At 42.9% G+C, this 235,973-nt stretch overlaps 1 protein-coding gene across 2 annotated transcripts; it reads left to right on the top strand.

The window, feature by feature from the left end:
- Positions 1–81,630: 81,630 nt before the first annotated feature.
- LOC134353396 (transmembrane protein 164) lies at positions 81,631–235,135 on the top strand. Of its 2 annotated transcripts, XM_063061421.1 has the most exons (6): positions 81,631–82,441; positions 130,390–130,439; positions 144,556–144,622; positions 167,838–167,916; positions 204,324–204,424; positions 230,869–235,135. In XM_063061421.1, exons 1-6 carry the CDS (start codon positions 82,094–82,096, stop codon positions 231,073–231,075), a joined length of 852 nt encoding a protein of 283 aa, XP_062917491.1. In that variant the 5' UTR covers positions 81,631–82,093; the 3' UTR covers positions 231,076–235,135. The 2 variants fall into 2 exon arrangements, with proteins under 2 accessions (XP_062917491.1, XP_062917492.1); XM_063061422.1 differs by lacking the exons at positions 81,631–82,441; positions 130,390–130,439 and adding an exon at positions 133,309–133,462.
- The last annotated feature ends 838 nt before the right edge of the window (positions 235,136–235,973 follow it).

The raw sequence follows: 235,973 nt of genomic DNA, 5'->3' as shown, positions 1-235,973 counted from the left end.
AGTTTTTGTGCTGCCTTTACGGAGTTTTTGAATTCCACATTAAATGTAACTCCAGGGCGCATCGAGGAGTTCAGGACATACAGTAAGTTAACACACTAAGGAGCTGGAGGAACTCGGCAGGTCACGCGTTGTCCAGCCTCTGTCCGGGCAGTCGATGTCCATTGAAAAAGTTTTCCTTCTCACTTCAACGGCAGATCTGTGAGATCCTCTCTCACTGTTTCCCCTTTGTGATCTCTGTTCCCCTCCATCTCTTTGACCACCTACTCACCAGTCAGATGAAGGGCCTTGACCCGAAACATTGACTGTTCTTTCTTCTACACAGATGCTGCTCATAAGTTAACTCTTTATTGAGGACTAGTAACTAACTGTCATGCCTGCTTATGCCATATAATATATTTGTATGTCATTTACATAAAACAAAACAACAAAGGCATGTGGCCAAGTGGTTAAGGCGTTCGTCTAGTGATCTGAAGGTCACTAGTTCGAGCCTCAGCTGTATCAGCATGTTTGTGTTCTTGAGCAAGGCATTTAAACACACATTGTTCCAGTGTCTGTGCGAGGAGGGGCGCCCCACACAGACTTCCAATCTGTGCCTTGTAAGGCATGAAAATGCCCGACGCAGGCCTCTCATGGTCTGAGTCGATGTTCCCTCCCCTACATAAAACTATATCACATTTTTTTTGTCTGAACCAAGGACATGAATTGAATTGACTTTACTACTTACATCCTTCATATACATGAGGAGTAAAAATCTTTACGTTACATCTCCATCTAAATGTGCAGTTTATACTAATTTACAATAAATAGTATGTACAACAATATTACATAGAAATATAGTTGTGTCAGCGTGAATTAATCAGTCTGTTAGCCTAGTGGAAGAAGCTGTCCCAGAGCCTGATGGTCCTGACTTTTATGCTGCGGTACCGCTTCCCGGATGGTAGCAGTTGGAACAGTTTGTGTTTGGGGTGACTCAGGTCCCCAATGATCCTTCAGACCCTTTTTACACACCTGTCTTTGTAAATGTCCTGAATAGTGGGAAGTTCACATCAACAGATGCGCTGGGCTGTCCACACCATTTTCTGCAGAGTCCTGCGATTGAGGGAAGTACAGTTCCCATACCAGGCAGTGATGCAGCCAGTCAAGATGCTCTCAACTGTGCTCCTGTAGAAAGTTCTTAGGATTTTAGGGCCCATACCAAACCTCTTGAAACGTCTGAGGTGAAAGAGGAGCTGCTGTGCCTTTTTCACTACACGGCCGGTTTGTACAGACCACACGAGGTCCTCGGTGATGTTTATGCTGAGGAATTTAAAGTTGTTCGCCCTCTCAACCCCAGATCCATCGATGTCAATAGGAGTTAGCTTGTCTCCATTCCTCCTGTAGTCCACAACCAGCTCCTTTGTTTTTGTGACGTTGAGGGAGAGGTTGTTTTCTTGACACCACTGTGTCAGGGTGATGTCTTCTTCTCTGTAGGTTGCCTCGTTATTATTTGAAATTAGGCCAATCAGTGTAGTGTCATCAGCAAATTTAATTAGCAGATTGGAGCTGTGGGCAACACAGTCATGGGTATACAGAGAGTAAAGGAGGGGGCTTAGGACTCAGCCCTGAGGGGCTACTGTGTTATATATGAAAATATATAAAGGGGAGAAGGGGAGGTTCTGATATTCCACCGTACACAAGACCAGAGATGTCATGTTTGGTAAAATGGACCTTTCCAACATGATCTGCTGCCGTTAGGAAAGATCCCAGAGGTGTGATGAGAGTGTGAACTCTGTCTGGTTGGGTGAGAGAGAGGATTTGTATTAGGAAGGATAATAGGCAATGTTCGCCTCTAAGGTGTGCACATGCATGCACACGTATCTTTTCCTACTCGCGCACAAAGGAATTTAAACTGCACACAAAAGGGTCTTACCCTCTGCCTCGTTGGCATATTAAGTATATTTCATGATTGTACACAAACACATTTCCTTTTCTGGTCTCTGATGCAGATAGTGTTAATAGTGTGGAGTTTGTGATGATTTGTTTGCATATTTTAGAACTGGCTTATTTATACTGTTTTTATTGAAGAAATTATTCAGTGAGCACATATCATTGCCACTGGGCAAAAAAATTGCGCAGTACAAGATTTTTGCACACACTGGTCATTACAAATGAGAGGGAACATTGATAATAAGGTAGTTTGTTCAGGAGATATTTGAGGGTTCAGGACAGACAGGTGATGGGCGAGTTCCAAGCAGATGATTGGGGGAGAAGTCCAGTTGGGTGGAAGATGGGAAGCAAGGTGGAAAATTGCTGGCAGTTGCTTGTGGAATGGGGTCATTTAGGTACAAGTGGTGAGGGCAAATCTGTGCAAGGCTTCTGGGCTTTTGGGATTGAGGTTGGGTAAATGGAGTTAAAGTTCAGGGAAATTGTGCATTTATGCATGTGTTTTGTTGGAGGGAACAGGTAATCCTTATTGATCAACACTGAGGCAGGCCAGAACCCTTTGGCTAACACAAGCTTCAATGTCCTTGCTGGCTTTGTGTGCATGATAGGATTCTGCACGAGCTGACGTCAATTTTCTTCCATGACCTATAACTCCAGAAAATTAGAATGATCATTTGAGAACAGCTGAAACTTATCAGAAGTCAGCAATAAAAAATTATAGTTATCTTTATTTATATCCTGACTATCATCTTTGCTCCTCGCCATTTTTTATTGTTTAGCAGAGGGGAGGAATTTTGATTTTTTTTCCCACAGTTTTTGCCTTACCATATGTTTCTTTAATAGTTTTTCCCAACACAAGCACAAAAAGTATCTTCTAGTATTTGCCCAATAAACATTCCAAATTTGACTTTATTCACTTTAGGACATTATTTTCTCTTGTGTAGAAGACAGGAGCCCACAGGAGTTTATATTAACAGTCCTACATAGAGCTTCCTGATTTCCTGCTCATTTATATCAAATGATGTTAAGTTGATCAACTATCACCTGATTTTGTCCCATGATGAGAATTAATGAGGACAACAAACTATCCTGACCCAGGCGATATGAGACCCAGGTGATATTCCAGCCTTTATATACATGCCTCCATAAATTAACAGTTGGCCAATAAGCAGGTGAAGATTGTCACAAGCAAGTGCAGACTGCCACCAGCCAGAGGCACTGATTGGTCAAGGGAAAGGAACTACATTTACATAAGTTGCAGAGTGAGACATTGTCAAGGGTCATTGGATGCTGAGATTTGGCAAATTCTGTAACAAATTGATGTACCATAGTCTGTTGAAAGCAAACTAGGATATTTGACATTAAGTTAGATTTGTAAACAGATTCATAATTAGAATAGGGGCTGCAATTTGAAAGAAAGTGAGGAAGTTTTGCTAAGGACATACAGAGTAGGCCTTCAGAATTGAGAAAAAAAAGGAGATTTATTGTGGTAGGTTACTGGGTGCTGTTGAATGGAGCTCCTAACAGCAAATCATGATATATATGCAGATATTGATGGGATTGGCTGTGGGTTGTTATTCTATGACAAATCATTTACCTTTTTTTATATTGCCAAAAATTAAGTGTTTGAATACAATATTGCTTATTTTCTTTCAAATGTGTATATAATTAGGTGGAATAAACAGAAGAGATAATTTGGAGCCAAGCAAGCTTCTGCTTTCTAAATGTCAAGCTGGGTCATGTCCATGAGTATTCTCTGAAGCTCGAAGTGCTCAGTATAAATATTATTAACCAAGTCATGTTAATGGAAATATTTACTTAGAAATATTAACCAAGAAAACATTCCTTCAACTTGTGGAGGGGTTGCAGAGAGTTTAAAAAAACTTGACTGGAAACGGGGATACTGTGGTGGAAAGGCAAAGTCAAAAATCTACAGTATATCTCAGGATAGACTGTGAGGAATATTTTTTTTTATTAAGTGCAATCGTGAACAATAGCCAGATCAGAAATGCTGATCAAGTCAACTAGTTCCCAAAGAGAACTCTGATAGGCCAATCAGATGGTTCACTGCTGCTCAGCGACAGAACACAAAACAGGCACAAGGGTCGCTAGCCCCTGTACCCCAGAAACACACCTGAGCTGAGCAGTGCGGCGGAGATATGTGCTAAGCATGACCTAATCTGAAAGCAACATGTTGACTCATAACAGATCGTGTTCACGGTGGAACAGCTTAGTCGAGGATGGGGAGATCAGCACAGATGGACAAACTATACTTCCACTACCCCAGAGAATGCTGCTTTTGACTAGATTAAATGCTTATAATTGGGAGCTGAGAAAGACATAGATAAGGACCCCTCAGATGATAATGTGAAGCTCTTCTACAACAGAGGGAGGTAAACATTCCTACATTCATATACAATACTTCCCAGTGCTTTGCACAAAACTAAAATAGTTAAGCAATCATTTCTTATATTAATGAATGATGAGGAAGGAATAACTCTTATCTGAGATACAAGAAGTACAAATATTTCTTGGAATACAGCTAATCTTTTAATGCGGTACTGTTGGAGCCCAGAAGTCCTTTGTCAAAACACTTGATTTTATCCTGTAGCATGTTCATGTGCTGGCAGCAATTTGTTCCATTTAATAATGGCTATATTCTTTGGAATGTGTTTGTGTATTTCAATGTTCAGTGTCATAGCAAATTACAATAGCTGATTACTTTCCAGAATCTGGTTGAAATACACTGGAGTAAATAATCAGCATGAATTGTCGAACAGATTTGATGAATAATGATTTAGAGGAAATGTAAAAGCTCCATTTTGTGCCATAGCTCATCAATCCCAGGATTTGGAAAAAAAATCCTCTGGGAAGTCTACATGATAACATTTCCCATAATTTCCAGCGACCTCTTAGATATTTACTTATTCTTATAACTGGGCACTGGTGTTTAGCTTGGTAATTCTCCAGAAAGGATATGGAAAAGTATGGGGATCATTGGTGCATTTCCATTAATTACTAAGGACAAAGGATCAGGAAATTTCAAGTTTAAGGGCTGGAATTTAGGTTTTCCAGCTGTTGGAGCATTTACTTTCATAGCCTCAGTTCTACATATTCTTATTTATATCACACACACACACACACACACACACACACACACACACACACACACACACACACACACACACACAGTGGCATGCAAAAGTTTGGGCACCCCTGGTCAAAATTTCTGTTACTGTGAATAGCTAAGCGAGTACAAGATGAACTGATTTCCAAAAGGCATAAAGTTAAAGATGACACACTACTTTAATATTTTAAGCAAGAAAATTTATTTATTTCCATCTTTTACAGTTTCAAAATAACAAAAAAGGAAAAGGGCCCAAAGCAAAAGTTTGGGCACCCTGCATGGTCAGTACTTAGTAACACCCCCTTTGGCAAGTATTCCAGCTTGGGAATGCTTTCTGTAGCCAGCTAAGAGTCTTTCAATCGCAAACAACAGGAATTCTGCAGATGCTGGAAATTCAAGCAACACACATCAAAGTTGCTGGTGAACACAGCAGGCCAGGCAGCATCTCTAGGAAGAGGTACAGTCGACGTTTCAGGCCGAGACCCTTCGTCAGGACTAACTGAAGGAAGAGTTAGTAAGAGATTTGAAAGTGGGAGGGGGAGATCCAAAATGATAGGAGAAGACAGGAGGGGGAGGGATGGAGCCAAGAGCTGGACAGGTGATTGGCAAAGGGGATATGAGAGGATCATGGGACAGGAGACCCAGGGAGAAAGACGGGGGGGGGGGAACCCAGAGGATGGGCAAGGGGTATAGTCAGAGGGACAGAGGGAGAAAAAGGAGAGTGAGAGAAAGAATGTGTGTATAAAAATAAATAACGGATGGGGTACGAGGGGGAGGTGGGGCATTAGTGGAAGTTAGAGAAGTCAATATTCATGTCATCAGGTTGGAGGCTACCCAGACGGAATATAAGGTGTTGTTCCTCCAACCTGAGTGTGGCTTCATCTTTACAGTAGAGGAGGCCGTGGATAGACATGTCAGAATGGGAATGGGATGTGGAATTAAAATGTGTGGCCACTGGGAGATCCTGCTTTCTCTGGCGGACAGAGCATAGGTGTTCAGCAAAGCGTTCTCCCAGTCTGCGTCGGGTCTCGCCAATCTATAGAAGGCCACATCGGGAGCACCGGACGCAGTATATCACCCCAGCCGACTGACAGGTGAAGTGTCGCCTCACCTGGAAGGACTGTCTGGGGCCCTGAATGGTGGTAAGGGAGGAAGTGTAAGGGCATGTGTAGCACTTGTTCCGCTTACAAGGGTAAGTGCCAGGAGGGAGATCAGTGGGGAGGGATGGGGGGGACGAATGGACAAGGGAGTCACGTAGGGAGCGATCCCTGCGGAAAGCGGGGGGGGGGAGGGAAAGATGTGCTTAGTGGTGGGATCCCGTTGGAGGTGGCGGAAGTTACGGAGAATAATATGTTGGACCCGGAGGCTGGTGGGGTGGTAGGTGAGGACCAGGGGAACCCTATTCCTAGTGGGGTGTTGGAAGATGGAGTAAGAGCAGATGTGCTGATGAAGACAGGAGGGTATGGAACTGAGAGGGGTGTATCTGGGACGCCAGGTAGCACCGTTGAGCCCTCTGGAGACATCATGGGCTTATCAACGAAACGTCAAAGAAAGATGGTGCCCACCTGATGACCCCGATGAGGTACCTACCCCCCTTGTCACCACTCCAAGCCCACTGCCAACATCGGGAGTGCCGACTTATCATAGGGATTGAAACATCAAGTCCCATTAGCTCTACTCTACTATAGTTGGCAGATCTATGTGATTTTTGGGACACATGGCCTATTGAGTGGTTTGTACTCCAGTCGCCTGCTTTCTGATTTAGAAAAGGATCTAATGTGCCATTTCATCGGGCACGCCCTCAGCTCTCAGCAGGAGGACTGGTGGCTGGCCTCAGTTATTCACAAAGTCTATTCCCACAAGGGCAGCTGCAAGGGAATCTGAGACATCCACCCTGTTCTAGGCAGCCTCAGCAATTCACTGTAATCATCCTCCTGACTCTTTCCTGACTCCTCCTCGGACATCTTTTTGTATAGCTCCATGTACCTGTCCAGGAGACTCTTAAAAGACCCTATCATATTCGCCTCCACCACCGTTAAAAAAAAATTACCCCTGACATCTCCTCTGTACCTACTTCCAAGCACCTTAAAACTGTCCTCTCGTGCTAGCCATTCTGGCCCTGGGAAAAAGCCTCTGACTATCCACACGATCAACGCCTCTCATCATCTTATACACCTCTATCAGGTCACCTCTCATCCTCCACTGCTCCAAGGAGAAAAGGCCGAGTTCACTCAACCTGTTCTCATAAGGCATGCTCCCCAATCCAGGCAACATCCTTGTAAATCTCCTCTGCACCCTTTCTATAGTTTCCACATCCTTCCTGTAGTGAGGCGAGCACAGTACTCCAAGTGCGGTCTGACCAGGGTCCTATATAGCTGCAACATTACCCCTCGGCTCTTAAACTCAATCCCACGGTTGATGATACATTTGACTGTTGTGTATTAGAGCATCATCTTCAGCTCCTGATAATACACTACAACATTTTTAAACTAGTTTTCAACCTGAATCAATCAAGTATTCTTGAGGTGCCATCTGTTGTATAGAAAAATGGCACCTAGTTTTCACACCTCAAACTCACATAATCAGCAAGTACCATTCTGGCTTGGATATTGCAGCTGATGCACCAGCAATTATGTATGGTTTTACAAACATTTCCCCCCCAGACTACTAAAGTTAACATTAACCACCCCTGATATATTTTGAGAATGCTTTTGGTGTTGGACTGCTCATGAACTCTGTTGGAACATGAACTTTTAGAGATTACGAGCACCTAGGCTGGGGAGATCAGTCAAGCGTCTAGTGTCAGGTTCAACTTAGAATATTTCATTCATCTGAATGGGAAGAAATTACTTCAGAAGAACTAAGTCAGTCTAATTAATCATCATATTTTGAGTAGCTTGGGTTTATATAAAGTTGTTCTTTGTTTCCAAGTCAATTTTAAATTTCTAACTTTCTAAAAGTAGGTGATATAATTTTCATCGTTCAAGTATTTTTAATACAATTAATAGACATATTGACTATTTCTAAACATAGAACAGTACATTACAGCACAGGCCCTTCAGCCCACATGTTGTGCCGACCTGTAAACCTGCTCCAAATTCAGAAACAATTACGTATCATACCTCCAGGTTCAGTACCAGTTATTACCCCTCAACCATCAGGCTCTTGAACAAAAGGGGATAACTTCACTTGCCCCATCATTGGAATGTTCCCACAACCCATGGACTCACTTTCAAGGGTTATTCATCTCATGTTCTTGATATTTATTGCTTGTTTATTTATTATTATTATTTCTTTCTTTTTGTCTTTGCACAGCTTGTTGTCTTTTGCACACTGGTTGGACACCCAAGTTGGAGCTGTCTTTCATTGATTCTATAATACTTATTATTCTTTTATGGATTTATTGTGTATGCCCACAAGAAAATGAATCTCTGGGTTGTAGATGGTAACATATATATACTTTGATAATAAATTTACTTTGAACTTTGAAGACTTCTAAGAATCCAGCTATGAATTTCTGAAATGCTTAGAAGCATCCACATTGGTCAGATATTTTGATACGTGTCAAAGTCTGAGGATGCAACTTAGCTGGCTGCCAAAGAAATTTTATTTTAGGGTTTCAGTGAGTGAGACTTACTCTATCCCTTCCCGGGCATTTTGTTTAGTGATTGAACCAATTTGTGTCATGCTGGGCCTCACTTTGAGAATCATATCACATTGGGATCACAAGTCAACTCTGAGTGATCTGTGCAAGTTGAGTCTGGTCTTTCTCTATAAGTGTACCATTGACCTAGACTCAAAATTCAGGCCAGAGCTTTACTGAATTAGTGGTTAGTCCTCTCCCTTTGAGTCAGAACATTATGGTTTGAAAACAGAAACACTCGACAAATTTGGCAGTATTTGTAAGAAGGGAATCAAGATAAGCATTTAAAATTGAAGACTTTTCATTAGAATTGGGAAAGAGAAAAATGAGTAGGTTTTATGCTGCAGAGATGAAGGCGGGGTGATGGTGGTGAAGGGGGTGGAAGTGGATTTAGCTTTTAGAAATGATCGGGACAAAGATGATGACAGTAAAGCCAGACCACATAGATGAATGTAGGGAATTAGATAGACATTTCTTTACTTCTTCTTCTTTTTGTTTTATGGCGGTTGGCGACCAGTTTTCAGTGCATTACCGCCACCTGCTAGACTTCTTGTGTTTCAACCAAATATGTCCTGGAGTTCTCTACTTTAGACAATCTAGTTCAGCCTGCAGTTCTCTATTAGCATTACTCTGTAGTTGCAATTCCTCGTGAATGCTTAATGTGCTCATTAGATAATGCCGCAAACTGCTATTCTTCCCTAATTTTGTCACGTTTTCGTGTGGTTGCATTACTTCAATTACATTGATTTCATCTACATCACTTGTAAGACTCAAATTGTCTTGTTAAAGAACAGTAATTATCGCACGTTATACTTTTATAATTGCTGTTTTTCCAAGTCTATCTGCTTTTTCAGGTTTTCCTTTTCTTGGATCATAGTCTGCAGTTGTTCACTGAGACCTCGGAGTTCCTCTTCATTTGCTTCCATGTTTTCATTTTATAATCTGAATGTAGATAATTCACTTTGCCACAAATTCCTTTTCCTTTTGTATCCTTGTAATAATTTCCTCCATTTTCCAATCTCTTTCCAACTCACTGTTGTTCTTGTCAGGTACTTCTATTTGTTGTTGGAGTTCTGCACATTTACCCCGGGCTTCAACCATAAAATCTGAGGATTTTCCTTAAATTCTGAAACATTTCTTAAATTCTTGACCATTTGCGATAAATATACTGCCATTAAGATTCCATCTCCCCTGCCTGTGAACTGTTGGATCCTCCATTCAGCGTTTGCCATAGCTGGATGCATCAGCAAGGGAGATGAGGCTGAGTACAGGGCTATGGTAGGAAACTTTGTCACATGGTGTGAGCAGAATTATCTGCAGCTTAATGTGAAAAAGACTAAGGAGCTGGTGGTAGACCTGAGGAGAGCTAAGGTACCGGTAACCCCTGTTTCCATCCAGGGGGTCAGTGTGGACATGGTGGAGGATTACAAATACCTGGGAATACGAATTGACAATAAACTGGACTGGTCAAAGAACACTGAGGCTGTCTACAAGAAGGGTCAGAGCCATCTCTATCTCCTGAGGAGACTGAGGTCCTTTAACATCTGCCGGACAAGGCTGAGGATGTTCTACGAGTCTGTGGTGGCCAGTGCTATCGTGTTTGCTGTTGTGTGCTGAGGCAGCAGGCTGAAGGTAGCAGACACCAACAGAATCAACAAACTCATTCGTAAGGCCAGTGATGTTGTGAGGATGGAACTAGACTCTCTCACGGTGGTGTCTGAAAAGAGGATGCTGTCTAAGTTGCATGCCATCTTGGACAATGTCTCCCATCCACTACATAATGTACTGGGTGGGCACAGGAGTACATTCAGCCAGAGACTCATTCCACCAAGATGCAGCACAGAGCGTCATAGGAAGTCATTCCTGCCTGTGGCCATCAAACTTTACAACTCCTCCCTTGGAGGGTCAGACACCTTGAGCCAATAGGCTGGTCCTGGACTTATTTCATAATTTACTGGCATAATTTACATATTACTATTTAACTATTTATGGTTCTATTATTATTTATGGTGCAACTGTAACGAAAACCAATTTCCCCCGGGATCAATAAAGTATGACTATGACTATGAATATGACTATTCTTTGACTTCTTCCCACTTAATCCCTTTAATACCAAGATACTTTTCTGCAGACTTGACGATAATTTTAATTTTCTCAGTTCTTTTGCTTGTTTGTTCTGAACAATTAATTGCATCCACCATAAAAAGCATGAAATCCTTTCTACTCATTAATAGTGTATCCTCATTTTTCATATTACAGCTCTCACAATTCTCCAGTTTATTATTCCCTGTATTTGTTTGCTTGACAGCATTTTTTCCATCAAATTCTTTCACTGCCTCTGCATAACTGATTCCTTGAGTTACTTTTACATATTGTATCTCAGCTGCCTTCTTGCTATAAATGCACCCTCGATAAGCTGCGCTGTGTTCCTCGCCACAATTGCAGCATTTCAGCCTAGCTCCAGCTTCACATTTCCCATATTCATGTTCTCCAGCACACCTCTCACATCTTTGTTTTCCTCTGCAGACCGCCACAATGTGTCCGAATTTCTGAGATTTATAGCATCTTAAAGGCGGTGGTATATATATTCTAACCGCATAACACATATACCCTAAGTAAACGTTAGTTGGCAATCTCTCTTCATCAAAGTTAATCATTACCGATAAACTATCACACTTTTTCCCGTTTCTTGTAACTTTCAAACATTTGGCCTCAATAATTTTTGCTCCTTTTATGTTCTGTTTAATCTCATCCATAGTAACTTTTGCTGGTAGTCCCGAAATAACTCCTCAGGTCCACTTTCTATTGTTGGGTATTGAGCATTATACTTCTTTGCTGTTTATTTTATATAACCTTATCACTTTACCTTGCTGAGCACTATCCCAACAAATCACTGATAGCGATCCATTTGGTAAAATCTTTGCTCCTTTAATCTCGCCTATAATTTTGTTGAGCATCTTCGTCAAACGAATCGGGTTCCAATCACCAAAAGACGCCCCGTCCTCACTTAGTTTTATAATTGCTTTAATCTCATCCTCTTTCCATTGTTTTGCTGTCCTGTTTTGCTCATCTGCCGACTCCTCAGAGTTTGATATCCTGTAGCTCTGCTTTCTTTTCTCCCTCTTTCCGTTCTGTTCCTCTTTCCCGCCGACCTCCATCTCTAGTTCACTTCCACTCTCGCCAAAAACTTCCTTCAACACCTTGGCTCTTTCCTTGATGTTCTCTCTCTCCGCCATTTTCCAGTCACAACTCGACTCCTGGATCAGCCTGTCTCTCCAAACCCCATTTCTTTATCCCTGTTAAATTTTGCAAATAGTCAAGCCAAGTTTATTCCCATTTAACTATATACATGTATATAACGTATAGAAATGTGACAACGTTTCTTTGAACCAGCACAGTAGTACACATAACACACATAGCATACGGTAACTTAAGGATAAAATCTACAGATGAATCATGCATAAATGACAAACTGAAGTGCATCAATTTTAAATAATGAAAGTTACAGAACAGATTAACCAGAGACATTTTGAATACAATGCAGCAGGGAGTTCAGAAGCCTAATGGCCTGGGGGAAGAAACTGTTTCTCATTCTGACTGTTCTTGTTTTTATGCAGCGTAGTTTCCTGCCTGATGATAAAAAGTCAAAAAGGAGGCTGGATGGTTAATAATACTAAGGGTCCTGTGTACGCAACTCTCCTGATAAATGGCCCTGATGCATGGTAGGGAGATCCCACACTGTTCTCACAGTCCTTTGTAGGGACTTTGGGTCCAATGCTCGAGTACTCCCACACCAAATGGAGATGCAACTTGTCACGATGCTCTCAATGGTGCTTCTGTAAAATGCAGTTAAGATGGGGGGTGGGAGCCATGCTTGGATGTCTTCAGGGATGTCTGACTTGCCTAGCAGGACATTCAGTACTATTTAACAATATCCATAGTGGACAGCTAGTGGCAGAAATGGCCCAACAGAGAAAACAAGTTACCTCAAGGTGGCTAAAAAATTAACACTGATGTGCTTAGATGGAAGATATTTGTTTCTCAGACTTGCATTGAGCCTCATTGAATAGTGCAGAAGGCCAAAAGTTGGCCAGAGACCAGAAGGCCATGAGGTATAAGAGCAGAATTAGGCCATTCAGCCCATCGAGTCTGCTCCACCATTCAATCATAGCTGATTTATTTTCGCTCTTAACACCATTGTCCTGCCTTTACCCATACATTCTTACTAATTATGTACTTATCAGAATCAGGTTTAATATCACTGGCATATGTCATGAAATTTGTGACAGCAGTACGGTGCAATACATAATAAAAATACTATAAATTATATCATAAATTAAATTAGCACAAAAAGAGAGAGTGGAAAAATAGGGAGATAGTGTAAATTCAGAAATCCGATGGCAGAGGGGAAGAAGCTGTTCCTAAAGTGTTGAGTGTGTGTCTTCACGCTCCTGTGCCTCTTCCTTGATGGCAGCAATGAGAAGAAGATGTCCTGGTTGATGGGGTTCCTTAATGATGGATGCCAACTTTTTGAGGCATCGCCTTTTGAGGATGGGGAGGCTACTGGAGCTGGCTGATTTTGGAATTTTCTGCAGTGGGCTTCTTTTCTGATCCTGTGCAATGGTCACTCCATTCCAGACGGTGATGCAACCAGTTAGAATGCTCTCCACATACATTTGCCAGTCTTTGGTGATATACTGAATCTCCTCAAACCCCTAATGAAGTAGCTGTCATGCCTTTTTTGTAATTGCATTAACATGTTGAGTCTAGGATAGATCTTCAGAGATGTTGACACCCAGGAACTTGAAACTGCTCACTTTTTCCACTTCTGGTGACGACTGGTGTGGGTTCCCTTGACTTCCCCTTCCTGAAATTCACGGTCAGTTCCTTAATCTTACCGACATTGAGTACAAGGCTGTTATTGGTGACACCACTCAGCCTAGCTGATCTATCGTACTCCTCATCACCATCTGAAATTCTGCCAACAATACTTGAGTCATTGGCAATGATGCAATGACTTGGTCTCCACAGCTGTCCGTGGCAATAAATTCCACAGTTTCACCATCTGCTGGCTAAAAGAAAATCCTCCTCATAACTTTTGTAAAGGGATGTTATTCTATTCTGAGGCAGTGTTCTTTGCTCCTAGGGTCTTCCACTATTGGACACATCCCCTTGACTTCCACTTTATCCAGGCCTTTTAGTATTCCGTAGGTTTCAATGAGATTTCCCCGCATTCTTCTGAACTCCATCAAATGCTCCTCATACATTAAGTTTCATTCCTGAGATTATTCTTGTGAACCTCGGCCGGACCCTCTCCAATGAGCACATCCTTTGTTAGATTTGGACTCAGAATCAGAATCAGGTTTAATATCACTGGCAAATGTTGTGAAATTTGTTAACTTAGCGGCAGCTGTACAATGAAATAGACTATAAACATAGAGAAAAAAATCAATGAATGACAGTAAGTATATACACTGCCTATAGAAAGCATTCACACCACCCCCACCCCCAGAAGTTTTCATGTTTTATTGTTTTACAGCATTGAATCACAGTGGATTTGATTTGTCTTTTTTGACACTGATCAACTTTCTGTCAAATTTCGTGTCAAAATTAATTTCTACAAATTGGTCTAAATTTATTACAATTATGAAACACAAAATAATTGATTGCGTAAGTATTCACACCCTTTCAGTATTTAGTAGATGCACCGTTGGCAGAAATTACAGCCTTGAGTCTGTGTGGATAGCTGTCTAACAGTTTGCACAACTGCAGTTATTTCCAGTTCTTCTTTACAAAATTGCTCAAGCTCTGTCAGATTGCATGGGGATTGTGACTGAACAGCCCTTTTCAAGTTCAGCCACAAATTCTCAATTGGATTGAGGACTGGACTCTGACTTGGCCACTCCAGGACATAAACTTTCTTGTTTTTAAGCCATTCCTGTGTAGCTTTGGCTTTATGCCTAGGGTCACATCAAGTCCTTGGAGCGCTTCCACATAAGCTGCCTCCAGCGCATCCTGGGAATTACCTGGAGTGCCTCACACTGAAATACTTGTAAAGACCAACTGCAGGAGTGTTGAGGCCATGATCACCCAGCGTCAGCTGCAGTGGTTGGGGCACGTGATAAGGATGCCCCCATGTCGGCTACCCCGCAGAGTGTTATACGGCCAGCTACATCATGGTCGACGCTCAGCTGGAAGGCCGAAGAAGCGCTGCAAGGATCAGATGAAGAATGCTTTAAGGAAGTGCAAGATCAGACCCAAGGACCTGGAGGATGTTGCTGCTGACCGTACCACTTGGTGACAGCTGCATAGGGATGGGGTTAGTATTTTGGAGATGGAAAGAACAACCAGAAGACAGCAGAAGAGAGCCAGGAGAAATGCAGCCATGGTTGCCACCACTACCACATATACATGTCCCACCTGCAATAGAGCTTGTGGGTCCAGGATAGAACTGTATAGTCATCAAAGATCTCACCGTTAAAGGAGCGGACGTCGTTATTGGATTTCGATGGACAACCGAAGAGAGAGAGAAGATGCTTAGGGTCATTGTCTTGCTGAAAAACAAATCCTCTCCCAAGTTGCAGTTCTCTTGCAGACGGCATCAGAATTTCCCTGTATTTTGCTGTATTCATTTTACCCTGTACCTTCACAAGCTTTCCAGGGCCTGCTGCAGTGAAGCATCCCACAGCATGATGCAGCCACAACCATGCTTCACAGTAGGGATGGTGTGTTTTTGATGATGTGCGGTGTTTGGCTTACATCAAACATAGCATTTAGTCTGATGGCCAAAAAGCTCAATTTTGGTTTCATCAGACCATAGAACCTTCTTCCAGTTGACTTCAGGGTCTCCCACGTGCCTCCTGGCCAACTCTAGCCGAGATTACATGTGAGTTTTTTTCAATATTGGCTTTCTCTGTCTCACTCTTCCATAAAGCTGCAACTGGTGAAGCACTGGGACAATAGTTGTTGTATGCTCAGTCTCTCCCATCTGTCACAGGTCTCCAAAAACAAATCTCCATTTAACTAATTATGTGACTTCTAAAACTGACTGGCTGCACCAGTGATGATTTGGTGTGTCATTTTAAAGGGGGTAAATATGTATGCAATCAATTATTTTGAGTTTAATATTCGTAATTAATTTAGATCTCTTTGTAGAGATCAGTTTTCACTTTGACACGTAAGTCTTTTTCTGCTGATCAGTGTCAAAAAAGCCGATTTAAATATATTGTGATTTAATGTTGTAAAACAACAATAAAACATGAAAACTTCCTGGGGGGGGGGTGAATATTTTTTTAAAGGCACTGTATATGCATATTAAATAGTTAAACTAAAAATAATGCAAATACAGGAATAATTAAAAAAGTGAGGTAGTGTTCATGGACTCGAGGTCCATTTAAAAATCGTACAGCAGAGGAGGTGAAGCTGTTTCTCAATTGCTGAGTGTGTATCTTCAGACTTCTGTAGCTCCTTCCTGACAGTAACAAAAAGGAGAGGGCATGTCCTGGGTGATGGGAACTCTAAATGCCCAGAGAAAGTGGAATGGTGATTTTAAGTGGCATAGGCAGCAGAAAACTCCAAACTCTGAACTTGACTGCTCTACCGAGCAATCACCTAACCAGTGTCTGCTGTCTCCAGTGATGAGGAGAGCACATTGTGAACATCCACTGCAGCTGTGTTTTCAAATCCCATTCGAGCAAAGAACAAAGTCAGATAAACATTCTAATGCAAAGTAGACGGAATAGGGTTGCAGCTGGAGGTGATTCATGAAGCATTAATATTTAATATTTCACAAAGAATGGTGCAATGCAGATAATATCATGTGAGTTGTGAGTTGGCACATTGGCCGTCCACATACTGTAATCAGTCCTTTCATGCATTATCAAAAGAATGCATGATAAGGAAGTTAAGCTAATTCTTCAAACACTGAGTACTTTCTTCTTCAGGTTGGAGGAACAACATCTTATATTCCGTCTGGGTAGCCTCCAACCTGACGGCATGAACATCGACTTCTCTAACTTCCGCTAATGCCCCACCTCCCCCTCGTACCCCATCTGTTACTTATTTTTATACACACATTCTTTCTCTCACTCTCCTTTTTCCTCCCTCTGTCCCTCTGAATATACCCCTTGCCCATCCTTTGGGTTCCCCCCCCACCTCCTTGTCTTTCTTCCCGGACCTCCTGTCCCATGATCCTCTCGTATCCCTTTTGCCAATCACCTGATCAGCTCTTGGCTCCATCCCTCCCCCTCCTGTCTTCTCCTATCATTTTGGATCTCCCCCTCCCCCTCCAGCTTTCAAATCCCTTACTCACTCTTCCTTCAGTTAGTCCTGACGAAGGGTCTCGGCCTGAAACGTCGACTGCACCTCTTCCTAGAGATGCTGCCTGGCCTGCTGCGTTCACCAGCAACTTTTATGTGTGTTGCTTGAATTTCCAGCATCTGCAGAATTCCTGTTGTTTGTACTTTCTTCTTCAATATGTTCACACACTGCTGATTATGATGACAACGTTCAGTTGGATTATGTCTTAGGATCTTTAAATATGTTTACAATTTATGGTCATCGTTGTGCCTGTGCACAACTACACATCAATTAAGTAAAAGCTCGCATGTGCGAGATGGCTTTCACTGGTGTATTTGTATTCACATTGCACTGAGAGAGAGAGACCAATGCACATGCATAGACAACAGATCCATATGGAGTTCTAAAGGGAGGGGGGTGGTCATTGCTCTAAAAGAAATAGATCCATACATTACACTTCCTCCCCCTTTCTAAAAATGAAACATAAAACTGTATATGTACAAAGCATTACATTTCCTTTTCACAACCCATATCCCAAATAGACATGGTTTCACAATAACAGTCTATAACTAACTTCATAGTTCTAAAGTTTCAGTCTTTTGGGTGGCACTATGTTTCTTTCAGGATAGCTCCTTTGGACTTCTCGTATGGCATCAGGTTTGGCAGGTATCTTGTTAACGATAATGTTCTCATTGTGCCGCTGAACCTGTGAAGCACCATCAGGTTTGGTGGGTGTCTTGTCTAAGACCATGTTCTTGGTTTTCCGCGTCATGTTGCTGTCAGTGACATCATCACCAAGAGGCAAGTCCAATGACTGTAGTGTGTCGGTCTGTTTGGATGTGGTCGACTCAGGTGTGTCCTTCAGCTGAGCATCCAGTATCTGGTCCATGTGACATCTCCATGTCTGATCTCCAAAATCCACTGTGTACATCAGTGGTCCAGTTCTTGTAGCTATCCTATTGGGTGTCCATTTGTCTTCTCGGTAATCACACACTAGGACTTTCTGTCCAATCTCAAGGCTCTTTGCTGCTCACTTGGCAACTGGCTTGACTATTTATTCTGCACTTTCCTCCGTAGATCTGGTTTCAGGAGGTCCATGTGAGATCTCAGATTCCTGCTCATGAACAGTGTTGCAGGTGTTTGATTTATTGTCACATGAACAGAGTTCTGATACACAAAGAGGAAGTTGTCCACCTTGTGCTGTAGAGAAATGTCCTTCTTGTTCATCGCTTTACTAGACTTCTTGAGGATTTGGATAAACCTTTCAGTTAACCCATTCGTTGCTGGGTGATGAGGAGCTGACTTGAAATGTCTGATGCCATTTTCCTTCATGAACAGTCAGAATTCTTCTTACACGTATTGTGGTCCATTGTCACTCACAATTTGTTCTGGTAAGCCATTTCTGGCAAAGATGGTCCTCAGAGTGGAGACAGTGGTTGACTTCATTGGTGTAACCTCTGGCCACTTTAAATGAGCATCGATAGCAATCAGAAACGTGGAGTTTTTGCCATGGTGATGCCAGTCACTCCCACGGGTGCAATATTGCTTATGGCGGTGCATTTTGAACTTCTTGGTATCTCAAACAGCATTTGGCCAAGCTTTCAATCTGTTTATCTATTCCTGGCCACTGCACATAGTTCCAGTGAGCCTCTTCATCTTGACTGTACCCAGGTTTCCTTCATGCAGATTCTCTAACATTCTGCTGCACAGTTTAGAGGGAAACACAACACGAGATCCACACATCAGCGTTCTTTGATAGACTGACAGTTGGTCTCATCTCGCTGAGAACTCTGGAAACATAGGGCTACCATGAGCTGGCCATCCTTGCATGGTGATGTCATAGACTTTTGACAATATCAGGTCATTCCTTGTTTCTCTTTGTATTTCAGAATTTGTTACTGGCAACTGGTCCACCAATGCAGTGTGGAACATATCTGCTGGGTCACAGTGTGAAGACTTTTCTTCTTCAGTTGCCAGCAGTGGAAGACGTAACAAGCCATCAGCATTGCTGTGTTGTTTGGTGCCCTTGAACTCTATGTCATAAGAGTGGGCTCCTAGGAAATTGTGCCCAACGTTGTAACCGGGTAGCAGTCATCACTGGAATTCTCTTCCTGGGATTGAAAATAGACACGAGGGGCTGGTGATGTGTCACTAGTGTAAATTTTTCTCCATAGAGGTAATGTAGGTGGAACTTCTTTACTCCCCATACTGGACTTAGGGCTTCTTCAGTCGATCTGTGCGTAGTTGCGTTCTGAACTCGTCAGTGATCTTGAAGCAAAAGCATTTGGGCATTCAGACCCATCTTTCACAGTGTGTGACAAAATGGCTCCAATGCCATAAAGGGGCGCATTGGATGCCAGTCTGATGGGCAGAGATCGGTCATAATGGGTTATCAGTTCATCGGATGTTATTTGTCTCTGTTTCCTTGAAAGCTCTTTCTCATTGCTCTGACCATTCCCACTTTGCTCACGTCTATACCAATGCGTTCAATGGTCCACCACACATCAAACAGCTGAGTGAGATAATAATTTATCTTATAAAAATATTCACAATGGAATTCTCCAGATATCTTTCCCAACTTTCCCTTAAAGTGAAGAGTCAATAAAACAAAAACAGTTCAAGTTGTTATATTGCAAATGATGAGTGTCTCCAGGACCCTACACAACAAGAAAGATGTGCTTTCATTGGAGAGGGAATTAAACTTAAAGGGTCTAAAATTATGAGTGGCTTAAAGAGAATGAATAGGCACAACTTAATGATCTTGTCAGAGGGGTCAAAAACCAGGGACCATAGATTTGAAATAATTGGAGAAGTATTAGAGAAAAATGAAGACAATTTATTTTCGCTTGAAAATTTCTAGGGAGCTGAATCTCACTGCTTGAAAGGGTGTTGAAAGCCCAACCTTATTGTGTTCAAAGCACACTTGAAGAGCTGTAACCAAGGCCACAGATAATGTGGAAAGGTAGGTTTCATCACAATGGGCTGATTAACCTCCGTTGTGCCAGGTGTTTCAATGAACTGCTCAAATGTTTACCCAAATTTTTCTTTTATGCTACGTGAACAGATCTTCTGTATTTGCTGGTGACTTCTACTTTACTACTCCTGGCACAAACTCTATTCATATTACAATGAGCTATTTGCCACAAAATATTGGTGTACTATGTGAGCATTGATAGTTTCACACTGCAGCAGTAAAACACTTTGCAAGTTTTGGTTCAGATATATCCCGAGACCAGAGAACATTTAGAAATTAGCACAGAAATGTTGAAAGGGAAATTTCCAGGTGCAGTGAAAACAGTTATGAGCATTCATTAACCCAGATTTCATCAGTTTGCATGAAAAAATAGTTGATTCTGTGGGATGAATGAGGAAAATGTTAGGTTGAATCGGAGGTCCAGAAGTCGCGGCCCACTAGGTGGAGGCGAGTGTTTGGTTTGCTGTTGTTGTTCTGTTGCTTGTTGTGTTCTGTGTTCTGTCGAGTATTACGGGCATCGTGGATTTCTCCTTCTGGAGCCATGAATATCGATATCTGCTTCTGGCAAACAAATTTAACCACTCCCCTCCTCCTCTATTCTCCCCTCAGACTTTTTACCTCTTCTCACCGGCCTATTACTCCTCCCTGGGTCCCCTCCACCTTCCCTTTCTCCCATGGTCCACTCTCCTCTCCTATCAGTTTCCTTCTTCTCCAGCCATTGACCTTTCCTCCCCACCTGGTTTCATGCATCACCTTCCATCTAGGCTCCTTCCCCCACCCCCGCCCCCGCCATTTTTATTTTGGTATCTCCTCCTTCATTCTTAGTCCTGAAGAAGTCGACTATCTATTCATTTCCTTCATTTCCATAGATGCTGCCTGACCTGCTGATTTGCTCCAGCACTCTGTGTGTGTGTGTGTGTGTGTGTGTGTGTGTGTGTGTGTGTGTTGCTTTAGATTTCCAGCTTCTGCAGACTTTCTCATGTTTTGGCATCAGAATGTGAGGCAATACTTGCAGGTTGCCCCCAGCACAACCTCGGGTGTGTTGGTTGTTAATGCAAACAATGCTTTTCACCATATGTTTTGATGCATGCATAAAATATAAACGTGAATCTTGAAAGGCTTGTTGCATTTTGGCCTAGTGAAAGGTGAATGAAAGTAATTAAACTGGCCAAGCACAAAAACAAAATAGATCAGCAAGACATCTGCAACTTGTTATAATTGGAGCTTTCCACTTGGAGGGAATGCGTGCTAAGAAAATCAGTACTTAAATTATTTAAAGAAAGTTGCCAGTTGGTCAACACCTGCTTTCAATATGCTTTTTATCTTGTTCCCTCAGTGCTCTTAGATAGTTAAGTGACCATTGAATACCACCTTGTGCAGCCCTCTCTGTTTTTATTAAATTCCTAAATCTGTTGTTAATCATCTGTATATTCTTCAGTGAGACTTTTAATTAGCAACAGCAGTTATCCTGGCTTTTTCCAGCAGAAATGATTCAATTGCAATCAGTGATCTGCATTAGGGCTTCAGGGAGAGAAGGTGATACAGAGCACTATTTATTAGACGTTAAGAGCACACAACATATGAACAAAATTAGGCCATTCAGTCTACCATTCCACCTACTCTGCCATTCCATCATGGCTGATTTATTATCCTTCTCAACCCATTCTCCTGCTTTCCCCCTGTAACATCTGATGCTTTTACTTATCAGGAACCTATCAACCTGCATTTTAAATATACCCAGTCACTTGGCCTCCACAGTGTCTCTGACAATGAATCCCACAGATTCACCATTCTATCACTATAAGAATTCCTCTTCATCTTCTATCTCTCATAGAGGGAATGTCCTTGTATTCTGAGGCTGTGCCTTCTGGTCCTGGACTCCCCGACTATAGGAAACATCCTCTCTATGCCCACTCTATCTAGGCCTTTCCATATTCACCCTCATCATTCCCCCTCATTCTTCTAAACTCAAGCAAGTACAGGCCCAGAGCCATCAAATGCTGTTCATATTTTAACTTCCATTGCCGGGACCATTCTCGTGAACCTCCTCTCCAATGACTGCACATCCTTTCTTAGATAAATGGCCCAAGACTGCACACAATACTCCAAGTGCGGTCTGACCAATGCCTTTTAAAGCCTCAGCTTAACCTTTGATTTTATATTCTAGTCCTCTCGAAAAGAATATCATCATTGCATAGAAACATAGAAAACCTACAGCACAATACAGGCCCTTTGGCCCACAAAGCTGTGCCGAACATGTACTTTAGAAATTACCTAGGGTTACCCATAGCTCTCTATTTTTCTAAGCTCCATGTACCTAATCAGGAGTCTCTTAAAAGACCCTATCATATCCGCCTTCACCACCGTCACCAGCAGCCCATTCCACGCACTCACCACTCTCTGTGTAAAAAAACCCAACTTACCCTGACATCTCCTCTGTACCTACTTCCAAGCACCTTAAAACTGTGCCCTCTTGTGTTAGCCATTTCAGCCCTGGGAAAAAGCCTCTGACTATCCACACAATCAATGCCTCTCATCATCTTATACACCTAATTGCATTTGCCTTGCTCACCACTGCCTTCACCTGCAAACTAACCTTCAAGGAATCCTGTACGAAGACTCCCAAGACACTTTGCACTTCTAATTTCTGAATTTTCTCTCTGTTTAGAAAATAATGTATGCCTTTATTCTTTGTATCAAAGATCATGACTATACAGTTCCTGACACGGTATTCCATTGCATATCCTTTGCCCATTCTCCTCATCTGTCTAAGTCCTTCTGCTGACTCTCTGTTTCCTCAACACCACCTTTCCTTCCACCTATCTTAATATCATCAGCAAACTTGTCTAAAAAGCTATCCATTCTGTCATCTAAATCATTGACATTTAACAGGAAAAGAAGTGGTCCCTAGACCAACCCCTGTGGAACACCACTAGTCACCAGCAGCTGATCAGAAAAGGCTCCCTTTATTCCCACTCTTTGGCTTCTGCCAATCAGCCAGTCTTCTATCCATGCTAGTATCTTTCCTGTAATATCATGAGCACTTACTTGTAAAGCAGCCTCTTGTATAGCATCTTGTCAAAGGCCTTCTGAGATTTCTAAGGATGGTACATCCACTGATTCTCTTTTGTCTATCCTACATGTTATTTCCTCAAAGAATTCCAACAGATTTGTCAGTCAAGACTTTCCCTTAAGGAAACCATGCTGACCTCTGCCTATATTATCATGTACCTCCAAAAACCCTGAAACTTCACTGTTAATACTGGACTCCAACATCTTGCCAGCCACTGAAGTCAGGCTAACTTAAGTCTATACTGGCCTTTCTGTCTTTTGTCTCCCAACCATTCTTAAAAAGTGGACTGACATTTGCAGTTTTCCAATCTTCCAGAATCTAATGGTTCTTGAAAGACCGCTGGTAATGCTTCCACAATCTCTTTAGCTACCTCTTTTAGAATCCTGATCTTTAGTTCATCTGGTCCAAGTGACCTTTCAGCTTCCCATGTACCTTCTCCTTAATAACAGCAACCACACTCACTAAAGCCCGCTGGCATTCTGGTATTATAAGATTATACTTGTAGATATGGGACTGAGCTAAGCTATCAGGTGTACATGGATTCTCATCACATGCAGCGTGTAGGATTAATCAGGTTGTGGCCATCAAGGTATGTATCCATTGCAGAAGCAGATCTAAAGAGTAGCATTGACCTACCTGAAATAATAATACTCATTGTTTCAACAGGGCTATCACAGGGGAGCCATTCTGAGGTCTGCCATTGAAGAGCCGTGGCCTGACATTATTCAGATTCAAAATGTATTCAGCTGGTAGTTATTGCATTAACCAGTTGACCTGTTTTGGTTAAAACAAGTCAGTGAAGTATTCCGCTACATCACTGAATCAATCCAGAGCAATTGATTCCAAGCAACTTGGAGTGATAAATCATAAACAAGAAAATACCTGCAAATGCTGGAAATCCAAGCAACACACATAAAGTGCTGGAGGAGCTCAGAAGGCCAGGCAGCATGTATGGAAAAGAGTAAACAGTGAGAGAGGGAAATAGGAATGGGAAATGGTGAAGGGAGAGGGGCATTACCAGAAAAAGCAGCATCTCCTGGTGGTCACCTATTTTAATTCCACTTCCCATTACCATTCCGACATGTCAGTCCACGGCCTCCTCTACTGCCACGATGAGGCCACACTCAGGCTGGAGGAGCAGCACCTTGTATTCCGTCTGGGTAGCCTCTAACCTGATAGCATGAACATCGATTTCTCGAACTTTCAGTAATGCCCCTCCTCTTCACCATTCTCCATTCCCATTTCCCTCTCTCACATGCCCATCACCTTCTGATGCTCCTCCCCCTTTCCTTTCCTCCATGGCTTCTGCCCTCTCCAATCAAATTCCCCCTTCCCCAGCCCTTTATCTTTCTCACCAATCGACTTACCAGCTCTTTATTTCACTGCCCCCCACCACCTCCCAGTTTCACTTACTCCTACTACCTTGTATTTCTTCCTCCCCTCCCCCCACTTGCTTGCTCTGACTACTTATCTTTTTTTTCCTCCAGTCCTTATGAAGGGGCTCGGCCCAAAATATGGTCTGTTTACTCTTTTCCATAGATGCCGCCTGGCCTGCCGAGTTCTTCCAGCATTTTGTCAGTGTGATAAGTGATATTTATTTTTTAAAATCTGGCATCTTTCATTCTCATAGAAAGGTTTTCATTCCCTAGCCTGGAAATACTGACAGTCAGATTCTATGCTGTGGTGGCAATGTACTTGGTGGGTCAATGGACTCATGATTCACCTGCTTTGTTGAAACACCAATGTTGTACATCAAGATTTATGGAGCAAAGATAAGGAAACAAAGGGTTTATTGAAAAGCAAAGTTGTATTCATAACATTTACAGCATTGTGCCAACCTGTTAGATGGGTATCTGCCCTATGCCTGATCATATTTGCAACGGGCTAGAACCAAACAGCTGCTGGCTGTTCAAGATCTAATCCAGGGATTTAAGAAATGACAACAAATAGAATTTTTATTCTCTGATGATCCACCTTTACCTGAAATAAGAGGGTACAATAGTTTAACCTAATGTCTGACACAACAACCTCCCATACCCTGTCTCTCTTTCTGTCATGTTTGACCCCACATTTCGTAGATTCTTTGATGGTTAATCCAACAATCCAGAGACTAGCAGCTTCTGCAGCTCACCTTTATGATAAATCTGTCAAAGTCTTCTGTTCACTGAGCAGATCACTCTCTCCTGATGAGAATGTCTCCATGCCATGAAGCCATCCTGTTAAGGCCATAATCATCAGATTTCCCTTTGATCTCTGAATAAAGTTTTGGCTACGCAACTGCTCTTGTGTCTTTTCATGCTCTCAATCCTGCATGATACTTCACCAGTGTGTAGGAACTCATCTCACATGTAATTCATCTATGTCTATCTTGTGTCAGTCTTGCATTGCCTTGGTGCGATTTTAGTAGATCGCTGCTTTGCAATTTGATTCCACACCAGGTAAGAAAATCCATCAGGTGAATCTACATATCTGACTTTACTCATCCATTCTCTCTCCATTATCACATCATTGTTAATGAATGAACTAACCTGTTCATTGTCATGAAGGAACTCCCATTCTGTTGGATCATTGACTGCTGTCACCCCAAGGAGACTTCATGAGAATTATTATTTTTCTTAAGAGTTTATGAATGGTACTTACCCCAGTAACAATCAAAGGTTCAAAAAGATTCAAAGTAAATTTATTGTCAAAATACATATACAAGAAAGGACCTTATACTTTCCCGGTGTTAATGACGAATAAACTCTTCTTGGGCTTCCAGCCGGGTACAGATATCAATTATAACTGATGTTTCGATGATAAAATACGTATATGTCACCATATACGACCCTGAGATTCATTTCCTTTCAGGCATTCACGGTAAATGCAAAGAAACACAACAGAATCAATGAAAAACTGCACGCAAGGATGGACAAAGAACCATTGTGCAAAATACAACAAATTGTACAAATACAAAGAAGAAAGAAAAAAAAGCAGAATAATAAATAAATAAATACATACATACATACATACATACATATTGAGAACATAAGCTGTACAGCCCAAGAAAGTGAGTCCATAGGTTGTAGAATCGTTTCATTGTTGGGACGAGCAAAGTTTTCCCCTCAGATTCAAGAATTTAAGCATTCATATTTTCAGAAGCACTGGGGAATGAACGCAGACCTGTTGGAGTGAATATTGTTATTTTTCAGTGAACTTAAGAGTCGTGTGAACAGCCAAGCCATAGGGTGTATGGAAGAAATCACTTAGTTAAACTTCATTAAATATGTGTCGGCCTTTCTTGTTTCTTCTTCAGCTCGCTGTTCTTTAGAAGATCATTACAGAGACCCATGGGTCTTCACAGCATGTTGGGTCTTAAATTTAGTCTGCTTGTGCATGCTATATATGGCCAACAACGTTGCATTTACCATACAGTTGTCAGGACCCTTTTCTTTGGATACTATCATATTTCCTATAGGCTTGGCTACAAATCCATGATTGAAGTTACAGGTACTGTAGTTTCGAAAAGCTAAATATGGGGCTCTTTACTGTCAGGAATATTGAATGTCTGAATTCGATTTCTTGCAATGCTGTGCTTTTTTTTTGTGCCTGGAATGAAAACGATTTTGGATCTAGTGACAGAGATGTTGTTTTCAATGAAAACATTTATTTCTCCTTTTAACTGACATCATTGATTTGCATAAAGAATTTGATGCTTAGGCATGGACAGCTGAAGACAAGGCTGCTAATTTTATCAGGGAAGAACAACAGACCAGAATTCAAATTGATATCCACACTCCTGGAATAGCTTCTTCCCCAACATCATCCGATTGCTGAATGGTCCAAGAACCCATGAACACTACCTCATAATTTCTTTTTTGCACTATTTATTTAGTTTTCCAACTTTGTAACTTAGCTTTTTTTGGCTTGTACTGTACTACTGCCGCAAAACAACAAACTTCATGTCATATAAGACACTGATAATAAATTTGATTCTGATTCTAAAATAAGAATATTGAGCTAAGTCCCAATATAAATAAGGCTTGTTTGAGTTTGAACATTAGCAGTAAATGTTTGGATGAGTTCAAATTGATTGATAGTCAATATGTAGTGCAGCCAAAAGAGTATTGAGAAATTTGAGACTGGTGCTAACATGGCTGAGGATTTCAACCTAATGTTACATTCTTCATTCCTTTCATACCATAAATTGAGACCAGGTTTCCATGTTTTGTGTCTCAACCAACTCAAAAGGAAAACCATGGTGTTTGATGTAACTAAAACTAAGAAGAAAGATGCAAAATTCCCCTTCTCCCAATAAAACCTTGGCTAAAGACTTTTTTTCCTGAATTTGGAACCGTTACCCAGACTAAGAAGAAAACTTTTCAAGCTCTGTCACAGAGTGCCTTTGATTGTACGAGGAGATTAATAATATCATAACAGACACACAATCATTCTGGCTTTCTAATGAAATTCAAAGTTCAGAATTCAAAATTGGCAAATGTAATGAGTAATCTGGTGAAAGTGAGTTCAAATCCCAATGTGGTTGTTTGAATAATTGAATAAGTTTTGTTTTTAAAATCTGGAAATGCAAAGCTGATATTAATAAAGGTGACTACAATGCTGCCAGATATGGAGAGTTATTTCCTTAAATGTTTAAGTGAAGGAAACCTGTTGTTCCTGATCTGGCCCAGATGTGACACAAGTCTCTTACTAGAATTATTGTCTTGACGTCATCCATTATAATGAAAAGTCATCTTCCTGAAACATTAACTGTATATTTCCACAGACCCAGTGTCACCTGTGAATATTTCTTACTTTTAAAAAAATGCAGATTTTTGCTTTGTGATTAAATTTCAACTTCCTGCTAAAGAGGCCTGATCCATCACCTTGTTATTTCGGACTCTAAAGGAAAGATGTACCACCATCTTCTCAAAAACAATGAGGAAGGAGCAATAAATACTGAACATGCAAGAGACACCCACATCCTAAGCATTTTGTATTTTTAAAGAGGAAATGTGTGTTTCCTCATTAGCTCCAAGAATAAATCGTCTTTTGCAAGTTCTGCATGATCACCATGCATAACATATGGAATGTATTCCTATACTCTACAAGTTATATTTTGGCAATACATCTTAGATTATACTTAACAACAAGATGTGGTTACTGCTGTTGGCAGCATCCTTTATTTTCTTTGTTAATGTAGTAATAAAGGCATTTAATATTTTAATTTAGAGATACAATACGGTAACAGGCCCTTCCGGCCCAACAAGCCTATTCTGCCCTAATACACCCATGTGGCCAATTAAACTATTAACCCGTACATCTTTGAAATGTGAGAGGAAACTGAAGCACTGGAGGAAACCCGACAATCATTGGGAGAACGTACAGACTCCTTATAGACAGCGGCAGAATTGAACCAAGTTCACTGAAGCTGTAAGTGAAAGGACTTAACTTAAGGAGTTAATATGTTTCATCACCAGCCTCTCAAAATAGTGGACGTAAGTGCTACTGGATGATCATTATTGATGCAAGTTAGCACATTCTTCTCAGGCAGCTGTATAATTGAAGGCTGTTTGAAGCAGTCTACCTCAGACTACCTCAGGAGTGAAAAGTCAAAGGTATCGGTGAACACAGGGGTGTAGTGCTCAGCCAGGTACGCCATTTGGACTGGATGCTTTCCGTGGGTTCACCCTCCTGAACGATGCTCTCACATTGGTCTCAGAGATGGAAATCACAGGGTCATCAGGGACTGTGGGAGTTTGTGACGGTTCCTCCATACTTTGACATTCAAAGCAAGAAAAGAAGGCATTGAGCACATCTGGATGAGCTTGATTCAACTTTGTAAGGAGGTGATAGGATTCAAGCCCTGCCACAGCCTTCGAGCATCCTTCGGTGGTGCAAGTTTAGTCTGGAAATGCCACTTCGCCCATGAGCTGGCTCTCCAGAGATTGTAACCAGACTTGTAACTTACTTGGTCACCAGACCTTGAAAGCCACTGTCAGCAGATTGCAGATTTCATGGGCCATGTAGCATTTCTAACTGGGAGAGACTGAATTATTTTGTGGTGACGCACTCATCTGTAACTATATTTATAACCTCCATGACAACCACGGTATTTTCATTCAAATCCTCAAAGTCCTTGAGCTCGGCCCAGTCCACCGACTCAAAGCAATCCCAAAGCCGCACCTCTGCCTTACGTGGCCATGTCTTTGTTACCCTAATTATAAAGAGCCTTTCTCTTTAGCCTCTGCCTGTATGCAGCTGGAGAAGGATAGAGAAGTGATCAGTTTTCCCGAAATACAGTTTGCGCATGGAACAGTAGGCATTCCTTTTCGTAGTAGAGCAGTGGCCTAGCATGTTGGGACGTCTGGTGCAACAGCTTATATGCTGATGGTAACAGGGCAGAGATTTCTTCAAATAAGCCTGATTGTAGTCCCCAACTATGATCTGAAATGCATCAGGGTGCACTGTCTCTTGTTTGATGATGGTAGCCCACAGAATCTCAAGAGCCTGATTACAGTTGGCCGATGATGGTATGCAAACTGCAGTTGGGATCACGGGGAGAATTTTCTTGGTAAATAGAATGGTCGGTACTTAATTGTTAGGTGTTCTGTGTTGGGGGAACATGAGTACGATGAAACTGTCACATTGGAGCACCACAGAGCGTTTATCATGAAACACACACCTCCACTTTTTGCCTTTACCAAATCAGCAGACAGGTCCATCCTGAGTATTGAGAAGCCTTTGGGCCTAATCGCCAAATCTGGTGCGTTTGGAGTAAGCCATGTCTTGGTAAAACACAGACTACAACAATTCCTCATTTCCCTCCAAAACATCAAACTTGCCCTGAGGTCTTCAAGAGAAAATCTGCAGATGCTGGAAATCCAAGCAACATACACTAAATACTAGAGGAACTCAGTAGGCCAGGTAGCATCTACGGAAAAAGGTACAGTTGATGTTTCAGGCGGAGACACTTTGACAGGCCTGCTGAGTTCCTCCAGCATTTTGTGTGTGTTCCTTACGTCCTCACTCTTGTTCTCCAGCGACTGCACATTTGCTAACAAGATACTGGGTAGAAGGGATCGCATTCCTCTGTGTTTCAGCTTGGCTTGGAGTCCCCCCTCCTGCCTCATTTCTACTGATTAGCCCAATAAACTACAGGTTTTTCCTTATGTGCTGATCCATTCCTAGCTGCAGAGATTGCCGCATCTGCTTCCGCTTGTTTCAGCTGTATATCCAGTAATTCTACTCTCTCTCTCTCTCTCTAAGACGTTGTTTGCCAAAACCAAGCCCATGTAAATTCTGTTTGTAGAGGGAAGAATACATTCAATATTTACAAGTGTTTCTTCTGAACAACAAATACTTTTAATGGGTGTGCCACAGCACTGACAATCAGCTTCCCAACTTTTTCCTACCTTTATATTACATTATAGATTATAAAGTGCAGTGCATTATGAATTGAGAAATTCCAGAGAAACATTTTGGTCGACAGGACACTCCTGTGTGATTTGATTTCACTGTTGGGTTAAAAACAGTATTTTGGCTGGTTAGAGGTTTGGCTATGTCTTCCTCACTGCAGTCAGGCTGTCTTCAATGCCCATAGCCTTTACCATGTTCGGTGATAATTAACCTTTTATTGACATCATGTGGAATGCATATCTCTTGCACAAAGAAGCTTGAAAGGTTTGTTCCAAACTGTAAAAGGCCTAATATATATTAGCATGATTGTAACATGTTAAATAAGGCTTCAGGTTATCACCTAACTGGTTACAGGCATAATCTCATTTGAAGTGTTCTAACAATTTTCTTGCATTCTAATTTCTGTGCTTGCAATTACATATTCATCTTGCAAGATCTTGGGTCTGTTTTGCCTCTCCTTTTTAATTAATAGCTGTTTTTCAAGCTGCCTCCTTCTGTTTAGGCAGTCCCCTGGGACCAAGGATGACATGTTTCTACTCAAGTATAGTGATCTTAAAAAGATGGATGAGGTCAATGTGGAAACTTCAGACTCTCCCACAGATGGGGCAGGGAGATGGGCACTTTATGAGGTGGTGTACTTTTTCTGCTGTTTACTTCGGGCTTCTGTGTGCTCTGAATGAATAAATGACTGAATGATGTCAAGGTTCACAATATTATTTTAAATCCTCCTCCATTTTGAGCATTCTTGGGCAAGCTATTCCAAAGGGTCAGCAAAGATATTGCAATTTTTCAGGAAGATTTTGAGTACATTCTCTAGCCACCTGGTAATTACTTCCTGTGACATAGTTTGGACTATAGTGTAATTATACACTAATTATAATATATAATTACCTTCTGAGTACTACTGTTCAATGTAGAAGAAGCAAATAGAACCTGATCATAGCAATTCACATGACTCTTGACAGGGGATTGATGATGGTTTATTACTGTTGCATGTACTAAGATACATTGAAAAGCTTTTGTTTGCATGGCATCCAGGCAGATTGTTTTGAACCTAAATTCATTGATTAGATTAGATTAGATTATGAGGACACGTAGTCCTCTTTTATTGTCATTTAGTAATGCATGCATTAAGAAATGATACAATATTCCTCCGGTGTGATATCACAGAAACAGAGGACAGACCAAGACTGAAAAAACTAACAAAAACCACATAATTATAACATATAGTTACAACAGTGCAACAATACCATAACTTGATGAAGAACAGGCCATGGGCACAGTAAAAAAGTTCAAAGTCTCTCGAAAGTCCCACATCTCACGCAGACGGGAGAAGGAAGAAAGCTCTCCCTGCCATGCCTGACCACAGTCCGACTCTGAGTCATCCGAAAACTTCGAGCTCTGATCAGCCCTCCGACACCGAGTACCGAGCACTATTTCTGTCAGACGCTTCGACCTCAGCCTCGGTCGCCAGCAGCAGGCAAAGCCAGGGATTTTGGGGCCTTCCCTCCGGAGATTCTCGATCGCACAGTAGCAGCAGCAGTGAACCGGGCACTTCAGAAATTTCTCCAGATGTTCCTCTGCTTCTCACATCTGTCTCCATCAAATCAGAATTGTACATGGCATCCTACTTACAAATACGGTATCATTTCACCGGAGAGCTGCACGCACTGCGTCGTGCCGCCATCTTCTCCTCCCACATATAAAGAACAGATTGGAGAATTTACAGAAAATGTGCGGTGGCGTTGGACCAATAAAGTGCAGGGGCCAGGACGAGGTAGACTTAGAGATCAAGAATTTACCTTTATTGTATAAATGGTCTGCTCAAGAGTCTTATAACAGCAGATAGAAAGGGTCTATGAGCCTGATGGTTTGTGTTCTCAAATTTTTGTGATATCCCCTCCCCCACCCCCACTCCCCAATGGCAGAGGGAAGAAGGGAGAAATACCAGGATGGGAAGGGGTCCTTGATAATATTGAGTGCTTTCCCGAGGAAGCTGGAAGTGTAGACAGAATCAATGGACAGAAGGCTGGCTTTTGTCATAAACAAAATGTACTGACAGAGATCAAGTGCTGATGAAAAGTACGCAACTTAACATAACTTAGGACAAATCAAAATGTTACAAATATTGATAAACTTAAAGAAAAATGCTCTGTTTGTTTCAGTTTTTTATTGCCAGATAATGTGCAGGGAAAGGAAGTTAAAATAGATGGTGAAGGGATGTATGAATAACTAAAGGTCAAGTGGAGGAAATTAAAAAGTGGAACAATTATACGAAATTATAAACTAAGATTAAATTTATTTGTCACATCTATATTGAAACATCAAAACATTTAGTGCAGTGCATCATCTTATGTCAACAACCTATACAGTTCTGATGATTGTGCTGGGGTAGCCCACAAGCGCTGTTCCATCTAAGTTGCACGTATGTGTGGCTGCGCAGTAACTGAAATGCTCCTGCACGCATAACCTGTTTTGCCATGCATCTAGAACTTTCTTTTATATTATGTTTCTATAATTTGGAAATTATGCAAATTATAGGGTACTTCACAATTATATTAACACAGATTTCAAAGTATATTTTTGAAATCTGTGTTAATAATTGTGAAGTACCCTGTAATTAATTGTATATTAAAGAATGTAATCCATAAACCTCCTAAATAATAAATGTACCACAGCCTTTACTTTGAAACATTTTACAGCTTCAACATATTTACATTGACAGTGTTTCAAATTACAACATTGTTACACATTGTAACAAAAAACACAGAATAAAAGTCGGTAGCTCATTGTTCATAAACTGCCAGCCTGCTGAATGCCAATGCCATCTAGTCAAAACATTTTACTTTTGTCATTGTGCCTCAGTTGTTTTGTCAACCTGATACTGTTTACTTGTTTTGCGAGTTGTGGTTTGTGTTTGTTTATGTGCATATTACAAAACAGCTCTCACCTGTGGCTCCCCGTAGCTGTTTGCATGCGACAGCAGCCACACCCCGGGCTGGCTAAACCAGGTGAGGGTAGCCGACGGGTCTCAAACCCTCGGTGAGATAGGGAGTTGTCTATCCCAGCATGTGAAGACAGACTCCGGCGGATTGAGCGGACAAGACCAATGGAAGGTCCAACGGTCAAGAAGGCTGTATCTGCAAGCGTCGTGGAACGTGTAGAGCAGGACAAGACACAGAAGACGTCCTGGTCATCCACTGCACCTAATCCCATCTCCAGCCGTCTGGACTCTGTCTTGCCACTGGATCCAGATGGGAATTGGGAAGAGAGAGTGAGGCTGACGCTGCGCAACTCTCCCTCACTTAAGTCCAAATCACGCGCTAGTCTCGACACCATCATTATGGTGTCGAGGTCCTCATCGACGTCAACGATGGACGAACAACAACATTACAAAACAAAACATTTAAAGTGTTGCATAGTTTTCATGTCATGTAAAAATTTCCTGCTCAGAGCAATGGTTGGTCTGCGCAGCTGTAAAAAAAATAGAGTAAAATTATCATCATGCACTTGGTACCAATATGCTGGATTCCAGGTTTTTTTAGAGCAGCTCATGGTTGAGCTCACTAGAGCATCAACTATTCTGGATTGGGTGTTGTGCAAAGAACTAGAATTGATTAGAGACCTTAAGGTAAAAGAACCATTAGGGGAAAGTAATCATAATATGATTGAATTCACTCTGACATTTGAGAAGAAGCAGCTAAAGTCAGATGTATCAGTATTACAGTGGGATAAAGGGAGATACAGAGGCATGAGAGAAGAATCAGCCAGAGTTGATTGGAAAAGAACACTGGCAGGGATGATGGCAGGGCATCAATGGCTGGAATTTCTGGAAGCAATTTGGAAAGCACAGGATATATACATCCCAAAGAAGACAAAGTATTCTAAAGAAAAGATGACACAACCGTGGCTAACTTCAACCACTTTAGAGAATTCAAAGCCAACATAAAAGACAAAGAGAGGGCAGATAATAGAGCAAAAATTAGTGGGAAGTTAGAAGATTGGGAAGCTTTTAAAAACCAACAGAAGGCAACTAAAAAAGTCATTAAGGAGGTAAAAATGGAATATGTAAGTAAGCTAGCCAATAATATTAAAGAGGATACCAGAAGTTCTTTCAGGTACCTAAAGTGTAAAAGAGAGGCAAAAGTGCATATCAGACCAATGGAAAACAATGCTGAAGAGGTAGTAATGGGGGACAAGCAAATGGACTGAATAAGTATTTTGCATCAATCTTCTTTGTGGAAGACACTAGAAGCAGGTTTCACTGGCCATGAAGTGTGTGACGTTACCATACCTAGAGAGAAGGTTCTTAAGAAACTGAAAGGTCTAAAGGTAAATAAGTCACACACATCAAAGTTGCTGGTGAACGCAGCAGGCCAGGCAGCATCTGTAGGAAGAGATGCAGTCGATGTTTCAGGCCGAGACCCTTCGTCAGGACGAAGGGTCTCGGCCTGAAACATCAACTGCACCTCTTCCTACAGATGCTGCCTGGCCTGCTGCGTTCACCAGCAACTTTGATGTGTGTTGCTTGAATTTCCAGCATCTGCAGAATTCCTGTTGTTTGAAGGTAAATAAGTCAACAGGATCAGATGATGTAGGATCAGAGTTCTGAAAGAGGTGGCTGAGGTGATTGTGGAGGCATTAGGAATGACCTTTCAAGAATCACTAGATTCTAGAATGGTTCTGGAAGACTGGAAAATTGCAAATGTCACCCCACTCTTCAAGAAGAGAGAGAGGCAGAAGAAAGGAAACTATAGGCCAATTAGTCTGACCTCAGTGATTGGGAAGATATTGGTGTTGCTTATTAAGGATAAGGTCTCAGGGTACTGGAAGGCTCATGATAAAATAGACCATAGTCAGCATGGTTTCCTCAAGGAAAGATCTTGCCTGACAAATCTGTTGGAATTCTTTGGAGAAATAACAAGCAGGATAGACAAAGGAGAATTGGTTGAAGTTATGTATTTCGATTTTTCAGAAGGCCTTTGAAAAGGTGCTACACATGAGGCTGCATACCAAGCTACGAGCCCTTGGTATTACAGGAAAGATCCAATCATGGATAAAGTAGTGGCTGATTGGTAAGAGGCAAAGAGAGGGAAAAAGGGAACCTTTTCTGGTTGGCTGCCGGGGACTAGTGATGTTACACACAGGTCTATGTTGGGACTGACTCTTTTTACGTTATATGTCAACGATTTGGATGATGGAATTGATGGCTTTCTTGCAAAGTTTGCAGATGACAGGAAGATAGGTGGAGGGGCAGGTAGTTTAGAGGAAGTAGATAGGCTACAGAAGGACTTAGACAGATTAGGAGAATGGGCACAGAAGTAGTAGATGGAATAGTGTTGGGAAGTGTATGGTCATGCACTTTGGTAGAAGGAATGAAACGATTGATTATTTTCCAAATGGAGAGTTAATACAAAAATCTGAGGCGCAAAAGGATATGGGAACCCTTGTGCAGGATTCTCTGAAGGTTGATTTGCAGGTTGAGTCTGTGGTGAAGAAGGGTGTTATGCTGAGATTTTATAAAGCACTGGTGAAGCCTCATTTGGAGTATTGTGAGCAGGTTTAGGCCCCTTATCTTAGAAAGGATATGCAGAAACTAGGGAGGGTTTAAAGGCGGTTCACAAAAATGATTTCAGGATTAAACAGCTTTTGATATGAAGAGTGTTTCATGGCTCTGGGCCTGTATTCACCAGAATTCAGAAGAATGGCCTCATTGAAACCTATCAAATGGTGAAAGGCCCTCATAGACAGTGGATGTGGAGAGGATGTTTCCTACGGTGGGAGTGTCTAAGACCAGAGGACACAGCCTCAGAATAGAGGGGCGTTCTTTTAGAATGGAGATGGGGAGGAATCTCTTTAGCCAGAGAGTGGCGAATCTGTGTAGTTCTTTGCCACAGGCAGCTGTGGAGGCCAAGTCTTTATGTATATTTAAGGCAGAGGTTGATAGATTCTTGATTGGTCAAGGCATGAAGGGATACGGGGAGGGGATTGGTGGAAGGCAGCAGATTAGAGCTGAGATTAAAATGGATCAGCCATGATGAAATGGTGGGGCAGACTGGATGGGCCAAATGGCCTAATTCTGCTCCTAGATCTTATGGTTTTATGGAAAGAATGTGGGAAATGGAATGAACGCAGCTGGAGGGAGAAATTGGTGAGATAAAAGATTGGAAGCACTTACTTGAAAGATGGTGGCAACAGAACAAATATGACAGAGACAGAGAAATTAAAAGAATGAAATCACAATGGAAGGAGGTAACTATAGGATTCTGTGTTTGTAATGGTCACTGGCCCATTTCTTGAAATGGAGCTAAAAAAAATTAAAGGAGGGGAAACAGAGTTGGGGTGTGCCCTGAGACAATGCAATCTGGGGAGAAAATGTCAGTAAAGGCAATGAAATTTTCTAACTCAGTGCAAGAGCTGGATGTGCAGTCATAACACAGCAGGAACGGAGGAGATGAGTGGAATGATTTGCATATTTCAGAAAGAAAACGATGTACCTGCAGACAGTAGGTGTTTCCATAGCTACAAGTTCATAGGTTGGAACTAAAGGAGAATTTGCTAGATACGAAAACAAATGCAGCCGAGCATTTGCATATGGGGATGGGTGTGAGTGCAAGTTTGTGTGTGTGTGTGTGTGTGTGCCTGCACTTAGCAGAAGCTAATAATCCACTAGCTTTTTTGTTCATTTTTCATCAGAAACTTCCACTTTTTGAGAAACTTTACCAGTTCAGTACTTTTGAAATTTGTAGTGATTACTTGGAAACAAAGCAAAACCACTGAGTACGGGAGCTAGTACTGTATCGCACACGTCCAGAATAACTAAGTTCCAAGATGAACGATCTTATAGTGATATTATAAATAAGCTAAATAATGAAATTAAGGGTGAACAAAAAAAATTAACCCTGGCTCATCCTCTCTCAATTAGACTAAACTGAATTAACCAAGATAAAGCAAGAATACATAACCATACTTATTTGCTTCTACCACACCCCAACCCTCATGACAAATTACCATAACAAACACGTAACACAAAATACAATACAGTCAGACAGAAAATAGACACATGGCTCCTACATAATTATTTGCTTGCCTATCTCAACCCCATGAATTCCTAATGTTCAGCTGCTTCATCGTTCCTAAGGTGAATTGGCCTTCATTTGAATTTTGCCTGTTGAAGAAGACAGTTTATTTAAGAATTTTAAAAAGTATTCAGATGATGGAAACGTAAAATAAAAACTGAAAATGCAAGAAATGCACTGTAGGCTGGCAAGAGAAATAGAGTTGATATTTTAGATAGAAGGCCCTCTATCAGAAATGGGAATGAGATAAAGAAGCTTGTGATGTTGCAGGAAGGATGGGTAAGGCTGGCTTGACCATGAAGATAAGCTGTAAAGGAGTTTATCTTGATGGTTGGTGAATGGGAGCAGCTGGCGAGTGACAACAGAGAGAAAAGAATGTAGAAGTTACAGAATGTAAATTGCGAAGACATGCCCCGCAGGCCAGGCTGGTCACGTCCTCCAATTTCAGTGGAAAATAAAGACAGGATAACAAACAATCTGAGCCAGTATCACAGGTTAATCGCTGGCACAGACAGAGAAATCCAGTTACTGATTAAAACCAGTTATACTGTAGTATTCAATGCTAAGGCCAGCTAGTTTACTTTAGTAGTAGGCACATGCCCATTGCCATTGCTTTTTGTTCTTGCCGCTCTGACTTAGAAAGTTTATAGGTATGGTTTTGGTGACAGAGAGGCGGTTGGGGGGTAGTGGTCAGGTTAGGGTTTAGAGACAGGGATGAGAGGGAGTTAGAGGTTGGGCTGGAGTCTAGGCCTCCACTCTGCACTCCATGTTTGATGACCAGCAATGTGGATGTAGGATAGATAGATATTTTATTGATCCCAAAGTGTCACAGTAGTATTACAAATGCACAGATATACAAATATTAGAAAAGAAGTAACAAAGAATAAAAAAATAAGTTACCTCAATCTGTCTAACGGGGTGGGGGGGGGGCGGTCATCACTTCCCTGGCTATAGGCTGACTTATAGAGCCTAATGGCCGAGGGTAAGAATGACCTCATATAGCGCTCTTTATGAAGGACATCCGTGGTCAAATGTCGCGCCAGCAGATCAGCAAAGTTAAGGTCTAGTGGCTCCCCACCTATCCCGCCTCCCCACGCCAGTGAGTCGTTGGTGGGCCCTAGGATTGGAGTTTCATGCGGGCAGGAGGCACGAGGGCTGGTGGCCCCGAGGTATGTGAGTCGGTGAGACTGGAGTTCGAGGCCTGTAGCCCAGGGTCCTTACCCAGGATCATCATTCATCGTCCTGGGTTGTCACTGAACATAGAAACCAAAGGTCACTCGAAAGTCCGGATGTCAAGGTATAAAGGCCAAAGCTTGTGTCTGCAAGTCTCTGCGAGTCCTTGTGATTCTGTGTCTGTTGGAGGCTGGAGGCCCAGGAGTGGTCTGTCCTGAGGTAGGGGTGTGTGTGTGTGTGTGTGTGTGTGTGTGTGTGAGAGAGACTGACTGAGAGACAGGGAATTAAGGAGATTGCTTTCTGCTATTTTGTTCCTTTTGCCATCGTTGTTGTCACTTGTGTGTGCTACAAGCATTATGGGTGTGCTATGTTGGCATCGAAATGTATGGCGATGTCAGCACAAACAATGCATGTCATTGTACGCTTTGATGTACATATTTGATAAATAAATGAATGAATCAGAATCTAGATCTTAGTGAGGACACGGTTTCATTTCACTAATGGTGATCTATTGACATGAAAGTCATTGGTATTAGTGTTATCTTTGAAAAATATAAATTGGATTCTAGATAACTGCTTAAAATAGAAAGGTCGTTGGGTTGCATAAGCCTCAGGTAATGTATTAGACATTCGATCAGAAGATATTGGATAATTAGGTTTGATAATTATAAGGCTTTGTATTATGGGGGGGGGGTGGAATCCAGCAGAGGTGGGACAAAATAGAGATGTTATGACTGTGTAATCATGCATGAATTATAGACTCAGTGGGTTTAGATGGACTGTATGACTATTCCTCACTTCTTTATACTGTATCTATGCTTTATCTATGTGCTAACTTGCAGCTGCACCTTATGCTACACTGCAGACTAGTGGTTGCTTCAGGAGAATGTACAGCATTAATTCTTCATCGAATATATCTTCCACAATAGGTCTACAGTGCATGCAATCTCACTAGCTCTCCTGTCAGCCATGGAGCACCGCAACAACAGCAATACCTACACCTTCTTCTTCTTGTGACCTGGTGGACTGGGGCTCCATCATGACCAGCTTTGCCCCAGTTTGGTGTGCTCATCGTGCGGCGTGTCTTGGGCATCTGAAACCTGGCGGAGCCCATCCCTCTCCAGGTTTGACCACAGCTGATTTCCCCCAACTAGGTGGCTCGCCTTGGTCGTGAACACGTGGCCGTTATAGTTCATCTGAGAACCTTCCCGCCCCGGCCGGTGACTTCATCATGGAAGTCTTTCGCCCAGTGGTGCTGTGTTAACACCAGCCCCTCACGTGGCTTAGCCCGCCAGCTGAAGCGGTTTACCGGGGTATGGCGCTTGGTGCCAACACCTACGTCAGCTGCTGCTTATTCATTACAACGCAGAGTTCAACACCATCATCCCCTCAGTACTAATCAGCAAGCTTCAAAACATGGGCCTCTGGACCTCCCTCTGCACCAGGATTCCTGCCTTCCTCATCAGAAGAGCATAGCCAGGATAGATCAGTAATAACATCTCCTCCTCGTTGACAATCATCACAGGCACATTTCAGGATGTGTGCTTAGCCTATTGCTCTACTCACTCTACATTGATGCCCTCTTCTCATTACTACCATCAGATAGGAGGTACAGGAGCCAGAAGACACAAACTCAACATTTTAGGAACAGCTTCTTCACTTCCACCATCAGAGTTCTGAATGGTCTATGAACCCATGAACACTACCTCACCACTTGCTCTCTTCTTACATTATTTATTCATTTGTTATATTTCTTATTGTAACTTACAGTATTTTTATGTGTGTACTGTACTGCTGCCTCAAATCAACAAATTTCAGGACATACGTCAGTGATAACAACCCTGCTTGTGATCCCTTCCTGTCGACATCTGTAACACATAGACGAGAATCAGACTGAGTCATTAAGAACAAAACATCTTGTGACAATTCTCTGCAACTGTGCTTCATTGCTACAAGGTGGAAGATGTAGCAGTGGAGAGATTTCTTTATCTGACAATGACTCAGCGTTGAGACCTACTTCCCTGGTCCCTTCCATCTCTTAACACCACTGATTGCACGCTGTAAAAACTGCCTCTTTAACTCAGTCTTTAGGTCGATTGTAACATCATCTGATGAGACCTGCAAAATATCTGAGAACAGTTTGCTTAGATCCTGTTCTGTGATCCCATGCTGATCAGCTGGCGGGGGTGTTTCAGACAATCTTAAGCACATTCTACTTCAGTCTGAGGTCTCAACTTGCTTTAAGAAGACCACTATCATCCTGGAACCTAAGAAAAACAAGGACATGCCTTAATGACTCAATATTGCTTAATATTTTACTGATATAAGTGAGTCTGAGTTAAGAGTCTTGATGAAGAAAGCTTAATTTTTCCTGGAGAAAGAATAACTACAACTTATTAAACAAATATCTATGATGTATACTAAGAGATCTTTTGGATAATAATGCAATTCCAGCACAGAACAGCATTGTTGATCATTTGGATACTAATACAATTCCTGCACATTGTTGCACGAACAGTATAACACTAGGCATCCATCTTACCTAGAGGAAAGACATCTGAAATGTGTTTAAAATGCAGTGTTATGAATTGGGGATGAGGATGACGTTATAAACTAAGAATGTGTGATTATAGAGATGGTCATAATAAGGAGGAACATGAGGAGCGGAGTTAACGACATTATTGAACGTGTCTGATACAAGCTGTTGGTCTAGCCCTGTTTGGCCTTTTTTTGGGTTTTTTTTTTCTCTTTTTCTTTTGAGGTTTTTTCTGTTTATATATTTTTTTTCTTTTTATTTCTTTGTTAATGTTTATTCTCATTATGAGTTTGGAAGTCTTTTATTTCTATGTTACTTAAAATTCATTTTATATATGCTGATGAACAGTTTTCCATTCTCTTTGTACCAACTTTGTTATTGAGTTTATAATTTTGAAAATTAATAAAAAGATTTAAAAAGAAAGAATAAAGGGGAACAAGGTTGTATTGCACAGAAACAGGCCTTTGGCTCAGCTTATTTATGCTGATCAAGCTGGTTTCCTTACCTTGTCCTGTTTAGCCCATATCTCTCTCAACCTTTCTTATCCATATACTTGTCTAAATATCTTTTAAACATTGTGTACATGTACCCAGCTCTTCCAATTCCTCCGACAGCTCGTTCCATGTACCCACCCTTTGAGTGAAAAACTTAACCCTCAGATCCACTGTAAATCTTTCTCCTTTGAGCTTAAAACTATGGCTTCTAGTTTTAACCTTATCCTAGGAAAATACTGTGACCATTCACCTTATCATTGTTAAAGTCGAATCTGAATAAAACTGAGGGGAGGAGAAGATGGCGGTGCGACACAGCGCACGGCCGCTCCGAAATGATATCGTATTTGTTAAGTAGAGGCCGTGCACAATCCTGATTTGATGGAGACAGACATGAGAAGCACTGAGGAACATCTGGAGAAACTTCTGAAATGCCTGCTTCGCTGCCGCTGCTACTGTGTGATCAAGAATCTCTGGAGAAGGCCCCGAATCCTCGGCTTTGCCTATTGCCTGTTGCTGGGGCCGGGGTCGAAGCACTCGGCAGGGATGGTACTTGGTGCTCAGTGTCGTAGGGCTGGTCGGAGGCTCGAAGTTTTCGGATGGACTCAAAAGTCAGCTGTGGTCGGGTGCTTCCAGGGCGCTGCATTGGCAAGTTTGCAGCACTGGAAGTTCATGGCAGGGAGAGTTTTTTTCTTCCTTCTACCGTCTGCGTGACATGATGGGAGTTTCAAGAGACTTTCAAACTTTTTTTTACCGTGCCCAGGGTCTGTTCTTTATCAAATTACAGTATTGCTTTGCACTGTTGTAACTATATGTTATAATTATGTGGTTTTTGTCAGTTTTTCAGTCTTGATTTGTCTTGTGTTTCTGTGATATCATTCTGGAGGAACATTGTATCATTTCTTAATGCACGCATTACTAAATGACAATAAAAAAAGGACTGTGTGTCCTCATAATCTAAAAAAAAACTCGGGAGACCAGCTTCTTATAGTTACAACAGTTTATTGAGCACCCTCCTGCAGGAGTTTGAGACCCAGTTGTCAAAGGTAAGAACTGCCACCATTTGACAAGTGGGCCCGCTCCCTCAGGTTACAGCCGTATATTTATACATAGTAAGCCCCATACATTATTGTTGCAAGATGTTATTTGAACTGGTACGCCCACCAAGTCTGTTGGTGGAAACTTAGTTACAGATAAGAGAGTCTGCTAGATCAAGGCTTAATTACAGATGGATATGTTGTCCAGTTCTTATCAGTCATCCTCTTTGCTAGGCCCTGACTTAATTGCAGATGGATGTTCCTTCCTGTCCTTAATGGTGAGCCCTCCTCCCCCTACTCAAATGAGGGTATAATGTACAAACTCTCAATGTCTCTCCGCAAACTGGGGAGAACTGGTACAAGCCTGTTTTAGCTGACGACTTCAGTTCAAAAATTCCTATTCAGTCCCAATTATTCTTTTAGCCAGAGGTTACATAGGTTCAGAATGATTTTTTTATATCCTCAATTCCTCATCATAACCATCATGATTTTATATACCTCTATGAGGTCACTTCCCCCCGGCCACCAATGCTCTAGGAAAGGGAAAAGATAATGGGCCTTTGCCTGTTCCTATGTCTCATAGTTCAAAGTACATTTATTATCAAAGTAAGCATACATTGTACAACCTTGAGATTCATCTCCTCACAGGAGCCACAAAACAAAGAAACCCAAAAGAACCCATAAAAATGTCGACCATCAAACACCCAGCATGCAGAGGAAAGAGAAACAGATCGTGCAAACATTAAAAGTCAGCAAAAGGGATCCAGAATGCAAGTGAGTCCACAGACATGAACAAATGTGCACAGCACATTCACACGGGAATCGGGACAGTTTGCTTTCCATTTGTAACTCCTCTGAGAAACCAAGGTGTTCGAGTTATGGAAATATAGAATCTTTAAAATAAAATTCAGATAAACAGGAAGAATATTTTTTAAAAATTAATAAAATCATTTCATGATTTTTTCTCTCTGCATGTGGTAAAGAGCTATTTGAGGAAATGATTTTATCATAGCAGAGCTCAGCTCTCAGCAAAAGATAATAAAACTGAAGGAAACACATTGTTCAGATATGAGTGATATAAAGCTATTTTGATTGATACCAAGATATGCAAAGGAACATTAACCGTTATGCCATTCCCTACGGACTGTATTTATTCCTTTCTTGATGTTGCTACTTTTACTAACAAATGATGTTTGAGCCTTAATATGCAAAGTGTTTGCCTTTTCATTTGCGTTCACTTTCTTTAGTTCTGTATATTATACAACAGACTATAGTTCAAACTAACACACACAAAATGCCAGAGGAAATCAGCGGGTCAGGCAGCATCTATGGAAGAGAGTAAACAGTTGACGTTTCAGGCTGACACCCTTCATCGGGACTCTGAAGAATTGTTCAAACTGCCCGTCATTCTAATATATTGAGGATTTGGGACTTAAGCTACAATTATTTCCCAATTCTATTGTGTATTGAACAAATCATAAGATGTAAAATCATTAAGTGGATAGAAAGATTTTCTGGCTGAGGTAACTCTTACACTAACAACCTCCTGATAATAATGATCTTGACATTTCATCCAGGGCATCCTTCATTATGTCGGGATCTACAATGAAAATAGGGATTGTACTTTATTTAATTGAAACAACTAGGTGCAGGTCATCCTCAGCCCTTCCAATACTTTAATCCTAAGGTGACTTTCACCAGATGGGCATTGACCTACATCAGAACCCAGAGATATCAAATGCAGATTTAATAGGGAAATTTTCAATGCTTTTGTCTGAGGTCCAAAGGTTTAAAAAGTTTAAATGTTCATTTATTATCAAAATATACAACTCTGAAATTCTTCTTTGCCAGATAGCCTCGAAACCAAGAAAGAAAAGAATGCAGCCCAATCATCAGCCCCCAAATCCCTCCTCCCTACCCAAAAAATGGAACAAACGCATCAACCCCGAAGCCCTCTCCACCGCACACAAAAAAATTAGAAAAATCAAGCAGAAAATACAGAATATAAAAAGCTATAAGTCTGAAAAAAAAGTCCACAGTCCAAGTCCATATCCAAAACACAGAAAACCTAGGGAACATTCTCCAGACACAGAGGCAGGCCTTTCTCTCCCCCAGCGATCAAAAGGCAGTCTCCCTCTCCGTAGCAGAGTGATCCCACCAGCGATCAAAAGGCAGTTTCCCCTCTCTGGCAGCAGAGCGATCCCACCAGCGATCAAAAGGCAAACAGCCAGCGCTCACCTTCTGCATTCACCTCAATTTTTCAGTTGCCCTCGTCGCTTTAATCAGCGAACGATGGAAACTTTAATTGGCAAAATGAAGTTGAACATCGGCTCACAGCCTTCTCACCACAATGTTCTCACATGTTGCCTCTGCTGCCCAGAATCCTCTCGGAGACTGCAGAGCACTGGAACACCCAAACAATCTGCAGACTCTCAATAAGGGTCAGATCCTCAATGACATTTTAGGGACAGGACTTTGTGCAGGATCCTGGTTTTCCATTTTCCTCCCAGCTTTTGCAATGAGTGAATCCCAACTTTTGTTGATTAATTTTGCCCATCTTCTTCTGAAACCTTTATTTATTGCTTTACTACTTCCACACTTGACAATTTCCATGGTTTCCTCACTGGCATTGCAACCTCCGCCCTTTGTAAAGTTCAGTTCTAACTTCATCCACCCAAATACTACTTTGCATACTCTCGCTAATCTGGTGCTGCTGTCACGTTGCCTGGCACAGATGCCTGTTACCTCATTCCTCAAGTTTAAAACATGTTGAAGTTGTATCATAGCCTTGCCTTGGGCTAACTCTGGAACATTATCCAGCCCTCCAAGTAAAGGAAAACCTTTGGTCCATCAACACTGACCTTTCACCCTGCAGGCACGGTCACATAGCGGTTAACATAGTTGTTTTACATCGCCAGCTGTAAGATGAGAGTTCAATTCCTGCTGCTGTCTGTAAGGAGTTTGTACACTCACCCTGTGACCGTGTGGGTTTCCACCGGCTGCTCCTGTTTCCTCTCACTTCCCAAAGACGAATGGTTTAGTAAGTTGCGGGCTGCCTAGCACAATACTGACCGACTTGATATGAGGCCAACTATTGCATTTCACTGTAAGTTTCAATTTCCTGTTAAAAATAAAGCTAATCTTTAAATCCTGGTCTTTTTGGCACGACACTTCAACATCCTCTCCCTAAACTTATTCGCCACCTTCTTTTCGGAACTGCTTATTATCCATCAATTAGACCAATCCATTTGTAAGTCTCTTGATATATATTAGCTCATGATTTTATTGCTGGGTTTCTCAGCAGCACCATCATTTTGCTGCAAAACTGGAAGTCACTGGTGCTTGATCACTTTACAGTAAATCACTTTGTACTAAAATGGATTTCTTTTTGTTCTAATTGTGCCCTTTATTGCAAAAATTGAGTATAGAGTCATAGAGTACTACAGCACAGAAACAGGCCCTTTAAGCAATCTGGTCCATGCTGACCCGGTTTTCTGCCTAGTTCCATCTACTTGCACCCAAACCATAGCCCTCCATTCCCCTCTCATCCACGTACCTATCCAAGCTTCTCTTAAATGTTACAACTGAACCCACACCTAGCGCCTTTGTTAGCAATGTGTTATACACACACACACACACCCTTCAGAGTGAAGAAGTTCCCTCTCAGATTCCCCTTAAATATTTCACCTTTCAACCGAAACCAATGACCTCTAGTTCTAGTCTCACCCAACCGGAGGGGAAAAAGCCCATATGCATTCCCCTTTCATAATTGTCTGTATAATTTATGTCTAATTAGTATTTGTTCTTGTGAATGCTGCAAGTCAATTTCTTACTGAACCTGTGCATACATGTATTTGTGTACATATTCCATATTCCATACCTGTATCTTAACCTCAAAATTTATTTTTATATAGTTCTTTATTCTTTCCAATTGTTGAATGGTGTTGGTTTTTGTTGTATGCTGTGCTCCAACCATTGTACCACAACAGATTCCAAATATACGTTAATATATATATGAATTAGTTGATCTTTGATCCTCGATATGACAATAAACTCAGCTTTGTTACTATTTATATAGTCATACTATAGCAGTAAGTCTGTTCAACACCTTTATCCACTGTGCCCCCAACTTAATCATTTTATTATTTCCCTTCAGTCACCTCATGCAATGCCCAGTGTCACTTTATGGACTTAGAATCAATCTATGTATAGAAGCTATCTTATGTATTTATATTTATTGTGTTTTCAGAATCAGTTTAAATATCACTGGCAAATGTCATGAAATTTGTTAACATTGCGGCAGCGGTACAATGCAATACATGATAAATATATTTCAAAAACCGAAGTACAGTAATAATAAATATGTATCTTAAATAGTTAAGTTAAAATAAGTAATGCAAAAACCAGAAATAAATTTTAAAAAGTAGTGAGGTAGTGTTCATGAGTTCAATGCCCATTCAGAAATCGGTTGCCAGAGGGGAAGAAGCTGTTCCTGAATCGCTGAGGGCGTGTCTTCAGGCTTCTCATTACTGTCTTTTTCACTATTTGTTCTTTATCTTTTTTGGATTTTTTTTTCTGCTTTATCGGGTCCAGAGTAACAATTATTTTGTTCGCCTTTATGCTTGTTTACAGGAAAAGACATTAAGCAATCTTGAGTCTTGACCATGAATAATTTAACATGAGTTTCCTCACCTCAGCCACTGGGTGGCATTGCTTTTGCAGAAAAGTGGTAAGAGATGGTTGGATTGAAATCCTTTATCAAATGTTTTTGCTCCATTTGTTCATCAACATTCACTTGCCAAAATTTAAGCACAGTTCCTTTTGCTGTGGATATAAGAGAGACAATATCAGGTTGAAGGAGCAGTTAAGTCCAGGCAATGGTGGCTGTATATTTTTATTTAATATCTTTAACTTTCTTCCCTGACTTCACCTTTTACAGATATTCTTCTTCTCACACGTATGATTACCTCAACTCTTCATTCCTTGTGTGTGTTTATTAATAAGATCACATTGGAGAAATAAATAAATACTTTTCCCTTTCCTCGCCATCCATATTCTCTTAGATTTTTATCCTAGAGATCCACATTCTTTTGGAAACATGGATTTTCTAGTCGGGATACCTAACCAGTTCACCAGTCGAGAAGCTTCCCGTGATTTTCCAAATATCTTCAGTTTTTCACTCCCTACTCCTTTAACTGACACCTCCAATTGTGCCTCCAGTGTCACCAATCTCTTTCCCTGAAAAGCAATCACCATATCCCATTACCACCCTTTTAGCTAACATTCCTTCCATTTTCCAGAGAAAATGATCCCAAATACCAACTTCTCAAACCTCTGCTGGTCCCTTCCCCCTCCCACTTTCAAATCTCTTACTAACCCTTCCTTCAGTTAGGCCTGACGAAGGGTCTCGGCCTGAAACGTTGACTGTACCTCTTCCTAGAGATGCTGCCTGGCCTGCTGCGTTCACCAGCAACTTTGATGTGTGTTGCTGGTCCCTTCTTAGCCGGATCTTGATTTGGAACTATAACTATGATCACTTGTCATTCCTGGGTCTAAATCCTGAACCTTCCTATCCAAGAGCATTGTGGAGCACCTTCACCAAAGGACAGCTGCATTCAGAAAACTCCTCACCTCCATTGATTCAGGTTGGGCAGTTACAGTTGGCCTTGGTAGCATTACTCAGATTTGGGAATATGATTGCTCAGTGTGAACAAATACCAACACATTAATTCAAATGGAGAGGTGAGATTGAATCTGGAACCTGGGACTGTGAAGCAGCAACATTATCTGTCCCATCAGAACGCCACTCTCGCCTAAAGAGATAGAGAACTAAATATTTGCATCAGGAAATGGGTGAAGCAGTGAGTGATTATGTTGTTCAATAAAAGGCCTATCAAAACAAGTCTGGAGGGCTTTTCAGCTAAGCACTGACAAACAGATATATGTGTTTTCTAAAATACAAAAGAACGCATTAGGTGCAAAGGAATCTGTATTTGATTGGCTGCCTTGATGAAATTCTGTATTGTGTGTAAATATATCTGCCTGTTCCTATCCTGTTTCTTAACCTAAGATTTACACTATGCAGTTAAAGTCATCGAGTGGATAAAGGCTCTTCAGCTCAATGCCAACTAAGATTCTCATTTCAGCTGGTCCCATTTTCTTGCTGATGTAATGAACTCTTCAGGCCCGTATGGGGCACTGGAGAACATTGAACCCCAAGGTTTTTACAGCACCTGAGTTGGTTAATTGTTGTTCAATAAGAGTCGTTAATTGTTTTGAGTTCCTTGTGTCTTTCTTGAGCAACTCGCTCTTTGTAAAGTAGTCTCCTAGTGCTTCCTGTTAAACTTGTTAAGATTATTTTGATAGGCTTGTGGATTCCATGCTACTGGTATTATTTAAACGTACAGCCAATTGGCACTAATCCTCGGGTCCTAGTTTTGAGAGTGTTATGTCTTGTGGTGTCGCTCAGCCAAGGCGTCGATGTTCTGTTGAGATTCTTATAACTAAATTCTGGTCGCCATCCCTACATTTGAGTCTGTCTTTCCTTCACACTTGTGTTCTGATATTGCCAACGGTCATCATGACAGCATATTGCTCTAAACCTTTCCTATCCATGTGCCAGTCCAAGTACCTTATAAATATTGATAATGTACCTGCCTCAACTATTTAAATGTGTTCTACAGATACGGAATTAGATATAATTCCGCCTTGAAATAGTGCCTTTCATCCTGTCATGTCTCTGCTGATGTTATTGCCCAGCTACACTGATCCCCTTTGTCTGTATTAGGCTGGGATTCTCCCACACCTTGCCTATTGAAGTGTCTGAATAAATACCTCTTAAACATTGTGATTACATACGATTCCACCACCTCATCTGGCAGTGCATTCCAGTTACCAACAACACTCTGAATTAAAAACTTAACCCCCAGATTCCCTTTAATACTCACTCCTCTCACCTTAAACTATGTCATCTTGTTTTTGATACTGCTACCATGGAAGAAAAATATTTTGGCTATCTACCCAATGTATAGTGCTTATAATATATTCTTCTGTCAGGTCAAGTAAATGGGCATCATTCTGGCAAAAGGGATATAATTTAGAATAATGTACAATTGCCCATTTTGGCAGGCAGAATGAAAAAGGGCTTATTGTCTGAATGGTGAGAAACTGTAGCGTTCTGAGGTGTAGAGAGTCCTCAGTCTGTGTTGGTTGTGACTGGAAGAGATACACTTCATCGTATGTTTTGATGTGCACGTGGTAAACATAATCGGATCAGAGTCTGAATCTGAGAGCCCTACTGCATGATTCACAAATGGATTGCATGCAGATACTGGTGAGTAATTTGAAAATCTATGTCTTATTGCAAGAGGAATTGCATACAACATTGAATACTTGACATTACAGTTATACCGGGTGTTGGTAAAACTTCATATGGGGTTCTATCCACAAAATTGGTCTCCTTTTTTATGGGAGGAAGTTAATGCATTAGAAGTGATTCCGAGGAACAGCACTAAACTAATGCCTGGAGTGGGTGGGTTATCCAATGAGGAAGGGTCGGATTGACTAAATTTGTAACTACTTAGAAGAGGAAAAGGAGTTGATGAAAAACAAATATGATCCTGAAGGGTCTTGATGTGGAAAGAATGTTGTTTCTAGGACTATCTAGATTTATTTGAAGATACAGTGTGCAACAGCAACACAGCAACCCACTTATTCAAGCTAACCTAACCATATGACAATATACAATGATCAATTAACCGACTAACTGGAACGTCTTTGGACTGTGGGAGGAAACCAGAGCATCTGGAGGAAACCCACATGGTTCAGAGGGAGAACATACAAACTCCTTACAAACGGCACCAGAATTAAGCACCAAACTCTGAAATTCTCCAAAATTAATAGCATTCCACAGTGTGAAGAAGGGGTCATTGTTTAAGAATATGGGTCACCCATTTATGGTAGTGAGGAGGCAACATTTATTCTCTCAGAGTGTCACATACTCTGTGACGGGAATAAAGAACCCAGCAGAAATAGAAACCACTGTGGAGTCTAGTATTGCTAATAACTAATAATATTTATTAATAACTATGCAATACAGTAAACTAAGTGAAGATAAATCAGGTTAGCAAGAATTATATATATAAGTAAGTAAAGCAGTAAGTGTGGAAAAATATGTATGAAAACCAAGCTTCTTTAAGTCTAGGGGTAAAAAGATACAGTCTTACGATGTTGAGCAAAGTTCAGTTCAGTTCAGTTCGTGGTATGTAGTTGAATGGTGGTGGAGAGAGAGAATGAGTTGAGTCTTCAGGTGAGCTGTCGCCGTCGATTTCCCCGTCGCCCTCCAAAATCCTTCACAACTCACCGACTGTGACTTTAACAACAAAGGGGACCGTATTTCGGTGTGGTTGAGCTGTCTACCCAGGCCAGGGTTGGACACATGGACAACTCCCCACCAGTCGTGCCTTTGAATTTTCACTGGCAGAGCACTTAGATCAATCCGCCTGATCGATCCTCCAAAACCCACTTTCTCTGCGGGCACAACAATGCTCATTCAGTGTCCCGATCATGTGTCTGAGGTCCGTATCATCTGACCTCCTATTTATTTCCCTGTGCTGAGCATCACCTGTCATTCAAAGAGTCCCTCCTTCCTTTGTCTGTAAAGGATTGCGAGCAGGCAACAAGTCCTTGGAAGTAACATCAATAATGTCCTGTTGGTCACCATAGCAACCTTCAAGCTGCTCAGTTTTTATCTCCAAAGTAAAACTTCAAAGTTACCTCCCATGACAGTCCAACCGTCAATCTTCGTCTATCTCTCTTTTCCAAATAAACCATCAATGATAAATGACTCTCTCTGTCTCTCTTCAAACAGTTAATAGGGGCACTCCTGGATCCCCTCACACTCCCCTTCCTCAGGGAAAAAAAATTGTCGAAGATGTTTTTTTTTTGTCTAAGTATACATCACAGAGTTTTAAACAATACAGGAAAAACATCAAGTGACAAAGCAAAAATGGTTACAGTTTCCAACTTAACATCGGGATAAGCAGTCAGCTATGATGTTATCAGTACCTTTTACGTGTTTGATTACCAAATCAAATTCCTGCAATATTAGACTCCAATTTAACAGCCTCCTATTTTTATCCTTCATTTTACTTAAAAACACCAGCGGATTGTGATCTGTGTAAATCACAAGAGGTCTTTGAGCAGGACAAGTATAAACCTCAAAATGTTGTAAGGCCAGAATAAGTGCCAATAACTCTTTCTCAACGGTCGAATAATTTTTCTGGTTCACATTAAATTTCTTTGAGAAATAAGCTACTGGGTGTTCAATATCATCCACACCCTTCTGTAACAGTACTGCCCCAGCAGCTTCGTCACTAGCGTCTGTGGCGATCGAGAATGGTTTTGAGAAATCCAGTGCTTTGAGCACAGGATGATAACACAGGGTGGTTTTCAAACTTTTAAATGCCTCCTGGCAAAGGTCATTCCATGCAAACCTTTCACTCTTCCCTAGGAGCTTTGTTAGGGGGACAGCGATGTCAGCAAAGTTCTTACAAAATTTTCTATAGTACCCAACCATCCCTAAAAATCTTCTTAAAGCTTTCTTGCTAGTTGGAACAGGAACTTCAGCAATCGCTTGAACCTTGGCCTGTACAGGAGCCAGTTGGCCTTGGCCCACCACATAACCCAGATACGTGACTGTGGCACGGCCAAATTCACTTTTAGCAAGGTTCACCGTAAGATTGGCCTTAGAAAGTCAGTCAAACAGTTTCTCTACCGCTGCAATATGTCCTTCTCATGTGTCACTCCAGACCACTAGATCATCAATATAGGCCTCTGTGTTTTCTAACCCTCTAATCACCGAATTTATCATTCTTTGAAATGTCCCTGGTGCATTTTTCATCCCGAAGGGCAAAACATTGTATTCATATAAACGTTGAGATCTCTCTGGCCCTGTCAGTCAATGGAACACACCAGTATCCTTTCAACAGATCAATCTTCGTGAGGTACTTAGCCTTTCCCACTTTATCAACACAGTCACCCACTCTGGGGATCGGATAAGCATCCGTCTTGGATATGGCATTAATTTTCTGGTAGTTGGTACAGAATCTCATGGTACCGTCTGGTTTAGGCACAAAGATGCATGGTGATGCCCAGTCAGGTAGATGGCCTAATAATACTGGTTGCTAGCATGTACCCGATCTCTTTTTCAACTTCTTTATTTTTCTCGAAGTTCATTCTGTAAGGATGCTGTTTACTGGGCTGGGCTGAATTTATAATGACATCATGCACCGCCCCGGTGCACCATCTTGATGTGTCAGGAAATAAATCTTTGTGCTTCCTAGCTAGTTCCTGCAATTGCTCTCTTTGTGCAGGCCCCAGATGACAAACCTTATTAGTAAGGTCCTTTAAGATAAGGGAATTCGTAAGTCTCGTGGACACAATACTCAGTTTAGTGAAATGATTTTTTTCCTCATTATCAAATTCCTCAGCCTCCCTTGTTTTCGTGGTCATACCCACTGGTACCACCTCAGAATCATGATACGGTTTCAACATATTAATGTGCACCCCAGCTGCGTAGCCTTCCTCCTGTCAGGAGTTTCAATGACATAATTCAAAGAATCAATTTTCTTCATTATGTGGTAGGGCCCATGGAAATTTGCTTGGAGGGGGTTGGTCACAAGAGGGAACAGCACCAGTACTTTGTTTCCCACTTCAAATACCTGCTCCCTTGCTCCCTTATCAAACCAATGTTTCATTTTAATTTGGGAGTGCTGCAGATTCTTCCTGGCAAGGTCACAGGCCTTGTTAAGCCTTTCTTGGAATTTTAAAATATAGTCTAACACGCTGACACACACTTCTGGGTTAGACCATTGCTCCCTGAGCAGGGTCAAAGGTCCTTTGGGCCTCTGGCTGAAAATGAGCTCGAACGGGCTGAACCCCAGGGATTCTTGAATAGTGTCCCTCACAGCAAAAAGTAGTAAGGGTATCCCCTCATCCCAATCCTTGTCATTCTCATGGCAGTAGGTCTTAATCATGGTTTTTAAAGTGGAATGAAACCTCTCCAGAGCCCCTTGAGGCTCCGAGTGGTAGGCAGATGATACAATCTGTTGAGCTCCCAGCTCAGACACTACTTGCTGGAACATTTTTGAAGTGAAGCTGCTACCCTGGTCAGACTGAATTTCTTTAGGTAAACCTACCAGTGCGAAAAACTTGCTGAGTGCTTTTACCACAGTCTTGGCCTGGATGTTTCTGAGAAGCATGGCTTCAGGGAACCTAGATGCAGCACACATTATTGTTAACAAATACTGATGACCAGCTGCAGTCTTTGGCAAAGGACCTACACAATCCACTATGACCCTGGAAAAAGGTTCACCAAGAGCAGGTATTGGCCAAAGTGGTGCTTTTGGAATGGCCTGGTTAGGTTTTCCCACCACCTGACACGTATGACATCCTCTACAGTAATTGACAATATCTCTCCTCACGTTAGGCCAATAAAACTCCCTCATGATCCTGTGCACTGTCTTTTTTACTCCAAAATGTCCCCCTAAAGGCATCTTATGGGCCAGGTTTAAAATTTCAACCCTATAAACCTTTGGAACCACCACCTGGTGCACAATAGCCCAATCCTCACTCGCAGGCACGGTGGCTGGTTTCCACTTCCTCATCAACACCCCATCTTTAAGATAATACCCCACTGTATCTTTCTGAATTTCCTCCTCAGAGAGAGCTGTGTCTTTTAAAGCCACAATTTCCGGATCTTTATTTTGCTCCTCTATAAACTTCTTTCTTGACAAGGACAGGTCCTTCCTCTCCTCTTTGCTCTCCTCAGCCTTACTACCCCCTAAATCCTGTTGGTATAGGGACGGTAGGAAAGTCTCAGACAAATCAATATTAGCAGCAGCAGCCTTTCTGGACATGCTTCGTGTCACTGCACATGCAGGATACAGATCAGCATCTATGGGCGCGTCCTCAGCAGCAGCAGGCTTACTTGTGAGCTGAACTGTTGGGTAAACATCCCCAACTGCAAGGTCATTACTGAGTAAGACATCAACATGGTCTATCGGTAGCTCAGATTGGACCACTATTATGACTGGTTTCGATACCAAGTCACATTTCAAGATTATCTTATGCAAAGGCACGGCCTCTGTTCCCTTTCCAATGCCCTTAATGATGTTTACTTCCCCAATCTCCGTCTCAGCGCCGAATTCCAAAACATTCTTTAATATCAGTGACTGGAAAGCTCCTGTATCTCTCCAGATTCTTACTGGGACTGGGTTTGACCCCTCCTTCACAGACATAAACCCTTCTGAAATAACTCTTTCGAGTCCCTCCTGAACACGGTTCGACCTCCCCCCCCCCCACCACCCCACTTCTTCGGCGGTATTTTAGCCATCTGAATGCAGCCAGTTGGGGGTTTTCTCTTTCTCCTTTCCTTTTCCCCTTTTCATAGCAAAACAATTTGATGCCATGTGGCCAGGTTTTCCACAAGAGTAACACTTAAAACTGGGAAATTTTCCCCCCAATTGTTTCCCTTCCTCCTTACTTTTATCACTAATCCCTGGTTTACTCTCTGGTTTAGCCAGTGGATTATCTCTACTCCCTTGTGGGTTACTCTTAGTGGGGAAAAACTTAACTTTATGAGTTAGGGCATATTCACCTGCTAACTTAGCAGATTCTGACAGTGTGGCCGCCCCTTTTCCATCTAAGTGCGTCCTTATCTCAGCCGAGACGCAGTTTTTTAAACTCTTCAATCAATATTAACTCTTTCAAGTTGCCAATATTCTCATTCGCCTCTTTTGAAGCACACCACCGATCAAAGTATACCTGTTTCTCATGGGCAAACTCCACATACGTTTGGTTCCAGGACTTTCTCAAACCTCGAAACCTTTGTCTATACGCCTCCGGGACTAACTCATAAGCCTTAAACACAGCATCTTTCACTTTATCATAATCCTTTGTGTCTTCGAGAGACAGGGCTGCATATGCTTGCTCTTTCACTACAGGAAATCTCCTTAACTCCCCCTCTTCAAATGTCTGTATAGAGACAGAATATTCAGCTATTTTCCTTTGAATTTCTGCTTTCGTCGTACCTCTCTTTACCTCAACATTCACTTCTTGAGCAATATCCCGCAACTCATTTCTTCTAGCCTTCTTCAAGGACACGGGGTCTGGCGATTCCAGACATCCTGCAACATCCATTTCTGCTGTTTTTTCACACAACCAAATCAAAAGGGGTTTTCCCCAATCAATTCAAACCAGCCTCCTGACCATTTTGTTCATATCCCGGATGAGCCCCCAGTTTTGTCACGTACCCCGTGACGGGAATAAAGAAACCAGCAGAAATAGAAACCACTTTGGAGTCTAGTATTGCTAATAACTAATAATATTTATTAATAACTATGCAATACAGTAAACTAAGTGAAGATAAATCAAACAGCTTAGCAAGAATTATATATATAAGTAAGTAAAGCAGTAAGTGTGGAAAAATATGTATGAAAACCAAGCTTTAAGTTTAGGGGTAAAAAAATACAGTCTTACGATGTTGAGCAAAGTTCAGTTCAGTTCAGTTCGTGGTATGTAGTTGAATGGCGGTGGAGAGAGAGTGAGTTGAGTCTTCAGGTGAGCTGTCACCGTCGATTTCCCCGTCGTCCTCCGAAATCCTTTACAAGTCACCGACTGTGACTTTAACAACAAAAGGGACCGTACTTCAGTGTGGTTGAGCTGTCTACCCAGGCCAGGGTCAGACATATGGACAACTCCCCACCGGTCTTGCCTTTGAATTTTCACTGGCAGAGCACTTGGATCAATCCACCTGATCAATCCTCCAAAACTCACTTTCTCTGTGGGCACAACAATGCTCATTCAGTGTCCCGGTCATGTGTCTGAGGTCTGTATCATCTGACCTCCTATTTATTTCCCTGTGCTGAGCATCACCTGTCATTCAAAGAGTCCCTCCTTCCTTTGTCTGTAAAGGAATGCAAGCAGGCAACAAGTCCTTGGAAGTAACATCAATAATGACCTGTTTGTCACCAGAGCAACCTTCGAACTGCTTAGTTTTTATCTCCAAAGTAAAACTCCAAAGTTACGTCCCGTAACAGTCCAACCATCAATCTTCGTCTCTCTCTCTTTTCCAAACAAACCATCAATGACAAATGACTCACTCTGTCTCTCTTCAAACAGTTAATAGCGGCACTCCTGGATCCCCTCACAAGAGGAATATGAATCTTTGAAATTCTCTTCCTCAAATTGCAGTCAAAGTCTGAACATTTTAAAGGTAGAGGTAAATAGATAATTGTCAAGCAAGGGTTGAATGTATACTGTAGGTAGATGGGAGGGAATACCATCCTATTTAATTACAGAGCTGACTTGAGAAGTTGAGTGGTCTACTCCTGTTTCTAATTTGTAGGTAAGTATATTCATCCTAAGGTGGCAGGGTGGAGATATGTATCTACCAAAGGACGTCCTTCCCTCCACCAGCCTGCAGGTCACCCTTGAGCAAGGTGTAGGTTCAATAGGTCCAACAGCACCTGCTTAGTCCTGTAAAGCCATAGGAGCAGGTGGTCCTTTGAACTGCTAGTACATATCACAAGTCCTGCTTATGCAACCACTGATGCCAGGCAGATCATCTCTGAAGAGTGTTGATATTGGCTGAGGTATCCCATCTTGTGAAGACACTGCCTAGAAGAAAGCAATAGCAAAACACTTCTGTAGAAGAATTTGCCAAGAACAATCGCAGTTATGGAAAGACCATGATCGTCCATGCCATATGATACAGCACATAACAAACTAACAAATATTCATTCTAATCCCACTTTCTAGTAATTAATCCATGGCCCTTCAGGACATGGTTCTCCATTACAACTCCAGGCAAAGTTGAATTGTGGTGACGGTTCTGCCTTCACCACAGTGCCAGGCAGTGAGTTCCAGGCTCTAATCTCCCTTTGAGAAAATGTTTACCCTTGTCCTGCATCTGATCCTCTACCAATTATTTTTAATCTATCCCCTCTTGCTTCTGTCGCCCATGCTAAGAAAAATAAACTCCTCATAATTTTACATGCCTCCCTCAGCTTGCTCTGTTCCAAAGAACACAAGTCCAGCCCATTTCAAGACTGTTTCATAGCTAAAGTCTTCCAGTACTGTAATATCATAGAACAGTACATCAAAAGAACAAGCCCTTCAATCCATGAGGTCTGCGTGAACATAATACTGAATTAAACTAAATCTCTTCAGCCTGTACATGATCCATATCCCTCAGTTCCCTGCATAAACATGTGTCTAACAGCCTACTGTATGTATATCTTTGTGAATCTCCTCTGCGCTGTCTTCAGTGAATTGTATGGATTACCCAAAATATGGGCCATTGGAAATGATGGGAGATTTCAGGTCAGCATATTGTGTTTCAATGAGTAAAAACTCATGGATCATTCAGATAGTTATTAGTGGCCTCCAGTAAACATCCCTGCTGAAAGATGGCACTTTCACCATCCACTGATGCATAAAAAGACAATGTAGTACAAGACTGGGGCCTAACACCACACATCCAGACTCAGAAACCAGACAAAAAGGTGATGCTTCAAAAAGGCGGCATTTATCGTTAAGGATCCCTGTCACCTAAGACATGCACTCTTCTTATTACTACCATCAGGTAAGAGATACAGACAATGAACCAACCCATGAATACTATCTCACTATTTTTACTCTCATTTTGCACTACTTAATTAATTTATTTTTTGATCTATATTTGTGATGGTAATTTATAGTATTTTATGGTTTGCACTGCACTGTTGCCAGAAAGCAACAAAGTTCATGACATACTGTATGATAGTGATGTTAGTCTGAATGCTCAATACCGTTCTTATCTTCCCCACTACTTTTTAATGGTTGGGCTTGTTTCAAATTCTGCAGGGCCAAACAAGGAAATATTGCAATGGAGAGTGAATAAGTCATAACATAATGCTTGAAAATTAATACTTGGAATGAACAAATGATTTAAATGCTATTTTTTTACTCTCTGTATACCCTAGGGCATAGATCCAGAGGACCAGTTTTTTGTCCCAAGGGCCATTCCATGAGCTTGATTTGGCACTGGCCATCAACTTGCTGTTAATCTTTGGTGTGCTTTGAGCCCATTGCATCATCATATGACTGGCCACACCTCAAACATGACCTCATTCAATGCTGAAACAGGCTCAGAGAATTACATGGCCTAGTTTGTCTCCTCGGTTCCTGTGACCCGTTAACAGAATATTCCGGATTTGACTGACCGATATAGAGTCCGGTGGAAAGGGAGCCATGACTGGATTTAGTGCCATAGGGATGAAGAAGTAAAAGTCACAATCTAGGGAACTGATTGATCATCTGGCATGAAGGTGCAGTAACTTCGAAGCAATACAACACTGGGGGCTGTAAGTCAGAGCACATGGAGAATTATAGCTTGAGTGAGATACAGGAGAATTACCAGTGTCCAGGGACTACTCCTACTAGCTGCCACATTTTGAGGATAGAAGCATATTATTCCTTCATATCATAAGCTCCATGAAAATGGTATTCAGTGCAAGGCAACGTTACTTACAGTAAGCATGTGACATTTAATGATTACGACTTGCGTCAGACAGAAACCATGGTTCTATAGTTATGAGTTGGAATGTGGCAGTCTTTTATATTATGAAATTTATTGCCAACTGCACGATTTCTCATCCTTTACCAACTTTCTATCCAAAAACAGCAATTTTTTTGGATAGGTTTCAAAGGGGCATGAATGGTTTAACCCTGTAATAATTGACTTATGTGCATAAGTGAAGATGATCTTGTATATAAATGCAAACTGAAGTGTCATTTGATCTTTATTCATTTCTGGTGTATAGATCGGCCAACCGATATTATTCTGTGTTGTGGGGAACTGATAAACAATGTGATCTAACAGAACTCATTTTAGCTCAAGCAACAAACAATCTGCTGGAGGAACTCAGTAGGTCGAGCAGCGTCTGTGGAGACAAAAGGAGTTTGTACGTCCTCCCCACGGAACATGTGAGTTTCCTCAGGGATCCAGTTTCCTCCCACAGTCCAAAGGCGTTTGGTTAGTAGGCTAATTGGTCATTGTAAGTTGTCCTGTGATTAGGCTAGGGTTACATCAGTGGGGTGCTGGTGGTGCATCTCAAAAGGCTGTAAAGACCTGTCCACACTGTATATTAAATAAATTAAGAAATTAATGAACAGGTGTACAGGAGTACTAATAAAGTGGCCATTGAGAGTATACCTAAGTGACAAATTAATCTTGTGGCCCGAGAACAATTGTGTATTCCTTCTGATTTTTTTTCTATGTCTTTGAATCCGCATATCTGAGCAATAGTGGGAGTGCAGAGAGTGAAATCGTAGGGCTTTGTTCCTTGTTCTGTGTGCAGATTCTTGCAAGGGTAGACTTTTTTTCTACATTGCAAGTGACAGGCAATGAACTGAAGTTGAACTCTGACTGTGAGAAAGACAAGAACATTAATCTTTTCTCCATCTCCCCTTCCCCAGCACCACTGATTTACTGATAGTGTTCTGTAGAACTGTAGGCACTGGTCCACTCATTGGCTGAGGCACAGTCTAAAACACTGGTTCCCAAAGTGGGTGATTTGGCCCTGGGGACTGTGGGAGTTTCCAACAGGGTGATAACGATCAAGGGGGCGGGGGGGATGTTGCTCAGTAGCAAAGGAGGGCAGCTGAGGGTTTACAGGCTTAATTTATGAAATAAATTACTTATTATAAGCATTTGATCCTCAATGCCTCATAACTGACTACAATGATCATGTGTTCACCTAATCTAGTGCTAATGCACCATTCTCTTAGACATTGCTCGAAACGTGTTATAGCTGTTGAAGAGCAATGTAACACTTCTATATTTCGAATATTCTGGGAAATCTGGACTGAAGAAATCAAGTTATTTCTAGGCTTGCTCTGCATGTTATTGCCGCATACTACCGCAGTACAGTGTTAGCTGGTTCGATTTCCATACGCTAATCACGGAGTGACACAATTCCTGTGAGTTAGGGTATGGCATTCAATGGGGTGACGTTCAGAATCTGCACTTTTGAATGGTCTTGACTGCACTTCCCAAGGCCTTGGCCCCCAACTGAGACATTGTGGTTCCACTTTATGTGCCTTCAGGCAGAGAGTCAGATTTTGCCTGAGCTATAATGATAGCATAATTTCCTGTTTATTGATTGCAGCACTCGAAGTTGAACTTAAATAACAGGCAATTGACTGTGATCTTTAATCCACAATGAAAATGGCAGAAGTACACCAAACAAAAAAGAGGTGTAGACAGTATATTGAAGAGTATTTGAAATACAGTATCAATTTATATCAGCACCAAGCAACCAACAGCTGCCAATGTGTCTGTTGTGTGAAAAAGATTTTTTTCAAATGAAGCAATGAAACCATCCTGGCTCATTGAACATTTGAAGGGAACACACTATGATAAAGCAAACAGGAGCTTGGATTATTTTCAGTCACTTTGTGAAAACTTTAAGAAAAGAAAAGCACATCAAAACATGCTTGCCATCACTTCACAACAAAGCAGTGATGGTTTGTGTGCTTCAGACAACATTCCATGGCTCATTGCTAAATCTGGAAAGCCCCATGCAATTGGAGAACAACCAATTCTGCTAGCAGGAAGAGAGGTTTTGTGTAGTTTTGTATAAGTCACCAGATTCTGCTCATGACAGAGGACCGATTGAAAATGATGCTGGGGAAATTATAATGGGTAACAAAGAGATGGGAGAGGAACTAAATGAGTATTTTGCATCAGTCTTCACAGTGGAAGACATTAGCAACAGACCTGATAGTCAGAGGTCTCAGGGAATAGAATTAGGTACGGTCAAGATTACTAGAAAGTGCTTGGGAAGCTAAATGGACTAAGAATAGATAAGTCTCCTGGACCAGATGAGGTGCACCCATGGGTTCTGAAGGAGGTAACTTTGGAGATTGTGGAGGCATTCTTCCAGGAATCAATAGACTCTGGCATGGCTCCGGAGGACTAGAAGGTCGCAAATGTAGTTCTGCTGTTTAAGAAAGGAGGGAGGAAGCAAAAAGAAAATTACAGACCTATTAGTCTGACATTGGTAGTTGGAAAGTTATTGGAGTTGATCTTCAAGGACGAGGTTATGAAATACCTCGAGGTGCATGACAAGATAGGCCCAAGCCAGCATGGTTTCATGAAGGGAAGATCCTGCCTCACCAACCTATTTGAATTTTTTGAGGTAATCTCAAATAGGATTGACAAGGAAGAGGCTGTGGATGCTGTGTATTTGGATTTTCAAAAGGCCTTCGATAAGGTGCAGCATAAGAGGCTGCTTAATAAGATGAGAGCCCATGGAATTACAGGAAAGATATTGGAATGGGTGGAGCATTGGCTGATAGGCAGAAAGCAAAGGGTGGGAATAAAGGGATCCTGTTCTGATTGGTTGCCGGTTACTAGTGGTGTTCCACAGGAGTCGGTGTTGGGGCGGCTTCTTCTTACAATGTATATCGATGATTTGGATTATGGATTAAATGGTTTTGTGGTTAAATTTGTGGATGACACCAAGATAGGTGGAGGAGCAGGAAGTGTTGAAGAAACAGAAAGGTTGCAGAGAGACTTGGTCAGTTTAGGAGAGTGGGCAAAGAAGTGGCAGACGAGATACAATGTTGAGAAATGTACGGTTGTACATTTTAGAAGAAGAAATAATCGGGCAGATTATTATTTAGATGGGGAGAAAATTCAAAATTCGGAAGTGCAAATGGACTTGGGGGTCCTCATGCAGGATACCCTAAAGGTTAACCACCAGGTTGGATGGGCAGTAAGGAGAGCGAATACTAAGTTGGCATTCATTTCAAGAGGAATAGTGTATAAGAGTAAGGAGGTGTTGATGAGGCTCTATGGGGCACTGGTAAGACCTCGTTTGGAATACTGTGTGCAAGTTTTAGGCCCCCTATCTTAGAAGGGATTTACTGATGTTGGAGAGAGTTCAGAGAAGATTTACGAGGATGATTCCTGGGATGCAGGGGCTAACATATGAGGAGCGTTTGTCGGCTCTTGGACTGCATCCATTAGAGTATAGAAGAATGAGAGGGGATCTCATAGAAACGTTTCGAATGTTGAAAGGGTTGGACAGAGTAGATGTGGAAAGGTTGTTTTCTTTGGTGGGTAAGCCCAGGTCAAGAGGCCACAGTCTTAGAATTAGAGAGTACCCATTTAAAACAGAGCTGAGGAGAAATTTTTTTAGCCAGAGGGTCATGGCTTTATGGAATTCATTGCCACATACAGCTGTGGAGGCCCGATCATTGAGGGTGTTTAAGGAGGAGATTGATAGGTATCTAATTAGTCAGGGTATCAAGGGATATATGGAAAAAGCATGAAATTGGAACCAGAGGGGAGAATAGTTTAGCTCATGGTGGAGTGGCGGAGCAGACTTGATGGGCCGAATGGCCTACTTCTGCTCCTTTGTCTTGTCTTGTGATGACAACTCTGTTCAAAAATGAATAGATGAAATACCTGAGATTGTGGAAGACACATTGTGTAACATACTAGGATAACAGAATTTGCCCTGCAGTTGGATGAGTCGACTTTGCCAGGCAATAAATCTTTGCTTCTTAGTTATGCTTGGTTCTTAAAAAATGAAAACATGGTTCAACAGTACATATCAAAGTACATATATATCACCATATACAACCCAGAGGTTCATTTTCTTGCAGGGATACTCAATAAATCTATAATAGAATAATAACCATAATATAATCAATGAAAGATCGCACTGACTTGGGTGTTCAACCAATGTGCAAAAGATGACAAACTGTGCAAATACAAAAAGAAAGAAATAATAATAATAAATAAATAAGGAACAAACATTGAGAATATGAGATGAAGTGTCCTTGAAAGTGCATCCTCCTCTTGAAAGTCAATAATTAGCTCCTTGGTCTTGCTGACATTGGGTAAGAGGTTGGTGTTGTGGCACCACTCAGCCAGAGTTTCAACCTCCCTCCTACATGCTGATTCATCACCACATTTGATTCAGCCTACAACAGTGGTGTTATCAGCAAACTTGAATATGGCATTGGAGCTGTGCCTAGCCACAGAGTCATGAGCGTAAATCAAGTAGAGAAAGGGACTAAGCACACAGCCTTATGGTGCACCTGTGCTGATAGAGATCATGAAGGAGATGTTGTTGCCAATCCGAACTGACTGAGGTCTACAAGTTAGGAAATTGAGGATCCAATTGCACAGAAAGGTGTTGAGGCCAAGGTCTCGAAGTCTATTGATTAGTTTTGAGGGAATGATGGTATTGAGTGTTGAGCTGTAGTCAATAAAGAGCACCTTGATGTATGTATCTTTGCTGTCCAGATGTTCCAGGGTTCAGTGAAGAGTCAATGTGATGGCATCTGCTGTGGACCTGTTGCTCTGGTAGACCAATTAGAATGGATCTAAGTCGCTTCTCAGGCAGGAATTTATATGCTTCATCACCAAACTCTCGGAACACTTCATCACTGTGGAAGTAAGTGCTACTGGATGATAGTCATTGAGGCAGGTCACCCCATTGGGCTGAATGCTTTATGTGGGTTCACCTTCCTGAAGGCTGTTTGCACATCGGCTTCAGAGACTGAAATCACAGGACCATTGGGGGCCGTGGGAGTTTGTGATGGTTCCTCCATGTTTTGATGGTAGAAGTGAGCATAGAGGGCACTGAGCTCATCTGGAAGCTACGTTGCTCAATTTAACTTCATAAGAAGTGATAGCATTCAAGCCCCGTCACAACTGCTGAGCATCACTCATTGATTCAAGTTTAGACTGGAATTGCCACCTCACTCGTGAGATTGCCTTCCGGAGATTGTACCCGGATCTCTTTTAACTTTCTCGGTCACCAGACCTGAATGCTTCTGATTCAGCCCTCAGCAGATTGTAGATCTCATCATTCATCCAGGGCTTCTGGTTAGGGAAGATCGAATGATTTTGAGGGGACACACTCATCTACAACTGTTTTAATACAGTCTGTGACAACCGTGATGTATTCATTCAGATCCACAGATGAGTCCTTGAACATGGACCCAGACCACTGACTTGAAACAATCCCGTAGCCGCCCCTCTGCCTGCCGTGACTACCTCCTTGTTGTCCTAATGTCTGGAGCTTTGTTCTTTAGCCTCTGCCTGTTGTCAGGTAGGAGAACAACAGCCAAGAGATCAGATTTACTGAAATGCGGTCTGGGCATGGAATGGTAGGCATTCCTTATCTTAGTAGAACAGTGGTCTAGTGCGTTCGGACCTCTGGTGGTAGAGGTCATATGCTGATGGCAATTGGGCAGGGTTGTCTTCAAACAGGGTTGTCCCTGCCTATGATTTGAAATGCGTAAGGGTGGGCTGTTACTTGTCTGGAGAAAGCATCATGCAGTTTCTCAAGCACATGATTATAGTCAGCTGCTTGTAGTGAGTAAACTATGGTTAGGATTATGGAGGAAAATTCTCTATGTAAATAGAATGGATGGCATTTGACTATTAGGTGTTTAAGATTGGGGAACACAAGTTCAACAAAACCGGCACATCGCAGTACCACCAAGAGCTTATCATGAAACACATACCTCCACCTTTTGCCTTTTCCGAATTAGCAGTTCAGTCCATTCTGTGAATCATGAAGCCCTTGGGTCTGATCGCTGTATCTGGTGTGCTGGAAGTAAGCCATGTTTCATTCAAACATAAAAGGTAACAATTTCTCATTTCCCTCCAATACAGATATCTTGCCCTCAGGTCCTCAATTTTGTTGTCCGGCGACTTGCATATTTGCTAACAAGATGCTGGGTAGAGGGGACCTCTTCTTTCTGCATTTCAGCCTGGCTTGGAATCCACCACCACCCCCCCTCCCGATGTCTTAATTCTGGCCATGGCGATAAACCTGCATCCGCTTAAAGGTGCTGTACCTGTTTGCTTGAGAGTTAAGTCCACTGAGTCCTTCAAAAGATGGTGAAATCTGTTGATTATTAGGTTGATTTAAAGTACATTGTTTAAATGGAAATTATGTGCTGCAAATTGCAGTGAGAATAATTCAGAAGAGATATATTTTTAAGTATTCTATGTAGCCTGCAGAACTTTGCTGGTGTTTACAGTCAGCATCTGCACCGTATGTGTGTGTGTGTGTGTGTGTGTGTGTGTGTGTATTCAATGGGACTAGAAACAGATATGAAGGGGGAAGAATACATTTTGGGTTGTTGAGCAATTTTTCCAAGAGAAGGACATTCCACTCACCAACATGGTTGCTGATGCAACAGGTGGGACACCATCAATGACAGAATGCCACTGCGGGGTTATTACTTTCTTGAAAAAAGCTGTACCTAACATATTTACCATTCACTGTGTAAACCACAGACAACATCTTGAAGCAAAGAAGCTAAATTATTACACTGTTATCACAGCAGTAAATAAAATCTAGACCCATGCTCTTAATTCTCAACAATTTTGAGAGCTTTGTATTGAGAATGATCAACAGTCTAAATGCTTTCTGCTGCACATAGAAATCAGAGGGCTCTCAAAAGGAAAGTGCCTGAGATGCTTTTTTGCACTTTCTGAAACTGATAAAGTTCTTTTAGGACCCAAATGCTTCATTTAGTAATTAACTCAAGAATATTAGGCATGGCATTAGTTACTTGCCAGAATTATTTGCAAAGTTTAATGAAACCATTCTTCAATTGTAAGAATATGATGTGAATCTCAACAAAGTCAAATCAATCATCTCCGCACTTCTGTCCATTTAAGTGCAACATCAGCTGACACCACCTTATCCAATCTTTGTGCCTCTCTGAATTGGAAGAGAAAGAAAGAAAGCCAAATGATGATCTTCACATGTCTCTGCCCACCTGGGTGAGCTGCATAAAGACATGTCAGAAAGATTTCATTCTAAATTCCAGATTGGGTAATAAATCCATTCATGAACACTTGTAATGGGGAATTAACAGGAAGCATGGAGGAAGTACTGATCTCACTAAAAAGTGAGTTTGAACTGAAGCCGAGGATCAAAAAATCATATCCAGACTTTTGGCTGCAGAAAGAAATCTCTGAACACTATCTTGCACTGTGGAAAAAAGTCAAGATGTTCTTTATAGCCTTTCCAGCACCATATTTAGTGCAGTGCAATTTCAGTGCAGTCGTCCAATTTGTTTCAAAGCAACAGAACAGACAGCAAGTTACTGAACGTGAGGATCTGAGATTCCTCCTGAGTGACATTCAGTCTGATGTTGAGAAGCTGATATCACTGCACCAAGCCCAAGAACTCTCATTTAAAGGTGAAAAAGCAATGAAGCAGTGAATAATTGGTCTACTAATGTTCGCTCTAAAATTTTGACGAACATTGATTTTTACTATAATTAAATAAATATTTTTATTTACAGTGTTAAGTAGATTTGAATAGTTTTTGCAATTATTTGTCACTGCTTTGAATTTGCAGTTCCTATATTCTTTCATTGTGCATCATAAATCAAAACTCTATAGCTTTTATGAAATGGTTAGAAAGGGAGATGGAGGCACTGTGGTTGTGGTCTTAGAGCCAAGGGGGTAGTAAACCAAAAAGTTTGAGAACCACTGGTCTCTAACAATCAGAGCAACAATAAAAAAAACATGCTGTGCTGCCTTATCAAGTTTCTAAGTCCATTGTCTTTTGACTGCCGATGGCTTGAGGTAGCATGGATCTTCATTTGATTGTTGATATTGGGTAAGTTGCAAAAATATAAATTGCAAGCATTTTCAGAAATGTATTTCAATCCCACCCCAAACCCTGAGAAGTCTCCAATTTATAAGAGTCAGGAGTCTTCAGGTTTACATAGCTGCCTTTTTATAGTATTGGTCTGTCTAGCACTGAGCTAGATACTGATCCTCAGATTACTGGATGTTTTTGGTCTATGTATAGCCATACTTCTCACTGTTCTTGCTTAACTCATACTTTATATTATTTCTTACAAAATAGAATGTGGTAATTCAGCCCATCGTGTTGGCTTGCAGAATAATCCTATCAATCCTATTCCACTACTTCTTTCCCTGTAACCCATTTTCTCTCACATGATCATCAACTCACCTCTAATCCTTCCATGACTAGGGGTAATCTACCAATCCACATACATGTCTTCGAAATATGGGAGGAAGCTGAAGAAAACCCACATGGTCATGGGAAAACATACAAATTCCTCACAGGTAGAACCAAAGGTCAAGATTGACCCGAGGTTACTGGAGGCATCAGCACTAGATGGAGGGTCTTTAACCAAAATGTCAACTGTCCATTTCCCTCCACAGATGCTGCCTGACCCACTGAAATCCTCCAACGCTTCATGTGTTGCACGTTGTTTGTGTGACATTATTCAAGCACGAATCGCTAATTATTTTCAACTTCAATTTGAGGACCATACTTCATGGATTCTTATGAGCATTTCCACTCCGTCCACCACAAGCAGATCTGCAAGGTGGACAAACATTATAACTCCAATTCCCATTCCCATTCTGACATGTTGATCCTCTTTTGCCAAGATAAGGCCATTCTCGGGATGGAGGAGCAATACCTTATATTCTGCCTGGGTAGCCTCCAACCTGATGGCATGAATATTGATTTCTCCCTTTGGTAAAAAAAATTCTTCCCTCCTTCCACTATTCCCCACTGACCTTTTCCCTCTTCTCACCTGCCTATCACTTCCCCCGAGATCCCCTCCTCCTTCCCTTTCTCCTGTGGTCCACTGTCCTCTCCTATCAGATTCCTTCTTTTCCAGCCTTTGACCTTTCCCACCCACCTGGCTTCACCTATCGCCTTCCAGCTAGTGTCCTTCCCCTTCCCCCACATTTTTATTCTGGCATCATCCCCCCTTCCTTCTCAGTCCTGAAGAAGAGTCTTGGCCCAAAATGGCAATTGTTTATTCATGTCCACAGAGGCTGCCGAGTTCCTGCGGTATTTTATGTGGATTGCTTGATATTTCTGATGATTGGAACGGGCATTCATTCTGTAAAGCTAGCCTCATAATGAGAATGAGAGCAGAATATTACTAAAGGTGTCTCCTTTGCTTGCATCTTCAGAAACAGCTCTACTTCCATCTCTAATATCTCTATTTTTTCCTTTCATGGTTCTTTTGAAGACCCGGACCTGGAGTTACACACTGACTTTGGTTCTTTGCAGGAATGGGACCTGCTCTCGGGGTCTCATGACTGGCTGCTATTCGATATACCAAGGACTCAGCCTAGAAGACTAGCGTGCCTTCAGGGTTTCGAGATTTTGTGGCTCTGGAGGCAGGCGGAATCGAGGTTGGTGCTGCCGTCTGTTGTGTCGTGGCAGTACACAGAAGATCGAAAGCAGCAGGCTGGCTGCTGGCTGTGTGCCCAGAGACCCGAGTTCTTTGGGTACAGAGATCGGAAAAAGCCATGCAACAGGCTTTTAACATTGTAAATCAGCAAGTTGTCTGTTATGTCTCCCCTCTCGCTGTGAAATGGGGGCACCTCTTTTTCCCTTATTAAGGAGAGAGGGAACCTGTGGTATGTTGAATTACTGGGTGAACGAGTAGTTCTTTATACTTTATACTTTATTGTCGCCAAACAATTGATCCTAGAACGTACAATCATCACAGCAATATTTTGATTCTGCGCTTCCAGCTCCCTGGATTACAAATCGATAGTAAATATTAAAAATTTAAATTATAAATCATAAATAGAAAATAGAAAAATGGGAAGTAAGGTAGTGCAAAAAAAAAACCGAGAGGCAGGTCCGGATATTTGGAGGGTATGGCCCAGATCCGGGTCAGGATCCGTTCAGCAGTCTTATCACAGTTAGAAAGAAGCTGTTCCCAAATCTGGTTGTACGAGTCTTCAAGCTCCTGAGCCTTCTCCTGGAGGGAAGAGGGATGAAAAGTGTATTGGCTGGGTGGGTCGTGTCCTTGATTATCCTGGCAGCACTGCTCCAACAGCGTGTGGTGTAAAGTGAGTCCAAGGACGGAAGATTGGTTTTTGTGATGTGCTGCGCCGTGTTCATGATCTTCTGCAGCTTCTTCCGGTCTTGGACAGGGCAACTTCCATACCAGGTTGTGATACACCCTAGAAGAATGCTTTCTATGGTGCATCTATAAAAATTAGTGAGGGTTTTAGGGGACAGGCCAAATTTCTTTAGTTTTCTCAGGAAGTAAAGGCGCTGGTGGGCCTTCTTGGCAGTGGACTCTGCTTGGTTGGACCAAGTCAGGTCACTTGTGATATTTGGGGTACTGCAACTCTGTGTCTTAATCGATGCTTTGCTGCACGCTTGAGTGCTCGGTGAGGGGCGCCGATGCTTTTTTCGCTGGTGGGGTCGTTGCTTTGCTGCTGCTTATGCGTGGGAGGGAGGAGCTGGGGGGTGCTTTGGGGTTCTAACATTTAACCGTCATTCATTCTTTGGGACACTCCTCTGTTTTCATGGATATTTGCGAAGAAAAAGAATTTCAGGATGTATATTGTATACATTTCTCTGACATTAAATGTACCTTTGAAGCCTTTGAAAGTTTGAAAGGCTTAGCATACAAGTCTGAGCATTAGCTAATGCATGGTAACTGCATGGATGGACTGTTCCAATCATTATGGACGTTCTGGAGTCATTTCCTGCATCGTTATTCCTTTCTGCATCTTGTGGCGCACCGAGTGGCAACCTTGCCATTGCTTTAGCACCTTGTCTGGTTTTTACGAGGCCGAGTGGCTAGCTCGATGCTCAAACCAGCACAGATGGAAAGTGTGCAAGGAGCCAGCCAGATTCGAACTTCGGACCACTTGCCTCAAAGTCCAGTGCTGATGCCACTACACTACTGGCGGGCAAAACACATCATTATGGGTCTTCTTGTTACCATGTCGTAACCACACATGGTATTTCCCCTGTAGCACTATGATGTACTTATAGTTCATTAGTTATTTTTTTCTGTTCTCTGGAACAGAAATACATATCCAAAGCTATTGGTTAACTCATTTGCAATTCAAATATTCTACAACAATGATCTGTTTTGAGAGTTGCTTTTCTCTTTTATTTTACATTTGCAATGAATGTAATCAGCACTTTGAACAACATGGGGATAAGATGATTACACATGAGCTGATTTGTAGCTCACGTTTACCTAAACGCCGCAGATTTCTCTATTGTAGTAAAGGAGATTTCAAAATGGACATCTAGAAAATTATACACTTTTCCTTCTCTACTGCTCCCCCTGCCTCACACCTCTGTCCCCCTTCATTCTCCGCTAATGCCTGGACTCTATTCCTTCCTGGTTTCACTCAGCCAAAGGCCTCTCACTATTCATCTGCCAAACAATTTGAGCAGAATTGAGACCACCTGAAGTGCAGGTTGCTTGCCAGGAGATCCCAAGCTCTCCATAACACAACAAGGGAACATGTTTGGTGTCGGGGAAGAGTGATATAGCCATTGGCATGGTAATCTGAGGATAAACCCTCCTAACCTGAAGACCTGTGTGTGTGGACTCCGTCGGTCGTGGTCGACCATGGGTACTGCACCACTGGTAGTTACTGGTTTGTCGAGCAGCGTCGACTGTGGCTATTGAAGCTGATCCTGGAACAGCAGGCTCTGCCACAGTTGCTGCATGTGTGGGGCATCGTGGAATTGTCCGCTGTTCGCTGTGCTCTCCGTTTAGCTCTCCGCTCCTTAAACTGACTCAGGATCACTCGTTCGCCTTGCTCTAGGTGTTGTTGAAGAGTACCTCGCCATTTGTTGTGGTCATCTGCTGTATCCTCCCAGCACTCTGCGTTGATCTTTAAGGCTTTCATGTCGCGCTTGCAGAGGTCCTTGAAACGAAGCTGGGGTCTACCAACGTTCCTCTTGCCTATTGCTAGTTCTTCGTAGAGGATGTCCTTTGGCAGTCTACCATCCTTCATACGACGGACGTGGCTCAGCCAGCGCAGTCTGCGTTGTCTTAAAAGCGTGAACATTGTGGGAAGTCCAGCGCGGGAGAGGACCTCAGAGTTTGGGACTTTGTCTCTCCAGGTGATGCTGAGGGTGCGGCGAAGGCTGTGCAGGTGAAAACTTTTGAGTTTCCTCTCCTGCTTGAAGTAGATGGTCAAAGTCTCGCTCCAAGAACAGTTATTGATAAGCTTTAGTACCCGTAACTTGGGTAACTGATTGGACAATCCAGCTCATTGTTAATTCAAGCCCGTGCCAATTAGAGGGTCAACTGCAAATGCTAGAGAAGGCCCAGAAAATTCCAGGGTGGTGCAGTGGGGGCAAAGTTATATAAAGTGGATTCTGCCTTGTGCTACTTTGCTGACCTGGAGAATACTCATCATCTGCAGAGCTTAATTTGAAACATCTTCGTTAATTAATGTGTATTGACTTTTGTAACCCACCGCAAGTTCTAAAATCTCATTGTGCATAACATAATCTGTGAAGTATTTTTAACACAATGTGGAGATAATATCAAGAGTTAGAACAAGGAGTTCACTGCATATTCCATGATATGCAGTGCCTTAGCGCAATGTTTTCTCAGAATGATTATCAAGCAACAATTTACCTTAAGCCATAGGAGGATATATCAAAAACACAAGAGATTGCGGATGCTGAAATCCAGAGCAAAACACAGAAGATGCTGGAGGAACTCAGCAGGTCAGACAGCACCTATGGAGAGGAATAGACAGCCAATGTTTTGGTCTGAGACCCTTCATCAGGATTCATCATATCAAAGCTATTTTCCAAAAGGTAGGTACAAAGAAACATCTTAAAAGTGGAAACACGAGAAAATCTGCAGATGCTGGGAATTCAAGCAACACACACAAAATGCTGGTGAACGCAGCGGGCCAGGCAGCATCTATAGGAAGAAGTACAGTTGACATTTCGGGCCAAGACCCTTCGTCAGGACTAACTGAAAGAAGAGATAGTAAGAGATTTGAAAGTGGGAGGGGGAGGGGGAGATCCGAAATGATAGGAAAAGACAGGAGGGGGAGGGATGGAGCTAAGAGCTGGAAAGTTGATTGGCAAAAGGGATACAAGGCTGGAGAAGGGAGAGGATCATGGGACGGGAGGCCTGGGGAGAAAGAAAAGGGGAGGGGAGCCCAAAATAAGATGGAGAGCAGGCAAGGAGTGATTGTGAGAGGGACAGAGAGAGAAGAAAAAAAAAGGTGGGGGAAATAAAAATAAATAAGGGATGGGGTAAGAAGGGGAGGTGGGGCATTAATGGAAATTAGAGAAATCAATGTTCTTGCCATCAGGTTAGAGGCTACCCAGACGGAATATAAGGTGTTATTCCTCCAACCTGAATGTGGCTTCATCTTGACAGTAGAAGAGGCCGTGGATAGACATGTCAGAATGGGAATGGGATGTGGAATTAAAATGGGAGTCTTGACAGTAGAGGAGGCCATGGATTGACATATCAGAAAGGGAATGGAACGTGGAATTGAAATGGGTGTCTTGACAGTAGAGGAGGCCATGGATTGACATATCAGAAAGGGAATGGGATGTGGAGTTAAAATGGGAGTTTTGACAGTAGAGGAGGCCATGGATTGATATCCTTCCAGGTGAGACAGTCCTTCCAGGTGAGGTGACACTTTACCTGTGAGTCGGCTGGTGTAATATCCTCATCCGGTGCTCCTGGTGTGGCCTCCTATATATTGGTGAGACCCAACGCAGACTGGGAGACTGTTTCACTGAACACCTACGCTCTGTCCGCCAGAGAAAGCAGGATCTCCCAGTGGCCACCCATTTTAATTCCACGTCCCATTCCCTTTCTGATATGTCTATCCACGGCCTCCTCTACTGTCAAGATGAAGCCACACTCAGTTTGGAGGAACAACACTTTATATTCCGTCTGGGTAGCCTCCAACCTGATGGCATGAACATTGAATTCTCTAATTTCTGTTAATGCCCCTCCTCCCCTTCTTACCCCATCCCTTATTTATTTTTATTCCCCCACCTTTTTTTTCTTTCTTCTCTCTCTGTCCCTCTCACAATCACTTCTTGCCTGCTCTCCATCTTACTCTGGGCTCCCCTCCCCTTTTCTTTCTCTCTGGGCCTCCTGTGCCATGATCCTCTCCCTTCTCCAGCCTTGTACCCCTTTTGCCAATCACCTGTCCAGCTCTTGGCTCCATCCCTCCCCCTCCTGTCTTCTCCTATCATTTTGGATCTCCCCCTCCCCCTTCCACTTTCAAATCTCTTACTATCTCTTCTTTCAGTTAGTCCTGACGCAGGGTCTCGGCCCGAAACGTCGACTGTACCTCTTCCTAGAGATGCTGCCTGGCCTGCTGCGTTCACCAGCAATTTTGTGTGTTTCTTAAAAGTGGAAAGTTGACAGCCAGAGATGTTTAGGGAGGGAAATGCAAATTTAAGTGTCTTGGCAATTGAAGCCCCAAAAGTCAAAGCCGGAAAGATTAAATCCTGGAATGATCAAAATGATAGAATTGTTAAACACAAGAGATTCTGCAGATGCTGGAAATCCTGAGCCATTTCAGTTCGAATCCCATCCAGAGGAGGCGGAAGAGCATTTTGTGGCTGTGATAGATGCTGCTTTGAGTGGGTCAGGAAATATTTCCTGTAGCAAGGAAGATGCAATGCCAGATAAGAAGCCTTGCTGCGACATTACAGGGTTTTAGTGAAACCACAACTTCTGTACTGGTTACAACTTCCCTTACTGACAGAAGGATGGACTTATCGTGGAGGTAATCTAGTGAAGGATCTCTGGGTACATGAAGTTCTTTTTTAAACTGCAGATACCGGAAATCTGGAGTAAAGGTGGAAATTGGGAATACTCAGCAGGTCTGGTCACATCTCTGGGAAGAGAAAGAGAGCTAATGCTTCAGTTCAAAAAACCCTATATCAGAGTTCTGCCTTCACTGGATCTCAAATTCATTCTCAAGCTAAAGGAAGCAACTTTACCAACGTTGTGTTGACTGTGGAAGGTGAAGTTGAAACTGATCTCAGAGCTGATCAGAAGGGTGCAGATTTGAAACAAGCCATGAATGCAAACACAGTGGCAAATACTGCCCAGGTATCCAATTCCCTTACGGGGGCCTGTAATCATTATTGCAGACTTCATATGATTCCAGTTCAGGTGAAGTCTAAGAAGAGTAACAAGACGGTACTTTCCTGGATCAAGGAAGTACCACAGGGTTCTGCAGAGACAACCTCAACCTGACAGGAAAAGGAACACAGGCTCTCTTACACACCATGTTGTGAGTAGCCACGTCACAATGCAGAAGAAGGCTATAGTTTTGTACTTGTAGTGCGAATTTTACTTGCCACTTACAGTATCTTATCTTATCTATCCTGAGCAGTGCCCTTAAGTTAATGGCTGTAAGCAATATCAATCGATATGCAAAAAGGAACTGAACATAGAGCATTCAACACAGTATAGGCCCTTTGGCCCATAATGTTGTACCAACCTTTTAACCTACTTTGAGATCAATCTAACCCTACTCTCCTACATAACCCTCCATTTTTCTATCATCCAAGTGTGTATCTAGTAGTTGTCCATCATGTCCAAAGATGACAGGAAACCTCATCACACACCGGGATCTCCTTTATTGCAGTGGATGTCTTCTTGCCTTGTCAAGTCCTTCACTCTCCATGGAGTATTGCAGTACCACATTCCTGGCTGGCAGTTGGATCTCACTGTAGATCTCATCCGCCCAGTCCGCCAGAGCTGACTTCAGATGCTAGCACAGGCATGTCCCTATCTCACCGGGGTCTGCGGCCGCCGGCTACCCTCGCTTGTTTAGCCTGCCTGTCGAAGTGGTGTACCAGGGTGTGGCCGCTGTCGCATGCAAACAGCTACTTGGAGCCGCAGGTGAGAGCTGAGTGTGTGTTTGGGACCAAAGGTGAGTGAGCTGCCCTGGAATGGACACAACAAGCCCCTTCACAGATGTGCTGCCCCTCTCTGGATATTCCATACACCCAGGGCCGGATTTAGTGGGGCCTGGGCCCCCGGGCTGGAGGCCCTGATGGGCCCCTGCTGACACCGTAAAATGCTGCTGTACCAAGCAAAAAAAGGCGAAAACAAGATCAAAGGACGTACTGGTCTAAATATCAAAGCTGTGGACCAAGACAATGGTTTAGTACAATACGTAGGCTATAAACTAACAGGCCTTAAGAGGGAGGACAGAAAGTAATGCAGATTCTTAGTTTGAAGGACAGCATCTAAAGCACTCAAAAATTGACCTAGGCTTAGTTGGATTAGTAAAGTTATGAGGGAGACGAAGTATGAGGTACCCAATCGTAAATCTTTATTTAGCTATTGCTGCATATACCATAGGCCTCATTTCTCAAACAATGCCAAAGCATTTTTATCTAGGTATTTTTCTCAACCGTGTGTTCTGAGAAAGTAAAATGGAAATGAGAGACAAAAAGGCCAAGAGAGATGACACTGTGGCAAAATAGGAAACTTGACAATACTCCAACAATCTTTTTGAAAAACGAGATCTAGCACATACTGACCTATTGCTGTGATGTGTGGCTTGCAGAGTAAAGACCACTTATTACTTACTAAGTTTGTAAACAGTCAACTATTAGCCTATTGCCACAAAAACAGGAACAGCACTAACAGACAAGCCTAGATATTTACAAAGTCAGATGCTCGTTTTTCAAAATTAAAGCCTAGTTCTTCTGGATTTCTTCGCAGCAAAGTCCTTGATCAGATCACTAAAATCCAGTTTCCGAACAAGATCACTTTCAAGTGACATCAGAGTAAGATGACTCAGCCAGTCCTGTCCCATTGTGGATCTGAAACTATGTAGTTGCCATCATCAGGACTACCAAATATGTCACTGGAGCCTCGGATAGCCAGTCCCCTCTCAACCAGAAACTTCACAACCACCAACATTCTTCTCAATACATCGGTCTAGTAGACACACTCTGACTCGAACTGTTCTTGCAGTTCTGTATCTATTCTTCCGCTGTCAGACGCTACGTAACGTAGGTCAGTATCGTTTTCCAGTGGTGTTCGCTATTTTCATGCTCTCCTATGTGCTCAGTGGCATGTTTCCAGTCGCTAAAGCCAGTTTCGAAGATGGACTGACAGTTACCATCACTGAAGATGCGGCATGCAAAACAAAACACACAGCCGGTGGAAGGGGAATATAAGAGCCATTGCCTTGATATGTACTCACCATTTATGAGCTTGTGTTTGAAATGAAATTTGGAGAAAAAACCTCTCTACTGTTTGTATACTCATTCCAAAGCTTTGATATCCACATCCTTATTCTGGCAAGACTCCGGCCCTTTCTGAGCCCAGTATGCTCGGACTGAATCATCTATCGTTTCCTTTCCCCAGCGAGCAGGATCAGTGCTGTAAGGATCCTCAGTAGCGGTAGCGTTAACATTAATGGCGGCTCAACTTGGTTGTTCGGAGGCCTCTGTGGTCGGGAATCCCACAGTCATGCTCTCTGCCTCTTCAACGTTAGCTGCTGACTGTGGGAAGGATGGTGGTTCTGTGCTAACGCTGGTGCGAGCTGTTGAACAAGTCTCCATTTGTCCACCGGTCTCAAACTGTGACAAGAGCAATGGTACTGCTGCATCGTCGAGAACAGGTTTAAAAATTTCTGTCAATTTCAATGTTTTTTTTAACGCTTCTTTCTCATGGTCCTCTTTCTCTTGTTTCTTTTTTCTTTTCTGTGCTCCACTCTCATTTTTTTTTGTCTGCCATGATGATAGCTACCTATTTTGGGCCCCTCTGCAGCTTGGGCCCCTGGGGGGCAGCCCAGCCTAGCCCTGCCTAAAGTCCGGCCCTGCATACACCCCGAGTGTGTCTATCTAAGAGTTTTTTAAATGCCCTTATGTACCTGCCTCTACCACCACTCCTGGCTGTGTAAAGAACTTGCACAGATATAGGAACCGAATCTTCCTGTGCAGTGGGAAAACCGAAAGAATACTAAATAATCATTTTATTTTATATCCTCTTCTTTTCACTTTCTTTATGTTATTAGCACTCTTACTTGTTCATGAATTGCCTATTAAACAAGTTCATTGAAGCCCAGTGGAAGTTTGAGAATGTTATCTTGTTTGGCTAGTTCTAACCCATTAGCTTTAATAATGGCATTTATAAGCTTGTTTTAACTTCAGCCACAGTTTCTGGCAGGAGAGGCCTACAGAGAAAGGAATGAATTAGTTCCTCTGGGGTGCAGAGGGGCTGTTCTCAGTCAGCACAGCAAGTTGGTGCACCACTTTACAACCACTGTACAACTTACACCCATCAGGCTCCTGAACCGATGTCGATAACTTCATTCACCTCAACACTGAAGTGATTCCACAACCTACAGACTCACGTTCAAGGACTCTACAACTCATGTTCTCAGGATGATATATACACAGTTGATTCTAGTTAATTGCACCATCAGTTAATTGGGGCAGCCGCTTATTTGGGGCAACTCTTAAAGCAAAAAAATTGTCCAGAAAATAGATTTCGAGGATGCAATTGGCAAAGGCGTTGTATGAAGGCAGTCGATTATCTGAACTAGATGTCTAGGTGTTCCTCAGTTGTCAGTAATGGCACAATACTTTTCACATTGTTTGCAAATACTCTAGATAGTGGGATTGATGGCTTTGTGGCAAAGTTTGTGGATGATACAAAGATAGGTGGAGGGGTAGGTAGTGCTGAGGAAGCAACGTGATGCAACAGGACTTAGACAAATTGGAAGAAGGGGCAAAAAAGTGGTAGATGGAATACAGTGTTGGGACATGTATGATAATGCATTTTGGTAAAAGGAACAATAGTGCGGACTATTATCTAAATGGGGAGAAGGTTCAAACATCAGAGGTGCAAAGGGACTTAGGAGACCTTCTGCAAGACTCCGAGAAGTTTACTTTACAGTTTGAATCTGTGGTTTAAAAAAAAGGCAAATGCAACGTTGGCATTTATTTCAAGGGGAATATAAGAGCAAGTAGATAATGTTGAGCCTTTATAAGACACTAGTCAGGCTGCACTTGGAGAATTGTCACCAGTTTTGGGCTCCATATCTCAGAAAGGATATGATGTGATTGTCAGGGGAGATTCACGAGGATGATTCCGGGGATGAAGGGGTTAACATATGAGGGGTGTTTGGCAGCTTTAGGCCTGTACTCACTGGAATTCAGAAGGATGCAAGGGGATCTTATTGAAACCCTCCAAATGTTGAAAAGACTAGATAAGGTGGATGTGGAGAGGATGTATACTATGGTGGGCATATCCAGAACTAGAGGATGCAGCCTCAAAATTGAGGGGTGACCCTTTAGAACAGAAGTAAGGAGGAATTTTTTTAGCCAGAGAGTAGTAAGTCTGTGGAATGCTCTGCCACAGACTGCGGTGGAGGCCAAGTCCGTGCGTATATTTAGGGCAGAAATTGATGGTTTCCTGATCGGTCAGGGCATCAAGATGTATGGTGAGAAGGCAGGTGTATGTGGTTGAGTGGCATCCGGGAACAGCCAGGATGGAGTGGCAGAGCAGATTCGATGGGTTGAATGGCCTAATTCTGCTCCTGTGTCTTATGGTCTGCACTGGTTTTGTTCACTTACAGTCAACCAAAGGGGCACGGCAGTGTACTCTGGATGACTTCATTTGTCGATGACTATTAGAAACTATAAACACATACAAAATGCCGGAGGAACTCAGCAGGCCCGACAGCATCTATGGAAAAGAGTGCAGTTGAAATTTCGAGCCGAGGCCCTTCTGCAGGACTGGAGAAAAAAAAGATGTGGTGTAGATTTAAAAGGTGGTGGGGGGGGGGAGTGAGAAACACAAGGTGATAGGTGAAACCGGGAGGGGGAGAGATGAAGAGCTGGGAAGTTCATACAGGGCTAGAGAAGGGGGAGTCTGATATGAGAGGACAGAAGGGGGGAGGAGCACCAGAGGGAGGTGATGGGCAGGCAAGGAGATAAGGTGAGAGAGGGAAAAGGGGATGGGAAATAGTGAAGTGGGGGGTGGGGGCCATTACCAGAAGAAACTGATACATAGTTTTATAGTACTGTATGGGTAGTATTTCAATTTGTTCTGTATTTCATTTAAATACATAATTTGCTACTCAGTTAAACAGTAGTTACCCTTTTTGTACCTTTCAAACTATGTATTTCTATGAAACTTTAGCTAACTGGGGCAGTCGCTTAATTGGGCCAAAATGAACTGGTCCTGATATGTCCCAATTAACTGCAAGTGTGAGTGTGTGTGTGTGTGTGTGTGTGTGTGTGTGTGTGTGTACGTCCTAACGAAGGGTCCCGGCCTGAAACGTCGACTGTACCTCTTCCTAGAGATGCTGCCTGGCCTGCTGTGTTCACCAGCAACTCTGATGTGTGTTGCTGGTGTTGTCTGTGTACGTACACAATGTCATCTTTTCCACAGTAGTTATAAGTCTTCCTTTATATACACTGCAGCTTTTTTTCCACAGACGCTACTGAATTTTTTCATTGTTTCTGAGAATGCCTGCAAGAAAATGAATCTCATGGTAGTAAATGATAGCATGTACGTCCTTCAATAATAAATTAACTTTGACACTTCCTACACTTTTCACGAACTTCCATTTTCATTCTAGTGTTGTTGCATCCTCATTACAAGTTTTCCAGTTTTGCATTTCAGAGCAATATTACTGTCTTCACCCCCCACTGGCTACACATTCTGTCTTTGTCGTCCAGCTCAGCTCTGATTCAGGAGACTTTAAGATCATCACCACCCCCTAGACACTCGAACACATAATGCTGACTAATATCTTATTAACAGTTCTGGGGGTGGGGAGGGCTGTCAAAAGTACTAGATTTCGGATGAGACTTCATTTCATTTCAAGTGATGGTATAAGACCCCGTTGCACTATCTGACGAACAGAATTCTCCCCGGTACCCCCGGCTAGTATTTCGCCAGGTGACAAGATCTAAGCAGATGCAGCGAAAAAACAAATCTACTGTTTGGAAACCTGCTCCCTGCGTTTCCAGATCTCGAACCGCGGAACATCTTGTGGGGAAGAAGTGTTAGATAAAGTTCCTGCTGACACATTCGGCTTTCTCAAAAAAAAATCAGTGAATAAGGCTAGCCATTTAACCTTACACGGCTACGATGCACTTTGCAAAACGCCGAACATATTCATCAGTGTACGTGTGCGCGCACGTGTGCGTGTGCCCAGTCCCTTCTTCATACTTCCCCTTTTCTGTATTCCCTACAGTCGTAATTCAAAGATAAGCACCCTACACGTCTACTCGCCTGTCCTTTCCAGGGTGCTGACTGACCTGTTGAATCTCCCCAGCATTTTACAAGATCCTTGCGCTGTGTTTATCCGGGACTTTTGATGGATTACTACACGTTTTCCCTCTTACCTGAAACGTTTCCCTGTGATAAATCGCGCATATATATTAAAGATAAACGAAAACAATGGAATAGGTTCCAGACCGTTTGCTTCCTCTATATAAATTTCCACAAAATTATATGCAATTTCAGAAAAAAATCCCTGGAGGAGTCCTCCCTCCCCGTGTAACAATCCAGGGTGGAAACGGACTAATCGTCTTTAATCAGAAAAATTGGAAAATTGATTTAAACAAAATCAGACGATGAAATTTAATTATCCGGCCTAGGTAAAATATATTTACAACAGCTTTGAACCTTAGAATCCATACCCGAAATTAAATAATAGGTGGAATAAAGATTCTGAAGGGTGTGGGTGGCTGAGTATTCGGCAAATAGAAACAGGTCCAGGTTCTGGTGAAGTGAGTTGTTCGGTTATATTTGGTCCGAGAGGAAATGAGCACATTTGACGAAAGAATCTCATCACAGGGTCTTCTGATACGCCCGCTTCGCCTTTCCCTCTTTGTAACATACTGCAAGTTTAAAAATAAAGCATAAACAGTATCTCCCCACACAGACAGGCGACACTTCTCGCCAGTAATATGCAAGATTTTATTGCCTTCTCTTCCATGGCCTCTTCGGGCTAGCGGAGGGGACCGAGCAAACGAACCCTTTCGGGGGAGGGGGGTAAGCATACGCGACAGAGTTGCCCTTTTAAACGTTGGAGGCTGAGGACCATCTGTCAACGTCTAAAGTGGGTGGGAAACGAGTCTGTTTCAGCCAATCCTCTTTCGGATCAGTATAGCCGCTAGTGCTTTCTGTGCCGCGAAATTGCTCCTGCAAGTTTCTGATGAAGCAGCCAGTGCATACTGTGGCTAGGCGGGATGCTTTTACACTCACTACACACACGTGTACAGGAGGGTAAACAAGCAGGAGAAGTAGACAGAGGGGAGGAAGCGCTTTGAAATACCTCATCAATTCGGGATTTCAAACGCAGCAGCGGATTAGTCCACACCGTGGACCTGAGAGGAGAAAGGCCTTTCTGCAAAGTTCATGTTTCTACGACGAAACGTTGTCGTGTAGCCTGAGCACAGCCCTGTGCCTCTGAATAAGGAGGGCAGAGGATCATGCCTCGGTACAATGTGTGCACCTTGCTGGACTGGGCTTACGGGGGCGTGGACCCCCAGTTCGAGGGGAACGGGGGAGCGGAGTGCGCCGCTTTTCTGCCCCTGAGGCAGCGCTGGGTGGAGAGTATTGTCTTCGTGACTATCTCCCTGCTGGAGATGGCTGTGGCTATTCGCAAGATCAGGCGGCAGGAGCTGAGTGTAGAATTCCAGCAGAAAAACGACAGCCTGGGCAAGAACCTGCTCTTGGTCGCCCTGTGCCTGACCTTTGGCGTTGAAGTCGGTTTTAAATTCGCCACCAAGACCTTAATTTATCTGCTGAATCCGTGTCATGTTGTCACCATGTTACAGGTAGGTCACCTGCAGCGATTAGATAGATACTTTATTGATCCCAGAGGAAACTACAGTGTCACAGTAGCACTAAAAGTGCACAGATAGGAGTAGAAAGAATATAAAATAAGTTACCTCGAACAGTTTAACAGGAGGGGATCATAACTTCCCGGGCTGTAGATTGACTCATTATAGAGCCTAATGGCTGAGGATAAGAATGAACTCATTTAGTGCTCTTTCAGCAGCGCAGTTGTCTTTGTCTGTTACTAAGAGTGTTCTCTGTTGCAGAGGGTGAGAAATATTGTCCAGAATTGTCAAGATTTTCTATAGAATCCTTTGTTCTACCAGTTTCCAGTGTGTCCAGTTTACTTCCTATAACAGAGCCAGCCTTTCTAAACAGTTTGTCCAGCCTGTTGGCATCACCTGTGTTGATGCCATTGCCCCAGCACACCACTGCATAGAAGATTGTACTGGTGACAACAGACTGGTAGAATATGTGAAGGAGAGGCCTGCAAACTCTGAAGGACCTCAGTCTCTTTAGGAAGTAGAGGAGACTCCGGCCCTTCTTGTACACAGACTCTCTGTTGGTGTTCCACTTAAGTCCATCTTCCAGGTGCACCTCCAGGTTACTTGTAGATCCTCACCACGTCCACGTCCTCACCATCAGTAGTAATGGGGAGCAATGAAGGCTTAGTCTTCCTAAAGTCGGTCACTATCTTCTTTGTCTCACTGATGTTCAGCAGTAGATGATTCATCTTGCACCATTTGGCAAAGTCCTCCAACAGGGCCCTGTATTCTTTTTATCCTCTCTTTATACATCCAACTCTTGCTGAGTCATCAGAGAATTTCGGCAGATGACATAGTGTTGTATCTAAAATCCGAAGTATACAGGGCAAACAGGAAGGGAGCCAATACAGCCCCCTGTGGGGACACAGTGCTGCTTAGAGCCATGTCTGACACACAGCTCTGAAGCTGCACAAACCTGAAGACTGTGCATGTGGATTCAGTGGAAGTTAAAATGTGACGACAGAACTACAATGGTCCCATAAATGCAACTTAAATTTGCTAAATGTAATTGAATAGAATAGATTTTGCATTCAAAGTAGGGGACTCTTTACACTCTTAAGTTGGGCCTCTAGAAAGGAAAGTGAAAAGAGCGATGTCATAGAAACGAGAGGAATTACAGGGAATAGTTAACAGGTCAGGAAGCATCTGTGGAAGCAGAAAGTGAGTTAATGTTTCAGGTAGAAAATTCTTTGTCAGAACTGGGAAAGATTAGCTTTAAATTGCAGGGTGGATAGAACGCCCTGATGGGGTGCATCTCTGTAAGCAATATGACCGTTACAAGTTGCACCTATACTTCTTCCCTGCCCACCATCCAGTGACCCAAAGAAACTTTCCCAGTGAAGCCAATGTCCACTTGCAGTTCTCCAGACCCAGTGTGCTGCAATTTGTGCTCCTCTACACAGAAGGGGCCAGGGAAGACTGAATGACTGCTTTGCAGAGAATGTGCCTTTACTCCAAAATGGGAGGGGGGGGCTCCTAAACATTTTTTATGCCGATAGACCCCTACCATTAACCAAGGGGTTTGTGGAGCCCGGGTTGGGAACACCTGGTCTAAACTTTTTGTTGCCAGCCATTTTAACTCTCTATCTAGTTCCAACTCTGTCCTGTCCGTGACCTGGCTTCACTTTATAACAGAACCCAGTATAACATTGCGCAAAATGCTGGAGGAAGTCAGCAGGTCAGGCAGCATCTACAGAGAGGAATAGAGCTAATGTTTCAGCCTGAGACCCTTCATCAGGACCGGAAAGAGGGAAGAAGCCAGAATAAGAAGGTTTGGGGGGGGGGGGAACTGGCAGGTATAGTAAAGCAAGGTCAGGGGAAGGTGGGTGGGGAGGGGAGAAATGAAATGTGAAGCTGGGTGGTGATAGGTGGACTGAAGAAAAGTGAATATGGGAGTGGACCATGGGAGAAAGGGAGGGAGGAGGGCACCAGAAGAAGGTGATAGGCAGGTGCGAAGAAAAGGGCTGATGGAAGAGCCCGAATGAGGAATGGGAAAAGAGAGGAGGAGGAGTGGGGAGAAATAGGAGAAATCAGTGTTCATGCTGTCATGTGGAGGCTATCTGGATGGAACATGGGGTGTTGCTCCTCCAACCTGAGAGTGGCTTCGTTGTGACAGTGGAGGAAGCCATGGATCAGAAAGGTTTTGGGCTGAGGAATTAAAATGATTGGCCACCAGAAAGTCCTGTCTGCTGAAGATGGAATGAATGTGCTGAACTCAGTGTAAGTTTACAGCATAACAGATGAAGGGACTTGACCCAAAACACCAACAGTCAACCCAGATGCAACATTGACGGTCCATTTTCCTCTGCAGTTTCTGCCTACCCTGTTTGATGTCTCCATGATTTTCTGCTTTTATTTTAGGTTGCCAACATCTGCAACTTCAGATTTTTCTTTTATCATTCATAAATGCAAGTCTGCCTTTCTGTTTTTTAAAAAAATAGAAATCCACTAAAAATTAGATCTTGAGGCCGAAAGATAGTTGAAGTTCAGGGGCCAGTGTGCCTGTTTTTCATGTTAGTGCAGGATGAGTCTGTCAATTGATTTTAAATAAGTTTTTTCAACAGCCTTGGATGTCCCCCTGTGCTTTACAGACAACAGTGATATGAATAAGTTTAGACTTCAGGTCAATTCACATTTTAACTCCATCTACCTGCCTTGTTCCCATAACTATTACTTAAATTCTATTCAACACAGTTTTAAAATGTTTAATTGAACACGTGCTTCAAAAACTCCTCCGCTGAGAGTTTTCCAGACTTGCACTTTAGCTGCCATCACTTATGTCAGTTTAACACCTGATTGTAAGGTTATTCCTTTCTAACCATTTCTCAGTAAAAAACATCTTCTGTCTTTACCCTGTTAGCACCTTCAAGCTTGTTCTCTCAGTTTTCATTATCGAAGGGCATACAAGCTTACTCGGTTTCCTGGCTTCTTGCGTTAACTCTTTTGGACTTGTATCATATGTCAAACCTGCTCACCTTAGAGGATGATATTCTTCCTGAGTTCAGTACAGACCTAGCTCTGTACGCCTTGAAAGTAACTTGCATTCTTTTACATTGTAGCCCTTGAGAAAGGGGCCAATGTTCTCAGCTCCATCACTTGTTTTGTACACATCCATATGTCTCTAACATTTAGTGCTCTGCAGTCACATAAAGGCAAGATTGGGTGAGGACAATAGATTTTATGTCCATGGACGCCATTTGTAAGACTACTTAAAGTCCATAATTATTTAACTACTTGCATTTCCCTTGGTAGGATTTAAATTCATGCCTCAAGTCCAAATATTGTCTGATAGCCTAGCAACTTAACCACTCTACGAGACTACTATAGAGTTATTAACATGGAATATAAATATTTGCTAACGACCTTACATGGCACAATATTCCTTCCTGTTGCATCAATGCATCCTGTTTGACCAGAATTAGAGCTGCAAATTAGATCTCTAAAGCTTTGCTTGACCAGAGGTTCATATCTGTCATCAGTGTTGAAATATGGTGCTTGACCGGAGTTCCATTTCTGAGTGTTGAAATGTGGCAGCAATTTACAGAGCAAATAATCTCTTCATTTTTTGGCAGAGGAACGAACAGTGGCTGGGATTTCTCTGCTTTTCGAAGTGGTGCTATAAAATTGTATTTGTTAATTTGAAAGGGCCGATTAGAGTCTCCGTTTAATGTTAGTATGCAAATGTGTTCACTATTTGAATTGTTCACAACTGAACACCCTTAGGTTCTAATCATGATAAAAATAAGCATTGCAATAGCAATTGATTTGTTGATGATATTTAAGTTCCCAAACACCTAGTCTAGAGGAGTGAAGGAGGAAGAAGTGTCCTCCTGTTAGGTGACGGAAGATGAAGTGTACATGGCCATTAATGGGCCTAAATAATAATGAGGACTTTGAAATTATTGTGTGAGGGAAGGATTGTATTCAGTGATGGTATAGGTAATGACAGGGTACAATGTAGTATGAGATCAGTGGGGTTGGTCTGGATGACAGAGAATCTGGTTGATGTAATTTGGCAATTGGTAAAGAGAGCACATTGAAATAAAGAAATAAAGTGCTAAGTGGGGGATATCTTGGCAAGGTGAACCAGTTAATACTTCAGGTCAGAAATAGAACATAGAATAGTACAGCACAATACAGGCCCTTTGGCCCACAATGTTGTGCTGACCCTCAAACCCTGCCTCCCATATAACCCCCCACCTTAAATTCCTCCATATACCTGTCTAGTAGTTTCTTACACTTCACTAGTGTATCTGCCTCCACCACTGACTCAGGCAGTGTATTCCACGCGCCAACCACTCTGAGTAAAAAAACCTTCCTCTAATATCCCCTTGAACTTCCCACCCCTTACCTTAAAGCCATATCCTCTTGTACTGAGCAGTGGTGCCCTGGGGAAGAGGCACTGGCTGTCCACTCTATCTGTTCCTCTTAATATCTTGTATACCTCTATCATGTCTCCTCTCATCCTCCTCCTCACCAGAGAGTAAAACCCTAGCTCTCTTAATCTCTGATCATAATGCATACTCCCTAAACCAGGCAGCATCCTGGTAAATCTCCTTTGTACCCTTTCCAATGCTTCCACATCCTTCCTATAGTGAGGCGACCAGATCTGGACACAGTACTCCAAGTGTGGCCTAACCGGCGTTTTACAGAGCTGCATCATTACCCCTCGACTCTTAAACTCTATCCCTCGACTTATGAAAGCTAACACTACATAAGCTTTCTTAACTACCCTATCTACCTGTGAGGCAACTTTCAGGGATCTGTGGACATGTACCCCCAGATCCCTCTGCTCCTCCACACTACCAAGTATCCTGCCATTTACTTTGTACTCTGCCTTGGAGTTTGTCCTTCCAAAGTGTGCCACCTCAAATTTCTCTGGGTTGAACTCCATCTGCCACTTCTCAGCCCACTTCTGCATCCTATCGATGTCTCTCTGCAATCTTCGACAATCTTCTACACTATCCACAACACCACCAACCTTTGTGTCGTCTGCAAACTTGCCAACCCACCCTTCTACCCCCACATCCAGGCTGTTAATAAAAATCACGAAAAGTAGAAGTCCCAGAACCGATCCTTGTGGGACACCACTAGTCACAACCCTCCAATCCGAATGTACTCCCTCCACCACGACCCTCTGCTTTCTGCAGGCAAGCGAATTCTGAATCCACCTGGCCAAACTTCCCTGGGTCCCATGACTTCTGACTTTCTGAATAAGCCTACCGGGTGGAACCTTGTCAAATGCCTTACTAAAATCCATATAGATCACATCCACTGCACTACCCTCATCTATATGCCTGGTCACCTCCCCAAAGAACTCTATCAGGCTTGTTAGACAAGATCTGTCCTTCACAAAGCCATGCTGACTGTCCCTGATCAGACCATGATTCTCTGAATGCCCATAGATCCTATCTCTAAGAATCTTTTCCAACTGCTTTCCCACCACAGACGTAAGGCTCACTGGTCTATAATGACCTGGACTATCCCTACTCCCTTTTTTGAACAAGAGGACAACATTTGCCTCCTTCCAATCCTCCGGTACCATTGCCGTGGACAATGAGGACATAAAGATCCTAGCCAGAGGCTCAGCAATCTCTTCCCTCGCCTCGTGGAGCAGCCTGGGGAATATTCCGTCAGGCCCTGGGGACTTATCTGTCCTAATGTATTTTAACAACTCCAACATCTCCTCTCCCTTAATATCAACATGCTCCAGAACATCAACCTCATTCATATTGTCCTCACCATCATCAAGTTCCCTCTCGTTGGTGAATACTGAAGAGAAGTATTCATTGAGGACCTTGCTCATTTCCACAAATGCTTTGGAGGAAAACACCATTACTCTGCCTGAATTAATCCAGGAACTCTGCTTGCACTTTCAAGAAGTTCCTCTTTTTAACTGGAGGTTTTCAGCATGTGCAATAGTTCTTTGCACTGTTCCCTCTAAGCAGCATGGGTGTACGGCTTCACTGTAACTGAAATATTCCCATGCACGTAGCCTTTGTTGCATCACAGCAAGAATTTTCTTGTATATAATAATATAATTTTAAAATTATGTTAATGTAATTGTGGAATACCCTGCAATCAGTTGTGGTAATGAATATAATCCATAGATTTTCTAAATAACATACCACAACCTTTAATTTGAGACATTTTAGAGCTTCAATGTATTTACATTGTCAGTGTTTCAAGTTACAACACTGTTACAAATTGTAACAATATACACAGAATGGAAGTCTGTAGCTCATTGTTAATAAATCTCTGGCCTGCTGAACTCTGATGCTGTAACCTGCATATTACAAAAAAAAACATTTAAACTGCTGTGCTTAAAAATCCTGCTTGGAGCAATGGTTAGTCCGCGCAGCTGTAAAACAAAAATAGAGGGAATGTTGGTTCATTATCACCTCCAAGATCAAGTTTGGAAGAGGGTTTAATTGATTGAAAGACTATTGGTGGATGAAAATAAATATAATGGTTGGAAAATGGTATTTGCAGCTCTAAAAATGGTCAAACAGATGCATTTGATGTAATAGTCAGTTGCTGAAAGTAATATTGTGTCACATATGTTAACATATGTTTATATTCCGTGTTAATAACTATAGTAGTAGTTTAGTAAAGTGATTAAGTTACTGGACAATATTCTGGACTTGGGAAATGAATTTGAATGCCACCATGGGAAACTTGAGCAATTAAATAACTGGAGTTTAAGTAGTCTCATTAATGATAATCATAGATATAAAATATCCTGCCCTCACCCAATCTTGCAACCTTGACTGACTCTCAGTATGAGGATGGTCAATAATATTTTGCTTTGCCAACACTGGCTACATCTTGTGAATAAATATATAAATAAAGTGACGGCAGGTGCGACACAGTATCAAATCCAGAATAGCAATGGCGAAAGAAACTTTCTAAAAAATGAAGACCATATTAACAGACAAAGATGAGCAGGTATGCTAAAAACAGAATACTGCAGTGCTACATTTAATGTATCCTGACTTATGGAAGTGAATGCTGGACAATTTCCCCAGTAATGGAAAAGAGACTAGAAGCAGCGGAATTATGGTTCTACAGGGGAATGTTAAAAATATCATGGACCACACACACACACATCAAATGAAGAAGTTCTCAGAAGAGCCCAAGCAGTTCGATCACTCATACCAACAATAAGAGAAAGACAACTCAGATTCCTAGGACACATCATGCAGAAAGATGAACTAGAAAAACTCGTACTCTCTGGAAAGATCGAGGGGAGCAAACCTAGAGGAAGACCTCGGCTTATGTACATCAAAAACATAGCCAGGTGGCTACACATCGAGGAAATGGAAGCCATCCAAAGAGCGAGGGATAGATCTATATGAAAAACCACGGTCACCAATGTCCGCTCTGATATGGTACCTAGACAGTCAGACAGAAAGACTATAACATAAAGATGACCTGCAAATGCTGTCCCCGTACTGTCTCCACTTTAATTTTATCTTTAATCACCATCACCTATTACTGTGTTGTGTACCATTCCTTGTTCCTTGGCTTAATTTGGTATTCGTGGATCTTTTGTCGGACTGCGGATTGCTTTTACGACAAGGAAGAACCTGCACATATCCTTTGTGGTCTCTTCAGTCACTAGTTTGGATCAGAATCTGTTTTATCGTCACTAAAATTAGTCTTGACTACGATTTTGTTTTGTGGTGACAGAACAGCGCAGGCATAACATAGTATAATAAGTTGTAATTAAATAACTAGTGATAGCGAGGTATAGCAAGATAGTGTTTCTGGGCTATTCATAAATCTGGTGGCAAAGGGGCAGAAGATCTTCCAGAACTAGTGAGTTTGGGTCTTCAGGCTCCTGTGCCTCCTCCCTGGTAGTAGTGAAAAGAAGGCATGTCCCAGATGGTGAGGTCTTGAATGATGGATGCCACTGCCTTGAGGCTCTGCCTTTTGAAGATGACCTTGATAGTGGGGAGGCTTATGACCATGATGGCGCTGGCTGAGTCGACAACACTCTGAAGCCTTTTACAATGTCATGCATTGGTGCCTCTATACCAGATGATGATGCAACCAATTAGAATGCTCTCCAGGGTACATCTGTAGAAATTTGCTGGAGTCTTTCGTGACTGCATTGAAACCAGGCAGGATAGGTGAATGCTCCTCTTTCAGGATGTGGGAAGGCAGGGAGACCTCCAGTCTCCCTGACGACTACAACTGTGAGAAGGTGAACTGGCAATCCACGTTAAGGAGCTGGAGCTGGAACTGGATGAACTTCAAATCATTCAGGAGGCTGAGGAGATGATAGATAGGACATATTGAGAGATGGTTACACCCAAGGTGTAAGACACAGGAGACTGAGTGACAGTCAGGAAGGGGAAAGGGGTGACGGAGCCAGTGCAGAGTACTCCTGTGGATATCCCCCTCAACAACAGGAATATCACTTTGGATACTGTCGGAGTGGGGGAGAGGGGTGGTGGAGGGGTTGACCTGGCAGAGAAAAGTCACAGTGGTCTGGTCTCTGGCACTAAGTCTGGCTCTGCAACTTGGAAGGGAAGGGGAGAGAAGAGGCACACTGTGATGATAGGGGAATCATTAGTTAGAGATCTGACAGGAGGTTTTGTGGGCGAGAACGAGATTCCCGGATGATGTATTGCCTCCCAGGAACCAGGGTCCAGGTTATCTCAGGATCAAGTCCTCAGTATTCTTGAGTGGGAGGGTGAACAGCCAGAAGCTGAAGTCCACGTAGGTACCAATGATATGGGAAGGATAAGTGATGAGATTCTGCATTGGGAATTCAGGGAGTTGGGTGCTAAGTGAAAGGGCAGTACCTCCAGGGTTCTGATCCCAGGATTGCTCCCCATGCCACATGCTAGTGGGGCCAGAACTAGGAAGATTATAGTTTAATATGCAGCTAAGGAGTTGATGTGGGAGGGAGGGCATAAGAGTTTTGGATCATTGGGCTCTCTTCAGGGAAGGTGGGACCTGTACAGGTGGGACAGTTTGCACCTGAACTGGAGGGGGGCTAATAAAGATTCAAAGATTCAAGATTCAAAAAACTTTATTGTCATTCTAACCGTACATCAGCTCTGCAGGACAGAATGAGACAGCGTTTCTCAGGAGTAGTGCAATCATAACATAACAAACGCAACACTAAATAATAAACATAACAATAAATAGTAAAACACAACAGCCACATGTCAGTTAAAATCAAGTTATTAGTGTCCAGTGCAAGTTAAAAGCGTCCAAAGCAGAGTCAGGTAGAGCAGCTATTTAGCAGTCTGACTGCCTGTGGGAGGAAGCTGTTTAGTAGCCTTGTGGTTTTAGTGTTGATGCTCCTGTAACATTTGCCTGATGGCAGAAGAACAAACAGTTCATGGAGAGGGTGTGAGGGGTCTTTAATGATGTACCGTGTCTTCTGGAGGCATCGACTCTGAAAGAGGTCTTGAACAGAAGATAGGGAGACCCCAATAACCTCCTCTGCTCCCCTAACCACCCTCTGCAAGGCTTTTTTGTCGACAGCACTGCAGCTGGAGTACCAGGTTGTGATGCAAAAGGTCAGCACCCTCTCAACCCTGCCTCTGTAGAATGTAGTTAAGATGTTAGTGGGGAGTGATGCTTGTTTAAGCTTCCTCAGAAAGTGCAATCTCTGCTGGGCCCGTTTCACAATCCCAGTGGTGTTCCTGGACCAGGTGAGATTGTCCGAGATCTGCACCCCAAGGAACTTGATGTTTTCCCACTCTCTCCACTGTGGAGCCGCTGATGCTGAGGGGAGTGTGCTCAGGCTGAGACCGTCTGAAATCGACGATCATCTCCTTGGTTTTGGTGACATTAAGCATCAAGTTGTTATCCCTGCACCAGCTCTCTAGGTATTTGACCTCTTCCCTGTACATTGTTTGATCATTTTTGCTGATGAGCCCCACCATATATATATATGTGTGTGTGTGTATATATATCAGTAAGTATGGAAATATGTATTTGAAAAACCAAGCTTCTTTAAGTCTAGGGGTAAAAAGATACAGTCTTACGATGTTGAGTAAAGTTCAGTTCAGTTCAGTTCGTGGTATTTAGTTGAGTAGCGATGGAGAGAGTGAGTTGAATCTTCAGGTGAGCTGTTGCCGTCGATCTTCTCGTTGTCCTCCGAAATCCTTCGCAAGTCACCGACTGTGACTTAACAACAAAGGGACCGTACTTCGGTGTGGTGGAGCTATCTACCCAGGCCAGGGTCAGACACATGGACAACTCCCCACCGGTCTTGCCTTTGAATTTTCACTGGAAGAGCAATTGGATCAATCGGCCTGATCAATCCTCCAAAACCCACTTTCTCTGCGGGCACAACAATGCTCATTCAGTGTCCAGATCATGTGCCTGAGGTCTGTATCATCTGACCTCCTATTTATTTCCCTGTGCTGAGCATCACCTGTCATTCAAAGAGTCCCTCCTTCCTTCGTCTGTGAGGACATGCAAGCAGGCAACAAGTCCTTGAAAGTAACATCAATAATGTGCTTTCGGTCACCATAGCAACCTTCGAGCTGCTCGGTGTTATCTCCAAAGTAAAAATCCAAAGTTACCTCCCATGCCCTGACGTGACAGTCCAACCGTCAATCTTCGTCTCTCTCTCTCTTTTCAAAACAAACCATCGATGATAAATAACTCTCTTTCTCTCTCTCCAGACAGTTAATAGGGGCACTCCTGAATCCCCTCACATTACTGTGTACTGTACCAGCAGCTTATGGTCGAAATGACAATAAACTTGACTTGACTTGACTTGACACTAGTAGTATACCAGAAGTTCAAGAACGTCGGGGGCAGAAGTGTGTGAAATTGTCATACCAGGGTGACGGTTCTTGGGGGAAACTGAAAGGTCTAGAGGAAGGTAGGTCACCCGGACCAGATGGCTGAAGAGATGTAGAAGCATTAATAATGATCTTTCAATAGTCAATTGAGTCTGGTATGGTTCCAGACAATGGAAAATTTTGCATATTGCAGTCCCCCATGACTATTGTAACTTTGCCTTTTGACGTGCATTTTCTACCTCTCATTGTAATTTGTAGACCACATCTTTACTACTCTTCTTACCCTTGCAGTTCCTTAGCTCTACCCACAATGATTCAACACCTTCTGGTCCTATGTCACCTCTTTCTAATAGCTTGATTTCATTTTTACTATCCGAGCCACACCGCGTCCCTCTCCCTATCTACCTGTCCTTTCGACAGGCAGATGTGTAATTCTGGTATACTACTAGTGTCAAGTCAAGTCAAGTTTATTGTCATTTCGACCATAAGCTGCTGGTACAGTACACAGTAAAAATGAAACAACGTTCCTCCAGATCCCTGGTGCTACATGAAACAACATAAAACTACACTAGACTATGTGAGACAGCACAAGGCTACACTAATGTGGAACTTATGTGTAATAAGTTCCCAGCTATCATCTTTCATAAAAATATCCCGCTTGGTAGTAGAAACTACTATTAACATTTTATTTTGAGGCTTGTCCTGTTTTTGTTAACACAAGCTTCATGTCAACCTGTATTGTATAGTTCAAGCAATGAGGAAGGCAATCAGGTGGAAGTTCAGCTTGTTGCAAAATGGTTGTGACCTCAGAATAAGGAAGTTCTGCTGCAGCTGTGTGGAGGGAAGTAGGTGTGAGCACACCAGGAGAACTGTCTACTCCTTTGTTCTCCTTGCCTAAGAAACGATGTGTTAGTCTGGACGGAATGTACTGGATGTTCACTGGAGTGATTCAGTGGTTCAGAATAGAACTTCACCCAATGTGAGGCTTGGTTTCTTGGGTTCAGATTGGGCATGTCCAGATTGAATTTAACTTTGTACCTGATCATATCGCTACGAAGAAGAGTGAGTCAAGTGTTCAGATACAAATTAAAGCTTGACCTAGCCATGGCCAATGTGAACCTGCGTAAGCCAGAGGACTAGTACTTCAAGACCATGACGTAGGAGCAGAATTAGGCCAGTCGGCCCATCATGTATTTTCTACCATTCAATCATAGCTGATTTATTTTTCCTCTCAATGCCATTCTCCAGCCTTTTTTCCATAACCTTACTAATTAAGTACCTATCAACCTCTGCTTTAAATATGTCCAATGATTTGGCCCCCACATCTGTCTCTGGTAATTAATTCCATAAATTCATACCCTCTGACTATAGAAAATCTTCCTTACCTCTGTTCTTAAGGGACATCATTTTATTCTGAGTGTATCCCCTCTGTTCCTAGACTGTCCCACTATTGAAAACATCATCCGCTGCAAATCTGCTCTATCTAGGCCTTTTCAGTATTCAGTAAGTTTCAATGAGAAATCCACTCATTCTTTACTGCAGGAAGTACAGTCCCTGAGCCAACAAACATTACTGATTCACAGAGTCATAGAAGAGTACAGCACAGAAATGGGTCCTTCGGCCTATCTAGTCCATGTTGAAACATTTAAATTGCTTACTCCCATCGACCTAAACCAGGACCATAGCCTTCCATATCCCTGCCATCCATGTACCTATCCAAACTTCTCTTAAACATTGAAATTGAGTTCACATGCACCAATTGTGCTGACAGCTCGTTCCTTACACTCATGACCCTCTGAGTGAGGAAGTTTCCCTCATGTTCTTCTTAAACTTTTCACCTTCCGCCCTTAACCCATGACCTCTGGTTATAATCCCTGCCAACCTCAGTGGAAAAAGCCTGCTTGCATTTACCCTTCTTATACCCCTCATAATTTTGTATGCTTCTATCAGATCTCCTCTTAGTCTCCTATGTTCAAGGAAATTGAGTCTATTCAATCTTTCCATATAACTCAGGTCCTCCAGACCTGGCAACATCCTTGTAAATTTTCCCTGTGCTCTTCCAACCTTATTTACATCTTTCTTGTAGGATGGTGACCAGAAATGCACACAATACTTCAAATTAGGCCTCACCAACATCTCATACAACTTCAACATAACATCCCATCTCCTGCACTCAGTACTTTGATTTATGAAGGGGAATGTGCCAAAGGCTTTCTTTACGATCATATCTATCTGTGACACCACTTTCAATGAATTATGGACCTGTATTCCCAAATCCCTTTGTTCTAACCCACTCCTCAGTTCCCTACTGTTCATTGTGTATGACCTACCCTGGTTGGTCCTACTGAAGTACGAAACCTTCCACATGTCTGCATTGAATTCCATCTGCTATTTTTAGCCCATTTTTCCAGCGGGTCCAGATCCTACTGCAAGCTCTGATAGTCTTCCTCACTGTCCACTGCGCCCCCAATCTTGGTGTCATCTGAAAATTTGCTGATCCAGTTAACCACATTATCATCCAGATCCTTGATATAGATGGCAAACAACAATGGGTGACGAAGAAATAACCGATTCCTGCGGCACTCCACTAGTCATCAGCGTCCTCTCAGAGAGGCAACCATCTATTACCACTCTCTGGCTTCTCCCACAAAGCCAATATCTAATCCAATTTACTATCTTTGCTTGAAAACCAAGCGACTGAACCTTCTTCACCAGCCTCCCTTGCGGTACCTTGTTAAATGCCTTGCTAAAGTCGGTGTAGACAACATCCACTGCCTTGCCTTCATCCTGGTAACTTCCTTGAAAAACTTTATAAGATTGGTGATCATGACCTACCACGCACAAAGCCATGCCGATTGTCCTTAATTAGTGCATGACTATCCAAATACTTGTATATCTGGTCCCTTTGAGCACCTTTCAATAACATTACCACTACCGATGTCAGACTCACCGGCCTATAACTTCCCGGAACAACATTAGCTATCCTCCAATCCTCTGGTTCCTCACCTGTCACTAAGGATGATTTAAGTATCTCTGCTACGGCCCCTGCAATTTCTGCACTTGCCTCCCGTAGAGTCTGACGGAACACCTCGTCAGGCCTTGGGGATCTATCCACCATAATTTGCCTCAGTACAGTAAGCACCTCCTCCTCCAATCTTTATAGGTCCATGAAGTTGATGTCACTTTGCCTCACTTCTATTGAACCTGTATCTTTCTCCTGGGTAAATACAGATGCAAAAAAACTCATTGAAGATCTCCCCCATCTCTTTTGACCACACGTGTAATGCTCTGGTTTATATTTTCACTGTTATATGGTATGTATTTCATTGTGGCAGTTCTGTAAGAGCAGTGTGTTTTCAGCTTGCTTGGGTTATTGTTGAAGATGAGAGATGAGGAGAAATGTGTGCCATCCAATTAGGATGGTGGAATTAAGGGGAGGCTTCTCTGGTGAAGGACACTAAGGGTGGCCTTGGGGCGGGAGATGAAGAGAGAAGATGCTGGAGAGAACCGGTCGTAGCATATGATCCGGTGGGAGACCCGTTTGTTTGAGCTGGATTGCGAGCGACCTTCGGAAGTTGGTGTGGGTGTTCACGCAGACCGAGAGCCCAGTGCATGAGCGACAGAGAAGTTTAAACTGAGCTTCAACTTGTGCACATTTGACTGTTTAATTAGAATGGGTCCTTTTTGTTGTTCTTTACTAACCCTTTAGTTAAGATTCATAACTATAATTACTTTAATCGTATACAGTGTACTTTTGGTTATTTTGTGACACTAATTTGTAACAGGGTATCAAATTACACAGCGCCCACACAAACCTGCATTTGTGGTGGGATCGAGCCGTCTTAGTCTGACAAGTTTGGCGGGACTTGAGAGTGTCTTCCCTAGACTTGCACAGCCAAGGAAACCAGGGTGTTTCACATGGATTACCATTCTGATCTTCCAGAGGATCAATTTTGTACCTTGCAATCGTTTTGCTCTTAACACATGTAGAATCCCCAGGGACTCTCCTTCACCTTGTCTGTAAGGGCAACTTCATGCCTTCATTTAGCTCTCCTGATTTATTTGTTAACCCTTTGACTCCCAGGACCATTCTCGAAACCTCTGGATCCTCTGCAATGCCAGCACATACTTTTTTAAAAATATGGGCCCCAAAATGAGTCAGAAAACGTGATCTGATCAAGGCATTATAAAGCCTCAGTATTTTCTTCTTGAGCAACCAAACCTGGATGCATTTGCAGGATTTTGTGCCTGCTTACTGATACTGAATCAGACTTGACAACCATTCTTGAAAAGGCCTCTGAGCCTAGGTGAAGTACCTTTCTCACCACGCAAAGCGTGGGCATCGCTGCTTGATCAGGCCACTGAGGAAGATGCCAGAAGGAAGAAATGGAGAAGAGGGGTTAGGAGGGTAGCTGAAAGGTCATAGGTTCAACCAGGTGGATAGGAAAGGTAAAGTGCTGGAGATGAAGGAATCTGATAGGAGAGGAATGGACCGTAGGAGAAATGAAAGGAAGAGGGGACCCAGGGGAGGTGGTAGGCAGGTGAAAAGAAATATAAGGCTAGAGTGGGGAATAGAAAACGAGGGGAGGGGAAGGAATATTTTTACCGAAAGGAGAAATTGATATTCATGCCATCAGGTTGGAGGCTACCCGTATGGAATATAAGGTGTTACTGGTCCACCATGACGGTGGCCCCATCTTGGCACAAGAGGAGGCCATGGACTGACATGTTGGAAAGGGAATTGGAATTAAAATGTTTGGACATTGGCTATATCTGCTTTTGGTGGATGGATGGAGTTGCTGTACGAAGTGATTCCCCCAATTTACGATGGGTCTCACCAATGCAGAGGAGGCTGCATTGGGAGCACTGGACACAATAGATGACACCAGTAGATTCACAGTCAATGTATTGCTTCATCTGGAAGGACTGTCTGGGGCTCTGAATGGAGGTGAGGGAGGAAGTGGATGGGCGCTTTGGCTGCTTACAGGGATAAGTGCCGGGAAGGACATTAAATTTGAGGTGTTCACCGTGCAGTGCCAGAGATAACAATTACAATGTCACAAAAACGATAGTGCAAAATGTGAATCAATGGTTCATGAACCATTCAGAAATCTGATGGCAGAGGGGAAGAAGTGGTCGTAAAATGTTGAGTACGGATCTTCAGGCTCTTGTTCCACCTGCTCAAAAGTGGTAACATAAAGAGGGCGTTTCCCAGATGGTGCGGGTCTTTAATGATGGATGCTGCCTCTTGAAGATGTCCTTGATGGTGGGGAGGGTTGTGCCCATGATGGAAAGCTGGAAGAGCCTCCATACCAGGCTGTGTATTGCTGTCCTCCATGCATGCACAGAAATTTGATTAGAAATATAGAAACTCTATGGAGCCTTTGACATACCAAATCTCTTCAAGCAATCGACCAGAGCTGCTGGGATGCTGCCTTCATGGTTGCATCAGTGTGTTGGGCCGAGGATAGATTCTGTCAGATGCTGATGTCCAGGAACCTGAAGCTGCTCACCATGTCCACCGCTGACCCCTCAAAGTGGTGTGGGTTCTCCTGACTTCCCCTTCCTGAAGTCCACAATCAGCCTGACTGGAATGTAAGATGAAAATGCGCTGCCCTGGAAAGGCCCAGAGGTCAGGCACATCTGTGCAGAGAGGAGCAGAATTAATGTTTCTAATCAGTGACTGTCCACATATGACCTAAACCTGTCTAAGTCAGCAGAACCTGGGCAGGACCTATCCTGATGCTGACACGTATACTGTAGTCAGAATTCAGCTTTGGTAGGCAGACTCCAACTAGGTTTGTGTTCCAAGGTTCAGAGGGAATAGAGGCAATTGCATCAAAACCTCCAGCTGGAAAATGTTAACTTAAGAGTTGGTTTTGGGATAAAATGGTAGTCTTTTAGGACTGCGGTGAGAAGTTATTTCTTCAGCAGGGTTGAGGAGTGAGTTTGACATCAGTGGTGGGTAAATTGATGGAAAATATTCTTAGAGATGGTATATATAATTATCTGGATAGACAGGGTCTGATTAGGAACAGTCAACATGGATTTGTGCATGGAAGGTCATGTTTGACAAATCTTATTGAATTTTTTGAAGTGGTTACTAGGAAAGTTGACGAGGGTAAAGTGGTGGATGTTGTCTATATGGGCTTCAGTAAGGCCTTTGACAAGGTTCCACAGGGAATGTTGGTTAGGAAGGTTCAATCGTTAGGTATTAATATTGAAGTAGTAAAATGGATTCAGCAGTGGCTAGATGGGAGATGCCAGAGAGTGGTGGTGGATAACTGTTTGTCAGATTGGAGGCCGGTGACTAGTGGTGTGTCTCAGGGATCTGTACTGGGTCCAATGTTGTCTGTCATATACATTAATGATCTGGGGTGGTAAGTTGGATGAGTAAGTATACAGATGATACTAAGGTAGGTGGAGTGGTGGAAAATGAAGTAGGTTTTCAAAGCTTGCAGAGAGATTTAGGCCAGTTAGAAGAGCGGGCTGAAAGTTGGCAGTTGGAGTTTAATGCTGATAAATGTGAGGTGCTACATTTTGGTAGGACTGATCAAATAGGATATACATGGTAAATGGTAGGGCATTGAAGAATGCAGTAGAACAGAGGGATCTAGGAATAATGGTGCATAGTTCCCTGAAGGTGGAATCTCAGGTGGCTAGGGTGGTGAAGAAAGCTTTTGGTATGCTGGCCTTCATAAATCAGAGCATTGAGAATAGGAGTTGAGATGTAATGTCGAAATTGTACAAGGCATTGGTGAGGCCAAATTTGAAGTATTGTGTACAGTTTTGGTCACCGAATTATAGGAAAGATGCCAACAAAATAGAGAGAGTACAGAGAAGATTTACTAGAATGTTACCTGGGTTTCATCACCTAAGTTACAGAGAAAGGTTGAACAAGTTGGGTCTTTATTCTTTGAATCGTAGAAGGTTGAGGGGGGATAGAGGTATTTAAAATTGAGGGGGATAGATAGACTTGACATGGATAGGCTTTTTCCATTGAGAGTGGGGGAGATTCAAACAAGAGGACGTGAGTTGAGAGTTAAAGGGCAAAAGTTTAGGGGTAACATGAGGGGAAACTTCTTTACTCAGAGAGTGGTAGCTGTGTGGAACGAGCTTCCAGCAGAAGTGGTTGAAGCAGGTTCGATGTTGTCATTTAAAGTTAAATTGGACAGCTATATGGGCAGGAAAAGAATGGAGGGTTATGGGCTGAGTGCAGCTCAATGGGATTAAGTAAGAGTAAGAGTTCGGCACAGCCTAGAAGGGTCGAGATGGCCTGTTTCCGTGCTGTAATTGTTATATGGTTACCTCAAAGGTCTTTGAATTTGATATAGGCATTGATCATATTACTTACTAAGTTATGAGCAGGTTTGAGAAGTTTTATGGTCTCTTCATCTGTTCTTCTGAATCTGTACAGCTGAATATTAACCCAAGCAGTGCCATAATAATCAGATTTACATGGTGTGTGCTATGCTAGCTTTTGTGCTGAAGGCTGCCATAGTTCACAGTTCAAAGTAAATTTATTATTAAAGTACATACATGTCATCATATACAAACCGAGATTCATTTTATTGTTGGCATACTCAATAAATCCGTAATAGAAAGTAACCATAACAGAATCAAAGAAAGACTACATCAACTTGGGCGTTCAACTTGTGTGCAAATACAAAATAAATAAATTAATAATAAATACGCAATAAATATCGAGAACAGAGATTATGGCTTCAAAGAAATGTTGGTCCATCTAAATGAGAAAACAGTGCTTTGTTTATGGACATATTCATCAGGGTTGTTACACTGGAGACTTTACACCAGCCCTCTTTCTCTTCCCCCTCCCCCACCTCCACCAATACAGCAAATAAATATAATTTGAGGGAATTTACCATAATCCTTTAAAATTCTGAGGGAAATTTCACTCACTGCCAATAGAGGAGACATGATCCATGTGTTTCAAGGGATTGGGGGGGGGCCTGTTATACTTAAAATATATATATAATTAAAAATTTAAAATTATCCTGATAAAGAATCTCCATCTAAAACATAAACTGTTTATTCCCCTCCATAAATGCTACTGACCTGCTGAGTTCCTCCAGCATTTTGTGTGTTGCTCTGGATTTCTAGCAACTGCAAAATCTCTTGTGTTTTAAATTGAAATTTGCACAAAATATTTGATTTTTCTGAAGCTTTTCACATTTTCAAGAATGAAGTATACACCTGTTAACAAAACGAAATGTCAGACATTCAAGATCAAATTGATTGTAAAATATTGCTGTGAAATTGCCAGTGTACACTAAAATCTGACGGTATGTTGATTCTGTTTGGCCAGATTGGGCCCTGAGCTGAGTTTACCGCCAAATAATGATTGATGTGTAGTGCGCGGAAAAACCTGGTATCAGGACTGTGCTTGATATACAGCAAGTGTAATGATCCCAGCTGTTGGGTTGGCTGTGGTGCGCTTTCCCTACAGAATAAGACAATGGAAGGAACATCAGTATTTTTAATTTCTATCCTGTTAGCAGAATCTAGTAAATCGAAAATGAAGCTTGCCCTGAGAAATGGTTTTGATGTTTGTTTTACCTGGTCTGATTCCTGGCCTTACTTCCCTGTAAATGTCACAGCCTGGGTCATCCATTATTAAATATGTGCATTAATAAATACATTATTTATAGTGTATGTAGAATTCCTTTTTATTTCCAGCCCTCCTTGATAGTTATTGAAGTGAGCATTCTTCTCCAATAAATATTAATGATCATGGTGGCATGGTGGCTATTTTTAAAAAATTACAAAGAAGGATTAGCTTTATTTATTCCATTGAAAGAGGCAGTGAAATGAATTGTTTTGCATCAATGACCAACACAGTTTGACATGTGCAGGGGCAGCCCGCAAGTGTTGCCTTGCTTCCAGTGCCAACATAGTATGCTCACAGCTTGCTAACCAAAACCTATAGGCTTTTGGAATATGGGAGAAAACAGAAGCACAGAGAGGAAACCTGCGCAGTCAAGGGGCGAACACAAGCCAATATGATATCGATGCAAGTCGTTGTTCCCCCCTCTCCATGCAGATGATGAATCCAAAGGACCGGCAGAGACCAGTTTGGCACCAGCGGCATTGCAGGAGTTACCAGGCAGCGTTGAAATCGATGTAGGACTGCCTTCTGGACTCCAGATTTTTCCTCCAGACTTACTCCCAGAGCCTTCCCCCCCCAAGTGGGTATAGCCGAAAGGCAGTGGCGGTTTGAGGTCAGGGTTTTCCTTCTCCTGAATGAGATGGCAACCACAGCCTATGGCTGATGAGCTCTATCTGCCTGAAGCAATTGGTTTTAAGGCACCAGTAACTTGTCTTTGCCAATTTTCCTGTCAATAGAAACGGTTCTGTTGGGCTTCGTAGCTACGCCACACGTGAAAGCCAGGAGCTGGACTTAGGTGTAAGAGGCTATTTGAGACTCACACCACTGGGAGCATTCAATAGGTGGTGGGAGCTGTTCCTCACTACCCCCCTCAACCCCAGCTATAACAACATCAAGGAACCAGAGACCTGATAGAGATTTACAAATGATGTGAGACCTGGAGTAGCAAACTGGTATCTTTTTCCTGGGTTGAGATGTCTAATACTGGAGGAGATGCATTTAAAGTGACTATTGTCTTTTTACACAGCGTCGTAGACACCTAGAATGCATTATCAAGATGGTGATGGAGTCATTGAAGAGACCCTTTTTGGCACATGAGTATGTAGAGAATGGAAGGATATGGGCCACGTGCAGGCAGAAGGGATTATTCTGATTAGGTATCATTGACTTAATTAGGTGAACACAACATTGTGAGCTGGAGAACCTGTTCCTGTACTGTACTGTTTGAGGTCCTGTGGTGGATTTAATTCCAAATTTGTCCTTGCCCGACATCCACATGCGGAGTGATTCAGATGTGGCGGTTTGATTGTGTAGGTCTGAAATGTGTCCACATCCCCAGTGTGGCTCTTCTAAAGCAGATTATGCCACACAGACTCAGTGATTGAGGTCAGTTTGTTTTATACGGATCAGGGATTAAACTTTAGTGTTCTCAGTCTCTGATCTCTAGGCTGTTCCACAGTTTGAGTGCTTCAGAATAAATACAGTGCATTCTGTTTAAATGGGCTGTCAGTTCATCAGGACAGCCTCTTATTTGGGACAACTGTTAAAGAATAAAAACTAATTGAGAAAGTCGCTGGGTTTCCCATCATTTATTTGGGACACTATGCCACTTAATTAGGACAAAAGACTGTTGCTGAACAGTTTCTATCTAGCGTCATTCACAGCAGATCGTGTGACCGTTAGACAATACAGTATGCTTAGAGTGAACAGTTTTTAAATGGCATCAGTTGTGTGTGTTTGTGTTCAAAAAGCAGTGATTGCTATCACTGATTGTTGGCAAGAAATAAGCAGTAAGACAATTCTGAACTGTGGTTTCAAGCATTGGAGTTGCCAGAAATGGCCATGAGTGAACTGAAATGATTTCACCAGTTAAACAAGTTAGAAACTGCAAAGAATTTGAAGGTATCGACAATCATCTTGAATACTACAATGAAGGTTTAGAGGATGCAATTGTCAAAAACATTATATAAAGGCAGTCTATTATTTGCAGTAGGTGGCCGCACTGATTTTGTTCATTTACAGTCAATCTAAAGAACACAGCAGCGAACACTATATGAATTCCTAGTCAGTAACTATTAGGAACAAATACGCAGTTTTATAGTACTGTAATAGTATTGATGGTGCTCTAATTTGTTCTGAATTTCATTTAAATACATAACTTGTTACTCAGTTAAATGGTAGTTTGTCTTTTTTTATACCTTTCTAACTATTTCCAAGAAACTTCAGCTAATTTGGGCAGCCACTTAATTGGGCCAAAATGTATTGAACCGATTTGTTTCAATTAACCAGAATTCAATACATATATTAAAAATGCTTGCAAATATTACTATTTTTATATTAATGTATAAAACAAAGCAGTTTTAAATCAATATTAGGACCAGACACAAAATGACTTGGCATTCAGTTATGTAAAAATATGGATAGGGAAAGTAATTAATAATTATGGTTTGTTCTGTACATGTACATTAGTTGCATTCTCTTGGATATTGACTTCTTCGTTGTAAGGCTTGATCTTTCCCATGTAGTACCACAATATATAGTTATTTCCATCAAGTAAGGAGGCAATGTTTCCCTTGAGCAGGTGGGAAGGAGCCTTCGTTCTTGATGGAGGAGGATCTGGATTAATGAGTATCTTCCACTTTGAGACAGTTTGAAGACAACAAATGATCGAGTGGCCAGTGGGGATTACCAGCAGCAATAACAATGAAGGCTAACACACACCAAGTGTCAGGCAGCATCTATAGAGAGAGAAGAATAATGAGCTGACATTTCAGGCTGACACCCACACAAAATGCTGAAGGAACTCAGCAGGTCAGGCAGAATCCATGGAGAGGAATAAACAGCTGATGATGAAAGATCTCAGCCTGAAACATCTGCAGTCTATTTCTCTCCATAGGTACTGCCTGGCCTACTGAGTTCCTCTGGCATTTTGTGTGTGTTAACTTTAGATTTCCAGCACTTGTGTTAACAATTGAGGCAACCAGGCAACGTAGATTTGCAAAGATTACTTGCAGGTACAGATACCAATGGTGGCTGTTAGGTGTGGGTGTAAACAAGGAGGTTGCATTGTGCATTGCAACATCCATTAATAACACTAACACCTTAAATTGCATTGTTTACATTTACTGGTGAAGGAGTAAAGAGATGTAAGACCATTGCATTTTAGGAGTTCTTACAAAGATATAAAGCATCTAAAAATGGGTTATAATGGGTTGGTTTAGTTATAATATTCAGATGTTAGCTTAGGATTTCCAACACTATGAAGCAATCTTCCTTTAAGAAGTTTGAGACGGAAGTGATAAAGCGGAGCGAAATGTGCACTAGTGAAGCTTCTCTTAAAAATTCATGAAAAGTCTCTTTTCTGAGAGATTTGTTAAGTCTGTAACCTTTGGAAGCATTTGTGACATTGCCAGTCAGGTAAACATTTGCCGCTGAAGCATACTAAGTCATGACAATTTACAATGACCAGTTGGCCTACCAACTGGTACATCTTTGGACGGTGAGAGAAAAACTGGAACACTCAGTGGAAACTTGCACGCGGTTGAAGAACATACAGACTTGCTTACAGCGGATGCCGGATTTGAACTCTGAACTCTGACACCTCGATCTGTAATAGCGTTGCGCTAACCGCTATGCTACTGCCGTGTCTTTAAAAGTTTGTGGAGAATGCCCAGGTGTGATTCAAGGTGTAAAATTTGGATGCTTCATTTCCCCAAAAATTCCCAAATGTGTTGGAACATGAACTGATAAGCCTTTCTATTGCAGTGAGCTCTCACATACCACGGTGTTTTCATTTGTCGTATGTACAGGACATGTGGGTACACATGATAGAGATCTGATGGGAATGATTAATTCCAGCGTATTTGTTCTGTCTACTCTTCATGCAGTCAATTTGTATCAGCTTATCTCATCTCACCCGTGAGATTTTCTAATGGGGGAATTTGCCTAACTGCTCCAAGCCCTGCTTTAATTCTGAATCTCTGTCATTTTCCATCATTTTTCAAATTAACACACTTTAGAAAAGCTATAGCAACACCTACAAAATGGTGGAGGAACTCAGCAGGACAGGCAGCATCTATGGAGAGGAATAAGCATTTGAAGGTTTTGGGCTGAGACCCTTCATCAGGACTGGAAAGGAATGGTGAAGAAGTGAGCATAAGAAGGTGGGGGCAGGGGAAGGAGTACAGGCTGGCAGGTGACGGGTGAAACCAGGTGAGAGGCGAGTGGGTGGGGGAGGGGGAAATGAAGATTCCAATCATATCTGGAAATGTCTCCCTTCCCCCTTCTCTCTCTTTCCATTCCCTGTTCTAGCTCCTCTCTTACCCCTTCTCTTTTCCTCAACTTCCCATCACCTGCTCCTCCTCCTTTCCTTTCTCCCATGGTCCTCTGTCCTCTCTTGTCAGACTCCTTCATCCCTTTACCTCTTCCACCTATCACCTCCCAGCTTCTTGCTTCAACCCCCCACCTACCCAGCTCACCTGGTCCCACTTCTACTGCCTCCCAACCCGCCAACCTTTTTATTCTGGCCTCTATAATGGTTTTCTCAATTGTTCTACATTGTGACATGTTACCTATGCTTTTATGTGCTGCTTTGATGACCATCTAAAATTTTGAATTTGGGTTGAAAATACTGGGTGTGAAGGCCAATACTTTACAATGTACTGTGCTCATAAACAAGAGTACAAAAGGGAGATGTAATGAATGCTCTGAAATATAATGTGTGTTTTACAGAAATATTTGAGATATTAAATAAATAGTTTGTTTTCCCTTAAGTGGGCAGTTGACAGCTGGCTTATCAATGTGTAATAGCAGTACTGATTGTTCTTTTAAAGCTAGAGAACAGATGTTATCTCAAGCTACTTGTTATGCAGAATGAAGCGGTGCAGAACAATGAGCGATCCATAGCAACACAGAGAAAACACTGGAGGAACTCAGCAGGCCAGGCAGCATCTATGGAGAAGAGTAAACAGTTGACATTTCAGGTGGAGACCCTTCTTCAGTACTGAGACGGAAGAGGGAAAATGCCTGAATTAAAAGGAGTGGGGAGGGGAAGGAGGCCAGCTGAAAGGTGATAGTGGAAGCCAGGTGGGTGGGAAAGGTCAAGGGCTGGAGAAGAAAGCATCTGCTGGGAGAAGATAGTGGACAGGGAAGGAGGAGGCGGACCCACCTTTTTATTCAGGCATCTCCGTCCTTCACAGCAATGAGGAGGACTCTTCGCCTGAAACGTTGACTGTTCACTCTTCTCCATAGATGCTGCCTGGCCTGCTGAGATCCTTCAGCATTTTGTGGGTGTTGCTTTGGATTTCCAGCATTTCCAGATTATCTCATGTTTGCAATGAGTGATCCTGTTTTTAATTACTTGTAGCGTCAAATAGCACCAGAGCTATCGAGCTGAGGTTATAACTTCAGCATGGAAATTCCACATGCAAGCTGGCAGTTCTGTTCAGAATGACCAGGTTTACCCATGTTGCTCTGCAGATAATTGTTGGTGCTAACTAAATTTGGGAGTCTGGAATGTCCACTCTCACGGCAGGTAGGGAGAGTGAACTTCCACAACTTTCTCAGCTGCTGTCCCACAGAAAAATTGGGTTGTGTTGCAGGAAATCCTCTAGTCTGATGTCTTATCAAAGCAGTTATAAACCAATATTTTACACGTGTTCTCTTGTTATATGTAACAATTAAGAGGGTTTTGATTGGGCCAGCTGCTCTTAAAAACCCCAGTACTCTGGGAGTGCCAGTGGTTCTGGGATATTACTGCATGAATGTTCATGTGTCCATTGGGCAAAGACCTGAACTCGCCATACAGCAGAATAGGGATTTAAAAAATCAAACAGTATCAAGAAATAGCAGAAATTAAAATGCTATGATTCTTGCTAGATTATAATCCTTTCAATTTAATGTAACTTTTATCAAAAAAAATTAAGGAATTTATATAGGAATTGGAAATCTATATATCAGATATTGTGAAGTAGTCTATTTCATTTTCAGGATTTAAAGATAACATTTAAATGGTGAATAAACTCTTCCCGGGCTTCCAACCAGGTACAGATATCAATTATAATCAACGTTTCGATGACAATCTCTGCCATTTTCATTGGGGATGATGCCTAGGCACGTCTAGTCCAGTGGTATATATATACCCTTGATGTCCATCCCTGATTGGTTAGTCCTTATCCAGTCAGGTTTCTGCTGTCCCACCTGAAGAAATACTGGGTTAATACCATCCACAAACCCATAAAGAAGCTCAAATTGCAACCTGTGCGGGTTAAGGCTGACCTGGGACTCAGGACGGCTGGCGTTTACAGGATTCCCTCTGAATACAGAGCAGCTTATATCAGCCAGGCAGAGCGTACGGTGGAAACCCGCGTCAAGGAGCACGGGAGGTACATCCATTTGGGTTACCCAGAGAAATAGGTGCACTCGCAATGGCCATAGGATTGACTTTGACAGCACCAAACCGATGTGCCACGCCAATCGGTTTTGAGGCTGTCTAGTGAAGGAAACCATTGAAATAAAACTAAAGAGAAAGAGCTGTCACAAAGACAAAGGTCTCACTCTAAGTAAGAACTGGAATTTGATTGTAAACAAAGTGGGACAGCAGAAACCTGATTGGATGAGGACTAACCAATCAAGAGGGATGCGCAACAGGGGTATAAATACTACTGGACTAGACATGCCTAAGCATCATTGCAGATGGTGGCAGAGTTTGTCATCGAAACATCAGTTAAAATTGATACTCGTACCCAGCTGGAAGCCCAAGAAGAGTTTATTCGTCATATACGCCGGTATAGCATTACATCCGTTTTCAACATTTAAGTGGGTTTTAACTCCTTTGCTGAACAATGATTATAATTCACCTTTTGAAATTTTTTTTTGGGGGGGGTGGAATTTCCTCACTGTATTTAACGAAACTGTAAAGTATCCTTTCACTGGTGGATGAAGACAGAATTTTTGATCAGATTCAGAGGGTAGTATGGTAGCGTAGTGGTCAGCGTTTTACTATTACAGCGTCAGGAATCGGTGATCGAGGTTCAATCTCTCCACTGTCTGTCTCCCCACGATCCATTGGGTTATTACTGGGTGTTCCGATTTCCTTCTACGTTCCAGAGAGGAACCGCTTGAGATTAGTGAGTGGTGGGCGTGCTGTGTTGGCAGCAGAAGCATGGTGACTATTGCGGGTTGCTCAGCTCAATCCTTGCAGATTTAACTTTGTACAAACGACACATTTCACTGTAATTTTTGATATTTTGATATACATGTGACAATAAAGCTAATCTTTATCTTTAAAGTAGTCTGAGTTTGTGCAGCCAATCTGGTGTTTGAAATGTGTGAGTTAAGGTTGTGTTGTATGGGCACTGTACTTCAGATGTTATTGAACTGGATTTCTACACAACAGATGAAAATGCGTCACAAGGTGTTGCAGTCAGATGGGTTAGAGTGCCAGTGGCTTGGGTCTAGATCGGTTTGGGAAGCAGCTGGATGGGCGGCGGGTTTGATTGTCCAGGGTGAAGCTGAAGTGGGGAGAATGGGTTCAGCAACAGTTTTCAACAGGATCTGTGGAAATGGCATGGGGCTGGCATTGGCTGATTGATGCTGACCTCAGGGTTGGCCAAAGATACAGCAGATGTCATTGCGATGGGGAGGTGGAATGGAGATGGACTTGAATTGCAAAAGGTTGGTTTGCAGATGCAACAGGTTATTAAAAAGGCATATGGGATGTTGACTTCATTGCTAGAGGAATTGAATTTAAGAGCAGGCACGTTACGCTGGTGAGGCTGCACCTGGAGTACTGTGTGAGTTCTTGTCTCCTTACTTGAGAAAATACGTAGTGTCACAAGCACGAAGTCTGCAGGTGCTGGAAATCCAAAGCAACGCACACAAAATGCTGCAGGAACTCAACAGGTCTGACAAATCTATGGAAAAGAGTAAGCAGTCGATGTTTCGGGCTGAGACGACTAGGCCCAAAATGTTGACTGTGTGCACTTTTCCATTGATGCTGCCTGGCCTGCTGAGTTCCTCCAGCATTTTGTGTGTGTGTGTGTGTCGCTGAGAAATGATGTACTGGTTTTGGAGGTGGCACAGAGGAGATTCAACAGGTTAATTCCTGAGATGAGGGTTTAGCAATATGAGAGATTGAATTGCCTGGGATGATACCTGCCGAAATTCAGAAGAATAACCGGGGGTCTTGTAGAAAAATATAAAATTATAAAAATGATAGATAAAATAGAGGCAGGGAAGTTGTTTTCACTAAAGGGTGAAAACTGGGGGACAAAGCCCTAAAATTCAGGAGATTAGATTTAAGATGGAGTTGAGGGAGAACTGCTATTCCCAGTGTAGTGAATCTGTGGGATTCATTGCTCAAAGAAGCAGCAGATGCTACCTCATTAAAAATATTTGAGACAGTTAGATAGATTTATACATAATAGGGAAAATAAGGGTTGTGGGGGGGGGGGTAAGTCAAGCAAGTGGGGCTGAGTCAGCTGGGCCAGATCATCCATGATTTTATTGAGTGGTGGAGCAGGCTGGATGGGCCAGACGGCCTATTTCTTATTTATGTTATGATACCATGGATGGTTAACCTGTTACGTTATACTTGAGGCTCTGTGGGAGAACGTTGTTGGAAATAAAGAAGATATAATGCAACATCGTCCTATACTGATCTCTGGCCATTTGAGAAACAGCAGAATTTATCTCCTGTGGGCTAAATGAAACACACATGCACTTGATCTAACTGACAGCCGCTTATTCGTTTCAACAGTTAAATAGCCCTGTTCAGTATTGCAAATATTCAGAAACTGTACAAAGGCAAGTATCAGTTATCAAATTTCATGAATGAAATATTCTGACCACATTTCATTAGAGCTTGCCCCTTGACTGAGTTACCAGGTACTTTATATGGGATGTGCTCGTTGCTGCTTCAAGTATTCCGAGGGATGTTAGAACATATTCAAGTTCTTGCCCTCTTTGTCCACTTCACTGATTAAAGTCTTTTTTAAAAAAAAAATGCATTCATGTTGATACCCCAGATGGTGAAACCTGGGAAGGATCTTTGCCCAAGTACCCCCACCCCCCACCCCAGCTTGTGTTTCTGTGGTTTACTTGCTGTTTCACCCACCCAAGAGAAAGACCAGGAAATGTGGTTATTAGCAGCTTGCAGCTCTCACCACCGCTGTGTTCCATGACATTGTACTGAATAGTGTGAATTCCATGTCTTAGACCAGCTGATTGAAGAGACAAGTATTAAAGAGGGCTGGGGAGGGGAGCAGCTTTGTTGCTTGAAAGGGTTTGAGTGGTTGTGTGCTGAGGTGTGTGGAGAGAGAAAACATTTCTACAGAGCAGGAATTGAAAGGGTAAATTGTCTGTATAGAAGAGGGTAGGTTTGGAAAAGGAGATTTGTCTCTGAAACAACTTGTTTTTTTTAATCAACAAGATTGTCTCCAAGTTGTGATGAGACGTGTTAAAACATCTCTAAGTGAAATAGGAGAGGAGAGTGCTTCAATCAAATGGAAGAACTTGAAGACAAGCAGTGTGATGAATTGTGGGAGATTGCACTCTTTAACTCAGTCCTTCATGAAAGTATTTTTGAAGTGTAGTTGATTTAAAGGGTTGGTGTCTCCACCAATCTGGAGGCTGGAAGAGCAGAGGTTCTTGGTTTGGGGGATTTTGTTGGAGGGAGTTTCTGCACTTGGATGTAGTGTTGAGGGAAAATTGAGTGCTACGTATAATATATGGATCTATTTCTTTTAGAGCAATGACCTACGCCCTGAGCACTACATATTGATCCATTGTCTGTGCATGCACTGTTGTCTACACATGCACATTGTTCGTTCTGTCTCTCTCTGTCTCTCACACCAGTTAAAACCATCTCCCACGTGAGTGCTTTTATTTAATCGATATGTAGTTGTGCCCAGACACAACAAATTGCCGACAAGTACAAACATGAATGTCAGAGGATATCACCAACTGCACTGACATTTACGGGACAAAGCAGCAGGTGTTAAGCAGCATGAGAAGGCCATCAGAGATGCTAACAAAGGTGTGAGTACAGTGCATAGTAACAGTGAAAGACGCACTGAATTTAAAGTGAAAATTAGGTTCACTCTCCTCTCCTAATCAGATTCCTTCTCCTTCAGCCTTTGACCTTTCTCATCCACCCTGTTTCACCCATCACCTTCCAGCTGGCCTCCTTCCCCTCCCCCAACTGTTTTATTCTGGCATCTTCCCCCTTCCTTCTCAGTTCTGAAGAAGGGCCAGAAACAGCAACTGTTTATTCATTTCCATGGATGCTGCCTGAATTACTGAGTTCCTCTAGCATTGTCTGTTCCTTTGGATTTCCAACATCTTCAGGCTTTCTTGTGTTTACATGAGGAAGACTGTTCGTGATCAAGTTGAAATTATGCATAATGCAAAGGAAATATTTCTGTGCAGACTGCCTCCCCCTTCCACTTCCTCCTTTTCCTGTACCCTGCTCTACTTCCCTCATCTGGTTACAGCAGATCACAGGCATCCTCAAATCCTGAGGCCTACTTGGGCAAGGATTGTAGAATTCCTATGAAGAATAAAAAGATTGCATCAGAACAAAGAAACAAAATCATAAAAGTTTCAGGAACATCCTTTCTACAGAGTCAACAGCAAGGTTTTGCTAATACCTCCCAGCTCCAAAAGGACCATATTGCCACATGTGAACATTTATGCATCTGACTTTGAAGCTGGGAGTTGTTTCTGTAACAATCTCCCGAGAGAAACCCAAGCACCAGCTTTTGTCTGAGGACGAAGTAGGAAAATGTCTCCCTCAGAAAAACTTGAGTTCAAGTCAAAGTCCAATTTATTGTCACAAGTACATGCACGCAGAGGTTCAATCAGTACAAAAATGGAACACCATCACAGGCAGGTAGCATCGCATGAGCAGAGTTCACAAGAAAAACATAAACTGTTTTTTAAAAAAAAGACCAAAAAAAATCCATTTAATGTATAGTGATTATAGTGCTGCTAAGTTGTAGTGATTAGGGTTTTGCCATCAGGTTCAAGAACCGAATGGTTCAAGGGAAATAGTTTTCTTGAACCTGGTGGTGTGAGGCTTCAGGCTTCTGTACCTCCTCCCTGATGGCAGCTGCAGACGGTGAAAAGACTGGTTCCCACCAAGCCTTTCTCCATTTCCTCTTCCCTCTCCTAAACTTTGCCCTACGCTGCATGACGTCGGTTCAGATTCTGGTTGAGTGCAGTGCCTGCTGAGACACCTGGTTATGCACGTGCCCAGGTCAGTCCTATAAGAGGTTTAAATGACCATTGGAAGAACCAGAAACTTGGAGAATTCTAGAAACAGCTAGAAAAACTACCATCTAGTAACTAGATTGCAAGTTTAAACAGTTCTGTGTGGAAGTATATTTCTCGCTGCTGAATGGCTATTTAGCTGGGACACCCTAGGAGGGGGATTTTGCTGGAGGGTGCAACTGCAAACTTTAAGTACTAGCGTTGATATGGTCTCTGCAGACCACCAGGGGACATGAGGCTTCTGTGCTCTAACCTCTGAGCTTTAACACAATTAATGGATTTGTGGCTAAATTTGCTGATGATACAAAGATAGGTGGAGGAGCGGGTAGTGTTGAGGAAACAGAGAGCCTGCAGAGAGACTTAGATAGTTCAGGGGAATGGGCAAAGAAGTGACAAATGAAATACATTGTTGACAAACGTATGGTCATGCACTTTGGTGGATGAAATAAATAGGTGGTCTATTATTTAGATGGGGAGAGAATTCAAAATGCAGAGATGCAAAGGGACCTGGGATCTAAACGTTAACCTCCAGGTTGAGTCGGTTGTGAAGAAGGCAAATGCAATGTTGGCATTCATTTCTAGAGGTATAGAATATAAGAGCAGGGATGTGATGTTGAGGCTCTAAAAGGCACTCATAAGACCACACTTTCTTGTGTGTAGTATTGGGCTCCTTATTGTAGAAAGGATATACTGACATTGGAGAGGGTTCAGAGAAGATTCACGAAAATGATTCTAGGAATGAAAGGGTTACTGTATGAGGAACGTCTGGCAGCTCTTGGGCTATATTCACTGAAGTACATTATGGTTCCAAAGTGGACAGTGGACCATAGGAAAAAGGGAAGGAGTAGAAAGTGGTAGGTAGGTGAGAAGAGGTAAAACGGGGGGGGGGGGGGGGCGGGGAGAGATAGTTTTACCAGAAGGAGAAATCTATGTTCATGCCATCAGGTTGGAGGCTACCCAGACGGAATATAAGGTGTGGCTCCTCCTGGCACAAGACGAGGTCATGAACCAACATGTCAGAACAGGAATGTGAATCAGTATTAAATTGTTTGGTCACCGGGAAGTTCCGCTTTTGGCAGATGGAGTGGAGGTCTCGATGAAGCAATACCCCAATTTATGACAGGTCTCACCAATGTAGACGAAGCCACATCAGGAGCACCGGACACAATAGACGACCGCAGTAGATTCACAGGTGGAGTGTTGCCTCATCTGGAAGGACTGCCTGTCATTCTTGCATCTTCCTTGGCACCATTAGCCCTGAATAACAGCCAATACAAAATATTCCAAACAAAAATAATTAACTCTTTATTGCATGTAAAATGTAAACATTGCTGCAGTGCTTGCCTTCTGTATTTGCCTCCTCCTGTCTCAGGGCTGAGATATTATCCATAAGATCATAAGAAATCGGAGCAGGAGTAAGCTACTTGGCCCTTTAGCTGCTCTGCCATTCAGTAAGATCATGACTGATCTGGCAGTGGACCTACCTGCCCTTTCACCACAGAACTGCTATGCAAAAATCTATCTAACTGTCCTTAAAAATATTTAATGAAATGTATTTAATTAAATAATTAAACTTCTGCTTTAAGATTATATCAAACGCATGTGACAGCACACTGCTAGTTCAAAGGCAAGTCATTCAGTTAAAAACATTACCAATAACACCTTTCTGCAGTAAATTGTGGTACACTATCACCACAAACAATGAAGAAACGAGCAGAGACGAAGCGAATTCGGGAGATGAGCCATGTAGGTACGTTGCAAAATTGACAGAGATGGAGTGAGCCATTCGGAGAGGAGAGGTCGAGGCAGAGGAGTTCTGATGCTTGGATAACTGGCTCGGGCGCGAGGTTGGATCGCTGTGGTCGCCAAGCCAATTTGGAGATGTCGAGAGCGGCTTCGGGGTGGGCAGTGAAATCTAAGCCCAGAGCGAGGTGCTGGGTGATGTGTTCTAGGCCTGGAGCCTGTAGCAGTGCCCAGGTCCTAGTGCGAGGTATTATGATACGCTGTTCAGACTATTTAGACGCCAGCCGAGGTAGACTGGAAAGGCAGGATGTCGGGATTGGAGGTGAGAGCTGATTTTGCTCACTGTCCTGCGATGTTCACCCCTTTCTCCAAGGTGCTGAGGCTGTGAAGACTGACCCTGGCTGCTGTGCTGTATGCCCACTAATATAATGGACTGATACTGAGGCTTCGTGTTTTCGTTGCTTTCTCTGCACATTGGGTGTTGGTCTTTCATTTTTTTAAAATTGGGTTCTTTTGGGTTTCTTGAGTTGTGGCTGCCTGTAAGGTTGTATAATTTATGCATTCTTTCATAATAAGTGTACTTTGAAATCTTAATGAGGTAGTCTCTACTGCTTCCCTGGGCAGAGAAATTCACAGGTTCATCAGCTACTACACTGTGCTGGATGCATTGGCGTGCATGGTGGAAAGGAGGGAAAATCTCCATTCAAAACCCTGTGCCAAGCTGCAATTGTTCATTGAATGTCAAGAATTATTCCGCTGCTTGGTAGACTCTCCATTGTATTTCATTCTTTGGTGAATCCCCAAAAGCCTTGGTTTGTAGCCTAGCTGACGATGTCACCATCTGAAACCTTTACAGACCTCTCTATTTCAGTTTTCCCAGACTTCTCCTCTAAATTACTCGGTGATAACTAATAGTTCTGTGTGTGAAATTGAGTGGCTGCACCATTGTCGCAATTATTTTGCTGGCCAGGTTGTTTTTCATAGATATCTGTTGTAACAACGATATGTCTTGTCATTTTGTAATGTAAAAGAGGGGAAGTACAATTCTGCGCTGCATCAGTTTATGGATTAGAAGATAAAGTGGGGCCCTGAGAAGGTGATTTGAGAGCCAAGAACAGTGATGCCTTTCCTCATCTCATTGGGCTTGAAAGTGAGAGTGAATTTCTAGCATGTTGTACTTTGGGGTAGTTTAGTTTGAATGGTTATGTTTGCGCAGACACTGATATGGAGGTGTGAGGCTTGTGGCAGTGACAGAAGTTCCCTTGAACATCTCCTCCCAAAACACACCCAGTGCTGGTGTGGAAAATTCTGTTAGCCTGAAGTAGAACAATTTTGCACAGGTTTCTGACTGTTCTCGTGACCATGAGGGGACAGCAATTGTTGAGCAAAGCTCCACAGCAATAATGTCTGATAATATTGCAAAATAATTTTTACGACAGTGTTAATAGTCCTTAGACAAATCTCACAACCAATAAAACGATGGAAGTATTTTAAAGCCAATATTTAGAATCTGAAGCTGAGCTAGTACACTGTAATTTTACCCTGGTGATACTATTCAATATTTCAGATTTAAAAAAAATGATCTCAATGGTTCAATTGTTCCATTTAATGTCAGAGAATACATACAACCTGAAATTCTCACTCTCCACAAATGTCCTCAAAACAGAAGAAACCCCCCAAAAATGAATGACAAAAAACGTAAGTGTGTGCACTCCAAAGCCCCATGCTCCCCTCCCATGCAATGTATAAATTTGCCAATCAGCTGATTTCATATTTACCTTTCTCGCCAGACCTGCAGAAAGATGCATTTATCTCCAAAAGAAAGTAACAATTGAAGTGGTCTGGCAGATGCAGTGACCTTCACACACTAAATATGCAAACTTCACGTACTACCGTGTCCTGGGGAAGCAAGGGAAAGGCTTCATGAATCCCCTTTCATTCACACAATTCAGCAGAGATCTGGATCACTCTGAAGTCGCACCCCACCCCTGCATAGATGATACTTTTTAGGACTGGATTGGAATGATTGTCATGGTTATTTTAGGGATGTGGAGTTGTGAGCAGAATAACTCTTATCTAATTGATAAACACAAAATACTGGAGGAACTCAGCAGGTTAGGCAGCAGCTATGGGGGAAAAAAGTATAGTTGCTGGTACCCCATCCTCCCGCCACCCTACCAGGACAAGGTTCTCCTTTTCTTCACCTACCACCCCACCAGCCTCCACGTCCAGAACATAATTCAACGAAACTTCCACCACCTCCAACGGGATCCCACCACCAAGTATATAGTTCCCTCCCCACCCTTTGTGTTTTCCATAGGGATCGCTCCCTACGCCACTCCCTTGCCCATTTGTCCCTCCCCACTGATCTCCTTCCTGGCACATCCCTGCAAGCAGAACAAGTGCTCCTATATCTCTTCTCTCACTACCATTCAGGGCCCTAAACAGTCCTTCCAGGTGAGGTGACACTTCACATGTGAGCCTGTTGGGGTCACTTACTGTGTTTGGTGCTCTCAGTGTGGCCTCCTGTACATTGGTGAGACCTGGCATAGATTGGGAGACTGCTTTGCCGAGCATCTATGCTCCATCTGCCAGAACAAGCAGGATCTCCCAGTGGCCACCCATTTTAATTCCACTTCCCATTCCCATTCCGGTATGTCCATCCATGGCTTCCTCCACTGTCATGATGAGGCCACACATGAGTTGGAGGAACAACACCTTGTATTTCGTCTGGGTAGCCTCCATTCTCATGGCATGAACATCGATTTCTCAGTCTTCGGGTAATGCCCCCCAACCCCCTTCACTATTTCCCATCCTCTCTTCCGTCTCTCACCTCATCTCCTTGCCCCCCCATCGCCTCCCTCTGGTGCTCCTCTCCCCTTTTCTTTCTTCCATGGCCTTTCGTCTATCTCACCAACTAACTTCGCAGCTCTTTGCTTCATCCCGATTTCACCTATCACCTTGTATTTCTCTCTCCTCTCCCCCTACCTTGTAAATCTACTCCTCAGCTTTTTTCTCCAGTCCTGCCAAAGGGTTTTGGCTCGAATTGTCGACTGTACTTTTCCATCGATGCTGCCTGTCCTGCGGAGTTCCTCCAGCATTTTGTGTGTGTTGCTCGGATTTCCAGCTTCTGCAAATTTTCTCATTTGTTTCTTGTCTAATTGAGCAGTGGAGCAGGCTTGTGGACTGGGGGCTGAGTACCTCATCATTCACATGAGATGGCACGTACTCTGTTACTTAAAGCAGTCGACACCAAGAATGCTAATCATTCCAACACTATAAAAGGAGCCCTTGATGGCCAGTTCCTATACAACAAGAGGATGGAAGGTGTAGAATTTACCCAATTTGTACCTCACTCACTTGCTTCGGAGGCTCCCAGGTATTGAATACAGTAAAGATGATGCCCTCCCAACAAATCTTTATCTCTTTTCCCCCCCCCCCCCCCACTTTCTGCAGGGATTGCTCCCTCTGTGATTCCTTTGTCCATTTGTCCTTCCCTCCGGGCACTTATCCCTGCAGGCGGCCAAAGTACTACACTTGCCCATTCACCACCTCCCTCGCTTCCGTTCAGGGCTGCAAACAGTCTTTCCAGATGAGAGAACACTTCACCTGCGAATCTGCTGGGGTCTCTATTGTGTCAGGTGCTCCCGATATGGCCTCCTCTACATTGGTGAGACCATTCGTAAATTGGGGGACCGCTTCATTAAGCACCTTCACTCCATCCATCAAAATTGAAATCCTGGTGGCCAAACATTTTAATTCCGATTCCCAATCCGGTTTTTAAGAAATTCCACTCCTCTATTCCCCACTCTCTCTTCTTCTCTTTATCTCTTCTCACCAGTCTATCACCTCCCTCAGGGTCCCCTGTTCCTTTCCTTTCTCAGATTCTTTCCTCTCTACCCCTTTGCCTTTCCCAGCAACCATCGTCAGGGACCTCTGTTATCCAGGACATGCCTCTTCACACTGCTGCCATCAGGAAGCAGGTACAGGAGCCTCAGGACTCACCACCAGGTTCAGGAACAGTTATTACTCCTCGACATCAGGCTCTTGAACCAGTGGGGATAACTTCACTTGCCCCATCATTGAAATGTTCCCACAATCTACGGACTCACTTTCAAGGACTCTTCATCTCTACTTATTGCTTATTTATTTATTATTATTATTTCTTTCTTTTTGTATTCGCACAGTTTGTTGTCTTTTGCAAAATGAATGCTCAAGTTGGTGTAGTCTTTCATTGATTCGATTACGCTAATTATTATTAGGATTTATTGAGCATGCCTGCAGAAAATGATTCTGTGTTGTAAAGAGTGACATTTGCAGAATGTACTTTAATAACAAATTTACCTTGAACTTTGAATACTTAAGTGAGGAAGCATTTTAACTATGTGGACATGAAGTGTAGTGCTCTGCCCCTCTTTTCTGAATTGAATTGACTTTATGTCTTACGCATGAGGAGTGAAAATCTTTACATTGCATCTCCATCTAAATGTGCAATGTGTAATTTATAGTAATTTATAATAAATAGTATGTACAACAGAACAGTCAATGTAACATAGAAATACAGTTATATCAGTGTAAATTAATCAGTCTGATGGCCTGGTGGAAGAAGCTGTCCCGGAGCCTGCTGGTCCTGGCTTTTATGCTGCGATACAGTTTCTTGGATGGTAGCAGTTGGAACAGTTTGTGGTTGGGGTGACTTGGGTCCCCAGTGATCCTTCAGTCCCTTTTTACACACCTGTCTTTGCAAATGTCCTGAATAGTGGGAAGTTCATAGCTACAGATGCGCTGGGCTGTCCGCACCACTTTCTGCAGAGTCCTGCATTTGGGTGAAGTACAGTTCCCATACCAGGCAATGATGCTACTAGTCAGGATGCTTTCAATTGTGCCCCTGTAGAAAGTTCTTAGAATTTGGGGGCCCATACCAAACTTCTTCAACTGTCTGAGGTAAAAGAGGCGCTGTTGTGGCTTTTTCACCACACAGCTGGTGTGTACCGGCCGCGTGAGATCCTCAGTGATGTTTATGCTGAGGAACTTTAAGCTGTTCACCCTCTCAACCCCAGATCCATTGATTTCAATAGGGGTTAGCCCATCTCCATTCCTCCTGTAGTCCACAACCAGCTCCTTCGTTTTTGCGACATTGAGGGAGAGGCTATTTTCTTGACGCCACTGTGTCAGGGTGATGACTTCTTCTCTGTAGGCTGCCTCATTATTATTTGAGATTAGGCCAATCAATGTAGTAATGTCAGTGAATTTAATTAGCAGATTAGAGCTGTGGGTGGTGACACAGTCATGGGTATACTGAGAGTAAAGGAGGGGGCTTAGGACACAGCCCTGAGGGTCACTTGTGTTGTGTCTGAGTCCATACTGTTTTAGATGCCCTATGCCTAATTACCGAATGACTGACTTCATTGTGTTGTGTGAGAGAGTTTATGACTCAACCCATACCGAGGATTGTAGAACAAGTGCTGTAACAGGGCTGCTCCTTCCTCCTCCTTATTTTGGTTTTGAATTAGCGTGCTGAATCCAGTGACCATTGACACAGATGTCACTATTTGCTTTTACTTTCCTGGAACTGTTTTGCTGACCTGTTCCTCATGGAACAGCGGAAACAGGACGTAAAAACGTTTCCTGGAAAGTGAATGCAAGCAGGGACATCTGCGTCACTCATCCATTCCATTATCCTTACCCTGTGACAATTATTAGAGCAGCATTAGATTCCCATCGTGCCTGATGAGTTTTTTTTTGTTTGTGTTGGGCGACAGGACTCCAGGGACATGGAGTTAACAGCATGGAACCATCGTGGAAGAGTGCAGCTTTTGTGATATTGTGTTTGTGACATCCTGGTGTGTCTTAGCAGTGGAGTCATGGTGATGCATCTGGCATTGCAGTTTATTTGCATACAGAGATCTGATTTATAGGCTCATGGTCTGTTTTTGGACATGTAGATTGCGAGGGAAATATTGGACAGGGCATTGGGGCTAATATTACTATTTAACTATTTATGGTTTTATTACTATTTAATTATTTATGGTGCAACTGTAACGATAACCAATTTCCTCCCAGGATCAATAAAGTATGACTATGACAAGGAGGTGCTAGAAGAAGGCTTGGTGTAAAGTTACACCTGAAGTACACTATCCCAACAGTGCAGAATTTGCTTTGACCTGGTGCACACTGTCTAAGCCCTCCCCAGTTTGCAGTGTCCGCCATCCACCCACCCGGCCCACGGCACAAATCTTTCCTTGATTCTTCAGATGGCTTCAAGTACGTTTGCACAACCATACAAAGCATGTCAAAAACAGGCAGAACATCAGTGGAAATGGTTAATCAATGCTCGACGATGCTCACTTCTTCACTCATGTTACACATAAATAACAAACTAAAATGCATTAATTTTAAATATTGTAAGGTATGGAACAGATTAACCAGTGATACTTTGAATACAGTGCGGCCAGGAGTTCAGAAGACTAATAGCCTGGGGAGAGAAACTATTTCTCATCCTGACTATTCTTGGCTTTATGCATCGTAGACTCCTGCCTGATGGTAGAATGTCAAAGAGGATGCTGGTGGATGGGTGGGATCCTTAATAAAACCAAGGGCCTTGCGTACGCAGTGTTCCTGATAAATGTCCCTGCATTAGGGAGACTCCCATGACCCTCTCAGCTGTTCTCACAGTCCCTTGTAGGGACTTCAGTTTCTTATGCTCGACTGCTCCCATACCAGACGGAGACGTAACTTAAACAACAGGAATTCTGCAGATGCCGGAAATTCAAGCAACACACATCAAAGTTGCTGGTGAACGCAGCAGGCCAGGCAGCATCTGTAGGAAGAGGTGCAGTCGACGTTTCAGGCTGAGACCCTTCGTCAGGACTAACTGAAGGAAGAGCTAGTAAGGGATTTGAAAGTTGGAGGGGGAGGGGGATATCCAAAATGATAGGAGAAGACAGGAGGGGGAGGGATGGAGCCAAGAGCTGGACAGGTGATGAGCAAAAGGGATACGAGAGGATCATGGGACAGGAGGTCGGGGAAGAAAGACAGTGGGGGGGGACCCAGAGGATGGGCAAGAGGTATATATTCAGAGGGACAGAGGGAGAAAAAGGAGAGTGAGAGAAAGAATGTGTGCATAAAAATAAGTAACAGATGGGGTACGAGGGGGAGGTGGGGCCTTAGCGGAAGTTAGAGAAGTCGATGTTCATGCCATCAGGTTGGCGGCTACCCAGATGGAATATGAGGTGTTGTTCCTCCAACCTGAGTGTGGCTTCATCTTTACAGTAGAGGAGGCCGTGGATAGACATGTCACAACGCTCTGTCCGCCAGAGAAAGCAGGATCTCCCAGTGGCCACACATTTTAATTCCACATCCCATTCCCATTCTGACATGTCTATCCACGGCCTCCTCTACTGTAAAGATGAAGCCACACTCAGGTTGGAGGAACAACACCTTATACCCCGTCTGGGTAGCCTCCAACCTGATGGCATGAACATCGACTTCTCTAACTTCCGCTAAGGCCCCACCTCCCCCTCGTACCCTATCTGTTACTTATTTTTATGCACACATTCTTTCTCTCACTCTCCTTTTTCTCCCTCTGTCCCTCTCACTATACCCCTTGCCCATCCTCTGGGTCCCCCCGCCCCCTTTCCTTCTCCCTGGGCCTCCTGTCCCATGATCCTCTCGTATCCCTTTTGCCTATCACCTGTCCAGCTCTTGGCTCCATCCCTCCCCCTCCTGTCTTCTCCTATCATTTTGGATCTCCCCCTCCCCCTCCAACTTTCAAATCCCTTACTCACTCTTCCTTCAGTTAGTCCTGACGAAGGGTCTCGGCCTGAAACGTCGACTGCACCTCTGCCTAGAGATGCTGCCTGGCCTGCTGCGTTCACCAGCAACTTTGATGTGTGTTGCCTGGCGATGTAACCTGTCAGGATGCTCTGGATGGTGTCGCTAGGGTGGGGAGTGGGAGCTGTGCTTGCCTCAACCTTCTTGGGTAGTGATGGCGCTTCTATGCTGCCTTGTTCAGGGAGGTGATATTGAGGGACCAGGTGGGGTCATCCGTGATGTGGACTCCCAGGAACTTGGTGCACTTAACTCTCTCTCTGGAGTAGCCGTGTATTTGCAGAGGGGGATGTTTTGCCTGCACTTTCCTGAAGCCCACAGTGACCTCCTTTGTCTTCATGTTCAGGTTTAGGTTGTTCTTCTCACACCAATCCACCTGCTCCTCCACTTCCTCTCTATACTCCATCTCATCATCATTCTTGATAAGGCCACCACCACTACTGTGTCATCCGCAACGTTGATGACAGTTTGAGCTGGATCCTGTGACGCAGTCGTGCGTCAGCAGTGTGAAGAACAGCAGGCTGAGCACACAGCCCTGGGGAGTGCCAGTGCTCATCGCAATGGGACGAGAGGCATTGCTGCCCACGCAGATTGTCTGCTGCCTTACTGTTAAATCCAGTGTCCAGTTGCAGAGGGAGGTGTTAAGACCCCCGTGAGGACGGTTTCCCCACCAATTTCTGGGGTATGATGGTGTTTGGTACCAAACAGAAGTCTATAAACAGCAGCCTGACATATGAGACCCCATTTTCCAGGTGGAATGGGACAGGACAGAGTGGAGGGCAGAGGCTATTGCAAGGCCAATGGATCGATATAAGCAAATTGGAAAGGGTCCAATATAGTCGGGAGAAAGGCTTTATTGTGCTCCATAACCTACTGCTCAAAGCATTTCATTATGGTAAATGTGAATGCCATCGATCGATAGTCATTTAGGCAGGTTACTGTCGTCTTCTTTGGCACTATAATGATGGATGCCACCTTGAAAACTGAGGGGACAATGTATTGTTCCAGAGAGATGTTCAATTTATCCGTTAGCACCTCTGTCAGCTGGGCTGCAGTGTCTCAGAACCTGACCTAGTACATTATTGGGCCCCACAGCTTTGCATGGGTTGACTCGGGCCAGGATCTTCCTCATCTCATCCTCAACCAGACAGGGTGCCTGCTCCCCTGGGGGGAGGGGTGCCTTCCTCGCCAGCACTTTGTTCTGCGCATCAAACTGGGCAGAGTAGGCATTCAGCCTCTCAGGGAATGAAGCATCCTGGTCACTGACATGCAGGGTAGACTTGTAGTCTGTAATCCTCTGAATTCCCCGCCACATGCGTCTCGAGTCTCTGGTATCGCAGAAGTGACTGTAAATTCTCTGAGGATGTCCCCATTTCACCTTCCTGATGGAGCGGGAAAGCACAGTTCTTGCTTCCCTGAGAGCCGTCACATCCCCCGATCTAAAAGCAGCGTTATGATCCCTCAGCCTGGTACAGACCTCTGCAGTAGGCCGTGGTTTCTGGTTTGCCCTCACCTGGATGTGTTTAGTGATGGTAACATCCTTGGTACACTTCTCTATGTAGCTGGTCACAGAATCCACATATTCCTCCATGTTAACATCCCATCCAGCTGACATCTATGGATATAATTTACCGTTTTAAAGATTCAAGGACCAAATATTTACAATCCACTAACGTCAACTTGAAAGGTCAACCCTTTCTCCACAGATACTGTCTGAGCTGCTGAGTATTTTCAGCAACATAAGCACAAGATTCTGCAGATGCTGGAAATCCAGGGCAACAAGCACAAGATGCTGGAAAAACTCAGCAGATCAGGCAGCGTCTATAGAGGGGAATAAGCAGTCAATGTTTTGGGCTGAGACCCTTCCTTTAGCATTCTGTTTATTTTTCAATTTCTTGTCTTTGTAATTGTTTCACTTTTGATCAAATATTTTAGTTGGATGTTATGAAATTGAAGTGAAATAGGACATAAATGGGTCCATGTGGACCACGTCATACTTGGGTTTGATTCTTTGCGCAGGTCATTGCATATGGCTGTGCATAAGAGAAGGCTAATCTGGAACGTGCTAATAAATACATGTTCAGTGGATAGGATAGAGTGGGCAATGGGGAAGGAGATCTGTGGGTTGGTCAAGATGGATTGAAGCAGAATATTGGTTGGGAGGTGGGGTTGGTTGACATCACTGTGGAGATCAGTGGTCAGAAGTAGATGGGAGCTCAGCAGTTTTTGGGCTGATGATATTGAGGTTGTGTAAATTGTGGGTGGGGAATGATCAGAGAGCCAGATATTAGCACAGATAAGTATGTTATTTAGCAAGGGCTGACCTTGGGTGGTTTCTCAGTGCCGGATATCATGAGCTAAGATCCAGTTTGGCTGGTTCCATTTAAGTGCTGCTGAAGCAGGTCTTGAACATTGCAAAAGTATATTTCTGTATGAGGGATCCTGGTATCTGTCTTGGGCTGTTGGTCATCACTGTGTGTGTATATATAGGCTATTCATTGTTAGAAAATGAGCATAGAAATCCTGGAAGGAAAATCTCAGTCTGTTTTTTTTTCATTTAAGGAAATGGCTAACTAAAACCTGATAGTGTCCTCCAGTTTCCGTGGATAATCACTGAAGCCTCCACCAAACTAAACTCTTTTCCTCAATAATATTTTAGTGTAGGTGGGAATTTGTCTGCCAGTAGATTTCCAGACTGATCCCTCCGTGACTTCGCAGTGAAAGGATACCTGGCTGTGGTAGTGGGTCTGGATAAGCATATCGCGAAGAGTTGGAGGGAAGCAGAAATCACAACGAGGAAGGGTTTCACTGAACTCCTGTCGAGGGGAAGATATGACTGCCTGATTTATTCTCCAATTTCCACCAACACCCACTCTCTTTCTCATAGCACAATACTTTTTGCCTCTCAGGTGAAAAAATAGTGGTTGTACTACTGCCAGCTTAGACTTCTGCACTTGGAGCTCATGGTGTAGTCTCCTTTGCAGACTGGGTGACCTTTTTGCAGAATACTGCCATCATTCTGCAGGGATGATCCTGACCTTCCAGTCTTCCAGTTATCTGTGGCTTTAATTCTCCATTCTACCTTGGGCTTCCTTAACCTGTTCCAAAAAAAGCCCAAAATAAACTTGAGCAATGACATTATCTTCTGAGTTGACATATTAGAGATCTCAGAACTTAATATTCTTGTCCCCATTTTCAGATAACCCGTCTTTTCAGTTTATATATAAATTGGCCATCTCTGAGGAAAAGTTGTCAGCCTGTAAGGTTAACTCAGTTTCTTTTTCCTAATCTGACAGGCTGTGTCTTTTCTGAATTTATTCTATTTTTAGATGTATTGTTTCGTATCTTGAGACTTCAAAGTTTTGTTTTCCTCTTCTGCTTTCAAAAGTCTCCTCCAGAGATCAGATGTGATTACCTAACCTTCACCACCATCTCACCTTTTTGTGTTCATTCGTCTTGATCTTCGACCTTTCATGGACGTTTCTTCTGTCCTCTCCATTCCCTGCCCGCCTCACTGCCATCTTTCACTGCCATTTGTTTAATTTCTAACTTCAATTCCGTTAAAAGCTTATTGACCTGATATGTTAACTATTTATCTCTGTTGGACAATCAACATCTGTACAAAGTATATATAGATATTCCTGTTTTTTGTTTTGGATTTTCAGAACTGCAAGTTTTCATTTCAGAACTAGTTTGATAAAATCATGATTCAGCAATCCTCTTTTCCTTTTCTGAGACTTTTCTGATGGCTTAATTAGTTGACACTTTCAACATCTGTAAGTCTTTTGACTGTTCTGTTGTTGGCTGGAGTGGCAGATGATTGGTGGAAAGTCAGAAGTTTGTGTTCTCTGGTTGGGAGTCTAATCCTGATTCCAGTTATTGAGGGATTGCTGGAGGGAAAGGAGCAGTGACTTTGAATTATGAGTGTATTTTTTAAAAAAGTATTTAATTCCAAAGAGTTTGAAATGTTTCCTTCCATCTATTTTTGAACAACTTGTTGGCATGTGGATAGGACAGCAGAAAAGCGGGAGGATAGAACTAAAGATCATAATTGCTTAGGGAAGCCTCTTCTGCTGGTTGCGACATTATTGCCTGCTCCTTGTGCTTAGACTTCCTATTTCTTTCAACAACTTGCTGCGTAGTTGCCTGGCAACACAATCAGCTGGAATGGGAAATATTTCATTTTCTGTTTTCTAAATTTCCTAGCTTATAAGAAATATTGAATGCAATAGAACTTGAGTTATTCCTGTGACATCCCGAACGTATACATCTTCTTCTGTTCTTTCTGCACTTGGTCTGTCTCTGAAAGGCATAATTTTTTATGAAAGAGGGGAAGATTGGATCTGATTCTCAAATCCCTAATAGCTGAATATTCTTCTGAGTCTTGTTATTCAGCCTCTTGTATAATCATTGCTAGGGGGAAATGATGGGAAGGGTCAGGGGAGGAGGATTTGGAACAGGGAAATCCCTTCCAGGAGGTTGTCTATCCTATTGGAAAGCAGTTTCTGAAATGTGCAGGGCCCATAGTAATCTAATCTCTACCAACTAAATATTTATCAATAGTAACAACACAGATTTCATTTTGGAAGTTAAATTATAGTAATATTCTACCTCAGTAAAATCGGGTATTGCAGTACTCCATTACACTTTTAATTTAGCTGGACATGTAGATGGTTGCTTCTCTGAGTGGAAGCCTGTGATTAGTGATATATGGCAGTGATCGGTGCTGGGTCCATTGTTGTTTGTCATCTATATCAACGATCTGGATGATATTGTGGTAAACTGCATCAGCGGATTTGTGGATGACACCAAGATTTGGGGCGTAGTGGTCATTAAGGAAGAATACCAAAGCTTGGCATGGGATCTGTACCAGCTGGAAACATGGGCTGAAAATTGGCAAATGGAAATTAATGCAGACACGTGTGAGATGGTGCACTTTAGGAGGACCTGGGACTGTGAGTGGTAGGCACTGTGACGTGTGATAGAACAGAGGAATCTGGGATTACAGCTTGGTAGGGTCATAAAGAGAGCTTTTGGCATATGGTTGAAGCTGTATAAGATGTTGGTGAGGCTTAATTTGGAGTACTGTGTGCAGGTCTGGTCACTTACATTACGTACAGGAATGATAAGTCATTAAGATTGAAAGCGTGCAGAGCAAATTTACAAGAATGGTGCTGGGACTTGAAGATCTGAGTTATAGGGGAAGGTTGAATAGGTTTGGACTTTATTCTCCAGAACATAGGAGAATGAGAGGAGTTCGACAGAGGTATACCCAATTATGAGGGGTGTGGATAGGGTAAATGCACGTAGGTTTTTTCCACTGAGGCTGGATGAGACTAGAACTAGAGGTCTTGGTTTAAGTGTGAAAAGTGAAATGTTTTAAGAGGAACGTGGGGGGAGCCTCTCTACTCAGAGGGTGATGAGTGTGGAACAAGCTGCCAGTTGAAGTTGTGGATGTGAGTTTCATTTCAACATTCAAAGAGAAATTTGGATAGATACATGGATGGGAAGAGTTGAAGAACTATGGTATGGGTGCAGGTCGATGGGACTAGGCAGAATAATAGTTTGGTTTGGTCGAGGGGCCTGTTGCTGTGCTGTAGTGTTCTATGATGATATGCCATATTTCATTGGAGAGAAGGAGGATGAGAGGAGACATGATAGTGATGTACAAGATACTGTATTAAGAGGAATAGATAGTGGATAACCAGCGCCTCTTCCCCATGGCACCACTGCTCAATACAAGAGGACATGGCTTTAAGGTAAGGGGTGGGAAGTTCAAGGGGGATATTAGAGGAAGGTTTTTTACTTGGAGAGTGGTTGGTACGTGGAATGCACTGCCTGAGTCAGTGGTGGAGGCAGATACACTAGTGAAGTTTAAGAGACTACTAGACAGGTATATGGAGGAATTTAAGGTGGGGGCTTATATGGGAGGCGGGGTTTGAGGGTCGGCACAACATTGTGGGCCGAAGGGCCTGTACTGTGCTGTACTATTCTATGTTCTATACTGTAGTGTTCTATGATATGCCATATCTCATACTGTAGTGTTCTATGATGATATGCCATATCTCATACTGTAGACTTATGTGATGGGTCAACACACTCAAACATTGGCAATGTGAAAGCCATTATCTTCAGCTCCAAATCCTTGTTACACACTCATTTTCTCTCGTGACATTATCTCTAACTGACCCAGGTTATTAATAAGCTTGACATTTTATTTCCGTCCAGGCTGTTTAAGGCTCCTGCATAATAATAGCAGTAGGAAGTTGCATACTGTATTTCAAGATTAGATTGCACCCATCATGATAATAATAAAATGCATAGACCAGCAAACAAGGTGGGAAAATTGAGGATGCAAAGTTTAAGTTACACAAGTTAAAAAAAGTACTAGTGTAAATACCAAGAATGGGCTGTTGCGGAGAATTAATGAAGTCTGAAGTAGATTGACAGCAGTCATCCTCTGTGATGATTTACAAGAAGCTGAATATGTTCAGAAAGTGATTAAAATCTGTCCTTATTCGGGTTGTTGACAGCCCCATATTTAAATAGGGATATTGACTGCCCTGTGTGATACTAATATAGGTGCTTTTGTCCAGTATAATAGTCACAAACCAGACATCTGATCTGTGAAGAAAAGAACCGTGAGTTGGTGTGGAGCTGATGACTTTGGGACAACCCTTGACCACTGAGACGCCCAGCAGACACAGTGACCACGACAATACCATTAACAGCAATGACACCAGAGTTATATTAGCCCTGTTTTCAGGGGGCAGAGTGAGGCCTTCCCCCTGAAAGACTGACTGATAGATAAGCTGTGCTCCTGACCTCCAGGCTATCATTACTGTATAATCCTGCTGTTCGCCTGGTGCCGCAAGAGGGAAGGAGGAGAGGGACAGGGATAGCAGAGGTCAGAGCTACCCATTTCATTTTTGAAATATGTTGTTGATGACCCTGGTCACTCATGCCAGCAAGGCTGGCACAGTATTCAGGAGACTGATTTGCTGTGTTAAATCAGTGCTAAAAATTTTGTATATCAGAACATTGAGTGAAATGTGTCATATTGTGTCAACTGCCCGAGGATTGTGCTAAGGCACAGTCGGCGCCAACGTAGCATGCGCCCAGCTCACTAACCCTAACCCGTACATCTCCGGAAGGTGGGGGGAAACCGGAGCACCCGTTGTAAACCCACACAGTCACGGGTGGGACGTGCAAGCTCCTTATAGCAGTGGAATCACACTCCAACTGGAGATTGCTGGAGTTGTAAAGCTATTGTGCTAACTGTGCTGCCCCCTTAGCCACTGTTACAAGGACATGGAAACAAGTCAGAGTCTCCGACTCCTAGCAGGCACTGCACTGGTTGGAAGAGAATTTAGCAAATAATATTCAAACTTTTCCAATAGCCGCTCTAGCCTTTGTATCTTTCCCACTAGTTTGTGACAGGGATCGGGTCACAGAACCTCTAAAGTTAGAATTGGCTCGTTCAATGTGTGCTGTCTAGATTCACTTTGCACAGGATCTGCTGAATTAATGTCAATCCCCTAGGAACTGTTTGAATAAAATTATTTCCATCGAGGAGTATAAAAGGATTGCTATAATGAATGCACGTTCAAGTTTTAAGAATCGCAGGAACATTAATCACTTTGTTTCAATTACAGATCTTCCTCCTTGCATGTCCTCCCTGTAGAATTGCCCTAATTGTTTTCAGGTAAGAAACGTGCTTTACATATTCATTTCGAGCTCTTGCAGCCCTGAGTACAGTTTCAGGTGTGAAATGTGACACACGCAGATAAATCTGGAATTAGTCGAGGTAAAATTTCGAAGGTGTTCAAACATAGCAGAGCCGAATCAACCAAATAGAGTCCAACAAATAATCGGTGCCATTCAAAATATTGTGAACACTCCTGATCAAGTTGCAGCAATGTGAACTCTTGCTTGTGTTCATATGAGCATTGTTGCTTGTTTGGAAATCAGCTGGAGACTTCTTCTGTAGGGATTTGGAATGTCTGCTTCTGTAGTTATGATAACTCATTCTATGCCTCTGACTGTAGAAACATGCTGTAAATTTTTAAAGGAGGAATTTCTTGTGAAATCTAAATTGATGAATGAGATTGCCTTTTATTTTGGCTTTAACTTGCCATTTGTTAACCCTAACTTTCTTCTAGCTTGAGTGTTGTGTGATAGTTTGTTCAGCATGACCTACGCGCATTGCTTGTATCTAGTTTCAGGAATAGGCTACAGTGCTGAAATCCCTGTTACTGAATGCAAGTGTTGGATCAGACTATTAAATTGTTAATTTCTTTGCAGCTTAATGATTAATTACCTGCTTGTACTTCATATAACTGCTTGTATGCATGTAGCTGTTCAGTATGTTTCCTAGTGGCCACAGTTTGTACGTAAACACGAGGAATTCTGCAGATGCTGGAAATTCAAGCAACACACATTAAAGTTGCTGGTGAACGCAGCAGGCCAGGCAGCATCTCTAGGAAGACGTTTCGGGCCGAGACCCTTTGTCAGGACTAACTGAAGGAAGAGTTAGTAAGAGATTTGAGAGGGGGAGGGGGAGATCCAAAATGATAGGAGAAGACAGGAGGGGGAGGGATGGAACCAAGAGCTGGACAGGTGATTGGCAAAAAGGATATGAGAGGATCATGGGACAGGAGGCCCAGGGAGAAGGAAAGGGGAAGGGGGGGGAACCCAGAGGATGGGTAAGGGGTATAGTCAGAGGGACAGAGGGAGAAAAAGGAGAGGGAGAGAAAGAATGAATGTGTGTACCGTTATTTATTTATATACACACATTCTTTCTCTCTCTCTCTCTCTCTCTCTCTCTCCTCTTTGACCCTTCTTGTAGACAGCCTCAGTGTTGTTTGACCAGTCCAGTTTATTGTCAATTCGTATCCCCAAGTATTTGTAATCCTCCACCATGTCCACACTGACCTCATTAGCTATCTTAGGATTGACACCATAATTAAATAGACAGTGTTCTTTCCACATGACCATCTTAATTACTTTCAAGTCAAAGTGGCTCCTTCTGTGAAGATAGTTAGTTACATTCATTGAAGCCAAATTTTACTTGGTACCATCCATAGCCTGTGATCAAAGGTTTTATTGAATGCAGCAATTCTTACACCTTTGTGTTTCAACAAAATTATTTCCACGTAGTAAACCCTGGTCGAATTCAGAGCCATATCCTGGAGTGTGCTTTTGCATTCACCCTGACGGCCTACCACCATTTTCAATCAGATGTAACAAGAATTAATAAATTATGAATAATTTTCTGCAAACCTAGATTGTCAAAAACTGAAACATATTTATGCCATAGTCGATTATCATAAATGTTACCAAATTTATTAGACGTAGACGTAGACATACTTTATTGATCACGAGGGAAATTGAGTTTCGTTGCAGCTGCACCAATCAAGAATAGAGCATAAACATAGCAATACAAAAACCACAACCACTCAAACAACAATATGCAAACTATGCCAGGTGGAAATAAGTCCAGGGCCCGCCTATTGGCTCAGGGTGTCTGACCCTCCACGGGCTCCACGGGATTAATCAAAGTGCATTGAATTTATACTTACTTTATTGTCGCCAAACAATTGGTACTAGAACATACAATCATCACAGCGATATTTGATTCTGTGCTTCACACTCCCAGGATTACAAATATTAAATAGTAAAGATATTAAAAATAGTAAAAATTAGTAAATATTAAAAATTTAAATTATAAATCATAAATAGACAATAGAAAAATGGAACGTAGGGTAGCGCAAAAAAACCGAGAGGCAGGTCCGGATATTTGGAGGGTAAGGCCCAGATCCGGGTCAACTTTTGTATGGATTATTTGTATATAGTCATGTCCATAAGTTATGCAGTCAAGTGACGTGACATCATCACGTACCTTTATGACGTAAGTAGTACACTTAGGCACTTCTTTGTAGCTAGAGTTGGAATAATTATCATTATCAAGAGGTTCTGCGTCGTCTGGGTGGCACGATGGCACGGCAGATTGTGTAACACTATTACAGTACCAGCACCTGGTTAAAGTTCCCTCTGCTGTCTGTCAGGAGATTGTACGTTCTCCCTGTGACTACATGGGCTTCCTCCAGGAGCTTCAGTTTCCTCCCACACTCCAATGACATATAGGTTAGTTGGACAGAAGGGTGTAATTGTGCAGCGTGTGTTCGGTCAGAAGTGTTAGATACTGTGCTGTATCGCTAACTAATAAATAAATATTATCGGGAGGAGAAGATGGCGACGCGACGCAGCTCGCAGCGGCCACTCCGGTGAATGATACCTGTTATCTGTTAAGTAGGGTGCCGTGCACAATCCTGATTTGATTGAGACAGACATGAGAGCACGGAGGAACATCTGGTGAAACTTCTGAAATGCCTGTTTCGCTGCGGCTGCTATTGTGTGATCCAGAATCTCTGGAGGGGAAGGCCCCGAGTCCTCGGCTTTGCTTATTGCTCAGCGGCCGGGGCGGGGTTGAAGCGCTCGGCAGAGATGGTGCTCGGTGTCTGAGGGCTGGCCGGAGGCTCAACGTTTTCAGACGGACTCAGAGTCGGCTGCGGTCGGGTGCTTCCAATGCATCGGCAAGTTTGCGGTGCTTGGAGGTTCATGGCGGGGAGAGTCTCTCCCTTCTACCATCTTTGTGAGATGATGAGGCTGTCGGGACTTGAGACTTTTTTTTTACCGTGCCCAGGGTCTGCTCTTTATCAAATTACGGTATTGCTTTGCACTGTTGTAACTATACGTTATAATTATGTGGTTTTGTCAGTTTTAGTCTTGGTTTGTGCTGTGTTTCTGTGATATCTTTCTGGAGGAACATTGTATCATTTTTTAATGCATGCATTTCTAAATGACAATAAATGAAGACTGAGTGTCCTCATAATCTAAAAAACTACCATAGATTTACCAGAATTCTAGCGGTGTGCAAATGCACCTTTGCAGTTTGTCTTGGGAACTGAAAATATTCTTAAAAAGAAAAGCAAATTCGTACTTTTTTTTCAAAAAAATGATACATTTACCTTGCGGACTGTAGCTGTCGTGTCTCTGAAGGTTCAGCCTCCTGATCACATCCTAGTACATGCACATGTGTGGGTGAAATCAAAGGCTGACATTGAAAATTCCAAGCAGTGGCGTGTGTTTGTTAGACTCGGCACTCGACTTTAATGTCTCAGTAATTATTTGTAAAGTCGAATGAAGGAAAGGCAGGCTGTGTGGTTTACAAACAGTGGCGAAAGATTAGAACAGTGCGTCACTGGCAAAGGGGAAAAGAAATGGCTGCTGAAGCCCAAGCAGTAATAAACAAGAGATCCTGCAGATGCAGAAATCCAGAGTAATAATGCTGGAGGAACTCAGCAGGTCAGGCAGCATCTATGGAGAGAAATAAATCAATGACATTTTGGGCCAAGATCCTTCATCAGGGCTGGAAAGGATGGGGGAAGAAACTAGAATAAGGCCGGGGAGGAGAAGGGGTATGAGGTGGAAGGGGACAGGTGAAGACAGGTGAGGGGGTAGGTTTATGGGTGGGGGATGAACTGAAGCTCAAACAGGAGAATGATAGAGGGTGTGGACCACTCATGTTCTCTGTGGAAAGCTGCAAATGTTTCTTGTGGCCTATAATGTTGTTGATATGGAAATTACATGATTTCAGCACAAGCTCCAGTGAGGGACTGGCTGGAGAGTATTTATTTACATATATTAGCTCTGAGGTACGGTACTGCACTACGCTACTCTACAGAAAGCTGCCAGTAGCCCATATGTAGGAGTCATCATAAGGCTGGAAGAACTCTTCAAAGCACTGTTGTTTGAATCCATAGGCAGCTGTAAATTCAGACCAAAAACTAGGGGAATAAACTGACTGGTTACAATATTGCACTTAACAAGGATTCAGAGGTTTTTTTTTAAGAGTTTATGGATTTGCACACCTGGGGACCAGTGTGTGAATCTTGCATTTATTCTGGCATTTAGAATTGTCATTTGCATAGATGTGGCAGCCAAGAATGCCAGGGGATTTCCATCGTTACTCAGCCACAAATGCTGTGGTAGATTACAAAGTAGAACTGCCACAGCTCTGGCACAGATAAGAATGGTATTATGTGTCTGCAATTGGCTTAGTCACTGTTGTGGATGTACCCATGGTTATTCCCCAGAACTCATGCTGTTAGGAGCACTTGTATTCTTTAAAATAATAGTATTTAAAAGAACAATTAGTTTCTCTTGAAAGTCACCAATAAAGTCACATTTATTGCAGCATGTTTCAACTGAGACTCTTTTGTTATCGGAAAGGTACCGCAAGGCTCAGTGCTGGGACCCCAGTTGTTTACAATATATATTAATGACTTGGATGAGGGAATTAAATGCAGCATCTCCAAGTTTGCGGATGACACGAAGCTGGGTGGCAGTGTTAGCAGTGAGGAGGATGCTAAGAGGATGCAGGGTGACTTGGATAGGTTGGGTGAGTGGGCAAACTCATGGCAGATGCAATTTAATGTGGATAAATGTGAAGTTATCCACTTTGGTGGCAAAAATAGGAAAACAGATTATTATCTGAATGGTGGCCGATTAGGAAAAGGGGAGGTGCAACGAGACCTGGGTGTCATTATACACCAGTCATTGAAAATGGGCATGCAGGTACAGCAGGCGGTGAAAAAGGCGAATGGTATGCTGGCATTTATAGCGAGAGGATTCGAGTACAGGAGCAGGGAGGTACTACTGCAGTTGTACAAGGCCTTGGTGAGACCACACCTGGAGTATTGTGTGCAGTTTTGGTCCCCTAATCTGAGGAAAGACATCTTTGCCATAGAGGGAGTACAAAGAAGGTTCACCAGATTGATTCCTGGGATGGCAGGACTTTCATATGAAGAAAGACTGGATGAACTGGGCTTGTACTCGTTGGAATTTAGAAGATTGAGGGGGGATCTGATTGAAACGTATAAGATCCTAAAGGGATTGGACAGGCTAGATGCAGGAAGATTGTTCCCGATGTTGGGGAAGTCCAGAACGAGGGGTCACAGTTTGAGGATAGAGGGGAAGCCTTTTAGGACCGAGATTAGGAAAAACTTCTTCACACAGAGAGTGGTGAATCTGTGGAATTCTCTGCCACAGCAAACTGTTGAGGCCAGTTCATTGGCTATGTTTAAGAGGGAGTTAGATATGGCCCTTGTGGCTACGGGGGTCAGGGGGTATGGAGGGAAGGCTGGGGCGGGGTTCTGAGTTGGATGATCAGCCATGATCATAATAAATGGCGGTGCAGGCTCGAAGGGCTGAATGGCCTACTCCTGCACCTATTTTCTATGTCTATGTTTCTATGAAAGTTACTGGAGGGAATTATGAGGGACGAGATCTACCATCACCTGGTTGGCAAAGGCCTGATCAGGAATGGTCAACATGGTTTTGTGCATGGGAGGCCATGTCTCATGAATCTTCTAGAGTTTTTTTTTTGAAGAGGTGACAGAGGGTAACAGATGACGGTGGAACAATGGATTTTGTCTCTGACTGGGACCTGCGTGGCAGGGTGATCTGGAAGATTAGATCAAGTAGGATTTAGGGAGAGGTTGCGAGATGGATGCGGAATTGGCTTGATGATAGGAAGCAGAGGATGATGGTTGAAGGGCAGTTCTCCGACTGGAAGCCTGTGACTGGTGGGTCAGTGATGAGACCTCAGTTATTCATTATTTATGTAAGTAATGTCAGTATGAATGTCCTTGGCACTATTAACAAGTTTGCTGATGACACTAAATTTGGGAGTCTCATTGATGGTGAAGCAGGTTGGAATGAATTATAAAAAGTTCATAATCTGTTAAGGAGATGGGCCGAGGAAACCAAATGGATTTCCCCTTGGATCAGTGTATGGTGTATTTTGGACAGTCAAACCAGGATAGAACTATACATCGAATGGCAAGATATCAACAAGTGTTATGGAACAGAGAGACCTTGGTGTAGAATTGCACAGTTCGCTGAAAGTGGCTGTACAAGTAAGAGGGTGTTGAAGAAGGTGTTTAGCATGCTAACCATCATCAGTCAGGGCATCAAATTTAGGATTGGGTATATTATTCTGCAAGTCACTGGTGAAGCTGCACTTGGAGTATAGTGTACAGTTTTGGTCAGCCTATTATAAGAAAAAGGCATTACCAAGCTGGTGAGGGTGCAGAAGAGGTTTACAAGGGCTGCCTGAGGCAAAGGGCTTGAATTATAGGGAGAGGTTAGTCATGCTGGATATTTATTCCCTGGTGTGTGCAAGAGGATGAGGGGTCAACTGCTTAGAAGTTTATACATTCAGTGGCCACTCTATTAGGTACCTCCTGTTCCCAACATTTATTGTTTTTTTATTATTTTTTCCTCCTTTGGTATTGTCACAGTTTGTTGCCTTTAGCACACTGGTTGTTTGTCCATCCTGCTGAATGCGGTCTTTCATTGTGTTTCTTGGATTTGCTGTGTATGCCTGCAAGAGAACGAATCTTGGGGTTGTATAAGGTGACATACATATACTTTGAACTTGAACTGAGTGTAGGCTCGTGGCCCTCTGCTGCAGCCTATCCACTTCAAGATTCGATGTGTTGTGCAGTCAGAGATGCTCTTCCAGCACACCACGGTGGTAAGGTGACTGTCGCCTTCCTGTCAGCGTAAACCAGTCTGCGCATTCTCCTATGACCTCTTTCATTAACAGAGAGCAGCAAAGCATTGATACAGAGTAAATTTACAAGGACGTTGCTGGTATTTGAGGACCTGACTTACAGGGAAAGGTTGAATCGGTTAAGACTTTGTTCCCTGAAGCATAAGAGAATAATGGGAGACTCGATGGAGGTATACAAAATTATGAGGGGTATAGATAATGTACATGCAAGCAGGCTTTTTCCACTGAGGTTCAGTGAGACTAGAGATCATAGGTTAAAGGTGAAAGGTGCAATATTTAAGGTAACCTGAGGGGGATCTTCTTCACTCAGAGGATGGTGCAAATGTGGTGTGAGGTGCCAGCGGAAGTGGTGAGCACAGATTTGATTATAACATTTAAGAGAAGTTTGGATAAATTCATGGATGGGAGAGGTATGGAGGGGAATGGGCCCAGGTGCGAGTCGATGGGACTAGGCAGAATAATAGTTTGGCATGGACTAGATGGGCTGAAGGGCCGATTTTTGTGTTGTAGTGCTTTATGACTGTCAGGCAGGAGGGAGAGAACTGGCACCTTATTTAATCTTCCCTTGATTTGAATCAAAAGAAAACAAAATTGAGTTGGAGTATTAGACATGAAAAACTACGGATAAAGACAGGTTTTCACTTTGGGGTTTTTTTTTTCTGTCCCAGACAGCTTCTCAGTTTTACTCATATATTTGATATGATTTATGAGCATATTGGTCCTATCATTATATATAGCTACTAAGCTGCTGACCTTGTACTCAGCAGCTGTGGAACTGGTATTCGAGGTGCTTTGGTTGTAAATGACTTCATTTTACCCTTATAAATATTTATTAAGGGAAATGATCGTAATTGTTTCTGATAAATTGTAAAAGAGGCAATTATATGAGCAATAACCCCCAACTACTATCTGCAGGGCATAATCCTTTCTTCTCTCAAGCTCACCTTGTCCTTGAATGCCGAATTTGAGTTTAGTCAAAGATGGAACCAGATTAGAAGGAATGTCCTTGGGGATATTGTCCAACATTCGCCTCCATATGTTAGTGTGGAATAATATCAACGTGTGGACAAAATCAAAGCAAGATAAGGGAAGACTTGTAGCTGTAGAAATGTAGCTTTTGAGAAGAATGATGAAAATATTGTGGAAGGACAGAGTAACAAATGAGGAAGTGCTACGAAAAGCCGGAATAAGAAGAGGGCTGATATCATCAATCAGGAAATGGCAGCTGGAGTTTCTGGGACCTGTACTGAGGAAAGAGAAGCTCAAGCATCTTGCAGTGATGAGATGGAAGAAAAAGTCATGGTTGACAGTGCATGCCATTCATGAGTTACATGAAGGGATGGACAGGCAAAAGTTTTGAAGAGCTTATTAGAACTTCTCAGATTAAAGACAGACAGAAGACCATGATCACCTTACACGACACGATGCATGATGATGTACTTGGTAATGAATTTATAATTAGATGTTTTTAGCATTTTCTACTCGTTTCCTTTACTATGTTTGGGCGGTGGATTGTGTGAGTCACTTACTCAAGTTCCTCTTGCCCAGAGCTTTGCAGAGTGGGACTTGGAGCTCTGGTTTGTCGGACTTTCTTGATGTTTTACATCACTTTTGTTGGATTCTGATGCTGGGTTTTTTTGGAAGTCAAGAACGAGGCATAAAGCTTGTTGTTCATGATCATTTTATTACATATTAGAAGAGCAAAGAAGAAAAACAAGTGTCAAGAGAACAAAGAAAAGGAAAAAAATAGCCTTGGTTGTCTCAGACTAGAGATAACAAAAAATTTCAGTGATAACAATAACCTATAAAACAGCCAGATTCAAGTGTTATGATAACTGCCACAGAAAATTAAGGAGCAGCTAGTAAAATACAGAAGCAACTGTACTCTAATTACTGGAAAATTCACTGAAGAACTACATTTATCTTAGTGTTACGTAAAAATGCAAGCACGCATACTAAAGTTAAAGTACAAGAAAAATAACCATTCTATACTCCAATCCAACACTTCAGAAGAGCTGATCAGTAGAAATGATAGAAACGTAGCTAATAAACTCGGTTGAGTTATGAGATTTCTGTAGTTATATCTGTAGTTGGGAGAAGGCTATTTCCCTGCTGCCTTGTACCTAGCTGAACAGAATTGCATACGTTTTTGGAGAAGTTGTCATTTTAAAGTTCTAATTATTTTTCTAAAGGTCTGAACTGTAAAAGTGAGCACACAGGGTTGATTGTTAATGTTGTAGGGCATGTTTATTTCTAATGTGACCTTCCATCATTAATGCTTTGCCCATGCATTGACAGCAGAACAACTCTAAATAGAAAATCCATATATAACTAATTCATGCTGCCAACGTTGTCTGAGATGCCTTTGCATGCACTCAGTGGCCATCTTATTAGGTATCTCCTCTACCTAATAAAGTGGACACTGAGTGTATGTTCGTGGCTTTCTGCTGATGTAGCCCATCCACTTCATGGTTCAACGTGTTGTGCATTCAGAGATACTCTTATGCAAGCCACAGTGGCAATGCAACCCACAAAAAAGTTCTGGAGGAACTCAGCAGGCCAGGTATGCAAAAGAATAAACAATTGACGTTTCGGGCCGAGACCCTGCGTCAGGACTGGAGAAAAAAAAGATGAGATGTCAGAGTAAGAAGGTGGGGAGAGGGGAGGAAGAAATACAAGGTAGTAGGTGATAGGTGAAACTGGGAAGGGGAGGGGTGATTAAAGAGCTGGGAAGTCAATTGGTTAATGAGATACAGGCCTGGAGGAGGGGGTTTCTGATAGGAGAGGGCACAAGGCCATGGAAGAAAGGGAAGGGGAAGGAGCACCAGAGGAAGGTGATGGCAAGTAAGGAGAGAAGGTGAGAGATGGGAATGGGGAGTGGTGAAGGAGAGGGAGAGGTCCATTACCAGAAGTTCAAGAAATCATGCCATGTTCATGCCATCAGGCCTCCTGTCCTTTCCTATCAGATTCCCCCTTCTCCAGCCCTTTATCTCTTTCACCAATCAACTTCCCAGCTCTCTACTTCACCCCTCACCTATCGCCTACAACCTTGTATTTTTTTTCCTCCCCTCCACCAGCTTCTTACTCTGACTTCTCATCTTTTTTCTCCAGTCCTCATGAAGGGTCTCAGCCTAAAACATCAGCTGTTTACACTTTTCCGTAGATGCTTTCTGGCCTGATGAGATCAGCATTTTTGTGTGAGTTGCTTGGATTTACAGCATCTGCAGATTTTCTCTTGTTTGTGACAGTTACAATGCGTGGTTATTTGAGTTACTGTTAGCTTGAACCACTCTGACCGTTTATCTCGGACCTTTCTCATTAACAAGGCATTTTCACCCACAGGGCTGTTGCTCACTGGATTTTTTTTTTGTTTTTCACACCATTCTCTGTAAGTTCTAGAGACTGTTGTGCTTAAAAATCCCAGGAGATCAGCAGTTTCTTAGATACTGAAACCACCCTGTCTGGCACCAACAATCATTCCACAGTCAAAATCACTCAAATCACTTCCCTTCCCCACTCTGGTGTTTGGTCTGAACCGCTTGACCATGTCAGCATGCTTTTATGCATTGAGTTGCAGCCATGTGACTGGCTGATTAGATATTTGCATTAATGAGCAGGTGTACTGATTAAAGTGGCCTCTGAATGTATATTTATACCAGCTTTTTAATAGGTGGGGAAATGGATGGAGTTGAGAATGTGCCCCTTGTAATGTCTAAGAGTCTTTGTCCGTCTGACTTTGACCGACAATGCTAAGACAAACTATTTGGCTTTCCTGAATAATGATGTAGTTGTTGTACTTGGGTGCTACTAAATGAAACCCAACTCAAGCTGGAACCCGTGCTGTCATAAAGTCTGTGATGTCGTGATTTCTGCAAGGAAAGCAAATGCAGCAAATTTGGAGGTTGCTATGAAGAAGAATTAGCCTTAATTTTCTGGAGCATTGGACATGCAAAAACCTGTTAACTACAATTAGATTTTTTTTGCTAGTTGCTAAAAGAATGTGCTGATTACATTGCAAAAAGGGGGATTCCTGACATTTGGGTAAATGTGAACAGGGTAAGCACCTTTTAATAAATTAGATTGTGGGGCAATAATATGTAACACCCGCAAGGCTGGAAAGAAAGTGGTATGAATTCAGTTTCAGGTCTCGGCTCAAAACGGCGACTGTTCACTCTCTTCCATAGATGCTACCTGGCCCGCAGAGTTCCTCCAGCATTGAGTGTGTGTGTGTGTGTGTGTGTGTCTGTCTTTGAATTTCCAACAAGTACAAATTTTCTGGTGTCCGTGAATGTCGACCAACCAGAGACCTGGACTGTTGATCTGGTGATGATTTTGAATCCAACCAAGAAATAGTATAGCTGTATGGGTGTGAGTGGGGTGGGAGTGCGGTAACAATTAGGGATAAGAAATAAATGCTGGCTTTACCGATGACATCCTCATCCCATGAGCAAGCTTTTTATGAAATGTGAGCAGCAGCTAATCAAGAGTGTTGCGCGATCAAAGTGGAATTGCAGACTTAAATACATTTTCATTTCTCCATCAAACTGGTCTCTGACTCGAACAGACTTGCTACTGGAGCAGGTTTACTTTAATGTTTGGTTTAGCAGCACCTAGTACAACAACTGCATAATTTAACTGGTAATAATAATTCTGCAAATATTTGGGGAGCAGAGACTTCCTTGTGCAGGCCTTTGGGAGACTGTGCATCTTATTATGTTCTTGCCTAGTCTTTTTAACTCTCAGTCCTGGGTCTAGCATTCAGCTTGACTGAGGGCCTGCCTATAAGTTGCTAAAAAGAAATTTACTTTGAATAGTTTTTGCCAAATTCTGTATGAGTGGTGATTCTCTACCCATAATGCATTTTTCTACCCATAATGCAATGTTCATATGTACAAAGGAAGTAAGTTGATTACAAGTCAAAGGCGGAACTATTGAGAGAAATGAGGAAGAGCGAGCTCAAATACTGTACAAATAAAGGGGATGGAAAATGGTGAAGGAGTGGGAGGCATTACTGGAAGTTTGAGAAATCAATGTTCATGCCATCAGGTTGGAGGATACCCAAACGGAATATAAGGTGTTGTTCCTCCAACTTAAGTGTTGCCTCAGTGGAAGAAGCCATGGATAGACGTATCATAATGGGAAGTGGAATTAAAATGGGTAGCTGAATTACACTTCTGGTGCAGAAGGCAGGTAAAACACCATATTGATGAACTAGTATTGCAGAAATGCGAAGGGATTTCAGAGTCCTTGTACAGGATGCCCTTAAGGTTAACCTCCAGGTTGAGTCGGTGGTGAAGAAGGTGAATGCAATGTTGGCATTCATTTCTAGAGGCACAGAATATAAGAGCAGGGATGTGATGTTGAGGCTCTATAAGGCACTCGTGAGACCATGCTTGGAGTATTGTGTATTGGAATATTCCATAATCAACTCTGCTCTTAAACGCATCTCCCCCATTTCACGTACATCTGCTCTTACTCCATCCTCCCGCCACCCCACTAGGAATAGGGTTCCCCTGGTCCTCACCTACCACCCCACCAGCCTCCGGGTCCAACATATTATTCTCCGTAACTTCCACCACCTCCAACGGGATCCCACCACAAAGCACATCTTTCCCTCCCCCCCTTCTCTCTGCATTCCCCAGGGATCGCTCCCTACACAACTCCCTTGTCCATTCGTCCCCCCCATCCCTCCCCACTGATCTCTCTCCTGGCACTTATCCGTGTAAGTGGAACAAGTGCTACACATGCCCTTACACTTCCTCCCTCACCACCATTCAGGGCCCCAAACAGTCCTTCCAGGTGAGGCAACACTTCACCTGTGAGTCAGCTGGGGCGATATACTGCGTCCGGTGCTCCCGATCTGGCCTTTTATATATTGGCGAGACCCGACGCAGACTGGGAGACCGCTTTGCTGAACACCTACGCTCTGTCCGCCAGAGAAAGCAGGATCTCCCAGTGGCCACACATTTTAGTTCCACATCCCATTCCCATTCTGACATGTCTATCCACGGCCTCCTCTACTGTAAAGATGAAGCCACACTCAGGTTGGAGGAACAACACCTTATATTCCGTCTGGGTAGCCTCCAACCTGATGGCATGAACATCAACTTCTCTAACTTCCGCTAAGTCCCCACCTCCCCCTCGTACCCCATCTGTTACTTATTTTTATACACACATTCTTTCACTCTCCTTTTTCTCCCTCTGTCCCTCTGAATATACCTCTTGCCCATCCTCTGGGTTCTCCCCCCCCCCCCGTCTTTCTTCCCGGACCTCCTGTCTCATGATCCTCTCATATCCCTTTTGCCTATCACCTGTCCAGCTCTTGGCTCCATCCCTCCCTCTCCTGTCTTCTCCTATCATTTTGGATCTCCCCCTCCCCTTCCAACTTTCAAATCCCTTACTCACTCTTCCTTCAGTTAGTCCTGATGAAGGGTCTCGGCCTGAAACGTCGACTGCACCTCTTCCTAGAGATGCTGCCTGGCCTGCTGCGTTCACCAGCAACTTTTATGTGTGTTGCTTGGAGTATTGTGTGTAGTTTTGGGCTCCTTATTTTAGAAAGGATATACTGTCGTCAGAGTAGGTTCAGAGAAGATTCACGAGAATGATTCCAGGAATGAAACGGTTACTGTATGAGGAACGTCTGGCAGGTCTTGGGCTGTATTCCCTGGAGTTCAGGAGAATGAGGGGGGGATCTCATAGAAAAATTCCAAATGTTAAAAGACCTGAACAGATTAGATATGGCAAAGTTACTTCCCATGGTGGGGTTGTCTAGGACAAGAGGGCATGACTTCAGGATTAAAAGACGTCCATTTAGAACTAAGATGCGGAGAAATTAATTTAGTCAGAGGGTGTTAAATCTATGAAAATTTGTTGACACGAGCGACTGTGGAGGCCAAGTCATTGGGTGCATTTAAGGTAGAGATAGATAGGTTCTTGATTAGCCAGGGCAACAAAGGGTATGGGGTCAGGGGAGTGGAAGAATTGGATCAGCTCATGATTGAATGGCGAGGCAGACTTGATGGGCTGAATGGCCTACTTCTGCTCCAATATCTTAAGGTCTAAAACTCAGTAGTGCTAGACTTAATCACACTTTTTCAATTTAGCAGAATAATTACTATAAATTAGGTTGGTACTTGACAAAAAATATAACCATTTGTTTTCTGTTCATCACTCTTGGCAGGTTGCAGATGCACATGTTAAATGGAGCATTACTGGCATTGCTGTTTCCTGTTGTTAATACCAGGCTGGTGAGTACTTTCTTCTACATGTCTGCCGCACTCATAACTATCTGAACCTTCTGGTCTTTGTTCAAGTCACTGATGCTCTTTAGCAATAGGGGTGTGACTGATCATTTAAAGCAAGTAAAATCTCATACCACAGGCATTTTGTAAAGCACAGGTACAGGTTATACATTCAGTGGCCACTTTATTAGATTACAAATATCTAATCAGCCCATCATATGGCAGCAACTCACTGCATAAAAGCACGCAGTCATGGTCAAGATGTTCAGCTGTTCTTCAGATTAAACAGCAGCACGGGGAAGAAAGGTGAACAAAGTGACTTTGACGATGGAGTGATGGTTGGTGCTAGATAAGGCAGTTTGAGTATCTCAGAAACTGCTGATCAAGGATATTCACACACACCAGTCTGTAGAGTTTACAGAGAATGGGGCAAAAAAACAAAAAAATTGTCCAGTGAGAAGCAGTTCTGTGGGTGAAAAGTCCTTGATAGTGGGAGAGGTTGGAGGAGAATGGCATGACTGGTTCAAGCTGACAGTAATTCAAATAACCACATGTTGAAACAGAACATCGCTGAATGTAAGCACATCGAACCTTGAAGTGGATGGGCTACAACAGAAGAAGACCACACTGGGTTCCTCTCTTGAACCTAGTAACGTGCCACTGAGTGCATATAGTCCATACAGTATATGGTACTTGAGGACATCGTCAGTTTTTTTTTTAAACACTGCTCAGGGAGAAGGGTCTGCACTGCGCAGGCGCGTGACGTAGCGCGCCAAGGTTTAAAAAGAGAAATTTTCAACAGTTCTTGTTTCAGTCGAAGCAAGCAGCTGAGAAGGAGTGAAGAAATCGGGTAGAAAAAGTCTTTTTTTTAAACACTGCTCGGGGAGAAGGGTCTGCACTGCGCAGGCGCGTGACGTAGCGTGCCAAGGTTTAAAAAGCAGACCACCATATACAGCGGCCATCGTCGGAGTGGACTGAGTCAGAGTGGGACGGCTTTGGCTCAAACAGGCTTCGGCGAGAACAGGCAGAGGCCAGGGTAGGTTCCGGTAAGTTTTTTGTTCAGATTGCTTAGTGCAGTGAGAATGCCAGGCAGGATGTGGGAAGTCAGAGAGCCCTCCGGTGTCCCTGACAACGACACCTGCAAGAAGTGCATCCAGCTGAAGCTCCTGACAAACCGCGTTAGGGAACTGGAGCAGGAGCTGGATGACCTGCGGATCATTCGGGAGAATGAGGAGATTATAGATCTCCTACAGGGATGTAATTACGCCAAAGGAGCAGAAGACAGGAAATTGGGTTACTGTCAGGCGAGGGAAGAGGAAAGGGCAGGCAGAGCAGGGTTCCCCTGTGGCCATTCACCTCAACAACAAGTATACTGCGTTGGATACTGTTGGGGGGGATGACATACCTGGGACTAGCTGCAGTAGCCGGATCTCTGGCACTGAGTCTGGCTCTGCAGTGCAGAAGGGAGGGGGGAAGAAAGAGGAGAGCAGTAGTGATAGGGAACTCGATAGTTAGAGGTGCAGATAGAAGGTTCTGTGGTCGTGACAGAGAATCCAGGATGGTTTGTTGCCTCCCAGGTGCCAGGGTCAAGGATGTCTCTGATCGATTGCATGACATTCTGAAGTGGGAGGGTGACCAGCCAGATGTCGTGGTGCACATCGGTACCAATGACATAGCAAGGAAGAGTGAAGAAGTCCTAGAGAGTGAGTATAGAGAGCTTGGTAGGAAGTTGAAAAGCAGGACCTCAAGGGTGGTAATCTCAGGATTGCTACCTGTGCTAGGTGCCAGTGAGGGTAGGAATAGGATGCTCTGGAGGATGAACAAGTGGCTGAGGAACTGGTGTAGGGGGCAGGGCTTCAGATTTCAGGATCATTGGGACCTCTTCTGGGGCAGGTGGGACCTGTACAAGAGAGACGGGTTACACTTGAACCACAGGGGGACCAATTTCCTTTCAGGGAGGTTTGTTAGTGCTATTGGGGAGTCTTTAAACTAGATTTGCAGGGGGATGGGAACCAGAGTGCCAGAGCTGACAGTGTGGCTGGGGTGAAAATAAATGATGTTGAAAGTTTAAGCAAATCCGCTGATAGAAAGGTTGTGAGTGGTGGTAAAAATCTACTAAGGTGTATATATTTCAATGCTAGGAGTATTGCGGGGAAGGCGGATGAGATGAGGGCGTGGATTGACGCGTGGAATTATGATGTTGTAGCAATTAGTGAAACTTGGCTACAGGAGGGGCAGGACTGGCAGCTTAATATTCCAGGGTTACGATTTTTCAGATGTGATCAAGGCAGAGGAATGAAAGGTGGGGGAGTAGCATTGCTTGTTAGGGAAAATATTACAGCAGTGCTCAGGCAGGACAGATTAGGGGGCTTGTCTACTGAGTCCTTATGGGTGGAGCTGAGAAACAGGAAAGGTATGGCCACATTAGTGGGATTGTATTACAGACCACCCAATAGTCAACGAGACTTGGAAGAGCAAATCTGCAGAGAGATAGCAGGCAACTGCAGGAAACATAAAGTTGTGGTGGTAGGGGATTTTAATTTTCCATACATTGATTGGGACTCCCATACTGTTAGGGGTCTAGATGGTTTAGAGTTTGTAAAATGTGTTCAGGAAAGTTTTCTAAATCAATATATAGAGGGACCAACTAGAGGGGATGCAATATTAGATCTCCTGTTAGGTAACGAATTAGGGCAAGTGACAGAAGTCTGTGTAGGGGAGCACTTTGGTTCCAGTGATCATAACACCATTAGTTTCAATTTGATCATGGACAAGGATAGATCTGGTCCTAGGGTTGAGGTTCTGAAGTGGAAGAAGGCCAAATTTGAAGAAATGAGAAAGGATCTAAAAAGCGTGGATTGGGACAGGTTGTTCTCTGGCAAAGATGTGATTGGTAGGTGGGAAGCCTTCAAAGGGGAAATTTTGAGAGTGCAGAGTTTGTATGTTCCTGTCAGGATTAAAGGCAAATTGAATAGGAATAAGGAACCTTGGTTCTCAAGGGATATTGCAACTCTGATAAAGAAGAAGAAGGAGTTGTATGAAATGTATAGGAAACAGGGGGTAAATCAGGTGCTTGAGGAGTATAAGAAGTGCAAGAAAATACTTAAGAAAGAAATCAAGAGGGCTAAAAGAAGACATGAGGCAGTCAAAGTGAAGGATAATCCAAAGAGCTTTTACAAGTATATTAAGAGCAAAAGGATTGTAAGGGATAAAATTGGTCCTCTTGCAGATCAGAGTGGTCGGCTTTGTGCGGAATCAAAGGAAATGGGGGAGATCTTAAATAGGTTTTTTGCGTCTGTATTTACTAAGGAAGCTGGCATGAAATCTATGGAATTGAGGGAATCAAGTAGTGAGACCATGGAAACTGTACAGATTGAAAAGGAGGATGTGCTTGCTGTCTTGAGGAAAATTAAAGTGGATAAATCCCCGGGACCTGACAAGGTGTTCCCTCGGACCTTGAAGGAGACTAGTGTTGAAATTGCGGGGGCCCTGGCAGAAGTATTTAAAATGTCGCTGTCTACGGGTGAAGTGTCGGAGGATTGGAGAGTGGCTCATGTTGTTCCGTTGTTTAAAAAAGGATCGAAAAGTAATCCGGGAAATTATAGGCCGGTGAGTTTAACGTCAGTAGTAGGTAAGTTATTGGAGGGAGTACTAAGAGACAGAATCTACAAGCATTTGGATAGACAGGGGCTTATTAGGGAGAGTCAACATGGCTTTGTGCGTGGTAGATCATGTTTGACCAATCTATTGGAGTTTTTCGAGGAGGTTACCAGGAAAGTGGATGAAGGGAAGGCAGTGGATATTGTCTACATGGACTTCAGTAAGGCCTTTGACTAGGTCCCGCATAGGAGGTTAGTTAGGAAAATTCAGTCGCAAGGTGTACATGGAGAGGTGGTAAATTGGATTAGACATTGGCTCGATGGAAGAAGCCAGAGAGTGGTGGTAGAGAATTGCTTCTCTGAGTGGAGGCCTGTGACTAGTGGTGAACCACAGGGATCAGTGCTGGGTCCATTGTTATTTGTCACCTATATCAATGATCTGGATGATAATGTGGTAAATTGGATCAGCAAGTTTGCTGATGATACAAAGATTGGAGGTGTAGTAGACAGTGAGGAAGGTTTTCAGAGCCTGCAGAGGGACTTGGACCATCTGGAAAAATGGGCTGAAAAATGGCAGATGGAGTTTAATACTGACAAGTGTGAGGTATTGCACTTTGGAAGGACAAACCAAAGTCGAACATACAGGGTTAATGGTAAGGCACTGAGGAGTGCAGTGGAACAGAGGGATCTGGGAATACAGATACAAAATTCCCTAAAAGTGTCGTCACAGGTAGATAGGGTCGTAAAGAGAGCTTTTGGTACATTGGCCTTTATTAATCGAAGTATTGAGTATAAGAGCTGGAATGTTATGATGAGGTTGTATAAGGCATTGGTGAGGCCGAATCTGGAGTATTGTGTTCAGTTTTGGTCACCAAATTACAGGAAGGATATAAATAAGGTTGAAAGAGTGCAGAGAAGGTTTACAAGGATGTTGCCGGGACTTGAGAAACTCAATTACAGAGAAAGGTTGAATAGGTTAGGACTTTATTCCCTGGAGCGTAGAAGAATGAGGGGAGATTTGATAGAAGTGTATAAAATTATGATGGGTATAGATAGAGTGAATGCAAGCAGGCTTTTTCCACTGAGGCAAGGGGAGAAAAAAACCAGAGGACATGGGTTAAGGGTGAGGGGGGAAAAGTTTAAAGGGAACATTAGTGGGGGCTTCTTCACACAGAGAGTGGTGGGAGTATGGAATGAGCTGCCAGACGAGGTGGTAAATGCGGGTTCTTTTTTAACATTTAAGAATAAATTGGACAGATACATGGATGGGAGGTGTATGGAGGGATATGGTCCGTTTGCAGGTCAGTGGGACTAGGCAGAAAATGGTTCGGCACAGCCAAGAAGGGCCAAAAGGCCTGTTTCTGTGCTGTAGTTTCTATGGTTCATGTTTTACACTAAAGTAATAGCTATTGAAAATGTTTAGTTAATATTCCCCAGTTGAAAGTCTGGTTAGTCTGGTATTTGTGATTTTTGTTTTGATGGAAATGGAATTTTAGGAAAGACACTGGCATTTCTTGGCCTACCATTCTTTCAGAAATGCCATGAATTCAGCATATTATTAGCAATGGGTTATCATCTTACTGAATAAAATAATTTATAGCCTTGTTGATTTACATTGATTATGAACTCATTTTTTGATATGGGGGCTTGTTCTGCAGTCTTCTGATTTAGAGTTATATGGGATCAAAGGAATCACGATAAATGTAAATCTCAAAGCTTTCAATTCAATTATCAAGTATCATTCAATTGCATGTATTTTGAGTATTAGTCATTGACATGTATTTCAAACAGTGCTCATTTGTGGCTGGGAAGAATCTTCTCCAAAATATTTAAACCACTGACTGTCTGAAGATCCCAATTGTCTTTCAGAGTGCAGTCACTGTCATGTTCTTAACCAGGAATGATGTCATTGTGTTCACAATGAAAGCCTGTGGCTGTTGACTGAGTGACCACAAAGCAGCACATTATGGTGGCGTTGAGTGTTCACTATAAGAGATGTACTGTCACTGTAATGTTGCAGATCCTATTAATACACTTTAGGGACAGAGTTGAAACTACCCTACACAACTGCTAAAACAAGCCTGTGTAATTCTTTTCTCCTCAAACCCAGTACTAACCCCTAACTCGCATCGATCGCAGTTGCTAAGATTTAAGTAAGCACCTGGTGCTGCAGAAATTTGAGGCTTGAAAGAATTCCTTGTGCAAGTACCTAATGCCCTTTGCAACACACACACAAAATGCTGGACTCAGCAGGCCAGGAAAGGATGTGCTGACCTTGGAGAGGGTTCAAAGGAGACCCCATGGGGCAGGTTTTTCCTCACAGAGGGTAGAGGCTGTGTAGAATGAGCTGCCAGAGGAAGTTATGGAAGTGGGCATAATTAGATTCAAAAGACATTCAGATGGGTATGTGAATAGAAAAGGTTTAGGCCAGGGTTTCCCAACTTTGTTAAGCCATAGGCCAATACCATTAAGCAAGGGGACAATGGACCCCAGGTTGGGAACTGCTGGTTTAGAGGGATATGAACCAAACACAGTTAAAAGGGACGAGCTCAGGTAAGTAACTTGCTCTGTTTGGATGAGTTGGCCTCTTTCGTGCTGTATCACTCTATCACAAGGGGCAGATGGTGCTCAGTGTATGAGAAGTCATGGTCATGGAAAAGTAGAGTACAGAAACAGGCCATTCAGCCCACCTCCAATGCACCAGCAGAGCAATGTCAGCCAGTATTTGCAGAATTTATGATTTGGGTTATTAATAAACAATTCCACAGTGACTTATAATATGTTGTATACAAGTGATTGAAGTAAGGAGCTAGGTTTGCACATGCCTTTATAGAGGCATTAGTCACACAGAATCTGGTAATCTGCCTCTCAGGTTTTGCAGGAATTGGCTAGAAGTTCACTGGGATCTGCTTATGCTTTGTTCCCAGGAAGAGAATAAAATCCTAACTGACTTCATTTTGTTAAATTTCTAAGCTGCTAACTTTTCAGACTTGGTATTTAACCCTCTCACTGCTGGTCAGTTTTCTTGCATCAGTTTCTTGATCTGATGGGTTAACCGGCTTGTTCAGTGGCGGCCACGACTTCATCAGTGGCTCTACTTCATGAGGAGTTGGAGGAGGAGGAAAGACTCGAGCAAATCTGTACAGATGTACTGTGAAGAGTGTTCTCACTGGTCGCTTCACTGCCTGATATTGAGGCTCAGATGTACAGGATCAAGAGAAGCTACTCCAGGTTGTGACTCAGCCTGCTCCATCATGGGCACAAGCTATCCCAACATTGCGGACATGTTCAAAAAGCGCTTCTGAAAGAAGGTGGCACCGATCATTAAGGACCCTCACCTTCTGGGCATGCCCTCTTCTTATTGCTCCCAGCAGGGACGAAGAGACACACTCAATATTTAACGAACAGCTTTGCTATCAGATTTCTGAATGGTTCATGAACACTACCTCACTATTCCTCTTTTACACTATTTATTTAGTTTATTTCTTATTTTACTTAAGTCTATCAACCCTACTGACAACAGCTAGCCGGAGTCCTCTGTCCTGGATCAGTCTGTCAAGTTGTCCCCAGATGTAGCCCATCTTAAACCCTTGCTCTCCCAGGGAAAAGGTCTTTGGAGCTTCTGTTGCCATTTCTGTGCTCTGGGTCTTTACAGGATGGGGCTGCTGGCCCCATGACCAACCCTCTTCCTTTCGTAACTGGGTTTGGGACTATCCATGGCGGAATTTTTTCTTATTTTAACTGGGTAGGAATTTTTTTTAATCTTGCATTGTACTGCTACCAAAAAAAAACGAAATGTCAACACATATGTTAGTGATAATAAACATATGCAGATTCTAATTGTGATTTTGATCTGCAAGAGAGAAAGAAGCTTTCATTTGGATTTGACTGTGTACTTGTGGTCAAGAATTGAATCGAGAGCAGGAGGCTAGTTATTTGGCACGGCTGATAAAATTGTCTCTCACCCTTGGTGGAAGTGACTCTTTGTTTTTTCTAGCTTTGGCGTTTACCCCTTGACATTGCAGCTTGTTTGCAGTCGTGTTGCCCTGACACAAAGAGCAGCCAGATAATAAATCATTCACAGTACCGTATCTAAGCTGTGGATTTGTGAAGTGCAGGATGTTTTACTGCAGCTCTCTCTTCCCCCTCGTACCCTCACCCCCACCACCACCACACTTCCCAACACACAGCCACACTATGACACGCCAGTGCTCAGCTGAACCAAGATGTGATGCATTCAACTGTGTCCCCAGCACTGCTCAGTGCTGAGATGTGGTCTTTAGAAAATGAAAGAGAACCGAATATGGCAGACAACATACATCAAAGTTGCTGGTGAATGCAGCAGGCCAAGCAGCATCTATAGGAAGAGGTGACGTCGACCGCACCTCTTCCTATAGATGCTGCTTGGCCTGCTGCGTTCACCAGCAACTTTGATGTATATTGTTTGAATTTCCAGCATCTGCAGAATTCCTGTTGTTTGCGAATATGGCAGAGTTTGATATCTCCCTTCCCATAACACAGAGAAATAGGCAGGTTGATGGCCGCTGCTGAAATGTACTGTGTGACCACTGGTCGCTGGAGCATGAGTGGTGTTTGGAAAACTCTGCTTTTTGAGCCCCCTGTAGAGAGATCAGCAGTTTTGATACTTTGACGCCTGCATTTCCACAGTTTCAGGTTGCTGATGGTTCTGGGTTGTGGAATAAGCCAAACCTATACTAGGCTGCTGATGCGCCATAGTCTCAGTGCTAAAACACTGACCCTCATGGGCAGAGCAATAGATTGGTGTCCAAGTGTTGCTGCAAGCATAGTCATGAACCTATAATTGGAACTGAACATTGTGCAAGTATCAGTACACATCCCCACTTCTGACCTTTGGACGGAAAGAAGGATCGTCGATGAAGCAGCTGAAGTTGGTCTGGTCCAGGATGTTGCTTCGGTGAACTCCTGCAATGGACTGGGGTGATTGACCTTGAACAGTAACAGCCATGTCCCTGTGCTTGTGGTATGACTCCAACTGTTAGTTTTCTCCCCTTTGGTGTATATTGGCTTCTGTTTCATCCAAGTTCCATGATGCCATGGTTGTTCAAATGCTGACTTTTAAGATTAGCTTTATCACATGTACATCGAAACGTACAGTGAAATGTGTTATTTCCATCTACAACCGACATAGCCTGAAGATGTGCTGGGAGCGGCCTGCAAGTGTCACCATGCCTCCTGCAAAAACATAGCATGCCCACAACTTACTCACGTGTCTTTGGAATGTGGGAGGAAGACAGAGCACCCAGAGGAGACCCTCGCAGTCTTGGGGAGAACATACAAGGTCCTTGCGGGAATTGAACCCCTGATCTTCCAGTCACTGGTGTTATAAAGTGTTACGCTGACTACTGTGCTTCTGTGCCGCCTTGATGTTAAGGACAGTCATTCTCTGCTGGAAGTTGGCCCTTGGATCCAGGCTGGGATGAGATCTGTAACTAAGTGGTCCCAGTGCCGGTGAAACCACAAGCTGGGCACTTTAGTCTCGTTTCTTTCACTGGGAAATTTTCTGAGCTGGTTTGGTGAAAGTTGCATGTAAGACTGGAAGGGGAATTATGTGCAGCGGGAATGGAGAAATGTCAGCGAGGTGATTCATACAGTGGGCACAGCTGAATGTTCACAGTGTTGTGCTGTGGTTACACAACTCATCGAGAAATCTGGAAAGCTGAGCGTACAAACCGGAGACACTGCTAAATGATCTCTCAGTAAAAATCCTGCTAACTCCCCAGTACCCTTCAGGGGAGAAATCTGGCCTTTATGTGACGGCAGATATAGAATGCTGGTTACTGCTCTGTTAGGATGGATTTCTACACCGTTCACTTACAGAACATAGAACAGTACAACATAATACAGGCTCTTCAGCCTACAATGTTGTAACTCACCCTACAACCAATTTAACCCTTCCCTCCAACGTAGCGCTCCATTTTTCTATGACCTGCAACATACCATCCGGCTGTCTCTTGCAATCTTCTGTCTGTTCCTCTATCAGCACTGCATTCCTTTTCTCAACAACGCCTCCCCACTTCCCTTCTGAGCCGCAGAACCCAGACTCGGTGCCACAGACCCAGTCACTGCGGTCCCCGCCCCCCCCCCCCCACCCGGTAGGTTGCTTCCCCACCAAAAGTATCCAAGGCAGTATACTTATTACTGAATTGACTTTATTTCTTACATCCTACACATGCGTGAGGAGTAAAAACCTTTACGTTCCGTCTCCGTCTAAGTGTGCAATGTGCAGTCATAGTAATTTATAATAAATAATTTATAATAAATAGAACAGTCAATGTAACATAGAAATACACTCAAATCTGCATGAGATAATCAGTCTTATAGTCTGGTGGAAGAAGCTGTCCCAGAGCCTGTTGGTCCTGGCTTTTATGCTGCAGTACCGTTTCCTGGATGGAATAGATTGTGGTTAGGGTGACTTGGGTCCTGAATGTTTCTACAGGCCCTTTTTTCAGACCTGTCTTTGCAAATGGCCTGGATCATGGGAAGGTCACAACTACAGATGTGCTGGGCTGTCCGAACCACTCTCTGCAGAGTCCTGCAATTAAGGGAGGTACAGTTCCCATACCAGACAGTGATGCAGCCAGTAAGGATGCTCTCAATTGTGCCCCTGTAAAAAGTTCTTGGGATCTGGGGGGCCCATACCAAACTTCCTCAACCATCTGAGGTGAAAGAGGCACTGTTGTGCCTTTTTCATCACACAGCTGGTGTGTACAGACCACGTGAGGTCCTCGGTGATGTGGATCCCAAGGGACTTAAAGCTGTTTACCCTCTCAACCCCAGATCCATTGATGTCAATAGGGGTTAGCTCATCTCCATTCCTCCTGTAATCCACAACCAGCTCCTTTGCTTTTGTGACATTCAGGGAGAGGTTGTTTTCTTGACACCACTGTATCAGGGTGATGACTTCTTCCCTGTGGGCCACCTCGTTATTGTTTGAGATTAGGCCAATCTATGTACTGTCAGCAAATTTAAAGTTAGCAGATTGGAGCTGTGGGTGGCGACACAGTTATGGGTATACAGGGAGTAATGGAGGGGACTTAGGACACAGCCCTGAGGGTCTCCTGTGTTGAGGGTCAGAGGGGCAGAGATGAGGGAGCCCACTCTCACCACCTGCTGGTGACCTGACAGGAAGTCCAGGATCCCGCTGCACCAGGCAGGGTGAAGGCCGAGTTTCTGAGCTTCTTGTCGAGCCTGGATGGAATTATGGTGTTGAATGCTGAGCTGTAGTCAAAGAACATCATTCTCACATAAGCATCCTTCTTCTCCAGATGTATAAGGACGGTGTATGGAGCTGTGGCTATTGCATTGTCTGTCGATCGGTTGTGTCGGTAGACGAACAGTAGGGGGTCCAGTTTGGGTGGTTGCATTCTGCACCCAAACTGAGAGGAATGGCCACAGGGATACTCTCCATTGAATGTCTATTTCAGTAATAGGATAGCAAAAATATTTTTCAGACCTGTAAAGAGTGAAAGAGAGGTGAGAGAGGATATTGGACTGCTGGAAAAATGATGCTGGAGAGGTAGAAATGGGGGACAAATGGCGGACAAACTTAATGTATTTTGTATCAGCCCTCACTGTGAAAGACACGAGTAGTATGCTAGAGATTGGAAAGTGTCGGGGGCAGAAGTGAGTGTAGTTGATATCACTAAGGAGAATGTGCTTCGGAAGCTGAAAGGTCTAAAGGTAGATGTGTCACCTGGACCAGATAGACAATACCCCATGGTTCTGAAAGGGGTAGCTGAAGAGATTGTTGACGCACTAGTAATGATCACTCAGGAATAATTATGTTCTGGAATGGGTGCGGAGGACAAGAAACTGCAAATGTCACTCCACTCTATAAGAAGTGAGGAAGGCTGAAGAAAGGAAAATATAGGCCAGTTAGCTTTACTTCAATGGTTGGGAAGATGTTGGAGTACATTATTTAGGATGATATTTCAGGGTACTTGGGAGTGCATGATAAAATAGGCCGTAGTCATCATGTTTCCTTCAGGGAAAATTGTGCCTGACAAATCTTTTGGAATTCTTTGAGGAACTAACAGACACAATAGACAGAGGAGAGTCAGTGGATGTTGTTTACTTGGATTTTCATAAGACCTTTGCCAAGGTGCCACATATGAGGCTGCTTAACTAGGTTAAGAGCCCATGGTATTACTGGGAAGATACCAGCATAGGTAGAATATTGGCAGACTGGCAAAAGGCAAGAAGTGGGAATAAAGGGGGCCTTTTCTGGTTGGTTGCTGGTGACTAGTGGAGTTCCGCAGGAGTTGGTGTTGGGGACCACCTCTTTTCACATTATACTGTATGTCAGTGATTTGAATGATGGAATTGATGGCTTTGTGGCCAAGATCGGGGACGATACGAAGATAAGCGGAGGGACAGGCAGTGTTGAGGAAGCAGTGTGTCTGCAGAAGGATTTAGACTATTGGGAAAATGGGCAAAGAAGTGGCAGATAGAAGATAGTGTAGGGAAGTGTATGGTCATGCACTTTCATAGAAGGAATAAAGATGTAGACTATTTTCTAAACGGAGAGACAATTGAAAAGTCAGGTGCAAAGGGTCATCATGCAGGATTCGCTGATGGTTAAATTGTAGGTTGAGTTGGTGAGGACTTGAATATAAAAACAACAATGTAATACTGAGGCTTTATAAGGCATTGGTCAGACCATACTTGTGAGCAATTTTGGCCCCCTTATTTAGAAAAAAATGTACAGGCATTGGAGAAGGTCCAAAGGACGGTTTATGAGAATGATTCCAGGAATGAAAGTGTTAACATATGAGGGGCATTTGTGACCCTGAGCCTGTACTCACTGGAGTTTGGAAGAATGAGGGAGGGGAGGATCTCTTTGAAACGTATCAAATATTGAAAGGCCTAGACAGAGTGGATATTTCCTCTAGTGGGGGAGTCTAGCACCGGAGGGCACAGCCTCAGAATAGAGGAATGCCCATTTAGAACAGAGATGAAGGGCAATTTCTATAGTCAGAGGATAGTGAATCTGTTGAACTCATTACCACACATAGTGTGGAGGCCTCTTCATTGGGTATATTGAAATTGGAGGTTGATAATGATTAGTAAGGGTGTCAGAGGTTATGGGGAGAAGGCAGGAAAATGGGGTTGAGAGGGATAGTAAATCAGCCATGATGGAATGGCGGAGTGGATTCAATGGGCTGAATGACCTAATTCTGCTCCTAAGTTTTATGGTCTTGTGTGCTTATCTCAGAGTTTCTTAAATGCCCATAATGTATCTGCCTTTACCATCAACCCGGTACCCTGTTTGTAAAACAAAAAACTTGCCTCTGACCTCTTTACTTCCCTCCAATCACCTTAAAATTATGCCCCCACATATTAGCCACTTTTGCACTGGTAAAATGTCTCCAGCTATCCACTCGATCTATGCCTCTTATTATCTTGTACACCTCAATCAAGTCACCTCTCATCTTCCTTTACTCCAGAGAGAAAAGCCCCACCTCTTCCTAAGACACGCTCTCTAGTTCAGGCAGCATCCTGGTAAATCTCCTCCGAACCCTGGCCAGAGTTTCCACTTGTATTAAAGGTGTTACATTAACACAGATGCCTTGCAGCTGTTCAAGAGGCTGGCATGCCTCCACATTCCTAGGGGAAGGAACGCTGGCTTTGCCAGCAAACTCAACTCCTGACAGTGAGTGAAAACAAGCTGTGCCATTTTCACTGCCTGTGTCTCTTCGTTGCAGTAACTTGTGGTTTTGGTTTTTTGTAGCTGCATTCATTGCTGGGCTTCTCCTTCACTCAGTGTCCACTTTCCATGTGGGTAGGATTGTGCTGGAAGCATTGGCATTGCCAGAATCTCTAGCTGGGCTAAATTAGAATGCAAGCCGTCCCCTATAAGTCATCCTGGGACACAGGAGACTGCAGGTGCCAGAGTCGGTCCAGAAGAAGAATCTGTGCCTGAAACATCAGCTCTCTGACCTACGGATTTCCTGCAGCACCTTGCTTGTTGCCCCACCAAGGCAACTACTAAATTGCTCTGGAATTAAAATGTTCAGAGCTGTTTTAGCTGCTACATTTCACAATGTGCTGCTTTAAACTGGCTTCTCACAGGTTGTGCTCAAATACCCATATGGCTATTTTAGACTAAGTGATTTAGTACTAAATGATTGGGTTTTTCAACACATTCTGCTTGAAGTTCCAATGTGGATGCCACTTAGTGGCACTTTATTGGGTACATCTTTTTGTTAATGGAGATATCTAATCAGCCAATCATGTGACAGCAATTCTATGCATAAAAGCATGCAGCTACGGTGACGAGGTTCAGTTGTTGTTCAGACCAAACAACAGAATGGGGAAGTAACTTTGACTGTGGAATGGTTGTTGGTGCCAGATAGGGTGGTTTGAGTATCTTAGAAATTGCTGATCTCTTTAGGATTTTCACACACAACGGTCTCTAGCGTTTACAGAGAACAGCATGGGGAAAAAGAAACATCAGTTAAGGGTCAGTTCAATGGGCGAAAAAGCCTTGTTGAGGTGAGAAGAGAATGGCCAGGCTGGTTCAAGCTAACCAGAAGATGACAGTAAGTCAAATAACTACCTGTTACAACAGTGGTATGCAGAAGAGCATCTCTGAGTGCATAACATGTTGAATGTTGAAGTGGATGGACTAAAGCAGCAGAAGTCTATGAACATACACTCAGGGCCACTTTATTAGGCACAGGAGGTATTGTACTAGTGTATTTTGTGTCCATATCCCTGAAACTGAGGGTTGCTCTCTGCAGAATTCAAGCCATTCGTAGACAACTTCGTCAAAATTTCAGAGATTTGACATTTTCAAATGCAGTCCAGTTTTTCAAACAGTCTCATTCTGCATAATTCTGGTTGGAAAATCTGGGTTTAAATTTTCATTTAATGTGTATATCTATCTTGTTCTGCATTTCTCTTTCAGTTCAACGGCAATTGTGCAATTGATTTAGTAAAAAATGAAAACCAAAATAGCTGGTCCATTCATTGGTGCTGTTCAGGTGACTCCCATGAAATCTGTGCATGGGAGTGGAAGAAATAAATCACAATGTGTTTTTTCCAACTTGTGTTTCTTGATGCACGCTCAGAAGCCATGACATGGAATAAAATTTGCTGTCACAAAAATAGTGTGGGGGTAGAAAAGTAAACACAACATCAGAAAAGTTATCTTGCTTTCTTGATGGAAATCACGATACAGTCTGGTTTCTAGGAGCGCAGCCCCTCCCGTAACGGGGGCACTGGGTCAGCTGTGTGCAACGTTACTGTTGGTTGTTTTCATATTATAAAAACATTGTGCGTGATAAAGAAGGATAAAGTCTTTTATTACATTGGAAAGGAGGAAACTCCTATTTCCTGTTCAAGAAAGTTTCAGCAAGCCTCATTTACTTTTGTATAGACATTGCGTATATGGTTTTTATTGCGCCTGCCCCTCTTGCACCATATACTTTGTGCAGCACAGAAGAAAGCCACTCAGTTCAAGTTTAATTGTCATTTAACCATATACATGAACACAGCCAAATGAAACAGCGTTCCCCGGGACCATGGTTCAAAACACAGTACACAGCACATATGGAACTTACAGTTTTTGTTTATTTATTTATTGTGATACAGTAGAGTAGAGCTACTAGGACTTGATGTTTCAATCCCTATGGGAAGTCGGCACTCTTGATGTTGGCAGTGGGCTTGGAGTGGTGACAAGGAGGGAGGGTAGGTACGTCATCGGGGTCATCAGGTGGGCACCCTCCTTCTTTGACGTTTCGTTGATAAGCCCACGACGTCTCCAGAGGGCTCAACAGTGCTACCTGGCGTCCCAGATACACCCCCATCAGTTCCATACCCTCCTGTCTTCATCTTGCAGCCCAGTTGTTGTCTTTCCTTTTAATCCAAATCCTATTGCTGCTTTCTTCTGCTGAGTTTGACAAGGACTTGATTGCTTGTTGGAGGGAGTGACCCCTCACCCCCATCATCTTCAATAGACTGGTCGTAGATGTAGCAATGAATCCCCTGCATCCCACTTCTACAGGGAAAATCTTGGTCTTCCAGCCATTCTGGGCAGCTTCAGTTGCCAGTTCAGAGTACTTGTTCTTTTTCCTCTCATGAGCTTCTTCAACACCATCTTCCCATGGTACTGTCAATTCCACAACATATGCCAGCTTGGCTGTTGTGGACCACAGGACCACGTCTGGCTGGAGTGTTGTAGCCGCAATGTCTGGGGGGAACACAAGCTTTCTATCCAGGTCCACGTCCATTTTCCAATCCCGAGCAGCCTGCAGAATGCTTGCCTCATTTGATGTTATATGGTGCTCTTGAGGCTGGCCTGCTGGTACAAATCTTGTGATGTGAACATTTCCTGCCGATGTTTGTGGGAGAGCATTTGTGGTGATTCGCACAGAGTAGACCCTTTGAGCCACCCCATCCAGAAACCCCTGATTTAATCCTAGCCTAATTATGGGAGAATTTACCATGACCGATTAACCTACCAACTGCTAAGTGTTTGGACTGTGGGCTGAAACAGGAGCACCTGGAGGAAACCCACACGGTCACAGGCAGAACACACACACTCCTTACAGACAGCAGTGGGAATTGAACCTGGGTTGCTGGTACTGTGAAGTGTTGTGCTAACCACTATGCTACTGTTTTCACCCCCCCCCCTTCTATTCTACTTCATTATTAAAATTATTCTAGCAGAAAATCATTAGAGTTTCAAAGAAAAATTATATAGCTTTAGTCCCTGAGTGCCATGGCCTCTAGATTGCTGGTTCAAAGTACGTTTATTATCAAAGTATGTGTACTATATGCAACCTTGAGATTTGTCTCCTTACAGCAGCCACAACATACGGAGACCCAATAGAACCCATTGAAAAAGACTGTCAAACCCCCGACGTGCAAAATAAAGAACAAATCATGCAAACAATAAAAACTAAGCTAATAGCATTCAGGACTGAAGTTTACAAGCGTGAATTTACAGCCACGACGCCAGTTGCAGCCAATCCAGGAGCCCACTAGTTGCAGACCACAGCCTCAGTTCAGCACAGAGAGGAGTGTACCTCGCTGAACAGTGAGCTGAGCCCCAGCCCGCCCCTTGCTGCCAGCCCGACACTCTGACCTTCTCGATCCGGCCTGGCATTAAATTGGCCAAATCGCGGCTCATTTCCTTGTTCTCAGACCTGAGCCCTGATGCTTTTGATATGCTCTCAGGCCTGGGATGTTGGGCAATCCCATCAGTTTTTCCACAAAGCCTGGCTAATTTCATTACAGCCCTGCAACTCAATTCACTCATATGTCCATCAACTACCCCTTTTATTTCCACTATCTGCCCCTAGGTGGTTGTTTGTAGCAGGTAATTAACCAAGCCAGCACATCTTAGGGATATGAGAGGAAAGGCCAAGTCACCCAGGGGAAAAGCCCCTGATGTGTGGTCGCAAGGGGATTGCAGAATTTCCACACAGACAGTACCTAAGATCAGGTTGGGGCTCGCAGTTCTGAGGCAGCAGGCTAGCTCCCACGCCGCTGTGCTGTAGTGTCTGTTTACAGATGATTTGAAATGTCACCGTGCCCTCTGCTGCATTGTGGTCGGAGCCAGAGTTTGAGGCCCCTTTAGGGTGAAAGCACCAGTAGATGTCTGCTCGTCTGTTCTCCCTCCCTTTGTCAGTTCCTTTCCTCCGAGTGAAATTAACTCCTCCAAGGTGTTGGTGCCCATCGGTTCCCAAGTTTGAAAAGCCGACCCCTGTGTTTAGATTCAGTCCTGCCATAGAAACCTGACCCGACTGCTGCCCGATGGCCACTTGGCATTTGATTCACCGTGAGAAGGATCGGGGCCAGAACAGCAGAGGCCAGCCCCTCCACGTGGCCTTGCTGAGAGCAGCTCAGTCTGAGCAAGGGACTGCTGAACAGGGAGCGGTCTTTCTCTTAAGTTTAAATACTTGAATGAGCCCTAATTTTCCCAGGGCTTTACCCACCCCTGCTTCATTGAAACTGATAGCTGAAGGGGACAGCGCAGTAGCGTAGCAGTCAGTGTAACACTTTACAGTGCCGGCGATCAGGGTTCAATTCCCACCGCTGTCTGTAAGGAGTTGGTACGTTCTCCCCGTTTCCTCTGACTGTTCTGGTCTCCCCCCACATTCCAAAGACCTGTGGGTTAGGAAGTTGGCGCAGGAAGCAAGGCAGCACTTTCAAGCTGCCCACCGAGCATTCTTGGACTATGTCGGTCATTGAAGCAGATGACGCATTTCACTGTATGTTTCAATGTACGTGTGACATATAAAGCTTATCTTTCAATCTTCAGCTAATGCTGCAGCACAAGTTCCATTTGCATGAAAAAAAAACTTCCTTTAACTTGAGCACTGACTGATGGAGGAGTTTTCAAACTGCTCATTGAGGCTGATTAAAGATGAGTTTTTTTTTGCCACATGCACATTGAAACATGGAAACATAAATGAAATGTGTCGTTTCATGCCTTGGACCCTTTCCAATTCACTTATCACTCAAATCGATCCACTGATGATGCCTCCACTCTGTCCTGTCCCACCTGGAAAATGGGGTCTCATATGCCAGGCTGCTGTTCATAGACTTCACTTCGGCCTTTTAAGGCATCCGTTAGTCTTGCGAGACCATGGATTTGCACCTGGAAAGTCTTCTCTCTCCAGGGTACAGGCCTGGGCAAGGTTGTATGAAAGACCAGCAGTTGCCCATGCTGCAAGTCTCCCCTCTCCACGAGACCAATGTTGTCCAAGGGAAGGGCATTAGGACCCATACAGCTTGGCACCAGTGTCGTCGCAGAGCAATGTGTGATTAAGTGCCTTGCTCAAGGACACAACACGTTGCCTCGGCTGGGGCTCGAACTCACGACCTTCAGGTCGCTAGTCCAATGTCTTAACCACTTGGCCACGTGCACACCATCATAATGCAGGAGCTGGTGGGGAAACTGTTCTCGTTGGGTCTCAACACCTCCCTCCGCCGCTGGATCCTGGACTTGGTAACAGAAAGGCCACAGTCAGTGGGCATGGGCAGCAAAACCGCGGGGAGCACAGGCGCTCTCAGGGCTTTGCGCTCAGCCTGCTGCTATCCACACTGCTGACACATAGCTCTGTTGCAATATTCAGCTCAAACCGTGCCATCAAGTTTGCGGATGGCACAGCAGTGGTTGGCCTCATCAATGACGATGATGAGGCGGAGTACAGAGAGGAAGTGGAGCAGCAGGTGGACTGGTGTGAGAAAAACCACCTGAGTTTGAACATGGAGAAGACCAAGGAAATGATTGTGGACTTTAGGAAGGTGCAGATGAACCATCCCCCTCTGTGCATACGTGTCTCCTCCAGAGAGAGAGTTAAGTGCTCCTGGGGGCTCACATCACAGACGACCTCACCTGGTCCCTCAATATCACCTCCCTGAATAAGAAGGCACAGACAGCAGTGCCTCCACTTCCTGAGAAGATTGAGCCGTGAGGTCCTCCCTCGGCCCGTCCCCCTATCTAACTGAATTTTACAGGAGCACCATTGAGAGTGGCCTGACAAGTTGCATCTCCATCTGGTAAGGGAGAAGTCGAGCATTGGACCAGAAGTCCCTACAAAGGACTGCGAGATTGATGGAGAAGTTCATAGGGATCTCCCTACCATCCATCAGGGATATTTGCTGCGTACATAGGGCCCTTAGTATTATCCAGGATCCCACCCATCCATCCAGCATCCTCTTTGACATTTTACCATCAGGCAGGAGACTCCGATGCATAAAAACAAGAACGGTCAGGATGGGAAACAACTCAGGCCATTAAGCTTCTGAGCTCCCTGCCACATCACAGTTGAAGTGTCACCAAATTATTTGTACTATAGCCTATAATATTTAATTTATGCAAATTATGTACTTTGTTTATCCATGTGTAATTCATTTGTAGATTTAATATTTAATAGTTATTGTGTTATATGTGTGTTATGTCTACTGCTCTGCTCTACACCCTGGTCTGGAGAAACATTGTCTTGTTTGACAATATATGTAATATAGTGAAATGATAATAAACTTGATGATATGTGCTGGGGACAGCACATAAATATTGCCATGCTTCTGGTGCCAACATAACATACCTACGACTTTCTCACCTTAACCCACGTGTCTTTGAAATGTGAGAGGAAATAAGTTATAGTTGGGGACCTCAGTTATAGGGAAAGGTTCAATCGATTAGGACTTTATTCCCTGGAGCATAAGAGAATGAGAGGAGATTTGATTGAGGTATACAAAATTATGAGGGGTATAGATGGGGTAAATGCAAGCAAGCTTTTTCCACTGAGGTTGGATGAGACTACAACTAGAGTTCATGGAGTAGGAGTGAAAGGTGAAATGTTTAAGGGGAACATGATGGGGAACTTCTTCACTCAGAGGGTGGTGAGAGTATGGAATAAGCTGCCAGTGCAAGTGGGGGATTTGGGTTTGATTTCAATATTTAAGAGAAATTTGGATTGGTAAATGGATGTGAGGGAATGAAGGGCTATGGTCTGGGTGCAGGTCGATGGGACCAGGCATGTTAATAGTTCAGCATGGACTAGAAAAGGCTGAAGGGCCTGCGTCTGTGCTGTACTGTTCTATTACTCTATGACCCACAGAGGAAAACCACATGGTCACGGGGAGAATGTACAAGCTCCTTACAGACAGTCATTCAAGGTTCAAAGGTCAAATTTAATGTCAGAGAAATGTATACAATATACATCCTGAAATGCTTTTTCTTCACAAACATCCACAAAAACAGAGAAGTGCCCCAAAGAATGTACGGCAGTTAAACATGAGAACCCAAAAGTCCCCCCTCCCGCACGTAAGCAGCAGCGAGCAACGATCCCTCCCTCCCCCACCAGCAAAAAAAAGCGGATCGGTACCATCACCGAGCCCAAGTGCATGCTAAGCAGTAGCAAAAACACAGACCAAAATTACCCCAAAGGCTTCGCATTTCATCTGAAATTTGACAAACCACAGGTTCTCTCTCTCCCTGGCAAAGGAGAGGGAGGTGTCCCCCATTTTCACAGCGGGCGGGAGACATAACAACAACCCACTGGTTTACGATGTTAAAAGTCCGTTTCGTCACTTTTTTTTGAGTTCTGTGTCCAAAGATCGCAAAGACCTTGGGTCTTTGGGCCTACAGCGAAAGATTTTCTAGCCTCCCCGACAACACACGAGTCTCCTGCTGTGACACCAACCCTCGATCTGCCCGTCTCCAGAGCCCTGAGATCTTAGGCTTCTGAACACGATCGAGACTCTCAGGCCAAACCCTTGGCATGTCAAATAACGGCCTGTCGTGGAACCCCAAGAACGGGTCCCATTCCCGCAAACAACGGAAACCTCCAGTTTCAAAAGAACCCTAAAATGGAACAATAGAGATATTAAAGGTGGAAATTTCCGAAGATGCAAGGAAAGGAGTCACCGTTAGGCGCCATTGTCTCCTAAGGTGGGAATTAACCCCAGTCACAGTCTGTGCACAGATTAATGGGTAACCTCAGTTGTCTCAGAAAGGAAGATTATCCAGCTCATGATGGAAACTTTTATTGGTTTCCTATGTGCAAAGCACTGTTGTTGCTATCTGTCTGTGGCATCCAGTCAGAGCTAATATTAAGGAGTCAGGTTTGGATGTATCTGAGGGAGGAGATTGCTATTTGTTGAGCTTGAGATGTTGTGAATTGGAATTGGTTCATTATTGTTACAAGTACGGAGGACAGTCGAAAGCTTGTCACGCATGCTGTTCGTACAGAATCATATCATTACACAGTGCATTGAGGCAGAACAAGGTAAAATAATAACAATGCAGAATAAAGTGTAACAGCTACAGAGCAAGTGCTGTGCAGATAAACAATAAGGTGCAAGATCATAACAAGGTAGATTGTGCAGTCTGAGTCCAATTTACCATACCAGATGCGTGTCATCAGGATTATCATTGGGTAGCTGCCTCCCCCCACCCCCCACCCCCCGGTCCATTTCAATATCCATAAATGTACTTTATACATTTTGCAAATGCACAAAACATTCTGTACAGTCTGTGGCACATTGTGGTGCCATTTATTATCAAGATTAAGTTTACATCTGCATGATTGTTCTTCCTTTTATATACATTTCCATGAAGTTAAGTGACATGCTAGGTAGGTTGTCATCTTGGACACTTTGTGGCACCTCAGTGGAAGATGAGCTGGACTCAGACAACACTCCATGCACCATCAGTCTATAGGCCACGCCACTGCGGGACTTGGGCTTTAATTTTTTTGTGTGACTGTATATCTTCTCACAGTCGTAGCTCTATGTGCTGTGTGCTGTTGGTCCTGTGTCCTTCACCTTGGTCCCAGAGGAACTCTGTTTAGTTCAGCTGTATTTGTATATGGTTGAATGATAACTAGCCCTGAAGTGTTGGTGCATACTCAAGCACGTGTCCTGGTTCTTGGGCGGGCAGGAGGTGCCTCTGGCAGGGGAGGAGTATGTCTGTCTGGAAGCGGGACGTCCAGTTAAGTGGGAGTGTGCTGTAACAACTGTTCCTTGTAAAAAGGCTTGTGCAGAAAAATGCCTTTCATTCAAATTTCAAAGTAAATTTATTATCAATGTGTGCTTGTGTCACCAGGTAATACCCCGAGATTCATTTTCTTGCAGGCATTTATGGGAAAAACAAAGAATGGAATTTTATGAAAAACTGTAATAAGCAAAGACTGACAAACACCAACGTACAAAAGAACACAGAATGTGCAACTAAAAATAACACTGAAAAGATGAGTTGTAAAGAGTCCTTGATAGTGCATTTGTCGGTCTCTGAATCAGTTCAGAGAAGTGGTGATTAAAGTTACCCACGCTGGGTCTGGGTCAGAAGCCTGATGGTTGCAGCCTGACTGTTTCTGAACCTGGTGGTGTTCAGACCTAAGGGGTGTCTGTACCTTCTGTCTAATGGCGGTAGCAAGAAGAGGGCATGGCCTGGATGATGAGGGATGCTGCCAGCGCTCTGTGTAGATGTACTCAGTGATGGGGAGGTTTTGCCTGTGATGGACTGGAGTGTATCTGCCACTTCCTGTAGATTTGGTCAGTTAGGATGGAATATCTGCAAAGCCTTTATTTACAGCTGGAATCCCAGAGACACAGGACATGGACACATGCAGCTCCTTGAGAAATATCCATTGGCCGAGAAGGTCTGGGCAGGAGTGTGGTGTCGGGGTTCACGCCAAAGCAGCTGTGTAACACATGGCTCTCTGTTCTACAGATTGTACCCAGTGCCACACACAGGAAGCACCCCACGATCGGTAAATCAGCAGCTTGGACAAACTTGCGGCCTTCTGTGTCGGGAGCTGAGCATGACAACAGGAGAAATTGTTTCTCCAAAAAAAATCTTACTCATAGTAATTACAAATATGTAACATGGTACAGAATGCAAGAGATGTGATTCCATTTGTTGAAAAGGTTGGTGTTGTATCAGTGTGACGTTAATGTTGGCCTTGCTTTACACATTGCTTTAATGAAGCAGCTTCATGAGTTGGACGCCGCCTTTAAAAGCAAGCACTGTGATAGGATCTTGCTAATCTAACGGTTGAAGTGTTAGATTAAGAAGAGCATTGTTGTTTGACAAGTCTTTTCTATTTTTTCCTGTCCAGCTTCCTTTTGAGATGGAGATCTACTATATCCAGCATGTCATACTTTATATTGTTCCAATTTATCTGCTCCAGAAAGGGGGTAAGCTAGTGCAACTTTTTATTGACCTACCATTTTGCCATTTATTTCTCCTTTATGTAATTGATATAATACACACTTTACTGTTCAATAGATCAATTTAATACCAGAGAATGTGTACAGTGTACAGCCTGAAATTCTTACTCTTCACAGACCTCCAGGAAACAGAAAAAAAAATAAAGAAAGAATGACAGAAAAGTCAGAACTCCAAAATCCCCCCTTCCCCCTCACGCACAGGCAGCAGCCAAAGCACTGATCCTTCCCCTCCCCCCACATGCTCCCCCCCCCCATACAAGCAGTAGCAAAGCCCCCAAAGAGACCATGATCCAGAGTCCATCAGAAAAACTCCCAACACTTCGGAATCTCAGACAGGCTTCTCTGAGCCGCCCCCCCCCCACCCCCCACGCCGGCTCGAGGACCGACAGGCTCTCACTCATCATCGAGAGAGAGGGGTGAGGGGATCTCTCGAGTGCAGGGGCCTTCTTGCAACAGCAGTGCACACCACCTCCCGTCTCGATGTTTCAGTCTCCTGCAAGGCTACAGTTGGCGACGTGGGTGAGGAACCGGATCATCCTCGGGGACGCTCCCCGAAGGCGCACATCTTCCAGAGGGCATCTGGAAATATCGAAACGCCAGGCCACACAGTGAGAATGAGAGCGCGCCACTGGTGGAGAACCGTAGTTTGAGCTGCAGCCGTAGATCACTGACTGCAACAGGACCCCAGCCACCTTGAAAAGGAAAGAGCGACATAAGAAAAGAAGAATAAGCTGTTTTGCAGATGAACTAGAAGAAGTCGCCTGGGTCTGCAAAAATCTCTGTCGCCATCCGACTCTGACAGTAGATTGATGAGAGTGAATGCATCGTCTGACATGGAAATACAACACCCATCCTGCGGCGATAAAAAAAACATGCCTGAACAATCTTGAGCAATCAGGTGATAAGACAAATCAAAGCAGCTTCAGTTTTTGAAAAAAAAGGTGTGGAATAAGAGCAAAATGCTAGAAGTACTCAGCAGGCCAGGCAGCATAAATGGGGATAGATAGGCTGAGTTGGTGTTATCGATCAGTGAACTTGCACCAGACTGTTCAAACAGGGAAGGCTGGTTATCTGAAATTGTTGAATTCGATACTGAGTCCCAAGGTCTGAAAGATTCCAGGCAACATGTGGGATATTGTTGCTTGAAGTTATTTTGAAGCAGGTGTGAGAGGCCACAGTAAGAGACAGACGGGATGGAAAATAATATTGACCAGTGATTAGAATTTAAGCTTGCTCTTGCACATAGGTGTTCTGCAAAGCAGTCACCTATATGGTGTTTAGTTTCTTCAACATGATGGAAACTGTGTCATGAGTACTGAAGCTCACGAGCTTGCTGCCCTGCGAGATTTACTCGTCTGTGCGCTGAACTGAGGCTGTGGCCTGCCACTAACGGACTACCTGATTGGCTGCAGTGATGACTGGCTTCGTGGCTGTGGACTCACTTCCATGAATTTCAGTCGTTTGTTTGCACAAGTTGTTTTTTCACCCCCACACATTGGGTGCTTGATGATCTTTTTTCTTAATGGGTTCTTTTGGGTTTCTTTGTTTTGTGGTTGCCTGTAAGGAGACAAATCTCAAGGTTGTATAGCGTATACATACTTAGATAATAAATGTACTTTGAATGCAGCAACAAGAGGAAGAATTGCACGTGAGTTGTTGCTTCATTTGAAAGGATTTCATGGGTTGCTGGATGGTGTGATGGGGGGGTGGGGGTGAGGTAATAGGGTATGATTGGTCTCTCCTGCTGTTGTTTGGAAAAGTGTCATGAACAGGGGAATGGTTGGAGATAGAAGAGCAAACCAGGGATTCATGAGGAGGATGGTCCATTTGTGATACAGAAAGGGAAGATGATGTGTCAGGAAGTGGAATCTTCTTGAAGGAGATAGAAAATTACAGAGTATGGAGTCTAGTAGGATGGAAAGTGATGATAATGGGAGTTCTAGAATCAGTAGGATGGTGTGGAAAATGAAATGCAGTTGAAATTCCAGTCACCTATGAAAGAAAGCCAAGGACAAGGAGAGAGGAATCTATCTCTAAGGCTCTGATGTGGGAAGTCTGATCATTGGAATAGACATGATGGGGGCAGGGAGACGAGGAGTATGGAATGGAATATTTGACACGATTCAGATACATGGCACTGCATGTGTATCATGCTTTCATGACATTAAGTGTCTGAGTTCTTAATATCATGAAAGCTCTTAAGGAAGAGCAACTGTTTAGAGCCAGGACAAAGAGACTCCAACGTTAGTTAGCAAGTAAACTTGGATATCAGAGGAGATCATTTGTGGATCATTGGTGAAGTGGTTTGGAAATGGACTTTGAATTTTGAATTGTGGGGAAATATAATCTTTCCTAGAAACTGTCAGTGATCGCTGACTGATGGTAAGCTGGAGCCATCTCCTGGTGATTTGCAGTCACTGACGTGAACATATGACTTTAATTATTTTCCAGGCTGAAGAAGCTATATTAATTTACTTATATTTATTTCAAGATACAGCTCAGTATCAGGCCCTTACGGCTCAGCGACGTCGATTACACTCATGTGACCAATTAACCTACTAGCCTTATGCCTTTGGAACGTGGGAGGAAACCAGAGCACCCGGAGGAAACCCACACAGTCACAGGGAGAACATACAAACTCCTTACAGACAGCGGTGGGAAACAAGCCCTGATAGCGGACACTGTAATAGTGTTATGCTTACTACTACACTTTATTATTGTTTAACATCGTTGCCATGAGAAGAACTGGAAGTAGACGAACAAACTTCCAAGGAAAGGTGTAATTTAACAACCATTTAAGTTTGAATCAAAGCTGCCAAAGACTGATAACAGGCAGGTTTTGTTAACAAAGTCTAAAGGGACATCCCTTTAGAACAAAAGTGAGAAGTTCCTCTAACCAGAGAGTGGTGAACCTGTTGAATTCATTGCCACAGACAGCTGTGGAGGCAAAGTCACTGGGTATATTTAAAGCAAAGATGGATAGGTTCTTGATTAGTCAGGGCATCAAAGATTACAGGGGAGAAGGCTGGAGAATGGGATTGAGAGGGATAATACATCAACTATGAAGGGATAGTAGAGCAGTGTTGATGGGCTAAAGAGCCTGATTCTGCTGCTATGTTTTATGGTCTAAAGCACTGTTACACTGGAAAACTTCTCTGATGAGGAGTTGCGTATGGCACTGCAAAGAGAGAGAGGGCAGTCACCCATCATTTAGCAGGATACGGATATAGGCCAGCTTTTATGGAAAGGATGGAGTGAGGGGAGTCCAGTGAGATTGGAAGAATGTTCCCAGCACTGATGTTCCCAAGGATGGAGTGAGGGGAGTCCAGTGAGATTGGAAGAATGTTCCCAGCACTGATGTTCCCAAGTTACACCTTGAAAATGACTACATGTTCAGGGATGGCTAGACTGACACAGCACTCTTTCCAGACATTTGCTTTGGGTCAGACACAAAAATGATTAGCTGCAAACCCAGACCAATCCCTTGTATTATAAAGAACCATGATGAGAAACTGAGACACAAGAGACCGCAGATTCTGGAGTATGAAGCAAGGAACAAACTGAAGGAACTCAGCAAGTCGGGCACATTGCATTGGGGGAAATTGACAACATACTTTCAGCACAAGACCCTTCATCTGGACATCTGTGGAGGGAAATGGGGAGTCAGTGTTTTGGGTTAGGACCCTTTAGCTAGATTTGATAAGGAGTTTTGACCTAAAATATTGACTGTCCACTCCCCTCCACAGATGCTGCCCAACCCGCTGAGTTCCTCCAGCAGTTTGTTTTTTGTACAACTTCAAGAGTAATTGGATTGACTAGAATGGTGACGTAGCGCGCCAAGGTTTAAAAAGAGAAAATTTCAACGATTCTTGTTTCAGTCGAAGCAAGCAGCTGAAGAAGAGAGTGGAAGAATTCGGGTAGAAAAAGTCATTTTTTTTTTCTTAAACACTGCTCGGGGAGGAGGGTCTGCACTGCGCAGGCGCGTGACGTAGCGCGCCAAGGTTTAAAAAGCAGACCACCATATACAGCGGCCATCGTTGTAGTGGCCATCATCGGAGTGGACTGAGTCAGAGTGGGACGGCTTTGGCTCAACAGGCTTCGGCGAGAACAGAGGCCAGGGTAGGTTCTGGTAAGTTTTTTATTCAGATTGTCTAGCGTAGAGAGAATGCCAGGCAGGATGTTGGAATGCTCCTCTTGCAGGATGTGGGAAGTCAGGGAGCCCTCCGGTGTCCCTGACAATGACACCTGCAAGAAGTGCATCCAGCTGCAGCTCCTAACAAACCGCGTTAGGGAACTGGAGCAGGAGCTGGATGACCTGTCGATCATTCGGGAGAATGAGGAGATTATAGATAGTAGCTACAGGGAGGTAGTTACACCAAAGGAGCAGAGGACGGGAAATTGGGTCACTGTCAGGCGAGGGAAGAGGAAAGGGCAGGCAGAGCAGGGTTCCCCTGTGGCCATTCCCCTCAACAACAAGTATACTGCATTGGATACTGTTGGGGGGGATAACTTACCTGGGACTAGCTGCAGTAGCCGGATCTCTGGCACTGAGTCTGGCTCTGCAGTGCAGAAGGGAGGGGGGAAAAAGAGGAGAGCAGTAGTGATAGGGGACTCGATAGTTAGGGGTGCCGATAGGAGGTTCTGTGGTCGTGACAGAGAATCCAGGATGGTTTATTGTCTCCCGGGTGCCAGGGTCAAGGATGTCTCTGATCGATTGCATGACATTCTGAAGTGGGAGGGTGATCAGCCAGATGTCGTGGTGCACATCGGTACCAATGACATAGCAAGGAAGAGTGAAGAGGTCCTGGACAGTGAGTATAGAGAGTTTGGTAGGAAGTTGAAAAGCAGGACCTCAAGGGTGGTAATCTCAGGATTGATACCTGTGCTACATGCCAGTGAGGGTAGGAATAGGATGCTCTGGAGGAGAAACAAGTGGCTGAGGAACTGGTGTAGGGAGCAGAGTTTCAGATTTCAGAATAATTGGGACCTCTTCTGGGACAGGTGGGGCCTGTACAAGAGAGACGGGATACACTTGAACTACAGGGGGACCAATATCCTTTCAGAGAGGTTTGTTAATGCTATTGGGGAGGCTTTAAACTAGATTTGCAGGGGGATGGGAACCAGAGTGCCAGAGCTGACAGTGTGGCTGGGGTGAAAATAAATGATGTTGAAAGTTCAAGCAAATCCGCTAATAGAAAGGTTGTGAGTGGTGGTAAAAATCTTCTGAGGTGTATATATTTCAATGCTAGGAGTATTGCGGGGAAGGCGGATGAGTTGAGGGCGTGGATTGACACGTGGAATTATGATGTTGTAGCAATTAGTGAAACTTGGCTACAGGAGGGGCAGGACTGGCAGCTTAATATTCCAGGGTTCCGATGTTTCAGATGTGATCGAGGCAGAGGAATGAAAGGTGGGGGAGTAGCATTGCTTGTTAGGGAAAATATTACAGCAGTGCTCAGGCCGGACAGATTAGGGAGCTTGTCTACTGAGTCCTTATGGGTGGAGCTGAGAAACAGGAAAGGTATGGCCACATTAGTGGGATTGTATTACAGACCACCCAATAGTCAACGAGACTTGGAAGAGCAAATCTGCAGAGAGATAGCAGGCAACTGCAGGAAACATAAAGTTGTGGTGGTAGGGGATTTTAATTTTCCATACATTGATTGGGACTCCCATACTGTTAGGGGTCTAGATGGTTTAGAGTTTGTAAAATGTGTTCAGGAAAGTTTTCTAAATCAATATATAGAGAGACCAACTAGAGGGGATGCAATATTGGATCTCCTGTTAGGAAACGAATTAGGACAAGTGATAGAAGTCTGTGCAGGGGAGCACTTTGGTTCCAGTGATCATAACACCATTAGATTCAATTTGATCATGGACAAGGATAGATCTGGTCCTAGGGTTGAGGTTCTGAAGTGGAAGAAGGCCAAATTTGAAGAAATGAGAAAGGATCTAAAAAGCGTGGATTGGGACAGGTTGTTCTCTGGCAAGGATGTGATCGGTAGGTTGGAAGCCTTCAAAGGAGAAATTTTGAGAGTGCAGAATTTGTATGTTCCTGTCAGGATTAAAGGCAAAGTGAATAGGAATAAGGAACCTTGGTTTTCAAGGGATATTGCAACTCTGATAAAGAAGAAGAGGGAGTAAATAAGGTGCTTGAGGATTATAAGAAGTGCAAGAAAATACTTAAGAAAGAAATCAGGAGGGCTAAAAGAAGACATGAGATTGCCTTGGCAGTCAAAGTGAAGGATAATCCAAAGAGCTTTTACAGGTATATTAAGAGCAAAAGGATTGTAAGGGATAAAATTGGTCCTCTTGAAGATCAGAGTGGTCGGCCATGTGCGGAACCAAAGGAAATGGGGGAGATCTTAAATAGGTTTTTTGCGTCTGTATTTACTAAGGAAACTGGCATGAAGTCTATGGAATTAAGGGAAACAAGTAGTGAGATCATGGAAACTGTACAGATTGAAAAGGAGGAGGCCCTTGCTGTCTTGAGGAAAATCAAAGTGGATAAATCCCCAGGACCTGACAGGGTGTTCCCTCGGACCTTGAAGGAGACTAGTGTTGAAATTGCAGGGGCCCTGCCAGAAATATTTAAAATGTCGCTGTCTACAGGTGAAGTGCCGGAGGATTGGAGAGTGGCTCATGTTGTTCCGTTGTTTAAAAAAGGATCGAAAAGTAATCCGGGAAATTATAGGCCAGTAAGTTTAACGTCGGTAGTAGTTAAGTTATTGGAGGGAGTACTAAGAGACAGAATCTATAAGCATTTGGATAGACAGGGACTTATTAGGGAGAGTCAACATGGCTTTCTGCGTGGTAGGTCATGTTTGACCAATCTATTGGGAGTTTTTCGAGGAGGTTACCAGGAAAGTGGATGAAGGGAAGGCAGTGGATATTGTCTACATGGACTTTAGTGAGGCCTTTGACAGGTCCTGCATGGGAGGTTAGTTAGGAAAATTCAGTCGCGAGGTATACATGGAGAGGTGGTAAATTGGATTAGACATTGGCTCAATGGAAGAAGCCAATGAGTGGTAGTAGAGAATTGCTTCTCCGAGTGGAGACCTGTGACTAGCGGTGTGCCACAGGGATCAGTGCTGGGTCCATTGTTATTTGTCATCTATATCAATGATCTGGATGATAATGTGGTAAATTGGATCAGCAAATTTGCTGATGATACAAAGATTGGAGGTGTAGTAGACAGTGAGGAAGGTTTTCAGAGCCTGCAGAAGGACTTGGACCAGCTGGAAAAATGTGCTGAAAAATGGCAGATGGACAAGTGTGAGGTATTGCACGTTGGAAGGACAACCCAAGGTAGAACATACAGGGTTAATGGTAAAGCACTAAGGAGTGCAGTGGAACAGAGGGATCTGGGAATACAGATACAAAATTCCCTAGAAGTGGCATCACAGGTAGATAGGGTCGTAAAGAGAGCTTTTGGTACATTGGCCTTTATTAATCAAAGTGTTGAGTATAAGAGCTGGAATGTTATGATGAGGTTGTATAAGGCATTGGTGAGGCTGAATCCGGAGTATTGTGTTCAGTTTTGGTCACCAAATTACAGGAAGGATATAAATAAGGTTGAAAGAGTGCAGAGAAGGTTTACAAGGATGTTGCCGGGACTTGAGAAACTCAGTTATAGAGAAAGGTTGAATAGGTTAGGACTTTATTCCCTGGAGCGTAGAAGAATGAGGGGAGATTTGATAGAGGTATATAAAATTATGATGGGTATAGATAGAGTGAATGTAAGCAGGCTTTTTCCACTGAGGCAAGGGGAGAAAAAAACCAGAGGACATGGGTTAAGGATGAGGGGGGAAAAGTTTAAAGGGAACATTAGGTGGGGGCTTCTTCACACAGAGAGTGGTGGGAGTATGGAATGAGCTGCCAGACCAGGTGGTAAATGTGGGTTCTTTTTTAACATTTAAGAATAAATTGGACAGATACATGGATGGGAGGTGTATGGAGGGATATGGTCCGTTTGCAGGTCAGTGGGACTAGGCAGAAAATGGTTCGGCACAGCCAAGAAGGGCCAAAAGGCCTGTTTCTGTTCTGTAGTTTCTATGGTTCTATGGTGCTGAGACCTTTCGATGAGCTTTTGGAAAAGAATGTGAAATGGATGTGGACAATGATGCAATGGAGCTTAAGTGAAAAATGCAAGAAAAGATTGGCAAAGTGGGGTCTTGTTGTTCGTTATGGAACAACACGTGAGTTGAAGCTGGTATGTGATGTGTCAAGTTATGGTGATGTTACAGTGATCAGCGTGTGAGATGGTGGATGGACTAGAGGAATGCATTGCTGTTGCTTCTGTTTTCTCAAAGAGCGACTGAGACTGTGCGAAAATTGAGAAGGAAGAGATTTAAATGGTGATTACTGCAGTCAGTTTTTATGTGATTAGGGGTGTGCCAAGTGGGGTCATTGTGGTTTAACAAACAAATAAAATAAGCACATAAAGTGGAACACACATAAAAGTTGCTGGTGAACGCAGCAGGCCAGGCAGCATCTATTGGAAGAGGTACAGTTGACGTTTCGGGCCAAGACCCTTCGTCAGGACTAACTGAAAGAAGAGCTAGTAAGAGATTTGAAAATGGGAGGGGGAGGGGGAGATCCGAGATGATAGGAGAAGACAGGAGGGGGAGGGAGGGATAAAGTGGACCTTTTTCTAATGGGATCCTGGTTGTAACACACAAGAAGAGGGGTTTGGTTGAATTTTGCCTTGAACACCGTAGTGTTAATATCAAAATGAAAGCAGTTCTCACTGAGACCAATTGAGACCTAGATAGAGTGGACTTAGAGGGGATGTTTCCTCTATTGGGGGAGTCTAGGACCAAAAGGCCACTCTCAGGATACAATAATACCCCTTTAGAATAGATGAGGGATATTTCTTTCGCCAGAGAGTGGTGAATCTGTGAACTTGGCTGTGGAGGCCAAGTTGGGATCTTGATTAGTAAGGACGTCAAAGGTTACTGGGAGGAAGCAGGAGTTGAGAGGGATAATAAATTAGCCATGATGGAATGGTGGAGCAGACCTGATGGGCTGAATAGCCTTATGATCTACAAACCAATGTGTGATGTTTTGTTTACTGGCCTCCATTTGGACAGTGACATTGAAGCAGTGAGAAGTAAACATGCTAAAATTGTAGGAGATGACCATAAAAGTTATTTTACAGTCAATATTATATCCCACATTGGCAAGTCCCGCTGCAGTGGCCTTAAAGCTGCAAAAATAGGAACCTTTCAATATGACTACACATTGGAGTGTAGATGGATCAAAGAAAACACTATTGTAGATGTGCTCTTGCAGCTACCACAAGAAAACCCTGTTTGCAGCTAATATGTGACCTCTGTTTAAATAATGTTGATGAGGGTTTCCACGAACTGCCAACTTTTCTGAGAAAGAGTCTATATAGACTTCTGTGAGGAGGAGAACTGGCACACATTAATAGTCAGACAGTGGATTGAGTTGAATGGAACCTGTTGAGTCATAGTGATAGATGGGCAGAAGTTTTCAGCAAAATGATTGCTTGCTACTCTACTGCCAAGGAATTTGAGTTGTCACAGTGGGGGGGGGGGGCAGGGGTAAACATGACATGGTTTTATGGAACCGAGAGATATATGGTTGAAATTGGTGACAAAATCGTAAAAGGTTCATGTAGCTTAAGTGATCCCTGGTGGATATGAACCAAATCTGGATTTTGAGCTGTTCATGCATGATGCTGTGCCGGAGTTGGATTCAATGCAGAGCCTGGGAGGTGAGGCTCAGAATGGAAACAAGGCTGATGAGTCCAATTTCAAATCTAGAACCAAGCCGCCAAAAGTGAATTCACTATCAAAACCTGTAAAGAGGTCAAGAAAAAGGTTCAAACCCACAATTATGGTTTTTCAATAATGTAACAATTAAAAATGATTTTGTCTGATCTATACTTATGAAAGAATAAAAGAGTGAGACATTGGGGTCTGCAGTGTCTCTTTGCACTGACGTGCTCTTAACTGTGTCTTTGTGTTTGTCCTATGATTCTGTTTGTACAGCCAAGTTGTGTGTGGTTGGTTTGCAGCAATGCAACAATGTTAAAGTCGATGTGTAAGTACATTAGTGTACTGTCTCACTAATCAATTCTTTTCTGAGTTGAAGATGTTGCAGGAACCATCCACTCTTCTGGTTTGGCAAGAATGCCAAAGCATCTCACAGATCCATAGAAATTAATTTACAGGGATGTTGCCAGGATTTGAGGACCTGAGTTCTAGGGGAAGGTTGAATAGCTTGGGACTTTATTCACTGGAGTGATAGGAGAATGAGAGGAAATCTTACAGAAGTATACAAAATTGTGAGGGATGTGGATGGGATAAATAGATGCTGGCTTTTTTTTCCCTCAGGCTGAGAGAGACTAGAACTAAGAGGACATGGGTTTAGGGTGAAAGATGAAATATTTAAGGGGAACCTGAAGGGGAAATTCATTCAGAGGATGGTGGGAGTATAAAAAGAGCTGCCAGCAAAGATGATGGATGTGGGTTCAATTGCAGCATTTAGGAGAAGTTCGGATAGATACATAGATTAGAAGGCTATGGTGCAAGAGTGGATAGATGGGACAAGGCAGAAAATCAGGTTGGTATGGACTAGATGGGCCAAAGGGCCTGTTTCTGTACTCTGACTCTAACAAGTTTGCCAATAGTGCAGATACTGGCTCTTTAAAGAGAAATATTCAATAGAAAATAGAAAATTAAAAACAATAGATGGATGACACATGGTAGAAGGTTGTAATTTAATCGACATTCTTGCTAATATTATTTAATCGCAGTGGAACCTTCCTGTGCGAGGCAGTACTCTATGTGTATGTGTGTAGATAACTATGCCCTGCCAAACAAGTTGTTTAGGTTCTTTTAAAAGAACTTGTCATCAGCACCAATTTGCTTAAAAGATTTTACAGGTTCATTTTAATTATGGTTCTTTCAACATTTTCTTTTCCTGGCTTTTGTTTTGAATAAGGAAGGAATATTTTTGGAATGTACTAATGACCTAGTCATGGAAAGTACTAGGACTAATAGTATGCAGAAACGAATTTGACAACAGTTAATTAAGCTGGGCTAGCACTGAGATCATTATTCTATCTGTCTGTTAAATCGGTGCTTCCACAACCCTATTCTATTTTTCCTGGTGATAATGTTATAAAAGCTTTTTAAAGAGTATTGAAACTAAAGACAGAATAAAAGTCGGTATTGTCTTCATTTAGATGATTATTTATGTCAGTTCTCTTTAAGACCATAAGACATAGGAGCAGAATTAGGCCATTGACTCTGCTCTGCCATTCCATCAGGGCCAATTAATTATTCCTCTCAACCCCATTCTCCTGCCTTCCTCCCCCCCCATAGCCTTTGACACTCTTACACTCTTACTAATCACGAACCTATCAAATTCTGCTTTAAACCTACCCAATGACGTGGCCTCCACAGCCGTCTGTGATGATGAATTCCATAGATTCAGCATCCTCTGGCTAAAGAAATTCCTCTTTATCTCTGTTCAAAAGGGATATCCTTGTACTGTGAGGTTGTGCCTTCCCATCCTAGACTCTCCCACTATGGGAAACATCCTCTCCATATCTACTCTGTCTCGGTCTTTAAACATTTGATACATTCCAATGAAATACCCCCTCTTTAAACTTTTGAGGTGTTTGACCTTGTATGTGCAAGGTCAGGGAGTAAGATCCAGTGCTTCAGCAGCTATGCGTACCATTCTCTGCTTTGCTTTGTTCCAGTTTTCATGTAAGCTGATGTTTAACAGTCAGATAAATGGGGTAAGACCCTAGTACAGCATGCAGCTACATCCACAAATGCACCATGGCAAGCGTGGACCATTTCCTATTCTTGGGACTCACCGTTTGGTAATTGAGACATTGAGGATGAAATTCACCCATTGCACCCCATCAGTTGGATGACAGTTTCAAGCCACATGGCTGCTCATCTCTCCCTGGCAAGGCACTAGATGGTGTTGGGAAACTCGAGGCAGTTCACTGGGAGGTGCACACCACCTCATAAACTTCCCAGTTGCCCACCACCTGGCCCATTTGCAGAAGTGTCTGCAGTTCCCACATTGGCCTTGTTTAGTCACTTAAAAGAGTTCCAGAAAGCACCGATTAGTAAGGGTTAGTAAATTGTGGGAATGCTGGGTTAGCATCTGAAGCATGGTGACACTTGTGGGCTGCTGCTAGCAGATATTCAGCTTGTGTTAGTCTTTGATGCAAAATGATGAATTTGAATATGTTTAGATGTGCGTACGTGTGACATGCAGAGCAGACTAGATGGGCCAAATGGCCTATTTCAGCGCCTGTGTCTTAAGGACAAATAAAGGTATTCTAATTTAAACTAATACACTTTCACATTTAGAATTTAGTCACAATAATGCCGACCATTTACTTGGTACCTTTCACCAATTAAGCCAGGAGAGGGAGCAGTTACTTTGGAAGAGTCAGACTCCTGAACCCTTAATTTGCTGTTATGTTTTGTACAATTACTAGTTCATTGGGAAGGGTTTATCTTAACTTGACACTTTTCTGTAACTTGGAAATATAAATTGTTTTGGTGCTGAATTGTACATGTTAGCTTCTGTCCTAATATAACTTCATACTTTCTGTAATAAGCATTTGAGTTAACAGTTGCAATGATCTTTTCAGACTGGTGAGGGCAGTGTGGGAACTGCAGACTTCTGTGCGGGTGGGACTGGAAGTCCCCGACAGAAAAGTTGGGTGGGTAATCGATGAGATAGTACAGTCCCTTCACTATTTATTCAGGACCTCTGTGTGCTTCTGATGAATGTATTCCAGCTTCACAATGCCATGCCAAATGCCCCTCCACTTGGAATAGGAGTGGGCGGTGGGGATCTGGCATTTCTTCCTGGAGCCTTTCAGCCTGTCCTTGAACTGTATCCTCTCTTTGCCGAGTAATCTCTTTCTGTGCCAAAGCTCCTTGGGAATTTGAATGGTTTGCCCTATCGTGTGGAGCTGACTAAGTGTAACAAGTCTGAATGGTGGAGATGTTGATCTGAGGGAGGACATTGTTATTAGTTCAGTTATCCTTCCAGTGAATATGGAGATGGTGTAGCACAGAGGTTAGCATAACGCTATTACTGCACCAGTGACCTCGGTTCAATTCCACCATTGTCTGTAAGGAGTTTGTACGTTCTACCTGTGACGTGCGGCTTGCCTCCAAGTGCTCCATTTTCCTCCCACTTTCCAAAGATATATGGATTAGAAGGTTAATTGGTCACATAACTGTAATTCGTGTAGGATCGTTGGGCCTGAGAGACCAGTTACAGTGCTACATTTCTAAATAAAGTATCTTGCCAATGCCCTGCTGGGTCTTCAATTGCTTCAAGTCCCAGAAGCATTTGGGAGGGCAGAGATCACTGCTGCCTGGTTGACCATAATTCTTGTGCCAAATGTAAGGTCCTGATGCTCAGATGCCCTTTTCCTCAAACGATCAAAGGTGCATATCCTCTTCACTGTCTGCCTCTGCTGAGCAGTGAATTCTGAAAGAAGAGAACTGGCTCCTATTCCCAGGTGTGACTGTAAATCTTTGTTGTCAGAAGGCACTGTGGTGTAACTGAAGCAGGTTGGTAGAGGGGTGTCCTGTTGTGAATATTCAGTGTAAGGCAGGTCTTATCATGCTTCAGTGGATGAGTTGATGATGGTTTGGAATTAGGCCTCATACTGTGTACAAATACAAGTATTGTCTCCATACTGTAATTAAGCCCCTAAAGTTAGAATGACTTTAGTTCTCAAGTATAGCTGAACCATTTCCTTTCAGATTAGCTCCACTCCTCCTGGAAGTTGGTTGGAGATGTGACACTGGGGAGATTGCGGTGCAAGGAAACCTGCAAGTACTGGCTGGAGCACTGAGGCGGCTTTGTTTTTCACTGGTCTACACAGTGATTGGTTCTATTATGGACCCTTTTGGCCAGGAACACAAATTGCAGGATTTGAGGGAAAATTCCTCTAGGCAGTTGAATTTGGGGTGAGCCTTCCACATTCCTGTTTGATCAATGGAATCAAAGGCTTTAGAGAGGTTGATAAAGGCCACGTGTAGTGGTGGGAGCCAGATGAGGGTGACCCTGGTGATGACTTTTCCCATGACAGACAGCAGAATCCCTTGCCACTTGTGTCGTTTCTTGAATGTGGCCGAGGTTGTGGTTTCATGACTGAAGCTCTTAATAAAATAAGAACTATTGAGATTTTAGAACTTCCGTAGCAATACTCTTTGCTCGCAAGTCCTTATGATGTTTTACTTTTGATATGGCCTTTTTGTCTTTTGCAATATAAATGTATGTAATTACAATCCATGCAATGTATCATTAAAATTTATGTCTCCATTTGCCTTAGTCTGTGACAAGCACATCCCACAAACAGATGGCAGTGATCAGTTGTGCATGCAAGCATTTTGAAAGTCACTGTGTCATTCTTAAAGCAAAATGAATGTAAGTGTAAATTTTGGATTAGATCATAGAACAGTACAGGCCATTTGACCCACAATGTTGTGCCAACGTTGTAACTTGCTCCAAGATGAACCTAACCCTTTTTTTCCCTATCATCCATGTGCCTATCTAAGAGTCTCTTAAATGCCCCTAATGTATCTGCCTCCGCCACCACTCCTGGCAGTGTGTTCCACACACCCACCTCTCTCTGTGTATTAAAAAAAAACTACCCTTCACATCCCCCTTTACTTCCCTCCGATCACCTTTTGTGTATATTTATCGTCAGTTGTCTGTAGCTTTCCCTGCATGGGGTATACTAGGTTGAAAATAGTTCTTTTCCCACCTTAATGGCCTTCTGGAATGTTTATGGTCAGAATAATGTGCATGAATGGGCAGCATAATGTCGTGGATATTTTGTTCAAAGAAGTAAGAATGTTCTGAATTGCCTGACTAAAACCTTTTTCTTGTGCAAGTTCCAAAAACCTCATCTGCATCCTTTCAAAATAAACCTTCACTACCTCCGTCAGCCCCTCTGCATGAACTCTGCAGGCCATTCTCGCTTCCCTTCTCTATCGGAATTTATTACTCGAATTTCCACAATTTCTTGATTCTGAGTTTAGGGTGGTCATCCTGGGGTTAAGCACCTCAAACAATTAAAACATTGGGGAACAGAAGAACCTCTGCATGAATTGAGGGCAGGAGATGTTGCTTGTTTGAATGTTTAAGGGGAAAGCACAGGGTAGATGTCTTCATTAAGGAATGTCTGCATTTTACTTATTATTGAAGACGAGCTTTGAGTCAGTGTCAAAACAACCTCTGTGCAAGTTACATCACGTACACAGTATGTTTATGAGAATGCCCTTTTGTATTTCCAAACACATGCCCTCCTTATTGATCTCCCTCTTGGCACGTGCCCCTGTAAGGGAGATGAGTGTTACACCTGTCCTACACCTCCACAATAAAGCCAACTCAGGTTGGAGGAGCAACTCCTCTTATTCTGTCTGTGTAGCCTGCAACCTGATGGCGTGAACATTGATTTTTCTAACCTCCTGTAATCAAAAACCCCACACCTCCCTCCTTCGCTCTTTCCATTCTCCATTCTGGTTACCCTTCCACCGCTTCTTACTTCATCCTCCCTCCCCCACCCACCTACTAACCCTCCCCTCGCTCTCACCTATCATCTTCCAGCTTGTACTCCTTCTCCTATTATCTCCACTAACTTATTCTGGCTTCTGTCACTTTCCAGTCCTGAAGAAGGGTCTCAGCATGATGCATCGACTGTATATTTCCATCCATAGATGCTGCCTGACCTGAGTTTCTCCCGCATTTTGTGTACGTTGCTCAATGTTGTGTCTCTGCACAGCTTACATATTGATTAAATAAAAGCACACACTCGGTAGATGGCTTTAACTGGTGTATTAACATTGCAGCGAGAGAGAGAGAACAATGCGCATGCGTAGACAACAGATCAATACATAGTGCTAAGGTGGGGATGGTTATTGCTCTAAAAGAAATAGATCCATATGTTACACTTCCTCCCCCTTTAGATTAATACAATATAGAACTGTATATGTACAAAACATTCAATTTCCCTTTCATAAACCCATATTCCAAATAAATATGCTTTCACAATAACAGTCCACAACTACCTTCACAGTTCTGAAGATTCCGTCCTTTGGGTGGCGCTCTGTTTCTTTCAGGATAGTGCCTCTGAACCTGTGGAGTGGCGTCAGGTTTTGTAGGTGTCTCGTCTAAGACAATGTTCTCGTTTTCCAGTGTCACGTTGCTGTCAGTGACATCATCACTGAGAGGTAAGTCTGGTGACTGTGATGTGCCCGTCGTGTTAGATGCAGTTGTCTCAGGTGTGTTCTTCGCTTGAGCATCCAGCATCTGATCTCCATGTCTGATCTCCAACATCCACTGTGTATATCAGTGGTCCAGTTCCTGTTGCTGTCCTACTGGGTGTCCACTTGTCTTCTTGGTGATCACGCTTCAGGACTTCCTGTCCGATCTCAAAGCTCCTTGCTGTTTCACTTGGCAACTGGCTGAACTGTTTATTCTGCACTTCCCTCTGGAGGTCTGGTTTCAGGAGGTCTGTGTGAGATCTCAGATTACTGCTCATGGACGTCACTGCAGGTGTTTGATTTGTCATTGCATGAACAGAGTTTTGATGCACAAAAAGGAAGTTGTTTACCTTGTGCTGTAGAGGAAATGTCCTCCTTGTCCATCACATTAATGGACTTCTTGGAGGTTTCGATAAACCTTTCAGCTAACCCATTTGTTGCTGGGTGGTGAGGAGCTGACTTGAAATGTCTGATGCCAATTTCCTTCATGAACAGTCAGAATTCTTCTGATGTGTATTGTGGTCTGTTGTTACTCACAGCTTGTTCTGGTGAGCCATTTCTGGTGAAGATAATCCTCAGAGTGGAGGCAGTCTTTGCTGAGGTGGTTGTCCTTGGTGGTGTGACCTCCAGCCACTTTGAAGGAGCATCCAGAATCATGGAGTCCATGAGTGGCCCAGCAAAGTCAATATGAACTCTTCACCATGGTGAGGACAGCCACTCCCATGGGTATAACCGTACCTGTAGGAGCACATTTTGAACTTTTTGACATCCAAGTAGCTTTTGGCCTAGTTTTCGATCTGTTTATCTATTCCCTTCTCAAACAACTTCTGATTAGCATTAAGCAGCTGTGACAGCCTCTGGTTAGTTGCTACCGGTTGGGCTTGCAGTTGCCTGTTGATGACAAACTGAGAGCTTTGAATGAGTGCCCATTTAGTTGAACTTTTCTCAACCATTCACATCCAAAAAGTGTTGACCCTCCACTTTTTAATACATAAACCTCCAACTGCTGTGTTTGGCCTCCGTAAGTCACATTTACTTTCAGTTTGCCTTTGGGAGACACTTTTTCACCTGTGTAGTTCTTTATCATCTCTGAGGCCTTTTCTAGTGGTATCTTAGAAAACAGTCTGTTGTAGTCGGCCTCTGGAATTATGGACAAAGTTGACCCTGTATCCAGCTCCATTTTCAGTTTTCCACCAGACACATCTATTGTGACCAAAATGATTTTGTTATCTGCGTCTGCTAACCTATGCAGATCAAGGCATGACGGTTCACCTTTGTCAGACTTTGTTGTCTGATTCTGTTTTACATTCAATAACTTTACGCATTTGCTTAGTTTTGTGTTTGAGGGTTTTCACTCAGTTGTGTGTTTTGTTTGGCTTGCACATTCTATGTGACCTTGTCTGTGACACTTTCTGCAGACTGTTTCTTTGAACTATCAGTTGTTTGCATCATGAGAGGATTAGCCACATAAATAGCATCTTTGACTTTTTGCAGCATTCAGACACATTTTGTGCATTTCACATTCTAGCCTTTCCTGTAGTTCTGCTGCATCCTTTGCTTCAGTCTCTACTGATACGGTAATGGTCAATGCCTGTTCTAAGGTTAAGTCTCTATCTGCCAGTAGCTTCTTTTCAGTGCTTTGACTATGCATGCCACAAACAAGCCTGTCCCTTAATGCATCAGAAAGTCCATCTCGAAAGTCACAGTATTGGGAAAGTTTGCGCAGTTTTGCAAAGTATTCGGAAAGGCTTTGATCTTTTGACTGGCTCCTTTTCTAAACTCTAAATCTCACAGCTGGTTTAGGGCTCAAGAGACTTTGTAAAATTGTAACAATTTCATCAACCATCTTGCTTGCTAGTTTTGCAGGGGTTACTAAGTTGAGTAAGAGATTTACGTTCCTGGGCCTATTAAAGCTAAAAAGCATAGGGGCTTTCTTCTTCGCCTCCACATCGTTCGTGTTACAATACAGTTCCATCCTCTCAATATACTACTCCCAGCCTTCATTAGCACTATCAGATTTGTCCTTCTCTAATTGAAGCCTTCACCACATTATTTTCACTTTAAATTCAGCACTTCTTTCACTGTTACTATGCACTGTCCTCACGCGTTTGTTAGTGGCCCTGACGGCCTTCTTGTGCTGTTTACCTTTCAGTGTTTCGTCCCGTAATCGTGCCGTAATTGTCGGTGCAGTTCGTGGTATTTTCTGACATTCAGGTTCGTACTCGTTGTCAATTTGTTGTGTCTGTGCACAAGTACATATTGATTAAATAAAAACACAAGCAGGAGATGGTTTTAACTGGTGTAATCACATTGCAATGAGAGAGCGAAAACAATGCACATGCACAGACAACAGATCAATACGTAGTGCTAAGGGAAGGATCATTGCTCTGAAAGAAATAGAGCCATACATTATACTCGAGATTTCCAGCATCTGCAGAGCCTCTTGTATTTAAAATCTTATGTCTTTTCATCTTCTCTGGAAGTTGCCGTTGTAATGCATTCCATTCCATGAATCTGTGGGACTCATTGTTGGTAGCTTTGTTCTATCCTTCTAGTTAATAACCCCATAAATTCATAAGAAATGCAAGAAAGAAATTACATGGTGCCTTACCAGCTTTTACATTACCTGTATCTATCGACTTTGCAGCCAATTTTATGCCACGTGAGCTTCCCCCTGCCCCTTGTCTTTTCATCCTGTCTAATAGAGCCTAGTTTCCATCTTTCCCATGTGTCTTTATGGCTTCCCTGAATGTGTATTTCTGCTTTCCACTGTGCATATAACCATGAGATTGCTACACTCAATGGCCACTTTATTAGGTACCCCCTGTGCGTGGAGTAGTGTAGCGGGGAGTCTATTACAGCTCGGGGAGTTCTGGAGTTTGGAGACAATTCCAGCGCCATTTGTACTTTCTCACCTTGAGCGCATGACTTTGCTCTGAGTGTTCCAATTTCCTCTCACACTTCAAAGATATACTGATTAGTAGATTAATTGGTTATTGAAAATTGTTCTGTGATTAGTGCTGAATAGGTGGATTACTGGGTGGCGCGGCTCATTGGGCTGGGAAAGCCTGTTCCGTATTGTATTATGCAAAAGTCTTAGACCTGTGTGGGGAAAAAAAATTCATTTTTGTGAAGATGCTTTCAAAAATAGTGAAATGAAAAGTTTCTGTAGTTTTTTTTATATTTCAAGATTAGAAAATGGTAAAAAAAAACTAAATCACATCAATATTTGGTGTGAACATCCTTTGTCTTTAAAACTGCATGAATTCTCTTAGGTGCACTGTCACACAATTTTATAAGAAAATTGGCTGGCAAGTTATTCCATGCATCTTTGAGGACTCTCCACAGTTCTTCTGCAGACCTTGGCTGTCACACTTGGTTCTGTCTCTCCAGATAATCCAAGACAGCCTCAGTGATGTTGAAATCGGGCTCTTTGGAGGCCATTCCATCTCTTGCAACCACCTTGTTCTTCTTTTCAATGACGGTAGTTCTTTATGACCTTGGCCAGTTGTTTGGTGTCATTGTCCTGTTGCATAATGAAGTTGGGACCAATCAGATGGCTCCCTGAAACTATTGCATGATGGATGAGAATCTGCTTGTATTTCTTAGCATTGAGGATTCCATTAATTCTGCCCAGATCACCAACTCCATTTGCAAAAGTGCAGCCCCAAACATGCTGGGAACCTCCTCTGTGCTTCATATAGTGCTCTTCTAGAAACTGCCTCCTGTTTGAGCCAAAAATTTCGAATTTTGACTTGGCAGTCCAGAGCATTTGCTGCCACTGTTCGTTCAGCACCCTAGTCCTTGTGTTCCTGTGTGTAGGTGAGACTCTTGGCTTTGTTTCCACTTCAGAGGAATGGATTTTTGGCAGCAACTCTTCCATGAAGACCACTTCTGACAAGACTTCTCTGGACTGTAGATAGGTGTACTTTGGTTCCAGTGGTTTCTGTGAGTTCAGAGCTGATAGCAGTGATGGACTTCTGATTTAGGAGGGACGTCAGTTTGACGTATCTCTTCACTGCTGCTGCACTCAGATTCCGTGGCTGACCATGTGTTTCTAGTCCTCAATCTTGCCCATTTCTTACTGCTTTTTCAGAAATGCTTGGACAGTATATCTTGAAACTCTTGTCTGCCACAAAATTTTTACTTGGGAGAAACCCTGCTAATGCAGAATGACCATCTTGTGTCTTGTTGCTATGCTCACTCTTGCCATGGTGTAAGGATTGATGATTTTGAAGGTTAAACTATCACATCTGCCACAGTGTGGTTGTCCTTCACCCAGTTTGATTCCTTCAACACCTATTTCTCTATCAGTTAATCAGTTTAGTTCATTCAACTCATTATGTCATTGATCATTAGCACCTGTTTGTGATCTTTGTTTAATCAAGCACTGGGCTATATACCTACTAAGTAATAAAGTTTTTATGTGAATTGAATTAACTTTATAGCTTACATCATACATGAGGAGTAAAAATCTTTACATTACATTTCCATCTAAATGTGCAATTAATATTGATTTGTAATAAATAGTATATACAATAGGACAGTCAATATAACATAGAAATACAATTGTACAATTGTATTGTAATTGAACAGACTGCACGACCCAATTTACATCGGTGGTGCGCAAGTGGAACAGGTCAAAAGCTTTAAGTTCCTCGGGGTCAATATCACAAATGACCTGACTTGGTCCAAGCAAGCAGCGTCCACTGCCAAGAAGGCCCACCAGCGCCTTTACTTCCTGAGAAAACTAAAGAAATTTGGCCTGTCCCCTAAAACCCTCACTAATTTTTATAGATGCGCTGTAGAAAGCATTCTTCTGGGGTGCATCACAACCTGGTATGGAAGTTGTCCTGTCCAAGACCGGAAGAAGCTGCAGAAGATTGTGAACACAGCGCAGCATATCACACAAACCAATCTTCTGTCCTTGGACTCACTTTACACCGCACGCTGTCGGAGCAGTGCTGCCAGGATAATCAAGGACACGACCCACCCAACCAACACACTTTTCGTCTCTCTTCCCTCCGGAAGAAGGCTCAGGAGCTTGAAGGCTCGTATGGCCAGATTTGGGAACAGCTTCTTTCCAACTGTGATAAGACTGCTGAACGGATCCTGACCCGGATCTGGGCCATACCCTCCAAATATCCGGACCTGCCTCTCAGTTTTTTTTTTGCACTACCTTACTTCCCCTTTTTCTATTTTCTATTTATGATTTATAATTTAAATTTTTAATATTTACTGTCGATTTGTAATCCCGGGAGCGGGAAGCGCAGAATCAAATATCGCTATGATGATTGTACGTTCTAGTACCAATTGTTTGGCGGCAATAAAGTATAAAGTATCAGCGTGAATTAGTCTGATGGCCTGGTGGAAGGAGCTGTCTGTTGGCCCTGGTCTTTATGCTGCTTTACCGTTTCCCGGATGGTAGCAGCTGGAACAGTTTGTGGTTGGGGTGACTTGGGTTCCTAATGATCCTTCGGGCCCTTTTTGCACACCTATCTCTGTAAATGTGCTGAATAATGGGAAGTTCACAATTACAGATGTGCTGGGCAGGCCGCACCCCTTTTTGCAGAGTCCTGTGATTGAGGGAAGTACAGTTCCCACACCAGGCAGTGTTGCAGGCAGTCAGGATGGTCTCAATTGTGCCCCTGTAGAAAGTCCTTAGAATTTTGGGACCCATACCAAACTTCAACCATCTGAGATGAAAGAGGTCTGATTTGAATCGTGGTCTATTAATATGTTACTATCTTTAATGAAATACAAGAATTTCTCTAACATTTCATTTTTTGGCAATTGAATGTTTGGAAGTCTAAAATGTGCTGTTTTCTCAGTCAGTCAGTCAGTCAGTGGGTTCCGTCCCGAATCTGGGGTTGGCGGCTATGCACCAACATCTTCTTCGATCTTGCGACAGCACCGAGTACAGCCTCTCCTCCAGTTTGTTCTTGCTGGCCGCCTTGGCATCACCTGCCGCCCCCACTGTTTTCTACTGACACACTAATGCAAAAGATGAAAAAATTAAACATCTAAAACCAAATTTGTATTTTTAAAAAATCTAAGGTGTCTAATTTTTGCACTGTACTGTACCTCTAAATACTAATATAATAAACCATCAGTTTCTGAGATACTCAAACAACCCTGTCTGTCACCAGCAATCATTGCCTGGTCAGAGCCACTTAGTTCACATTTCTTCCCTATTCTGATGTTTGGTGTGAACAACAACTAAGCTTCTTGACTGTGTCTGCATAGGTTTGTGCATTGAGTCACTGCCACATGATTGGCAGATTATATATTTGCATTAACGAGCTGGTGTAGAGTTGTACTGTACCCAATAAAGTAGCCACTGACTACTGGTATATTAACATGAGATTTCTTTGTGATTATTTCTTGTAGAAATTGTTATATTGTAATTACATTCTCTTGCCAGAGATGGCAGCAATGCACCATCGTATCCGCTCATGCGATTTAATCTCCTCACCTACTCTATAAATGCCAGACTTCTTATTTGACTAGAAATGATATATAATTAATGTACGGTATTTATAATGATTAAAAGTAATTTCAGAATGTGCACTGAAATAAATTAATATGCTTGACCAAGTATTCCTGCTCCACAAACAGTACTTTTGGATGTCTGTATTGGTATTGGCTTAGTATTATCACATGTACCAAGATAATGTGAAAGGCTTGTCTTACATAATGTTTATACAGATCAAAACATTACACAGTGCATTGAGCTAGGATAAAGTAAAACAATAACAATGCAGAATAAAGTGCAGAGGTTACAGACAAAGTGCAAGATTATAATGAGGTAGATAGTGAGATTGAGTGTCCATCTTATCATACAAGATATCCATTCAAGAGTCCGATAAGAGTGGGATAGAAATTGTCCTTGAGCTGGCAATAAATGCTTTCAGGTTTTTGTATCTTTTAAGCGATGAGAGAAGGGAGAAGGTCTGGGATGCGTAGTGTCTTTGATTTTGGTGGCTGCTTCATGGAGCAGGGGGCTAGTTCCTGTGATGTGCTCAATTTGACTGTTTCAAGGCCACAGCAGTTTGACCAATAATGTCTGAAAATTCACATATTAATCAACCTTTATTGAACAAAGAATTTGCCAGAACTGAAGGAACTGAGTTAAAGCTGGCTGGTGGTGTAGTGGTGTCAGCACTGGACTTCGAGGCGAATGGTCCTGAGTTTGAATCTGCCTGACGCCTTGCACGCTTTCCACACGTGCTGGGTTGAGCATCGAGCTAGCAACTTAGCCTTGTAAAAAAAAAACAGTCAAGTGCTACAGAAATGGCAAAAATGCTGCCTGATGTGCCACAAGGCACGAAGAAAAGAAAAAAAAAGTCACGGGGAATGGTTGAATAGGTTACGACTTTATTCGCTGAAGAATGAGGGCAGATCATACGGAGGTGTCCAAAATCATGAGCGGTATATCTAGAGTGACTGCTTGCAGTTTTTTCCCCTCCGGTTGAGTGAAAGAAGAACTAGAGGTCATAGGTTAAGGGTGAAAGGTGAAATAATTAAGGGAATCTGGCTAGGAGCTGCTTTACTCAGAAGGTGATGCGAGTTGAATTAGCTGCCAGTGAAGGTGGTTGATGTGGTTTCAGTCGTGAAATTTAAGAGAAGTTTGGATAGGTACATGGATGAGGGAGGTATGGAGGGCTATGGTCCTGGTACATGTAGATGAGACCAAGCTGGCACAGTTTAATAGGCTGAGACCAGATTCTGTGCTGTAATGCTCTATAACTCCAAATTCAGTGTCTGTAAAAATTTCCAAAACATAGTATGATTGTGGACAATCTGCATTTACATTGTGCAAGAACACTGAATATTATACCTGCATTTATTTATATTTTGGTATCAGTGCTCAATCTTGGTGTAAGTGGTGATGTTCACTCTGTGTTTAATACTCTATTGCCAGTTTTCATACAAGATACAGTACCCTTCAACTCTTCTTGAGAAAGGCAAGGTCAGAAATTCTGATCGCTGAGTCTAAATAGAGTTGGCAAAAGCTGCTTCAGCAGTATCTGTCTACAAAGTTTAACCCAATTGTGAACAAATCCAAAAATAAGTCTGGTATGCGCATTGTCCAATGGTGCATTATACGTATATGCTGACTTTGAAAACTATTGAAACTGACCGATGCAATGAATAAGCTGACACAGTCCCTGAAAAGCTGATGGTGCCAGGGTGGGTTTGCATGTGAAAACTATAAGACCATAAGATATAGGAGCAGAATTAGGCCATTTTGCCCATCAAGCCTGCTCTGCCATTCTCCTTCATGCCCCGACAAATCAACAATCTATCTGCCTTAAATATACAAAAAGACTCAGCATCCACTGCTGCCTTTGGCAACGAATCCCTGAGGTGTACACCATCTGATCCAGGTGACTTATCTACCTTGAGACCTTTCAGTTTCCCAAGAGCCTTCTCTCTAGTTAATGGTAACTTCACACACACATCATGACTCCTGATACCTGGAACTTCCACCATACTGACAGTGTCTTCCACAGTGAAGACTGATGCAAAATACTTATTTATTTCATCCACCATTTCCTTCTCCTTCCATTAGTACCTCTCTAGCATCGCTTTCCAGTGGTCCGATATCCGCTCTTGCCTCTATTCTATACTTTATGTATCTAAAGAAACTTTTGGTATCCTCTTTAATATTATTGACTAGCTTACTTTTGTATTCCATCTTAATGATTTTTTAGTTGCCTTCTGTTGGTTTTTCAAAGCTTCCCAATCCTCTGACTTCCCACTAATGTTTGCAGTATTATATATAATCTTTTTGGCTTTTATGTTGGCTTTGACTTCTCTTGTTAGCCACGGTTGTGTCATCTTGCCTTTAGAATACTTCTTCCTCTTTGGGATGCCTATATCCCGTGCCTTCTGAATTGCTTCCAGAAATTCCAGCCATTGCTGCTCTGCCATCATCCCTGCCAGTGTTCTTTTCCAATCAATTCTGGCCAATTCCTCTCTCATGCCTCTGTAATTCCCACTTTAATACTGATACATCTGACTTTAGCTTCTCCTTCTCAGATTTCAGGGTGGATTCAATTATATTATGATCACTTTCCTCTAAGGGTTCTTTTACCTTAAGCTCTCTAATCCGTTCTGGTTCATTGCAGAACACCCAATCCAGGATAGCTGATCCCCTAATGGGCTCTCAACCATGAGCTGCTCTACAAAGCTATCTCATTGGCACTCTAGAAATACCCCTTTCTGGAATCCAGCGCCAACCTGATTTTCCCAATCTACCTCCATATTGAAATCTCCCTTGGCTATTGTAACCTTGTCCTTTTGGTGTGAATTTTCTGTCTCCCATCATAATTTCTAAAGCACATCCTTACTACTGTTTGAGGGTCTGTATATAACTCCCATCTGGGTCTTTTTACTCTTGCAGTTCCTTAGGTCTATCCATAATGATTCAACACTTTCTGACACTGTGACATTCTTTTCTCATGATTTGATTTCACTTAATACTAATTGAGGAATGCCACTCACACTGCCTTCCTGCCTGTCCTTTCAATACAGTGTGTATCCTTGGACATTAAGCTCCCAGCAATAATCTTCTTTTAGATGTGTTTCAGTAATGCCTACAACATCATACCTGCCAATCTGCAACTGTATTGCAAGTTCATCTACCTTACTCCGTATACTGTGCACATTCAAATATAACACCTTCAGTCTTGTCTTCACCCTTTTTTGATTCTGTCCACCTTTTATGTCCTGTTGACTACAATGTCGCCCTTTCAAATAGCCTCTCCTCTCTACACATTGACTCTGTAAACCAGCCACTTCATCTTCAGCACTATCATCTGCCTTTCCTATGCTTGCTTTATTTAAATATAGGCAGCTCAGGACACTGGTCACACCATGCTCAATATTTTGATTCATAACTTTGCCTGAGTCTTACCAACATCTGCCTCCACAACCTCTTGACTAACTGTTCTGGCGCTCTGGTTCCCATTCCCCTGCCACGCTAGTTTGAACCCCATCGTGTGGCATTAACAAACCTTCCTGCTAGGATATTAGTCACCCTCCAGTTCAGGTGCAAACTGTTCCTTCTGTACAGGTCCCACCTTCCCTGGAAAAGAGACCAATGATCCAAAAATTTTATGCCCTCTCTCCTACACCAACACCTTAACCATGTATTAAACTGTATAAGCTTCCTAGTTCTGTCCTCACTAGCACATGGCACGGGTAGCAATCCTGAGATCAAAACCCTGGAGGTCCTGCCCTTTAACTTAGCACCTAACTCCATGAATTCCCTATGCAGAACCTCGTCACTCATCCTACCCATGTCATTGGTACCTGCATGGACCATGGCTTCCGGGTGTTCACCCTTCCACTTAAGAATGCTGAAGACTGGATCCAAGATATTCCGGACCCTGGCACCCAGGAGGCAACATACCATCCGGGAATCTTGTTCTCACCCACAATAACTCCTGTCCATTCCCTTGACTAACGAATCCCCCGTCACCACAGCGTTCCTCTTCTACCACCTTCCCTTCTGAGTCACAGAGCCAGACTCAGCGCCAGAGACTGTGACTTTCCTTTGTTAGGCCAACTCATCCCCTCCCCCCACCCCCACAGTGTCCAAAGTGATATACCTGTTGATGAGAGGGGATGGGCATAGGGGTACTCTGCACTGGCTCCTTAACCTCTTTCCCCTTCCTGACTGTCACCCAGTTTCCTGGGTCCTGTATCTTGGGTTTAATTACCTATGTCCTATCTATCACCCCTTCAGCCTCCCAAATGATTGGGAGTTTATCCAGCTCCAGCTCCAGCTCCAGCTCCAGCTCCATAATGCGGATTGTTAGAAGCTGCAGCTGGATACACTCCTCGTAGTTATAGTCGTCGGGGTCACTGGAGGTCTCCCTGCCTTCCCACATCCTGCAAGAGAAACATTCAACTATCCTGCCTGGCATCTCTAATGTCCTAGCTGAGCAGATATAAAGGAGAGAAAACATAGTTAACAGACTTTGGCAATTGCCAGACAAATCTTACAAAATTGTTTTTGCTTGAAAGATAAAAATGATATGTAACCTAAATGTTGAAGATTAAAATTATGGTCATATGAACATTATTGCACAAAGATTTAGATACAAGAGTAGGTGACTTTAAGTCCAATTATATAGAGCCTTAGCGAGACCACTCCTGGATATTGTTAATAAGTCTGGTCTCTCTACCTAAGAGATAGTGTATTTGTGAGGGAGGAACTGCAGCAAAGCTTGGTTCCTGGGATAATCAGTTGTCATATGAGGAGAGATTATGTAGATAGACCTGGAGCTTAGATACATGTAAGGGGAACTGCAAATGTCACTCCATTCTTCAAGAAGGGAGAGGGGCAGAAGAAAGGAAACTATGAGCCTGTTAGTCTGGCTTCAGTGGTTGGAAAGATGTTGGAGTCGATTATTAAGGATGAGGTTGAAACGTGATGATTTGCTTGAAAACTTGACTTGCCAAGTTCCTTAAGCTGGCCATTTTTTTCCCTTTTGCAAGAACTAAGCAGGCATTTCTTGTCCACGTTTCCTATCCACCACCCTCTTCCTCCATTTGAGTGTACCACTGTGATATTCCTCGTGCTGCCTGCGTCATTGATGCTAACTTTTCTCTGTTGACACCCCGTTTCTTTCATCCAGTTCTTATCCCCCTATCTCCCGTCACCTCTATTTAAATTCAGATTCAGCTACTTCCCTTATTGTTACCCATTTTCCATATCGCTTCCCCGTATTAAGCCAAGTGCTTTGAAAACTCTCATCCGAAACAAAATACAGAATCTGGGGCCATTGTAGTACTGGTGTTTCTCAGAGTTCATTGTGCAAAAGTTGCCTTTTATGCTTCCTACATTACAATAGAGTTGACGCAGCAAAAACACCTCACTGGTCATGAGCACATGAGATTCTGCAGGTACTCAAAATCTCGAGGAACCCACACAAAGTGCTGGAGGAGCTCAGCACGTCAGGCAGCATCTGTAGAGAGGAATAAATAGTCGATGTTTCAGGTGAAGCTTCTTCAGGTTGGGAGAGGAAGGGGGAAGAAACCAGAAAAAGGAGGTGGGGGGAGGCGGAGGATTACATTTGAGACTTTTGGGATCATTGCATTTATACGGGATTGTAAAAGATGCTGTATAAATATAACTTATATAATTAAATATAATTAAATATAATTAAAATATACATACATAAGTAACAAATTAAAGTGCATTAATATTAAATATTGTAAGATTAACCAGTGACACTTTGAATACGATGTGGCCAGGATTTCAGAAGCCTAATGGCTTGGAGGAAGAAAATATTTCTCATCCTGACCGTTCTTGTTTTTATGCATCGTAGTCTCCTGCCTGATGACAGAAAGTTAAAGAGGATGCTGGATGGATGGGTGGGATCTTTAATAATACTAAGGGCCCTACGTACACAGCGCTCCTGATAAATGTCCCCGATGGATGGTCAGGAGACACCTATGATCCTCTCAGCTGTTCTCACAGTTCATTGTAGGGCCTTCAGGTCCGAAGCTGGACTGCTCCCATATCAGATGAAGATGCAGCTTGTCAAGATGCTCTCAATGGTTGAGGTGGGTGGTGATGGGATCCTTGCTTCAATCTTCTCAGGAAGTGGAGGTGCTGCTGCACTGCCTTGTTCAGGGAGGTGATATTAAGGGAGCAGGTGAGGTGTCTGTGATGTGAACTCCCAAGATATCTACAGAGGAGCCGTGTATTCGCGAGGGGGTTGGCTTGTCTGAACCTTCCTGAAGTCCACAATGATTTCCACGGTCTTCCCCATGTTCAGGCTCAGGTTGTTTTCTCGCACTAATCCACCAGCCACTCCACTTCCTCTCTATACTCCGTCTCATCATTGTTGTTGATGAGGCCAGCCATTGTTGTGTCATCCGCAAACTTGATGACACGGTTTGAGCTGGATCCTGCGACACAGTCGTGCGTCAGCGGTGTGAACGCCAACCGGCTGAGCAATCAACCTTGGGGAGCGTCAGTGCTCAGCGTAATGGGACAAGAGACGCTGCTGCCGACATGGACTGACTGTGGCCTTACTGTTACGAAGAGGCTAACAGGCTTTCATCCAGGATCTCTCGGTATTTAGCAGCATTCATCTTCCCATCCAGTCCCTACTGCCAGAAATCATCCCCATAGCATGATGCTCCCTCCACCATACTTTACAGAAGAGATGGTGTTACCTGGCTGATGTGCAGTATTAGATTTACGCTACACATACCACTTAGTATTGAGGCCAAAAAGTCCACTTTAGTCTGATCTGACCACAAGACCTTCTTCCATATCTTCTAGGTGATGTTTTGCTAAGTTTTTACAGGCAAGGATATGCTTTTGTTTTAGCCAGTGCTTCTTCCTTGCCACTCTTCTACAAATACCCATTTTGTGCAAGGCCTTAGAGATTGTGGAGCCATGAACATCACCTCCAGTTAGAGCCACTGACTTCTGCATCTTACTCAGAGAGACTTGGTGTCACAGTAGCTTCTCTTACAAGTGCCATTCTTCTCCGGTGACTACGTTTAGAGGGGCAGCCTGACCTAGGCAGTGTGGCTGTGGTTTCATATTTTTTCTACTTTTTCCTGATGGACTGCATTGAGCTCTGAGGTATGTTTAGTGCCTTTGAGATGGTCTTGTACCCATCCCCAGATTTGTGCTTCTGGATGATCATTTCTCTGACTTGTCTTGAATGCTCTTTTGGCTTCATTTTGGTTTGGTCTGTTGAAATCTACCTTACTGTTGGACCATATAAAGACGGGGTGTTTATTCTTACGCATGCATTTAAAACAAGTGATCTTCCAATTTTCTACATCAACAAGTTGGGTGAGTTGGTAAGGCAATATACAGTAATGCACCTGATAAATGTTAGATAATGTGAAGGTAAAATCGAAGGGTTTCTACAAGTATATTAAGAGTAAAAGGATAGTAAAGGACAAAATAGGTCCCTTAGAAGATCAAAGTGGTCGTCTATGTGTGGAGCCTCACGAGATGGGGGAGATCTTAAACAATTTTTTTGCATCAGTATTTACTCAGGAATAGCATAGCATATATGGGAAGAGGGGAAGCAAGCAGCAGTGTCATGGAACATATAGAGATTAAAGAGGAGGAGGTACTTGATGCCTTACAGTGAATAAAGGTAGATAAATCCCCCAGGCCTGACATGATATTTCCTCGGACCTTGAGAGAGACTAGTGTAGAAATTGCAGGGGCCCTGGCCGAAATATTTAAAATGTCCTTAGCCACGGGTATTGTGCCGGAGGATTGGAGGGTAACTCATGTTGTTCCGTTGTTTAAAAAAGGCTCCAAAAATAAACCAGGTAATTACAGGCCGGTGAGCCTGACATCAGTGGTAGATAAGTTATTGGAAGGTGTTTTGAGAGATCGGATATACAAGTATTTGGACAGCTAATGGCTGATTAAGGATAGTCAGCATGGCTTTGTGCGTGGTAGATTGTGTTTAACAAATCTTGTAGAGTTTTTTGAGGAGGTTACCAAGAAAGTAGATGAAGAAAAGGCTGTAGATGTTGTCTACATGGACTTTAGTAAGGCCTTTGACAAGGTCCCGCATGGGAGGTTAGTTCAGAAGGTTCAGACACTAGGTATCCACGGAGAGGTTGTAAACTGGATTTGAAATTGGCTGTGTGGGAGAAGACAGAGAGTGGTAGTGGATAATTGCTTCTCAGACTGGAGGCCTGTGACTAGTGGTGTGCCTCAGGGATCTGTGCTGGGACCATTGTTGTTTGTTGTCTATATCAATTATCTAGATAATAATGTAAATTTGATCAGCAAGTTTGCTGATGACACTAAGATTGGAGGGGTTGTGGACAGCAAGAAAGGTTTTCAATGCTTGCAGAGGGATCTGGACCAACTGGAAAAATGGGCCAGAAAATGGCAGATGGAATTTAATGCAGACAAGTATGAAGTGTTGTATTTTGGAAGGACAAATCAAGGTAGGACATACACAGTAAATGGTAGGGCACTGAGGAGTGCGGAGGAACAAAGAGATCTGGGAGTTCAGATACATAATTCCCTGAAAGTGGCGTCACAGGTAGACAGGGTTGTAAGGAAGGCTTTTGGCATCCTGGCATTCATAAATCAAAGTATTGATTATAGGAGTTGGGATGTTATGGGGAGGTTGTTTAAGACATTGGTGAGGCCAAATTTGGAGTATTGTGTACAGTTCTGGTCACCTAACTATAGGAAGGATATCAATAAGATTGAAAGAGTACAGAGAAGATTTACTAGGATGTTGCCGGGTCTTCAGGAGTTGAGTTATAGGGAAAGATTGAACAGGTTAGGACTTTATCCCTTGGAGCGTAGAAGTATGAGGGGAGATTTGATAGAGGTTTACAAAATTATGAGGGTTATAGACAGAGTAAATGTGAATAGGCTCTTTCCACTTAGATTAGGAGAGATAAATACAAGAGGATATGGTTTTAGGGTGAGAGGGGAAAGGTTTAGGGGGAACATTAGGGGGAACTTCACTCAGAGAGTGGTGGGAGTGTGGAACAAGCTGCCACCTGACGTGGTAAATGCGGGCTCACTCTTAAGTTTTAAGAATAAATTGGATAGATGCATGGATGAGAGAGGTCTGGAGGGTTATGGACTGGATGCAGGTCAATGAGACTAGCGGAATAATGTTTCGGCCCAGACTAGAAGGGCCGAATGACCTGTTTTCTGTGCTGTAGTGCTCTATGGTTCTATAGTAATTACAAAGAGGATAAATACTTTTTCAGCCTCAGAATTTTGGTTTTTAATTTTTAATGAATTGTTGACAGGCTTTGGAGAATTTTTCTTTTGATTTGACATGCTGTTTTGTAGATTAACTCAAGAAAATCCCACTTCAGTATATTTTAAATTTAGAAAATGAAGCAGTAAAATGTGAAAATAGTTGTGGGGGTTGAATCCTTTTCCAAGGCACTGGATTTCTTGTCATTTATAAGTATATTTTACGTATCGCACTGTACTGCTGCCAGAAAACAACGAACTTCACAACATATGTCAGTGATCTAAAACCCTGATTCTGATTCTGTTTATCGGCACCTAGAGCAAAAGAGGCAAAGTCTAGGCAGGTGCACCCAGTCTGTAGCTCCTCCTGCCTAATATGATCTGGCTCACAATTCCTGGGTGACAATAAAGAGCAGCCTGGAATGATAGATCATCCACCCTTTTCAACTGCTACCTTACTCATCGTAAGAGAGAGGCGAGTTGAAATGCAATATAATATTGCTTTAGTTTAAGAATTTTTGACATAGATTCAGTTCTTTTGAAGTATCTTTAACTAGATTTGAAACACACCGAGTGATGTTACGGCTATTTAATTCATTCAGTCAATCTACATTGATATATCCCATTACACACTGAACAGGTATGTGGATGGGAAAGGTTTAGAGCAGCCATTCCCAACATTTATTTTATGCCATGGACCCCTGACATTAACTGAGGGGTCCATGGACCCCAGGTTAGGAACCCCTGTTGTAGAGGGTCATGAGTCAAATATAGGCAACTGAGACTGGCTCAGAAAAGCAACTTGATTGGCAAGGACATATTGGGCTGAATGGCCTGTTTCCATTCTGAGAGTTACAAAAATAATTCCAGGATTTGACAGCTTGCCATATGAAGTGTATTTGATGGCTCTGGGCCTGTATTCGTTAGAATTCAGAAGAATAAGAGATGACCTAATTGAAACTTATCAAATGGTGAAAGGCCTTGACAGAGTGGATGTGGAGAGGATGTTTCCTATGGTGAGAGAGTCTAAGACCAGAGGACACAGCCTCCGAAAAGAGGGGTTCCCTTTTAGAACAGAAATGAGGAATTTCTTTGGCCAGAGAGTAGTCATTGCCACAGGCAGCTGTGGAGGCCAAGTTGTTGACTTTTCATCAACGTAGCTAGGTTAGGACATTCATTACGTAACTTGTATTTAATCGAACCTCACACTTTATTGTCTCTGCATAAACAACAACGTGGTTATGTTGATTCCAGGTCAACAACTTAGAACATGAATTCCACTGTTCCCTCTGTACCAATACTCACTCAGGCAACTTGTCCAATTTATATACTGGAATAGGGGATCTCCATTGGCCAGATGATTGACCCTTTCTTTGCCAAGTCCCTGGTATGGGGGTTCTTCCTTGCGATGGTGGGTCTCTAGAGAGCGTTATCTCTGACAGCACAATCAAAGTGTCCACTTTTATACTCGTTCCTTACCAATTCAAATTTTGCACTCCAGTGTCATTGGCTGTAGGTAATCTGATTGACCTTTAACTCCATTTTATTGGCTCTGCTCCAGGCTAACATCCATTTATTGCCCCCTCCCTAGCGAGTGACAATTGGCAATACAGTATATGGTTCTTTGTTCCCTTCAGTAACCAAATGGCCTAATTCTGTTCCTATATCTTATGGTATATCTCTGAAATCTTGTAAAGACCTACTGATGCAATCTGAGAGAAATTAGGATTGGTAACGTATCCGAGTGTCAAAATCAGCATGGTGAATTTAGTGTTCAGATACAAGAGATTCTGCAGATGCTGGAAATCTTGGGGAAAAAAAACAAAATGCTGGAGAAACTCAGCAGATTAAGTAGCGTCTATGGAGGTAAATAAACAGTCAATATTTTAGGCCAAGACCTCTTGGTGTTGGCTGCAGAACACTGACTTTAGTGAAACTGGTAATCCATTGGGAGTGGGTAAAAAGGAAATCTATCAAAATTCTTATAGAATGAAAATAGAAATTGATTCAAATGTTTATTTTCTGCTGGCAGATGCAGATAAAGCCACTGTACAAATCCAGCAAGGACCTCTCTGCATTGATTGGTATGTGTAGTTCCCTGGAATGTAGGGAAAGCTGGTGTTGCTACAGTCTTGAGCAGATGATTCTTAGCTTTAATCTTAAAATGATTATCTGGCGTGAATTCTATAAACCAATACTTTTCTCATCAAATCTTCCATCCCTTATGTATAACAGAATAACAATGTCAGATGATTTGTTTCACATTGAGGAACTCTTGACTCTGTTAGGACAGTAATCCAGATCTTGAAAATGGAGTAAATAACAAAAAAAAAGGCATCTGCATACTTAAATACTTTGTTTAACTGGGTACCTCAAAACTGGAATCTCGATGTCTCTCTCAGTCATTTATAACAGAGCAGTCCGTTTGACTGATGAATCTGCCATTAAGTTTACATTCCCACCCTGTATCATTGGTACACAGCATTATCTATAGGATGCCCTGTATAAATCTGTACAATTTAGTTGGTGATATTTCTTAGTTTTACAATAGTTACTGCACAAAAATAGCTATAAGGTGGCCACCAAGCGAAAATTGGTACAGATATAGATAATCCTAATCAAAATTGTGAAGTTACTACAACCTTGAAGAATATTTTGACTTCTCGTGTGACTCCTAGGAAGTGATGATGTTGTGTTTAATATAATTTTTCTCACAATGTATGGAGTTTGTAAAGATAACCTTTATTCATAAAAAATTCAAATGTATAAAATGACAACATTTTCACCACATCCCACTTCAATTACTTAGCATGAGATCAATTATCATTGACATGCAACGTTTAAGCAGGGAGTTTTAACACCATTTCTATTGTCTGGAGGGTGGGGGAGTTACTGTCATTCTTCCCCCCCCCCCAACCCCCCGGACTGCACCTAGATTCAGTCTGTCTCTCAGCAGGTAGTTCACAACGCAGGGTGTGCAGTACAATCATTATGGGTCTTTCCTTGCATTTATTGTAATATCAAATAAATGCAGTGGATTCCAGTTAATTGGAACATCAGTTAATCAGGGCAGCTGCTTATTTGGGACAAATCTTAAAGAACAAAATCTAATTGAGAAAATAGCCAGGATTCCCTTTGTTTATTTGGGACACTATGTCGCTTAATTGAGCCAGGAGACTGTTGCTGAACAGTTTCTACCTAATGTCAGATGTGTGCACTTCATTGTGGTCATTAGACACTGCATCACGCTTCGAGCAAACAGTTTTTAAATGCTGTTATTTGTGTGTGTTTTTTTGTCACTGATAGTTGGCACGTAATAAGCAGTGTAAGACATTTCTGAACCGTTTTGCTTACTGCAGTTTCAAGCATTCATGCTTGGAAATGCCAGAGCTGGTCGGGAGTGAAAATGAAGTTATTACAATACTTCAACAAGAACTACAAAGAATTTGAAGGTATCAATGATCATCTAGAATATTACAATGAAGAGTCAGAGGATGCAATCATCAAAAGCATTGTATGAAAGCAGGTCCTTATCTGTACTAGGTGTCTGTGCTAATTTTGTTCATTTACAGTTAGTCGAAAGAATATGGCAGGATACACTGGATGAATTCCTCCATCGATAACTATTGGGAGTTAATACACAGTTCTACAGTATTGTAATAGTATTGATAGTGTTCTAATTTGTTCCATATTTCAATTAAATACATAATTGTTACTCAGTTAAACAGTAGTTTGTCCTTTTTTATGTACTTTTTTAACAATTTCCATGAAACTTTGGCTTCCTAGCAACCGCTTATTGGTCCCGATGTGTCCCAATTAACCGGAACCCTCTGTACATTGTATTTACATTGGGTGAATGTGGCTCATGTTTCATGTACCCAGGAAGTATTTGAGTCTGTTAGGCAAAACCCAGCCTCTCAGTGTTCAGTGGCTGTAAAGTCCGAGAATGTGGTCTTTCCCCACAGAACCTTTGTAGTGGCTGCACTGAGTTTCAGTGCATTACTAGGCAGGCATCCCTGCACTTTGAAATGTGCCAGTCAGCAACATCCACGTACGGACAGATCCTTACACTGGATGTCCAAACTTCCAGCAGACCTGAGTGCATTTTTCACCAAATTGATGACCTGCAGTTGATGTTGGTCTCAATATGTGTCCTTGGATGCACGGGTACACCATTACACCAGTGTACTTATCCTAATGTGAAATGAACACAAAGAATGCCTTTGGACAAGCAATCCCTTTTATGGTAATAGGAGAGATGATGGGCAGTGAATAACTGACAATCTGAGGAGGCACCTTGATGAAATGATTGGCCTTTAAATAAAATGTTTTTGTTTCAGGTGTGTACCAGCCTGAACCATTGGGGGATTTCTGGTGGGCCCTTCTTGCTACTGGACTTCTGTTCTTCTACCACTTCACCTTTTTGCAGATCCTCGGATTGGTGAGTAGAACAAAAGAAAGTGTTCTCGTCCACAACAAGATGTATGGTTTCAGTACAACTTAATCCTGCATTGTCACCTATGAAATTCCACTAGGGCCCAACTAAAACACAGAATTCGTCTAGACACAAGAGGTATGTCAGATACTGGCAATCTTGAACAACACACATAAATTCTGGAGGAACTCAGTAAGTCAGCCAACTTCTATGGAGGGGAGTAAATAGTCGATGTTTTGGATTGGGACCCTGGGTCTGGGTCCAGCATTTTGTGTGAGTTCATATAGGTTTGGATTACATTTCCTTCCTTCCTAGTGTCCTTCAAAGATCAAAGACTGAGGAATTATTAACAAAATAATAAAATGCTGGGAGCCATGCAGCAGGTCCAGCTGTGCCATTGAGGGGACAAACACAGCCAACAGTGCTGAATGAGGATCCTTCGTCAGAACTAGAAAAGTGAGAAACCGAGCTTGTTGAGCTGCAGAGAGAGAGAGTGGGAAAGAGTGCAGAGAACAGAGGGTATACCTGTGATAGGGTGCAGATCAAAGCTGCCAAGGTGACCTTTAAATGAGCAGCAGGAGAGAGAAAGGAAAATAGAATCAGAATCTGGTTTATTATCACTGGCATGTGTTGTGAAATTTGTTAACTTAGCAGCAGTAGTTCAATGCAATACATAATCTAGAAGAAAAAAAATGAAAATAATAAGTAAATCGATTACAGTATACATATATTGAATAGATTAAAATCGTGCAAGAAACAGAAATAATATATATATATTTAAAAAGTGAGATATTGTTCACGGGTTCAATGTCCATTTAGGAATTGGATAGCAGAGGGGAAGAAGCTGTTCCTGAATCACTGAGTGTATGCTTTCAGGCTTCCGTACCTCCTGCCTGATGGTAACAGTGAGAAAAGGGCATGCCCTGGGTGCTGGAGGTCCTTAACATTGGATGCTGCCTTTCTGAGACACCGCTCCTTGAAGATGTCCTGGGGACTTTGTAGGCTAGTACCCAAGATGGAGACAACTAAATTCCCAACCCTCTGCAGCTTCTTTGGGTCCTGTGCAGGAGCTGCCCCCCTCCCCCCAATACCAGACAGTGATGCAGCCTGTCAGAAAGCTCTCCACGGTACATCTATGGAGCAAGTTGAAATGAAGGTACATTCACATCTATGGAGAGGAGCAAAGGAGGGTTAACTGAAATGTTTAGACCAAGCGTTACCAACCTGGGGTCCACGGACCTTTTGCTTAATGGTATTGGTCCATATCATTAAAGATGTTGTGAACCTCTGGCTTAGACCATAAGACATAGGAGTAGAATGAGGCCATTCAGCCCATCGAGTCTACTCTGCCATTCCATCATTATTCTGAAGGCACCCAGGTGCAAGCATATATCTGTTGAACACATACACCATTGAGTGCAGTTTTGATCACTCTTTTGCAGGAAAGATGTTATTAAACTCGAAAGAATGCAGAAAAGATTTACCAGGATGTTGCCTGAACTTGGGGGCCTGAATTACAAGGAGAGGTTATGTAGACTAGCAATTTGTTTCCTGGAGCATGGGAGAGTGAGGGACCTGACAGAGGTATGTGAGGTCATGAGAGGCAAAGAAGGGTGAAAGCACATAGTATTTTTTCCCCAAGAAAGGGGTGGGGGAAAAAAAACGAATGACATACTGTAGGATTAAGATTAGCAGCAAGCACAGCTTTTTCAAGTAAAGGGCGGCGTATATTTGAAATGAGCGGCTAGAAGTCATGGTTGAGACAGGCATATTAAAGATTAATTACACGTAAATCAAAACGTGCCGTGAAATATGTTGTTTGCGTCAATGACCAACATAGTCCGAATACGTGCCCACTAGTGTTACCATGCTTCCAGTGCCAATAAAGCCTGCTCACGACTTACTAACTTTAACCCGTACATCTTTGGAATGTGGGTGGAAACCGGAGACCTAGAGGAAACCCATACTGTCACGGGGAGAATATACAAGCTCCTTACAGACAGAAATTGAACCCTGATCGCTGGTGCTATAAAGCATTACACCAACTGCTACATTACTGTCCTGCCACATTATGGGCAATATTTAAAAGCTGTCTAGGTGAGTGCAGGGGCCCCCTTGGTTAATGACGGGGGACCGTGGCATATAAAAGGTTGGGGAACCCAGCCAGACTCCCGCAGTTAGAACGAGGTCACCCAATTGCTATGGATAAGTTGGCCTGAAGGGGCCAGTGTAGATACTGTGTGACTCAATAACTCTATGACCTTTGCTTTATCTGTTCTCCCAATTATACATTCTAGTTGTATCTATGATCAATTTCTGTACACTGTATTAAAGACCCTACAGTTAATCAATTGTCTCACCATCATGCTCAATTGCTTGATCTCATATTATCGAAATTTAAATTGGGAGCTGCTTTGATAGGTGCCCCACCTTTCACATATAACAGTGTAATTTGAGAGTGAACGTACAGCAAAACATTGCCTGGGATCAGTGCCTTTTGATGAAATGCTCCAAAATAATCCTGTCATGTCAAAAGCAAATGGTGTTGTTTGTGCTGAAACAATTTGAGGTTTGTGGTTGTCCTCACTAGTTCGTTCTCTGTTTCATATGTGGGGATTTTCTCCATGCTGTGGTATCATAGAGAGGCCCAGTCCAATGGCTGAGTATCAGTTTCTTTCTCTCAGATGCAGCTTGTCATGTAATGTTAGAAGCTCTTTGGCAGTTTAGGGGACCATGGTTGTTGATCAAAGCTTGACTCTGAGAAATATCAGGCCATTTAATCAGAGGGCATCAAAACCAAGTCCAAGGCATTTGCTGATTAGTTGCCAGATGGCATTAAGATCAAGATGTAGATGGTTTTATTACTTTGTTCTTCCCTGCTGCAGAATATTGCCAGTTTTTTTTTCCGTATTTCTGTCCAAACTTCTTGTCTGGAAAATTAAAATCCATAGTCTTAAAATAACTGTCCTTGAGGATTTAGCTGAATTTATGCACTTGTTGTCCATTCCCCTCCCAGCAGCAATATATTATTTGATTAATTTCTGCAATCACTGTAGTGGAGTCACCACTGTGTCGACCTGCAGCCAGAAATTAGCTCAGTAATAATTTACTACGAAGAAGGATAGGTTTTCAGCACAACTGATAATTCCCCAGGGTAGTTTCCACTTACAAGAAGGTCAGGCTGAACCAAGCTTTCTTGGACTGCACACGGTATAGTGATAAATGGAGTCAGCTTGAGCAGGGGTTTCATGCCATGGAGCTATACCATTAACCAAAGGATCTGTGGGCCCCAGGTTGGGAACCCCTGCTAGAAAGGTCTACTCACAAATCAGGAGGCATTGGGGCTGGGAGGTGGGGGAGAAGGGAGTGGGAGGCCAAGAGGAATAATTATGATGAAGGGTGATACAGTATGTGAATTCTGATTGTGAAATGGGACAGAAGGAAAGCAGTTAAGGAAAAGATGGGGCAACGATAGAAGGAGATGAAAGGGATCCTGAGATAAAATAAAGAAATTGAGCACAATATTGTTTATTCTACATGTTCTGAACCTTGCTAATAGGATACCAGCTTCATAACTCGTTTTTCCTCAAAATACACGAGGGTTGCACACAGTACCAAGTACTTGGTACAGTGGATTGCATTGCCAACTCGTTGCTTCAGCAGCTTGGAATGATCATGATCCTGAGTGCTGTCCGAGTCGGGCGTGCACATTCTTCCTGTGCCTGGATGGGTATCCTCTGGTATCCTCCCTTACCCTGTTACGTACCCCGTAACTGGGTTGCCAAACCAGCAGAAATGGACCACTAGTTGGAGTCTGGATTACTAGAATCTAATAAAGTTTTATTAAAGAAATAAGTAATACAGTACTCTAATCGTAAGGATATAAATGCAACAGGTTAGCAATGATAAAACACACATGTACACAGAACTAGGGTAATAGGAATCAACCAAGCTCTATCGCAGTCTAGGGGTAAAATGATCAGTCTTAAGTGACGCAGAGTTCAGTTCAGCTTAGTGCAGTTCGCAGTAATCACTGTTGTGCCATTGGGGAGGGGGGGAGAGAGAGAGAGAGAGAGAGAGAGAGAGAGATGCAAATTTGATTCAGGCAGACCTTTGATGTTCTTCGCAGCTGGTTTCGGGCGGACCCTTTTATGTCTTCTATCCTGCTGTGGTCACCGACTGTGACCCCTCCGTTCCGGATAAGACCATTCTTCCGCGGTGAACCCGGCACCGAGGCGAGGGCGGACACACACACCAGGTTCCCACTGATTGTACCTTTGCACCCTGTGCGTCTATGGTCGGTTCCCGCAAACCGGACCTCTAAACTCCCACCAACTTGTGGGGGCACACTACTCTTCCAGGGTCTCGTAATCTCGTGGTGTCGTGCCTTAGCGAACCTGTTCTTTTTATCCCCCTGCTGGGGTATCGCCTGTCCATCAAACTTCAAACAGTTCAGGTTCAAAGCAACCCCGGTCTGTCAATATTCTGAATTGTGTTTCTTTTCCGTTATCTCTCTCTCCTCTCTCATTAACATTTTGAACGTTTCTCCATTGTCTCCCTTATCTCTCTCATTAGCATCAATCGTCTGATAATTTGGTTTGTCGTCACAACCCCAAAGACTGGGGTGGCACGGTAGTGTAGTAGTTAGCACAACGCTTTACAGTGCAGGTGACCCTAGTTCAGTTCCCGCCGCTGCCTGTAAGGAATTTGTTCATTCCCGTGTGGGTTTCCTCCGGGTGCCACCATTTTCTCCCTTAGTCCAAAAACGTACTGGTTGGTCTTTAACTGGCCATTGTAAAATGTCCTGTGATTAGGCTCAGATTAAATCGGGGAATTGCTGGCTGACGTGGCTTGAAGGGCCTACATCTTCAAGAAATATAAAATGAAATCTCTTATTAAATAGAGAAGTTTTGATTAGATAGTAAACAATAAATTTCATGACACATGTCTGTGATAATATATTTGATTTGGAATTCTGAGCATGAAGAGGGCACTGTTTCTAGGCTGAAGGGAGATTTTCACTGATAATTAAACTCTAATTCATTTCGACCTATTTAGATGTCACACTCACACAAGAACCTGAAAAGATGCTTAAAATATTGGCCGCTTGCCAGATTCCGTGTGTAAAATTCCTCTCTACTTATAAGCAAAGTTACAGAAGATAAATGTGTCTTTCTGCATACTTAAATAAGATCTCTTAGTCCTTGCTAATTAATTCTTTGCATGCAGGTGTTTATAAAGTTCCTGTATGGAATACTGCTCACAGTATTTCCTCTCCCTGATGTCCGTGTAGACCTACTGTTAGACTTTTGTGTTCAGCAGTTTAAGCCAGATAATAATGTCAGGTATAATTGTACTACTGTAGTGCCTCTTTTTTTATTTGTGAATCAGGTATTGAATCATTTTATGTTCCATGGTAAAACTAGGCTGTCCACAGTTGCACACAGGGGAGCTTTAGGCTTGATGTAGTTTAGAGTTGTCTACTAGCTTCTCCAGAGATCAAATCCTTTACAATGGGATTTACCAGATAGTTGAAACTTTTGTGAAGAAAGTTCAGCTCTCCAGTCTCATCATAAAATATAACAAGGCCTTTTTAGCTGTGTCTAAGATCAATCTAACCCTTTCCTAATACATAGCCCTCCATTTTTTTTCCTATGATCCATGTGCCTATCAAAGAGTTTCTTAAACATTCCTAATGTATCTGCTTCTACTGCCACCCTTGGTAGGACATTGTATTAGCCACTTCCCACTTTGGGAAAAATCTGCAGCTAGCAACTCAATCTATACCTCTTATCATCTTGTACACGTCTTCATCCTCTTCTCTCTCTCTTCTCTCATCCTCCTTTGCTTGAAAGAGAAAAACCCAAACTGGCTCCATAAGGCATGAAATTCACTGGACTGAAATTGCAATGGGTGTTAAAGTTCAAAGTAAGGTCATATACTACCTTGATATTCATTTTCTTGGAGTCATTTATGGAAAAAAAAAGGAAACATAACAATATTTACTGAAATCTATACATAAACAGGCAAAGTTTGATTGAACACCCCCCCCATACACAGAAGAAGGCGAAAATACTGAGAACATGAGTTGTAAAGAATCCCTAAAAGTGAGTCTGAGGGTGATAGAATCAATTCAGAGAGGTGGTGAGGGAAGTTATCTACACCAGTTCCTGACCCTGGTGGTCTAGAACTTAAGGCTTCTGTACCCGCTGCACAATGGAAGTGGTGCGAAGAGGACATGGCCTGGACAGTGGTGGTGTTTGGTGACGGATGCTGCTTTCTTGTGGCATTGCTCCACATAAGTATAGTCGGAGGTGGAGAGGGTTTTGCCTGTGATGAACTGGGCTTTCTGTGGCCTTTTCCATTCCTGAGCATAAGTGTTTCCATACTGGGCTGTAATGCAATCAGCAAGCATACTCTCCACCATGCATCCATAGATATCTGTCAAAAGTGCTTCCGAAACCGAGCAGGAGTAATGTTCTTACACCCCCATCCCCCATCCTTTTGACCCAAAGGCACACATGATTTCTACTCAGAATCCCCTGCTATCTGTAAGGAGTTTGTACATACTCCCCGTGACTGTGTGGGTTTCCTCTGGGTGCTCTGGTTTACTCCCACAGTCAGTTGGTGGGTTAATTGGTTGTTGTGAATTGTCCTGTGATTCGGCTGGGGTTAAAACATGGCTTGCTGGGCAGCTTGACTTGAAGGGCTGGAAGGGCCCACTCTACAACGTAGCTCAATAAATAAACCAATATAGAGCTGCTTGGGGAAACTTCCTTCAATCTATTTCCTGTAGACACTGTTCACACGCTCACAGCATTCGCTTGGTGCGTCAACAATTTCCAGGGTTGGATTTTTAGATTTCATCTGTGCTTTCTACTACATTTCCCTAAGTCAGTTTCATGGAATTCAGTTAACTGAATTTTGGAGCTATTTTGTGCACTTAATATATGCCACCAAGAATGATGACCAGAAGGTATCCAGCTCACACAACAGAGCATCCTCTTGTTTTGTACACAGTCCCATTGTATGTGTAGTCTAAATGTTATGTGTGTTAACACCTGAAATGACAGTGGTGACTCAGGAAACACTGTAGAACAACAGAGGGGCCTTGGTGAATGAGAGCAAGGACCTCTGGTGGTTATGGTGCAGGTGGTGAAGAAAGCATGTGGGATTCTTGCCTTCATTATCTGAAGGTAAATATCACACCCTACTTACCTTTAGCTAACAGGGAGACTGTGTTACAACAATAGTTATCTGAGGTAGTGTGAACCATTCTGTTGCCACAGAGGTAACAGGAAGGATGTAATTATACTGGAAAGGGCAGAGATGGGATTCACCACAATATTCCCTGGGATGGTGCACCTCAGTTATGAGGAGAGACTAGATTTGCTAAAGACCAGAGGAGGTTGCTGGGCAACCTGATAAAAACAAATGAAACTTGGAGGAACTTAGACAGGATAGCCTAGATATCTTAAAACCAGAAGGCATAAGTTTGAGGTAGAGGGTAAGAGGTTTCGGAGGGGATCTGAAGGGCATTTTTCCTCCACCCAGAGACTGAGTGGAACTAGAAACCTATGGAAGCAGATACTCTCAAAGCATCTTGACAGGAACGTAAATCGCCAAGGCCTATAAGACTGTGGACCAAGTACTGGTAAATGGGATCAGTATTGATGAACGATTGGTGTTTGGCATGGGCAAGGTGGATCGAAGGCCTGGTTCTGTGCTATGTGACTTCTGACATTATGACTATGATTCAGATTTGGCTTCAACTTACTAAACGAATGAGGCAATTGAATGATAGCTTAGACATTTAGAACACTAACATTTTATTTTTCAGTTTCTTTGTCGTAAAAGGAAGTAGCTGAGAACACAGTAGAAGCTATAACCGTAATTTAAAGAACTTTGGAAGATTGGAAAACTAAAGCTGCAGGTGGATGGGAACCGAAACATCAGAACAGGTTGTGGAGACAGATGTTGTTAAGTCAGGAATCAAAAGGTTGAGCATGGCGGGACTTGTGTTCTGAACTGCATGTATTTCAAGCAAGCAGTATTGTAAGAAAGACGGATGAGCTTAGGGCAGGGATCAGCACGTGGAATTGTTCCATTGTAGCTGTTAGTGAGTCATGGTTGTAGGAGGAGCTGAGTGACAGCTCGATATTCCAGGATTCCATTGTTTTAGACATAGTGCGGGAGGGATAGAAGGGAGAGGGGAAAATGTCACGGCAGTGCTCAGGCAGGTCAGACTGGAGAGCTCATCTAGTGAAGATTTATGGGTAGAGAGGTATGACCATGTTAATGGAACCATATTATAAACCACCCAATTAGTCCTCAGGAGTTAGAGAAACAAATTTGTAGAGAGATCATAGACTGAAAAAGGATCTAGACATGCCCAGACATCACCCCTGTAGAAGATGGCAGAGTTTGTCATCAAAATGACAGTTATAATCGATACCTGGCCCGGCTTGAAGCCCGAGAACAACTTATTAGATCATAGACTGTTATAAGAAACGTAAGATTGTGATGGTAGGTGATTTCAGTTTCCCACGTATTGAGTGGGACTCCCTGTAGAAAGAGGAGCTGGATGGGAAAGAGTCTGTCAAATATGGAATGTGTTCAGGAAAGTTTCCTTAATAAGAACATAGAGGTCCCAACTAGATCTCCTATTAGGGAATGAGACAGGGCAGGTGACAGAGATTTGTGTAGGGGACCACATTGCATATAGGAATCATAATGCCATTAGTTTCAAAGTAATTATGGAAAAGGGTAGGTCTGGTCCCCAGGTTGAGATTCTGAATTGGAGAAAGGCCAAGTTTGATGATATCAGAAAGGATCTGGTAACTATTGATACAGGCTGTTTTCTGGCAAAGGTGTACTTAGTAAGTAGGAGGCCTTCAAAAGTGAAGTTTTGAGAGTATAGAGTTTGTATGTTCCTGTCAGAATAAAAGGCAAGGATAAGTGGTTTAGCGAACCTTGGATTTCGAGAGCTTTTGAGGCCCCAGCTAAGAAAAAGAGGGAGGTGCATAGCAAGGTTAAGGGTGAAAGGTGAAATGTTTGAGGGGAATATGAGGAAGAACTTTACTCAGAAGGTGGTGAGAGTGTTGAACAAGCTACTAGTACAGGTTATGGAAGCGGGTTTGATTTTTGGATTGAAAAAAATCAAAGAGAAATTTGGATAGGTACATGGACAGGAGGGGTAGGGAGGGCTGTGGTCTAGGTGTGGGTTAATGGCACTAGGCAGATTAATTGTTTGGCAAAGACTAGATGGGCTGAAGGGCCTATTTCTATGTTGTGTTCTATGACTCTATGGAAAAAGTCACATGGACTTCTGCTACTTAACGAAGTGTGAGAGGGAGACCCAGTTAGCCACAGAGGTGAATTGTAAGCGTATAGATTACAGAGAGAGATCAGTTTCTTGGCTTGCATCTCTCCTTCATCATATCAGGTGCTGGAAGGGAAAATATAGAATATCTTATATTCTATATTTCCTGAGATGATTTTTGAATATTTGGTGGTATAATTTATAAATCATATTACCTTGTTTTATTAATTTCCTTGAATATTTACTAAGCTTGTCATGGTTCACACAGTACAGTACTGTACAGGTTGGAGCTTTTTATCTGCTTGTGTTTAGCACATTCCTTATTTATATGCTAAATAGAATATGGTTGCATCCTGCCTTTTAATCCAATGATGTGAAAAATCTTAGCAAGTTTCAAATAACAACTGCCTGAAATATAAATTCTGCCTGCACTTTTTAATTTGTGTAACACTCTATTTCATCTGCCAGGGACATCGTAACAGATCTTGTACAGAATCAAATTACTTTCAAGTTACTGGTATATCGTATCCATTTTTCACAGAACAAGTTCTTTGGTGATGCCCAGTTAATAGTGGTGTTGTTCAAGGGAATTCTAATAGCCAGGTTATAACTCTTTCTCAGAGGGTCTTTAAATCCGGCTATGGTCAATGACTAATGTCTCACCTGAAGCATGTCTCCAGTTACAACAGTGATTTCTATCGAGATTTATAGTGAACTCTGAAACCAGCTATAAAAAGTAAGTTTAAACAAGTCATGAACACAAAAGATTCTGCAGGTGCTGGAAAGCTTGAGCAATGCACACAAAGTGCGGGGGGATCTCAGCCAATCAGGCAGCTTTGATGGAGGGAAGTAAACAGTTGACATTTCGGGCCAAGACACATCACCAGCACGGGAAATAAAGGGGGGATAAAAGCCAGACTAAGAAGGTAGGGGGAGGGGAAGGAGTACAAACTCCGGGGTCAGAAACCAGAATAGGATAGGACCTCCAGTGTAGTGATTTCTGGATTGCTACATGTGCCACACACCAGTGAGGGTACATATAGGATGATTTGGCAGATGAATGCGTGGCTGAGGAACTGGTGCAGGGGGCAGGATTTCAGATTTCTGGATCATTGGGATCTCTTCTGGGGAAGGTATGACCTATATAAAAAGGACGGGTTACACTTGAACCTGAGGAGGACCAATATCCTTGTGGGCTGGTTTGCTGGAGCTGTTGGGGTGAGTTTAAACTAATATTACAGGGAGATGGGAAACTGAGTGGTAGGGCTGTGGATGGGGAAGTTGGTGTACAAGTAGATGCAGTGTGACTATGAGAAAGGATGGGCAGATGATAGGGCAAAATTTCAGTCAGTGGGATGAGTTGAAGTGTAACATGGGAGCAAAATCAAAAAGGGTGATGAATACAGGACTGGAGGTTTTGTATTTGAATGGATGTATAATAGGGAATGAGTTAGATGATCTTGTAGCACAGTGAGAGACTGACAAGTATGACATTGTGAGCATCACTGGGTCATGGGAGCTTAACATCCAAGGATGCACATTGTATTGAAAGGACAGGCAGGTAGGCAGAGGGGGTGGGGTGGCTTTGATGTTTTAAAAAATGAAATGAAAGAAAGAAATGACATAGGATTGGAAGGTGTCGAATGCTTATGTGGAGAGTTAAGAAACTGCAAGGGTAAAACGACCCTGATGGGAGCTATACAGGCCTCCAAACAATAGCCAGAAAGAAGGGTACTATTTACAACGTCAGTTAGAAAACGCATGTAAAAAGGCCAATGTTATGATAGTTATAGGGAATTTCAATATGCAGACTGATTTGGAAAATCAGGCTGGTGCTGGATCCCAAGAGATGAAGTTTGTAGAATGCTTACAAGATTGCTCTTTAGAGCAGTTTGTGGTTGGACCCACTAGGGGAAAGACAGTTCTGGATTGGGTGATTAGGAAGCTTCAGGTAAAGGAGCCCTTAGGAGGAAGTGACCATAATCTGTTAGGATTCACCCTGCGGTTTGAGGGGGAGAAGCTAAGTTAGATGTATCAGTATTACAGTGGAGTAAAGGGAATTACAGAGGCATGGGAAAGCAACTGGCCAAAGTTGACTGGAGAAGGACACTGGCAGGGATAATGGCAGAACAGTAATGGCTGGAGTTTCTGGGGGTAATTCAGAAGGAACAAGATAGACACATCAGAGGGGAATAAGAATCTTAAAGGGAAGATGCAACCGTGGCTGACAAGTGAAGTCAAAGACAGCATAAAAGCAAAAGAGAGGGAAATAATGCAGCAAAAATTAGCGTGAGGATTGGGAAGCTTTTAAAAATCAACAGAAGGCAACTGAAAAAGCCTTAAGGAGACACTAGTAGGATTCCAGAAATTCAAGAGTATCAGCAGGCAGAAGTGAGTGTCGTATTACAAAGCAGAAGGTGCTTGGGAAACTGAAGGGTCTGAAAGTAGATGGAGTCACCTGTGCCAGATGGACTACACCCCAGGGTACTGAAAGGGGTAGCTGAAGAGATTGCAGAGCCATTAGTAATGACCTTTAAAGAATCTCTAGATTCTGGAATAGTTCAAGAGAATTGGAAAACTCTGTATGTCACTTAACTCGTTAAAACAGGAGGGAGGCAGAATGCAGGAAATTATAAGTCAGTTAGCCTAACTTCAGTGGTTGAAAAGATGTTGGACTCTATTATTAAGACCTTAAAACCATAAGGTATAGGAGCAGAAGCTGTCCATTCGGCCCATCAAGTCTGCCGTGTCATTCACTCATAGGCTGATCCAATTCTTCCAGTCATCCTCACTCTCCTGCCTTCTCCCCATACCCTTTGATGCCCTGGATAATCAAGAACCTATCTATCTCTGCTTTAAATACACCCAATGATTTGGCCTCCACAGCCGCTCGTGGTAACAACTTCCACAGGTTTACCATCCTCTGAATAAAGTAATTTCTCCTCATCTCTGTTCTAAATGGACGTCCTTCAATCCTGAAATTGTTCCCTCTTGTCCTAGACTCCGCTACCATGGGAAGTAACTTTGCCATATCTAATCTTTTTAGGTCTCTTAACATTTGGAATGTTTCAATGATATCCCCCCCTCATTCTCCTGAACTCCAGGGAATACAGCCTAAGAGCTGCCAGATGTTTCTCATATGATAACCCTTTCATTCCTGGAATCATTCTCGTGAATCTTCTCTGAACCCTCTTCAATGTCAGTGTATCCTTTCTAAAATAAGGAGCCCAAAATTGCACACAATACTCCAAGTGTGGTCTCAAGAGTGCCTTTTAGAGCCTTAAAATCACATCCCTGCTCTTCTATTCTATACCTCTAGAAATGAATGTCAACATCGCATTCGCCTTCTTCACCACCGACTCAACCTGGAGGTTAACCTTTAGAGTATCCTGCACAAGGACTCCCAAGTCCCTTTGCATCTCTGCATTTTGAGTTTTCTCCTCATCTAAATAATAGTCTGCCCGTTTATTTCTTCCACCAAAGTGCATGACAATGCATTTTCCAAAATTGTATTTCATTTGCCACTTTGCCCATTCCCCTAAACTATCTAAGTCTCTCTGCAGGCTCTCTATTTCCTCAACACTACCTGCTCCTCCACCTATCATTGTATCATCGGCAAATTTAGCCACAAATCCATTAATCCCATAGTCCAAATCATTGACATACATCTTAAAAAACAGCGGTCCCAACACCGAACCCTGTGGAACTCCACTGGTAACCGGCAGCCAGCCATAATAGGATCCCTTTATTCCCATTATTTGTTTTCTGCCAAATAGTCAATGCTCCACCCATGCTAGTAACTGTAATTCTATGGGCTGTTATCTTGCTAGCCAGCCTCATGTGTGGCACCTTATCAAAGGCCTTCTGGAAATCCAAGTACACTGCATCTACTTTGTCTACTCTGCTTGTAATTTTCTCAAAAAGTTGCAGTAGGTTTGTCAGGCAGGATTTTCCTTTCAGGAAATCATGCTGGGTTTGGCCTACCTTGTGATGTGCCTCCAGGTACTCCGTAATCTCATCCTTAACAATCAATTCCAACAACTTCCCAACCACTGATGTCAGGCTAACAGGTCTATAGTTTCCTTTCTGCTGCCTCTCACCCTTCTTAAATAGCAGAGTAACATTTGCAATTTCCCAGCCATCCAGTACAATGCCAGAATCTATTGATTCTTGAAAGACCATTGTTAATGCCTCCGCTATCTCTCCAGCTACTTCCTTCAGAACCCGACAGTGCATTCCATCAGGTCCAGGAGATTTATCCACTCTCAGACCATTATGCTTTCTGAGCACGTTCTCAGTCGTAATTTTCACTGCACATACTTCATTTCCCTGATACTCTTGAATGTCCAATATACTGCAGATGTCTTCCACTATGAAGACTGATGCAAAATACGCATTCAGTTCCTCTGCCATCTCTGCATCTCTCATTACAGTATCTCCAGCATCATTTTCTATTGGTCCTATATTTACCCTCAATGCTCTTTGACCCTTTATATACTTAAAAAAGCTTTTAGTATCTTCTTTGCTATTAGTCACCAGCTCCTTTCATAATTCTTCTTTTCCTTCCTAATGACCTTCTTAGTTTCCTTCTGTAAGTTTTTAAAAGCTTCCCACTAGCTTTGGCTTTCTTGTAAGCCCTCTCTTTTGCCTTTACTTTGGCTCTGGCTTCACTTGTCAGCCACGGTAGTGTCCTTCTTCCATTCGAAAATTTCTTCTTATTTGGAATATATCTGTCTTGCACTTCCCTAATTTTTCACAGAAACTCCAGCCATTGCTCCTCTGCTATCCTTCCTGCTAGTGTCTCTTTCCAGTCAACCTTGGCCAGTTCCCTTCTCATGCCATTGTTATTTCCTTTATTCCACTGAAACACTGACACATTGGAATTTAGTTTCTCCTCCTCAAATTTCAAAGTTCTAAAAAGCCATCCCTTAGAGATTCTACAAATTCTCTCTCTTGAGGTCTAGTACTGGCCTGCTTTTCCCAATCCACTTTCCTGTTAAAATCCCCAACAATTATCATGACATTGCCCTTCTGACATGCCTTTTCTATCTCCTGCTGTAATTTGTAATCCACACCCTGACTGCTGTTTGGAAGCTTGTATACAACTGACATTAGGGTCCTTTTACACTTGCCATTTCTTAACTCAACCCATAGAGACTCTACCCCTTCCGATCTAATGTCATCCCTTTCTAATGATTTAATATTATTTCTTATACACAGGGCCACACCACCCCCTCTGCCTACTAACCTTTCTTTCCATTCAGCTCCCAATGGCAGCCATTTTTAGCCAAGTTTCAGAGATGGCCACAACGTCATACTTGCCAATCTGTAGCTAAATTTCAAGATTTTATTTCTTGTACTGCATGCATTCAAATATAATGCTTTCAGTCCAGTATTTGTTGCTTTCCATTTTAACTGCACCACGCCTCTATTCCCATTGGCTGTGACTATGCCTCATCTCCTGCCTGTTCTTTCTATAATCTCTGTTGCACACTATCTTTGACTTATTTCTGTTTTCCCCTTCCTCTTCCCCATCACTCTGGTTCCCATCCCCCTGCCAAATTAGTTTGAACCCTCCCTAACAGCTCTACTAAACCTGCTTGCTAGGATATTGGACCCCTTTGTGTTCAGGTGTAACCCAGCCTTTTTGTACAGGTCATACCTCCCCCAGAAGAGGCCCCAATGATCCAGGAATCTGAAACCCTGCCCCCTACACCAGTCTCATAGCCACGCATTAATATACCTGATCATGCTATTCTTGCGCTCGTTAGCACGTGGCACAGGCAGCAATCCTGAAATTACTACCCTGGAGGTCCTGCTTTTCAGCTTCCTACCCAACTCCCTGAATTCTCTCTTCAGGACCTCCTCCCTTTTTCTACCAATGTCATTGGTACCAACGTGTACTAAGACTTCTGGCTGTTCACCCTCTCCTTTCAGAATACTCTGCACCCGATCCGAGACGTCCTGTACCCTGGCATCTGGGAGGCAACATACCATGCGGGTATCTCTATCAGGCTCACAGAACCTCCTATCTGTTCCCCTCACTATGGGATTCCCTATGACTACCGCATTCCTCATCTTCTTCTCTCCCTTCTGCAGCACAGAACCAGGCTCAGTGCCAGAGACCCGATTGCCGTGGCCGTCCTCTGACAGGTCACCCCTTAACAGCATCCAAAACGAGATGACAATTGCTAAGCGGGATGGCCACAGGGGTGCCCTCTGCTATCTGAGCTCTTCCCGTCCCTTCCCTGACAGTCACATCATTCCTTAGAGAAGGGATCTAAAACAGCTCACAGTACTCTGTGTGGTATTAAGGATGAGATTTCGGGGTACTTGGATACACTTGATAAAATAGGCAAAAGTCAGAATGGTTTCCTTAAAGGAAATCTTGCCTAACAAATCTGTTGGAGTTCTTTGATGAAATAATACTGGTCAGTGTCAGAACCACTTGTTTTCATGTTAATCTGTATGTTACTAATTTGGATGATGGAATTGGTGGCTTTGTGGCCAAGTTTGCTGATGATACAAAGGTAGATCAAGGGACAGGTAGTGCTATGGAAGCTGGGAGTCTGTAGAAGGACTTAGACTGATCGGGAGAATTGAAAAGTAAGTGGCAGATGGAATATAGTGTTGGAAAATGTATGATCATGCACTTTGGTAGAAGGAATAAACAGGGAGAAAATTAAAAAATCAGGGGTGCAAAGGGACTTTGGAATCTTTGGGCAACACTCCCTAAGGGTTAATTTGTAGGTTGAGTCAGTGGTAGGGAAGACTAATGTCAGTATTAATTTCCAGCGGACTAGAATATAAAAGCTGAGGCTTTATAAGGCTTTGGTCAGACCACCCGGAGTACTGTGAGCTGTTTTGGGTCCCTTCTCTAAGGCAAGATGTGCTGGCATTGGAGAGGGTCCGGAGGAGGTTCACGAAAATGATTCCGGGAATGGAAGGGTATGAGGAGCATTGGATGCTTTTGAGCCTGTACTCAGTTTAAAAGAATGGTGGGGGGGGGTGCATTTCTCATTGAACCCTATCAAGTATTGATAAGCCTAGATGGAGTGGATGAGCAGAGGATTTTTTTTCTATAGTGGTGGAGTCCAGGACCAGAGGGCACAGCCTCAGAATAGAAGGCTGTCCATTTAGAACTGAGTTGAGGAAGATCTTATTTCACCAGAGGTTGGTGAATCTGTGGAATTCATTGTCACATAATTTGGAGGACAAGTCACTAGGTTTATTTAAAGTGGATGTTGATGAGTTCTTGATTAGTAAGGGCACCAAAGGTTACGGGGCGAAGGCAGGAAAATGAGATTATATGGGAGAATAAATCAGGCATGATGGAATGGCAGAGCAGACTCTATGGGGTGAATGGCCTAATTCTGTTCCTATACCTTCAGGTCCTACGGTCTAAGATGGTGGATCATGTACTTTTTACACTCTGTGTAAAGAAGTTACCTTGCAGGTCTCTGTAAAATTGCCTCCCTATTATCTTGTAGCTATGCTGTTTAGCTTTTAACTTCCCAACCCTGGGCAAATGAATGATGAAGGCCAGCATGCCGAAGACGCTCTTCAGAATCCTGCCTGCTTGCACAGATGCTTTCAGTGAGCTGTGCACTTGTACTCCCTGGTCGCTCCATTTCACAATACTTGTCAATGTCCTGTCATTGACTATTTGGATTCTGCCCTGGTTTATCTGGCCGAAATAAATCACTGAACTATTAACGCTGAAATCCTCAGCCCATCTCTCAAACTTATCAAGATCAATTTGTAATTCATTGTATCCTTCACTATCAACAAGATCCCCTAATTCATCAGCATGCTTGCCATATACATTCATATCCAAATGATTTATATAAATAATGAATAAAAGGCCCCAACACTGACTACTAGGGCTCCCCACTCAGCACAGGCCTCCAGTTGGAGAATGGACCCTCAACCATCATCTTCTGCTTCCTATCATCGAGCGAGTTCTGAATCTACTCACCTCCCTTGTATCCCATGTGATCTAATCTTCCAGATCAGCTGCCATGGACTTTGTCAAAGGTCGTGATAAAGTCTATTTGGATAACAGACACTGCCCTATCTGCATCTCACTCCTTAGTTACCTCTTCAAAAGACAGCAAGTGATTCCTCAGACATGTCCTCCCACTTGTAAAACCATGCTGACTATTCCTGGTCAGGCCTTGACTAGCCAAGTGATGGTAGATCTTGTCCCTCAGAATTACCTCCAATAACTGCAACTGAAGGTAGGCTCACCATGTGTAGTTCTCTGGCCTGTCCTTCCCACCCTCTATGAACAGTGGAACAACATTAACCACCCTCCAGTCTTCTGGAACTTCACCAGTGGTGAACAAAGAAGCAAATATCTCGAGAAAGGCCGCCATGATTTTTCTTCCCTGCAGCATAGGTGCTGCTATCTGAAGATGAGGTTTAACTGAAGCTTCGACTGCGCTCCATGGTATTTGTAGAAGCTTCTCCATGGTGATGATACATCGGAGAAACAAACTTCAGCCCACTGGTTCACTCATCAACCAACTGCACCCATTTACACTAATTCTGTTCTTTCCCCCTCAAGTTTTACCACTTTTCCACACATTGGGGATCATTTCTAGTGGTCAGTTAACCTGTTTAATAATTTGAAGAAAAGAAAGGAAGGTGTACCGACAGTCTTAGCAAATAGACCTTTGTAGATAGTTGGTCATTATCACACCACCTCATTGTTACTTGCTCTGTACAAATTGGCTGCTTTGTTTTGCTTCATTGCAAAAGTGAGTACACATGAAGTTCTTTACTAACTCAAAGTATCTTCCAGAGTTAAGAGTAAATATTCTGTCACTATAGCTGTTCTAGGACCACGTGTATATTTATAGGACACGCACCCACTGATCTATTGCTGTATGCAGCAAGTTAAATATAGTGGGTTTGGAAATATACGGTACTGTACAAAAGTCTTTGCCACATATATATGGCTAGGGTTCCTAAGACTTTTGAACAGTACAGTACTGTATTTGTCAACGTGGAACGGAGAACAAGTTTGTAAATCTGGCAGGAGCGAAGCATGCTGGGAATGGTGAGGGTGGAGCATCATGGGAGGGGTGTGGGACAGGTGGCAAAGGAGTGCCGGGGTGGGAGTCGCGTGGGTGTAGACACACCCAGCCCTGAGACACCAGGTGAGACACCAGGTAAAAGTCATTTGATTGGTTTATTGGTCATTACAGAATGTCGCTTTGGTGCATCCCACTCCCCACCCTCTCCCTTCCCCTTTTCCCAACCACAATTCCTGTCTCCCCACCCCCTTCCCACTCTCAGTCCACAATAGAACCGTATCAAAATCAAATTTACCATCACACACATATGTCATGAAATTTGTGTGTTTTTTGCAGCATTACAGCGTAATACATAAAATTACTACAGTACTGCGCAAAAGTCTTGGGTACCTAGATGCATATACACCTCAGGCTTTGGTGCAGTACTGTGTTTGCGTACGTGATGCATATCTGCAAACCCTAATCAGGGATTTCATTTTTAATGTCGCAATGAGAGTGAAACTTAGGTTTATTTAACACTTTGACCGGCTCTTCGCAGTGATTCGTTGTAAATTAGTAGGGTTTTTATATTTTCCAAAGCCTCTAAACATTAACTGGAGCAATAGTGAAGGTAAAGAAATTGAAAGGCAGGCTAGAGACTAGAGCTATTTTTAGTTGCGTGGATGCACGACCATGTAGCATGGGTATGGGATTGCTCATTTGAGAGACAGTGTTTAGCAGAAAGGGCAATTATTGTTGTAAGCTGTTATGTTAATAACATGGTGTGTTGCAGCTGTCATTCTCCAAAGGGAGCTCCGACTTCAAGTGGATATTAATTATCTCTAGAGGAAGATGAGTATTGCAAGGCCAGTTAATTCCATTTTAGCCCTTCAAATGTGGGATGGAATGTAGAATAATTCATTTCCAGTTTCATGGCAGGGTGGCCTTTTGCGGGAAAGAACTAAGTCTGGCCAACGCACTACAGTCAAAAATATAATTAGAAAGTCAGAAGGAGTTCTCACAAGGAGCAGACACCGATTATACAGCATATATGTGGGAACTTTCTTTAAAGAGTCTTCTGGCATTCCACTGAGATGTGGTAACCCTTTTCTTTGTCAATCATGAGTCTTGCAACGAAAAAAAAATTAATTTTTTTAAGGAAAGAGCTACATAGATTCCTGATAAGCACCTAGAGTGAAGGTTACCAGTGGGAGATTGAAATGTGAAGTTCAGATGTAGTCAGATCAGCTGTAACCTTATTAAGTGAAGGGGCTAGGCTCAAGGAGCCAAGTGGCCTACACCTCCTATTTCCACAGAAAGAAATTTGCCAGACCTACTAGTGGAACTGTCTCTTCGCCACCTTGCCAATCCAGGAGCAAAAAGGGATGGACAATCAATGTAACATTGACAGAGATGCTGACCTCCCATGAAAACAAACTAAATACAATCTCAAGATCTGTGAAACTGAATACAAATATCACTAATGTTCTTTTGATCTATGAAGAATCAGTAGAACATTAGTTTTATTCAATAGTTTTGCTCCTTTTTATTAGTGTTGGCGCGTGGCCAAGTGGTTAAGGCGTCAGTCTAGTGATCTGAAGGTCGCTAGTTCGAGCTTCAGCTGAGGCAGCGTGTTGTGTCCTTGAGCAAGGCACTTAACCACACATTGCTCTGCGACGACACTGGTGCCAAGCTGTAAAGGTCCTAGTGCCCTTCCCTTGGACAACATCGGTGTCATGGAGAGGGGAGGCTTGCAGCATGGGCAACTGCTGGTCTTCCATACAACCTTGCCCAGGCCTGCGCCCTGGAAAACCTTCCAAGGCGCAAATTCATGGTCTCACAAGACTAACGAATGCCTATTTATTAAAGAGAATATATAGCAGCTTTCCAGTAAACTTCACAGCCACACTTTGCAATTAGAATCAGATTTATTATCTCTGACATATGTCTTAAAATTTATGGTTTTGTGACAGCAGTACAGCATAAGACTTAAAAATGACTATAAGTTACACAGAGTCTGGCCCTGTGGCTCAGAAGGGTAGGGAAAGGAAGAGGAAGGCAGTAGTGATAGGGGACTCTATAGTTAGGGGGTCAGACAGGCGATTCTGTAGACGCAGGAAAGAAACTTGGATGGTAGTTTGCCTCCCAGATGCCAGGGTCTAGGATGTTTCAGATCACGTCCAAGATATCCTGCCGTGGGAGGGAGAACAGCCAGACGTCGTGGTACATATTGGTACCAATGACATAGGCAGGAAAAGGGAAGAGGTCCTGAAAAAAAGAGTCCTGGGAGTTAGGAAGGAAGTTGAGAAGCAGGACGGCAAAGGGTTTACTGCCTGTGCCACGAGACAGTGAGAATAGGAATAGAATGAGGTGGAGGATAAAGGCGTGGCTGGGGATTGGAGCAGGGGGCAGGGATTCAGATTTCTGGATCATTGGGACCTCTTTTGGGGCAGGTGTGACCTGTACAAAAAGGACGGATTGCACTTGGAATCCCAGGAGGACCAATATCCTGGCGGGGAGGTTTGCTAAGGCTACTGGGGAGAGTTTAAAATAGAATTGTTGGGGGGTGGGAACCGAACTGAAGAGACTGGGGGAGAGGAGGTTGGCTCACAAATAGAGAAAGCTTGTAGGCAGTGTGTGAGGGAGGATAGTCTGGTGATAGAGAAGGGACACGCTCAGACCGACGTTTGAGATGTGTCTATTTTAACGCAAGGAGTGTTGTGAACAAAGCGGATGAGCTTAGAGTGTGGATCAATACTTGGAGATATGATGTGGTGGCCATTACAGAGACTTGGATGGCTCAGGCACAGGAATGGTTACTTCAAGTGCCGGGTTTTAGATGTTTCAGAAAGGACAGGGAGGGAGGCAAAAGAGGTTGCACTGTTGATCAGAGATAGTGTCACGGCTGCAGAAAAGGTGGATGCCATGGAGGGATTGTCTACGGAGTCTCTGTGGGTGGAGATTAGGAACAGGAAAGGGTCAATAACTTTACTGGGTGTTTTTTTTTATAGGCCGCCCAATATTAACAGGGATATCGAGGAGCAGATAGGGAAACGGATCCTGGAAAGGTGTAATAATAACAGAGTTGTCGTGATGGGAGATTTTAATTTCCTAAATATCGATTGGCATCTCCCTAGAGCAAGGGGTTTAGATGGGGTGGAGTTTGTTAGGTGTGTTCTGGAAGGTTTCTTGACACAATATGTAGATAAGCCTACAAGAGGAGAGGCTGTACTTGATCTGGTGTTGGGAAATGAACCTGGTCAGGTGTCAGATCTCTCATCTCTCAGTGGGAGAGCATTTTGGAGATGGTGGTCATAATTTTATCTCCTTTACAATAGCATTGGAGAGAGATAGGAACAGACAAGTTAGAAAAGCATTTAATTGGAGTAAGGGGAGTTATGTGGCTAACAGGCAGGAAATTGGAACCTTAAATTGGAAACAAGATGTTCTCAAGGAGAAGTACGGAAGAAATGTGGCAAATGTTCAGGGGATATTTGTGTGGAGTTCTGCATAGGTATGTTCTAATGAGACAGGGAAGTTATGGTAGGGTACAGGAACCGTGGTGTACAAAGGTTGTAATAATCTAGTCAAGAAGAAAAGAAAAGCTTACAAAAGGTTTAGAGAGCTAGGTAATGTTAGAGATATAGAAGATTATAAGGCTAATAGGAAGGAGCTTAAAAAGGGGCCATGAGAAGGCCTTGGCGGGCAGGATTAAAGAAAACCCCAAGGCATTCTACAAGTATGTGAAGAGCAAGAGGATAAGACGTGAAAGAATAGGACCTCTCAAGTGTGACAGTGGGAAAGTGTGTATGGAACTGGAGGAAATAGCAGAGGTACTTAATGAATACTTTACTACAGTATTCACTATGGAAAAGGATCTTGGTGATTGTAGTGCTGACTTGCAGCAGACTGGAAAGCTTGAGCAGGTAGATATTAAGAAAGCGGATGTGCTGGAGCTTTAGGAAAGCATCAAGTTGGATGTCACCGGGACTGGATGAGATGTACCCCAAGCTACTGTGGGAGGCAAGGGAGGAGATTGTTGAGCCTCTGGCGATGATCTTTGCATCATCAATGGGGATGGGAGAGGTTCCGGAGGATTGGAGGGTTGCGGATATTGTTCCTTTATTCAAGAAAGGGAGTAGAGATAGCCCAGGAAATTATAGACCAGTGAGTCTTACCTCAGTGGTTGGTAAGTTGATGGAGACGATCCTGAGAGGCAGGCTTTATGAACATTTGGAGAGGTATAATATGATTAGGCGTAGTCAGCATGGCTTTGTCAAGGGCAGGTTGTGCCTTACGAACCTGATTGAATTTTTTGAGGATGTGACTAAACACATTGATGAGGAAAGAGCAGTAGATGTAGTGTATATGGATTTCAGCAAGGCATTTGATAAGGTACCCCATGCCAGGCTAATTGAGAAAGTAAGGAGGTATGGGATCCATGGGGTCATTGCTTTGTGGATCCTGAACTGGCTTGCCCACAGAAAGCAAAGAGTGGTTGTAGACGGGTCATATTCTGCATGGAGTTCGATCACTAGTGGGGTGCCTCAGGGATCTGTTCTGGGACCCTTATTGTTCGTGATTTTTATAAATGACCTGGTTGAGGAAGTGGAGGGATGGGTTAGTAAGTTTTCTGATGACACAAAGGTTGGAGGTGTTGTGGATAGTGTGGAGGGCTGTTGGAGGTTACAGTGGGACATTGATAGGATGCAAAACTGGGCTGGGAAGTGGCAGATGGAGTTCAACCCAGATAAGTGTGAAGTAGTTCATTTTGGTAGGTCAAATATGATGGCAGAGTATAGTATTAATGGTAAGACTCTTGGCAGTGTGGAGGATCAGAGGGATCTCGGGGTCCGAGTCCATAGGACGCTCAAAGCAGCTGCACAGGTTGACTCTGTGGTTAAGAAGGTGTACAGTGTATTGGCCTTCATCAATCGTGGAATTGAATTTAGGAGCTGAGAGGTAATGTTGCAGCTATATAGGACCCTGGTCAGGCCCCACCTGGAGTACTGTGCTCAGTTCTGGTCACCTCACTACAGGAAAGATGTGGAAACCATAGAAAGGGTGCAGAGGAGATTTACAAGGATGTTGCCTGGATTGGGGAGCATGCCTTATGAGAATAGGTTGAGTGAACTCGGCCTTTTCTCCTTGGAGTGATGGAGGGTGAAAGGTGACCTGACAGAGGTGTATAAGATGATGAGGCATTGATCGTGTTGATAGTCAGAGGCTTTTTCCCAGGGCTGAAATGGTTAACACAAGAGGACACAAGTTTAAGGTGCTGGGGAGTAGGGACAGAGGAGATGTCAGGGGTAAGTTTTTTCACTCAGAGAGTGGTGAGTGTGTGGAATGGGCTGCCGGCAACGGTGGTGGAGGTGGATACAATAGGGTCTTTTAAGAGACTTTTGGATAGGTACATGGAGCTTAGAAAAATAGAGGGTTATAGGTAAGCCTAGTAATTTCTAAGGTAGGGACATGTTCGGCACAACTTTGTGGGCCGATGGGCCTGTATTGTGCTGTAGGTTTTCTATGTTTCTAATATAAATAGTGCAAAATTTGTACAATGAGATAGTAATTATGGGTTTTTGGATGGTTCCAAAATCTGCTGGTGGAAGGGAAGGAGCTGTAACTAGACCTGTGTGGGTGCTAGGCTCGTGTGCCTCCACCCCAGTGAATGTGAAGAGGTAATACCCCAGGATAGTGAGGGTTTTTAATGCCTTCTTGAAGAGCCAGTGGTGGGGAGGTTTATGCCCATGATGGAACTGGCTGTGTCTGCAACCCTCTGCTGCCTCTTCCAGTCTTGTGCATTGGAGATTCCATACTATGCTGTGATACAACCAGTCACGATGCACTCCAGCATACATCTGTAAACATTTGCTGGAGTCTTTTGTGACATATCAAATCTTCTCAAATTCGTAAGGAAATGGAGGAAATGATTGCATGGATGTGTTGGGCCCAGGATAAATCCTTTGAGATGTGGATATCCAGTGATATACTCATGGAATAGACTCTTTTCTTGGCTTCAGTTGGTGAATATTTGTCAGGACTCTCCTGATCCTTTTTGGAAGAGGGTAACCTGAGTATGCAAACTTGACTTTTAGTTTCAGATCTAGACAGTTGCATCTCAAGCAGTACCAGCTCATCAGTCCTGCACTGACGTGTTAGCTTCAGTTGTTGTGTTCTGTTCTCACAGCTTGAAACCACAATCTTCTGATTAGTGTCAGAGTGCTTCCCATCAAGGCAGGGAAAACACTGAAGAGAATGTTTCCCCAACATCAGATGTTTGAGCTTCAGGAAATAAATAGCTCTTGAAATAAAAGTCACATCCAGTGCCATGTGCTAGCAAGAGCAGGACTGTGTATCTATCTGTAGGTGGCCGGAGTGATGGTGTTAGGGAAGGGATTCTGACTCCTGGGATATTGGGACCACTGAGGAAGGTGAACAAACGGGTGGTCCTTGGGCTATGTTGGGGGAGATGGGCTGCTTCCTAGTCTGTTAAGAGGTTTTAAACTAGAATAGCAAGGGGGAGTTCTTACTAAGCTTGTTTTTACTAATTAACTTGGTCGGAAAAATACCTATATATATACTAGTCTGTAGCTAATTAATATACTAGTGCAACTTTTGTGATCTCAGCCAAAAGCGTTTCAATTTTCTGAAGCATGTATGTTACAATTTTTGGAAGCCTTATGTGATGTGAGAAGTCACAAGGGTGCCAGGCTGGAGTTTCAACCTGTTGAACAAATAGGTACATCAAGTTATCTTGGTGCTGTTGGAGACGTAGTTCCAGGGCGACTGACAATGGGAACTCAACGTCCTGGAGTATTCAGTATTTGAGAAGGAAAATGAACAAAGAAAAAGAGATGAGATGGTGTTTGTAAAAGAGGAGATGAATGTGACGGTGAAGGCAGACATTAGCTCAGAAGATCGGTATCAGGAATTTATGTAGGTGGAGCTTAGAAACACCATTGGGCTAAAACCTGCAGTCTCCCCTAATGATAGTTTTAATGCTGTTTGGGGAATCAAGAACATGGAACCTTCCTCCCCTAGAATTGCTCTGGTGTAGGAAACAAATTTAGCATTAATTATTGAACTTACTTGTATCTGTGCTGCCTGTTTAAAAATTGTGAGGCAGCTGATTTTTGAATTCTCTTCCACTCTGAACGATAGTTGTCATACTCTCTCTGCAGTCTTCTCTCCCTAATCGGGTTCAGATTCGTATACCTATCGAAGTGTAGAATGAAATGTGTCAACACAACCCACTTCTGACAGCGTTCCTTCGGGGCACTACAGTAGCGTAGCAGTTAGCACAATGGCATCAGAATTTGCAGTTCAATTCCGGCATCTTCTGTAAGAAAGTTTGTATGGCATTCCCCTGTGTGCATGGGTTTCCTCTGGGTGCTCTGCTTTCCACCCACTGTCCAAAGATGTTGCAGTTAGTTGGTTAATTGGTCATTGTAAATTGTCTTCTGGGGAGGCTAGGGTTAAGTCGGTGGGTTGCTGGGCAGCACGGCTTGATGGGCCAGAAGGGCCCGTTCTGCACTGTACCTTGAAATAAAAAAAATAGATAAGCCGAAGGATGTGTGGGGGGCAGCCCATCTCCCCTCTCTCCCACCTCCTAATACTTCCACCTCTCCCTACTCAGCAATGTCTCTCCCTTCCTTTTCAAAAGAATCTTTTTTTTTCCTACCTTGTGGGATAATGGATTACACTTGCTACTTCTCGTCTGTAGACCAGAATTTATACCACCAAGGACACCATGTCCCAGATATAAAATAAACAATCTCAGGTTGGCAGGGCCGTAAAAAAGCAAGGCATTAGAAGTGTTTTTTTTAAAAAAGGTCACTTGTATTTTTGTCATAGAAGAAAATGTCTTTAAATAGAAGCTATACTTACTGGGTTGGCTGCTTCTGTTAATGTTCCAGTCAAGACTGATGACTCCAAATAACTGTTGCAGGCATAAATCCACTACTGTGTGTTAATACCTGTTTAAAGATGTAAAATAAAATCCTGCTCCACAAACAAATAATGCTGTCAATAAAATGGCCTATAGTGCCTTGAGGACCGTTTAATGGCAAAGTGTAAGTTTTGCCTATTTTGTTGTATATTTTAAGGTCACGGAGGTTAACCTGAACAACATGCTCTGTCCTGCGATATCCGACCCCTTCTACAGCTCCTGGTATCGGATCTGGGCATCGGGACATCAAACGGTGATGACAGTGACGCACGGAAAACTGGTCACTCTCCTGTTCTACATCGCTGCTCCTGCTCGCAAGTATCTGGTGGATGTGGTCAAGCTGCCAATCAAGAAATTTGTTTGAATCAGTGCAGCAAATGCTCTCCAGAAATGTGCATCTCTTAGGCAAATGTTAGAAACTGGAAAAGAGAAGATTCTAAAAGGGGGATTTTTAAAAAATATTTTGTTGACTGCAGTCAATGACTCAGGAGCTTTAAGGGAGCTTTATCTGAAATAGTTTTATACTTTTGTAATGCATAATGAAAGTGGCTGTGCACAGAGATTTAAAATTTCAGATTAAATGAGCAAGTTCAAAAAGGGAAGTTGTCATTCAAAACAAGTTTCAGAGACAGACAGAGGGAAAATACTGGGCCAGATACTTTGCTCTTTTCCCATTGCCATTCATTACCTCAGTCGCGAGTGTTGTATCTAGAACATCCCCACCCAAATATCTTTGCTTGTACATTTGAAAAAGATGGATCACGTACTTGTGTCTGACTCGTAAACAACATTGATGAAAAATTGATTCTGTTTATTTGTATTAACTTTTTATCCATGCAGTTAAATGAATGAAGCTTGTTTACTCAAATAGAACTGAGAATACTGCAAGATCACAGAGTCCAAATGTGGAAGGTGGTGGCATTTGCAATCAACTTGCATGAACTCTCCTAATTCTTCCATCACTGATTAATTTTGTTTCCAACTGATGTGATGTATTGATCATATTCCTGCATCGACAACCTGCTTCCTGGCCTTAAAGGATGTGTGATGACTGTTACTGTAAGGAATTAGTTTGTTCCGCTCTGCTTGCCATCCCAGGAGATGTCCCAACAAAAAAAAAAGACTTGGCCGGGAGCATGTGCAAGCTGAGTACATGCTGCCCATTTGAAAACCTAATGCACTGTCTCTCAGCCCCCAGTTTTACTTGCCTGTTGCTGAATTTACATAAATACTTATATTGTGAGGAAAGACGATGGCTCTGCCTCGCATTGCCACATGCTGTTACCCAGATGATCCTTTGGAGAGAAATGCGTTAAGATGGGTTGTGCTATTTTACATGTATGAAAACAATGTTTTAGATGCATTTGCTGCATTTAATTCCTCCTAAAAAATTGAAATTTCATCCATTTTTGTTTAATAATGATGGTCACTTGTGCTTTGATGTGTTGCTTAAGTTATCAAAAATTTGATGTACCGGTTAAAATAGTTTATACGTGGTCAGACAAGTAAACCTTGGTCTGCAGCTCAGCAAGCATATTCCAAAATCATGTTGATTTCCCACTGCATTAACAGGAAAACATCTTTCAAATTTAAAATAGCTGTCATATGTAATCTAAAGGTTCTTAATGTTTTATTGATACAGTGAAATGTCATTTAGATCTTGTTTTATATTTTTATGGTACATGCAATGAGAAGACTGAAAGAAATGAGGCTGAGTTATAATCAGTGTTTGACTCATTTCTTATTCATCTGACTGGCTATCTGCTGCAAATAGTATCAGTCTCCATTGCAAGGAAGGCATCTGTGCAAATTTCTAAGGGGTTTTATTTTGTATTCCTGAAAAATCCCATTTCTAGAATTTTGCTGATGCTCAAATTGAATAAGCACAATGGTTTTTTTTAAAAAAGAAGCCTCATTTTCAATGTGGGGAAATATCTTGCAGTGATAATTTATTTCAGTGATGTGGATAACTTGAAGAAGCATAAGTACAAGCTAACCAGCATCTTATTCCCCTCCATTTCACCTGTACAACATAATTCCTCATGAAAGCAATTTATAATTTCTTACTATAATCAAAAGTTAACATGACTTATTTCAATACACAGGAAAAAAAAAGTTTGAGTTGGAATCCTTTTGGTGGGAAGTACATTGATATTTTTAAATTGTGCTTATTATTAAATTCTCCCTTACTGATTTGTTTCTTTTACTTATGTCGCAGCTTTTTTTGTGATTGGGCTTGTAAATTGTATTGAAATTGCCACTAAATCACTGTGTTGCTATTCCCTCCTTTTCCCACTACGTGATTCTGGCAGTCTATCACAAGAATGTTTCGATAGTTAGTTAATGCTGCTTCTCTAGAAATGCAGCGGAAAGCATTTTGGAATCTGAGGCGGTGCCTTTCCTCTTCTCCAGGTGGGATTTCAGCTCACCGGAATTAGCAAAAAAGCAACTTTCCCAAAACGAGTTGTGTTAGGCCCACTCCATGATTCAGGGACTTTAATCTTCTGACACTGGTTTGTTGATGGTCAACTGTCTTCAAAAGACAGTGGTTTAGTGGGTGAAGGCTTCATTCGCTTTTCATGTTTTCTGCACATAAAGCTATTCTGCATCTGATACATAGTTGGTGCTATTTCCACCCTGTTAACAATGACACAATGCAACTGGCAGCCTCAACCCCAGAAGAGGAAATTCTAGAGGTGATTCATCACTGTTCAATGTGCTATATGTACTGTAAAGATGAGCACACAGATTAGGCCAAGATGCCCTCTTCAGTTAAAGTGGCTTCCTCACCCTCAGAGGGCTGTTAGTTCTTGAAGTAAAAATGCTTGTTAATTATAAAGTGGTCCTTCAGAAGGGAAGGATGGTGGGTGGGGGGGGGGAAATAAGCCATTAAGTTTCAACATTGCCATGTAATTTTCCTACAATGAGAAAATATTAAGTATAAGTGGAATCAGCCTTAGGTTCCTTGAGCCTTTGCCATCATTCTATGAAATTATGGCAAGCCCACCTCCTCAAGTTCACTTCCCAGCCTGGTCACCATATTGGTTATGATGTCCTTGATGTAGAAAATTATTTTGAATATCAGCTCAGTGACTAAACATGGTTAACCCTCTAGAATCACAAAAATTAATAACTCTCTGTGTTTGGAAATTTTTACCTCTCCTCAATTCCAAATGGCCTAATCTGAGATTGTCTCCTAAATAGCAAAGCCTGAGACTGTCTCCTAAATATGCAATTCCGCAGATTGAGTTTTGTCCCTTTGTTTCCCTCAGAGTCATTGACATCGCCTGTAAACTCCTTATTCACATCACTCCTCATACAACAATCCCTATCTCAGGAAAATGGGATTTAAATATCAGAAATATACACTCTAGAACCTGTGCTCTACTAACTGTATTTTTTAAATAGTTAACCCGGATTCAGGATTTTTAAGAAAAAAAATTGTATCAATGTAATACTATTTGAAACTGTTAATTGCAAACTAAGGCATTAGTTGGAAATTGAGTTTTGAGAAGTCAAACACCATGTGTGAATTTTGCAATGCCTAAATGACTGGTAGAGAATGGATGACATTTTACATTTCAATGGATTTGTGCCTTTGGGGTACATTTTATAAAATGGCTTCTTCTACACTCCTTTTTTTATAGCCCCACGGGGAAGTTCAAACTGAAGATGTTCCAAATCCACAGTGAGATCTCTCTGTAATATTAAAGGCACAACAGAAGCTGGAAACTTGCGCAAAATAAGGATGCCTGTGTTGAGATGATATTTCGGGGGTTGGGGTGAGAAAGAGGACTTAACCCTAGAAGCTGTAAAAAAAAAACCTAAGCTTTGCTTCCCCCGCCCCCCCCCCATATTTTGATAAGATACTTTTCAAAGTTGCTGAATAGCTTCAAGATTATGTGGCCTTCTTAAATATATCTGCAAACCTTTTAGAAGTACTGATATGCCAACTCAGGGAGACAAGGAACTGCTTGGAATCATCTAGTCAGTAAAACTGAAAACTAGATGAATGTCTTAGAGGTATTTATTTCCAGGACTTTCCCTTTTACTGCTTTTAGCTAGGGAATATCAAGGGCCAGAAAAAAAATGTGTGATGATGACAATGCTACATTTTGATATTTCAAACAGATGTTTTCAGTTGTCTTGTTATTCTGAAATTTCACTGGCATCCAATACTTGTGGCTTTGGTCAGGTGTGTACCTCAACTAGAATGTTTTTTAATGAAAATTTTAAAATAGAATATTGATACTTACAGACTTATAGGGAAAAAGGAAGTTTGTAGCTACTTTTGGAGAATGTCGCATATTGTAAGTGAGATTTACCACTTGTGTAGTTTTTAAATAAAGGAAATCACTTCAAGCTGCTGCTTTTACAATTATGTCTGCATAGTGAAATTTATGTTATTATTGGAAGCATCTTATCACAAGCCACATATTTCTAAACATAATTTGCTTTCTATGTTTATAGAAAATTGGTTATTAAAAGTTTTGCATTTTCATAACTGCCTTGTTAGTTGTGCCATCAATCTCAAGCCATAAATCAGTGTTTTAATAACATATTACAGATTGTAGTATTTTTAACATCATTTGGTATTATACAGAATCTACAATTTTGTCTGCAAACTTATACACATCATGGGGAAGATGATCTAACATTTGGCATTTCTACTACCTCTGTACAGCATGTTTTTTGAAATACACTATTCCAATCTTGCAATTGATTCCACTAAGGAAAATGTGTACTTGGTACAGGAAAATTGAGGATTGTTTTTAGTTAACTTCTAGAGAAGATCAAGAACTTACTCTGATCAAAAATATTTTAATTTACAAGTGTTGCATGTTATTCTAATTAATTATTTCCATCCATTGTGGTTCCCCATTTTTCAATTTGATGTCTTCCTGCAACATACGTAACACCAATGTGGCACTAATCAAGTCACAGCCTGTAGGGTTGGTGCCTCAGCAGCTGAGGGTGTGGCTGTCGGAGAAAATTAGGGTTGCTCTGAAGCCACAACTAGAGGAGTGAAGAAATCCTGAGGAATTTGCAGCTGGTTAGAAAAATAGGGAGGGCAAGGCTACAGAGGGATTTTGCAATCACAATGAGAAATTTTGAGATGCTTGTTTTGGTGTTAGGCAGCTCAACATAATTTGGACCTCAGACAGGTTATGGATTCAGTTTTCGGATGTTCACGGTAGTACAGCGTAACGTGATTACAGTGACAGCGATCCAGCTTTAGTTCTGCCACTTTCTGTAAGGACT

Source organism: Mobula hypostoma, chromosome 10 (assembly GCF_963921235.1).
Source record: "Mobula hypostoma chromosome 10, sMobHyp1.1, whole genome shotgun sequence".
Classification (NCBI taxonomy): domain Eukaryota; kingdom Metazoa; phylum Chordata; class Chondrichthyes; order Myliobatiformes; family Myliobatidae; genus Mobula; species Mobula hypostoma.
This window is presented reverse-complemented; position numbering and strand designations above follow the sequence as displayed.

Coding starts and splice junctions, on each gene's coding strand:
- LOC134353396 (XM_063061421.1), top strand. CDS start 82,094: ATGCCTCGGTACAATGTGTGCACCTTGCTGGACTGGGCTTACGGGGGC. Junction 167,917..204,323: donor TTATCTGCTCCAGAAAGGGG/GTAAGCTAGTGC, acceptor TTTTTGTTTCAG/GTGTGTACCAGCCTGAACCA. Junction 204,425..230,868: donor TTTTGCAGATCCTCGGATTG/GTGAGTAGAACA, acceptor GTATATTTTAAG/GTCACGGAGGTTAACCTGAA.